Source organism: Chiroxiphia lanceolata, chromosome 5, assembly GCF_009829145.1.
Source record: "Chiroxiphia lanceolata isolate bChiLan1 chromosome 5, bChiLan1.pri, whole genome shotgun sequence".
NCBI classification, from domain to species: domain Eukaryota; kingdom Metazoa; phylum Chordata; class Aves; order Passeriformes; family Pipridae; genus Chiroxiphia; species Chiroxiphia lanceolata.
Window position 1 is genome coordinate 60,247,467 of NC_045641.1, and position 285,116 is coordinate 60,532,582.

The 285,116-nt window shown below is 40.3% G+C and overlaps 2 protein-coding genes and 1 long non-coding RNA gene across 7 annotated transcripts; all 3 read right to left on the reverse strand.

Moving 5' to 3' along the window:
• Positions 1-23,994: 23,994 nt before the first annotated feature.
• BICD1 (BICD cargo adaptor 1) lies at positions 23,995-197,210 on the reverse strand. Of its 5 annotated transcripts, XM_032688275.1 has the most exons (11): positions 196,948-197,210; positions 110,606-110,818; positions 74,730-74,882; positions 70,747-71,184; positions 63,971-65,065; positions 57,413-57,564; positions 50,436-50,753; positions 49,293-49,483; positions 46,538-46,546; positions 35,545-35,620; positions 29,640-29,843 (listed from the first exon to the last, which is right to left on the reverse strand). In XM_032688275.1, exons 1-11 carry the CDS (start codon positions 197,158-197,160, stop codon positions 29,756-29,758), a joined length of 2,946 nt encoding a protein of 981 aa, XP_032544166.1. In that variant the 5' UTR covers positions 197,161-197,210; the 3' UTR covers positions 29,640-29,755. The 5 variants fall into 5 exon arrangements, with proteins under 5 accessions (XP_032544164.1, XP_032544162.1, XP_032544166.1 ...); XM_032688273.1 differs by lacking the exons at positions 46,538-46,546; positions 49,293-49,483 and having other exon boundaries at positions 23,995-29,843; positions 50,546-50,753; positions 196,948-197,160; XM_032688271.1 differs by lacking the exons at positions 35,545-35,620; positions 46,538-46,546 and having other exon boundaries at positions 23,995-29,843; positions 196,948-197,160.
• A 31,930-nt stretch (positions 197,211-229,140) lies between these two features.
• RESF1 (retroelement silencing factor 1) lies at positions 229,141-241,478 on the reverse strand. The gene is given in 17 exon segments (XM_032688126.1): positions 229,141-230,347; positions 232,046-232,120; positions 232,893-233,078; positions 233,081-233,121; positions 233,123-233,189; positions 233,192-233,209; positions 233,212-233,345; positions 233,347-234,498; positions 234,500-234,692; positions 234,695-234,867; positions 234,869-234,921; positions 234,923-234,966; positions 234,969-235,033; positions 235,035-236,991; positions 236,994-238,266; positions 240,441-240,526; positions 241,412-241,478. Coding segments are annotated over 15 exon segments (5,535 nt in total). The 5' UTR covers positions 238,228-238,266; positions 240,441-240,526; positions 241,412-241,478; the 3' UTR covers positions 229,141-230,204.
• Positions 241,479-251,806: 10,328 nt separating this feature from the next.
• LOC116786952 lies at positions 251,807-257,772 on the reverse strand. The gene is made up of 3 exons (XR_004357116.1): positions 257,676-257,772; positions 254,663-254,745; positions 251,807-254,306 (listed from the first exon to the last, which is right to left on the reverse strand). It is a non-coding gene; the product is annotated as an uncharacterized LOC116786952 (long non-coding RNA).
• Between the last annotated feature and the right edge of the window lie 27,344 nt (positions 257,773-285,116).

A 285,116-nucleotide genomic window follows, 5' to 3' on the forward strand; every position in this document is an offset into this window, starting at 1 on the left:
CTAAGGTCACATCAAAAAAAACCCTGTGCTAGAAAGATCTTCAACTTATTTTTCTTACATTATAAACATTGTAGGAATCACAATAACAAAATCTAATGAAGGCAGGCTATAAATTAAATTCTTGGCAATTAATTCTTTGACCATTTCTTATTGTACCCAGATGGATGTCTGCCTCCTCATGCTATGTGACATACCCAGATGGATCTCTTCCTCATCATCCTATGTAACATAACAGCAAAATAAGAGATGATCGCTCTGCAGAAGAGATTATTATACTGTTGTGTTTTGAATATTCATTCCATTTGTTCAGAACAGAAAGAACTTGTTTTCTTTCTACACTGTGCTGAGGAAGCCATGAAGAGCATGGGAACAGGAGAATCTCAGTATTAAAAAACTGGCAACTTGATTCTGTCAGTCTACTACCTGGTGCTTGCAGTGGCCACTGTGCTAACAGGGTAAGCAAACAGCATTACTTCAACATACATGAGAGCAGGTAATACTGAAGAACAATCTCTGTGCCATAAAGTAATGACATGGTTACTTCCAATGCAAGACAAAAAGCAGCAACTGAAAAATTCTGAATGAGCTGGAGTTAAAAAAAAACCAACCAAAAATCAAAACCCAAAAACCAAAAAATTCAAGTTAGATCGCTAAGAGCTATTGCTCCTGATATTTGCTAATATGAAGAGGAGTAAGGCAGCAGTAAGTCAGAATAAAAAAAGAAAAATCACACCATACAACTGAAGGTTTAATACTCGAAGGCATTAGCCATTGCATATCCTAATGCTTCGGTCCAGTACAGTCCATCAAATCCCATTTGTGATTAGATTCGCCCTCTGCTGTTTTATACACAGAGAATATTTTTAGATTACCAATAAAATCTCCTTGGAAGAACTACCTAGGCTGCAATGCACATGACAAAGCCAATGCTTTGAGAAATCAGTCTCTTGGCTACAACAGTGCAGCACCTCAGCTGGCTGAAGCAGCCTGTGCAATGAGTGCTGTGAGCTGGCAGACACTTAGCATGAGAAACATTCTCCTCAGAGACCCTTTATATTTGCATAATCACAGGTTTTTAGTTCCTTATTTTCTGCTTTAGCTTTTGAACACGTTCCTTATTTTCCAGGGACTTTTAGGTAATATCTGTGTAGATTCCCGTTACATCCCAAATAGTTAAACACTGGCCCAGTGCTGCTTGTAAAAATAATAATTAAATAAAAAAAATTTAAATCCTTTTTTTTCCCTACAGTAGTTTGCCTGTGTTAAGCCACATATAACCTTTTGAAAACAACACCACCACCATCAATATATGGATATGAAACCTCTTCATTTTACATAACATTGAAGTCTCTCAAATGACCTGCAAGTTCGAGGTTATAGTCTCTCAAATTTGCTAAAAGATTTTTAACTCAAGTTATGTTTTAAAAATATCATGTTTTCCGTAACAGGACTAAAAACTACCAACCAAATAAAAAACCAAAAAAACCACACAAACAAATCCAGCCAACACACCCTAACAGGAACCATGCTACAATTAAGGACCACACTTGCAATCCCCAAATAATTAATTACGTAATCATGCAGATCTTCAATGCTACAACATCCACATATAGAAAAAAAAGATAAGAGAAGAAACCAGTATACATTCCACACAAAATGGGGCTCTATTTCCTTGAATTATGTCATTGAAGAGTTTATGGTAAAAAAATGGAGGCGGTTCTTCATTAGTACAGGATTACCTCGGGTTTTTTTGAGTGGTTTGTTAGCAGCTGGTGTAACACAGTTCAGAAGTTTTCATTTAAAGTTTAACATGCTTACCAATTACAAGGATTCTCCCTCCTTCTTTCAGTGTAAGCCCATGCACCAAGAAAAATAAAGTAAGACAAATAAAAAAGAGAAAATCCTTAGGATAAAAAGTCCTTTCAGCAGCATGCAGCCAGCTTGCAGTCCTCTCTCCTTAGTTGTTAAATAGCTTCTGCTTTTCTAATCCCTTGTGTACCACACCTGAAAAAAAACCTTATCAGAAAGCTAATCCAACTTCTACACCCTGAGCCACAGTAAACACTGTATTTTAACTTCAAACAACCTGCCCTTCCACACATACTAAAAAAAAAAATAAAAATAAACCCAAGTGCAGGACTTAAGATACCTCAGCTCTGTGTATTTCATTTTCCAGCTCTGCCAGCCTTACCTGCATTTACTGTTGCCTGTCACCTCACTGACTGTAATTAGCATGAAGTCCTTGTCAATCTTAGGAAGGAAGATATTTTCTCACTTTTCATATTTAAAAAGCATTTTTCCTTCCTGTAACTGAAGCTAACATTTGACAGCAAACAGCTACTTTGTTTGATTTCTTGAAGGAGGGAAAACACATGGAGAAACTCCTCCACTTCCATCCCAGACTATAGATTCAGGGTGGTACGTGGGCACATAGATCTACCTCAGAATGAACATATGGAAAGCAGAGAGGGGTTAGCAAACAGAGCTCAGCAGAGCACTATGGAAAATACATGATTACTAAATATATGCACTCCCATAGTCTTCATAGAGAACAATTCATCTGCTTCTGCTCAGGTCTCTAATCTCTTTCCCTGCAGCAAAAGGAAGGAAACAGTGAAAGTTTGTTTTTTTTTTTTTTAAATTAAGCCAGCATTGGTGTGAGCAATAGCACTCTACACCACAGGGTAGCAGGGAGAATCAAATGGTTTTTTCCTGCACAAAACTCTCTCCAGAAAGTCTCTCTAATAGAGAATTTCTGTATTTTTTTTTTCCCTGATCTGTGGAATATCTCCTAAGTACCTCTAGGCAAAAGGAAACAATTGGAAAGCCTGGTCCTGCAAAAGGGCACTTGTGACACTTAGTGGGTCTGAATAACATAACTGGAGTTTTCAGTTGCACTGCTCTATAGCCACTTCTCTGCAAATGGTGGTTTGGATTCTGTAACTTCACCATATTTGAGTATTCATTATATCACACACATGAACTGGAAAAGAATTACGTTAAACTGTTGTGCCCCAGAGCTGTTCCCCATGCAGATAATTCAGCAGCCTTATCAACCCAGCTTCTAGACATCCATCATTCTCCTCTGTGTCAGATTTAAAACCACTGTGCTGTTTGAAAGGACTATGCTAATATTCTCTCAGAAAGCCATATTGAAAGTCATGAATTGTAGAGAATAAGAATCTGAATTATACCTGGATCAAAGAATTTTTAGAAGACTGTGAAGACTTTCTGATGCCTTCTACAAGAGGATCATGGTCCTGCTCACCATTGTCAGATACTGCATGCTATTTCAGATGAATGCTGAACACAGATGCCCTGACTCCAGCAGAACATGACCAATCAATAAGGGCTTGGCAAATGCCTTTAATCATCAGTGTTTAACCTTGTGGGGATAAAAGGCAATCTGAGTATTTGAGATGCATGTGACACCCCTAGAAACACTCCTGTTTTCCAAATGGCATAAATCTTTAAATCACTGAATTGTAAGAGATGCACAGTGAAACTACTTAATCCCCTTTTCATTTAGAACCTACCACTGTCCTATCTCAACATTTTCTGTAAACTACATGAGGCACAAAACCCAATTAAAGATTCATTTTAATTAGGATCCAGTCCCACACAATAGCTGAATGGCATTTAGGACATAACAAAGAGGACACAATATTCATGGTGATAAGATAATACAAGTTATGTACCACATTCCAACATCCTTATATTACTCAGGTTTTAAAACAAGCCTACTTTTCTGTAGCAGCTCAATTGCATTTGTGGAAAACAGCCCCAAAAAGTCCCACATAAAACTAGTGAACTGTACAGTTGGTATTGGCCACATAAGAAAAGCAGATATTAAAGTGTTAAAAGTTAACAGTTGTTAAAACCAGGAAGTAATAATTCTCCACAGTTAGGATGAACAGACTCTTGTTTGTTTAAGCTCCATGTAACTCATTTGGGTTTTGGAGTTCCTTTTAACTCCTTATTCATACACACAATGCAAATATTGTTCTCACTTCTACTAACAAAAAGCTTTTAATATGTCCTGTGCACATGCACTCCTTACACAGAAAATAAGTAAGATGAAAGAGGCAGTTCTCCACACTGAAGTTGAAGACCCAGGGCAGCCCCCACCAGCACCAGCCAGGTCAGGTCTCTCACTGGCTGAACACAGCAGTTAGGATGGATGTTTCTCCCCCTTCAACTGCATGTCAAGAATGTTATTCTGAAGATTCCCTCTATGCTTGATACAGGGCAGGGAAAGAACATCAGGAAGTTTAGAAGCACGTGCACAACCGAGCACTTGGGTTGTTGCATTTTGAGTTGCTTACACCCCTCCGCTAAACCCACTCACAAAAGCCACTGCAGAGCACCGCAGCAGTTACCTTTGTGCTACCTGACCTGGCTTGGCAGGCTTAAACAGCAGCTCAGGTGTTAGCATGCCAGCTCAGGTGTTAGCATGCCCTTCATCTGTGAGTCTGCTGAGCCTATTTGTCCACTGGATTAGTTATACATTAATAAATTGTGAACAACACCGTTTACTGCATTATCATGCATAACTCAAGAGCACACGGGGGTAATAACAGAGCAACAGTTGGGTCAGATTGCCAGAACCTGATGGAAGTCAAACTGCTGCTTTAAAAACCATTCTTTTCTGAAATGGACAGTTGTTTTTAGTAGTAAGTTGATGCAACTCGCTCTCATTCTTAATTAAGTGTTAAATATGTATTAAAATACATCTTAATAAAATTCCCATTGATCTATGTTCAGAATCAGAATGAGCTAAACCACAAATGCTGAATAATGTCACGCACTGATAGCAATTCTGATTTTATTGTACATACCACAAAAATCAGGTGTTTCGCAAAGCCTTCCCTGGAACCACATTTTCACACAAGAATTTCCAAGCTTTTGTTTTAAAGACATAAAAGCCCTCTTTTTAAAGTTTTAAGAATTAAGAAGTTACAGGCTTTTGAAAACCATCCTCAGGTGTCTCATCTGGCATGACCTTCTTGAATGGTATAGTACTGCTAGCCCATAGGAGAATAGTTGAAGTACAAAAGGATATTCTGCCTTCACAGATGAAATGCAACTTCTTAATGACAACAGTTAGTGTCAGACGGAGTGAAAAGGAATGTGCAGTATGTTTGTGTTAAGGTAGGGACATTTTGGCAAGAGTCAGTTGAAGACAAGGCCAGCAGCATAATTGCATAAAACTGAAAAAAGTTTCAATTCCACCAAAAACAATTTATTTTTTCTATATCAGTGACTTTGCTTTGATTCTTAAATCACCAATTCTGAGAAGAAATCTAATTAGCCAGTAAGTTTAATTTCCTAACTCAATTACTGATGTTAATATAAATAATGCATATATATTAATATTCAATTAAGGAAGTGAAGTATCACAGACAAGATAGCAAATGGTGGTGAGAGCAAAGAGGAAAAACATTCTGATTACTCACTGCAAGAAGTTGTCATCAAGCTCTTGTGATACAAGCCAAGACATTTAAAAAGAAACCTGTCTTCAAATATTATTTGCTTTAAAAATTTTACAATTCAAGTAATTTATAGAGCTTGGGGTTTTCTTAAGTCTGCTGTAGACCCTAACTTTGATTTTTTTATTTCAAATATCTGTTTTGTGGTAGAAAAGAAACTAGGAGCCTGTTCTCCTATGGGCTAACATTACTATAGCACTCAAGAAAATTTTGTGGGATGACAGACTACTGAGGATGGCTTTCAAAAAGCTTAAGCAATCAAACATCTCAGCCTAGTAGGACTATAAAGGATAGCAATATAACCCTTAAGTAAATAAATAAAAAGCCACCCTACCCTAGAATTCTGGCTGGAGTTTAAAGACTAGACAGTCCCTACAAGGCACAGTGACTGGTCGGATCAGGATCCTCAGCCAGAAGCAATGCCAGGGAGCTTTACACTCTCTCCCTCCATCTTCTACCTCCAGAAGCCACCCAGTATGGGCAGGAGATTCTGCTCTCAAGTTTTCCAGTTCAAGGCCTCTTTTCTTCACAGAAACAGAAGACAAACCGCAGACACAGTTAGAAACTTCTCAGTTGACTTTTGCTTCTCAAGTACCACAAAGTCCCCAAAGAGATCACAGAGGAGCCACATCAGGAATCCAGCTGGTCTCAAGTAGGAACACAGCCCTAACCCTGGAGTTCAGACAGCCGCTTACAGCCCTGGTACCTGCAGCACTGATGCTCAGGGGCAGCTCAGACCCTGCAGGGGTACACAGGGGCTGGACAGAGTTACCATGTAACTCCACAGCTCCGAGGGTAGATGCTGTTACATCACTGCAAGTCCCTACCGTGAGGACTCGGTCACAACAGCAACCAGCAGAGCCAAGAGTCTAGCACGGAAACATCACACACTCAACGAATAAACAACCAAATCTTTTAAAAGGCCAGAAGAAATCCAGCCATTGAATCAAACAGTGATTTTTAATCACTGTTCACCATTTTCTCTCTCCTATCCTCATCTACATCTGGCCCCACGAGCATCTATGAGGGGAAAGCTAGACCTTTAAGTCAGCTGCATTGTCCCCTCTACTGCAAGAACACATTGGTTCAGAAGTCATGAACAGATCGCAGGATTTCACATGTCCCATTAAAATTCCACCACATTTTTCCTTCTTTCCAGGCTATTTAACTTGTTTTACATGAACATCTGACATGCTTAGCATTAATACTTAGAATGAACACTATTTCACTGCTCTGCCCTACCTTCCACTCAGTGTCTTTTGCCTCCAAATTTAATACATTTTATGTTCCATTTTACTGAGTTTCAGTGTAATCAGAGGTGTCAAATTGCTCCAAAACTCATTAGAAATACATTTCTTCACATGTCTAGCTTTGCAGACTACTGTAGCAGTTTAATTTTCCTCCTGTCCTGCTTTTACTCAATTCTCCATATGTTCTAATACCACTTTACTGCTGTGCATGTGCACACCGGGACCACATCTGATTTCTACACAGTTTGTCAACATTTCAACAAAACTCCATCCTCCTTCCCTACATTTATTTCAGAAGTCTTTTCTTTTGCTACAGCCATCTCTGCAAAAACCCTCTTTCCAAGGCAGCCAGTTGAAGAAACCATTACAAATTCCTCTTTCAATTTTCTCCTCTATGCTTGGGTTATTGACAGAACCTAATGCCCTGGGAATGCCCTCTCTAAACAGCATTCTCTCTCCCCTTGACAAAAGTACAGGAGTTTGTTGATAACAGCCTGAATATATCAAGCTGTCCACTGCTATGCATTTGATTAAAATGTTTTGACCATCAAGAGCTGGAGGAAAAGTTCATTCACAGATTTACCACAATGAAAAGGTTCATTCTGGTCATCTAAGTGCAACTATTAATCCTGGATCACCTTATATTCAGGAGAGCTAATACATACAGTATCCCATTCTGGAAGAGAAAACCGTTTTTCCCTTCATAGGAAAAAAAATACAGTTTCAGCTACAAGATTCACAGTCAGCAATTTGATTAAAATACTGAATTGACAATAGCGTTTCGAAGAAAGTCTACCCACTAGTAATGGAACTAGAGGAAAAAGCCCACAAGTGTCTCAGTTTAAAATTTGCTTGCTTCATATTTTCCCTTTCTCTCTGACAAATCCTTCATCCTGGGAAGATAATTTGCCTTATACATCAAATGGATAACAGTACTTTAAGACATAACAGTGGAAAACACAGCAGCTAGAGGGCTTTATCACAGATCACATTGTACTCAAGACATACTAACAAACAGTACCAAACAGTGCCCAGTTATAAATGGGATTTTGATTAAAGTACTGGGAGATAAGATAGTCCCTCACCACAACTTAAGAAGGGGGTGAAAAGTCTGATAATTGCCGTTTTAAGCAGCACCGGTACTGACAGAAAAGGGACAAAAAAAATAGTCAAGAGCAAAATCATAACTTTTTCTTTTTATTAACAGATTCCTTTCTCAATATTTGCATTTTACTTGTCACCCGAAAGTAACATATTCCTAGAACAGTTGTCCTTTTCCAATCCAGAAATCTCCCAGCCATATTTATTAATTTATCTACAAAAGCAACCTGCTCCTATGATTCTGTACAAAAAACTTTGGACGTGCAAATTATTACTTTCCCAATTTCAGTGATGCCTAAAACCATTTCCTCAATGGTACTTATTAGCACCTCCGCAATTTTGCCCTCTCAGGGTGTATTTAAAAGAATTCTCTCCAGCAAGGAGTAGACTTAATTTTCAGCAAATCCATGTCAAATTGTAACTCTTCTTTGAAATGTTTTGTGTATTGTCCCTAGCAATGAATACAAATTCTTATTTATTTAAGGAAATCACCATCACAATCACCAGGAAGTCTATATTATAAGGCCAATTACTGGCTAAAGTAACCCTTGTCAGGCAAGGGTTAAATAGACACATTTAGCCAAGCCAAGGTACATATCTATGTGACCAGATAGTCTATGAACTAAACACTCTCATTGGCTTTTAAGAGATTATTTTGATCCTTAATATTTGGAGGAGAAGTGGGGGAAGAAACAGTAAAATTATATTCAGGAGGCAAAGTTCCGTTTCTTGGCACTTCCACACACTTGCTTCACTAGAAGGCACAGGGGATTAATTTGGCCCACAGAAACAGGAAACTCTTTAATGACAGGAAAATGTATTTTCATGCAAGTTCTGCATAAAGCAATTTTTTATACTTCACTTTCCCTAACTTTTGAAGGGAGAGGAACATCTAGAAGCAGTTTCCTCATATTCACCTTCCTTTCTCAGCATTTATAAGTATCAACTCTCCTTGGTAAAGCCCACCTTTAGAAAAATGTCAAAAACTCTGCAATAACCAGAAAGACATGTAAAGCAGCTAGTTCTTTTTGGCAGTAGTCTCTTATACATCTATAGGTGCCAATCCCTGCTAAGATTAGCCCTAGATTCTATAGGCTTTCCCTGAACACACCATATAGCAATCCAATTTTCAATCACTGCAGACCAATTAACAAAATGAAGGGGATTATACAAAGCCAGGAGCAAGGAGAATCAAAGTCCAAAATTCATTACTTTATTTTCAAAGGTAAAACAAAGACAACAGCAATGAAAAACTATCAGGCAGGGCACAGTTGTCCTTCTAGCATTTTAAAAATAAACCCCTCAACAATAAAGAGACTAGAGCAGCATGCTATTAGAGTCTCATTTAGTTATGTCCCACTGCAAGATGGAAACCCAAAAGGCTACTTAAGTTTTTTTAGCATAATCCCCTAAAATCTTGTCCATTTACAGGCAGAGATACAACAGTAGCAGTGGGAAACTATTTTTTTTCCTGTCAGTGTTAGCAGACACCTTGCTGCAGTGAACGCTGTCTTGAATGCAAATTACTTCAGCTCCCCAACAGGCACACTGCAACATCTGAGACTGCCAACATATGGTACAATGCCAGCAGATATGCATTTAGAAAATTGGTGGCCAGAAGAAAACAGTCCCAAAAGGGTGTGAATCTGTGCTTAAGTGAGAAAAGGCAAGGAAGAAGTATAAGATTTGAATGCCACAGAAGTTAAGCTAGTCCATGTGCAGCCAGGACAGAGGTGACTGTACCGATGACAGGAATAAGCTATTTCTTGCTATAAAAGTGAGTTACTGTGTCCTTGTGTTCTGAGTGATGGCTTCACACCTTAATTGAGTCAACTAAGCGGAGATAGAACCTTCTAGCATAGCTTGATCTCATGCAGAATCAAAATAGTGCCATACTCACACCTTGCTGAGCTCTTGGCTTGTGAAAGATGCTGAACAAGCAAGCAGTAGCTTACATCTCTTTCTTGGCAGATAGCTAATTTTGAGTTTACATGCACACAAGTATTTGAAGTAAAGATTCGTTCAAGTTCTCACAAGCTCCATTGAATGCCCTCCTCTAAACCATCTCCAGGTATCAGCTTTGATATTTTTCATCCATTTCAAAGCATCTCCGAAGACTGAAGTGGTCTTCTGTCCTAACTTTTAGATTAATTGCCAACTTCTAATGGGAAATAAATTTTGCTTTGTCCTGTAGGCAGTTAAACACACTAAGCTTTTTTTACCTCAAATGTTAACGAAATTCAATTGCTACTTTGCACATGACAAGGAAGCCAAATTACCTGGGCTATAGTATGTTGAAGAGCAGAAAGGCTTTTCTGTTACAAGTCAGACACTTAGATTACAATGCACAAGAAAAAGCTGATGCTGTAACAAAAACCTGAAGTAGCTAATCTCAGCATGAGAAATGTTTTCAAACAACACCAAGAATGGAAATACTCCTTGATCTTTTACCTCTCAGCATAGAAAAGCTGCGACATTCCCTACTTCATCAGTCCAATGTCAAAGGCTGTGAGGAAATTATTGAGTATACAGGAGTTATAATAGGCTTTATTAAGTCTTTGCACTAATTAACACACGATTTACTAGTCCGAGAGGAGTTCTGATATACATGCCATATACATAATCTAGAATTTTTTCAAATGCATTTGTAAGCAATTATGGCTCATGGAATACATCTGTTTTCTCGAGTTGCTTTCCAGATACAGATGTGAGACAATTGCTTGAGTCCTGTCCCCCAAGCAGTAACTTAGGTAACTGGCATATTTCACAACATATGACAGACATGAGGATTGGAGACGGGTTACACTAACTCCTCCTTTCCCATAAGATTTTCAATCAGGTCAAAGGCATACTCCTGCATTAAAAAAGCCCTTTCAGATCCACTTATTATTTTGTAAGCCAGAAAAGTTTAAACACCTGCCTTTTTTTTTTTTTTTTTTTTTTTTTACTAGAAGAAATAACACGCCCAGCTTCATGCTGCACCTGGGGATTAGAGTTCATTGCAGAATCAAGGCAGCCTGGTCAGCTTTTGTCAGCCACAGAAGCAAGTGCAGTCACATCCTGACTACAAAGAATAGAGAGGGAAGCTACAAAGCTATGCTAGGATTACAGGATGCTGAAGCAGGAATAGAAATCATGTACACAATGTTTCACAGTGTTTCTTCATCTCATTTTCTGGGAGAAATGGATTATGAGTGGGAAAAAAAGGGTGGATTTATGTACCTGCATGACATCACCAAGTCTTCCTTTTATTTCCCACATCTTTGGAATTCATTTCCTTATCTTAATTTGTGAGTTTGGTTATTGCACTGCAGTGCAGGGACATTTGATAAACAGCATGTTGCTCCTGTCATGGCCCTCACAACCTTCTGCAATCCAAAAGCCAACAAGAATGGTCACACTGAAAAGCTAGACATTGCACAGATGTTTAGTAAATGAAAGTCACCTGGTGGAGTTGGTGTGTGCACAGATGAAAAGAGCAACAATAAATAGATTGTAGACGTGTATGAAACTGTTACCTGGCAGTCTAAGGTACCAGTGAGCAACTGCAGAAGCCTAAAGAAACTAAATTAGAAACTAACAGAAAACACAAGGTCCTGATTGTGAATGTGCCTCTATTAGAGAAGAATAAAATCCATTAGGTCTACATATTGCAAATACAGCTTCCAGTTCCTCTTTCCCAATGTAAACACATGAGTAAAGCCTTGGGGAAAAAAACGCCATCACAAAATTGTGGTTTCAGGGACTTATCCAAACTCACTACACATTAAGGCTAAAATAAGGTATTCTATGAACAGTATCACAATAGTCTGTTCTTGTCTGTACATACTCATTGTTAAAATAAGCAGGCCTCTTGCCCAGGAAGTCATGAAAGCACAGTCCCCGAGCAAAACATCTTGTCCTTATATTTAACATGTTGTAATTCCCAACATTACAACAAGCGTATGTCAGAGATTTCAAGGTTTTTTTCATCCATTTTGCCCATTCACACTCATAAAACCATGCTGTGACAGCACAAGCATGAGCACAGGACGTAACACACCTTGTTACATCACAGAGCTCAGACATATAAATGGGTGTGTGTGTGAACTTGCTCATAAATGATAACTTTCTGAAGTTTAGATTTTACAACAGCTTACTTCTACAGTGTGGCCAAGGTAACACAGGAAGCCAGCCTAAGCTGACTATCCCTTTTAACATTATGCATTAATGCTGTAGCAGCTGCCTTCTGAAGCATAACACGTCAAACTAGTCTAACACAGGTTTGTTCCTGAAGGGGAAAAAGAAAGAGGCATCGGGGAGGAGCAGGTGCAAGGCATGGTCTGTCAGAGAGGGAACACTGCTTTCCTGCCAGCCTAAGAGCTGTTAGTACAAAAGTATTATACAGAAAAATATAAATATATCTATTATAACGTATATTTAGAATAGTATAATAAATATATATATATAAATACAAAGTACAACTTGTGAACATTTCTTGCCGAGACGGGGGCTGAGGGTACGAGCCGAGCTGCCGCTGCCCCCGGCTCCGAAATCCCTAACCCATAACCTATAACTCCCCCGAGCTCAGCATCTCCGAGAAGCGGCTCTGCAGCCGCACTCCCACGAGCAACCCACTCATCCTCCTCGCACAGACACGCACGGCACAAGTTGATACCTTCTACTTGTTCAGGGGGGCGAACAGGCGTTGGAAGCCCGTGGGACGCAGCCCGCCCCCGACCCGCGCGGCAGAGTGACCCTGCCGCTCCCCCGCTCCCCCCGGGATGTCCCGGGACCGCGCTGCCGTCGGTTTGGCCGTCGGGGCCGTTCCTTACCTGCGGGCGAGCTCGGGGCGGGCGGCCCCGCGGGGCAGGTGGGCGCTGCTCCGCTGGCGGCGGCGGCAGCGGCGGCGGCGGCGGCGGCCGGGGCGGCGGGAGCGGGGTTGGATTTCCTGCGGATCGCCACCCGCCTGAAGTGCGCGCCCTCGGCTCCGCTCATCCTCGGGGCGGCGGAGAAACGGAGAAAGGCAGATTGAGACAGAGGCCGGGGGGTCCTCAGCGCCACCCCCGGCCCCCGCACTGCCCCGAGGGCAGCGCCTCCCTCGCCGCCCGCCTGCATCGCGGCGGCCCCGCACCTGCCCGCCGCTCCCCGCCCCTCCCTTCCCTCGCCGGCACCTGGCCGGGCGCCGCCTCCCGCGGCCCTGCCCCCGCTACCTGCCCAGCGGCCGCCGGCCCCGGGCGAGGTCCCTCTCCTGCATGGTGAGCCCCAGCTCTGCGCTACCCTGCCCGTCCAGTCCCGTCCCGTCCAGTCCCGAGGTTGCGCGGCGACTTCCCCGAGCGGGGCGCCCGCAGCTCGAGTTCCCCCCGCGGCCGCGCAGGGAAGGGGATGCCGCGGGCTCCGCACCTGCTCCGCTTCCTCGCCGGGAGACCCCGCTCCAGTTCGCCCGGGCGGCTGCCAGGAGTGCCACCTGGACCGGCTACTCACCCCGCTCACACACGGCCCCACCGCGTCCGTGTGCCGCCTTCTCCCACCGATCACCCCGGCAATGCCTGTCCTGAGAGGGGGTGCCCAGTTCCTGCCCAGTGTGTCAGTGAAAACATAAAACAAGTTGTCCGTAATGCAGTCCCCCGTGTCCAACATTCTCAAAGGCATCTGAGTCCTCACACTTAAAAGTGAGTTTTGGTGCCAGGGATGGAGCTGCAATGCTTTCATCAATGATGATTCCAGCTAAAATGACTAGTTCAGGCCAAAGCTCTTGCCCTTCCCTCTAAATTTTCATCAGTGTTAGCTGAGAAGGGCAATCAGAAGTCTATGATGCTGTGAGGTGTGGGATGAGGTTTATTTATACAGCAACAGTGTCTGAAAGTACCTATTTACCTGTTTGACCAAGACATGATGTTCAGAGGCAGAACCTGTGGCCATTGTGAGAATGGGTAACAGCAGCCTATAGAGAACTTTTGAGTCTGTCAGGGAGATTGATGTGATGCAGTTAGAGGCAAACCAGTTGAGAAACAGTGCTTCTACCACACAGGGATTTCCCAGGCTTTAGAAACCCCAGGTTTTAGGGCTTCTTTAAAGATGGCCTCCTGTTTTGCAGCATCCTGCCTCATTTGCCATCAGCCGTAGTTGGAGGATTCCCTCATGAGTGACAAGTGCAGTCAGCTGCACTCCAGGGATGTTACCCCTTTGGCAGTGGTCCAACACAACCTTTAGTTGCCAGGAAGTACATGAATTGCTGAGTCTTGGAAGAAAGTTTTGGGGAAGTACCCCTCTGTACTTGCCCTGCTCTTATATCTCTTTTTGACCACAGTCAGAGATGGGAAGTGGGCAAGCGAGACCTTCCATTTGACCTATACAGCCACTCTTAGGCCCTTACACATTCCGTAATAAGATTTCATGGGCTGCTCAGGCAAGTTGCTGATTTCGCAGCTTCCTTGACTCCCAGGGGAGAAGGGTACCTTTCATCAGTACCCAGAGAGTCATGTGTGCAACATGGCCAGATCTCCAGGGGGGAATCACATGATGGGACATCAGCTTCCTCCAAAGTCCTGTGCTATGGCGTGAGGCTCCTGCTGAATTTTTTCCAGCAGGCTTTCTTGGCATGCAGGACCTGATGGTAACACACCACCTCCTGATGTCAGGGGGCTACCTGTGTGAAGCACCAGCCATGTCTGACTCATGGGAGGCACAGAAGGAGAGAGAGGCCAGGGTGGTGTTTCCCATACCCCACATGTAGCAGGGAAGGATCACGAGAAGTCAAATGAGTAAGTCTGCTGCTTTTAGTGTCAGAGAGCAGGTCAGCAATGAGCACAGGAAGACAACTGGTACAGCTGGGATATCTGCCGCCATGTGCCAACGATCTCACTCTTTTCGTCTCTGTGAAATCATCCTCTTCCAGAAGAGGGTTGATATCTTACAGCCTCCCCTGTCAGTTCCCACTCAGAATGAAGCAGTCAGATCACCTCCTGGATTCTTTTTGTCTGCTTGCAATCACAAACATCAGGTTTTACTTTTGTAAACATACAAAAAACTAGTGACTCAGAGATAAAAGACTGATTTATTTCCTGACTTTGGTCACCTGACTAGGGCTGGGCATATGGAGATGCATATATCACTTATTACTGAACTTTGTACTTGCCTCTTTAAACATGGAGCTTCACTCCTGAAAGAAAAATAGCTAAGGAAGCAAGGGCAAATGCACACACCCTGCAAGTCTTAACCAAATGGTAGGAACTATGCTAATTTTGTTTTCTGCGATGTTATCAGTGAGTAGTAACTTATTACAGTGCCACTCTGAAAAATAAAGGTCACCTCAGAAAAGAGAATCATGCCAACTCTGCAGAATCAGGAAATCGGTCACAAAGCTCCTTTTCTTGAGAAAATCCTCCTAAAGCACACTGACGTATTTAAAGCAGCGCGGTGACAGCCTGTGATAGAAGAAATGCACAGACAGTAAATTCGTGGTAATTGTAGAGCATTTGTACACTGCAGTGCAGTACCAGCTTCTCAGAGTAGCTTATTGTATCTCTTCTTTTCAGTTAGTTACAGCACAGACCTGGAGCAGCTGGTTCAAGCTGGCTCTGAACTGCTCTACACCAGCAACTGGTCTATTCTGCCTGCTTTGACACCATGAAATCTGTCCGCCCCTTCTGGCATGACCTTCCTCCTTTTCTATACACTGCTCTCAATCTCTCTTGTTCTCCATCTCTGGGGAGAATCAGAGAGTCTTTCTGCAACGTCAGCGAGAGGGAAAACATTTTTCTAAGTGTAAAAGATCAATCAGAGACAGATATGATCTTGGAAAACATCTACCTTAATGATTAAAAGATTAGTGCAATAACTGGAGAAGGAATTTGAGAACAGAAAAAATAAGCTTAAACGCAGGCAGTGCTGCCAATACTGGTTAAAATATATCAAGGTCAGAAAATGGCACTGCCTGAATACTGCAGCATAACTCCCACCACAGGCAAAGTGCAGGAAGAGTTACACACCTCTCTGCTGCATGGTCACCAGAAAGCCCCAGCTAACCCATTCAAACCCGTGCAATAGCTGGGCCATCCGGCTCCAAAGCTTTCTGGGGGAGTGGTGAGAAATGCAATGGTGGAGATTTGATTTAATTGTACCTTATTTGCATGTGGGAGGAACAATAGGAACCCTATGGAAGCACACAGAGGTGTGAAGGAAAGCAAGGACAGCTGGCAAGGTTAGCCTCAAGAAAAAGTTAAGAGAGCACTTCTTCCAACTTTCAGGTCTGTGAAAGTCTCGGAAGCATTCATCTCATGCTGCTGGAGACTCAAAGCATTCAAGGAAACAGGACTTTATAGGCAATCTTTGTTTAGCTTGTCAGAAAAAAAATCCTTCGCTTTGCATGTAAACCATTGTTCCACCAGTAAACCTCTTTGGATTGACCTTTTCCTAATGAAAACAACCTTCAGAATACTTGATTTTGACTAACTTCTTGAGTGAGACTGTTTCTGTTTTTGGCTCTGGTCAAGATTCTTTATTTCTGCTGGAATTTAACTTTATTTTCTCCATAGTTGTACTACAAATCTATTCCAGGATTCAGTTTATGGCCTCTAGCTTTGATTTCTCTTGAGTTCTGCCTTGTGCTGTACCCATCAGCAAATCTGTGTAATAACATATTTTTTTAGAGCATTAATCTACAAGACCCTGAGAAAGAAGATGCATAAACTCAGCAGCTAACAGAAGTAGGTTTATAAATCTCTCTAAACATTATAAATATTAACTTGTTGAGAGTAGCTTATTTAGAGCTGATTTGGACAGTACCTTCTCAGAGATCTGACAGAAAAGTGCCATTCTCTGTTAGATATGAAACTCCAAATAAAAACTGAATTAAAATGTAGCTTATAATATAGGAAATCCATACTTAAATACATAGCTAACCAAGTCAAGTCCTGCCTAAGTTAGTGCACAGCTCATCAGTTTGAATCTTCTGTGAACTGTGTATGGGATAAGCCACAAACCAGTTCTGCCAGCAGGGAAGTGTAATGGAGAACAAGAACCGGTATAGCAAAAGAGCAAGTAGGATACTAATTAGAGAAGAATCTCACTCATCTCAGACCCTCATGCACATTCCAGACGAAAAGTCTCTTCCAATAGCAGCAGCAGTTATGACCCACAAAGCAACTGCAGCGTGTGAAACAGATACACAGAGTAAGCAAGCAAATTGGAGGCAGATACTTAACCTCCCTTAGATCATGATGCAGGCAAAGACATGTTGTGACTTCCAGCCTGAGGCTGCAGACTCTGGCTTCTTAGCCTGGAGAGTGGCTTACAAAGGTGAGAGGGACTCAAGCTTGGTGCTTGTTCCCTACACAGCACCCAATGTGTGTGTCAGAACAGGGTGGGGACCCTGAATGCGTGACATTATCGCGGTTTACACTAAAAAAATGCACTTGGGCTCTTTTGTTACTTACTGACGTATCTTAGGAATGGCTTTACTTCCCTGTGAGAAGGAGCTGCAGGGTCAACAGCAGGAACTGGGAGTCAAACATCAGAAGTAACCCATGGCAAACAATCTAAGAGGGGTCAGACAAATCCTGAGTATTAACTGCTGGAACAAAAATGGACGGGTAAATAGCCCTCAGAAGAAAATCTGTGGCAGCTTTTTTTTCATCCAAACAGTGCTGCTAATAAAAATCTCTGTTCTGCCTTGATTGACTGTGTAAGAGGGAACAATGTTGTGCTTAATCTCCCTGTTTCTGCCTGTGTTTCTCCCTGTTGTCATTTTGGGCCCCACTGAAAATAATTATGGGGACTATCCAGCAGCAGGTTTTGTCCACTTCCAGCCACAACAATAAATAATTCTACTTATACCCCTACAGCCAGGTCTTCTTTCCCTGTCACACAGATGAACACCAACATGTAGCTGTAGCTCTGCAAGAACAGCACTATGATAACTGAAGAAGAAACATTCCTCTACGTGATGCTTTGTTGTTAATTTGGTCTCATCCCTTTTTTGCTGTATGAAAGCATTTTTTCTATTGCAAACAAATTCTTGGAATTTATCGAAAACATGTTGAGATAAAGCTATCAAACATATCCCTTAGTTTTACTGAAGGACTGCTCCTTAGAGGGAGTAATTGCTCCCTCTAATCAGTTTTGTTAGGCAAGTCTTGCAAAATAGCACTCATTTAACAGAGACTGATTGCTTTCAGAAATTACAATATTCTTCATTATCACCACCACAGATTAATGAAATGATTCTCAGTATCCAATTGATGTCAGACATTTAGATACCATTAGCAACAGTGCTTTAGCTTTGCTTTGCATTAATTGCAGGTGAAAATAAACTTCCATAAGGTCATGTTAGCAAAAAGGACATAGCAAGCAAGCTATGCTTGAGAAAATGTCCTACTCTTCTCTATATTTTTTCCCTCTGCACTGACAACAGCCACTGCAAAAAAAAACTCTCAAACAAACAAACGAACAAACAAACATGCTAATTTGAAACATTTTAGTGGGGTCTGATTCCCAGGGCAAGAGTGACAACTCTTTTAGGTGTACCTCACATCCAAAATCTAACTTTCTGCCAGATCAGGTTAAATTCACTGTTGAAAATTGTGAATTAATAAATTAGGGAAAACTGCTCATAATATGGCCCACCAGTTCCTTGTGATCAGACAGGAAAATACATGCCAGCAAGATCCTGGAAGTGTTTTTCCCAAAGGTGGCTGGGGACCTGGTGGTGGGCTGTGCTAATCTACTGATAATGGCAGCAGCCAGCTCCTACCCACCATCTCTTCTCCTGAGAAACTCTGCAACTTCTCCCTTTTCTTAGAGTGGCCCATGCCTGGTTAGGTGATGGGACAGTTGGCAGTGACTTCTGGAGAAAAGAGGATATCTTGTGTGGAAGGAGTTGGTGGCTGCTCTGAGTTGTTCCTCTGGCATTTTCCCTGTGTGGGACTCACCAGCTCTGGGATGAGCTGAGGCTGGGAGCAGGGGCTCTGTCCTCGTGGAAATTGGTGACCATGAAACTAAGTGCTCTTTGCATTTATTCCCACATCCCGCCCTCTTTCATTGGTGCTGTGATGTATGGGATTGTAGAATCATAGAATAATAGAATGGTTTGGGCTTGAAGATGCCTAAAGGTCACCTAGTTCCAAACCCCCTGCCATGGGCAAGGACACCTTCCACTATACCAGGTTGCTCAGAGCCCCATCCAACCTGGCCTTGAACACTGCCAGGGACGGGGCACCCACAGCTTCTCTGGGCAACCTGTCCTGGTGCCTCACCACCCCCACAGTGAAGAACTTCCTCCTAACATCTAGTCTAAACCCACCCTCTTTCAGTTTAAAGCCATCACCCCTTGTCCTATGACCTTTTATAATGCCCCTCTCCAGCTCTCTTGTAGAAGCCCTTTAGGCACTGGAAGGTGCTCGAAGGTCTCTCAGGAGCCTTCTCATCCCCAGGCTGAACACCCCGAACTCTCTCAGCCTGTCTAAAGAGTCATGGACTGCTAAGGTGCTGTATACATTAAACATCAACCATTGTCTCTCTTTGAATGCTTCCCTAAACAGTAAAGAAAAATGTTTTGATTCCCTGCTTAACAAATCTACACCCGGAGAGCAACTGGCTGATAAAACATGTTGTGAAAATAAAGGTGTAATTATTACTTCCAGCTCTGTAAGAAAATATACCAGTCTCAATATTGCAATACTGCATTAACTTTCTTTTCCTTGTTGTAAAAACCAAGCTGCCAGATACTTAAGATTGCATCTAACGAGGCATATGGTACAGGCACAGGAGTTCCAGCGTGCTTCTGAATAATTTATAGTGACTTGAAACAGAGAGACTTCAAAGTTGTCGCTGCATTTGCAGAGTCCTCTAAGTTTTCCTCCCTTGATTTCCTTCGTTTTGTTCTGCATTCCACAGATTCCTTTGGATCTTTCTGGGCTAAAATGTGATTATTACATGACTGTGAAAAGGATACAAATACTGCTCATATTCCATTTAAACCTACTATTTTATCCTGAATCTCAAAAATAGCATTCTATTCATACTTACAATTTTTAAAATGTATTTTTACCTCCAGAGACCTAACACTGTCTAATTTTGGAACTCGGTATTTCAAACAAACTTTATAGTATATATCTCCAAATCTTTATGCACTGCAAACCATAAAGTATGTAACTTCCCATAATGAAATGTGCCATGCATTTATATTCAAGCACAAATAGCATTAAGCATAACTCCACAGACAAGGGTCTGAAACTTCAGAACTTTCAGAATCTTAATTTGGGCTTCATCACAGACTTATATTCATGGTTTTGAATACACTCTTTAACGGGTTGTAGTCACTTTAAAGGAAATCAAAGTTGTCTACCGAAAAAGAACATCTATATTTTACTGAGCTAACATTGTTGGGGGAAGAAAAATTTTCCCATGTTTAGGCAATGTTTTCCTCTTGGGTCCAGTGAGTCAAATTGCCATTTTGGTTTAGAGGCCTGGCAGACAGTCAGAAGGAGGGCATAGTTCTACAGAAATTAAAACCAGAAAGTGGATGTTAAACTTCAGCTATTTATAGTGAGGATCTATCCATATCAAGCACTGAGGAAATACAGAACAAACTCTGAACCAACTCAAGCACTCAAGGAAATGTATGCACCACATGGACTAGATAACTCACCTTGCTGAGAGTATCTGGCCACTGCACCTAAAACTACTTCAGTATTTGTGTGTGTGGAGGGTGGGGAGGTGAAGGATTACATATAAGGAAACTTGGCTCACTTCATTGAGTGTTGATGTTTTCCCATCACAGTCTTAATTTGTCTATCTGTAGGTGAGAGATAACAGCACTCAATTTGCAAAGATGTTTTGGGAATGAATTCAAATGCATAGAGTGCTCTGAAGTTAAAAAGAGTAACTTTGTAGTTGTCTTAGATAATAAAAACCTTTGAAAGCAGCGGTGGCTTCACAGAGGCATTTTCTTTTTAAGCAGCGTAGGACTTTGACATTGTTGGTATTTGTATCAACTTATCTAAGTTCTAATTTTACAGCTTGCTTGGCTGAAGTTAAATCACAAGCTGGTCACAAAAGCATTCATCAGTCACATCTTCAAATTGCACAAGATAATCCACGCTATGGCCACAGCCCTGCCATCTGCTCCACGTACGTAAATGCCCAACATCCAGACGGAGCCCAATAAAGTTCACTGCCTTTACTCCAACCCAGGGATCTCTTTAAATCAGATTTCAAAGGAACAAACTGAATGGCAGGTCCACTCATTCAGGTCAAACCAAGTTTCCCAACCACAGGTGAACAGTATTGGTCAAACCCCACCTGATTCTAAGGTAATTTCCCCGGTCTAGGACCTGATGGTGGCATTCATACATCCACAAGGAACAGCTGCCACATCATCTTAGAGCATTGACAAGCAGTATCACTATAGAAAGAACTACTTTGGATGGGTCAGCTTTGAGCCATCTGACATTACAGAGGTCTATCTCTGTCTCTGACAGAGGTTTCTTATCTCTATAGCAAAGCTACAGAGTCTTGTATAGGGGGATAGAAGACAACCTATGTGCTTCAAAAACAGTAGCTCTTTTTCTCCTGTGATCATAGGTCTTTCCCACCTCTGTGGGGAGGACAAAATATTGGCCCCCACAGCCTCTACGTTCAGAATTTGATCTTCAAGAAAGCTTTGTACTGATGTCGCTTTCCATATTGTATTTCCAATCTGAGTAAATAGCCTCAGTTTTAATACCTTAACCAATATGATGCCATTGAATAGCAAAAATCAATTTCCTTCAGAGATATAATCAACACTTAAAAAGATGAAAGCCATCCCCAGGTAGGGGATCCTATGAATTCATTTAAATGGATACAACTGTCATTACTTATTTCCAAAGTTTCCTGATAAGTCACTTAATGGATATGAAAGGCCTTCTTTTCCCCATCATGTGGAGCTTTCTCACAAATAACATTTTCTCAATCATAAATTATTATTACAATAAATTAAACATTTTTTTCTCTAAAACCAGCCAACAAACCTTATTCCTGAGTTTCAATACCTCCAATATGATATAAAAGAATTTATAAATAATAATGAATGAAATGTGTGTTTTCTAATACACTAGTCAAGAAGAAATCATTCTTGCAAAGGTCAATATTTTTTACTGGGTTATTAGGCTTCTGCTGAGTTGTCAACTATAGTACTGAGCCTTATTTTTGTGCAAAGTTAGGGCTTTCTTCTTTCATTCAGGCAATCACTCAGACCTTCCACTGAGAAGAAAGTAATTGTGCCTGTGCCTTTACCACAAAAAATAGATGAGAACTGGCTTTATTCCAAATATTTTTTCCCAGCATGCATATAATTAGTACTACCTATTTTAGCTCCATTTCCCCCTTGCATTTGGTTCTACACATAAATCTTCTTTTCTATGTTTGTCTGTCATGGGCTGCTAGAAGATGTGACTGTCAGGCCCTTGGATATGGCCCTCTTCATGATCAGTATCTCTGTTCTTACTACTGGTCTCATGAAACCCAGGTTTCAACACTGTTTAAATTTAGCAGTAATTTTTCCTGCTTAACCTCAATTGCCAGTGGCCTGTCAGTGTTTTATGGTGTTAAGAGAGTCAAACTACAGCTCCTCCTGCCCTTAGGTATAACTGGGAGTGTTCTGCATTTCTTTATACACAACTGCAGGATTTATTAAGGGAAGTATCCAGAAACAAAGACTTGCCATGGCAGGCACTGTAAACTTAAGCCTCATCATCTTTTCCATTATCATCTGGCATATATATGTGTATATATATATGAAAAACAATAGTTCATTTGTCAGAAACCACTTCTTGCTCCAGAATAAGGGGTAATGGTGGTTCCCGAGGGAGAAATTACACAGGTGTTTTCTTTGGAGACAAATTTTATTTTGAAAAAAGAAATCAGTTTTTTCTTTTTAGTTTTGGTTGGTTGGTTGGTTGGTTGTGGGTTTTTTGGTTTTGGGCATTTGTTGGTTTTCGTGTTTGTTTTGGTTGTTGTTTGGTTGATTGGTTTTAGTGTTTGTTTTTTGGTTGGTTGGTTGGTTTTTTATTAACCCAGGTTACTTCAGTGACTTTACTCGTACCATTGCCTCTCAGAGTGTTGCACAGGACCAGCTGAAGGGATGATACAGAGGAAGGGGAAGGAGCAATATGGGTTCGAATTTTCTCGAATCAACTTTGAAATAAGAATGATTTCAGAACAAATACACTAAGGAAAGCCTGCTTTCCCCTTCTTTTTTTTTTCTCCTTAACTCACAGAAACTCTTTTAATTTAAAATTGAAGGAGAGGAACACCCAGTGTAAGAAAATTCTATCCAGAGCAGTCACATTCCTGCTAAAATGATCATGGAAGAGTGCTGCCAAAGGCACTTCTGCAACGAGCACAGATAATGTGTGAGACCTCCCCCAGTTAGATGAGAAAAAGGAAGAAAAAAGAGAAGTGGAAAGAACTTACACAAGCAACAGCTCTTGAACCCCACTTCTATCACCATGCACAAATCATGTTACTATCCAATGCACCTCTCCAGCCAGCCAAAAACAAACCCAGCCCTCCAATAATTCAAACATCACAGAAGGCCTGGAGGTGCAATCATCCCTCCAGGCTCTTCCTGACCCACTTCTGAAAGCTGGACATTTTCTATCCCTCAGAGACCCTGCAAACAGCAGCCACCCTTCTGCCAGGGCTGAGCTCCTGGATCAATGTGGGAGGATTTTCACCTCCTCACATTCAGAGCATGGCTCTTCTACAAGGGAAAAGGATGTTTCTTACTGTAAAAAAGTAGGTATGGTAGCCTGCACACAGCACTCCCAAGCCAATTTTATGTCAACTTCAGCTCTTACTTTGCTTCCACATACCCTGAGGGTGGAGATTTGCATTATTCTTCTACTGAAACTTCATGTAGATGCTGCAGCATTTCAGAGATGACTCAAATTTGTTGGAAACATTATATGGGTAAACAGTATTTTAGTATCTTCCTCCAACTCAGAAAAGAGAGGAAGCATCTTTGCTTTAATTTTTAATCTCTTTTCCTTTAATGTTGACTTCCATTCTTAATTTCCTGTGCCTTTTAGACTTGCAATTAAGGATCTTTAAAAGCTAAATGATTGTGAAAGTCTAAGCCAAGTCTAAGCACTGAAACTGCTGTAAATAGAAGTAGACGAGACAGAATGGTGTTAAATGAACAAAAATGGCCAGTTTATTCACTGGAACAGTTATGCATTACACTGTAATTTTAATTGGAACATAAAGATGTAAGAATCAGTATATCAGCTTCTTTTAATTATTTTCTTCAGCACTAGAGTGTTTTTCCCAACCATTTGACTGCATGATCATATTACACATGTACAAGCACAGACTTTATGAATCCCTCACAAGGCATTAATCTAGGATTGTCTACAAGGACAAGGAAGAGTTAACATGGGAATTACTTCAATTTTAAAAACAAATGATGCGCTTTTGGAAACAAGAATTATTTAACTTTTTTTGCTTTTAGCATAAAGTAACAACAAGAAGAGTTTCCAATACTCAGTCTTTAGCAAATGAACATATATACTTTTATATTTTCTTCACCACCTAGAAACACTTCATCATTTAACCCCAAGAAGGCAGGACAACATAATGTCAATTCAACATAGGAGTAGCTGAGTTATTACAGCAGTAAACATACAGTATACAAATTTGTGTTTGTCACAAACTCCACCAATGTTAAAACTCTTTTGAAAGGAACACAGCAATCTGTATGGTTCATTAGATACAGAACATCATGCAAATGGAAACATTCAATAGATTACAAAAGTCACAAAACATCAGTTTTCTTTTTTTTTTAATTGTTTACAAAGGATTCAGTTAATTAACCCCTTAACAGTCAAACCACAGGGCTGATAATAAATAGGGCAATAACTAATAAAATGGACTTAATTTATCCACTGGCATAGCACACATAGCCATATCTGTGAACGGAAGAAATAATAATAAAATAAGCTAGATTACTCTTATTTCTTGTTTGTAGCTGATAAAATAACAACTCAGCTAGCAAGCCAGTCTACTTGAAACTTTTATCAAATCCTTCTGTTTATTGATTTCCAAAATATTTCTGAAATCAAGTAACTACATCATAAAAATTCAGAACACTAATGTGAGAAAAAAACATACTCTTATCCACCCTTTCTTTTACAGCAGATCATAATAATCAAAACAAATACAGAGCTTCGTAGAGAGACATTTTTGAAACACAAGGCTCTATCACCCAGAGTCTGCCTGCACAACAACTCCAGCCATGAAATGTAGGATTTTTCCTTTACTTTTTGTCAGTTTGTCACTTGGTTGCCATTACATTTCACAAAAGGGATTTTCAAGAACTCCACAGGAAACAGATTAAAAACCAATAAGGATTTAAGCCGTGCGCCTCCGAATGAAAGATACAGACTCCCTGTACAGCTCTCTTGCCCTTCTAGCAAGAGGAATAAGCATATCACACAAGAAATAAGAATTTTCTAGCTTAGTTAAGGATATGGAAAAGCTACATGATGTTAACAATCTCATGCACACATTTTACATTGCATATTTTGATGCATTTGTGCCTGACGGCAAAAGGCAATTGCTTTTTTATTTCTTTTCCACAGGATGCTTAATTAAACTAAAAAAACCCCTTAATGGCTAAAAAAGTCTGAATAGTATATATCCTTTTCAGACTCACTGCACACACAGCAAAGGAAAACTGAAGAGAAGTGATGACTGGAATTTTTAAAGAGGTAACTATAGCAATTATCTTACTTCAAAGGTAAAACATCAGTGCCTGCCATTCTCAAACGAACATTTCTGAAGTACAAAAGAAAGAAATTTACTGTCACCTCAATGGATACGCATCTTCTGCCAAAGAAAGGAACAGACCTCAGAAAGGCTGATGTAATCTATACCTTATGATGATGATGATCAATCCAGCTATAGCAGAATTGGTAGCACAACTACTGACTTTGGCATTGCATGGTTGAACAATAAGGTTGGTATCAAAATAAGGGCCTGGACTCTGGGTGTTGTCCCCAGTGTGACAAGGACTGGGTCAGATTTTACTAACAGCTTACTTAAGTATTTCCAACGTAACTACCATGAGCAGCCTTCATAGGTGAGGTCATATTTCATGACTGAGGTTATATTTCATAACATAATCTCCTTTAAGTACACACATTAATATGGCAAATGGCTTAAACAACGTTATAAATTTTTTTTAAAATAAAAAATAAACTGAAAATCATCTTGGCATTAAAACTTGCAGCATTAATTACAGTTTCATTCTATGAACTCTACTGTAAAACTATGGTTACATTAATTTACTGTGAAAAATGTGGATAGAGAAAGCACAGAGATGCCAACCTGTCAATCAGATCAATCAGAAAGAATATCACTATTGCCTCCCTCTGGAAGGCAGAAAATTCTATACGATTAGCATGAAAAAAGGTAATATGTCCTCTTTCTGTAAAACCTCCAGGTAGCTTCTGACTGATAGAAAATATATTTTCCATACTATTACATTTTACAATTTATTTCTTTATCTTTTTCTGCCTTTATATTTGATTCTTTTTCTATTTCTTTCTTTTTGTTTTTTCCCCCACACATTTACTATAAACTTGATTTCCAAGAGAAGATCATTTCACTGAACAAGGAATATTTTTTCACTACAGCCAAAAAAAAAAAAATCAAACCAAAATGCCCCTATTTTGACCTAAATAACCCTATTTTGAGTAGCTATTTCAAATCCAAAGAAATTTCAAGGCCATCATAGAGAACAAAAGCTGCATTTCAGACACAAAAGTCAGAGCAGGATTTGAATTGTTTCCTGACTGAGTATGACACATTGCAGTGCTTCTGAGTATACTCAACCATTAAAAATATATGTATAATTTTTCTTAATCTTTAAAAAGCAGAATATATATCAACACAACATAAATTCATTTTAAATGGGCAAAATATAGTATTTTGCAATCCTTAGAAATCCCAGGTTTTTGTTTCTGGTTTTGTCTGCATGTAAATATTTCCTACAAAAATCTCTCACAAAGTTTTATGTCATCAATCAACATGTAACAAAGAAGAGTTTATCATCTTAAGTTCAAGGCATGTATTTTATTTTTTTTATTTCGTACTGATTAACTGATAAAAGTTGTCCCAGGGACCTATATAGTTTTATAACTTACAATGCAATAACTACAACCATTTGTACATTTAAGTTGGCTTTTTTCTAGTTCTCTTACACTTCCAACACTTAAGTTTTGTTACATATAAAAAAATGTAAATTGAAAACTTAGAAATTAAGAATTTAAAACTTAAGAGAATAAAAAATGTATTAGTTCTATAAAACGGGGCCACAACTTCTATAGCACTGGATGCTGTTTCATCACCCTTGATCCACATGGACATACCAGTACAATGTTTTGATTTCCCAAAGTTGCTCTGCAAATCACAACTGGATAAAAATATGTTTCTAAACTGTCCTGATATAACATTTTTTCCCAGTAAATTTTTATCTGTATAGAAAGGAAATGTATTTCACTGAATTTCTGCTTAACTAAAGTTCAGGGAAAATGTCTTTGATTTGGATATGAAAATAGGAAAAACTATTCCAAGTGCAGTCTGCGGTAGCTGTATTCAAAGTGCTATGTAAATTCCTTTTCTTATTAACAATATACAGTAGCTGTCTCTCTTGGATGCAGACATGACCACTGCATGATATTCTTACACCAGGCAAACAGGGTCGGGAATCTGGAGATGCTTTCTGAAGGCTGAATTTGCCCCAGACAAAATGTTGGTTTTTTAAAAATAGCAATCAAAATAGCAGCTAATCTCAGTCTCAGACATTATGATAGAGCTAAACAAGGTTTCACTTGACTTTTCTATGACAAGACAACAGGTTAAGTATGATGCTGAATAGTGATGTAAACATTTACGAGGAGGATCATGCGAACCGCATGGAAACCAAAGTCAAAACACTGCCAAGTGTTGTCTGTTTGATCTGATCAGAACTGGATATCAGTTTGTTCCTGTTTTCTCTACCGCTGGATGTTTTGTTACAATAGCTCAGCTGCTTTGCCAAGGTTACACGACAGACGTTGTTGATGACATAGAATATTTCTATTTACAGCACCTTCGTTACTGGTACTATGGTAATAATGATTTGTTAGGCACACTGAGTGGTCACCGATTCTCTCCTCTGCTGATGTTTTGTGTATTGTAACATTTGGTAAGCACTGTTACTAAAAAACTGACTTCATTTTCTCAGCTCCAGGCAGAATTTGAAAGAGTTGTTCCAACCACACCTGCAGCAATTGGTTTTTTTCCCTCAGCTGCTCTATACCTCAGGCTGTACTGTGTTTCCCACTTGTAGGTCATTTGTGTGCTGCAGAGAAGGAATAAAGACATGTGGAAATATCTAAGCCTTTCTTCTGTAAATAAATTAAGGCCACCTGACAAAACAAGGAGCCTGCTAGTTACCAACAAGTAGGCAGGTAGGCAGTGCTGCAGACTTGTTTTTCTAGCTGATAACCAGAACCCCAGAGATGCTGAAACACAACCCCTTATTTAGCCGCTTGCCTTGCTGCCAGGTACTGTGCAAATAAATTCCTCTATCCTTGATTTTGTTCTGAAACTCGCTGCTTTTAAGAAAAGAACAGGCTTACTCAGCTTTTACAGGAAAGAATCTTTAACTAGGAACACTGTGCACTGTTGCGATAAAGTCTGCGTAGTGTAGATCACCTGAGTATTTGTCATAAACTGACATGAGCTAAGGTTCTGTGTCTGTTGATTTTTGGCAAGGAAAAAATGCACTACAGTAAAGTCCTGCTAACTTTGACCCACACCTTTAACCCTACCTGCATGAGTTCTTTCACCACAGAATACTTCACACAAAATGCATATGACTTCACCATTCATAGCAGCCTTCCCTGGTAAGGCCTCGAGCTAGGATCCTGAATATGGGAGTGGGAGGAAAGAACGTTTTTAATTAGCACACAGCATTTTACTTGTTTTAGATTTTCTTCCTCAGATACCAAATAGAAAGTAATCCCAGAAAACAGCACCAATTCATCTACTTGTCTGAAATGCAAAAAATATAATTACAATGCAAGCAAACAACTGAAAACAAATCAATACATTATCCTTTCGTCTCCTTCTTAGGCTTAATAATTATCTTTCAGTGAAGAGCTAGAACAAAACCAGAAGCTAGTGTAATAGGAATTAAAAAAACAAGTGCATAAACAATATCAGTGCAGCAGCAAAATATACAGTCATTGTTAACATTTCAATTCAACCCATTTCCAACATTTTTGTGCAATAAAAATTGGCCATATGCTGGCCAATGCAACAAGCCTCTTTTTAATATTAACACAGTCATTCTTCACTGAAGCTATTTCTGCTTGGTTTTAAAAAATAAAATCAGTTAAATACAACTCTCACAAAAAAAAAAAAAAGACTGTATTTCATAAACACAAAATTCTGGTGCAAATAAAGTAAGAAATAAATATCACACCTTTGAAGACAAAAGGAAATTTGAACTGGTTCCTATGGCTGAACTTGGAGTATGTGAGGGTAGGACTTTTGTAACATATTTTTTTAACATTGGCTTAAGTCTCTCATGATTTCAGAGGTAAAGCCAAGCAGCTGGGAGGAACATTTTTGTCGAGATGTTAATTTTCACTACACTTCAGTCGTGATAGCACAGTTTGAGTACAATCAGAGGAACCATAAAAAGTCTTCTTGATAGGTTGGGCTCTGTGCTTTGTGTTCTTCTTCTCAACCTTCCCTCAGTTGCCAGAGCAGGGGATATGAATCCAGACTTGCCAATGCAGCAACAAGGCAGGATTGTCCACCTGCTTGCTGGGAACAACCCCAACTTTTGTTGCACGAACTCCACTCTGTTTGCATTTTCTCTTACGTTGCATATGAAGATTAGGGGTAAGGAGGAGGCTTAGAGAGACAGTTGAGAGGGGCACACTGAGAGCTGGAATGTGGCTGCTCTTCTGGAAGAGCATTAGGACTGAAAATTAAAAAGAAAAGAGAAAAAGTGCTTAAAATACACGGCAAACTTTTTACATCCATGTAAATAGTACAGGGCTGGAAATGAACTTTAGAAGGGGATGAAGCCTCATCTCTAAATCCGTATCCTCAGACACACAGTACACATAAAGAAAATCCTCAGTGTGCATGCATTCAGTGACACCTGGATGCAGATGTGAAGTGGTCCAGATATCCCACTTGTGTGTTCCTGTACACAACTGCTGTTTGCATGCTCTGATGAGAAACGCTGTGTGGAGAAAAGAATGCATGTGTGAAATGGGAGAGCAAATCTGAAGGACAAGATGCAGGTGCCATCTTCATGTGAGTATTGAAGATTTTCTATATGCAGCTGATTGATTGTTTGAAATGAAGGACAGTGCCAGGATGGAAATCAGGTTTTATAACTTTGTGAAAACGTGATCTCTTACTGAATGGGACCTGTAAAAACACAGTGTAACCTTCTTCATCAGGCAACATGAGCATTACATATTTTGTAATTAACACTCCCAAAGGGTGGGGATTTTTTTATGTTTAGTTTTCTTTTGGGTTTTGTGCTGTTGGGATTCTCTTTATTCTGTCATATACTTCTGTCATTTGACTGTTTTTCATGTACAATTTGTCTGATAACAGCATTCATTGATAAACCTCTAAATGTGCATTTGTAGCATTCGCTGTCACATTGTGTAGAGAGGTCTGAACCAGCTTTCAGCAAAGCAAGTGGGGCTGGAGTAGCAGCCAAGATGAGGGGCAGCTGACACAAACACACCCCACTTCTTGGTGCAGAGTTCCAAAGCAGCAAAACAAGATACCAGAACAAAATGCAAGTAAATGTAGTTTATAAAGAGAAGAAAAACAGTGCCACAAAACTCAGATCTTTAATGTGTCTGGGAAGAGTTTTTTCCTTAATGCTTCAAATGTTCTACAGTCTTGAAGTTATTCCAAGCTCGACAGTGTGATATATGATAAAGCACAATCATTTATGTCTCTGTCTTCAAGAGAATTTGCCTTTTCTGTGTTCCTTCTTCAGAAACAGTTCTTTTGCGCTTTTACATATTATCTCTGCAGCACAGACTATTGGAGTACTGGCTGAAGGAATGCAATTAGTCTATTGCTGGAAATGAATCAATTTGAAATGCCAGAGGTATATGAAAATCTGCCACTGGAAATGCCAGTGGCACTGAAAATGTCTTTAGTTCCGCATATAGCATTTACTTCAGGAAACAAAGAAATGACACTGTGTTTGACTGAAGACAGAAAGAAGTGTGCACCATCACCATTAAGTTGATGGCAATGTCCACATTTTCAAATCAGAGAAGCCTAGGAGGGTACGACTACAAATCCACAGGAGCTTATTTGAAGATCACAGAGTTGCATGTCTTAAGTTAGATTCTGTTTCACATTAATGCTCCTGAAGTTTCCCAATTGTAAAATGGCTGGTGAGAGTAAGTTATATAAGTTCAGGACCTCACAAGTTTTGTTTTATGCTCAGCTGTCTGAGTAGTTCAGCCTCAAAGTGTGCAGTGTTATGGACTACGATGCCTCAGTTTATATATTGATTTAGTTTAACTCTAAGCACCTAGGCATAAATATTTAATCTAAAATATTTTCTTGAAGTTTAGTAGTTGGACTTGTTTAATCAAACACTGAGAAGACATCAAACCTGTATTCACTAAATAATTATTTCCATGGCTATAACTATCCCTTTCTTCTCCCATATTCTGCCACCTGCAGATGCAGATACAGCATCTAAAGAGAGATCTGACTGAGATTTTTGCCTACTCCACACAAACAAGTGTGTCAGGAGTGACTGCAGATGGATCCAAAAGGTCTGTATTTGCTCTCAAACTCATCCACTTATCAAGAGCCAGCTCCTGGTTTCAGCACCTCCTAAGTTTTCAAGCTAGGCTTAGGAGAAGCACTAGTCTTAAGTCCTTCAGAGATATAAAAGTGAATTACAACTTTAACATGACATTTGTGGGGGAAAAAAGGTGGTAGACATGTGACCCTACAAAAACTGCCTTACTCACCTCCCTTGCTGCCCCATTTCTTTTTTAACAGGACTCCTATAATTGCCAGAAAGGAACAGAAACTCAACGCACACATTCCTTGCTCATTAGCAGACATGTGTTTGTCTTTTGGGCCTTCCTTCCCAGCTTTAAAAATAAGCAACAAAAGACGTTTGTGCTCCGAGGGAGAGGACTGGTGAGGAAATGGCCATAGTTACAACTACTTATGTACAGCAATGGCCTGAAAGAGGATCTTTTGAGACACATAAGATTCTCCTCTACACAAATATACACAACCATAATAATGTTATGGCATGACTTTCAGTACAAAGTCAGCCCTGACTGTAAATCCTGTAATACAAACTATCCCAGACTATGCTCAGATTAGCAATTCTAAGCACTGTCCTTAGAATTATATTAATTTTCTCTTCATAGTAATTCTGCTTTGCTTCTTACTTTGAAATACAAGCACACTTCTATGCACGGGAGAAAGAGAAAACTGTCTCACTATCTCCTTTTCAAACAATAATAAATATTAGGGGAATTAGGAAGAGAAAAAAAATTACAAGGCTATCAGGCACCTTTATGGCAACACATATAACCATGTCACTTCTAGTCCCAGTAGATTTAAATCTTTTCCTATAACTCTACTGTTATACGATCCCCTCTTCAGAAACATAATACATCCAGTTCATTAAAGCAGATTGCTGTAGCAGTATATAAATGAAAAATACATCAGAAATATGGCATTCAGTGTGCTTTTCAAGCAGGATAGGTGCTCATGGCAGCAGGTCCTGGAGTTGAGCTATCAGGCACATTGACAGTCGCAGGCAGTAGAGGATGGTAGGTAAGATTAATAACACAAAACAATAGAGAGACGTGGAAGAACCTGAAGCTGTTGACTGTTAACTGAGGATAAGGAAGAACATTGTTACATTCCTCCCATGGGATATGTGCAGCTTTTAAAACATTAGGTTTTAATAGACATTTTTGTAAACATCTCTATAAAGGCTGGTATCATTTGGGGATCTATTCATTCAATTGATGAATAAAGTCTGTGTCATTTTTTTGTATCAGTATTATTGTCTGGTTTTAAGCAGCTTTTTTTTTTCCCATGGCACTCAAAATGCTAATCACGTATTTCTAAAATCAATTGGAAAATAGCATGCAAAGCATTGATTGTAATGGAAAAATAATCACCAATGGAAAGTATAAACAGACCAGTAATATTTTCAGAATGCAACCAGTAATATTTTACATTATTTAAAATTTATTTCCTGTTTTTTATAAAGAACAGCATTATTTCTTATTAAATGTGTAATATTAATTTCATTTGAAGTATCGGGGGATTGTTTGTTTTGGTTTTGGGTTTGGTTTTATTTTGGGTTTGGTTGGTTTTTTTCTTTTTACTAATAGATAACTTGGGTCTAAAGTTTTGTCTTCATTCAACTTGAAACTGTGTATAGCTAATCTAGTGAGACCTACCAAAGCCTAGGTACTGGAATCACAACTACTAAAAATTCCAGAGTTATACGAGTCCCACTTACAAATCAGTATAGATAATGGATGAGGGAATACTCTGTGAATCTACCTGTGTTATGGCCAGGCATATTAACTAGTTTGATCATGATTAGACACTGCAGAGATGTGGAAAACATCTGTGTGAAACACAGCTCTTAACAAGCTCTTCTTCAGTCCTGACTGAAATGCCACTGAGGGGTCACATTACCTCAAGGACTGTGTCAGAGACTTTAAAAACAAACATACCCCTCTCTTAAAATACATGATTTCAGGGCTGGGCAGAGCTTTCATTTGCCTCTTGGTATCACTTTGTGATTGAAATCATGCACCACACCTGCATGGGCTGTCAGAGGATGAGGAAGGCAGGATAAGCTCCTGTCTTCCTTCTCTGCTGCATTCAGAAAAGCTGAACCTCAGTAAGCCTAACTGGTTCTTTAAACACCTTCAAATTTTATTCCATATTTCAAATTTATTTAAATAAATAAATAAATCTTTCTTTAAAGAACTAGACAATTTATGCCATCATGCTGGTTTGCTTTTAATCTCTTGTTATGCTTCACGGCTTTACAAAGCTGGGCAGCTCTGTGGCTGAGGCAACCAAGGCAACAGAGTGAATATACCAAAAATAGTGTGTTGTTTTCACCTTACCAGAAGAATATCAGTCTAGTGGTAAAAAAACCACAGCCACTTGACAGTCAGTTTTTCAGCTGAGTATACAGGTATGTTGTTTGTGGGATGACTGATCTGAAGTTTTTTAAAATATTAACCGTATTTTAAATTAGCAGAAGGTAAGACTTGCAGACAAATGTATGTCAGTAGTAAACCAGGTAGGTCTTTCATTCTAAGAAGAATTTTTAAAACTGCAGAAGCAATTGTTTGTTTACATTTAAAGAGATATTAACATTAGTAATAGAGCATATTCTTCAGAAGGAGAGTAGCTCTGGAAAGAACAGAGTAGAATTTAGTGTTAAAATAAGAGTTAAAATTTAGGGTTAAAATAAGGCTTGTTGACATGAAGCTTCTATGTATCCAAAGCATCTAATGATAACCTCAATTTGCTGTACCATCTAAAATACAGCATACATCACTTCACAGTCATTTTAAGGGTTTTAAATGTAACTTGTAACTTTTTTTCAGTGTGCTGTAAAACTCCAAACTGCAAATCAGTAAATGATACTTATCAGTTATAATGAGCTTACCCCAACTTCTCAGTAAAATTTTCATATTACCCTTATATAGTAAGGAAGATAATAATACTTCCACTTTGTAGGCAATAAAAGAGAGGCACTAATGAAGCAGGAGTTTAAGGCCACCGAGAGACGCCCTGTGAATGATGTGTGGTCTGAAAGCTGTACCACACCCCTTCCCCAGTGGGCACCATGGCAGAATTCCCCACAGGAAGTTTAGTGTAGCACCATGTGGGAAATAGTTTCATTATACGTTTGGCTATTTACCAACTTGGTCACTACAGTTCAGACTAAGGTCTAAAATTAATGTAACCTACTTCAAATGACAGCATCAGCATAAGGAAATATATGCACAGAATGTACCATGAACTGATAAAGGAAATCATTGTATCTCTTTTTGCTTAGGTTTGGTTTTGTGCCTTGATTAACTCAGCCGTCTGAGAAGCATGATTTGGCCTTTGCACCACCTATGAGCAAGGACATCAGGCGTTTACTTTTAAAAACAAGATTAAAAAATTACTGCATTGGGTCTGAGTTTCCAAGTCAAGGAGAACTTTCTTAGAAGTGTCTGCTAAAATCTCACAAATGCCTTTAAAATGCCACGTTGTGAAAGGGAAGCCTGAATCTACCCCTAAAATTTAAAGCCCTACCATTTAAAAAAAAATGATGTAGCAAAAAATAAAATCATTACTATTTTGGCATGATTGAGAAACTGTCTGCATAAAAAAATCAAATGAGGGCTGCAAGATCCAACTCTGCATTTTTCCCATATTTTTACATGAAAGCAAGTGCACAAATGCCGTGGTTCGTGTTTGTACTGTCACTGAAGAAATTATCACTGTTCCTTGAGCTGTTAAAAGTTTGCTGTTAGAAAAGTCCAGCGAAGAGCTTTTGTATCAGGAAGAGGAGGGGAGTGGCAGGCGTGCATGCAGCTATGTGCAAAGAGAAGAGAGTTAGTTAAGTTTACCTGACAGTCTGGCAATCTGGCCCCCTGGCTAGTTGTGAGCCGTGTGGCGGTATGGAGGCAGCAGGCTGCTGACAATCTACAAGAAACTGATAAATTAGACATATATACAGAGAGATTACAGAGCAAGGGGTTAGTAACGGTAGTACACAGGCTACGCATCTGATGGAGAGATTTAGTGAGGAATGTGTTCTTGGTTCCTTATCTGACAGAAACACCTTTTTTTCTGATAACAGTAACGTTGGCTGTTGCCTTTTTCCTTTTTTTCAAAAGAAGCAGTGGAAGAATTTATGTTTCTTTCCCTTAACATTGGCAAATTTTTGTTCAAACAGACAGCAATAATGGGCTCTATTCAGGGTCTGGGTTTAAACCTTGTACTTCTCATTCTTCTGCTCGTGATGAAGTTGTTTTTCTTACATCTAACACAAACAATGTCAGTAAAGCTACTCAAAATTTATCTAAAAAACTTACATCCCTATAACAACTATTACAGATGCCATCTCATTATAATGTTTGAGAAAAAGCTAATAAGAAAGTCTTCACAACTTCTAAATAGTGCTTGTGAGATTGGTTTTTATTTTGGGGGAAAAGGGAGAACTCGATACAGTTGGTTTCACTGTTCTGTCTAGATTATTATATCAATTCCCGGCCAAAGCAGTTTCCACATTAATCACTTGCAAAGCTGTATTCTGGTTCTTAATTTATTAAATAACAATAAACCAAATAATCCTTTATTGCTATGTTTTTACTGTGATAGTCGAAATATGAAGACAGCTTTAAACACAATAATATTTGTGGGGCTTCATGAAAGTAGTTGAACAGGACAACCTTGCTTTCTAGCTCACTAGTTTCTACTGAGATTTCCAGATCTCAAGATTTGCTAATTTTCCCTACAGCAGTCTGGCCTTTCATTCCACTGTCTGTGTGATTCAGATTGTCAGACAACAGAGTCATCAGGGTCCTCTCAAACATTAAAATCTATGGGTGAAATTCTGACCATATGAAAAACTACTGGAGATTATTTTTTGTCTCCAATGGGATTTGCAGCAGACCTGTCATCCTTTCTGACTGCTTCAACCCAATTCTCAACCTGACTCTTTGGTGGAATGGAGTTACTTTCCCCTGAACCTTAAAAATGAGACAAGGGGAACTTCACGTACTTGGAAAGGATCTGATTCTGGTGTTTTTTCAATTGGTTGCAACTTAAGGAATCATTTCTCTTTACAATGTAGGTATTTTCCAAAACCCCCATCTATTCTTTGTCTCAATCAAGTGGAAGAACATGCACGTAAATTTGCTGTAAGGAGTCTTGAGATGGCACCAGGTACAATGCAGAGCAACACACCTTCCTAACAACACCGAGCATCATATCCACTATCATAACATTTCCCTTTCATATCAGCCCAGAGTGCTTCTTCCTAGTTCCTGTGAAGATCTGTGCTGACCTCCAGTGGGTGGAAGCAAGTGTACCCAAACTGCTGGTTTCTTCCTACTTCAGCAAAGAGGAGAGGGGTTTGGCCTTATTTTCTAGTATACAGGTAGCCACATTAGAAAAATATGCAGTTAGTGCTGGCACCACTGTGTCTGGAAGCAGAAATGGAATAAGAAAGGATACTCTGCCATTCTCTCATTTACCAGGGTTGTCACTAGAGTCCTCAGTACATCTCTTAGCAGAAGAGTGCATGAGTATTTGAGTCATGAATAGAAGAGTCTGTCTGGTCAGCACAAAGCTCAATTAAAATAAGAGGTGCCTGGGAAACAGACAGACCGGGCTAACTGCAGGAAGAAAATTATTACTGAAGAGTAAAAAAAAATTCATGTCTTATTCTAAACAAACTAGTTTGCAGAAGTCCAAAGCGAAGTCATCCCTGACAGCTCATACAAGGTAGTAGTGAGAAAAGGAATAAAGAATAGAATGCTGTGTAATGAAAAGGTGTGGACAGGTTTTGTAAATACAGAAGAAATTGTTCTGACGGGCTTTTCCAGAACAACACAAACGCCTGATTTATGATCCTATTCTAATATCTCAGACATGGTGCAAATATTTTATGTTGTGTCTTCATCTGCTACATTTGGCAGAATGCACGAAGAGCGAGCCAGATTCTGCCAGCATTATTCAAGCTGGATAGTAACTGTTTCGGTGAGAACAAACTTCCCTGAATTCATATGAAACAACAATTCTAGCTGGTGTCAGCAGTGTACATGCAATCCTGGCTCACACTCACATCAGGACCAAATCTAGTGATCCACGTGTCTTAAGATGACTGAATTGTGCTCCTACATCCTCCAGGAGTGAAGTTTTTGAGGATTATGCCAGGAAAAAGCTAAGCAGAATGCTTATGGCTTACATAGACATATTTCAAATTCAAAGGAGCTTCTTATCTACTTATGTTCAAGTAGCTGTGCCAGAGCTAACTTTATTCCTTCTATATTTAATCCTTTTAAGTATTTTGGAGGGTTTATAATGCTATTCTCCAATGTCATGACAATCATAAAATGACTTCTTTCTACTAAGGAACTCCTGCTTGTTTCAAGTCAATGTTTGCTTCTTTCTGAAATACTGTGCTGAAGGCTAAAAGTTCCAAAGATGTCTTTACTAATTCTGTGGTCAATGTCACATGCCATAAAGACAAGGTAGGAAAGACATGCTTTATTTTATTAGAAAAATAAAAATAAATTTTAAAATTACATTGGAAGAAGCCTGTTCCCTGTATTTTTCAAATCTCAGGGACCGTCAGTCAAGCCACAGAGTGAAAGTAGAGTTTGTCATTTATGTAGAAGATACTTGGGGAACACACAGATTACACTTTCTGGGGTATCTTCTGAGACTATGACCAACAAAATTATTAAGAAAGTTATTAAATACAGACTATCTTACTTCTCCATCATCTTCATTTACTGTGAGGAAAGAAATCACTTAGGAGCAGCAGCTGGGCTGGCTGATTCCTTAAGAGTCCTTTTACAATTCTATGAACCTTATAACAAAGAAATGAATTTTAGTGATCATTTCAACCACAGAAGGCAAAGAGGAGCTATTGTACATTGAAATTCAAATGCCAGTTTTCTCTGAATTCAGCAGGACTTGGGGCTGCAGAGTCCTGTGGCAGTATTAGACAACATTCACCACTGGATCTGTTGGAGCTTTGAGGCTTGACTTGTGCTATACATTAGTCCTGTTTCAACTTTCTGGTTCTTAGCATTTTAGCCATTTGCTGGCAGTGGTGGTGTAAAGGGCTCAGAGATTTCCTCTCTCACTGATTAGCCACTGTTGATTTTTCTTTGGAATCTAATGCTTAGTCCTAATCGGGCTAATCAGCTCCTGATGTAAGAGCATTAAAAAAACCCCAAGCTCAGAGAAACTACATCTGCTCACATGAGCACTGAATGTGCTGCTATAAATTATGTGCTGAGAGCAAATCTCAAAAAAAAAAAAAAAAAAAAGTATTTTCCTGTGTTTCCCTTTGGCTCAGCCACAAACCCAACGCATTTCCCTTGTGTCACAAGGTGTGCTCTGCCCTTCAGTCTGTGAACTGGGTGACTCTAATCAACACAGGTCTGCTTTACTGGGTTATTACTGAGAGATGGGCATGCCTTCTGTTGACATCAGCAATGTCCTCAGCGAAAAACCTATGTGCAAGCATTTTCAGTCCCACCTGCTCAGGACCCAGCACACTGCAATGGAACATTTCAGCACATTTTGTCACTCAGTAAATTACTAATCTCTACACAGTGCTGTTGAAGACTGAGACTAGACAGAATCCAAACCTAAGCATAACATACTTTTAACTGTGTTTAGTTCATTAATCAATAAAAAGCTTTCTTTTTTCCCCCTTTTATCTGAAAGGGTAAAACTGAGAGTCAAAAACCAAACCAATCAACAGGTAGTTACATATTTAGTATTTCTGACATGAAAACTTTGGGAAAAGTCTGTTCTTGATAAATAAAAAGCTGTCAAGAAATGTTTATGACAAAATATGAGACTGAGGGTTTTTTTCAATCTGTTAAAACAAACCCTCCCTAGAATCCCATAGACCACATCAGGCCAACAGAAACTCCTCCTTTCCTAGTTAAAAGTTCTCAAGCTATCTCGCTTTGTGTTACACTACCCAGTGTCAATTGAACTTGCTCCATCAAGCTTGAGGAATTTGATAAATGTCTATGAAGTTGCTATTAGCAGTTTACTTGAAAAATAAGCCATCTCCATTAATATGGTAATGAACAGTTTTCTTCCCTGAGGTGTCAATTTAATGGGAAAGAATGAGCTGAAAGAATAGCATGAGCTGAAAGTAGTGGGCAAAGAACAAATCTGTAGTCTTCTAGTTGTGCAGAGGTAGAAACAGAGCGAGACCTACAAAGACAATAAGTCAATCGTCTTTGCTCAAAGATGAAGAGTAAGGAAAATTTCAAAACCAAAAGACAAATGTGAGATGTCAAGAAGAATGGGGCAGAGGATAGTAAAATACTTGTCCTCCTTGCTGAGATTTGTAGAGATGCTTTCAAAGCTGCAATCTGATAAGATGAGAAAAGTCCCAAAACTGTTTATATTCAGGAGTGATGGGGACATAAGTTTATACAGTTCTTTGACAAGCTAGTTTTATTTATAATTTATCTCTATTTTTCTAATGGATGCCAAGAAAATTGACCTTCCTCAAGGCCAAGAGGAACTTCAGGAGGTAATGGTCATCACAAAGAACAGCTGGTGAGGGGACAGATGTGACACCTTCAGAAAAAGCCACAAACAATGGTACAGGTCAAAGATTAGAAGAGCCTCTCCCTCCTCCTATTTCCAGGGTCAGTTTGGGTCTGGATATAACACAGTTACCTCTGCCCTACACACAGTCCCAACTGATCAGTCTGTCAGATGCAAACTGGATACAGCTCTGTGTTTCTGCAGGCTGGCACTGGAAGGAGAGGACTACAGTGGAGCAGCCACAGGGATTCCATGTGGAGCCTGGCTGGCCTAACTAACCCCAGCTTGCTCAGAGCAGGATTGACTCAGCTTGTCCTGGCCTAGGAGCAAAACTAGCAGGATGGGAGGACTGAGCCATTGTACTACTCCATGAGAGCCAGCCCTGTCCTGGCACAGCTCCACACAGGCAGCTTAATAAAGTTCACCAGGTGCAAGTTAGCTCCTGCACATTTCCCAGCACCCAGATTACCTGGGATTTCCCACTGTCTGAGTTTTACTTCTGTTCCTATTGAACTGAATAATGGATCACTGAGTGGAGATAGACAAATGTATCAACCAAATATCAGTTTCACCTTTCTTCATGGTAAAGCTGATCTATGAAATCCCTATGACAAGTCTTGCAAGTACCCAGGTGACTTCACATCTTAAGCCTGCTACTCAGAGAAACTTGGTGTCTTAGATTACTTTTGTTTGGAGAAGTTTCAATAACAATCAGCTCTTCCACTACTTATTTCTTAGTCTTCTCAAAAACTATTTGAAGAGTAAAACAGGTAAGCATGCTGCTGAACTCCCATTATCTACCAATATCTACATATGCCCTAAGAGGCAACAGAGCAGCAGTAGGATGCATCTGAAATCCTCATCTCCTGTCATCTCCCCGTGTCCATTCTTTTTCTTGCAAAGGAGGCCCAGGAATATCCCACTGTTTCTACACTCCCAAATTCCTAACACGGGCCCTTTTGCTCCTCCTCCTCCTCTCAGCTCTCTACCTTTAGGACATGGTCAGGCAGAGTTAACGTAACAGAGGGCTTTCTGTCGAATGCTTCTCAAGGGTAAGAGCAGGTAGGGGATTTAATTGCTATTTGCTTATGGTGTTTAGGGAAACACTATTTATCTTGCTGATTTCCACAAACCAACTCATGGAGCATCACTGTCAAGTTCATGCACTGCCTGGCACACAACACTGACAGACATGGTTTAGTAGGTCACTGGTTCAGTGGTCTTCCAGAACATGTCAGGTCTCTTGGCTATGTTCTAGTGAGTTCTTTCATCTCTACAACAGCTACACTATATGGAGTGCTTTTCCCATTGATTTATTTATTCTGCATGACTTCATTTCTACTTTTTTTTTTAGACTTGAATTATCCCAAATCTAGAGAGCTGTTCCGCCATCAGTCCATGTTTCAGTGTTAATGTGTCTGCTAGCTCGAAGTACAGTGATAAAGCTATATCCCAGCCTTGCCCTCTCCTGTAGCTTGTATTAAGAATAACTTTTAAAAAAGAAATAATAGCTTGTCATTAATAAAATTAGCAAAATGCATTTTTCTCCAGTTAAAGACTAAGAACATTAAGAGGTTTCTTATCAGCTCCGTATATTTTTTCACATTTTCAATATCACAATGTGTTTATGTTATTTCTCAAATGGTTTCTATGAATGCTTTAAATAATTCCTCATTAAATCTACTGAGAAGCTAAATAATGGGTTAGTAAAACAGCAGAAATGGAAATGGTAGAAGCAGAAAAATATATCTTCAGTTCCTTTCTTTTATGCAGTTCATAAAAGCACATTTAAAAAGGTCTGATGATTCATGAAATACTTACTAAAAGACACACACATTTTAAACATTTCAAAAGAGGAAAAGAAAGGTCTTAAAATTACATAAATCATCACACTTTGATCTTGTTATTTACCATGGAAACGTAAATCAAGGATACATTTCAGATGGTCACAAAATCATCCAGACCAAAAATGCTTGCACTATTTTATGGGAAATTTGAAGCCAGTGGAAACGGTAACTCTAGTAGGCTTTGGAAGAAACAACATAAGTTACAATTTTAAGGTTCCATATCCCTAAAAAATGTAGACAGGGAGATACTTACAATCAAGGAAACTAGTCTTGATTTAAGAATGGCTGGTGAGCTTACTCCATATACCACAACATCCCAATTAGAGAGCTAAAATATCAGCATGTCTAATTTAAATAGAGACTCATTTCAGCTTTGCCTATTTTATGAGGAGAGAAGCCCGATATTGAATATTCCTGTGCATTTTAATGGCAAAAATCAATAAGTCATGAAACCACATTAAACCTTGTCATAAAAGATAAAGATGGGTGACTTTTGTTGCCAACATTGTCAAGATATTTCAATCTCTGTTTTAGTTAATTGCTAGGACTGGACTCTGAAACCAAAAATTTTCATAGAAAACAACAAATATTTGGAAATACACCTTAAAGATTTGATGTGTCACCTGCATACCTGTTTAGTTAGAAACAACTGGAAGTCTAATAAGATTTATTGGAGAACTTCAACAAATGATGCTAATATTAACCATTCCATCCAGCAATGATGTCATAGCTTAGATACAGAGAGAAAAATGTCAATAGCCTTTTAATGAAAATATACAAAGGGCATGTATTTCACTGCAATCTGTTTGTTTCATTGTATGTTTGGTTGGGGTTTTTATGTTTTTTTAAACAGACAAACTTCTATTAAAAATAGGTTTTGTTTTGGAATTGTTTTCTACATATAGTGAAAAAACATCAGTAGAAATTAAATTAAACTTGTAGAACTGCAGTGAATTCATGCAATAATAGCTAAATTATATTGAAGTAGCTAAATTATATTGATCAGCATGAAATGTATGGGTTTGGTCTCATCAGTGATAACTGGAGAGCTAAATGCAAGAGAGGAAAAGCACAGAGTGAAAAGGTCCTGTTCACAGTGGCACCAAGAGGTAAAAGTACATTTAGCCAGCTGAATCCTTCATCAGTCACAGCCAACTAATGTCCTAGGCAAGGACATTGTTCTTCAAATTCAAAACGGCCTCCACAAGAACAACATACCATGCTTGAAATGGTATAAATATGCAATGCTCATCAAACTTAGTTGAATGAGCATATCAGATGCAGGACATGGCCCTGAGAGCAGGAAGATATGTACATATATCTGTATATATGCACTAATACCGCTCATTAAACAATGAACACATATATACACAAATATGGCATGTTTACAAAACCCACAGAAAACAGGACAATGCAGAACAAAAAAGAGAACATAGATAATAAGTAAATAATGACTGAATTATCCTTTTTGTGAAGAGCATTATATTCGGGTTAAAAAAATTCTTACATCTGATTTTTAAAAAATCCTACTAAAAACATATAAAATCCATTTTCCACAAAGAGACAGATTAGGCCAATATTGCAGGAGTCTTACAACAGCCAGTAGCCTGCCTAATTGCACAAGCTTAGAGACATCTTGCAGGTACAGGATCACCATCAATGCAAGTACATTCTCAGTAGGTAAAATACAACATACTCATAGCCAAGGACTCAGAAGAATCATCCATGGATCTCTAATGAAGCAAAGGGCAATTTGCACTTGGATAAATTTGCATTGCCAGAATAAAGTTGTGGGGTTTTTTTTAAAAAAATAATGGTTCTGAAGAACTTTCATGCTTTGGATTGCTTGGATGAATCAAAACAAACTTTCCTGAGTGAACAATTCAGAGCAGACTAGCCTGACTAGTTATATACAATATGTCTGCATATCCTATTTAGTAGCTGTGCCTTGGTTAATCGCCTATCCTGCTTTTCAAGAATAAACTGTTTCACCTAATATATAGAAAAATCCACACTGTTTGGAACTCAGAATAAAATTATTTAACATAAAATCAGCATAGAAAGAGGTCTCTAGATCCTAGTCATGTTGATTTTCCTCTTCATTAATCTATAAAATTCCCTCACAAAGGAGAAGTAAGAAATATTTAAAACTCTTCACTGGGTGACCCGAGCAATCATAAAGATCTACAAAGCATCCTCCTGACAACCCTCTGAGTTGTTAGTGTTCCTCAAAGGACTTCTTTCATAACCATTTTTTAAAGGAAGCCATGCTTTCCTCTGTGTACAGATTTCTAACAGTCCTGCTGTTTCAAAATTGAGAAGGGCCTGAAAAAGCTAAGTTGAGGTACTGAAGTAATGCCTGTAGCAGCAAGACTTAGAAATCTGTGAGGAGCTTTCTGACATTGGTACCTAAGCTCAAAAGCAAAGCTTCTGGAACTATTTTTGGCAAAATATTCCTAAAAAAAAAAACCAACAAGAAACAAACAAACAAAAACATGCACAGCTAAAGACCTCTGACTTAAACCCTTTTCAACACACAATGAAATGCTATAAAAAAATTGCTTCCCCCTACCTTTCCAATGGTGTAAGGTACACAGGCACATGCCTACAGACAGCCTCTGCTGTGCAGAGCGGTGTCAGCCTGAGCCTCCCTGGTCATTTTCCCAACCCCTGCATCCAAAAGGGGAGGGTAAAGAGAGCTTCATTTCCTATCAAGGCCTTCTACTCACTCCTTTTGAAGATGCTTTCCCGTTATCTTCACACTAGCTAAACAAGATGAAGCAGCAAGAAGGAGGAGCTGAAACCAACAATCTTGCCCCACATGTTAAGTTCCACTTTAACGTTATTTTAAGAAAAATACAAAAGAAGGAACATGAGCTTCTGATTACACAGAGAGTAACCTTTTACAGAATATTTCTGAAAGTCACACCCTACACACTATACCTTGAAAAAGCTCAAAATCCAGAAAGAACAAATTAAAATACCACTGGTGTATTCCTCATCCCTTGAGCCAGGAGAGGTTACTCAACACCTCACATGACTTATTAAAAGCCCTTAAGTCCTTATAACACTAAGGGCCACCCTACTCAGAAGACCCTCTGCTCCTTGCTGTGTTTTGTTTGTGCTCCATCAAACAGATCAGTGCATTCCTAGGTTTCTACCCATTCTTCACATGTTAAACCAATTCCAGTGTGTGAATTAGCAAAGGCAACTCTTAAGCAATTTCCCTCGAGTTCCAGCTGAAAGATTCAATTATAAGACTTCTTAGGACCTCAGCACTTGGGTGATTGAGATTTTGTATTTTCATTTTCCTTGTTAGTTTTCAAAAATACTGTCTACCTACAGACTGTGTAAGTTAGCTCTTGATGAGACCCTATAGGAATTTCCTTTGGGATAGAGTTTTTATAAATTAAGTTACATTTTAAGGTAAGAATATAAACTGACAAACAAGAGCTAGTTATTTGTATCCTATTGTGATTCATATTTGATTTGCCTGTAAGCATAGAGCTACAGCAGAAATTAATCTTGGAATACTTTTATAGTAAGAGTATCTATTAAATACTCTTAATTATGCATGATAGGTGATGAGTTTAGTGCTTGAGCAGTTGTGATACTATTATGTAGCATTCCTTGGGCTGTCTCTGTCTTCCCCATTAGTCTTGTCTTGTAAGAATTAAATGCCAGGCTGTAAATCACTCTTGAAAGACATCTGAAAAGCAAGCAGGCTTTCAGGTTTAATGTGCTTTCAGAAATGAGCAACTCCACAAAATTACCTACTTTTGCAGTGTTGTTTTTTTTTTTAAACCTTTCAGAAGAGCCACTTTATGAAATGCTCTTGTAACAATGAAGAACAATAATATCTAAACCCTATGAAACAAAAACTTGGGATTGCAGTAAACTAGCACAGTTCTATTGAAACCCATGGGGCTAGACTGGCTTATGTCAACTAAACATCTGACCTCGGTTGGGCTTGGAATTTGAGAGAAATGTGTCACATTTTAAGGCTACTTTCCTTTTTTCTATTTTGATAAAATGAAACATATCACTATACAGAATTCTCTAAAAGGAAAAGGATTGCCCATTATGATCTTATGATCTGAATTCCTTCAAAATATGAAATGCTTTACTTTTTGCAGTGTTTTCCTGTGTGGGACTTTAAATACCAGGTATAAACAATAGGGAAAGAAGCATCTACCACAGTTTGTTTGGGGGGCACTCCAACAAAGGAGAGTCTCAGGTGGTTTGTTGTTGACTCTGTTTAAGAGAGTATGCTGCAGCCATTGGTTATTGTCCATTTCATAAGCCTGTTGGGAAACCTTTTTCTTCAGGTGCATCATCTACACAAGGATCTTGATTTAAATTTAAGCTAAAACAACAGAACTTTATATTCAATTTTAGAATTTTCATGCTAAAATATCTGACAAAGAAGAGTGGTGTCAAAGCAGATACTACAGGAGACCTTTTTTGGCTTGGTCTTTCCTTGAAGAGGTTGAGAGAATCATATTTCATACTTGAGACTGTGGTATATTAAGAGGCACCTAGTGACTTTATAGTCAAGGAGTTTGAACACAACTGCAAAGGAAAGGTCATTTTTCATAGTGTTTCACACTGTTGAACTGAGCATTAGGCTTTCTATATGCCCTGACTTTTTCATGTAGTTATGAAAACAAACACAAACACATGCAAAGGTAGGCTGGAATTGTGCTGGACTCGTACAAGCTGCTTCTGCCTATCAGAAGAATAAAGACTTGAAAGTCTAAAAATACATCTTAGCAGAACAGAAGCAAAAAAAGTAACACCGCAAAGTCAAAAGCTTACCATTACCTAGGAGAAATGGAACATGATACTTTGAAAAAGGACTGAGTGGTGTTTTTAGCCCCTGTGGGCAGTTAGGAGCTATTAGTTCAATTAGAAAGCCCAGATCAAGTCATGCTGTCACAGCTTGATGTCAGAGAGACATGCATGCTGATTTAAAGGTGAGGGCAATCAAATGGAAATCGATGAGGAAATGAGAATCTCTTTCTTGAGAGATCTTCAATTCAGCTGGTCTTCCTCCGAAAAAGGTAGCAAAAGCAGTCCAGCTTTCCCTCTACTAGCAGTAGTCAAAGCTGGGCCCATGGCATAGTGAAGGCAGTCTCTTCTGCCAAGCACCAAGTCCAGAAGAAGGTGCCAAAGAAAGACAGGCACAGCTTGCTACTGCATGGGGAGCATGGGGCAGGGGAGCCTGCTGGGTTTCTCCCTCTGCCAACTTCAGCAATTTTGGCTCTTGGTCTCCATCAAACGCATTCCCAGCTACAGCCTCCCAGTCCCCACAACACTGAGAGCTAATGAAAGGACAGGGCATAGATTCACTCACGTAATATGGCTGAAATATTTGTGTGAAGGAAATAGTTCACAAATTTAAAGGAAAAACCACCAAAACACGCTTCCATTTAATGTAGGTTTGATTCATTCTTACTCCACTCCTGAGGACTCAGCCTCAAGCCAAGCTACACTTTGCTCCATAGTGTTTGACTTTGGATGCTGCTCTTTTGTACCCTCTCTGATGAAGAAGCAGGTGTGGGTTGCTACATTTCTTGCTGGCTTGCTTGACTGCACAAGTCATCTGAGAACAGAAACTCTTTCTGATACAAGGCTTTTAAACTTTCTCTGTAAAGGCAGAAGAATAACACTCTTCACTGTTCCTTCACAAAACAGATAATTAGACAGATGGCAAAAAAAAATCCTACTTGATGCATCATTCCTTTCATCTGTTAACAACAGTAAGAAATCTTCCAGAAACTGGTAAGAACTGAAAAATTCACTACTTAATCTTCAACCTGATTCTAACATGGGCCCTGCTAACACTGGAATCTGAGTGCTCAGAAAAATCTCAGGTTTGAACCTGTCAGTCTCCTAAGCTGAGCCTAAGGCCATGTGATGATGTAAAATTCTGACAAACGTATTCAGAAAGCTGGGACTGTTGTAGATTCCTAAGGACAACCATAACATAAATCAATAACTCTGTTTCAAGACCCTTATACTCTGAACATGTAGAGATGTACCTAAAGTGACAGGTAAGACTCCAGGCAAACATAATTTTCTGGACAATTCTACTTTTCAGGCTGCTTTATCCTTTGGTCTCTCTTACTGGAAAAAAAAACCTGTGTCAGTGTTTCTCAATCTGTGGTCCACGCATCTGTGATGTTCTATAAGATGCTTCTTTCCTCCCACTTACACGTTTTTCTCCTCAGGAGACAGCTCTTTTATTTTCTGCAACACTCCTTAGGAAAATGTCTTGTTTAGACTGTCTGCAGTTTTACACTTTTCTTTGGAGTGGGTGTTACTTGCATGGTTCAAAGGCAGCTGTGATATTGATGGCACTGGGTGAGAAATTTAACATACTATAGGGTACTGCTCAGCTTTCCAGAATAAGTATTTTTTTGAGCAGAAACCACTTTAGGGGTTTAGCTTCTATGTTTTCTACTTAATTGTTTTTGTTCATAACAAATTTCAAAACAAATAATGAAAAAAAAATTACCACCAAACAAGACTGTGCACATTTAAAGGCCAAAGGTTCTCCTCAAGCACAGAAGAAAAGTAATTATTAGCTTGTCTGTCAGGCAAAGAAAGATGTCTCAACCTTTGAAATGGCATTCCAGTTTCCATTTCCTTTCTTCTCCTTGTTCCATGTGGATACTACATTTGGGTAGGAAATTAGGAGCAAAAGCTTCCTGCAAAGATAAACTTCATGATTCAATTTATCTAAACTAAGCCTTCTGCGAGTTTAACATCACCCTTCAGAAAAACCTGACTGAGTGCTCCAGGGTGAGCAGAAGACAAACGCTGCGTAGGCTCCTGCACACTGCCAGTCACTCCCTCGCTGGTCCTCACACATCTGACTCCTCTGTCCTGCTGGGTTTGTGTCTTCCAAGGGGACTACCAACATGACCACCAGACTGAGCTCCACCCAGGCACGGGGGTGCAGCCTCTGCGGATGCCAGCGGGACTGCACCCACCTAATACCACAGCAGGACTTTCCCCACTGCATCTGAAACCAGTTTGGGCCGCTGCCAGCAGAATGTCATCTCCTGCCACAGGCGACGTAGGAGGAGACATTTTGCTTTTCAGGTCCCCAAGAAGATGCCCAAATTAGATTGCATCTGCAGTGCTGGGAGGGTCCCCTGCTCTGCTAACCACTCAGCACCACATGCATCCAAGGAAAAAATGTTTACCTGGTATGGCCACGGTTAACCTTTTTTCCTTGCTGAGACGGTGCCCATGGATGAATTCACTCATGGAAGGGGGGCCCCTCAGAAGATATGATTCTGTGGAGGCGGGATGAGGGGGGGCTCTTAATAATTTCTGGAGGTAGGTCCCTGAAGTCCTGGGATGGCTCTGATCACAAAGGGAAGGTGAGAATAGTCTTGCAGGAGATCCAAGAAAAATACATATGGAAACAAAAGAGTTTTACTTTAATTACCTTTCAAAGCCTCACGAATGACAACATCATGTTAACTTGCTTAACAGGTAAAAACCAACTAGTGTTGCCAACCCATGTCATTTCCAGAGCAGGACACCTTGCCTGCCTTGGAAATACTCGTTCACATTAGGGAAGGAGGAGATGAGGTTGAGTTATATATCAGCATCCTGGAGTTGACATGTACAAAGTTCCCTGAATGTTCTCTTGGTTTTGCATTGTGATTAGAGCATATGAGAAAAGGGAATGATTATCTGGACTTCTCTAACAGAGATCCCACACCTATAGAGCTTTGGCAGGGCAGTCACAAGACAAGAACTCACTGCTTGAACAGAAAAATATTTGCATTAGGTTATGAATGGCAGCCATTCCCCTTCAAAAGCTTGCTTGCTCCCATGTAGAAAAATTGATCTGAGTGAATGCATCCATATTATTTTTGAACTGATAAAGAGCAAGTGAGCACCAGAGCTTAACAAAGAAATGCAGTTTCTTTTGTGTTAAGCACTGAAATTCTCATAGAGCACAATCCTTTTTTTATTTCAGATGCTCATGACAGAAAACTTTAAGGAAAACTGAAGGAAAAATTGTTAAAGAAAATACATTCACACTTAATATTAAAGACGTACAAGATGCACTGAGACACTGACAGAGTATAGTTCAGAACACTGCATTAAGGAGGAGGAAATAACAGTGAGTAGGTGGATCAGAACCACATGTTGCCAGGCTTTGAATTTCATATTCACACCCTCCCCACCTCCTTTTCCCCAGTCAAAGTACAAAACCAAAAAATAAAAATAAATAAATAAATAAAAAAGAATCATCATGTTTACAATTCAGTGAACGACTTTAATGAAAGTCTGGCTACTGCACTGTACTGTAAAGATCACTGCATGCATACCTTTTCCTCTGAGTGCCACTGCTGACCAGTAAGTTTGGTTGCTGTGGGCCCTGACTATGCAGGAGGAAAGTGTCTATGCTTGGCACGGTGGCTGATGCCTCCTCACTTACTTTAGGGCTGCCGATCTTGCTCTTTCCAAGCTTGCCTTTGCTGCGTCGGGACTGCTCGTGGTCGAACTCTAAATCCTCCAGTCGCTGGGTAAGGGCAAGTTTTTGCTGGATAGCCATGCGCAACAGAGAGTTCAGGGTCTTCTTCTCATCCTCCGCGGCTGCCAGCTGCCGCTGCATCTCGTCCAGCTGTGTGACGTACTCATCACACCTGGGGGAACAAACAAGGCAGAAATCTGGGGAAACGGTCCATGAACCAACTCTACCAGTGAGCACATTCCTGGGCTTCAGTTACAGAGGCAGATTCAGATCCAAGCTTTTGCTGACCCTAATCCCGGAAGCAGACAGCCTGAATTCTTCTGTTCCCACTTTGAATAGATTTGGTCTTGGATCTGAATGCCGAAACTTCCCATTCAGCACGAGAACCTGTATCTATATTGACAGAGTAGTCTACGATAACGTAATACATTTCTAGTGCAGATAATAAGCAATTGGAGGGGAGGTTTGGGATTATCTCCATGTTAGACCACAAGTAACAATTTTGGGTGCTGGTTCTGATAGTAAGTCATGATAAGAATGTCTATTAATTAGATAATACTATTTTTCATAGACAGTAACATCCACTTCAAGAAAATACCACAGAAGAAGGCTGCAAGTAGCATGAACATCTGACACATCAGATTTTGGAAATGAGAAGCCCTCAGTTATTTGCCATTGTTAACTGATTAAAAAGTACTATTCAGAAAACCCCGCATCTGGAGTTATCTCACATTTACTGTTGAATATTTTGGAGGTGTGCTCAGGTGTTCATCACTATGGTCACCTACTTCTTTTTAACCCTCAGCCTCTTTTATCTGCATGAAAAACTCCCTTCGTTTGCTTTTGAACCCTGAGAACTAAAACCACCTTTCTTATGATTTTGTTAATATCTAAGACCAAATTAAATTTAGTTCTGCTTTAAGCAATAATTCCTAAAGTTAACAGGAAGAGCAAGGCATTTCAAGACGGTCTTAAGTCATTTTTTGAAGCTAAATAGCTTCAGTTTGTTAGCAATAGACCATCTAATCAGTAAAAACCAAGAGCAATAAATGTATGCCAGCAGAGAGATGATTCAGAGATAGCAATACTGCCTGACCATCAGAGATTTGTGGCAATATCCAAGGCATGTTAAATGATGCAGCTTTTGCCAAATCTCCTTCCCATGCGATCTGTATAAATCTAAGTAGCTTTGCTGTGTAATTGCAATTGTGTAATGGATGAGGATGTAACTTTATCAGTATCACTCACAGAAAACAAGCCTAGAAAATTATTTTAGTTTTCCTTATCAAAATGTGTGATGCATTAAACTTGAATTATTGCAAACTGAGGGATGGAACTAATTTCTCTGAAATTTTAATCTTCCCCTTGGGAAACAGAAACAAAGTATACTTGAAAATTTGCAGTTATTCTTCACATGCAAACACTTACATATATATTGTACTCTCCTTTTGAATAATTCAGGCACTGGAAACAAAATTACTAAGACAGTTTCATCTACAGTTTCAGTATTACCTTACTTTCACAGGACCCTAATGAGCATGACTGTTGTTATTCAAGACTTGAAGTAGAGAGATATTTATGAAATGCTGGTTGGCTTAAAGACAACTTGCACACCTATTTCTGCTCCAAGCCATGAAATGTCTATTGATGCTTAAGCCAGCTTCCTTGACAGAGATACTAGGATGAAATCAGCATTCTGTAGATCATAGTAATTCCTATTTCAAATTAATTGACTTTAATGTCCATGTTGCCAGAGTCTTAAAGACTCGTTCTTGTAACCAGATGGATCCTGTATCCACCTCTTATTCTCTCCCGCTTTCCTCTTTGTCTAGGAGACTTTTTTTTTTTTCCAAATAGTTTTCTGTTGAAAATTTTTAAAAGTAACACCTGGTTTGTAAAACAGCACAACTGAACAGCTAAGAGACATAAGTGCCATGAGGATATTAGTAAAGCAGACTCAGACAAACATCCTTTTTGTTGCCTGCTATGAACTATATCAAGTTGGCTCAAGAAATCTGGATATACTAGATGCTGTTAGCTGGTCTCACACTTGAGACAAAACTAATCACATTTTCCAACCCATCTAATTAATTATATGTCCTTCCTAGAAATCTCCCCATAACAGGAATCCCACACTTCTGGCAGTTCACTGCAGTGTTTGGGTGGTTCCAGTCATCTGACCTCCACCACAAACACACGGTCCCTTGTCTCTGGGTTTTGTTGTTCAAGCTTTTTTTTTTTTCTTTTTTGAGAAACAGCATTCAGAAAGGTTAAACCTAAATCAGTCAAGTAAAGGCCATAATTAACTTTAGAAACTACTGAATTAACAGTCTCAGATCTCACTGAAGTTTGCAGCATTGAAGGTTATTCCATATAGTGGGAGGTAACTACTGCCTGCAGCCATAGCATTTCCCTTCACTGAAATATTCCTAGATATGTGCAAGTGTGGGATAAAAAGAGAAGTGTTTCCAAATAAAAAATGCAAAAGCATTACACACATTCATATTGCCTTTTGCCCACATGTTTGACAAACAATTGTGAAGTCTCACAGGATACTGAAGAAGAAAAAGGTTAAGAGCTCCTCAAAGACATGACTTCTGGCATGATACTGACCACTGTGTTCCGAGCAGGGCTCCAGGATGCTCTGAACAGTCTTTCAGAAGGACTCAAATAGTAGTAAATAACAAAAGTTATGTCCTTCCAAGTCAGAGCTCTTTCCCAATTCTTCCCTTGCCCCAGGACAGGTGCAGTCTACAAGTGGCTATTAAATAACCAGCACTGTTATCTTGCTGTCTGCTGGTCTACTCATTGCCAGAGCAAAAGTCAAGGTTTCACCGATTTCTCATTTCTCTTGTCTCAGAAAGGAAGCAGACAGACACATAAGCCCACTTATTTTGTATGAACTTATCCAAGAAGCTTATACAGGATTTTAAGGGATTTCTAGTTGCATCTCCCTCTCTCGTCTAGGAATGTAAACCAAATACCGAATCAGGCTTATGCGTAATTTAGGTAACATAAATCACAGCAGAGCTTGAGTTAAAACCCAGTGACAGTGACAGTTCCCTGCTCTAGCCATGTAATCATAATTCTCTTCCGCTCATAAAAGTTTCCTCATCTCCAGGACCTGTCCAATCTTCCCAGTCCATCTCTTCAGCACACTTTTTTCTTTAAATATGAATCATAAGAAAACATCTTGAGGGATGAAGAATAAAATCCATGTCTGCAGTGTCAGGACTACAGCAATATCAGAAGTAATATTTCCTGTTCTCTCCTTTTAAGTGTCTCCTTTTAGACTAGGAAAGCAGGCATGTGTAGGGACTCAGTACAATCAGCTTCCTGAATCCCTTTAGGTTCCTGCTTTAAAAGTAGTTCCTTCTCTCCTTCAACATGGGACTTCCCTTCCTCTCACAGGGCAACATCTACTCTAGACTGGAAAATTAACGTTTTAAAGAGTTTATTATTTATTTTTCATTTTTCCCCTGGATGAGGGCTGCTCACTGCTTCACACTCCCACAGCTCCCATCCTGGGTCAGCAGCTCAGGGGTGGAGTGAGGGGAAACGACAGGAGGGGCAGGGAAGGTTCTCACCATTGTCTCTGGTCTGGGAATACCAGAAGCAGCCCAGGATAAAACAAGCAGGCTAAAGGCAGAAGCTGCAAATCAGGTGGGCTACACATGGTTCTGGCATGAAATAGAAACTTCAACTCTGCTTTGCCAAACCCTTGTATCCCACAGAAGAGATTTTTTTATGGTTTTGGTGGGGTTTTTTCCTGAGACGCGGTAGGGGAAAGGAAAGCTTCAACTATATTGAGGAGATATTCTTGACAGGTATGAAGTAAATAAATCCCAGAAAGGGATCACAAAAGTGAAGGAGGAAGCTGTAGAGATCAGAATCAATTTTTTGGACTGGGTTAAAAAGCAGTCCCAGAAGGAAAAACAGAAAAGTAGAAGTACAAGCAGGACAGAAGGACTTCTGAGAGGAAGATGAACTGAAGAAAGAAATTAAGGAGTGGAAGGATGAACAAGTGTCAGGGAAAAACACAAAAAAAGGAGGACTCCTGCTTTCTGCATAAGGGAGCTTTGGAGATAAGTGCTATCTTTGCTGTTCTGACCAGAAACAGATGTCGTGTGCTCTCCTTATAACATGTTGTGACCTTTATTCAGTGCATTTAAGGAAGAAGCCATACAGTTCAGCACCAGAATGAACATCCATTTGGCGACCAAATGAACAGAAAAGGATGGTTTATGAAAGTGAAAGGATATTGTTCTATTAAACAGTATATGCAAACATTCTCAGATTTTTAATACAACCCTACTATCAGAGGAATGATCTCCCTATGGTACAAATTCTGGAGTAAGTACCATGTGATGCACTGTAACCATGGAAACCACTGTTTTATTCAACTAAAGATGAAACAATTGCTTTTTTATGCTAGAGCTTGCTATTGCATCTAATGTTACCGCACAAGAATCTTAAGTGTCCTGTATTTTCAAACAGATTTCTCCTCTTCAACAGACTTCTAGAATGTATCAGCTTACTGTCATTTAAACAAATGCTCTTCGAAATGGACTACTTGGAATGAGTCAATGATTTGAACATTTAGGAAGATTGATTTAATTATAAAGGCCATTAAACTCCACGCTAAGGAAGGAAAATGAATATTTTACAACGGAAAAATCTATAGGAGCACACTGATGTGCAAGACCTTGTAGTGAATAATCTTTTATAACTCTGCTCAGAAAATACTTGGCAAAACTTACAACCTCAAGGGCAGGGATATGTTCCATACGCCATACACTGACTTTTTAATCACTACTGCATGGAGTTTACCAACAGCAGTAGATGGTTTGGTTGAGGTTTATCTCTGATAACACTGGACATTTATAAAGTGAAAATCTGTAACTCAGCAAGTCACTCAGACTCCTTTTATAGTTCACTGAGGAGAAATAGAAGCTTCATTGCATCCTACACACAAGGCATCTAGAAAAGGTTCCTGGATCAGTGGCATCATTTAAGCCTAATTCTAATGGAAGAGATGCTGCTGTCTCCCACCAGCTTTTGGATATGCCTTAAACTCACATAAGTCTGCACTCAGGATGCCCAAATAAGGTAAGGAGCATTCAGTACACCAGCAATCTAACATTTCCTTTAATTAACTTCTAAATCTTCACAAACTACTTTTACCTCGTAGGTTGATGATTTATGCTCCATGCAAGACACTTGTTTGCTTTATGCTCACGATGCCACTCCTCTCCTCCAGAGTTAGCCGCCTTCCAGGGAGTCTTACAGAGTTAGTACATTCATGTATCTCCTAGAGTAATGAGCTTGCAAGTAAAGATCAACACATGCATTTCTAATACACACACACAGAGCTTTCCTTTCTTGAAGAAAATCTTTAGATGCCAGTGAAATCAATCAGGCTACCTTGGTTCACACCACCTGCTGAGTTGGGTCTTCGTTTCCATTATGTCACTACACGAACTCTTCTGACGATGAACCTATGATGAATTTGTACACAGCACCAATGTCATGACACATAAATGTCCCTTCTCTTTCCTTCCCACCTCTCCCAGCTGCTGCTGCCACTGTTACTAGGCAACAAAGGACTTTAGAAGGCTGGAAGTGGTGAGAGAGCACCTATATACCACAAGGAACACTGGAGAGATGTTGACATGAGGCACGACGTCTTATCATTTGTGGACTAAAGCACAAAGAAGAAGCTTGCACTGTGTTTGACCATAAGGGGGGGCGGGGGAGAAGTCCTAATCTAACAGAATAATTTCCTTAGGATAATCATTTGCTTGTATACTTGTGAATTATGAATTTATTGATGAAAATGTTGGATTTTTTAAAAAAATTATTTTTAGGTAACATAGTGTTAAGTTGCACCAGGGGAGTTTTCGGTTGTACATTAGGAAGAATTTCTTCACAGCAAGGGTGATTAGACATTGGAATGGACAGCCCAGGGGGGTGGTGGAGCCCCCTTCCTTGGTAGTGTTTAAGGAAAGACTGGATGTGGCCCTGAGTGCCATGGTCTAGTTGACACGGTGGTGTTTGGTCATAGGTTGGACTCAAGGATCTCAAGAGGTCTTTTCCAACCCACTTGATTCTATGACTCAGTGTAAAACCAAAAGCTCCTCTGAAGAAGGTGTGGAAGAAGGAAAGATGAAAGATGATTAATTACTGTCCTGCCAGGATGAACTATGTTACAGAAGATCAGTTAAACTTATTTTGTGAAGGAGAAGATAATAAATTGAACATCACAGCGAGAGAAAATAAGAATTCATGCTGGAGTGGGAAATTACAGTGGTCTTACAATTATTAGTGCTGGATTACACCATAGGCTGGCTGATGAAATAGATTTTACTAGTGGTAAGTAATGAATCTCATTGTAATGAAAACATGGGATTCTGAAGATCATCATTAACCATACGATAGCTTTACATGACAGAATCACCGCGTACTTCTGAATGGGAAAATCAGCCACATAAATCTACTATTTGATTTCCACTTTAAAAAGCTCTATAAATGCAAATATACTGCAAGCATATATTGGCATTTATAACAATTTACTCAAGGTTGTATTGACATTGCTATTCTCCAGCTTTATTTTCCAAGACACGCAGCTCAGTAGCACTTGAAAGCTTGCAAGTTTTGCACAGTGTGCACTCTAGGACTCATTCACCTTCAGCCAGCAAACCTCTGACCTTGCAGAAAATAATTTCTCTCTCCTCCTAAGCACCCAACACACACAGCTAAGTTTGTTGTCACTTAGTACACACATATTTGTTTTTACAGTTCTGAGCCAGATGGTGACACCATTTCCCTTACCTGGTTGCAAACATTGCTCTCAAGGATGAGAAGGTTGCTGCATCTTCCTTCAAAGCCTTTAATTCATTCCGTAGTTTGGTCATGGTCTCAGTCACCATTGCTTTTTCATTTTCATATTTATTCTTCAAATTGGCTAGTGCCACTTCAGCTGTCTAAAAACACAAACAAGGATACATGCTTATGAGCCAGATATCTGATAACAGCTAAGATGCCATGTCTGATTTTGGTTTTGATGTCCTTCTTCATTCACACAGTAAATGAAGTTAGACCTGATTGTCGTTGTACTGCACACTTTAATGTCTTCTTTTAAGTTGTACTCCATGAAACCAGGAAAGGGAGAAGGTAGTTGAAAGGACAAAGCCCATTTCAATGCACAGGCAACAACTCAACACTTTAAGTGTCTCTGCAAAACTGTGCAGCTTTATGTTGAGGACTCAGGTAAGTGAATATGTTACTGCAGCTTAAGGAACTGCTACCACATTGTTTGAGCTGCAGCAAACAAGCAGGTGTGTCCTCTGGCCATGGTGCAAACAGGATGCAAAGCACATGAGGCTCAGCCTCTGCAGCCAAGTTATGACCCAGAGCGTTTGGCCTCACGCCTCCTGCCAGCTGAGCCTTTCCTTGGGTGTGGGGACAGCCAGGACCTGACAGTTTGCTTTTATGTTTGAGAACTGGCAATGCCTACTGCTTTGCAAACTAGCATTATTTTGGCAGTTTTAACCACTACAAAAAAAGACCCCAAAAACCCCAGACCAAAAAAAACCTGGAAATTACAACTGTCATTTAACAGGAAAGCAAAGGATTTTTATTTGTCCTTTTCCTAAATTTTTGCTGCTCCTTTCTTTTTTTTTCTGTTTCATCCATTAAATTTCTTTAACTTACCACCTTACTGCTTTTAATAGTTACATTTGTCTTATCCTTGCAAGACTTGAACTTTCTGCTTTACCTATGAGTTTGGTATTGTTTTGAAGTTATTCAAAATATACAGTTTTATAGAGGCTTTATACCTACTGCTGCTTTAAGACATTTAAAATTATCACCTTTGAATGAGATGAAGGAAAATTTATTTCCCTTTACATTTACTCAGAGAGGGTTATGGCTGGTTTTTTCCCTTTGTTTAGTCCATAATAAGTTGCAGCATTTCATATAGGCAATCAATTTCCCCTGTTGATTTTGTGGATTCTTGAATCATCACCAGGGGAGAGAAGTGTAGGAGAACATTAGTTTAAAGCAATCAACAAGTGAACAGGACAAAATATAGTAATGGCCAAACAGCTGGAAACTGATTTTAAACTCAGTTTTCTGAAACTCAATACATTTCCCACTAGCAATGTCTCTTAACAAAAGGACATATTAGAATCTCCTATCAAAATACAACTTTATTCATTTGTGTCTGGGGAAATAGCACAGCTAGTAATGGGAGCATTAAAATAATTTTTTTAATTATTTAAATTGTATACTAACCAAAAGTATCTTCTCTGTTTTCTCTTAATTTACATTAAGAGAGGGGATTTTAAAAAGTCACTAGTAGTAACCACCTGCCAGTTTAAATAGATGTGTTTTTCTAATCTAAATTTGAAATCATCAACAATATATGTTAAAAATATCAGGGATATATTAGGGATATATTTAAATCATTCAGCTTTTTTTGACCTTGTTGATATATGCTTTGGTTCAATGTAGACACCATCCTATGCCTTGGCAGGGTAATGCAGAAATCATTAGCTTTCTTTCTGTTTTCAGCCATGACCAAAAATGTACAGTCATAAATTAACATAGAGAGGAAGGATTAGCTATGTTTAATAAATCCACTTTTTTGAATGGAAATCCAGGAAATAGTGCATCAGAAGAAAAAATTCCTATTTAACAGTTATGATTAAATCAGATTTTTTTGAATTTTCAGGTCACTAATGAGGTAGAAGTGATTTATGAGAGCACAGGTGGACTCTAAAGCTCAAACTGAGTTCTGCTTTGCCCCTAAGGCAGGAATTCAGACATCTTTGCTTTGTAAGAGAAATACAGCCCCACATCCCTTAACCTATCATACCTCATCTTCGAACACAGGATTCACTTAAAGATTTTTTTTGCTGTTGTTTAGGAATGAAAATGAGTTAAAGACATGTACCACCTAATGCTAGTCTTATTTATATTTTTTTTAACTGTTCCATTATTTCAGCAGTAGGATTACATATTCCATGTAAACCCAGTAATTTACACATCACTGAAACTGTGCAAAATGATCAGACAGATCGTGATCCCTACATTTTAGTCTGAATGTCAGGGTAAGTTAAATGGACATATAACACTACAGGATGAAAAATAACTTTGAAAAATAATTTACTTGGTGAATAAAAGTAACAGAGGAAGGACTGTGTCAAATCTTCAAACCTTTTTTCCTTCCTTTTAAGTTTTCCCATAAAACAACATATAGAAAACAAAGCATAAATTTAAAATCTTATGGAAAGTGTCTCATGGCTCTCCAAGCACCAGCCAAGCTGTTGAGCACAGCCCTGTGCAGGCTGTCAAGGGTCCCCCTTCTGAAAGCCTCTGAAGTGAAGAACAAATGGGCACAAGTACTCTGCTAGAGGAGCAAACAAAACTAACAGAAAATTTGAGTTTACAGCAAGAGAAGGAAGGGGGAAGCTGAGAAAGCTTCTGCTGGAAACCTGCAGCCAAGGCCAGATGAGAAGTTGAGGAAGTCCTTGTAAGAGCCAGTGAGCACCAGACAGTGCAGATGCTCAGGTTACCCACAGCTCATGGGTTTGGGATCTGGATGATGACTGAAGCCAATTTCTGTCAGACTCCTCAGCTCAGAGGCTGCCATTTCACAATGCAGCTAAGTCAATCTATATTGGCTAGCTGCCACCAGAAGAGTAATTACCCAGCTTTTCCCCATTCCTACCCTTTGCACACTGGCTGGGTTTTTTTCTGTGCTTACTGTGAGCCAGTTTAGGGAGCCTGAAGAGGCAGAAAACCTGCCTGAATCACCCTGAAGCCAGAATGTGTGATGGGGAGTGGGGCTGAGGGTAGAAGAGGAACTCAGCTTCCGTCTTACAGAGACACTTATGTGTCTGGTCACCTCAGCTGGACTGTTGGACTGTGCCAAGACCGACAGGGACAGAATGAACTGGAGCCACAGCTTCATGCTACTTTTCTTCCAGCTATTGTTGAAATTATTTCTATCTGTTCCCCACCTCAGCCAATCTCCAATATTGTACCCATTGAGCCATATATGTATGATTGTGCCTGAAACCGGTTCTGTGGGATAATTCTAGATTTAGATAATCTAGAATGGTGCATTCAGAGAGTGCTCAGAAAGGAAGGATGGGGCAAACAAGAGCCTGCATCTCCAAGTAGTGGGTGCCAGAAGGAAGCAGATGCCCAGGACCTGGCTCTGATTTTAACAGCCCTTTCTGAAGCACTTGGTTTCAAGCTGTGGTTAAGGCCAAAATTCTATCAGAAAAATTAGAGAACTTTGTTCCACATAAAAATGCAACCTCTGATCAACAAACGAGGAAATAGGGAGCACAAGAAAAAAGATGAAAACACAGAAAAAAATGCATGAATACTCTTCACTGAAGTAAACAATGCAATAAGACAGCAGAGGTGCTAACGACACTCTTGTCAGAACGGTCATGCTGAGGAACTGGGCAAATGACTACTCAGCCTCTCAGTGAGCCGCCTGCAGACACAGATTAATGGCTCACACAGTATATAGTGTTTGCAGAGCAGGAGAAGTCACCTAGAATTGACAGCAAGGCTGGGAGCGAGCAGAAAGCTCCAACACCTGGACTCCAGCAGGGTGTGAAACACTAAAAAGGAAAAGACTGCTGGGGCACACAGAGCATAGCCCCCCTCCCCGTCCCCAAAACCCAGCCACGGAGCTGCATAGGCTGAGGTGATGACATCCCAGCCCAGGACCCCAAGCACTGCCAAAACTAACAGCACCCTTTTCATCCCACTGCTTTATCCTTAAAGAAAAGATGTTTGCTTAAACTCTGCTGCCTAAAGGTTGCCACCTTCATCCTTAAATCCACGAACAAATCTCATTTTCTAAGATGACTTGGTATCCTCCCATTTACTTTACATCAGCAGTGTGAGAAGCAGACCAACTAAAAAAATTGTTGCTGAATGAATATTAAATCCTACAGTGGTAAGCGCTCTATTTTTCACACGAGAAAGCAGAAAACTAGCTTGTTATTTTAGTGCTAAAATTGTACATGTTACTGGGTCTTTTCACTGAGCCTCACTTTCCCAAAGAAATTCTACTGTATTCTTTCTATATAATATCAGGGCATTTGTTTATAGATAAGGTTCTGTATGTCTGGGTTATCAAGTTATTTTTTCTGAAGGACTTTTAGGAGCATCTCAGTTATGGGAGCTGAAGACACCATAGTTACTGCTAATGCAGTTGTGAAAATCGTGCTGACTCCTTCTCTTAAAATTATGTACCAATGAAAACAACCAATTAGTTCTCCATCAGAACTTCAGGATATTAAATTCCCATTACAGCCAGCTTTGCTTTCTCATTGCTATTAGAAATCGAAATCGAACCCATTATTGAACTGGTCCTAAAAGTTATTGCATCATTAATTTGATATTATTTCCTTATTTATGCTACTTGTTAATGTTTGCTCCACCAATCTGGTGCTGACATGGTAATTATGGCTACAAACAAATGGACACATAAATCAAGACAAGGTAAACAAGCAAGATCTTTGTGCGTTGCTTTCTTGAGTAATTGATTTAATAGATTTAATAATACATTTTTCCAGTCTTAGGTTTGCAGCTTCTTAGAGCAAATCTTGCTCTTTTTTCATGTTACAGAGTTCTGTGTAGTCTTTTTAAAGCCCAGCCTAAGACTAAAATGCTTATTTGACAGTATTACTGGTGGTAACTAGATAGCATGTGTGCTTCCCCAGTTAAGGGTGTTTTTTCACTTCTTAAGTACAGCCCAAAATATCAGACCCAGGGTCTGCTGCTGGTCTTCACCCCCCTGCCCAGATCTGAATGGTGAGATGCTCTAGGAAGGCCAGGTCTTGCCATTTTTACAGTTCATCTGGCTGTGCTCATCCTCCTTTCCCATATCACTTCAACTAAAAAAGCTTCACCTAAAGTGTCTCTGTCTGGAGTGCCAACAAATACAAGTGTTTTGTAATAGTACTGCTACAGAGCACAATGAGATGAGTTGTGGCCGCTCTGGAGGCTGAAGACGAGCCAGGTTATCTCTTTGAAAGGAATTCCTGCAGCTCTGCACTGCTACATTTGGCACCAGCAGTGTCTTACCACGCTGTGTAAGGGATGAAAGTTTCATATTAACGTCAGCTTCATCACGACTCAGGGAAGGCGTTTATTTATTTATTTTTAAAGAATAGCTCTTGTGGTTACAGAGAAAACTAAAAACTGAACCAGATGTCCCCTGTAGGCTCATCTAAACTGAAATCCACAAGGGAAAAGTATCCCCAGCCTATTGCTGCTTAGAAACTTATTCTTTTGAAGGGGAAGAGCTCAAATGGATGAATCTTAACTTATGGTTTTTTGAACATGGGATGTACTCTGAGTCTTGGGATACACCCACCACTTCAGGCTGGCACATAATAAATCACTCTCCCCACTCTAAATTTCTCTTTCCCTTTATATTATTATGTCTTTTAACTTGGTAGTTTGGGGAAGTTGTTATTAGGTTTGCATGAACAGATTGCAAGTTTCTGTGGCCAGTTGTACAGTTACCAATATCTATGCTGTTATCCAATAAATAAAACTTCAGTTAATAGCAGCTCCTTTGTCAGCAAATCTATCTTTCCCATTTCAGTGAGCACGCCTTAGGATAATGCTTTATTTCTGACAGCAATAAAAGAGTGAGACTGACCTAGATTTTCTGGCAGTAGCAAAAAATAAACGATAGCTGTATGCTAATGGGAAAAATCTTTAATTTGGAATCACATAATCTAAACCCATATACATAAATTCCATCTTAATTACGTTTTAATTACATGGAAAACCCACATATGATTGCTCAGAGCTATTATTGCTTAGCTAGAGATGGTATTTAATTACTTGAGTTAATATTTAACATGTGTTGCATCAGAGGGGGGGAAATGCTATAAAAGACTCAACGTATGTTGAAATACTGCTGCAATTTAAAAATCCCCAGTACCCTAGAAATGCAGTTACAGATGCAACAATCAATTAAACTCAAAATTGTAACTTCAGAATAGCTGACTATTGGGAATTTCAACATCCCATCACTGTCATCAGCTAACAGTATGCCAAGCTGTTAACCAGGATTCATGCCCCCATGTGGTGATCACTGCACTTTTTAGATGAGAAAAGGCACAGACAACCTGGAACAATGATGCTGCAGCCTCTTGCATTCCGATGAGAAAAGCAGAGCTAAAGTGCTTAAAGAGGAGGCGGGGAGGGAGGGGACAAAGGTCTGCCCTTGCCCTGATCGGGTGAGAGGCTGTGAGTAAAACCTCACCCCCAAAATACTCCTGGGAGAGCTTGTAAGTGACCCGTGTAAATAACACTTTTCTGGCTGTTTTATGAACACCTTACCTGCTTGTTGGCTTTCAGCACTGCTCTCAGGGTCGCGATCTGCTCTCGCTTTGTACTCAGGAGTGATTTCAGTTTCAGTATCTCTTCCATTAAGGCCTCCTTGTCCTTATCGATCATGGGCGCCAGCTCCCGAGCCGCAGCCCGCTGGCGCGACAGCTGCAGCGACCGATCCACAGCCTTCTGCAAGTGCTTGATTTGGTCCCTTATTATGGCATTGAGGTTGTAGATGTTCATAGGCTCCTTGCGGATGTCACTGGTGTCAGAGACGGGGGAGGAAGGAGGGGCTGTGATGACAGGAGAAATGGTAGGTGTTCTTGTTGGGCTCTGTTCTTTGCCGGGCTCTGGGGCTTCCTTAGTCACCTGCTCGGTCGGGGTCCTGGCTTCTACGGGTGATGCCACCCCCCGTCTGGCAAGTCGTGGGGAAAGGAGACCTCGAGGGTCGTCCGGTCCTTTCAGGCTCCCGCTGCGGGTGACTCTGCTTTGCCTGTAATAGTCCAACATGACCCTGTTTGGTGTCTCATTGTTGCACAGGCAGACGTGATGGTAGAGCTGAGCCAGCTCCTCGCTAAATGTCACCAACTCGTCCTGGGCAGTGTTGAGGGTATTGTGGTTTTCGTTTGCTACGCTTGTCATCCTCTGTAACTCCTTTTCCATGTGGACCATTTTTTCCTGGCTTTCCTTGGTCGACTTCTCCAGGCTTGTCACCTGCTCGTCATATGTCTGGATTCTGCTCTCATACTTGGCCTTCTCTTCAGTGTAGTTTTCCACGTACTTGTTATATTTCTCCTTTAAGGCTTTGATTTCTGCTTTAAGGTCTATCACCTCAGTAACAGCTACTTTGTATTTACATTCTAGGATCTCCAAGCCATTGATGTCCACTTCATAGTCGTGTGCTTCCTCGCTGGGGTCTCGGCCCTTCTCACAGTCGAGCTCAGCTTTCAGCTCCTTGTTGCTCTGCAGTCCCCTCATGGCATTGACATGCTCCGTGAGCCTGTGGACTCGCTCGTGTTGCTCCGTCAGGGCTCCCTTGGTGTGCTCCAGCTGCGTCTGAGACTCCTGAAGGTTGGCCAGGAGAATGGCCTTCTCTCGCTCCACCTGCAACAGAGTCAAAGTAAGAAACCCAGGATCTCATCCTACCCATGCTGAATACCAAGCTCTGAAATCACATTAATTTCTTCCATTCTCACAAGGTGTAAACAATCCGAGTGCTTTTGAGAGATTTTAGCCATATACACCTAAACCATAAAATTAAGGCATAGATCCATGGAACTCTCAGAGGTTTAGGAAGTCCCAGCCTCTGCTACAATTTGTAATATCACTAGGTCACAATTTTACATGTTGCCCACTGAAGAATTACTAAGCACTGAGTGATTTATTAGGACATATATTCCCTGAACAGAGGAACTGCATCACTGTCAAGTATAAACCATTCTACTGGTATACACACATTTCTCAATAGAGTTTGAATTTACATTTCCCATTAATAGTGCTACCAATCCTTCACAATATTCATTTATATCTTCGAGCTGTTGCAAACTTTCATTGTGGCAAATACAGTAAACAAATAGCTGTGTACATTTCCACAGATTAAATAACCTGCAGTGTGGAAATGTAACACAGATCAGGAGACTGAGCATGTGCAATTGCCAGGACTCCCCATCCCCAGCCACTTAACTGTAAGTGAAATCCATCTGTTTAAGGCCAAACCAGAAAAAGCAAAACTTGTGGTATCACTAACAACCCACTGGTTCTGACCTAGTAAATTCCTTTCTGAATATCCACATATAAATGTGGATGTTGAACAAGAGAAGAGGTCATGGAGGACACCACTAGAAGTTTTAATGCACAGCATCCTAAAGTAAGTGAACAAGACAAACTTACAAGTGTGGTCTGCTCACATATTCGCTACTCGTGATAACACCCTTGAAAGACTCACATTTCAAGTTTTAAGTGTAATGCCCCAACTTTTCTCCTGTGCCTTTGTCCTGTTCTGAGTTGTGAATTGGGAAGCAGAGGAAGGCATATGGAGATAGGATCCTATTTGCTTTCATGGTTTTTGCACAGCCCTGTGTTTATACATGCAGTGAAAATGGCATTCTCTACATTCCCTTTATGAGCGGTGGAATTACTAGTTCTGAGAATTAAAAGCTTTCAGTTCTGAAAAGAACCTTTAAAAAAAAAAACCACCAAACCTTTCCTTCCCTATCAGTAGTTTGGAAGAGAGTCAAATTAGCCACCATGAATCTTAGTAAAGGAAAAGAAAAGCCTTTTAGAAACTGAGAGGGTATTAATGCCATCTCAAAAAATGTTCCAAGCAGTGATTCAGGCTCCTGTTTTCTCAAAACTAGGCTTTTGAGCAGTGGTTGCTGCTCAGAAGTACTGAGACATTAAAGCATATGGTGATCCCTTGGTTTTACAGACAGGCTTTCAAAACATGGCCTCCATTAGAATCTGAAATCAACTGCAGGCAGAAACTGTATGAATAAAAATAGAAGCCATGTTAAAAACACCTAAAAAAATCAGCCTAGTTTTTTTGTGAACAGGGAACTGACGACTTAAGAATTTAAAAACCAGGGCCAAACCACATTATTATTTCATGAATCAGGAAGAATCTATCTCTTTAGATATAAGGTGTTCCATTTTTGGCACTACATAGTCTATGCAGAAGAAGACAGCCAAGAACCACCAGTATTTTGGTACCCTTCTCTATTTGTTGCTCCCCTGTCGCTGTCCCCGTGTGCCTCCCACCCTCACTGTTGCTCAGCCCCCACCACTGACAAGAGTCAGTCCACTCTTGTGGAGAAAATCCAAAATACGGCAAAATTTCCTTTTGCCAAGTGCATCTTCTTAAAATGTGACCACTTCCTGCAGATCTCTTGGTCAGATCTGTCCTGGGAAACCTCAGAGATTAACCCAGTAGAAATCTCTTCCCTAGTTTTCCTGGCTTCTTTTCCACTGAGCTGCCTGAAGGCTTCAGTGTTAGATACATTACCCTCGTCAGATAACGAAGGTATTTATTCCTTCAGGTTGGTAAGGTGAGCGATGCATATTCACGAAAAATCTGTGTTTTGGCTAATTTAAAGGACCATCTCACCTTATAGTGAGAAACTGTATGGATAATAAAGAACACACCAAAGGCAGTTGGCTTAATAAAGTGTATGGGTCCACTGTGGATACGTTCACACCAAAGTAGGTAATTCACTGTAGATTGCACTGGTGTAAAAATAAATACAGAGCTTACAGAGCCAGAGAGCCTTTCCCTTGAGATAACAACTGGGTGTGTTAAGGCAGCACAGTGCTTCACTGCCCGCTTAAATTAATCAGACAGAATTGATCCTGCAGGATTACTGATCTCAGCCATCATACTCTATCATGAAGAAAAATTGTAACTGAGTTAATTTGAATCCTGATGATAATTTCTCTACTGAACATAAATGTGTTCTGGAAACATACTACTTTCAAATTGAAAGGATTCTTCCCAGAGAAAACATGTGACTTTTAAAACCCATATATCAACTTGGACAATAGGCAGAAGGAAATACATGAATACATACATGTTATTCATTCTGGCTCAGTAACAGAAACTAGTCTGCTTCCATTTAAAATTTTAAATGCGTGTTCCCATTTCCCAGGGAAAAAAACCCCAAAGCTCCAGTTCAGCCCTGAGCATACCTTTTGAATATTAATGATTCTGCTGTTCCCAAGTATGGTAATGATATTTCTTTTTCTAAACCACACTATACTCCCTATTTCCACCACAGCAAACTTATAGGAATTGCAGTTATTTTTCAGTCCAGTTGCTGGGAGGGTTTTTTGGTATTGAAACTGGTAGCTGCAAAAAGGCTTCTTATAATCTTAAAATTAAAATAAAAGCAATTCAAAAGCAGCCGTACTTATTTTGCAATGCATTCTCCCCTTTAAAGATTTCAGTTTGAGGAGATTTTCTTCCCTATTTGCTCTATAGTTTGCAATTATGGAAACCAATTTTGCCCACCTTTTTTTTTTATTTTTTATTTTTATAAAATCAGAATTTCAGTGAACAATTCCTAAAGGAGTTTGGAACAAACAAGAGAACTCAGCTTAAGAATCCTGAATCTCAGCCATATCATATTTGCCAGAGAGTACAAGGCAGCTGAAGAGGAGTGTCAGAGACTGGGCTGCATGAGGGTTTTTTTAATTTCCTTTCTTAACAGAACTCAAGGTAAGTTTTCCAAATACAATGTTGGCCTCAAGAACAGGAAAAGCATGAGCACAGAAAGAAGAGAGGAGTCCTAGGCACTGGACAAAAACATGAAGGGAGACCAGAAAGCCTTGAGCTATTCTGAGAAAAATCTCAGAATATGAGAGTTTTCAGCAAGACATTTGTTACATTGAGGATATAAAATACGGAAAGGGAATAGTTGCAAATAGATATCTCCTAGAGGCCAGCACAGCTCATGAAGCAGCAGCAACCTAAAGTTGCAGAAGGAATTATATTTGTCATACTAATTGTTCTAGTGAAGGCTCCCTTATGAGATTGGGGACCTAAAAAAATTTGCCGCACACACTTACAAAATGGCAAATCTGAAGTTTGCTTCTCTCAAAAAATTGAACTTGCTGTCCTATAGACATAAAAATAGTTCCCAAAAAAGGGTCAGTTCTTTCAGGAACTCTGTCATAGTGCAGCCTCTTCGGACAAAACAAGAGGAGCATGTACCAAATACTGAGATATGGCTGAATGAACACCACATGGCAAAGACAATGTAGAGGAGAAAAAAAAAAAATCTAATTTTTTTTTTTAATTACTTTTTCTCAACTTGAACCCGATTAAGTCTCCCATCTATAAGAAAAACTTTTGGAGGAATTTTTCACATTTAATTTGAATGACCCAAGGTGAGCTGATGCAGCTCAACAGTGAAGATGACCACCTTTCACAAAGTACACACCAGCGGTTTGCAGTCAGTCTTTTCAGTATCTAAAGAAATCAGGCCTTCATCTAGGTCTAATCTTTCTTTTTAAACCATAACCTTTCAACAGGATGAGAATGCCAAGCAATGGTGGTGACTATTGGCATGGATGTACTGGAGTCCAGCACCAAAAAATATTATGACCAAAATGGCTATATTTATTTTCTGGAGTCCTAAGTCTGTGGCTAGTGACTGTTAGAAGGCTGCCTCTTTGTTTAAGAGATGTAAAATAAATAAGCTTTTAAGTCAGAGAAGATAACACCAATTCTGGGATCTTTCAAGTAGAAATCTGCTGACTCATCAAGCTCAATATTTAATTTAATACAATCAAGACAAAGCACAACAAAAGCAGTCTTTTTTTTTTTTTCATTTCTGAGAAGCTTTCACTCCAAATTTATATTGCATAAACTTCATTATAAATTATGGTTTAAAATGCTTACACTGTATTTTAAAATATGAACATTTCAAAGCACTCCCTTTGAAACTGTGTTTTCAAAATTTTTAACACTGAATTTCTGAACCAAATTAGAAGCTACATATAATGCATATGTGCACATATTATAGAGATACATGTATATGTACTTAAACATACTTATTTGTATATATGCATACATACACACTGTACATTTTGATACTGGAAAATTTTGACAGAATTTTTCGCTTATATAAAATTCTAAATTTCAAGCTTTCCCATTTAAATTATGTATGGTTTGCACCAAAGTTATTTGTGCAAAGCACTAGGTGTCATCAGTGTTCGCCATGTCACAGCTCAGATCAAAACTTCCCACAGTGAGTTTGGCAATGAAGTAAATAAAACAATTAACTCTTCAGCAAATAGGACAGATGACATAGGGATTTATTGTTCTCCAGCAAGCACTGAAAACTGGGTTTGCTCTACTTTACTTCCAAATCACCTCTTACATTTTAAGCAGTCAGAGGTTCACAATTACTCTTCTCTTTAGAAGAGGCACTATTTAGAAGCCTGAAGCTGGAAAATGCTGGATGTTTCCTTGAGGGTGCCAAAATCTTTCAAGCTCTTGTGGCAGACAAGATGCTCAACAGCTCGGGCAGCAGGACCCTTTCTCTGTGTGGCACTGTACCCCTTCTAAGATGATGTTAACACCGGGGCTGGCAGCTTGAGTTTTTCTCTGGCTTGCATCCCAGGCTCCTATTCTGGTTGTGCCTGGGCTGGGCTTGGATGCACAGAGAACAAACACTGGCTGTATGGTCCCCAAGGCACCCCCTGCAGCCCGTGCATCCGCCGGCACTGCCAGCGCGGACAAGGGCGCTCTGTGACATCTCACACGCCACATGCTCTCCCTGTGCACGGCTATTAAGAGGAGTGCTCCTCTCCTTTTGTTCTCCCTTGACATTATGCCAAACCTTGTTCAAGCTGAATTTAACGGCAAAAACTCCCTCTGACTTGCAAGGGAGCATAAAACCAAGCCTGCCTGTATTTTAGCAGGGTTTTTTTCCAGATAGGTTTGGTCATATTGAAGAGTATTTTATTCCACTTGCAATTTCAGGGGGATCTGCCGCTATCAAAGCAGGAAAAAAAAGAATCTAACCTTCTGCAAACCCAGCAACTAGGTCCCTTTCTGCTCTTTGCACTAAATATCTACTCAGATCACACTGACTTTTTTGCAGACAGATACTGCGTTTACTAGGAATATTTCTAGCAAAACCTGGATATAATAAAACCACCAAAGTAGAAGTCTGAAAAAAGCACACGTGGTCAAGAAAATCACTGGGAATAATCATTCTAAAACTGGCACTAGGGTTCACAGGATGTGTGTCTAAACACTTCAGGACATTAAATTCAGCTCTTACCTGCATGAGCTGCTGCTTCAGTTTCTGTATTTCTGATATGTTGAGCTCACTGAAGAGGTCAGAGACGGGGTGCAGAGATTCTCCTTTCCTACTCGTGGGGGTTCGGTAGTCACCGTTGAGTTTCACGAGAGGCCCGTGGATGTGTCCGTTCATTTTGTCGTCATTGTTGGGCTCTCCCCCGTCCTCTGAAAACTTCAATCCATCTACTGATATATTAATATGGTTATTATACATACTATCATTGAGGTTGATATACTGGGAGAGTTCCTTCCTCAGATTGTTCTTTTGCTCTCTTTCATTTTTTAAAGTTTCCAGAGCTTCCTCCAGCTGATGCTCAGCAATCTCCTTCAGCCGGATGGCATCTTCTAGCTGGCTATTAAGCAACACTGTCTCCTCCTCAAATCGTTTAATCTCATGCTTTAAGCCTTCATATTCAACCTGAATTAGACAAGACAAAGAACATTCATAATACTAAAACTTGAGTCATGAAAACCTGCCATTTATCAGCCCTATTGAAATATTTCAAACTACAGTTTGAAATACCAGACATTGCCTGCAGCTGCAAAGAACTGACTGAACAAAAAAAAATGCAAGAGGAGCTCACTCTGTCAAATACTCCAGTGCTCACTTTTTCAGCATGTGAGAATCAAGAAATATGACACCTCTTTCTGAGTAATTTATAATAAACAATGTACTCCATGGAAAGATGGATGTTTAGTAGCAGATGTCCTGGTAGCCACAGATTTACTATGAATTGCCCTAAGCAATGTTGATATATCATGGCATGTATAGATCTCACATGGTTTACAATTTGCAAGTATTCTGAAGATGACTTCATATCTAAATTCTTACTAGATATAAAGTCACTCAGGTAGAGACATTCTCAAGTATCTTAAACACTCACAAGTATCTTGATGTCTTAGTTTTCAAAATATGGATGGAGGGTACAAAACCAGTAGAAAAGCCTCAACTCTCCTCTCTGTGTTTTACAAGGGTCTCCAGAAGCATTTAATTTTAAAAATTAAACAGCAAACTATTCGTACAATCAGTTTAAGATGGCCCAAAATTGTTAGAGATTTTTAAACTACCATAAAAATGTAGCGAACAGCTCATTCAGCCCCCCACAGCCCTTAAACTTCATGTATGGATGCAATTCTGGAGAACATGGCAACCTGTTGCTCCATCCACACTGCCTGAAGTGTATCCCAGTGACCTGGTGCAGCCTCACCAGCACTGGAGGGACTTGCTGGTCTTTCTCCTTCTCAGAGGACAGGCTCCCTGCCTCACACTGAGACAAGGTATTTTATCAAGGTATTTATGGGCACTGTGGGCTGAGGAAAACAACAGCTTCTCTCTTCTTTAAAGCACTCCCATATTTATGCAGTCCTCTCTATTTCACCTCACAAGAAACCAAGCCCGGAAAAACCCAGTCTAGTTTGAAACCAGTTGATCAGAAACATCTAGACAGTGCAGGAGATCCCCACTGAAGAATAATGTCCTTCCTCATATTCTTTTTCACTGTTGGAAAATCCCACAACAATGAAAAGGAAGACTTTTGTTTGTAAAGGTCCATGTCCATGCTTGATCAACTCTCCTGCTATAGCTTGGTGAAAAGGAAAAACAAATGCCGAATTTTCATGATTTCATTAAAAAACCTTTTTACAGTTGAGGCTTTTATAATTCAAATGCAGTAGTATGCATTACTATCTACAATCTTAAGACATTGTCTAGAGTATTATTTTATTTTACATATCGGTATATTTTAACAAACTAAAATAAGATTCTGGCAAAAATAAGAAAATCCACCATTCTTATTGGAGAAGAATATTTATCAACCTGTCAAAAGTTTTGTATTCGCAAACCTCTGGAAAGACAAACTTAAAAACCAAAGCGCCAATCTTCAAATCCAGAAAGTGGAAACATCAAACAACAAAGAAAGTTCCAAAGTCATACTGGGGATTCTTAAAGACAAAAGGAAAATCCACAAGAGTTTCAAATCTCCATTTAGCAACCTGATATCTTTTCTGACTGGAGGGACACGTACATCTGAAAAATTATGAAATACAATCAAATAGCTATGTTTATAACGTAAGGATATTAGAAAAAAGCCAAACCCAACAAAACCACCAATACTTTTTCAATTTTAAATCCATATGCAAACCACAAATCTGTATTATCTATATGGTTACCTTATCATAGACTCTTGCTTAAAAAAGCTACAAAAAAACCCCAATGTAGATAACGACATTTTAGCACCAAGACTTATAACATATGGGTTTGTAAATTCAAGCATTAAAGTATAAAATGCTCTTAAAATTTTATCTTGTAGATCAAAGTTATTTTAGGAGTCACAAGTGCAGGGATATGTGATACAAAATGACTGATTTTTAAAGTTATTCAGCATATGGCAATGCTTTTTCTCCCCAGACTGCTGGCATTCAGTTTCAGTAAGAATGAAATATTCTGACAAATACAAACACTTGCAAAGAGATTTTATTTTGGGGAAAACTAGAACAGTCCATAAAGGAGTCTTTTATTTCCTGATAATGTGAAAATATCTCCTATGAGGTTGGTGAGGAAAAAAAATCCATGCCCCAAAAGGGGAATTTGCTGGCTAGGTAAATAACTCTGACACAAAGATGATCTGCTATAAATTCAGCTGCAGGAGTGTGAAAGCCTAGGCATCTTCATAAATAAGGAAATTATGTGCCCGTTTCTATTACCTGTGTATTCCCTGCGGCACAGCTCTGTTGTTTTAACTGTTTCCATTGCATTTGTGCTAGAGCAGTAAAGCAGCAGTAAAAGGGAGCTGAAATGGCACTGCTGATTCCTGCAGGAATAAGGCAGCTTTGTTCCCAGGCTGCCACTGGAAACTGTGACAGGGCTGGCTCTCTGATAAAAGCCCTGACTGCACTGGGCACAGGTTAGGACATAAGCCAGGGGCTGCAGTGCAGTGCTGTTACCCTCTGAGAGCAGGTAAGGAAATGGTGCTATGAAGCGCAATGTGATGCTGGTCTGGACAGTGTCTAAAACACTGAAATCATCCAACTTGGACACTCAAATATTGATCACAGCAAGTTAACTCCTCTGATGTGAGACCAAATCTCTTTTGTACAGTTTAAAGGACAACTGTGTTCTTGATTGCTTTCTTCACAGTCCATGCACAGCCAGCAGCAAAGCAAGTGTGCTTTTGTAAGGAGGAGGGAACAGACCCCATGACTGCTTATGCCTGGATGCAATGGGGCTGTTGTTTATTGTGGTTCCATAACAGAACTGCAGTGAGAATTACAGTGTTGGTTTGCCATCAGCTGCAAATGAGGAAAACAAAAGAAAAACCAGGAACACCTGACATCCCTTTGCCTATTTTTGAAGGTTGCTACACTTGAGGGTTAGCATGGCTGACAAGAGAGCAATGCCAGCACAGGAAACCCAAGGGGTAGGAAAAGAAAAGAAAGAAAGAAGAAGGGAAAGAAGAGAAAGGGAAAGGGGAAGAGGAAGGGGAAAGGGGAAGAAAGGGAAAAGAAAAAAGAAAAGAAAGAGAGGGGAGGGGACGGAAGGGGAGAGGAGGAGAGGATTATTGTCCCTCTTCTACACTTCAGAAGAGGAAACAATGTACAGGAAACCAACCAAGAGGAAATGGAGGGCAGAACTTTGCCACTGGGCACTGGAGTTCAGTGTGCAGGGAAGGAGGACAGAAAAAGCAGGAAGCAAAAAGATGCAATTCTATCTATTTTTAAAATTCCCCTGTGATTACATAGCTCTGCAATGAAATATTTCACCAGAACTTTTCAAAACTGAGCTAAGGGCCTCCCTATATTTCAAAAATGGCAAGTAACACTGTCTTAGAGTAAGTGATCAGCAAAAACCCAACTGAAAAAACCATACAACGAAACCTCTATCAGTGCTTTACAGGATCACATTATGGAAACTGGAGAAAATGGTGTCACTTTACAGTACAGTGCCTTGAATCTTTTGATACTTACTTGATTCTGTTTCAGTGTGGACACCAGCTTCTGTAAAGTGATGTTTTCTTCTTCAAGCTCTGTGTAGTCCTGCAGGAGTCTCGCCTCTCGGAACTTGTACTCTCGAATTTCATCCTTCATTCGTATCCTCTGTAGTTCCACCATTTCGTTGTTCTGACAAAAGAAAACACAAGTACATCACCATTCATGCACAGGCACTTTAATGATGAACACCATCTCTAGAAAACACCAAAGAAAAGACTAATCCTCAAATAGAAATGATTTAACGTTGCATATCAAAATGGCATCACCTATTAATCTGAGGCCAAGCAATAATTTCAGGTGGGTGGTGGCAATGCTAAAATGAGAACATCTGATAAAGAAGCCTGATTAAAACAGTTTCAAGATTAGGTGCTTACTGAAACAGAAAACCTGGCAAAGCTTTGGCATCTCATCAGTTTCATTGCTCTACAATGCAGTGGGGTTTAAATAAAATTACCACCTGTTTTCCACCAAAGGATGCTTTCTACATTCATGCAGAAAAGCGGTGAGTACTGCCATCCACCCTGTAAAGACATCTGCTATGGAGCAAGGTGCACTCACACATTTGTATCTGCAGGCACTTGAGAGGCACACAGGCAGGCAGCTGGAAAGCACTTGTCAGAAAACCTGACAAACACATGCCTGTGCTGAGCAGGATTACACTCAGCACTCAAGAGCACACAAGGTCACCGTTTTATTTCTCCCATTAGCCCACACAGTGCCCAGGCAGCCTTACGAGAGAGGGCGTGAGGGATCAGTTTCACCAAAAACTGCTTCCATCAGATTCCAGCTCTGACTTTGACATCAAGGGTCAGGTCACTCAGGAAAGACTTCGCTGGCATAACCACGATATAAAATGCACTACAGGAAGATGGAATTAACACAGTTGGAAGAGAACAGTGACTGATACGGTCGATTGGCAGGAGCAACCTCCCGCCCTGCTTTGAAGAGAAGCCTGTATTTGTCTGATTAATAGAAATAGGTGTAATCAGTCACATTCCTGCCTGCAGGAGGATCCTGAGCATTGCCACAACAGCTGGTGGAGAGACTTTATGGATGGAGCCCTGTCACTGCTGGGATGTCAGAAGGAGCACACCTGGGAAGCAATAATGGGTTTCTGTAAAAGATTCCAGTGTGGAGGGAGGGCAACCCCTCCACACTGATTGCTACCAGGCCTGACAGCTACCTGGAAAAAAAGATAAATGTTTAACAAATCATTACAGCAGAAATTGTAGACAGGGAGCTCTAAATTAATCAATTCTCATAACTCACCATCTTGGTACTTGGAGGATAAAACTCCACATTCTGAATTAAGGATAAACACAACTTTGCTTAGCATCTAGGTTAAATAAATAATTACAAAACCCCAGAGAAGAACTTTGCAAAGCATAAAAAAATATGTTGATGTAAGACACGTTGATGCAAAGTCCTTTTAAAAATTAAGCCTTTCCTTTAGAGAAAACTAAAAACCATCACCCTCCTCCTGGTAGCTAATTAAGAAGAAATAAAGAAAGTACCTAATTTCTTATCTGAGGGCAACTGAAAAGATCCCCAGTGGTAGAAGAGTAACAGACCAGTAGATAAAATAACTCTGTGCAAATATTCCTGCATCTATCACTGCCCAATAAACCTCTGAGTGATGTAAGAGGACCAGCACAACTGATTTCACAAGGTGAAGGCATTTTATACCCCCAGGCTGCCTTTAAATGCTTTGTTTCTGCCAGCACATCCCCAACTGTGGTAGTACTTACTCTTGCTAGGTGTGGGTACATGTGCAAGTCTGAGGCAGTACGTGAACAACACCAAATGCCAAGTATAATTAAGCTGCTCTGCAACTCTCCCAGTGTTTGGAGGATGATCATCTCATGGAATGAACTGTCTGACATATCTCCAATGCTGACAGGAGTCCTGGGAGAAGGAGCCTCCTGACAGGAGTCCAGAGGAGCTCTGTTCAGTGAGCCTTTCCCAGCAGTGCTGCCTGCACCTCTCCCTGGGGGGAGCTCACCACCAGCACCAGCCAGGACAGACCTGCTCATGATCCAAACTGCCTCTGCTATCAACGTTGCTGAGTGAAAAGAAAGCCTCTCCAAAAGGGCAGTTTGGATGTGGCTTTGAGCACTCTGGTCCAGTGGAAGGTGTCCCTGTCCATGGCAGGAAGTCAGAACTAGATGATTTTTAAGGTCCTTTTTAACTCGAACCACTCTATTACTCTAAATGGGATGAATGAAAAAGGTGGCCAGAAATGGAGGATGTGAACAAAGAATTTTTACAGAATCCTGATATAATATTTCCCTGATTGAGTACAAGGCATGCTACTTTGAAAAAGCCTTGAAAATTAATTCTGTAAGGTCCGAGTACTCCTTTGTCTCTCCTGTTATTGCAAACAGCAACAGAAGACATGAGCTATCACCTTTCTGGAGTGCACCACCACTGCCTTAAGAGAGTAACCACCTTTCTTCTTCACTCGTACCTGCTGCTTCCTACATAACCTTGGAGGTATAAAAAGAACCATTTATAGTTCTCTTAATATTCTTACACACAGAGAAGTTATCTTTGCAGTGCAACCTCTATTTGTCATTACTCATGGCATTTCATCAAGAAAGAAACAGTAGAAAAAAGGAAGGTTTGCCAGTTGGAGCATCCCATCTGCCATGCCTGCCCAAGCGCTGCCTGCCACAATTCCCATGGCCAGGGCCAAGGCCTCTGCTGGAAGTAATTCCACTGCTCTGCCACAGATAAACTCAGCACATTACAGAATATGGTCTCACCTTTTCAAACTAATGTAATATGTGTATTTTGTCACTTCAAACACCCTGGAGTTATTGTCCATGCTCCAGATTCCTTCTCCTATTTGCGAACATCTGCATTATGCTGCAAAATGCTCTGGTACTCTCCCCGCTTCCTGCAAAAGGTGGTGATTCCATGTTACTCAGCAAAAGCCTGGCATTATTGAGGTTTTCAAGTGAGTAGCCACAGGACATGCTGGAGGGCTATTCTGATTTCCTTTACATTCCTCTATATATTTTCTGGAAGAACTAGTCCTGAACCTATTAAAAAAAAATTCATGTTGAATTTATTATCTGTTACTGCTAGTAAGAAGGATATACTTGTTTTCATCAAATGCTCTGATTAAATACATTATCTTCTCACAATTCTATTGTTATTTTGAACTATTTAAAATACATATTTCTTTAGCAGAACATCTGCAGTTATAGAGGAGGGAGCTTGATGTACTGATACAGTGGCAGTAAGATGCAAACTTTTTATTTGGCCTCTTCTGAGGTGACTTGGACTTCTATGAAAAGAATATGAGAGGATTTAAAAACATAAGGTAAAAGGAGTTTGTCAGCAGGGCAGTTATCTATATGAGCCACTAGAGGACAATGTAACCCATACTATTTGTGAAATAATTTGTAATTAAACTTTACTGGTAATCAAGCACTGAGCATTAAACTTGCAGGACAAAGGAATTGAGCCAGATGCTTTTATTAGGACACTGCCTCAGGACTTTTTACATTTCCAGAGCGAATTCCCCTACGAACTGCGTAGTGGATCTGTAAAAACCAAATTAATCCAAGAGGTGGAGCTGATGATACACGAGCAACGTTTTAATGGCTGAAAATTATTTTCAGTCCTAGCCCTCAGCTGAACATGGTGCAACGGTTTTAATGGATCGGTGCCAAGGAAGAAGGAAAAGGCCTTTCAGTGAAGCTATAGAAAACAAGAGAGTCCTTGTCAGCATTGCATCTCATTATACGTGAGCACTAATTGTGAAAGATGTCAGTCACACAGCACGTCTAATGAACATACACATAACGGAACAGACCAAGAGAAATGAGAAACAGAAGGCTCAGTCGAGATAAAGTCTGTTCAGCTCACCTATCTACTAGTGCTTGTATATATTTTCAGGATTACCATACATGAAAAGTGAAAGACATCTCTGGGTTTTGCAGAGGCAAGGATCATGTCTGTACAGTACCAACCATCACTTCAATCCTGACAGGTCTCTGAGTATCAGTGGAATATAAAAAGTTTGTACTTCTTAGCAAATTAAATGAAATATATATGAATATATTACTCATTTTTGATTCAGCATAGACTTCTAAAATGCTGTATTTCATATGCTACAAGCAGAGCACATTGTAATAATGGTGTGTGGATACATTGTAATACATTGTCTAATATCAATTAATTGCAAGCAAGAAGGTACTTTAAAATGAACAAATGCAGATGGCTTATGCTGAAAACTATGAGAAAGAATTACAAAAAAATGCATGATGCCCTCAGATTAATTTTCATGTCAGAACACCCCCAGTGCTGCCCTAGGAAGCCCCTTGTTATGCTTATGTCCTCTCAATACACCTAATCAAAGCAAACTGGGCAAGGAAGAGAGACCCAAAGCTGGGTACTCTCATCCCCAAGGTGAGCAGTGAAGTCCAATAGCTTTTGGTTTCCTGAACTGTGAACAAATAAACTGAACTTGTTGGAAAGTGCCAGTGTTTTGAAGCCTTCTTTAGAAAGTGAATGCAGTTCCATTAACTATTGTGGTTCTCCCCTATGTTGGAGTACATAAAGAGCTTTTTTGTATTTCTGCTTTTTGTCTACTAGTTTTTATTCCAAACAAAATTGGAGAACCAGTGTTTGAGCTTTTTCCATACATCCCATTCAATCAAATTTTCATTAAGAGACTTCAGGTCCTTACTGCAGCAAAACATATTATTTTTCACACTGAAAAACAGTCATATAATCATCAATTAATTATAAACCCTAAACTACTCAGATTAAAACCCTTCTTATTTGTTAGACTATGCAAGCCATAGCATGATGGTGTATGTAACTTTTTAATTTTCATAACTCACAAGAGAGTAAGAGAACAACAGTAAAATTGTAATTTTATAGCATTGTATTATAGCTGATGCAGTATAAAATCCCATTTGATCTGATGACAATTTTATTGCATGAGCAATAAATTGAATATAATAGAAAGTTTATGCTCAGCCTAATATCCGTGATCTCATGTGTTTGTTGACAAGTCTCACTGTAAATTTGTATGTCATGTTTACTTTACTCTGCAGAGGAAAATAAAATATATATTTTTTATGAAGAACAGTAATAGTGATATCATAGAAAATACAATTTAACTGGGGCTGAGAGAAGAGAGGATGAAAGTGGCAATGTCACTGAAAATCTTCAGGAAGAAATGAAACCCTTCAATACTGCCTTTTAAGTGTTAGTGAGCCAGGCATTACTTTATTCCGGCCAGAGATATGTAGCAAATCATTCCAGCTACATATATCCCTTTCAAGGCTTTTCACATATTTATACATTTTAGCAAACAAAGAAATTAACATTCATTGGTTCTAAATTACAGAATTCTCTTCACTAATTAGTATTCTAACCTTTATTGGCTATTGATCTCTCACCCTCAATGCTAATTTGGTCCGAATGCTTTGGTCCTCTTATCATTCTTCCTCAGACAGAGAGTCTCCAACCCTCAGGCTGTAATGTCTTTGTTAATCTCCTCTGTACCTTCTGGTTACTCCAACGTGTCTTTGAAGGACCATAAATTTAAGATCCAATCTTCAACTCCCTCATGCTTTGTTAATTGAAGCTCATCAGAGCGAGTCCAGAGAAACCCAGAGCTTCAGTGGTTTAAAGATCACACCGACAAGAGTCAGTGAAAAGAAACCTAGCCACCTGCTACCATTAATTTAAAAAAATTAGGAAAGTCATATCATTTCCACAAGCAATAGAAGAGCAAAAACCATTTTCTTTATTTGCCATCAAGTGTTTTAAGTCTGCAGAGTCCTCTCAACAAGCCTTAAAGCTTCCCTCCCTCATATACAGTAATACTTAACTTGAACTGAAAGAATGACATTTTCCACTCTTCCAGGTATGTTTAAAAACATAAAGGGATTTTGTAGATGACCTAATGCCACCTGGACTGACCCTCTTGCAGAGTTTGCAGCCCAGTCCTCCTGATTCATACATGTAGATGCCCAGCTAAGCAGGGCTGGAGGATCTCTTACAGAACTATTATTACTTTCCTTTCAATACACTATATAGTCTATGAATATAGGTATTTCTGTATCCCAAAATAAATTATTTCAAATATTCTTTTTTGCCACTGTTAGAAGTCTGCGTCCTTCTTTTTAACCTGAATTTGTCTGATCTCATCCTTCCAAAAGTTTCATTCAGGTGGCTTTACTAGAGTTCATTATATTGCTCTAAGCAGCTGTACTGGCATACTGCTTTAAGAACATAAATGCAATACAGCTCCTACTGTCCAAAACCAGAAACTACTAAATTTTGAAATTATGTACAATTCTGACATTCCTCAGCTTTAGATATATCACTCATTGTCTTAAAACGAGGAAGAAAAAAAACCCACAACCCAGACATACTATTGTGCACAAGATATTTTTGAAAATATATCTGTAGCATAACATAGGGACCTTTAATCTTTCCCTTCCATGGATTTACTTGCAGAATGACAGCACTATCAAAGACAAGGATGCAAAAAGTCATATAGTTGTTAGCTTATTAAATAGAAGCATGTTAAATAGAAGCCAGATCATGATAATGTATGTTTCAAATTCCTTCACCAGCAACGGGTCTTAAATAAAGCATTTACAATACATCTAATAATTTAATCATCTGAAATGCTCAGTGCATTTAATTGGAATAGCTAAATCTAAAGAAGTAGGGTCAATTTCTATCAAGGGCAATTAAATGGTCCATTTATGTACTTATCACAGAGTTTGAAACCCATAATATTAAACATTGTAAATCCTCCTACATATAAAACCCTACAAAGTAGCTATTTTATTGACTTTTATATACAAGTATATATAGAAAGGTAGAACTAAGGAATGTTCTGGTAGTACAGGTATTAAATTTTCCTGTTGAATATCATGGCCACATAATATGATAATAACTTCTTTATAAACTGATATGAACCACAAATGTCTAATCATGCATGTTATCTGAAAAATAATTGTTTGATTTGACTGCATTTATAGCAATTAATGCATTCATACTCCTGCATTAATTATACATAAATCATCAGTTAATGTATTAATTATAATTAGTTATAATTAATATTAGCACTCTGTAATAAACACTGCCATAATATCCTTAATTCCTTCAAAGAAAGAGAAACTTCACCAAACTAAATTTTATTTAAGGAGTGGGAAGGAAAATCCAGACTCCAGGGTTACAGCACAGTTCAGTTCATACGATCCTTCCACATATCTACAGAATGACATCATAGATGGACATACGATCATTGCAAATGGCAAAATATCAATTGGCTGGAAGAAGTTTTACCATAAGGAGGACATTTTGGATGTCATTTTGTTTAAATTTAAAACTCTGCTACTCATCCATCTCCTGCAGCTCTACTGGCATTAAACATATCTGAGAAGTGGGAGGATTTATTTTTAAATTCCATACCGGATAAAAGAAAGATGATGACACATCCATGCCTTGGAGCAGGCTGATAACAATATCCTGCAAACACAGCACTCCCCATAGGCCATTCAGGCCTAGACTGGCTTTCAAATTTCTCCAGGTACCAATGGACAAAACCACGTTCACCTACACTCCAAAGGCCAGTCCCGCTCCCGCTTATAGAATCGTAGAATCATTTCGGTTGGAAAAGTCCTCTGAGTTCCTCAAGTTCAACTGTTATTCGAGTGTGCCAGAAAGGCTGATGTGCACCAAAGTCATCACAACCATCACAGCTCCCCCGTCTCTGGAATGCATTAACCGTGTGAGCATCCAGACAGTTCCTCCTGCAATATCCACATGGCAAACCACACTGTCCCTCTGATGGCAAGGAAGGGAGTGTTGGGGGTGGGGGGAGGATGCACATGAAGACCAAAGACCTGATTATCTTTCATCACCATCACACAGACCCCTGCCAAGTCCACCACTAAACTATGTCATTAAGTGCAACACCTACATGTCTTTTAATTACCTCCAGCGTTTGTGAGTCAACCACTTCCCTGGGCAGCCTCTTCTGGTGCTTGACAACCCTTTCAGTCAAGAAGTTTTTCCTAATATTCAATCTAAACCTTCCCTGATGCAACTTAGGGCCATTTCCTCTCGTCCTATCACTTATTACTTGGGAGAAGAATCTGACCCCCACCTGGCTACAATCTCCTTTTCAGAGAGCAGTAAGGTTCCCCTGACCCTCTTTTTCTCCAGGCTAAACAACTCTCATCTGCTCCTCATAAGACTTATGCTCTAGACCCTTCACCAGCTTTCTCCGTGCTGTGCTACTGCTGCCATCTGCCCAACCCCATTGCTGTGGGAGCAGGATGGGCTCTGGTCGGGATGAGAAGCACAGGATGGGATTATGTAGCCAGAGGTGGACAGGGCACTACTTCTTAACATCATGCTTTAGCTGAATTATTCTATCTCGTTATTCCCACTGTGCTGAATAGTGCCTGAGTAACAAATACTTGAGTTTGTACTCTCTGAAGCAAGGGTCGTTGCCCATTATATCACCAGTTACCTCGTGGCCGGCTAAGTATTATTATAAAGATACCAAACCCAAATTGCTCTTATCACATTTGACCGGGGGGGGGGGGCGGGGGGGGGAAAGAAAGGGGTGGATATGGATCATTTTGGACTGAATGGTAATTTGTATTTTTTTTCCCCCAATTACAACCTTTCCTATGAGGTTGTCACTTCCTATCTGCAATTTAAGAAGCCAACGGCAGTGATTCTACATGACAATGCCTCAAGGCAAGCTTTTTGATGGAGAAGCTGCATGGGCCTTTTCAAGCTCATCAAGAGGCCAAGAGCTGGTTTTAAAGCCTAACTGATCGCTTAGGAGAGGCATCTGCCAGTTATATGTATCTCTTTGAGAGGCCATCTGTCGGGTCCAAAATGCCAAATTTCCTTCCAGACCCAAAGGGACACTGGCTAGCCAACAAAAGAGAAGTTGTGCTAACAGGGTGCAGGTCTGTGATCAGTTTAAGCTCAGCAGTCCCACAGCTGCTGCTCCCAGGTCCTGACCCTCCCGTGGGCCAGCATGAGCTTTCACATCATCAGCCAGATCAAGGGCAGGAAGCCATCCCATAAAAAACAAACAAGCAACAAAAATTAGTTTTAATGGTATTTATGCTCCCTGACACTGCTGACAGGGTGGACACACAGACACTGGTGCTAGCAGGAGGTAGAGAATAGGAAAACATGCCATTTCTAATTTGGATATGCTTACTGCTCAGCAACAACTGTCTGACCTGTTCCAAGTTCCAGAGGTGGAAACCCGTTCCCATCAATGTAAACTGCAAAATTAATACAGCCTCCAGCAGGACTAAGATTTCACTGTATGCACTGAAATGCTGAGGAGTCAGGAGCAGTAAAGCGAACTCCTGAGAGTGGAAAGGAAGAAAGAGAAAAGACACTAAAGCACACAAGTAAGAGGGATGAGCTTTACTATTTTAGGCCTCATTATGCTTGGTTGGTATGGAAAAATATGTCCCTGTTTATTGACTGCTTGTTTTCACATTGCTTTCTTCTAATGTTCAATGTCAGGATGGGTTTCAGTGCTCCCTGTAGTAACCCATCTCCGAGCATGCTGGGCATTCTCCCACGTTTCAGGCACACAGCTACACTCCTACTAAGCTTTCCATTCCCCATGGCAACTGTCTCTCTTCCTTAGGACTTGGAGCTATTTTAATTACAGCTCACTGCTAGGTCAATCCTACCTTCCTTATATTCCTTATACCAGTAATCAAACCACGCTGCCGAAAGATGCACGTGCCAGGCCCAGGCTCTCCGCTCAGCATCCCCATCCTGCACTGTGTTACAATACTGCTCAAGCTCTGATTGTTTTCAATTTTCATACCAAGCCAATCTTTGGTCCTGTAAACACCAGCTAAAAATTGCAATATCGATGTCTGTGAGCAAATGCCTCTGCCTTCTCCTGCTGTGGGAGAGCTGTGCTGCAGCGCTGTGGGAGAGCTCAGAAAGCTGAGTGTGTTGATAGGCTGGGCAGCAGCACTAATAAATCTGGTCCCTGGGACAGTGCAGCTAAATTAGTAGTGGGCTGAGCTCAAATTAATCAGACATGTAATTAATCCTGATCCTCAGCTCACCAAAGATCATAAAAATCATAAAAAATGGATCTCAAAGGGGCCCCTCGGCAGCTTCTAGTCCATTTACCTTTCCAAGGATAGGATCAACTACATCTATGTCATCCCTGGTATCTGTCTAATCTCTTCTCAAACACTTCCAATGACAGAAAGCATCACCTTTCCCAGAAACTTTCCTGCCTTTACTTTTGGCTTTGTCAAAGATCTCTTTTGAATGCCTAATCTGAATCAGAACCTTTCACACTGCAAGAGGAAAACAGCATTTCCTTTCCTACACACAGGAGGCAGGAAAACAAATGCATCTGTTTCTCCCTGCAGGAGACTTCCATTTGCCCACTGTATCCATCTTCAGCCACCTCTCTCTCCTCTACAACCAGAAGGGAACTTAAGAAATGAGGATTCCAGACAGCTCCCACCACAGAGCAAACTCGTTGGATGCCCTTGCACGACATACAAGGAGATAGGCAATTAAGGACAAAACAAACTAGATGGCAGGGCAAGGCAGAAGGGGAAAGAAGAAGAATAGGAGACCCCAATTAACACTATATTTCTTGGCTCCTCACGGTGGACTGGGAGAGGAGAAATATATTGAAAGAAATAAAATGAATAAGTGGCCAAAGGATACAAAGAAACTATTCACACGTATAAATCTGTTTCAATTGGTCATCTGCTGGTACATTCTCTATTGTGCTGCAGAGGAGCTGCAAGAGCTCAGCATCAAAGGAGCTCCATAAACCCATCATAGCAAAGCTTTCCTCGACAAAATTATTCTTTCAGATTGTCAGCTGCAGAGGTGTTTTAAAAGCTCTTTGTGAATCTGCATCCACCACCCTCCCAATGACGACAGGCTCTTTCAAGTTCCCCTTGAAAAATATCAATACAGTATAAAGAGTTGCTATGAAAGGAGGACCAACAAGAAAGATAAACTTCAGTAACTCTCCTTCTTTTCCAGAAGGGCAGAGGCATGGGATCTTTAAACAAACACATCTGTGCCACAAAATTTAAATATAATTATGTGGCCAATTTCATCATTATTAAGGGAGAGTACTTCCTCAAAGCCAGGAGCAATTGCAGTAATTAAAATCCATGTAACATTACCCATCTGCTGCAAAAAGCAGCACAGCATTCTGCAGCTTATTTGACCTTGTGTGCAGAGCACCCACCCACTCCCGCTCATTCTTGTGTGGCATGAACAGAAACATCAATTCAGAAACAGCAGTTGATTAATACTAAAAATACAAAAATGGTTTGATGATTAATGACTTTTTTTCCTTAAAGATATAGGATTTTTATTTTAGAGCACATATTTGAGTGACTTAGGTGGCAAATACAGTCGAAGATAAGTACCTCATCTGTCTATAAACTACATTCTTTAGGGCCAAATTTTACACATAATTTTTACTCATTACAGTGCACATGGTGATTCATGAATACAAATGTCTACATAGAAGATTTGATAAGGTAAACTGCACTGAAGGTTACTTAAAGTTATTGATACGGGCAGTGAAAATACCTGTACTCATGAATTGTGTCTGTAACACTGTAGTACTCTTAACTGTTCAGTATAAATTGGTCTGAAACCTGATCTTGGCTTTTACAATCTGCCTTTTTTTTTTTAAATTTTAATACAGACTGTAAATCTCACATATTTACCTCATATATATATATATATATATTACAGTCAGCAGTAGTAATTTTTATGTTGACGGTTTCCTATCTTCTCCTTAAAAGGCTGAGCAAAGAAGATTCTTGCTGCTTAGCATGCAGAACTGAAGTACAGATGTATGCCATAAGAACACAGTACAAGGGCTGACTGTTAATACTGTAACTCTCACAGAGATAATTGAAGCATGTTGCCTATGGCTGCAAAGCCTTAGAATTAAATTATTCCTTTGGGAATTGAATAAACACTGAATACTATATAACTGCCCACGATGCATCAAAATGGAAAAAAAAAAAAAAGCCAAAAAATTCTGTATTTACTCTGTGAGTAAAATATCAGGCAAGTTATGGGATTGTTCACCTATGGATATTAAAATTATGTTTAATTCTATTTTTTTCATACTCTCTTATATTCTTCCTTAAAACAACTGCAGTTTTTGTTTCACCATTTGTTTCTACTGGACTCTCACCCAGCTCACAATGGGTGTTGGCTTGATACAGACTTCTGCTAAAACAGATTATTGATAATAAGATATGGATAAAAGAACTGAATTGGAAACATCCACAAAACAAAAGCTTCAAACAGCTCTTCAGTAACCTAATGTTCACTAAAGCACTGATAATTTTCTATAAACACCTTGTGGCATGAGGAGGCCAGTATCTTGTGGTAAATATCAAGTCTTGATTATCATTATAGCACATGTGAGCAAAGGGACTGGGAAGTTCTCGGAGCTGGGCTGCTGCAGAGTCCCAAGTAGCAAGAAAGGGAAGTAGTTTTCTTATCCTCACTCAAGTTGCACTCAAGGACCTTGACAAAGGAGGAACTGCTTTCTTTCCACATTTATGGAAATCTAGAAAAAACATGTCCATGTGGAAAGTAGAGGGGAAAACATCAAATTTCAAAGACACGTTCACCTAAGTCTTCTCTATCTCAATCAGTGTTTCCAAATTCTGAACTCAGCCTTTGCTCAAGCCTTCATGCCTGCCAGTGACAGCTCGGTGAGACTGGGGGGGGGTGCCAGACCCCACTGCCAAGCCCTGGCAGGTTTGATCACCTGGGGAAAGTGAGGGCAGCATGACAGCTTCCTCACCCAGCCCTCAACAGCAATGCCCCCGAGGTATAAGGGCACTCATGTGTGACACTGGAGTGCTGGACCGTAAATCTCCAGATACTGCTAAGAAACTCCCATGGCAGTGAAGGATTGCAGTCCAAAGTCTTAATTGCTCCCTCTGCTTCCTACCATCCCTGCAGACCACTGCTGAATGATAGATCATGCTCCCTTTGTTTTATTCTAACTGATTTTTAATATAAAATATAACAAAACATTAGAGGATGGCTCCAAGTTCATTACAGTGTTCTTAAATCTCCTCAGAGCTTTTAAAGTACTCAACTAAGATCTTGATGTAACACCATTTCTAATGAAATTCAACATCAGTTTCATCAAATAACTATTTAAACGTAAGTTTTACAGTTCTTATTCTGTTGTAATCCCAATGGCTTGATACAGCACAACTGAATTCAGTGCTACACTGCAAAAAAGTGCAGCAGAATAATCAATCTAGTAAAACGACAGCCATCCTCAGGGAGAAAAAACAACATCACACTTGAACTAGGTCAAAATTCAGACAAGCAACAGGACTAAGATGAGATTTATGAACTCCCCTTTGGTAATTGGTCAATATATTCTATGTCATACCTACAGCTGTGGACTATTCTCAGGTTTTTCATCATTGAAATGCTGCTACCAGTGTCTACAGTGAAGACAATCCAGGTTGATAACAATTCCTTCAGCTGTTAATATCCTGAGGTTGAGTTTACCCAGCATTTCAACCCCGGAACAGACTTGGCATCTTTCTGATCTTGTGTACCTACACATAAATATATATATGGGTCACAGGGTACACAGCACACCCATACACTTGCACCATGCTCTCTGTGCAGTGTAATGCAGGACATTGCTTAACAGAAGGGCAGAATGGGAGAAAAAAAACAAAACAAAACAAAACAAAAACCAGAACTTCTGATGTAATCACACCTTTTGGCAGAGTATTACTCCTTGTCTAACAGACTCTACTTTTGATCACATCAAAGCTTCTGTAGCACAGGTAATTTTTGTTCAGCCTGTACAAAGTGCAACTGCCTCTCAAGAAAGCCAGAAACAATGAGGAGAAAAAATTAACCCTGCAGCCATACCTGTCTGTTCTTTGCCCTCATCCTCCCTCAATTGATGGAGGCTCCTTAAGACCAAGTGGCCAAGTTGCCCCAGTATATGAAATTAAAGTGCTACCCATTTTAATGTTCCAAAGTATGGTGGCCATCACTTTGCAGCAGTTTAGTGTCTGCTGTAGGAGTGGCATAGCTGCAGCAAGCACAGGGAAGAGAGCTGAGCTGCTTTAGGAAAAGAAAATCCCCATTACGAATTAGAGACGTTAATTGTGTGGGAGGCACTAAGTCGAAATCCCTGGGTTTCCATGAAGGTACGGATTTCTTTCTGTGTGCAGTTCAAAGCCTCAAGTTTAAGCTAAAAATCCATTTCTGGCCTTGGTCCTCAGAAAGTAAGAACTGTGCCTTTCCCTGTGGACCTTTCCAGCTTTCATCACTAAATGGGAAGCTTTTGGAGACTGCTCTCAGATAGCAACAAAAGGATAAGACATCAGCCTCTGAATCCTAAATAATTTTTCCACACACTCTTGAGTCCCCCAGAAATCATGTCAGTTGAGCTTCAGGAGCACCTAGACAGAATGCAGATGTACTCATGGTTATTAGCCCAGCACACTATGGTATTGTAACAAACACAAACTCTAAATTCCTATCAGCAAAGGAAACAAATGGGTTAATGTAACCTCAGGAAAGAAAAAAAACAAACGGATTGTAAAACTTAATTGCACTCCCATAAAGACATAAAACAGACCATCACCTTCCCTGTCCTCCTAGCCAGAAATTATGTCCAAACCAGCTCAGGTCAGCAGCATGCTGGTACCTTTTGTTAAAGAACAGATGGATTTATAACTTGTCATAGAGATAAAAAATTAGTCTTAGCTGTAAAAATAAACATATATTGAATATCTGGAATAGCGATGTAAAATGTATATGCATGTGATGTAATGAATATGTATGAGATGTTTGAAATAAATATCAGATACATACACTGTATCAGGGTGGCAGGTTTAGGAGCAAGACTCCTTCTGTCACCCAGCACTGCTTGCTTCTACTATATAATAAATTCTAATTTGAAAAATTATTTTATCACGAGACTGTGTTTCTCACAGTATCACAACCACTTCTGCCAGGCCCTTTCTGTAAATAAATGTAGCATAAAGCCTAAACATTTTCCCCAGCCAATCCCATTAAGGGGCTGGAGTTGCTGTAGCACTGTTCTGATGGGCTGCTGTTTGACCCTGAACAAGCTACTATTTTATTTAGAAACTGCTTTTACTCAGTAAACGACATATTTCAGAGTAGGCCTGCAAGTTTCCTAACAGACAAGAAAGACTTCAAGCAAAATTGAACACTCCTGTTCCAAACAGACTTTAATTTTCTTTTTTCTCATTCTCTTGGGGAAGTGTTTGGGTGACTCAGAGAAATTCCAGTAAATCTTTTTCAACCATTTTTCTCAAATCTAAACATTGTACTGAAAGCTTTTTCTACCCTGACTTGTTCTAAACTCAGCAATAAAAACATCCCACCCTGCCCAACACTACCATCAATTCAATTTTTTCTCTCCTCTACAATTTTTGGTCCTTTTTCTTCCCAATAAGGACTGCCAAAATCTTTTGTTCTTCTGCCCCTCCAACCTTTACTTCTTATTCACCATTTTTTTCAACAGAGGTATGAGTATGTTGAACCTGCATTAAATACTAGTTTCTCCCCAGTATCTGCCATTTGGGTTAAACAGGAGTTAATGAAATACAAACAAATAATTTAAAACAGCTAAATTTTTAATAACTTTTTAAACTTTTAATAAAGGTTGCAAGAAAATAAAAAAAGATTGCTAATCTTGCAGGCTGCTCCTTTGCCAAACCTCATCAATAAAATGCATTAGTACCCCAGTCTTGACAAATGTTTTAAGGTGTTTATTTATTTGCTAAAAAGAGAGAAATTATCACACCTCAGTAACAAAAATCAGAAGCAGAGACCAAAAGCAGCAGTCTATGTCACTATGCTCTCTGTCTTGTGGACAGAGAGACAAACCAGTCTCTAATACTCTTTACAAACCTTAAGATATCCTCTGGTAGTCAAAGTCCTTTTTTTTTTTTTTAAACTAAAATGTTCTCCCAAGTTACCCCTTAATTTTAAGACCATATCCTCATATTCATGGGGGAAATCCAATTAAGAAAAACAAAATAAAACCAACTCATCATTTTGAAAAAGAAAACCCAACAGTCAGTAAAAGAGTTGTCATATTCTTGCCTCTCAGCTCAGCGGAAGGAGAGGCTGGGGAATCCTTGTGGACACAAATTTTTGTTTCCACAGTGCAGACCTGCCTAGGTGAGAATGCACATTTTAACATATACCAGCTAGTGTGTGTTAATTAGCCCACATTAAAAGCATACAACAGAAAAATTCAGTCATAATATCCTACCATATATATATATATATTCTGTCATATATATCATAATATGGCTTTTCATTCTTTTTATGTTTGACAAGGCTCTGAATGCTTGCTTGAAATGAAGGATAGTAAACCAAAGTCAGTCAGAGCTTGACTAATCACACCCAAATCTTATTTTTAACTCCTACTACAGAACTACCTTCATACATTTTGCTTAGGTGTAATAGACTGATAACAGAGATATCTCATGCCACAAGCTCTAGCATCAGCCCCTTACTCTTCTACAAAAGTCTGATTCAAATACAGGATACTCAAGGGAAGAATACAGATGGGAAGCTTTAAAACACCATCAGTTGGGTGAGCTTTTACTGGGAGCCCATGTTTCTGACAAGAGCAAGACTGGAAGGGATGGGTAAGGTGGCAGCAGAACACAAAACCTACACTGCCCTGTGGCACAGCTATTTTCTTGCACTGGTCTGGAGGTCAAGCATCATCTCTCTGTCAAGCTCTGCACAAAGTCCAAAGGCTCCCCTTTTCCCAGCCCTGGGAAATGGCTTGGAGATGGTGCTCTGACAGTACCACGTATTTCATCACACCAACACTGGTGTTGACTGTGCATTGCACTAAGGACAGTCAAGGCTCTGGATAAAGCTCAGTACAGGTCTCTAAAAACACTGAAATGCTGCAGTACTTGTTTCAGACAGGAACTCTTCTTTGTTTTCAAAGGTGAAAGGAGACTGTTTTATATAAGGCAGTCTCCATTAACATGGGCTTTCACAGGAGAACAAAAGCCAGTGATGCAATTTTTCCTGCTCAGAATCTGAATTACAACTTCGATTTAGCATTGGTACACAGCTTTGAAAGTAATGGGGAAATGGAAGAAAAAGAGTTGATACAGAAGGGATTTCTTAAAGTGAAAGAAAAAACTTTTCTTTAAAGAGAAAGACAGTTGTGATACTCTGTAATCAAATAAAAAACCAAAAGGATAGCTTGTTCAAATACTCCATCAGGGGAAATACAGTGTTGCTAATTATTTCTGTGTTTAAGTACACAAAACATATGTGAAACAGAGTTGGTACCTGACAGAGTCTGGGTCTTCTTTCACAACATATAAAGAACAACCAAATAGATGCATACTACCTCTGTTTAAAGCTCTTCAACACCAGGAACACTGGAAAAAAGATTACAATATTTGAACCTTGGGTAGGTAAAGCAGTACTCTTGAGTTAGTGTTGTCGATATAAGAATCCCAGGAATTTCTGAGCTTTAGGATGCAACGCAAACTTTCTCCACCATCTCACATAGATCATCAAGTGTCAGAAGAACCAAAAAATGCAAGAGGGTAGCCAGTTACTAAAAATGGGGATCTCTTAGCCAGATACTAAAAATTGAGCCTCAGAGCCTCAACATCCCCATTAGGGGAAAAAATTCATCTCATTATAACAAATTTGTAAAAATTATACACCTTAAGGACTTAAACCATATTTAAAACTCAGTGCAAAATTTTGATCAGCAGTCAAAACAATGAGTGCCTTCATATAAAGAGGTAGGAAATTTGCAAAACATGTCTTGATTTAAAAAAAAAAGAAAGCATCTTATTGCAAACAGAATTTATTTCCATAGTATTTTACCCCTCATATGAATAAGATAAATGTGTACTATAAGAACAGACTAGTTAAATTATCTCACCAAGTAGGCAGGGAGCTGAACAGATGGCAGCAGGAGGAACTGCTAGTCCTCACTTATCCAGATGATCTTTATCATTTCCATACTATTAGAAAATGACTCCCCTATGAAATATAATGTTCTAACGGTAAGTCAGAAAATTTCACTTCTTTTCTCCTGGAATCAAATATTATGGACTGCCCAGCATTATAGTATTAGTAGTTCTAAAAGGAAATCACATACACAGATACCCCATTCCTGCTAATTCGTGGGCTTTCTTTTTTAAAGGACCACTATTCAGAATGAATGTGAACTATGTGAAGTCTGCTTGTAGCTACCTCAGGTTTGGTTTATTCGTAGGCAGGGTTTTCTTTTGGAGAAGATTATCTTGAACAGCACATACACCTTTATCTTTCCAATAAAGAAGACTAGTTTAGAGCACAATCAGTATGCCCAGCCAAAACACGTGTGATAGCATTTATAGTCAGCCAAAACCTTAGCCACAGAAGGTAAACCAGGGCTGATTTGGGGCACTTTTTGAATTTATACAATTGTATGAAACACACAGGGGAAAAAAAAAATACCTTGGTCAGAGAAACAAACCTTCCTTCTTCCTGCCTATTTATCCCATTCTGCCATATGTTCCAAAGGAGAAACGCCTTAATTAGAGCAGTTAGTGAAGTATTTCCTTGCCTACAGAGCACAGCACAGCCTTTTCAGAAAAAGAACTGGTTTTATCACTATTATCGTTAACAGCTAAAAACTCATTTGTGAGCTCTGAGTGCAGTGTTGCACACAGAGGACAAGAAAATTGGTTCATCAGAGAGAGGTGTTGAGGGTTTTATCTCCTTGTTTTTTTCTTTCACTTAGCATGCCACTATGCAAATGGTTTAACACCAACATGTAGCAGTTTTTAGGAGCAATTTTCAGGCCATGAGGTAAATACATATTAGATCTAATTCATCAGAAGTCAACAGTGATGCCTTAGGGCTTAACTTTGGCCAAAATCTGTAAATATACCATGCAGACAAACAGGTCTTTGATGTCTCTCGATACCTAGATGAGACCAATTCTGGGGAAAAAAAGCAAAAAAATAAGGAAAAAAAAGGAAGGAAAAAAAAAGGAAGAAAAAAAAAAAAAGCAAAGCACAGCACTTACAGTCTTAGAAACCTGTTCCTCACATAAACATTTTAAAAGAACAAGTCAAATAAGGCCACAGACTAGAACAGAGCTTCTCAAGTCTTAGCTGGCACCAAGTAAAACGCTTCTTGTAGCCAGCTCTCTGTACCATAGAGAAAAAAAGCCTTCTGGGGTAATTCTTGCAATGTAAGAAGGTTGGAAATGTTTTCCATGTTGCAGAACTTTATTCCAGTGCAAATCCTGCATTAGTTTTTTCCACAGTAACTCTGAGGTTTAATGTCCTGGAATCAGGGCACAAAGCTGAGGGATGGTGATTTTTCTATAACGGCACAGTGTTGAAGGGTATAACCAACTGCATTCCCTGAATAAGGAATTTCTTAACTTAGCTGAAGATGGAGTGCATGCCTGAGTCTGCCTTCAGGCTATTTTTACACCGAGGATAGTTGATATGCATGTGTCTGGCCAGAGTAAGGCATAAAATTATTAAAAGTATAAGGCTGCAAAATATATGAAAGTCAATAATGCACAGGTAAAGAAAGGAATGCAGTCCTCCTGGGAGGGGATGCACGGGAAAGATGTTTGAGTCTGCAAGAGAAGACATATCTGTAGTTCTTCCTTTACTCAGAAACAACTGCAAGTGAGGTCTGCAAAAGCCACTTCCTGGCTGATAAAAAGACCTGGTGGTATCAGCTTTGAATGTTTTTTCCCTTATTAGCTTCTCTTAAAACACAGAACGACCAATCCTACTTACCTTACACAGCAGTGCTCTTGGCAAACAAACAAAAGCCTACCATCCCATCAGTCCAGAGACATCCTCTTAATGTTCATTATCATAATCAGGAAAGATGATCTATTAATGGTTTGGTTGTTCTTTCATATCCACGTCCCCTCAGAACTTGACTGCTGTCCTGCTTATCCACTCCCAGAAAAGCCATGCTGGAGACACAGGTAACTCATCCCTCTCCTCTGGGATAAAAATCCTCTTCGAATAAGCCCCAAGTACCATCACTAGCTGCCAGCCAGCTACCAGACAGCACAGAAAACCTCAACTAGGACCACATTCCTTGCAGGCAGTGCCCTCTGAAAGCCCAGCCAGGCACAAGGGAGCTCAGCACACCATGACACATCTCCATCACCACAGTTAAACCTCTCAGTACAACTGTACCTTAAATCTGGCTGGATTTAAGAGAAGTGGTGGGATGTGGCTTGGACTATGTGACAATAATATGTGATGAATAATTTGTTTTAAAAGAAGTCTGAGGCCTCTTCTGAGAAACACTAAGTACATAAATACAGAAAAATGTTCACCTTGGGAAAACTATCTCTGCTATTAAAAGAATTTGTTTATTCTTTATCTATCTGCATAGCTTACGTTCTTTAAATAAATGACATTTTTAACTTTCAGTAAAGCTTTTCATTGTGAAAATTCCAGATACTAGTGCTGCAATGGGCTTGTTGTTCAGTTGGTCAACTGTGTGAAAGGGTACCACCACAGGCATCAGAGGCTGCAGCACGGGACGAAAGGTGAGGGTGAGAGAGAGACAGACACTTCATATTACAAGTGCACTTTGCTGAAGGGTCAAATTAGTGTTTCAGTGCTTATTCTTATTTTCTAAAAGCAAATAGAAAACTTTAGGACAATACTAATTTTTTTTTTTTAAAATCTATCTTTTGAAGAACATGAAAGTGCTTCCCAAAACAATCAAAATCAAAATGCTTACTTCATATACAATCTCTCTCAGACCTAATTATTTTTCCCCACCCTTGGTTGAACAATAATAGGCTATCAAGGCTGTGCAATAAAATCCTACACTATAAAGTAAAAATTAGAGCGAGGAAAAAAAAATCTGAATTTAACTGGAGAACAGCCTAGCTGAAAGCACAGGTTCTGTCTCTGTATTCATGAGAGAAAGCAGCAATAAATCATGTTTAGAAGCTGCCCCCGATCATGCTGAAATAATAGAAGTTTCTAATGGATTACAGACAGGAGATGGAAAGCAAAAAGAGGAGAGGGCACATGGCTCTGCACCCCAGCAGCCCCTGAGTTATGTGCTTCAGTGGAGGAAGTGACATGTGTTTATTTTACTTTACCGTTGTTTCCACAACCCATTTTACCACACCATGGAATGACACCTTTATAGGACCTGAACTGTTTTGCAGCTGCAGCACTAGATTTAAAAATAATTTGACCCTCCAGACTTAGGATGGGAATGATGCTTCGAGCTGTCTCCACTATTACAAGGCACAACTAAGAGATAGAGTTCCCTAATAAAACACAGCATTAAAAAAAATCCCGTTAAACAAAAAACCTTACATACATATAACAGAAACTGCCCATGGTTTTAGCTTTCAGTAATAAGACCAGCATTGCAGGATGGTGTAGCATATACCAGAATTTTGTTGCAGTGTTGGACAGAAAAGAAACAGTCATGGCTACATTTCTTTAAGCAGAGGCATGTAATAAAGAAGAAACCAGCCTATTTTGGTTTTAATGTTTTGGGCTTGCTTACAACCCCTGAGGAACGGGTCAGTGCAATATGATATGTAAAACAGGATGGTTACTCAGTCTTTGCATTTGCTTCTTGATGGAATGAAAGATTATCTCTCCAGTTCACTCTGAGTTATTGCTGTGATTTTTAAATAAATGACAACAGGGATGAAAACAATCTCCAACATATTTGAGAGCTATGGAAGCAAGGAGCTTTCCAGTTGTAGTCAAAACCCTACCTTTTTTGCTAACTATTCTGCCTTTAAATAGATGATCATGGCTTTTTCTACCTCAGGGTACAGAGTTACAGAGGCTGTAGCACTGATTATTCTGACTATGCAAAACATCATTATCTAAGGAGTGCAGCTAAGAACAAAAATGTAGACTGTGGTAGGGGAACTTCAGAGTTTCAGTTGGTAATACGCATTTATTGGATCTGAAAAGGAAATATGATTCCCCAAAGTAAATGGTAAAAGAATGATTAATTTACATAAATGTTGCTGATGCTGAGCTGGTGGCTGATTTGCCTTGCCTTTCTGATTGCTGCAGTGGGAAACTACATATTAGTATTCATTGAATTCCTGAAAACTGGTCCTCAGCTCACCCAGGCAATCCACAGCCTGCACTCAGCAGGAGGCAGGTGGTGCAGCTGTCCTGTGTTAGAGATGACCATAAAAAAAAAAAAAGTTTATTACTATTGATAACATGCTAAAAGGAGGAGGTTTTCTTAAACAGAAACACCAGTAAGGTTGTATGTTTCTTATTTTAAGTTTACAGATCTACCTAGTTTTCTTTTTCCTTCCCAATGCTCTGAAACTTTTTAAACTTCAGAACATCCACTGCCATTACTCCTTTCCCCTGAAGATGATAATATAGTTTCAAGTGGACTAACAATATAGAGGTATTTTTAAATTCTATTAGCAATTTAAAGTTCAATTTCACTTACAGCCTATGAAGCGACCTATTTTAAAACAGATTTATGGCAGTTATGACTCTGGCATAAAAGTCCATCTCACAATGAATGTGGTGAAAAGAAACTATTTAGTGAGGTTAGGAGGAAGAGTAAGTCATAACTTCTAGAGGACAAGAAAAGTGGTAATTGAAAACTCATAATTGTTTTTTTAAAAGCATTTGCAATGGACAAAAGCATAAAACACTGCAAAAAAATATGAAAGCTGTCAAGGGACTGACTTCAAATCACCACTGACATTTATAGAGCATTGGTAACCCAAGTTGCATGAAAAACAGCCGTATGTCCTAGCCTCCAAAACAAAAGTATTTTGATGATGACTCAAAGATCTTCAATAAAATTAACACCAAAAACACACTAATCACATATATCTATACCTATAGTTATGTCCTACTTGTTTAACAACCTACTGTGCAGTAAAATGTTTATGAGAATTGCTGCCAAAATAAGGTGAGCTCCAGCTCTAAAAAATGTCTATGAACTTTTCTGAATATATCATCAGTAAACCTATCCATAGGCTTCTTTGGATATCTTTCATGCTTCTGCTTCCAAACATTTTTCAATGTCTTTGTGAATTTGAACTTCTTTTCCAACATCTTGCAAATGGGTCTGCAGATTCAATCATTCTTCCACATTGCATTTATGTCTTGCACAACAAAACAAGGCCATCCTCTTCCTTTCAGATTTTTGGAGCAAGACAAGGCAGAGTGAGTTTAGGAAACCTTGTTGCTGACTTGATGTAGGTCAAAATATTGAATTTTTCCCTTAAATATGTTGCTAATTACTTGACAACAGACCCCTGCCCATACTTATTCTTTAGATTTTTTTACTTTTTCTTCCCTGCTTCTCTTATGTGCCTCGAGCCCTCTTGCGTGCCCCATCAGACAGCCACTGCACATGAACCACCACTCAAGAGAAACACTTTCCTTTTTCAACACTGACCAGAGTTTTTGCCCCTGCCATTTTAATCACATCTAGCTACTAAGCAAAGAACCAGAATCCAGTATTTTCTGGCTGCTGTTGTGTTGCCATTTCCCTTAGGAAAATGAGAATGTGGGGAAACATGAGCAGCAAACACAAAACACCCTGTATCAGTAGCCAAAAGTCACAGTATTGAATTTTCGTGACTAGGTATGCAGGACTGATGGGAAATGGCCCATTTTTAACTCACCTCACTCTGAAGCTGACACTGCAATGCCACAGCCATTCCTCACCTACAGTTCACAGCCAGTATCAGAGCAGACATTCTGACCGTTCCACTGAAGTGAAAAATCACATATCTGTGATGATGCCTTCAAGGCACATTTAACTGAAAGAACCAACCACACCGTGCTTCAGGAGAGGAAAGGTTATACAGGCAGAATGAATGAGCACTGAAGACAAAAATTGCATTCATATCTAGTCCTACCTATTTGATGGGTTTTTTTAAACAATAACCTCACAGAGGCAGAAAAGCTCTGATTATGTATGAGCATCTGCACGTACACATCTAAAACATTTGCCAGCAAAAGTGCATTTCTCTCAATCCTGAAGCTTAAAAGTGGATTTGACCATCACAATGAAAGGGTGACAACACTGTCTGACCTCTGCCTGACTTGCTGCCCACCTCTTGGATGCTGACTGGCACTGACTGTTGAGAATAACTAAAAATAACCAGCTTGTCTCACACATTGTAATAAGGGCAAAGGGAGAAAAAAGAGGTGGCATATTTGAGGTTCTTGCTGTTCACCCTTCTGTCACCTTTCTCTTATATTTTTCCCCTTGAGAACAGAGTTTGTTGCAGAAAGCACAATTAGCACAGACTATGGGAGCCAAGAACTTATTAATGATTTCATACCAATGACAAACTGGTAATGAGTTTGAGGCTTTGAGGCAGAAGGAGGGAACTGGAGAACCTACTCCACAGAGGACCACCTTTAAGGATAGCATCACACTGCCACACGGAACAGGCTTCATTTTTGTAAGATGTAGGCTGAATGAACCCAAATCAGAAAATGCCAACATATAGAGCACAAAAAAATAAATCCCAAAGATACTAACTTTTCTCATGTTTTTCAGGGTTTCATAGGTTTTTGCTTCTTTTTTATTTTTTGTTCAGTGGGGTTTTTTGCCAAAAATAGTAGCTGCTAACTATCCAAAGGCATGTATTAGATGTGTTATGCTCCATCTCACTGCGATTGCACCTTGCAAACCATCCACTTCTGCAGTCAGGTCATGGGCAACACTCCATATTCAAGACATATCCCTAGGAAAAGGTAAGTCCCATTTCCCCAGATCACCTAGTATATCCCAGGAGAAACTCTTACAAATAAATCAGTATTGACTAAAAGAGAAGAAAAAAATACCCTGAAAATAAATATAGTTTTTGAAAAAACAAGAGCAGATGTGGAAGGTTGAGTACCTTGGCTGGTAATTACTGTGCACGTGTGATTAGCATGCATGAGTTTCTTTCAAGGTCCAAGTGTTAATCACAGCTCCAGAAGAGATTATTAGATTTTTCAGTTTTGCTTGGTGGATCTCATCTCTGAATCAATAACTAGTCATTGCCATCAGTTCTGCTCTGCTTCCTCACGAGCAAAAGTTTAGGAGGAAGCAGGTACAGAAAACAGGCAGTGATGCATCCCTATGCAGAGGACAGGAGAAAATCAACAACAGAAGGCGAAGTCAGGCAGAGATAGAATGCACATGGGGACATCCAGGAGAAGAGAAATGCAACTACACCACTTGTGTACTGATGACTGGGAATGCATCGAGATTAATGTTCTGTAATCCCAATGAGTACTGAAGGCATAAAACACTCAACAATTGCCAGGAACATTCTAATACTGAATGACTAGAAGAACAACATTAGTCTCTCAGAGAAGCTTTGATTATTATTTTTTTTAATCAGAAGCTGCTCAAGATATTTAAAAAGAAACCAAAATCAAAGGAAATTAATTGGAACAGGGATAACAAATTTATCTTCACTCTTAGTTTAATATTCTTTATCAGTGACACGTGTCACCAAAATGTGTGCTCTATTTGCTCATGCGCTCAGGCAGCGAGGACTTTCAGCAAAAATTTCTCCTTCTCCTTATTCCTTTACTTTATCTGCAAGAATGCTCAAGCTTTTGGGCTCAAGCTTCAGAAAGTCAGCCACCCAGGGTATTCTTCCTTTCCCACTTAATCCCAGGCAAATGAATGAAGTCACAACGTACAAGTCAACACAGCTCCTGAGCTCTGGCTCCTGAGAGTCCAGATCATATTGCAAGGATTCTGTAAAAATTGGCACTGCAGCTAATCACAGCACTGCCAAAAACCATCTTACTACACACCACTTGAATAGACAAAAGCCCAAGTTATTTTTAACCAGCAAATTAATACTGAAAAGAATGAGTCAGCACAAGCAGTTCTTAAGAGGGCTTCCTCACCTAGAAAAAAAGCAAGGCAGCACATTTTAAAAAAGTTAAGGCCACAAAGACAAAAAATAATGTTTTGACAAGTTCAGAGAGCTGTTAGCCCAACATCCAAGGGGCTATGCATCACTCACTGATGTAAGATAGCTGAGAAACAGATACTTTTCCCAGCATCCCCAACCAGCCCTGGGTGCCGGGACCAGATCTTCAGGTGTAAGCAGCACTGACGGCCCCATCCTCCAGGAAATTTGCCTTACTCTCCTTTAAACCCAGGTAATTACTTCTGGCTTCCTCAGCACTAGCTCACTCCATACCTTGCACAAGGGGGTACATAAGGGGCTTTGAAACACTACCTCAGCAAAACTAAGGGGTCATTATTTCAAAGAACTTATGTAAGAACAAGCACTGCCAGATCCCGATTTGATTAATTACTGCCCAGAGATTACCAAGTGCAGTTGAAAGTGCACCCCCTTTCATTTTCTATTTGAGGCCCTGCAAAGGTCCCTTTCTGAAAGAAGGAGCTGAGAATTTGAGTATTTATAATAAGGCACTCTGTTATTTATGCAACAGTCCCTCGGTTATGCTCCATTATCCCACTTGGCCTTTTTATGACCTCCCTACTGTCCATTGTTTGACTCTATTCACAGTAGAGCTAAATGCCTGAACCTTGCCAAAGAAAACAGTGTCATGAATGTGTCAGATAACAAGTTTGCATCCGAAGTCATTCTTTGGGGCTCATTAACAAGAAACACAACCACTCAAAGATGTGATTTGCAGGTATATTCCAGGGTGAGAACCGAAGAACAACCAGCTGAAGATTACCCTGAGAAAACAGTGACACAACAAAATGTTTAACAAATTTAAACAAAATTTATCCTGCACCGTTGACCTTCCTATTCTATTACAGTTGGTGCATATGAGGAATATGAACTTGGAAACACAGTCATTTTATGAGTGATCATCGCAATTTAGGATTATAAACCACATTTCAGGAAACAAAAGTGTAAGTCTTTACCACGGCCATCTTTGGTTTCACCCGAGTGGATTGTTGGCCAAACTGTGAAGCAAGAACCAGAAGAAAGTGTTTGGTGGTAACTAAGGAGAAGATGGAGTTGAAGGGCAGATTTGTAATTAAACCTTTGTCAGTTAATAAGGTCACTCAGAAGCATTTGATGCTGGACAGGTCTTGCTGCCTATACTGAAAACACTTTCTTTGATAGATAGCATCAGTCTATTTGTATACCTATCAATTTAGTAGCATGAGAAGAGATTTGTTAGGATTACAAGTTACAGCTTTCGTGTCTCCAATACAAAGAAAATAATTTTTTTTCTTTTCAGAAGTAAAGTTCTGCGAACAGGGAAAGTAAATGCACAGGGCAGAGGAAACCACTAAAAAGCACCAGCATTTAACTGTACAAAATAACACCCTCACAAAACCCCTCTAAAAACTACATGAAAATGAGTAAAAAGGCTTTGTCAGCAAACACTCATTGATGACAACCTCCATAGTTTTGCCCCTTCCAGGCTGCCCTGTGCTGCAAAACAAAGCTTTACACTTCAATGTGGTCCGCTGCTATTTTTGAATCATCACAGTTCATGGTGACACCAGTCACCAAACCCATCTGCATACTACCTTTGTGGCCTGTTGGGAGAAACTCTGCAGTGGATCTCTTTCACAGGGATTACATCTCAGCCCACATCAATCTGAAGAGAGCAGAGGCAGGTGCTATGTAGAAATAGCAATACTGATACAAGCACAGTATGAAGGGAAATGCACATGTAAGTGTCAAACAAAACAGAACCAGGGTTAAAGGAAACGCCTGCAGTGAATAGCACCACTTGCAGTCAACACACTTGCAGCCCACCAGTGCCCTTCACTTACAAACATGCACTAGTGATTTTACGGAGACTGTGTCAAGAGGACAGCAATTTGGAACAAGGACAGGGTCACTCTTCACACTGTTAAGCCTCAAGTCCCCAGAGGTCCTGTAGCTCTGCCCAGTCTAGATGGAGCACAAATAAGTGCTTTCACAGGGAAGGCATCAACGCCTGAACTGTTAGCAGGTTTGTTAAGAGGTCCAGATAAGACACAAGTGTATACTGGACTCTGATTTGAAGCATGTCAGCAACATCTAATGAAATTTCCCATGTTATATAACATTATGCTATTATATGACATTTCAGATGAAGCTCAGTCTGAAAACACAAAGAATAAGGAATCCATACATTTTTAGCAAACTTTGCAGCCTCTTAAGGCAAAAACACCATCCATTAACACTGTCATTAAGGGAGGGAGAAAAATTTGTGAGTGTGGCCTGGCATCAGCAGGCTGGAGAATCTCCCTTCAGAGGGTTTATCTAAAAACAGGAGGGAGAACACAAAAAACACCCTCAGTGGGCAAAGTAACAAATTGATTTATAAGCCTAATTTAGTGCTGGTTCTAACCAGTTCACAGTAACTCCCAAAACAAAGTAATGTAAATATTGTCAATTATACTGTGCTAATAATGCCCTAAATTGTGATGAGACCACTCTTCTGACAGGAGAAACAGTTCTGCCATCAGAACCCAGTTCCACTTTGTTTCTCAGACAGCTCTGACCCCCACAGTCATTTTCATGGGCTGCTCTAGCATCTCACTCCTATAGCTTCTTTTCAAAAAGCAGTGCTTGCATGAAAGTACATTAAGATGAAAACAACATTAATGAAAACACCATTGAATACTTCACCATATTTTCTTAATCATTCTCCTTCTAAAAGTTAGAGAATCATTTAAGTTAGAAAATACCTCTGAGATCATCGAGTCCAACCATTAACCCAGCACTGCCAATCCACCATTAAACTGTCCCCCCAAATGATACATCTACGTGTCTTTTAGATACCACCAGGGTTGGTGACTCCACTACCTCCATGGGCAGCATGTTCCAATAACTGACCACTCTTTTCATGAAGAAATATTTTCTTAATATGCAATCTAAACTCCCCTGGCATCAACAAGAGGCCATTTCCTCTTGTACGACCACTTCTTACTTGGGAGAAGAGACCAACCCGCACCTCACTACGACCTCCTTTCAGGAAGTTGTAAAGAGCAATAAGGGCCACTCTGAGTCTCCTTTTCTCCAAGTTAAACAAATCCCATTCCCTCATCAGATTTGTACTCCAGACCCTTCACCAGCTCTGTTGCCCTTCTCTGTTCATGCTCCAGCACCCCAATGTCTTTCTTGTCATGAGGGGCCCCAAACCGGACACAGGATTCAAGGTGTGACCTCACCAGTGCCAAGTACAGGGGACAGTCACTGCCCTGGTCCTGCTGACCTCACTATTTCTGATACAGGCCAGGATGCCATTGGCCTTCTTAGTCACCTGGGCACACTGTTGGCTCACGTTCAGCTCGCTGTCAACCAGCACCCCCAGGTCCTTTTCCACTGGGCAGCTTTCCAGCTACTGTCTCCCAAGCCTGCAGTGCTACATGGGGTTGTCATGATCCAAGTGCAGGACCCAGCACTTCACCTTGTTGAACCCCAATACCATTGTCCTCAGCCTATTGATCGAGCCTGTCCAAATCCCTCTGTAGAGCATTCCTATGCTCCAGCAGAGGAACACTTGTGCCCAACTTGATATCACCTGCAAACTGATTAAGGGCGCACTCAATTCCTTGGTCAAAGGCCATTGCTGCAAGTACCAGCATAATATTAGCAGGAAGATAAATATTTATAATACAGGTTTTATTTAATTGGTGTAGATGTCAAAGTAAAGTTCCATTCTTCAGCAGATTGAGTGGGATAAAGCCATTGATGCAGACACTGGGAAGCACAGGACACCACTACGAGGGAGCAGAGATCAGTAAGGATGCTGCATGCATTGTCAGAGTCAACACTGCACTCAAATCACTTCATGTCTAGGGTAATCATCAGAGCACAATCACAGGTTCCCTCTTCAGTGCATGAAGAAAATTAGACAACTACAAGGAAAAGCAAGTTAATAACATCAAAAGGAGTTCATTTTGTCACTACAGCCAGGTAGCTGAAAGGTGCTTCCTGCAATACATGGTTCCTAGCAGTGATTCCTCTTCCAAACTTAGCTTTTCTGTCTTTTTTCAATACAGTGTTGGTAAAAGTTGCCTCACTTGGTAACCTGGGGCTACGTCCCTCCAAGAGCTCATCAGTCAAACCACTAGCCATGGGAGATCCAGGCTGAAGATCACGCTCTCCCCGGAGGATGGAAACAGCTTTGCTGAGGGCTGCCACCTCACAGAGGAGAGACCGGGGTTCTGGTCTCTGCCCCAATTAATATTTAAGTATTTCTTACCAAACACTAATTGAAATAGGGACTAGAACTAGTTCCCTATTCCCAGCTGAGTGGCTTAGCCTTTAGGCTAAGTCATTCTTATCAGCTTGCTCCCTCCCACTCTCCCTGACCCACAAAATACTAACTATCCCCCAACAATGCAGAACAGCTTCTCCTGAAGGAACGAAGAGCCTGCCAACTGACTTCTATGGTATTTTCTTCAGAGGAAGAAGTGGATTCATATATCCTAGGCTGCAGAAGAAACTGGAGCCTCAAACCTTGCCACAATCACAGAGCCAGAGGGAATCACAGAACTAGGTGATGAGGTCAGCTGGGAAACGTCTCCTTGGAAGATCCCAGTAGCACCTACAGCAGTACTCAGTATGTAGCAACAGTGTTGTGACAGACCTCAGTCCAAGCCAGATGTGTTCCTGAATGCATGTAGAAACAGAACTCTAGATGCACAGAAAATGTTACAGGTGGAAACTTAGGCATAAAATGACTGCAGAAGCTTCCAGTACTAGATGACAATTGAACATATAAAGGATTCCAATTTTGGACTTAACTATATCTTACATTATATAGGAAGCACTATGTAACCAAGTCCTGTTATAGTCTAAAACCAGAGCAACAAAACCAGAACCTGAAATTGGTGTGTTTGTCCTGGTTAAACCATGACAGGTTATTGACTACATCTGTGTTCACATTTAAAGGCCTTAGGCTTTACTCAAAATTGTCAAAAATTAAAAAAAACCTAAATCTTCAGATTGAAAAACTATAATTTCTAAATAGGAAATAGCCAATTAGAATTTAAGCTATATTTAATATAGAAATATTTAATTTTTAGATTAAAGTCAACTTTAAGATGATGAATATAAATTTTTTCCCCTTCTCAAACATATGTTCCCCTCAAAAAAAGTCCAGGCTATCACACTCATACATTTCCTGATTAGCATGAAGTGCAAGATTTTTGTACTGCTGAAGTGAATCAATGTTTAGCCATTGATTTCAAGGGCTGCACAACTTCATCTTAGATATTTTTTCACCTGGTTTCAGCACATATCATAAATTTGTATTTTTCTTCCCACCCACTTGTCCACTGCCCTCATTCCTCTTTTTGCCCTCCAGAAGCCCAGGTGTGTGCTGTCTCCATGGCCCATTACCACTGTCATCACATAAACCTCCCTTCTCATCTGTTATCTCACGGACTGCCGGTACTGCAGGTACCCAGGTGCTGATTTCTTTCTGCAATCCCTGCAGCTGCTGCCGTGACATTTATTGGAGAGCCTATGAGTTTTAACCCTTTTCTTCCTGACTTTCTCTTTTTCACTACTCTTAATGGGAACAAAGAGCTAACCTACACCTGCCAGCCTCAGCAGACACAAAAGCATTCATCTACCCACCTCACACAACTCATAATCTGAGTCTCATAATACCTACAAAACTCAAACAGTACCATCACCTTTCATCTCTATTTTCTACCTGCTTCCTCTTGGCTTCATGCTCTTTCCCCCCTCATTTCCACATGTTTTGAGTCAGATGCCCAGCATCAAGGTATCATGATAGAGGAGTAGGATCTATATACTGACACTGATATTACCTATATATGGAGATCCCTTAACTATGGATATCACAGAACCACTCAGGTTGGAGAAGACCATTGAAATCATCAAATACAACCTCTAATGCAGTGCTTTCTGCTCCAGCTTCTGAGCTGGGTCATCTGTGCTTGTATAACCACCTCTGCCAGTTATCAGCTTCTCAAGATAATGGTTTCACTTCTTTATGCACCTATAAACTGCTTTTTGTTACCGTAATAGATTTTTCAGTGGCACAAATGGAAAAAGCAGTCACTCATTTCCCAACTATAACTGGTTTTAAATACGAAAAAACCCTACTCCAGAGAATTAGAAAATGACAGAAGATTGCATTTTTAAAAAATGGTTTTAAAAAAATTATTTCTTTAACATTTATAACTGCAGACAATTCATATGCTGTTAGAAAAGGTTACATGAGCTAATAACCATAATGATCTCTCCATTCAGAGAGGCCATCTACCATAAACTATGTGGTGCCTGACATACAGATTTTGTCAATCTGGTCTCTGACTGTTAAAAAAATGATCTCTCTGGCCTCAGTTTTAAAATCAGTACATTTTTGGTTTAACTTAAAGTAATTTTAAAAATCTCTAAATAACCGTCTGTGTTCCCTATCTGAGGTCTTGATGGGAAAAAAAGAAAGAAAAGGGCTACCAGCTTTCCAAAATGTATGTGTTATTTAGTTAGGTGATAGTTAATAGTATTCCTATCCTTGTGGATCCCTTACAACTTGGCATATTCTGTGATTTTTATTACATCAAAAATAATGCTGCTGGTGTTTTACTCTTGTAATAATTTTAACACAAATTTAGAAAACTATCTTGTACAAAGATTCCTGGTTAATTATTCACCGTTAGAGTGAAACAAATGCTCAAGGTCTCAAATAAAATATGTCTTTTTCTAGATATGAGTACTGAAATCAGTTTGTTTGCTTTCCCAGACTGAGATGCACAATCTTCAGAGACCTGAGCCTGATACATTCCCTTTTATAGCAAGAGGGATCCAGGTCAAGCTGCCCTGAAACCATCAGCTGTGACTGTATAGCAGATACTTGCTAAAATGCATGAATTTTTAAACTCCGGGGCTATGGAATTCCCAGGATTCCTAAAAGTCATCAGCATTCATATGAGTGTATTCTGAAGGTTCACAAAATGCTCATACACATTCATATGACTGTGGACTTCTGCGCAAATTCAGACAGCAGCACATATTCATAAGATAACTCCCATGACAGGCTAGAGAATGGAGAAGCACCGACTGTATTATTTAGGGACATGATACAATAACAGGGGTGATTTTTTGAAAGTCGAGCTATCAGTTTACAGTATCATAAGTGGCCAAGTGCGTGGAAAAACTGCCATAAACTTCTGTCATCCCTGCAAAAACTCTATTCCCAGAACAACACATCAGTTATTCAAAGCTTTTATACTAAGACTAAAGGTGAAAGGAATGATTTTTTTTGTGTTGTTTTTTAGTTTATAAGATGCCTTGCTAAGGTTTAAAAAGCAACTATAAAGTATATTCTCTTGAGGGGGGTGAGCAGGGAGAGGAAAAGGCAGGATACAACCAGGTAACTTATGTCCAGAATCTATCTTTACATCACTCAGTCCAGTTGCTCACATGAAGATCATCCTGTTTTCTTTCATTTTTTTTCCTCTAATTAAATATTCAAATATACTGGCTAAAGAGACAAACTGCTTCCTCAGTGTAGCAATCCACCCATGGCAGCATCTAATTCTGGCTTTATCCAAAAATTTACCAGAAACTTCATTATTTTTTTGCCCACCTTTGTGGTTGTCTAGATCTGGAGTAAGTTAAGTCTGCTTTTTCCTACTTGCAGTACCCAGAATTAAGCAGATAAAGTTCATAAACACTTAGAGAAAAAGGGCATCTCGTTTCTCCAGGCACTTGGATGTCACAGCTATAGGATTTACATGGTTGGACCAAGGTATACCAGGCTGGGTACAAGGGTGAGACTCCTTTGAGAACAAAGTGAAATACCAGTGAAATACCAGTGTGACAAGATCCCAAAGAGCCCGAAGTAGGTGTCAATCACCCTCTATCTGTTATTATTATTCAAGTAATTAATCACAATTGTGTGTGGTGTAATCTGGATAATGAACTGACTGCACTAATCCCATTTATGTTTAGATACATTGGTTATGGTAATACAAAATAAAAGTTACACGTAGTGAAGGACTTTGTATTCAGGATACAACATCATCTTAATGGTAACAGTCAGTTTATTAGCCTTATTTTTATTCAAGTAAATTCCTCTATTGCACTTTAATTAACTATTATGGCTTGTTTCTATGTAGCATTAAAGCAGGAAATAATTGCAGCTGGCTTCACACTAGGGTTTATTATTACCTCCAAGGAAAAGAGGACAATCAATATTCTAGGGAGGACAGGTACTGAAACTGCCTCCTGAACAACCTACAGATCGATAACCATGATAGAAAATGGAAGGGAGATTTTTATTTGAAGGAATCCCAAGGAGTTCCCAGAGGAAGGAATCAAGTATAAAGACAAATGGGTATTTTCTACAACTGTTCATTTGTGACTGAACCCCATGTCATGAGGACCTGTGAACTTAACCAAACAGTTAGGTAGGTGTGTCAGCAGCTGGTTGCCTGCCACAAAGAAGATTTTAGGATAAGTAGATATAAATTTGATATTTTTTTTGTTTCTTTACCACTGGAATGGCAATTACAATCACATATTTTATTTGTAACTTGTGAATAAATGGCATGTATCTACTTCTTATTGAAGCCTGCTTTCTATTATGGGCAAGTCTAGTACAACCATTAAATAAGAACACTCAGTGGGAGTAAAGGACTCTGTTCCAGGGATACCCTGTTCCAGGGGTTTCTGTAGTATTTCACTCAGCTACTAAAAACATAGTAAACTGTAATATTAAACAAATTAATGTATTAAACAATCACTTTCCAGAATCACCTAGGAAAGATCTCTTCTAGCAGTTGGACAGTGGGGAGAGTCCCCATGTTCAAGCATTCCCGGGGAATGCAGGGAAGATGTAGGATCACTTCCATGTGCATCTTCTCAGACTCATAAATTGGAAAAACAGCCTACACTAAGGACTTGATGGTCAGCATATTCCTCATCCTCCATTTCACCTTAACTAACTGGCCAAAGTGAGACACACACATCTCAGTGAGTCTAAGATGTATGTGTCTAAGAGTCTAAGAAAGGGAGCAACAGCCAATTTGTTAGCAAAGCCGAAGTAAACAGTCACCTTCCCCTTGTGTAGGGCTGGTGTTGAGCTTTAGTTGGCACAATTCATGTAGCAACCATCAACAGAGAAAGTATAAACTCATAAAATTATATCAGTCTCCTACTAACTGGGATTTAGAAACAACAGTAAGCAAAGTAACTTTCTATAACTTCCAGATTTCAAGGGTGAAAAAGGCAAGTTATTAAATATTACTAAATTCTCGATTGAAATTATTCATTGTCTCATATGGCCACTAACTACATCTGACTTTCTTACTGTTACCATTTTCTAAACATGAGCATGTATTTTAATTTTGCTTTACAGGAGAAGAAAAATGGTGAAAGCTTTATCTATGTCTAGCCAATCCAGAATACCTGAGAAATCATGTAAGTTCTGAGAAAGAGAGGAGTTGCGTGAATCAGAAGTGTGCAGAAAATGTGTTTATGTAAAATTCACTTACATGTTGGTGCTATAAAATACAGGGCAAAATGCTAAGAGTGCTTAGGAAATTATAGCTTCCTGGATTAGGTTTTATTATCCTCAGAAGAATTTGTCGTCGTTGTTGTTTAAAAATAATAAAAGATATATTTTTCCCTTTCTGAATTGTAGCCTTTTCAGGCCATGTGGTTTCAGGGATGATCACAGACCGGAAGGTGAGCATTTTCACTTCTTGTATTGTTTTCCTTACTCAGAGCCATGTTATCCATGATACTCCAAGAAAATTCAGCCCCTTGCTCCCTGCACACCCCCATTTACCTCTTTCAAGTCTTGGACGATGGCAGTGAGCCTCTCGTTCTCTGCCTGAACATTGGTGACCACCGCCCTGCTCTGCTTGAGCTCATTCTGCATCTCCAAAATCTTCCCGAGGTAATAAGCTTCTTTTGATGCAGATTCCTGGAGCAGAGTCTCCTCCCGTGTCTCTCCATCCTCAGCCACTTTGCGGTGAACGGAGAAGGACTGTCCGAACGCCTGCAAGAGCAAAACAGCGCACAGTGAAACAACTACTGAAGCCCCGGAAAAATTATCAACAATAACAAGCAGCTGCATAGCCAGAGGGAAGGAAATAGATTTGCGAGTCCCAAACTCTGACCCAATAAATACTGCCTTAGCAGCTTCCCAGCAGCTGAGGGCCACCATCTCATTTAGCTGAAATGAAGCATCTTGGAGCTGTTCTCATTTGCAGTATGGATTTATGGCCCCCATCCAGGCGACCTCCACTGAGATCAAGATGGTGCTCTGCTAACTAGCCATTAATTAGATCAAGATGGTGCTCTGCTAACTAGCCATTAATTAGCGCCAGCGTTTAACTCTCCTGCGTGAGGCCAGCCGATAATTCATCAACTCCTTTCTTCCCCAGTTCTACAAAATAAACACCTGGTTTGTGTTGTTTTAAAGAGCATAAATAGCTGACAAGTCTTTCTGAATTGCTTTCCATTTCCAACAACCTTTTATTATAGGAACTGATATATCATGGTATGGAGAAAAGCTCCTGCAAACTGAAAGAAAGATAAATGAGTACCAAGCAGTGGCCATCTACACCCCTGGTATGCTAACCAGAAAGTTTGTCAGCCCCTTCATTTCATTTGTGCTCAGTGTTTTCTGCTGAGAAGAAACAATATTTAAGTGTTCAAGATGCGTCTAAATATATAGATAATGTCTAGTGATTCTCTTCTTGCTACTGGCTTGGACTGATCAATTTAATAAGGTGGTATTTCTCAGTGACAATTTCTGATGTTATTTTTGACAGCTCTGGAGCAAGCTGAGAGGATGCAAAGTACAAGCCATGATAGCAGATCCGATGGAGATACCAGTTAACTATGAAACACAGAGGGAAACACACAGCAATAATATAATTACACAAAAAATTATGTAATAAAACAAAATAATATACACACACAAAAGTAAAATAAAAATAAAATAATACAAAAAGTAAAATTAAAAAAACCCTTATTTGATTGTATTACCTTTAAAAACGGACATTTGTCTGAAAGTTACATGACCTAATTCTGGAAAAAGCCAGAAGAAGGCATCTAATGTTAAGAATATTTGGCCTAACATAGGCAGAAGTTCTCTCATATCTTAATTCAAAGTGAACACATTTGAAAGAACATGACTTATTTTTTTCCCTAATGCATGAGAGAAAGATTTAAGTCACAGTAATATGTTATTTCAGCGAAAAATTATCCCTAAAAGCCTGATTTCTACTCAGTTCTATGAAACCACAAAGCAGAGTACACATTTGTGCCCACTGTTAACTGTGGCCTTCTTTGCCTACCTATTGATAAGAACTACTTGTCAAATTAAATCCATTGTTTTACTGCTGCTATTTATAGCCTTTCAGAACACATCCTAAGTTTTACTGGCCCTATAAGTGAAGCAGCCCCTTAAAGACTTCAAAGTAAAACCCTCTTCAAAAACTTCTCAGCTTTAAAGTCTACTTCACTTAAAGAATCCTGTGAACTCAGCATTAAAGGATGCTAAAAATATTCAATAATGTATTAACCCAGCTGTCTTCTCGAAAGACAGTAAGTTACTGAAATAGCAGGCATCAGCAACTTGCCAAATAGGATTCTGCAAATAACAAGAAATTCAATTTAATGAAACTGTTAAGCACTGGTTCAGTCACTATATCTGTACATCTAAGATGATTGTTTCAGGAACGCTGCTAATAAATTATATCTTACTTTACATAGTTATACGCAACGGCTCACTGCTCCTAATTTCAGATGGAGCAAAAAGCACCAGGCCAATAATGACCCTACATGGCAAATGTAAAGGCCAGTGACCCTGGGGTAAAATCAAAACACAGCAGAAGAGTGGGTAGGAGTAAGAGGGATGGAGAAGCTCATGAATAAATGGGACCTGAAGTCCTCTCTACCACTTAACTATAGATAAATACCACTGCACAGTGATGACAGCCTTCCAGGTGCATACCGTATTTTCCTCAAATGTACTTTGAAGGTGCATTTTTAGCAGATGTGATGTTTAGAATGGCAGTGAATACAGATTCTGGGGAGGGTGCACAGCATAATGGAAAATTACTGCATATTTCATGTTCCATTGTGCCTACGACTACAGAAAACAAACCTTTTTTTCCTATGAACCCAAATTTGAACATTACTGTTTATTACACTATGCAATTTCTTTCTTAAACTGTTATCAATATGTTCAAAATCAGGGGAAAGAAAGCAAGGAAGTATAGTTCACTTTCCATATTGTTGGAAATTATGCAGATCCATGCAAACAAGGAGAGAAATATGAGATGTCTTTTAATATAAAGCAAGCAAAAAGTTCTGTTTCTGTATTTCATGGTCTGTATAGAACATCAAAAACTTGAACCTTTCCAGACATACCCACTTAAGGCCTTGCATGAGATTGATCACTTTTAAATTAAAGCATGTATCAATATTTTTCAGCTGGTAACCAAATATTTGTTCTATTTTGATTTTATGTTTTAATAATTTGATACATTTACTTATTTCTGAAACCCTATAACCTTGCTATGATATAAATATTCCAATTAACTGTGCTTACTTATTTCACTGAAGTCACCCCCACAGTAGAAAAAGTTATTCACCCGAAAAACTTTACAGGTCATCTAACTTTACAACAGGCACAACGATTGTCCTCCAACAACAAATGGTTTCCAGACCTGAATGGGACAAAACACCTCACACATTACAGCCCAGACACCACACTCAGCCAACAGCATGAACAGACTGCAGCTGGGGAGAGCTGGAACAGCCCCCTCCAGCCTTCACAATTACCTCCTGAACACGTTGGACATTAAAGAGTCAAAATGTTCCCAGGAGATGGGAAATCCATATTAGTGAAAGCCAGTCATGGACAGGACAGGAACTGGAGGAGCATTTGGCACAGAGGTATTCATTTGTGAGAAGCACATGTAACTGGCATTGGCATCAAGTATGGAAGAAAGAAGCAGCATATGAAGCTCAAAAGAGAAGAAGCTGACAACCTGGACTGCAAGATAAAGACAGTTCACTTGCATTTGGGTCAGTTATTGGATACAAACCGGTATGTTTGCAGACATCTGCAGATGTTCCCTGCATTCACCATTGTATAAGATACTGGTATTTCCATAGAATCATACCATGGTTTGGGTTGGAAAGGACCTTAAAGATCATCCAGCTCCAACCCCTCTGCCTCTAAACCAGGTTGCTCATTTTGTTCAGATATTTATAGCCAAGGTAAATAGTTTGGCTCCTGAAGAGATGCTGTTCCTGCCTAAAAGTACTTTGTTACTTATAATTAGTACCACAGCAGCTTCTCCCTCAGTCAAATTTCAGGTGATGTCAGGACAACAAAAGCAGGGACAGGCTCTTCCACACTATTTCGTCTTTTCAAATGGATTAGGACAAGTATGTCAAAGTATCCTAGTCTTCAAGAAAGTAATCAGGAAAGCAAAGAACTCTGGCTGCAGATGCAGGAACAGTGCCCAAATCGCCTGTGTGATTTCCATGAAGTATTCCAGGTAGGTGCTGTACTATATTGGGCAGCTGTGTTAGTTATTTACCACCGTTCTCTCCAGTACGGTGCTGCCGTGCTTGGTATGATTCCTCATTAAAACCACTTAAAAATCACTACTGGTCCCTTAGTGGCTCTTAGTTGCAGTAATCACAGTGTAGAGCTTTCCCAGCACAGGACATTACTTTCCAAATTCAAGTTTGAACTCAGAAAGGGCCGTGTAGACCTTTATGGCCTCTGCTTCCTCGAGAAACCTGCTCCTAGTGCAGATACAACAGCTTAAATCAGCTACAAAGACTGAGGCACGTTTACTGTTTTGACAAAGACTGTCGTAACAGAGACCAGTCTGAATTTCATCCTACACAGATATTGTCACTTCTCTCAAGATTTTGCTTAAAAGATGTTCTTGACTGAGGTGATACTTTTTTGTAAGTTGGTCATAAAAGCTGAGTAACAAGATGCCATTAAACATTGTATACATATTCCGAGACCTGAGAATTGTAACAGTACCCTGACTTTTTAGAGGCATCTTAAAATCTGAACTTTGAGAACGATAAAATAATCATCAGCATTTGAGGTCATGACAAAGAATGGCAACAGTGGGTATACAGAGGGAAAATGTCACTCTGACCATGGAGAAAAGTGCAACCTTTGAGGAAAAAGCCATTTACCACTGAACTCTAAATAACCCCAGATGGAAATTCCAGTGTCAGAAGCAAACTAGCACGACAGAAATGATGCTGTGAACAAAACGGGTACAGATTTGCAAAAGAACAATAGAAAAATGACTGTTCCAGACAACATGTCATATTTATATGCAAATATAAATAGCAGTAGAAAGCTAATGTTCAGCTAGTGACATGAAATGATGTCTGTAAAACAAAAACTATATTTAACACTTTAAAAAAAAAAGGAAAAAGAGAAGCTAGATTTCTAATTTAGGTGTAGAAAGCAGCACATATGCACATATCAGTTATAAACATAAGTAGGTAATGAAGAATGCTATTTCTGAGTTTCACTTTTATTTTTACTAGTCACCTCCTGGGACAGGAATTCTGAAGTGTTTGCACAGAAATTAATTCTTCTAGTCTGTGATGATTAATAAGAAATAAAACATGACCTGACTGCTATCAGAATGAGGCAGGCTGCCTTTATGGCTTTGACACTTAATGCAGTTTTTCTGATGCATAATGCAACAGCATCGAATTGTTCCAATGATTGCCTATTTCAGCTGCTAACTTGCTGCAAAGCAGAATGTATTATGTATTAGTTACCTCCACATTCCTAACACAAAAGCAGGGAAAAACCAGCCTGGGATTATCCAAGAGGGTACCATATTTCCTAGTCATATGTCAGTATGACACCACAGATGGAAATCTTTGCTAGAGATGTTAGGGGTTAAGGTCAGGGACAGGTCTTGTATTTTATGGCAAAACTGGAATGCCCACTTATCACTGAATATTCCCTTAGTCATTTGCAATTCCAGCAATTCCAGCAATTTAAGCTTTTATACTTAAAAAAAATTCACAATTTTATAAATTTTAATTTTCTTTTTCACAATTCATTAACCAAAGCTCAGAGTTCTTTGAAATTTTTCTGCTAAGGAGCAATCAGTGGCAGACAGGTCTGCGAGGGAATCCCCTCTAGACAAGACCAAGCAGAGGAACGAGTGGCTGAGCAGGTTCTAGCCCTTCCCTCAAAATCAGCTGGTACAAAACTGCCCCCTCCATAAAATATGATGTGTCTCCATTCAGACATTATTTCCTTAACTTATCTCCAGTATTTTATACCCTGCTCACCTGAAGGCTGATGAAATCAACCTGCGTGCACCAGTTTCTTTGCTAGCAAATCCAACCCAGACTTCAGCCTAACTGGTAATCTCTCTCTCCAAGGGCTGTCTTACAGGTGTATGCTCAATGCTCAGTTCTAGGTTGTTTGTCATTCCCTGCTCCCTCACAGTCTGGGTACACAGATTGTCCAGTGTCTTGGACAAGGACTGCATTTTACTCTTGAAGAACACAGGAGGAGGCACCGAGTCTAAGCCCATTGTGTTTCTTGGTGGTGCAACAGCAAATAATGCCTTTGCAGAGATGACTGATGGGCTCCAGTCATATTATATCTACTTTCTTAAAACATGGGAAAGTTTTAGGCCTCTAAAACTTTTCCACAATTTAGGTTAATCTTCATGCAGTTGACATGACCTCCTGATGGTCATTTAAGATGGCTGAGAGAAGGCAATAGGTTTCCTTTTGGAACCCAGTACTGAAGTGATTAAAGCCTTCAGATGCAAATACCAGGCATACTGCAATCAAAACACAGGCAGATGCAAGCTTAATGATGACAGAGAAAAAAATTAATAGCTATTGTGTGGACAGTGCATCTGAGATGGACAGCCCATGCAGGGAAGCAGATTGAAAAGTCAAAAACAGATTGAGATCACAGCCTGAATCAGCACGGGCATATAGACAAGAAAACTAGATCATAAACTTTTGGGTTGACAAGCTATCTGAAAACAGCTTGATATTTTACAGCTAGGAAAGTGTCCCATTTGTCTAATTGCTCCCGTGTTCAAGAAAGCAGGATGCAGAACTCTCCTACAGAGAGGCAGAAGATAGAAAGATGTTCAACCCCATCACTATTTTATCTTTCAGCTAAGAACAACAAACAAGGTTCCTAGAGTTAACCAGTCCCCCAGTCAAAAGAAATATGAGATAATTGATCAAAATTCCACTGTACTCAAGCAACTGGTTAAGCACTAGTCATTTCAAAATTTCCAGACTCAAGATGATCAGTTTTATGATCTATGAACACAACATGAATAGGATTTGTGTGTGTTTGTCTGGGGTTTCATTTTTTTAATGTAACAACATACCTTTTATTTCATATGCCCCATCTTGCAGAAAAAAACCATTAAATGTTTTATACTCAGTTTGAAGCAAGCTAACAAACTAGGGTTTCCTTATTTTTTTCTAATGCAATCAGTCTGCCTTTCGAAAATGGTGAAAATTAAACTTCAAAAGACAATTTTTTTTTCAATTCATGCTGTGCTACAGACACTTGATATGACCTTAAGCAAAGTACTCCTCAGCTTTCCATTTGGAAAATGTAGAGGACAATATCTGCTATGTAGTGGAAAGGGCATTATGATAGATCCGTTCATGACCTGAAATAAAACGTACTATATTTATGACAGGACAAGAAGAAATGGCCTCAAGCTGTGCTGGCAGAGGTTCAGATTGGACAGGCAATGGAAGGGGCTGCCCAGGGAGGTGGTGAATCACCATCCCTAGAGGTATTCCAGAAACGACTGGACGTGGCACTTAGTGCTATGGTTTATTTGGCAAGGGGGTGTTTGTTCAAAGGTTGGACTCAATCTTACAGATTTTTTCCAACCTTAGTGATTCTATGAGCATAGCACAGTAACTGATAAACCTATAAATGCTACTTGAAGAAGCTATTTTATTGCCACCTAAAGGCAGAAAGCATTTAACTTTATTTCCAAACACCAGCTTACTTAATCAATTCAATAATAATGCAAATGCTGGTGCAATGATAAGGTAATGTAAGTTGATATCTGCATGAGAGATTTCTTGCAAAAGTGACTTGCAATCCAATGTGCTGGAGGTTTTAGCTATGCTAGAAATACTGAGGAGATCAGATACGCAGAAAACATTAAGTAATACTGAGTCTGTTTACCAATGTAGAGCAGTAGGACAAATGTCAACAATTCATAGGCTTTTCCCCAAGGAAGCTTTGGATAAAAGTGTGAAGGATGTGAACGCTTCTGTTTGTTCTCAGTGGATCCCTTCAGTGTCTACAGTCCTCTTGAAATTCATATATCAGATGCTAATCAACAAAGCCTTCAGAAAATACAGAGAGAAATGAGCATTTACATTCAACTCAGCTACAGGCACGGCCACACTTCTACAGTCCCAGTACATAGTGTGCTGATTTCAATCAATATGTGAAGCCTTAGGCAACCATGCTGCCTTTTTATAAATAAGGAACAAAAATATGCCTAAATGTGATGGTTGGGAAATATTTATAGACAAGAAGACAGCAATACCATGAAAATGAACAGTCAATGCTAACCTCCATTGTTCTTCAGCAATCCAGTAAGAGGGGGAGTGAATAAGAATTTCCATTTAATTGCCTTTAACAGCACTCTAGATGAGGATTTCTATTCCCCAGCCCTGAGCATTCCCTCCAGGCACAGAAAACACAAGAAAGGGGAAGCTTGTAACAAAGAGCACCACTTATCTACAACACAACTAATTAGTTTCATGCTGGTAATTTTAAAGCAGCTCTGTTCAAAATGAAAACGGCCAATAATTAAATCATTTCTATTAAAAAAAAAAAATTCAACACCTTATTAATGAAACATAAGGTGGCTCAAAAATTTGCACCAATTACTATATTGGTGCTTATGAGTTTACACTGCTACATGATCAACCTCCAGCTATCACAAAATTCCAAGTAAAACCAATAGAAGCATTACCAGAACAAGCATGTAAGACCGTCAAAGATTTTTTTTTTAAAAAAAAATGTGTCTGAAGGTGGAGATGAAACATGCCTTCCAGTAACAGCAAAATCCCTTTTTACTAAAATGTGATTTTTTAATCTATTTTCCCCTTTTCCAACTGCTTTTCATTTTTTCTGTTTTTCTAACTATGAAACGGCTAAGATAATTGCAATTCTGTCTCCTGTGCTTGCTTGAATAAAGCTGCAAAGAATGCATGCCAAAATACAACTCTTTTAAAGAGTTGTCAGCCTGCTGGGACATTTTAGTTATTTCGTATTAGCTCCCCATATGTAAACTCATATTCCACAATGAGATCACACTTCTAGAGCGGTCTAAGGAAAGTTGTGTTGGTAGTGAATAAAAAAAACAAACCATGAAGTGCACCAAGTGCATTCTACACTGCTGCTACTACTTCTACCACGATTTCCCAATGGAGAGAAGTCTCAATAGTAGTATTGGAGAGGGATAGGTTATTTCCAGCTGCATAGGCATAACAAAGGAAAGGAAGGAAGGACTCCTATCACAACCAATTAGGGCTCTTCCAGAGCAGCATATAAGAGGCAAAGGCTCCATGCCCAGAATGCCTCTTCTCGAAGAGGAGGAAGGAAATCAAGAGCAGGATGCAACCACATCAAGTTGCATGGAGCAAGGAAAAAGAAAGCTACTGCTTAGAAGACAATGTTCTTTGCACATTTGAGTAAAAAAAAACAATGGGCAACTCTCTATCATTGACTGCTGCAGATGTAAGCAGTATGTCTTAGAACACTTACAAAAAGTGGAAAAACTTACTGACATAATATTAGGTTTGTGCTGCCTTTCAAGTAGATTCGTGAAATTTAAAAAACTAATTGTTATTTTCTCATTCCATCCCTGAAGAACAGAACTACTTACACAACTGCTTATTAAATCACCTGAAAACTTTAGACTAGCAGGGCCTCACTTTATGAAGATTTCTGACATTTGTTCTCAAATTCAGAAGGAAATTATGTTTGTCTGCTGCAGAACACTTAGCTGTATTTACATATATCCTATAAGCAACAGAATATCCCTTTTATTTAGATTCCCTTCTTTTAATATTTTATGCTGTTTTCTTTCAATTAAAAAGAAGGTGAGGTCCCTTTCAAACCAAATCATTCTAAGTCATAAATCACCCCCCCAGGGATCTAAAACTGTGGATTCTGAGTATAGAGTAAGTGGTGGTGCTGTTACTAAGCAGCAAAATTAAGGATTTACTTCTCAAAGAACAGGAAACTCCTCTTCTTGAATAAGAAAACAAGTAATATAGTTACTATCTTGTCCTCAAAGCACTGTGGAGTGTCACCCTCAGGCAGAAGTCGTTACCCTGAGAATACTTCTTTGTCATACAAACAAAAGAAATTAGAAGCTGCAACGGGAAAAGAGAAGGAAAAAAACCCTACCTCCTTTAAGATATTTTTGGGACCCACAGGAAAGGTCTCCAATAATCAAAACAGCAGTATATTATGCTTCAAGTGACATTTAGAGACAAAGGAAAATCCACTCTGAGAGCGGCACAGCACCAAAATAAGTGCCCAGAGTGTAACCTCCATCCTTGGAGACTTTTAAAACTTGTCTACGACAAGACCCTGAGCAACACAACCTCAAACTTCAGTCAGGAGACAGACAAGACAATCTTCAGGAACCTTCTCCAACCTAAATTCTATTATTATTAAAGGAGCAATTCCATATGCTGGAAGGACTGGGACACACTTCTCCAGGACCATACAGTTGAACCATACAGCTCAACCAGAGCTATGACTCATGGCTGGCCATTTTCTCAGCTATCTTCAACACCAATCTGAAATTGAAAATGACCGAAAGAAAGCCCATTGTCGTTTTACTGTAATCAACAAATTTGATCATTTAAACGGAACACACAGAGACAGGAAATTTCAATGACAAGCATAAACAGACCTTGAGTTTTACCTGTTTGGGACACCAGCACTCTCAAACAGTTTTACTGCAGCAGTCATAAAAATTGCAACCTGAGAGCAGGGCTCAGTCTCAGCCAAAGTCACAGTAACAAGGCAAGATGAAGCTCAGGTCTATAGCAGTCAGGGCACCAAAAGATCATCTTCCAAACTGATAAAATCTCATGAGCAACTATACTTACAGAATACATTTTTCCCGTATATTCCACAAAAGTACTCCTGCTTATTAAATTTAAAGCCTTAATTTGTCTGGCACACTTACATTCCTATTCTCCGCAGTTCTTTATGTGAATTGCCAACACAGCAGTTCTCACCACTTCATAGGTGATTAATAAGAGTAAAGTCTCTCCTTGTGACCACATGACTTGCTTAACCTCAGCATGTGGTAACCAGAGTTGCACCTAGTACAAGTATCTTGGACAATGGAATGCAAGGAAAGAGCTCCACGTTCTAGTTCATGGAGCTGGAGTACTTAAGTTGAGTGGGGAGGGAGCACACATTAACTTTTAGAAAAATAACTTCTAAACTAAAGGTTTGAAAGGAAAAAGAAAGACTATTCAGAGATTTCTACTGCTTCAAGCATTTATAGAACCTCCAAAAAAATTAAGTTGGAAAAATCTCTAAATAAAAGCATGCCCTTCAGAACAAGAGGCCAAAACTACAGACTTCTCATTTATTTTCAAAGGAAGGTTTAATTAGAATGCTGCCAGCTACTGATTTACCATGGGGAACTTTTTGCTTCCATTAGCACTGATCAGTGCAGTGCACACAACTATTTCACACAATGCTACTGCAGCTGGGTGCTTACTGCAAGTGCTGGATAATCTCATGCCTCCAGAGCAAGTGAGATTTTAAGGCATATGGTGGTACTGATAATCATTTTACAGCAACAACAGCTTGCCTACTTAATGCCCCCAAAAAAGTAAGACTCAGAGAATGGGATTGCCATAGATTGTCCCACTGCAATCCTTAGAGAGCTGTAATTCATTTTGCACAGAGTAAGAAGAAAAAAAAAAAGGCAAACCACCAAACCCAAAATATCTAAGTAAAAAACCTGCCCGTTTATTCAAACAAAGTAGATTAAAGTGGTTTGATGTACACTGCTGATCAAGAGATGTACTAACGAGGAGAGAGACTTGCCTGACACATGAGGTTGCGTGAGAAGGTAGATGGTCTGGCACTCCTCCAAGTACCTCTGCACCCACACCAAATGTGTCTGTCTAAAGTCAGCCTGACGATAAACTGAAGAAGGCAGACCATGCCCCATGCTGTGCACTCCTATACCTGCTTGTCTAAGTGCAGCAGGGCTCCAGACTGATCCCACATGTCACCCCAACACAAGCAAAAGGCAATAGCTCCACACAGATTTAGCTTTATAAGCAAGAAATCTGCAGTCTAAGCCATATGTCCGACCACAGCCCTCCCAGTGCTTTTGCCCAAGGGCTCTGCTGTCCCTAGCACTACTTGCCTTTTACTGCATGAACACAGAGGAAGTCGGGGCATCAAGGATAGAATTTGAAAACCACAGGCTAAACAGCGAGATCAGGAATCAACAGGCAACATCCAGGGCTGCAGGCATGTTTATAGGATGGGCTCATCTTACCCCAACCAAAATTTTAAGTAGTTCCCAGTCTTCTTCTCTGACAGCGTTACATACGTAATATTGCCTGGTGATGTAAACTTCCATTTGTGAAATAAGTTGTCTCCCAGTAAGCAATTTGCAAAGGATAACAAGTTTAAGAGGATAACATGCTTTTGCTTTGTCAGCAGCTTTGTCTCAGGGTGACCTATCTTCCAGACTGTAAAAAACTGCATAAGCGTATGCAAATTGAGCACCCATGATTTACTTAGTTCTACTGAGAAAGTAACCAAAGATTTCATTAGATTCAGGGAAGCCCACATTTTACGCTTGGTTATTTATTTCTAGATGATATGCTGTATTCTGGTTCCTGATTCACTATATTTACTCATGTGGAAGTCGCCAGCAAATTACAAACAGTTTAAACAACTGTTTTAACTTGGTGCAAATCAGCAAAACCCGTCACTCAGCTCTTTCAGTGGCCGTCTTATTTGCACAGAAGCTTTCGAACTACTTCACCAGTATCATCAGAATTTTCCCTTTAAACTCTTCTTTTTCACAACAGCAGTTTCACAACGCAAAGTCTCCTTTCCTCCCCTGACACCCATCCACAGGAGCAATGCCCATGCTCCCACAGAGCAGAGGATCAGCAACACAGACAGGAGAACACCTCAGTCAGCAGCCAGCAAGGGAGTGCTTAGCTAGCCCAGCTAAATCTGGCCCGGCAACGGATGCAGGAGCTTTCCTTTTCTTTCCCAGAAAGGAAGCTTTCACACATCTCTGAACTTGATACTTAGCAAACTGTAATGGAACGTATCCCAGTACGAGTTGATGGCCATTTGCACAATTGCACCATCAGAATGCAAATAAATATCAATGCTTTCGACAAATGATGGTGAATGATTCCTCCTTTACAGACAAAGAGCCTTTGGAGAGTGTCAGGCAAACCCACACTGAGAAGGAATGTCAGTTAATTTAAGTATTTTACATCAGAAGGGGACAGAGAGCTCCCTATTGACTCTCACTTGGAGGCAACTCCTGAGAGAGTTGATGGCTTCTTTTCTATCTCTCTTAAACTTGAATCTCTGAACTGCAGCACATCTGTGAGTGCATTTGTAGGAAACACATATCAACAGAAAAAAAAAAAAATCACTAAGTGAAAAATACATAAGGTCATCAAACAATTCATTTCTCTAGCAATAGATTTACAGATACTCCTTTGTGTCAAAATACAGTTATAACTATGTTTACTGTTGGGAATCTATAAGCCACCTTTTAAAGACAGTAATAACTCCACACGCTGAAACTGTGCCCAGAGAGATCACAGGAACAGCAATAAAGGTGAGAGGAATCAAGCATCTGGAACATAGACATGTCTAGGGTAAATCCACCACTTACGCTGTTGTGATTAATTACACGTGCTAATGACAGAGAGACAATAAAGGTAAAGAAAAATGGAGAAAAAAAAGAAACAATCATGTAGCATAGCAGAAGATACTTGAATTACTGCCTTTAAAAGTTCTTCCAGATAGTACCTGGCATGCTGTAATTTATGACTATAAAATGCATGTAGACACTGTGCAAGAACTCAGACTGAACACACCAGGTTTATTGAGCTGTGCTCAAAAAGCTCTATCATGTGTAAAAGTAAAAGAAATGCAAAATGTTAAAGTGTTTAAAATATCTGACTTCTTGAAAAACAGCAAACAATTGAGACAGCTCTGCTGTCATAGCAGTATATTTATTATGAGACTAGTCCCAATGGGTCAAAAGGTTAAATGTCTGAGCCACTGTGAGAATTACAGGAGGCAGGAAACTATTTCATTAGATCCCAAGATAATCATGTTTCATTGCTGACCCTGGCAATACAGCACAGAATACAAATATTAGAATGACAGCACACAGCAATCCTCGGTGACAAAGAATAGGTATATTTGTAAAAAACTCCACAGACTTCAGCTTGTAATTTCAGTGAAATATCAGAGAGGAAGGTCTGAGGTTTAGGCAAGGCCAGAGTAAGAAGACAAAATAGATGTAGAAACAGAACAATGCTATTTGTTGAAAGCTCTGATGAGCTAGGCTTCTCAGGGTAGAGTCACTGAAAATAAACACAGAAAAAGTGGCAAGATTTCATCTTGTGATACCATCATAAAATTTGCTACTATTCAGACTGAGATTATATGCTCTTATGTCTTATATGTCCTGCACTATGCAGAAGACTAGATCAAAGCTTTGTTACAATTATTAGAAATGGAATGATTCTCACTTGCAACCTGCATTGCTGGAAATATTTCCTACAGACAAGATTTTAAATGGTGGCATGGAGAAATGCAACTCTAATGAAAAAATAATTTATTAGCCTCCTTTTAGAGGGGTCACCAATGACAGTCATCCTGTTTAGCAACACTGATTGCTTGCTGTGAAAAATGGTAAGTTAAACACCTGGGAACATGTTACTCACTTGATATGTCTAAGCAGAAGCAACACTTCACATGAACTACCAGCCTGTTTCAGCAGGGACCTGGCCAAGTCCCTTCCAAGGCGCTGAGGTGGTAACTCAGGTCCTCTGACTGGCCTCCTCCTTTATCCATCACACCTCTGAAAAAAACCCAAACTTTGTCCCTGTGGCCTCTTTTCAACTACATTGTGACTACCACTATGTGAAAGAGGGGATGAAAGAAAAAGGAAATAACCAAAGGAAAATATATTTATGAAAGAAAATGTAAATAACCAAAGGAAAATATATTTATGCCCTTCAATTTCTGCTTTGATAGAAGCAAACTAGCTATAGACTACTCCCAACTAATTTCAATTGCAAGAGGACTCATCTATTTTGTCTATCAAAAAAGATGGTGCTTACCTAAGAAAGCAAACCTATATCAAGGGTAGAAAAATACCATGAAATAAGAGCTATTTAACCAGAAAGAAAAAAAGTTAAAATTAGAGAAGTCAAATTGAGAAATGAATGCTTTAAAAAGTGATAGCAACGGAACAAATAACTAGTAAGAACCGCAGCTTCTTCCACGTTAAAATTATAGAGTCACTGTATTACAACCCAAAAAGGATGAAAACACCAGTATCACAGTAGTATTTAGAGAGAAGTTAACAAGTTATTAGGAAGAATCTGTCCACATATACACCCATATCTATACATACATATTCTTTTAATATTGCTGTGTAGCACACATTTCCATGGGAACCTGAGAAATCTGAGAACCCCAAGGAGCAGAGGAATATTACATCATTAATAAACAAATAAATGACCTGACTAAAAACCCATTAGTTAATATCAGTCATAGAGAACCCAACCATACATGGTAAGGACTCAGTCAATAGCTGGAGTCCTTTGCCTTCTATGCTCTACATGAGCAGTTGTGGCCGGACCACTTAGCATGTGCATCTGGGTATAAACACCACGTGGGTATGTGAGAAACAGAGTCTCGTGATAAAATAATTTTTCAAATTAGAATTTATTACACAGTAGAAGCAAGCAGCACTAGGTGACAGAAGGAGTCTTCCTCCTAAACCTGCCACACCGACACAGGGTATGAGTCCAGTACTTATTTCAGATACCCCATACATATTCATTACACACATGCATACACATTTTACATCGCTATTCCAGGTATTCAATATATGTTTCTTTTACAGTCAAGACTAATTTGTTATTTCTACAACAAGTTATAAATTCATACATTTCTCGACAAAAAGGCGCCAGCATCCTATTGACCCGACTTAGTTCAGCTACAACTCATGTCCAGGGTAGCAGGGGAGGTGATGGTCTGTTTTATGTCTTTATGGGGGTGCAATTAAGTTTTACAATCCATTTGTTTTTCTTCTTTCCTGGGGTTACACTAACCCATTTGTTTCCCATTTGTTTCCTTAACTGACACGAATCATGGTCTGTATTTATCACAGGTATGAGAATGTGAGTTATAATTATGAAAAAGTGAGTACAAGTGCATTAATTAACGAATTACATTAATTATTCAACCAATTAAGTAATTTTCTGAAATAGATCTCACCTTCCTCTTCCAATGAGATCTCTCATTGAGTTCCTGCACTGTGATGGGTGGTCTATAGGAAAACAAGCTGAATGAAGACAGGCACCTCCATAAGACAAAAAAAACACCCCAAAACAACCAGTCCAATGACTCATTTAGACTGCTCATAAAAGACTGCAAAATCTATCCCTTTATTCTTCTTTTCTTTCAGCACTGGGTCCACAGAATTGTTCCTGGTCTGTATCAGTAAACATGGAAGTTTACAAACTGGGTTTGCTCAGCTTTGAGAAAAGAAGGTTTATGGGGAAACCTTATCACTATGTTTCAGTAGTTAAAGGGTTGGCTACAGTGAAGCGGAGACACCCTTCTTACAATGAGTCATGTGGAAGAGACAAGGGACAATGGGTACAAGCTACTCCTGGGGAGATTCCAACTAGACACAAGAGGAAAATTTTTCACCATGAGAACAAACAGCCATTGGAATCATCTCCCCAGGGAAGTGGTGGATTTCCCAACACTGGACAATTTTAAGATTCAGCTGGACACAGTGCTGGACCATCTTGCCCAAAGTGTGCTTTTGCCAAGAACAGTGGAACCAGATGACCCCCTGAGGTCCCTTTCAATCTGGTATTCAATGACTCTGTGAAGGATTGTCCCACTACTGTTAACAGGCAAATGCAGCTCAAGTATTTGATCTTAAGTTTGCTGATTACACTTGGTATGTCTGGTTACCTACTTCTGAAGACTACTTGTAAAGCTTGGATGAAACAACTGACAGAGATTGTGAACAGTCCAAGCAATTAAGGACTGCTGAAAGTCTGTCATGAGGATAAAAACACCACCAGTCCGTAGCAGCCTCAACAGTCTAAGTGATGAATGGAAATGAAATGGCTTTGCTTTCAGTTCTTCACTGTAAGGTAGTTTGAAACATTCAAGTAATCTACATGAGTACTAAGGAATTACCCAGGGGGTGGTGACCTGAGCAGCAATATCCAGGAAATATGGATGGAAAGGATCTCCATCCTTTGTCTTGTTGTCTCCAAAAAAGGGCAAAATAAACCGTCAGAAGCACAGATGTCTCACTGAGGTTCCAATTAATGGACAGCAGATATTTTTAAGTGGCAGTTAGGAGAGAGCATTAAAATAAACAGGAAGTGGAAAATTGAGTTAGCAACATCTGAACAGCATGCCTTCAGACATTGCAGTGCATGAGAAAAGGAGCCAAACATAGGAGCTGAAAAATAAGACTAAAAAGGCTGAAAATAATACTGAAACCCCAAAGAAGTGGAAATTGCAACAGCACATAGAGGAATGCAAAACCAAAGAATGTAAAGCAATAGCAGAAGTATTGTGAAGAGGACTGTGTTAACACACATCCAGGAGAAGAAGGTTTCAGCAGAAAAAGGGGCAGTCATCTTTTTTAAAGTGAGGAAATAAGAATGAAATATCAAAAAAAAAACATTAATTGAAGCACAGACTGCCATTCATGTCATGCTGGAGGTGAAAAAGAATCAGGAGGAGACTGCTAATCACATACTGGGTAATAAGCAAATACCAAGTTCAGAAAGTTAGCAGGGAAAACAGGTGCAGTAACAGCCACAAAAGTTGGAGAAAATTTTAACAGCTAGAACACCTAGCATGTATCTTGCAGGACTTGTTCTTACAGAATACAGTACATGCTCTCCCCACACACCACTAGAACAGAAATAACCCAAATGCAAAAACTTTGTGACAGAGTATATTATGAAATACAGAGAGCCAGGGATCATGAGCAAAGGAGAAATGAGCAAATTATTACTGAAATGAAATTAGATGCCAATCAAGACAGAACTGTACCAAATTTCATTAAGCATTTAAGCAGGGAGACGCAAGTGATTTGCAATGGAAGGGTAAAATATAGATCAAAATCAAATTACTCAAGGAACCAGAATAATAGATGACAGGGTTGGGCTCAATTCAGAAATGCAAGCTAATCAAATAACTAAAAATGAGCTAGTAAGATGGACTTGATGAGTCCTGCAGTGCTTTAAAGGCTTTGCTATATTATCAGGATTGCCTTAACATTATACATCCCTCAGATCTTGCATTTTCTTATCGCTCTTCACAAAGAAGCAACTGCTGGGAACTGCAGCTGTGTTTGTGCTCAAGAACCAGAGGGAACATAATTACAATGAAGACAGTTTCAAACTAACAGTATATGAAGGATGCAGTCACCTCTTAAAGGTGATCATTGCCTCACCAGACATAATCAGCTTTCTTGAGTGAACTTGCAGACAATTTCTGAAAGATTGAAACGTTTTACAGAAAGACTGTAAGATGAACTTTTTGAATGCTTTTTAATAAGGATGAAGAAGAGCCTGTTCAAGTGGTATAATCTATTACAATGAAGATAAAGCAAAATTCATGGATGAAGAGGAAATCAAAATAAAAATATGCAAATTAACCTGCATTAAAAATTCTGACCATATCCTTAAATGATACCAGAAACTGAAACACTGGGTAACATCTGGCAATAACTAGGAGGATGGGGAGAAGATACAGCTAAGAAACCAAGGCTTTAGTGAAGAGTCTCTGTGAAAACTGAGGGACATGAAATACCAAAAATGATGGTTACAGAAAAAAAAAATTATAATCAAATTAGGATAGCAGTAGTTGTTAATTTGGGAGAGCAGGAAAACTCTAAATAAATCCCAACCAGAACCACCCTTGCACATGAGTTGATTACACACTCCTTTTGCATTACCTCTCTGCGTGCATCAGCCCACCTCTCCACTACTTGACTAAGTTAATTAGTCATTAACTAACAAAAATTATTCTTTCTCCTAGATAGCTGAAACTTACAGATACCATTTCAATATGAATAAATAATAGCATATTGACAGGAATATGGTGTTCATATGATCAGGAGGATTGTGGAAATAGATCAATGCTCATTTTATACACTAAGTAGATACCACAATGATCATGGCTTTATACACCACTACATCATTTTGATGATGTTTTTCAACACCAAAGTGAGGACAATATCCAATATTTTTCAAAGAGTAGAGAGTATCTATATTTATGTTCCTCAAAGGCCTTTGAATCTCAAAAGCCAGGCCACCAGTGCTTTCTAAATATGAAGTACCTCGTAACCTAGTTTCAAACTGGTCACTCATAAGTAATTTATTGATGTTGTTATTTTGGAAGCTTCCTAGAAAGATTAATGCTAGTTAGTATTTTCCCTCAAAAATGGAGCAGAGAGCCTTCTCTAGATCTAAGACATTTCATATTTTTAAATGTAAAAAAACAAACTAACCTTTCAGTTTGAAGAGCATGGGGTCTGGGATCTGGTAAAGGGAAAGAATCCAAATCCTTTCCCTACATTCATCTTGACAATCCATGGCTGTGCAAACATCTCCTTATTCCTCCAAAAAGGTGATGCTGTGTATCATACTTTGATTTTGTTGTTTAAATTATCAAATAGGATAACGTGTTAATGTCTTTAGTCTGGTTGCTTAATTTTCTGTGGAACTTTTGGTAAGAGCAGTCCCAAAACAGAAGTTTTCAATCTGTTTTTAAACAGACACATGCTATAAGCATTATTAATGCCAGTGACAGTAAATTACAAGTATCTACACTCAAAAGGAACAGTTATGCTCTTTATAAGTGAGATGGCAGAATATATTTCGCTTAAAGAGATGCCAGAAGTTTTACATTCTCTCTCTCAGATTACAAAAAATCTTTACTTCATAAGTAGTTTGTGTGTGTACAAATCATCAGTTGATGCTGCAATTGTGTATTTTTAATGACTTTTCAGAATGCTTCAGAAAATCCACATCAGTATTTGAAGATAAATCACGTAGCAGGAAGGACAGAAATGCTACCACAATTCTCTGTTGACATAATTGTGGCCCAAGTAAGCAAAATCATAACAGTAAAGTTATACAACCAATTTTAATGCTGTTGAAATATCCTCACAATTTGCAGAAAATATCCATGTTTTTTCCCCAAAGTACCGTGGATGTCAACTGTGACTATTACCCAAACCATAAGGGTTAGTGCATTTCTGTACACAGAATTTAAATTGGCAAATCCCTATTACAGAGAGCAGTTTTGAGATAAGCTAATTAGATTTTAAGCTGTTAAAACACTGACAGTGAGTGATGGCCTGGCTGCTTGCCCTATTATTTCTGCTGAACCAGGAAGAAACCCTTATGTTAATAACAGTACATTACTAGAAGCATTTTAAGATAAGACACTACCTGTAATAAGGAGCTCCCATTAGTGCAATCTCAAAGCACTTTACAATGGCCACTAAAAGATCAGTGTATTAAAAGCCAGCACTGGTGACATTCAAGCTGGAGTTTGTTGTGAAGGACAGTGTTGAAGTTCCAAGTTCCCAAAAACTCTTACAGTAAAATGCACGTAAAAATATGTTCAAATGCAATCAGTAAGTGCTGCAAAAAGAAAATCCAAACCAAACATGAACTTGGAATGGCCAGAAAAAAAAACCAATCCTGATGCTATTTCTCTTTCTACGCTGAGGTCCCACCTGATTTTTTACTCAGCTACTGCAGAATCATAAGAAAAACAGAAATCATAAGGAAGACCCAGTAAGTTTCCCTAAAATACCATTTAGCACGTGTACAAGGAGCTACATGCTCAGTGTAGGGGTTTTTTTTGCTGTGTGGGTTTTTTTTTTTTTAGGGCAGTTCTCCAATTGTCAGGTAGTGGAGTTTCCATCACTGATTTTTGGGCATTATTCTGTAAAGTAACATTCATTCTTGCTTCTACTGAGTTTCTTTTGCATGAACTTGCTTTATCTTCATTTCAAGGGGTTCACCAAGAAGGAGATAGGTAATAGTAATAAAATGAAGAAAGTAGAATGGGGAAAAATAAATTATATTTTATACTTGAATGTTTTATCATAAGTCTTTGCCATATTTTCACTAGCCACAAAATTAGAGCCTAAAAAACTATCACTAGTTCAAAAACTAGATAATTCTACTACAACTTACATATATATGTATATATATATATATATAAAAATATATACATACATATGTAAGTCCATTCATAGAAGCAGAAACTAAGGTAAAAAGGAGGTTAATGCCAAAAGTCTGAACCCATTAACAGCAGAGAGCTCCAGGGGTCCCAGCTACTGATTTCCCTCACTTTCTTCATTAGGACTAATGTAAATAAATGATATCATTTAAAAAAGAGGCTACTTGCCTGAATATATACATTTTGACTGCTAGTTTCTAGCCATATATTTGTTTTCCCCATTTTCTCACTAACAGTGTACCTAACATCCATTTTGTGAGAAGATCAAACTGCTTACCCAGAATCCACAGACACATGGCAACAGCAATTCATCCACTGACATGACAGAGACAGCAGCATATTTGTGCATCCTAACACCTTGATCAATTTTATTGAACAAAGCTGCTGTCCATTCTAAAACTATCTGTAGGAAATACCCTGAACTGTTCCTTTGAAATAAGTTCAACCACTGCTGAGTACTCTAGATCTCTCTTCAGCATAGATTTCTTGTAATTTTTGAAGTGAAATAAGGAATGAAGCTCAAACATTTAAAGTCATTTTCCTCATCCACAAAAGCATCCTCACCCCTTCAGAAAGATGGGGAGCTAGGCAGCTCATGAGATGCTGACACAGACAGCTAAAGGAAATTCAGATTCAAAGCTGGTTAGGTTTTGATTTTTGTTTTCGCCCATGGAAAATAACTGAAGAGCCACATTTCTGAACATGTATGAGAAGAAAAGTAAACAGAAAACCACTCAGTAATTCTAAGTGCATTTCTAACAATTGCAGACCAATTTTCTGCTTTCAGTTGTGAAACGTCACTCACTCTCTGCCTGTCAAGGCCTTTATATGAAGCTGAAACTTACATCTGGAATCTCACACCACAATAGGTGAAATGAAAAGCTCCTACAAAGATGACCAGTCCCCTACATTAAAACTGCACCTGATATCTGGGTCAGCTGGAAATATGCCCACAGTGTCAACATGGTGGGCAAGTCAGCCTGCAATCTATCTTTTTAACACTAAAAATAAAAAAATCTCTGACAAAAAAAAAAAATTCAGGTATTTTGTTTTCCATTTACTGTCCCTTCTTTCTCTTCTAGGAGCCAATTAAAGACCCATCAATTATATTTTCAACCTGCTTTGTGATAAGTGTACTTTCACACCTAATTACTCTGCTTACTCTATCAGCCAGAAACCATCTCATTACCTTTTGCAGGTACCCTCTGGGTTTATTCACAAGATCTTCTATAAAAGGTCTGGGACAGAATTCATCTTCCCTGACTAAACGAGATGTTTTCAATCACCTATTTTTTTTCTATCTATTACTTCAAAACATCTGTCCTAGTATTCCACAGTGGTTTCATGCCTGCACAGCCTCTATTTTCACAGCATCAAGTTGACAGCATGAAATTCTGAAGAGTTTGGGGATTATTTTTTATTTTCCTTGTATACATCAGCAGCATACTAGAAAAACCAAGTTGTAATACCAGAAATGTTTGCTTTATGACAGTGGTAAGGAATACTTTTCAATATCTATAAATACTAATATTTGTGGATATGTATATATATATGTAGTAATTATAAACAGGAATATTTACTGCAGTGAGAGCATGCAAACACATTTAAGTAGTTGGATCCTGTACTTAATTGAGCTGGGGGAGGGAGACAGGGGAAGGAGTGCTTGTAAGAACTCCCCTCCCTCCTTGGATTTTGTCCAAGTTGACTCTATAATACAAAACAGCCTAATGAAATACTAAAGATTATTTTCCATGCATATATTAAGCATGGATTGCTTTTAACTTCTTCTGAAAAAAAATCATATGGCTTATCTGCAAAACAACCATACTCAGATATTGTACCCTGCACATTTTAGGTTAATTTTATAGTTTGTGCTGTTCGCTTCTAGTTATTTGCTTCACTATTTTAAAGAATACATTTTTCATTAAAGGAAAAAAAAAAGCCACCACAGAGAAGAAGTATTTTCCTTCCCACTCACTCCTCTACACAATTTATTCATTCAGCAGTCCTGTAAATTCAGCAGGGAATTATCAGCCTTCTGTTCAGTTACAGACCAGTTCCAGGGACACAAGTAGGAGGGGGAAAACAAAAAAAAAAAAGCTGTGAATTATGGTTGCCATCAACACCAAATCTAACTGAATGACCTTCCTGATAAATTGTAAGAAAGAAGACAGAACGAATATTATTTTATTTACTGATAAACGCTACAGAAATAAGATAACAAAGACAACCTGAAACTTCAGTGAATGAAGCAGTTCAATAAAAAGGAGCTCTGAATGGTTTAAGAAATCAAACCAATTGTTCTGAATCTAAAAGACTACAAATAACTGCTGTACATGCCCTTGTGCACTTAGCCCTGCAGAAGGAAGGTAGGGTGTAGTTTTACCTCTTACCTCTGCCAGGGGAGGAAGGCCAGCCTGTGATATCTGTCAGCCCCCTGCTTCCCAGCTTGGGCCATGGATGAACTAAGGAGCACATGGATAGATGAAAGGGTGATCAACTATTTAGAACTCAACCAAGAAAAAAGCGTTTACAGGAAGAACAAGTCACTGAACCTAAAGCAGCTTAGTAAGGTACCTCCTCAGGTGGCCACAGGAGACCCATGGTCCCAGGAAGTGACTGACCTTTTGCACTGGGAAAAGCTGCTACAGCCACCAAGAACATCCTTCAGGTTCCAAGGAAAGAGCAAGCATGAATTACCACTCACAGATAAAAATCTGGCACCACATGAATATGTTCAAAGTAACATTCTCTGCTAAGAAGTCTGGGCAAAGGTGGCTTGATTTTTCTGTTTTGGTTTGTGGTTTTTGTTTGCTTGTAGGTTCTGAGGTTTTTACATTATCCCAAAGACACTCACTACTTTGTGAGTGACACAAAAGCCTTCCTTATAATTTAAAGAGACAGGCTGTACTTGTACCAGCCTCCACCAACAGGATGGGGTCCATGGGAACACCACTTTGATAGCACACAACAAAGAGAGAACTAAGACACTGTCCAGTGCCATATGGATGCACCCAATTAACTGTGAATGAGCTAGCTCAGGCACTAAAATGACTGTGAGGTGGCACAGTGCACAGCTTGGGCCCTGCACAGCTCAGAGCTCACTGTGGGGTGCCACAACAGCCTACTACGCTGCTTCCATGATCCATGACAGGTCCAGTCATGGATCCCTCTACATGCTACCTCATTGTGCAGATGTATCTACCACTCCCCTGTGGACAACCTCCTCCTACTGATGTGGGAAAGGAATTAACCTTCAGAAATGCTCAAAAGCATGTCCAGCATCTACGTACTTAAAAGCTGAAGGTACATAACACATGCCAGAAGAGAGATTGCTTACAAAGACAACCATTTCCCCGTGCTGTTGCAGTTGCTATCTTAAATCATTACATGAGCATCTATCACAGAAAAGTCTCCCAGAAAGTTAATGTGGATTTGGGAAGGCTGACATACAAACGTATCAGTTTTTAGCCACGGACAGTCTCAAGGAAAGCCATAAGAACAAAATCCAGATCTTTGCTCAGTCTCTGTGGATCTCATGAAAGCTTTTGCTCCAATCATCTGCACCATATTAAGTAAAGCAGGTTGCCCTGAAAAGTCAGCTAACAAGTCAGTTCTGCCAAGGTACAACATTCAGTCACTGAAGATGGGTACACCTGAAATCTTCTTCATTTGTTCTGCTAAAGAAAATAAGAGTATATCCTACTTTTAGCTTTGCTTGGTATATTGTTCCCCTTAATGCTCTGAGATGCTTCCAGGTTCTTGGGTAAAGTAGTTTTCAAGTAAATGATAAATTGCAGTTTTTGCTACCCACAGCCCACATTCTTACAGGGCTCAGGGTAAGGATATATGGACTGTGAGGTGCCTAATCTTAGAAAAGGAAATGTATCTGCCCACCTGAAATAACTGATGCTACAGAGTAGGTGAATATAGTGGCAAGGAAAGAAAAAGAAAATTTCTAATGATGTCTCAAACAAATCTTTTTCAACTAGTTGCAGAACGGCAAGATAAAAGGTGAGAATTAAGCAAGGCAACTGTTGTTCCTATATGAGAAAATATCTCTTCCAAAAATGGTTTTAATAGTGATATGTACTTAATCTAACACAAGAAACTTGAGTATCTGGCCATGTTATATTACGCTACTTATTCAAGATTATTTTTACCATCCCTTATACATTGCTATCTTGGAATAGAGTTTTATCCATAGGCTTTTGAGATTCCTGAGACTCAATTTAGATAAGCAATTTCCTGCATTTATCTTCTTCCTGGTACCTACAAGAACTTTGCAGTAAAGTGAATTTAAGTCAATTGACATCAAGACTACATTTAGGTTAGTTACTTGTTCACCCTCTAAGAGAATTAATTTCAGAGCTGCCAGGCATCACTACATCATGCATTCAGAGCCACTCACAAGGTCTCATTTAGGCAGTTGGATTACATAAACCATTATTACAAAAATTTTTAAAAGTTACTGGCTTCCACAGATTTTATCTTGCTGTGTTTTCCTTTAGGTCATGAAATACAGTTTGACCATGAATAATTGCTAAGATCAGGTGACACAATTTAAGGTATGATTAATTCTTTTCCAGAGGTATGTTCTCCCAGTGGGGGGAAACATCATCCCTACTTCACCCACTCCAAAAAAATCCCCAATGACAAACAAATATCCCCTCCCATCAGACAACTTTCCATTAAAGATATTCCTTTCCTACTACAGAAATAGCTAATGCCCTCTACTCTACAGACATGATGTGTTATGTAGATAAAATTTTTTGTGGATACAGAGACCTCATTCCACAAGCAAGTCAGATGTAGTAATTACTATATTCACTTAAATAAACACATTGATCAAAGTCTTTTGAGGGAGCTGGATTCATCCCACTGATTTAGGTCCAGGATTAATCACAGGTGAGGTCATATGTACTTTCAGAAGTCTTGACTAGTAACTCTACTTATGCTTTGAATTTCCAAAGTGAAGCAGCAGCCCAAGTCCCTAGTGGCTAAAGATGTAAGAATAAATATATACACATTAATATTGTTTCTTTAGATCACAGTTGTGGATGTCAGAAAACAAACATTCTTCCATTTCATCTGCCCTCCCATTTCCCCCCACCCCCACATAGCTAATGTTTCTGTCAAACATGATTTTTATCTTAATCTGGACCTAGAGAACCAAGCATCTCAGGGCTAACGTGAATTTTAGAAATCTCATCCATACCAAACTTAAATGGAAGCCTGAAACATCTCAGCTGATGTTTTAGGATGCAAATTTACTCTCTCTACCTGATAAAATATACAAACTTAAAGACCATATGAAGTGTTGGTGATTTAATTTGGCATGCAAGATGAATGGAAACATAAAAAAAAGTAAACAAGCTCCCTGCACCAACATTGTCAGCAATATCATCACCCTTTAGGCTTAAGAGAAGCATTTCTCCCTGAAAGAGTTGAAAAAAGGAAGCAGGTTCACTTCAAGTCATGAAGAAAAATAAAAGCAGTGCAAAAGAGATTCAGCATTAGTAGCACAGCAAACCCTACTGTAGGAGCCAAAATGGCAACCAGATTGATCCAGTTGTTTTTTAAGTGGATTTTCAATAAAGATGCAAAAGAGGTCTCAATCCAGGAAAGCACTTACTCACGTGATAACCTTAGCATGTAAATAGGCTTCCAGGTTTCCATGGCACTAATAACAAAGTAGATGTTCCATTGGATTAGGAAAGAACTCCTTATTTTACCCTTGCAGCTACTCAAGTAATTATTTCAGGCTGAATAAGGTCTGGGATATTCACAGAAAGATTCACTATTAGCTGAAAAAAAAAGACCGATCAGGTATACCAAACAATATATTATCCTAAAACTGAAAATTTATGTTATTCCATTTGCAGGTAAACTGACACAAACTCTAAATATGCAATATGAGCAGTACAATATCACCCATAAAGAACTTCTTTTTTAAGTTGCTAAATAAAAGGTGAAGTAACACAATTCTGGATACCTCAATTATATTTAGTCTCCCCTTGATATTATTTTGGAAGGAGCAGATAATTGTTTTTTTCAAAACAACTGATCCTGAAACTATCTTTTTGAGACAGTATATATACAATAATGAATATTTCACAGAAGAAATGGGTTCCCCTGGTGAAGCTTAGTGTCCAGTTTAATACAGAAAGACAAATACCTGCCTGTTAACAAAACTCTGTGCTATTAGTAAATCAGGGAAAGTAAATATCCTTCCAAGTGAGCAGCCCTGCCTGTTGAGATGGGAATCCGAATCACAACCTACCCCTCCTCTGCAAATTTATTTCTCATGAACACTGGAATCTGTTCCAGTCAGTCACACATCTATTGCCAAGGCTGATCTTTCCATACTTTTCTACAAGTAACACACCTCTCTAAAGATGTGCTGAATCGTTGGCATCCTACAGCAACCTATTCAGAAGTGTACACTTGCCAGATAACCCCAGCTGGTTTTTGTGGTTCTACTACTGCAGGGTTCATTGGAACCAAGCTTAATATCCTTATTTCATTGCATTGCCAGATGATCTCATAAGACTACAGCATCTTTTTTTGACTAATTGAGTTTTATTTGCCATCTGCAGTTAGTACAGCTCAGTTGAAAGAAAAAGCTGAAGTAGTGTAAATGTAAAAATTCAAAACAAGTTAATTTGTTTTCCTTCAGCAACAAATTCAGGAAACATATAATCCTGAGCAAACATATAATGCACTTAAGTTTCTTTTCAATTTTTCCTACTCTGTCATCACATCTTGTCTCTTCTTATGCACAAAAGATTACTTTAACCTCTATACTTTGCTCTCAATAGTTGAGAGTGCAGCTTAAGAGTTCCTCTTTGGTTTCTTCCAATGATGATAACAAACAAACTGAAGTATTTTACAGCACTGTATTTGACAGAAACAATTCCACACATTATCTTTAACAAGAAAAGCACTTAATATGTGTATTATGTCTTTACTGAGGGTACCCAGAATAAATCCCTAGAATAAAAGACATCAATACAGCTGATGAATATTTTATATTTTTAATGTAATTCAAGCTTGTTTACCTCAGTGAAACTTCCTGTTCTCTGCATATATCTTGAAATCACTTTTCCTGTAATATGATACAGAATAGCATCAAGTTCCTCATTTTGGTACAATCATCTATTTACCCCTCATACAGGCCAAACTACAGCAGATTCAAAGTGAGCAATGTGGAAAATATAATAGCTGTATGGATCAATAAGGGTATAAAGGACAGTCATTGCCTGGAGATCATGGTCCAAGAATTCTTTCTACTGCACCTCTCATTTATCCAACACCTACATGTGATGAGAGCTTTTTCCTGAGTCAATTTATTCTTTTGTAGCTCCTCTAGTGTCAGAGTCAGCTAAATTACAGAACTTGAACCTACAAGATAGAATTGCATGAGAAATATACTTGCATTGATTTTACTAACACACATTCAGCGGGATCAGAGGAAACCTCTGCTCAGCTGGCAGAATGTTTCACTCAACTTGCATACTTTTGGCATGTCTACAATTCCATTTCTACCTCCTTTATTAAAAAATGCAACAAAAGTACACAAGTGAAAGCAATTTTTTGCAATTTCCTTCAAAAGAGAATTAATGCATTTGACAGTGGCCCAATCTGAAAAGCTTTCTCTTCAGAAACCACTTAATGAATTACCATCCCTTAATATTTTCAAGGAACCATATCCAGATTACTTTGCATCTTTAATTTGGGAATGTAGAGCAAGGAATGGGAGAATTGCAGTTGCTGCCTATTCATCTATTCCACCCATTTAGAAGTAACATGCTCTCCAAGAGCACCTACTATATTTCAAATATTCTTGTATACTTCACCACTCTAATTCACAGAAATCAGATTAATCTGTTTCAAACATTTTATTCATTTATAAACATAACTAATATTCCTGTAGTATTGCTGCTGTAGCTCATGGAAGGGAATAGAAATCTATATCGATATATTATTTTTAGCCCATTATTGAAGTCTGACCTAAGGTGCCAGCCAGCCAGCTCCAGCAAAGGCACTGTATTGGCCCCTAAGACTGGCCACAACTAACAACTGTAGGATGACATTCTTGAGACATGTGAGCAACTGAGATCCTACCACTTGCTTGCAAACAGAATAGAAGTTTGGAGTTTTTAGGGGGCTGAAATTAACTTCAAAGTCAAGAAGATGAGTTTTTTATTAACTCAAATGTGTTATGCATTTTTATGGAACTAAAATCTTCTGTGCTTGAAATGATGCACATCGGTATTAATAGCCAGTTTAAGAAGAAAAAGTAAATTATACAAAGGTAATCTTTTGAGTAAGATGCTAGTAACATGAGATTATAAACACCATGAAACAACCCAACTAGTGCCTAGATTGGTTTGTGGAAATACCATCCATGAGATATACTCAGTATGGCACCTGTTGATCACAAGGAACAGAGATTCTTTTCCATCAGTTACTTCATAACAACAGAATTCAATTACAGCCATAAAAACAGCAGCAAAGTGCCCTCTGCCTGTCAGCTTCTTTCTGCGACAAGTTTAAGCACTAGGCAAAAATAAGGATGAAAATACAGTTAATTCTCATGAAGAAAAAGGATTTGATTTACAGCATCCAAAGCCTTGTACCAGCTGCAAGCATAAACCTTGATTTAATTGGCAGAAGTGGAGATTTAAGAAGCTGTTGTGATAAGTACACAGACGTGAAAGGAGGAACTCATAGGCAGTGCTTCTGTCTGGAAGAAAAGGAGCTAAGACACTGAATAATAAACTTTTCTCTTACCTAGGTTTTGATGGTTAGATTGCTGTGGTTATTGCCTCAACAGATATTTAAAAACTTAACCTTGTCCAAAACCACAGATATGGAACAAGAGGGAAGCAGTGCAGTAGGGGTTACCTAGTTCTAATGAAGATTCTTGGATTAGCCTGAATTAACACAAAAGCCAGCAAGGATGGAAGAAGCCTTGCAGTCTCTGTCCAGACACAGATCTACCATGGCTGGTGGAATGGTTGATCAATATTCCCTTCTACAATTGCAATTCACTTGTATAATGACAGCACTGATGGGCTCATTTCGCACATACTGCCTTGAATAAACTTCTGCCCTAAGTAGGTTGCAGCCCGATCTGTCTCGAAGCTGAAAGACTATCCTTGAATAGTTCAGCTTGGAAGTAATGTAGATGAAAAAATAAAACATAATGCTAGGACTTTCTTGCACAAAAATCCTCCCCAAGTTATTTTATGGATGAGGAGCTGGATTACTTCATTCTTTCCTGTTCTGCTACATGCTTCAGGGGGGTCACGGCAATGGAATACACCTGAAGTTACTCAAAGCCTGTTGCTTTCTTAAACTGATTCTTTCCATTGCGGTATGAATGTGTTTTCAGTCTGTTTGTTGAAGACAGAGCCCTCTCCCTTACTATTGTCCTCTTATGTTTTAACTCTCTTAGTTAATTTATTTGAAAAAAATGCATAAATTATACTAGCTGCAGCTCTGATAACTTTGTTTTCCTCTCACCCAAAAGATAAAATTCTTATTTTCTTTTTAGCATTAAGATCCTCTCAAAGCTGGTACTTCCAGTGTATACCTTAACTGAGATGTTCTTTCAAAGTAAAGGCTTTAGCAAAAGTTGCATGATTTTTCCATATTGCAAACAAAGCTGATAAAAATCACATTTAGCCGGAGAAGGAGTCCCAGAACATGCATTATATTGGATGGATAATGCCCAGCATGACTGGAGTTTTCAGTAAACACAGTAAATGACATACTAATAAAATAGATGATAGATTTGGCACTCAGAGAGGGTTTTTTTTTTAATTTTAAGTCACTTCTTTGTACAGTACTGCCTATCCTTTCTTCTATGGTATAGAAATGAGACTAAGGAAAGACAAAGCCCCTTGCCAAGGGCTGTTCAATGACATGGGCAGGCTTCTACCTGGCTTTCCCTGATCTCTCAGCTAACAGTGTTAATTAGTTACAAACACCAGCATGGAAGACCATCCTGAAGTTCAGCTTAAAATCCAGCCATTTCATTATTTAGGTCCTTTGCACCATTCTCTAAACTCGAAATCCCAGATATCTTCACATTCATGAGAAATGCAACCCTGCAATATCATTAAAGACAAAATGCCAATTCAATTTTAGTTCCTGAGGCTCAGCAGTGATGGCTTGTGACAAGGTAATCCAGGCACGGTATGATTTCAAGGCATTAGATCTGAGCTGGCAGCCCTGGGTAATGTTAGCTCTGCTGCTTCAAGCATCCCTGGAGAGGAGGACATGCAATCCCTTGGGTCCTTCCAGTCATACACCACTTGCAGCTTTCCCTGCCTTTACCCTTCCCAGAGCTGCCAATACTTGTTTGCACTGTTTGCAAATCTGCAGTTAGCTCATGTCTGTGTTTGAACCCTGCCCTGCACATTCACCAATCCTCAGGACTTCTCTCATCACAAGAGCACCTCAAGTGCTTCTGCTGTTTCAGCTATTGCTCCCCACAGTAGTCTCAGCCTTTTGTCCTCAGCCTGACCCTTTTGTCCTTCCTTTTGCAGAAGAGTCTGTGACAGAACTCAGGCAAAAATAATTTTGATTAAAAAAGGCAGGAGAGATGAAAATCAGCTCTTTGTGCTCAGTCATTTCTGTTTCAGCCCGATACCAGGATTTCGATGATAATCTGTTTGCTTCTCTTTAGATTAAGAGATTCATTTTTTCCCCTTCCAGGCCATGGTAATGAAAATGTTCTCTCTTTCTTTTAACCATTTGAAAAACACTACTAAAATTTGAAATAGAGGCTAAGCTATGAAACTTGCCTGTTTAACTGAAAAACATTTTTAATCAGGCACAGACCCTTCAGTGTAGGTAGTATAGAGACATGCAACAATACCTGTGTACAGGTACACATATATATACCCAAAAACAAATTTCAACCATACAGAATAAGGCACTCTCCAAAATGCCACCGAAATAATTGATTTTACTTAAATCTTGAGCACATCATATGTCAACACTACTTGCATATACCCTGATGATGAGATGGTGGTTGCCAGCAGGAGTCCCTTAATTTACTTTGGAGGATCTTGACTCAGGCCTCAGTGTTGTCCTCGCTTGCAAATATCCCCACTTGCTGGCCCCAGCCAGCAGGTAAGCATGAAATGGAGAGCTCTAGATATCAAATGACAGATTTAAAAAAAAAAAAAAAAAACTATTCACAACACACCAAAAAATTAGAACTCAGTATGTTTAAAGAACATACACTTATTTGCAAAATGTATATTCACCTACAGTTAGTCTCCTCTAACTTTCAGCTTCTCCTGAAAGAATAATTTCCATCTCTTTTAACAATGTCTGAGATCAAAGACTGGCTTGATTACATCTTTTCAGCATGAGAACATTGTCACATATATAAGAAGTTAAAAAATTGAATTTGCATTTTAAGCTCAAAATAACCATCAAACCACGAAATACAGAAAGACAGACTTTACCTCAGCCATGTCATGTGAAGCTGTCCTCAGAGGTACAGCCAACGAAGGTGGTAGGTGGGTGCAGTTCAGCCTAGAATTTCCACAGATTTACAGTAGAGAGGAAGGTAGGCAGAATCTTTCTCTGTTTCCTACTTGACCATCTCAAACTTATTTGAAGGCATGAGATAGCATTGTTATTGGCTGTCCCAAAAGATCAGTCATCCCCCCCTTGACAGACAAAATGACTTTCCATTGATTTTATTATTTGCCATTACAGTTTTAAATCAAGGACTGTATCATGGTTTAATCTCAGACAGCAACTAAGTCCCAAACAGCTGCTTTCTCACTCCCCTCCAGTGGGATGGGAGAGAGAATTGAAAGGGCAAAAAGAGAAATGGGTTGAGATAAAGACAGCTTAACAAGTAAAGCGAAATCCACACACACACAAGCAATGCAGAACAAGGTCTCCTTTCCCCCTAGACTATATGCTGAGCATGATGCCATATGGAATGGAATATCCCCTGGGTCACAGTCAGGATCAGCTGCCCCTGCTGGGTCCTCCCAAATTCTTATGCACCTCCAGCCCACTCGGTGGTAGAGTGGTGTGAGAGGCAGAAAAGGCCTTGACACTGTGCTAGCACTGTTCAGCAATAACAAAAACACCCTGGTCTTACCAGGACTGCCTCCAGCACAAATCCAAACCACAGCCCCATACCAGCTACTGTGAAGAGGAAAAACTCTGTCCCAATCCAGACATTCTGTTTCTGCTTAAAAGGCAATTAAGGGAATGCACTGAGTTTACTAATAGAACAGTTAACTGCCAAGAATGAGGGTAATGAACTTCACTACAGAGGAAAGGAGAGGAAAATACCAAAGATTAACATTTTAAACCTCATAATAATTGCAGGAAGAACAAATTCTCATGTTTAACTGAGGACACTAGATTTGAAGCAGTAACAGAACGTCTTTATGAAGTCGAAATAAAAGCCAGATCTCCTCCAACCACACAGTAAAGCACAGTAATTATATCATAGATGGCAAAGAACCAAGAAGGTGCATCTCACTGGTGAGATTTATACTTTAACAGGCTAAGTTTCTCATTCTACTTCTCCCATTAATTGTGTTACTATAATTTCCCATCTTTCCACAGGACTCAAAGTACTAGTTTAAGAAACCTGGATGTATCAAACAGTTCCTGACACTATGTCAAGGCATTGATTTCATCATTACTTGATTTTTGCATATGCTTGCCAAAATCAGTTGTCAATTAAAAGTCAAAAAGATGCAAAAATACAAGAAGGCACAAACACAGGAAGATTTTGCTTATGAAATTTGTTCTCCATTTGCTTTAGCAGATACAGGACCAACCTCTATTTCAAGGAATTTCTTACGTCATTGCATTGTACCAGTTACAGAAATAATACTGAAAATAAGCTGATCAATTTCTCTTAAATAATTTGTAGTACCATCCAGAAGAATGCAAACGCTCTAAGTGCATGTTCCAAAGACATATTAGAACGCTAAACCCAGATCTCCGGCAGTACTGGATCTGTTTCTCCTTACCTTGCAGCATACCACTTTTTTTTGCTGATAGAAGAAAATCAATGACAGAATTATTAGATCAACATTGCATTTACTACATAATTTCTGCTCTGTACTACTTCAACAGAGGAAGTGTTAGAAAGTCTGCTAAATGGTAGATTATTCAACTACTTGCCTCAGTCAACCTGTTAGGACTGGCCGCTAAGGTAGTCCCCAAATTTACATCAGGTATCACCCCACCATGGGACTGTTCTTGAGGACTCTGCAGTGCCCATGACACACTTTATATCCTCCCTGATATTTCCAAGAAGAGAAGGGGTACCACAAAGCCTGAAGAGGAATTCACATAAGGGGAATAACACAGTGAAGGACAATGCAGGTACAGAAACATGTTCTCACGCACACAGAGCATCAGCCTACTCTGCACCCCTGATCAAACAGGGGGGAAGCTAAATACACCTTCTCCTCCCTTTCAGCTACTTCTCCCTTCTTTTACAGAGCTTAAATAAAATACACAGCTCCCTCAAATAAAATCATCCATCCACCTTAGTGAGGCCTTAAAAAATGTGGCTAAAGAGAACCAAAATAACAGGAGGAGCAAATAACATGGTATGTTTCCTTTGACACAGCACTTGCTGCATTTAAGACCATCTTTAGAAAGACAGATCAAAAGCAAGGTTAAATCTGCCAAAGTCCTTAACTTTACCCTGCAATCTCACCTTATAAATTCTGAACTGTTGTGATGTTTTTGAAATCTTATGCAAATTCCCCTTTGCAGTAGAAGCAAAAACAACAAAAGGGAGAAAAGGATACTGGTGTCTTCCAGAACACATTATTTTCAATTTTCCAAGTAAAAGTTCATCCAGCTGCTAAACACAGCACCACATCCTCTGCATCAATGAACTCCAATTTAACTTTTATTCAGCATCTAACCAAGGAAGCAGACCAAGACCACAGCCATCTAAGTTCTTGGTGAAAGCATGCAGAGAGCAGTAATACCCACAATCATCAGAGAACTGAAGAGTGGAAACAGACTCTCACTAAAGCTGTCACTGAAACACAATGTATTAGGTGTTATCATGAATGGAGCATACATCAAGAGAGAGTTTCATTTTATATGACGTGACAAACTCACATCCCAGTGAATTAATATGGTGTTAGAGAAGGTGTTACAGTGCCCCTTTATCTGAACCTTTCCACATGAGATTCATTTATAAAACCAAATTCGTCCATTAGATATGCTGCATATGGACATTTCAGTTGTGGCAATGAACAATTCATATGTACCTAAGAAAACACAAATGAAAAAAAAATTCCATGCAGCAATGAAAGCTGCATGCTCGGCAAAAGTATAAAGTTGGTCTTTATTAAAATGGACCATTTTTACTTTCTATTCCTTACATTTCATCTGTTCCAAGTCTATATTTCAGAGAGCAATAAAAAGGAAGCCAAGCATTTTCTTTCTACCTACTACCCACAGTTACAGAAAGTTAAATGAAAGCTTGTTAATGTTAAAGATTGCCCTCAATTAAATATTAGTTTACAGATGCTAATATAAATTGTATCTTCAAATTAACCGTATCACAGTATACTGGGTGCAGCTGGGATGGAGTTACCTTTCTTCACAGCAGCCCTTATGGTGTTGGGTCTTATATCTGTGGCTAAAACAGTGTTGGTAGCTCACCAGTGTTCTGGCAATTGCTGAGTAGTGCTTGCAGAGCATCAAGGCCACCTTTGTTTCCCAGTTTGTCCCCCCAGTGAATGCCGTGGGCAAGAGGCTGGGAGGGAATGCAGCTGGGACAGCTGACCCCAACTTGCCCAAAGGGGTATCCCATACCACCTAAAGACAAGCTTTGTGATTAAACTGGCAGACAGCTTGCCCAAGGTGGCAATCATTTATCATCAGTCTGATGTTGGGAGGTGGTGAGTGATTTCCTTTGTATCATGTTTGTTTTCCTCCTCCTAATCATAGTTTGGTAAATCAGTGTTTCTTTTTGTTTTGTGGGGGTTTTTTTGGTTTGGTTTTTGTGGCAGGGTACAAAAGGCCATGGAAATGACTGACTATATTGTGAACTGGGTTGTACTGTGGAAGAAACTCAAAGGGCAGTCAAACACAAGTGTCTCTCAACAACTCTGTCAAAAACAGAGCTGTGCCCAAGGAACTGAGGGAACATCCATTTTAGAAAACAAAATCTGCAATTTATATTAGAGGAGCCAACAGCTCACCAGCAGACAGACTAAGTAGGGCTGCTGCAGCTCAGCAGTCACAGCACAAGCTCTGCTAGACACACATCCTGCTAAATGCAATGAGGAACTGCTGTCAGACAAGTCTGTCAAATAATTTTTTGAATCAGATCGTGAGTCAAACCAACTTTTTGGTTGGGATCGGGAGCTCCCAACTTTTTCTAGTCTTCATCAAGCTGAAGCCCCCTAAGTGAATGAGACTGAAAATTCAGTTTCCTTCCCAGCTCTGCCGCTGATCCAATCTAGACATAAATTGAAATCCATCAGACCATGACCAATTAGCAGACCGAGTGTGCATTGTCACAGCCACACTGCTGGGCTCCACCTCCAGCACTGCACCACCTCCTTAAGCAGGTGTGAAACTGCTTGGGCAGGCTTTGAGTCTCTGCTTAGCTATTTGCTGGCTATAAGATTCCCAGAGCACTGTATAATTCCCATTGATTTAATCTTTAAAGCCAGAAGTATCAGAGTAACACACACTGCTCTCCAAACCCACAACATTAGTTTTTTCTTTACTGAAAGGCAATTAAAAAAAAAAACAAACAAACCAGAAAACAAACAAACAAAACCCCCCAAACAAAACAAACAAAAAACCCCCACACTACCAAACCAAAACAACACAAATTGCCTTTACTATCACAGAAAAACATCAGTAAAGAATTGTTACCTCACATTATGTCATATCCTGATTTTGGGAAGCTAGTGTTTTTACCTAAGTAAATAAGAATGTGAAAGCAAAGAACAGCAGAGTCCATATCTCTTCTGCCTGCTTGTCCTCTGCCTTTAGTTCACCTTGTTTATTCTATTTCTATCTTGAAGAGATTACTATATATTTTATACAGTGCCATAATCTTGCACAGAGACTCCAGGCTTCAACAAAAAATAAACACATCAGTAATAATAAAATTATAAGCTATATCAGATTCAGAATAAGTCTTCATCTCAGCAGTTTTTAAACTTCTCCTGTAAAGGATTAAAACCTTTTATTTATTTATATACGCACATATGGCATGTGTATACACATCTTCATACCTATACATTTAGGTATGTTAAACACACTTGTGTATGTGTACCTCATACACATTTTACACATTTATAACCTATAATGTTATAAATATTATATATAATAGAACTTTACAATTTTTACATATATACATATACTTCATATAAATTTTATAGTATATAATGGTGACTGGTCACCTGCTTCCTGCAGACTGTTAAATCCATTTCTCTGGAGAGAATCAATCCTTTTTCAAAAGGAAAAACACTGAGGGTACCAGAAGCAGAAAGTGACTGAAAAATCCAAAAGAAGAGAAGACAAGGACATTGATCTCACCTCCCAGCAGGAGGACACAGGCAGCAGGAGCAGAGGCCCAAAGCACAGATGGCTGGGAAGCCTGAGTGGGAACCACCACTGGACTGGGGAGCCTCAGCTCACACACTTCCTGATGGAAGAAGACAGGAGTGGCCCACAGAGCACGTTCCAAACAGAACAGCAGGAAAGAGTCCAAAATTAACTGTTCCAGAAAGGAAATTTTGCCTTGTTAACTTTCCCAGCAGCCTTATTACCTCCCTTTTCAACTTGCTGCTTTATAAACCAGAGACAAGGTACTAAAATGGTGCATTTGTGGACTCTGTGGTGCTGCATAAGCTTATAACTCAGTAGACTTTATGACTGCAAGTTATTTGTATTGATTTATTTACTTCATTACTGAGGGCAAGATGTAATTCTGCATAGATGGAGAATCAAATTGAAGAAGGAACAGCTGATTAGCCATTTTAAAATCACATTTTGTAGTGAAGTTTTCTAATGACGTACTCAAAATTAACAGAGTTAAACTATTTAAATCTACAGTTAGAAACTTAAATCACTGATCTGATCTGTAGACAAATGAGTTATGCAGCTGCTTTCACAAACTCTCACCTTACCTCACCTACTTGATAAAGTTTCACAAGACCTGCTAATGTAATTATGGAAACTCTTTAATTGCATAAACAACACTGCAAGTTTTTACTCCTGGGCTTTGAAGGAACTGTGTTGATTGAGACCAACAGTTTCCTAAAATCAGCTGGATACTCAGTCAGGGAAGTCCCTTCCTACCAGGCACTGCATGCGATGCAGTAAAAATATTGTGCCTTTGAAATCCAAACCATTTTGGCATTTTCTGTTGATGTAGCCTCTCCAGTAGCACACTGGCATAATTATCATTAAAGCACTAATTTAGCAAGTATGAAACATCATCTTCAAGTGGGAAATTAATCTTCCCAGAGTAAGAGACATAAATATTTAATTCTAATGTACAAAAATTAATACAAGAAGTGGGAAAAGGACATGAATCTATGAATAACAGCACTTACCACCTTCTCATTGGGCATCTCAAAGTTCTATAAAAAGAAAAATAAGCATTATTTTCTTGATTTACCTATGGGGAAGGTTGAGTGCAAGTTGCTCAAGGTCACAGAGTGAGTCAGAGACATAACTAAGGAGCAAAGCTGATGCTCTTCATTCCTGCTCCAGCAGCCTGCTATTGCACCACACCTCAACATGCAAATCATTACAGAAACAGCAACAAAGAAATCCACTGTCCTGGTGACCTCCCCAACATCATCCTTTCTTTTTTGGCTTCCTACAGATCACTCCCAACCTACCTTACCCTTTTGGATAACTCAGCCATCTGGGAAGGCCTGCAAGGACTGCCTTGAGCATCGCAGCCAGCACCATGCCCAGGACAGTCAGCAGTGCTGGGACATCCCGATGGCTGCAGCCTCCACAAAGATAACTGGGCAACCGCGCTGGGAAGCACAGCACCGTGGGAGGAGGCACAAGGGAGGATCTCCTGAGAGACTGAAGTTCTCAGGAGGGCTGAGTCAGCTCTATCACCACCTCATGAAGATCCAGGAATGGACGTAATGAAACATGATGTCAGCACTCCGAGAAAATAATCTGTCATATCAACCTAATGCAGCCTGAATCTTTAATGTGATATTGATTTCACTAATGTTCCTCCATGCTGCTGTCTGAAAGCAAAATACCTCTTTGTTATACAGTAAACTACACTCAGGGTCATGCAGTACAACAGCCAATATCATTATGAAGGGAGGGTTGTTTTGTTGTTGGGGTCTTTTGTTGCCTTTTTTTTTTTTTTTTTAAAGAGCACAAGGTATTTAAAATTCCACATTCAAAGGTAGTCATTATTTGCATTAAGAGGAAAACTGGTCATGCCTAATTCCAGTCATTCTGTCTTATATCATCTAAGGAGAAAACACATCAACACAGCAGGCATGTCCTAAGAAAGGGGGCAAGAAAGGCTGGCAGAGTTGCAGGAGTTACAGAACAAGGTGCTGCAGCACCAAGTCAACATTTCAGTGCTCTGTTCAAGGGCTCATATCATCAGAATTTTTGTTCTTTTTATTCATCTCTTTTCACTATACAGTCAAATACCATTTTTTCCACCAAATGGCTAAAACTGTATATCCACTGTATTTAAGTTTCAAGATCGCTGCTTTAAATTGGCTGAACATAGACCATTTGCCACTGATTTTGGGAGAGCTGTATTATTTCTGTTACTATGCAGCAGACACAGAAAACTCAGAACTAATTGCAGAGATGAGGGAAATTCCGGTGCCAAAATGTTTTGCAACTAGGCTTCTTCACCAAACCCAAAACCTCTTCTTATCCTTTTCTCCCTAACCCCCTGTAGGACAACAACAAACTCTGGTCCCATCCATTCCCTCCCTCAAATCACAGCCAGTTCTCCTTTGCCATCTCACAGCCTTCTTGTATCACCGTGATTAAATAGAACCATGTTTCCAGCAAGGAAAAAAGAGGTTAACAAACATTTTTTTGGGTGCACTCCTACCAGGCGTCCAAAGAACTGTCTTTTGCCTAAGTCTTAAAATTGCAACATTTGTTGTTATTTATCATTTTTGCCTTTTACACTGTAACTGCAGGCAGACAAACTCATAATTCACCATGTTTTCAGCTTAATCCCAGACACCTCATTATGATGTGTTTGGAGCTATCCCCTTCTTCCTGCCCCACATCTGATACATGTTACCCCTCCCACTGACTTACTCTGCAAGTGGTAGAGATCCACAGCAGGTTTGGAAAGCCAACACAATGAGAAGAGCTGTAACAATGCATCTTTGGTCCATCTACCCCTTTTTTTGAAATCCAGAGCTGGTCCCTGAGTAGGATCCCACTTAAAGTGGGGCAACTACTCTTTAAGCGCTGAGAAAATCTTCATCTGGCAGACAGCTGCCATAACTCCTGTCAGTGAATAAATTATGAAATGCCTCTCAAAAGAAAGTTATAACTATAGTTAGAATATACAAGATGACTCATAATCCTGACAAATGATACCCCCATCTGTCGGATTCATAAAGCCAGGAAACTTTATATAGAAATCATACAACTTTACTTCACATAAAATCCTCCTGCCAAATCTCTATCTTCTCTAGAATAGTAAACTGCCTTGTTCTATGGCTCAGAACACTATTTTTGGACCATGTCTCACTACAAATAAGGATTACTTTGTTTCCTTTACATTTTATCTGGCTGCGAACAGGTGAAAGCCTGGAGGGAGGGGCAAAAGGAATCACTAGTTGTCAGTAAAGGGAGCTCTGCCAGATGGCCAAAATGAAGGATGCAGTGAGTTAAACACATTTCACCTCTGAGGGAAGTGAACTGCGTAAATGTTTTTCTACTAGTAATTATAAGTACATAAAAAACTATGGCATTCATATGCTGTCTTATTTTCTTCAGAAATATTCACGCAGAAAAGTAGTTCTGAAGATTAATAGTCAAGTGTAGTCAATTTTTAACATGTATTCACACATAAGATGTGGTTTTGTGTTAACACAGGGGAGTTTTTTTGGGGGGGTTGTTTGTCAGTTGCTTTTTGTTTTTTTTAAAGATGGCAAACACCCTCAAGTAAACAAAGCCTTGTGGATATCAACTCTTCACTGATCCCAGTAGCTTCTACTGTAAAAGTAATAACATTGATACCTCCACTTTAGGAAACAGATTTTAAAAAATGTCTACTTAGCTGTTTAAATGCTATCTAATTAGCTACATTATCACTGAAGATGCTATAGGGAACATTCGTATGAAAAAAGTTTATGCTCCAAGCACAAGACCTGCAATCCTGTGTATGACAACCACAGATTTTTTTGTGATGTTCAGAAAAAAACCTGATTTTATTGAACCATTTCACTCATTACTTTGTATGCAATTATTTTTCTCAGGAAAAAAAAAAATCTAAAAAAACATACTAGTATTTGCAATGCACCATCTCTTTTTCCAAGATCTGAGGTGACAGTTTAGTGCTTTGACTTGAGTTGGGTTTTTTTCCACACCTTTGTAGGAGACACCACCAGTGAATCCTCAGATGCACTCTATCTCTCTATTTTAGTTAGGTCAGTCAGATTTGGTCCTGCTTTATATCACAACTCAAGTGTTTCAAAGAGTCTGTTTCTTTTTCATTGAAGTGAGCACAGGAAAAAAAAAAAAGAATAATTGGAATATTTTGTACAAAGAATTGTCTGGGTCATTGCAGAGCCAGAACACCTACAGGGAAATGAAGTCACTCACCATGAAACAAGAACCTTTATTCAAGAAGATTCTTTAAGCAGTTTCTATCCTTCATGATTTATGAAGATGTGTTTCTATAGTAAAGAAAGTTTAAGTATAATTTTAAAAAAAAATAATTTATCTATTACAGGATCAGTCTTGCTGTTTAATTCCTCAGAAACTTCACTGTTTCCAACCTTTCAAGCTTACATTACACAGAAAAATAATCAAGTCCCTCCCCTCCTCTCCATGAACAACAATAATGCTCCAGTAGCTAAACAAGCAGGCAGGAAACTTAGTCTCTAAAACCCAGAGAATACAGTCCCAGAGGTCTGGACTTGAGTGCCAACACCCAAGTCCTATGGGGACAGCTCTTCTACCTATTTCAGCTCCCGACAGCAGCATCCCCTCAAATGACTGCACCATGGCAATAGCTTACACTATGAGCTTCATCAAGCTGTGGTTGTGCACATCCAACATGCAGAGGAGCTTAGCAGGGATCAGGTAGCTCCTGCCACACAGTCCTTAGATTTATTTTTTTCCCTATCGTGTTACATGCAACCAGAAGATTAAATACAATAATAATAGGGGAAGCAAAAAGCGAAACCTGAAAACATTTCTAGCAGTTTCACTGGACAATTGAAAAGAAAAAAAAAAAGAGCTTGTATAGGCAGAAATGTCAGTAGTGTAATTCAATCAAAATGTACTTTGCAGCACAAGTAATGGGTTTCAGGGCACCTTGCAGCATTAAAGGAACTGATCAGTTTATGGAGAGGGAAGGGTCTTGCTCACACTCCAGCTCAGGGATGTAAAGAGCTTCACAAACCTCTGCCATGGGTAGAGTTGATAAAAGAAATTGAATTAGCCATGCTAGCTCAATTAAATATACACAAAATTAGACCAGGAGAATTAGTGAAAAACCACCACAAAGCTGATTATACATTAAGCATTAGCTACTAAGAACATTAATGTTATGAGTTACCATAATAATTATTTTAAATCTGGACAACGGATATTTTGTTCTGTAGGTCTCCACTATTATACACTGTTGTCAGCATCTACACATTACTTAAAGGTTTTGCTTTTTGAAGAAACACATATTAATTTGAATTCTTTTCCTTTAAAGAAAAATAAATACTTTGGTTAGGTTTGCTCCAAATTAGGATTTTAAGTTATCCATTTTGCACATAGATACCCTGTATGCAGGTGAGTTTCCAGTATCCTAAATTGTTAGGGACCACAAACACCAATTCCCCCGTGCCACATGAAGAGAAAGATCCACCCACAGGAGCAGACTTTAACCACATGTTTGAGGGAAGACAATATGCTTTTCCAACTCTGTCCTGAAAACACTTTTCTATTAAAAAAATCCGCAATTTCATACATCACCATTCCTAATTAGCTGCTGGCAATATTTGCATTATCTAAAGCTGCTTCTCACACTGCTAAGTGTGTGTTAACTCAGCACAGACTTTCTTGAACCACTACAAGGTTCAGCAAATCATGCAACTTTTCTTTAAGCTAAGCAGTGAACTTCCATTATCCACTACCCACCCTCAGACAAGCCTCTCTGTTTCTCAGCCATTTCACTCCTTTGGCCAAGAGGGCAATCCACAGTTTACACTCCCCACCCCATTCCTGCTGAGGAGCTGAGAGCTTACCCTGGGCAGTGGGGAACGTTGACCTATTTTGTATCAAGTGAATGGCCTGTCTCTTCCTATATTTCCTGGTACCAGCCTTATTCTTCTGTTCTGCCCTGAAAACACCCAAAATAGAAACCATTTAAAGAGTCCAGCTCTTTAAACGGTTGCTGGGTCACATTCTCGATGAAAGAACATGAAAGATTTCTAAAGAACCTTTCCTGAGGCTTCTAAGCCCTGTAGCAATTACAGACACAACAAAGTATCTGCAGACCGAACTACAAAGTACTTATTTTAAAACTCCTATTGTAAACTGCTGCAAAACCTTGTCACTAATAATAGCTTGGTTTTTGTTAGCAACATTTTAACTTAGAGATAGTATTTGCTCATGCAAGCGAATCTGTTAGCAGTTTCACATAGGGTTATAAAAGTCTACTTGTTATTTTATACCGGTTTTCAAAAAACAAAGCAATTTTGATTGAATAAACGTTACTTTTGGGCAAAGATTAAGTGTGTGTGCTTTCCACAAGCAGGCCATGGCACACGGCTTGACAGAATAAGCCAAGCACCATCTGCTTCCACGAACAGCCTTCCCTGGTCCTATTCCTTCTCCTCCCCACCCCTTTCACAGTCCCATCAACAGCAGGATTCATGCAGCTGTACTGACTACCAGATCAGGGATCCAAAAACACCAACCCATTACAAAACTCAAACAAGTCCACCAAAAAGCAGCATTTAATTCACTTTTCACTCAGCAATGAGCTTGTTTACTCTTCAGTGAGCTCGCTATAGGTCAAATAAGCTTTATCTAAAGCCCTACCTTCTTTACCTACAGCAAAGCAGAGGTCTCACCTGCTTCTTTCAAGGCAGCAGCTCTAAAAGTAGCCCTACAAACATAAGGGATGAAGAGGGGATTTATTGCTAATTACTATTATAAACCACAAAGGCTACAGAATACTAGCATAATTCACAGGTATTTGTCCAACACTTTATTTCTGTTTTCAGTGAGGTATGAAAGGCTGTACAAGCCAGGCAAAAGCCCACTTTTGCTCTCCAGCAGCCAGCAAGAGCTGAGCCCTAGGGAATATGCTCATAAGGAGACAGAGCATGCCCCAACGTGTCCTCAGAACACACATCTGGGACTTCCTGAGCCAGAAATACCATTTTCCTATTTAACAGCCTTCAGTAGATGTTTCTGAAACCTCTCCTGTCATTCTGTGAAACAATGCAGAGCACCACGTGACAAGCCCCACAGCCCAACTATGTTGTGCAGAAAAGCATTTCTTTCATGTGCTTTGAACCTGTAGCCTACCAGTGGTGCTCAATGCTGCTGGAGAGCACAGGGAACACTCATTCCCTAGGTACCTCCCTCCTGCCAGGCACAAACACATAGACCTCCATCGTATTCCTGCCACTGCAGCTCTCTTCCAGCCTGAAAAAATGATATTGTAGTTCGTCAATCCACTTTTAGAAATCATTCTGTGCCTTTAAATCACCCTTGTTGCTCTTGTCCAGATCTACTTCACTCAGACTGTGTCATTTTAGCAGTGGCAGACACAGAAAAGAGAGGCCAGAACTGTACACAGTGTTCAAGACACAGGTGCAACCACTGCCCCTTTTGTGAAGTTTTCTGTTGGTTCTCTACTCTTTCCATATCTCAAATATTGATTTGGGGGTTGGGTGGGGTTTTTTTGACCACTGCTGAGAGGGTGCTTTTGTAAGAATGTCTTTTACAATCTTAAGACATTACTTCTGGAGGGAAACTGGCAGCTCAAATCAATACATTGATTTCCATGTGCCCTTCTATTGCCCAGATGCTCAAACTCATAAAGCCTGTTTGCAATTTTTCAGTGAGGTCTCAGTCTGACTACCCTGAATACTTAAGTATCATCAGCAACTTGGTCACTTCACTGTTCACCGTCTTTTCCAAGTAATTCATCAATATATTGAGCTGCACAGGCTCCAGCAGAGACCTCTGCAATAGTTTACTGGTGGTTTTATTTTCACCACGAGATTTGCCCATTTTACTGCATGATACCTGCATTTTGTAGTTTTTCACCCATTATTAATTCATTTGAAGATCTGCCTTTCTTGTCCATTGCAGTGGCTTGGTTTGAGGTTTTTTTGCCTTTTGTTTTGTTCTGTTTTTAAATGAAGTATGGTTGGGGATTTTATCAAATACCTACAGAAAATCCCAGTATATCACCTCACTTGACAGTCATGTTTGCTCACACATTCACCACGTGCTTCAAACAACTCCAATAAATAAATGGGGCAAACCTGGTTTTTGCAAAAGCCATACTGACTGTTCTGCTATGCATCACGTTCATCCAAAGGTGAATTCTATTATTAAAAATAAACTCAGTTAATCTCCCTGATACAGACAAATGGTTTTTTGGGCTTCCCTCCAAGCTGCCTCCCCCCTTGCCCTTTAGCATACTTTCAGTCTTCTGGTGCAAAATCATATTAAGTGAATGATGTTAAGGTGAGCAATCACACATCACAAGTAGTTTTTCTGTTCTTCAAGGCACACTATATGATAGCAATGACATGTTTTCATCTATTTTAGTTATGTTGTTCCTTCAGTCACCTCTTCCACAGGCACCAAGAGAAATCCTTTGGTACCCACCTCCTTCATAGAGCAGATACTGGGGCATTTAAATCTCCAACATTCTCCACTGGGACGGCAAAAGTAAAAAATAATGTGATTTTACCAATGCAACTTACTTCTCTGAATGCTTCTGAAAAAAAGAACAAATACACACATCACACACCACCACCCTCGCCCCTACAGTGGTCCACTGGCCTTGTTGTGAAGCCAGGGGAACCAGTAAACAGTGTTCCTCCTTCCAATGTATTTGATGTATTTGCAACAAAAACCCCAACAAAACGAAACACAAACAAACAAAAAAACAACCAAAGACAAAGCAAAAAAATCCCCACACACACTGTATTTATTTATACTTTCTGTAAGTTTATAGTCTGACATTCCAGGTTTCTTTTTGTTATTCCTTACACTCCCCATTTGGATACAACTTGCACTTTTCAAAGGAGTCTTTGGGGTTACTTTTGTTTTGCTGGGGTTTTTTTTTGTTTTGTTCAGTTGTGTTTTTGTTGTTTTGTTTGGGTTTTTTTGTTAAAATATCCTCTTTTTCCTTGCTATATAACCATTCTATTTTCACTTTTCCTCTATTTCATTTCCTAACAGGATACACTCTACTTTTTTGGAGTCTCCAACACTGTGCCTTTAAACCACCACAAAGATTTGACCCTTGACTACATCTCTCAGCATTTATTTAAAAATAAATAAATAAATAAAATCAAACACCACAAACCCAAACCAACCCCCAGAGCAAACATCCTCCTTTTCTGCTCTCTCAGTAGACTTGTCCTTAGCTTTCGGGAGGGAATCTTCTCACTTTTGTTGGCCTTGCAAAGATGCTGAAATTATGTGTGCTGTAGCTACCACCACAGGGCAGCTTTGCTGTGACATTTTGAAATGGCTCTGCATGAACAGGAACCAGATGCTGTCTCTCCCCTTATGAATCACCAGTTTGCCTATGCAGCTGCCACTGACAGTGTTTAAAGCTTATTTGCAGTATCCCATGCCAATATGACAAGTACCTGATCCAGGCAGATGTTAAAAGGTATGTGGGATGCTGCACTCCAACCCTTTATGGTCTCTCCCATATTCCTCCATAGCACTGCTGGTATAACCACACTGATGGCAACAAAACATTGCCTTGTTTTTTCTTTTCTATGCCTAAACCCACTGGGATTTTGTGTTACTTATAGCAGGCTGCTGATCTGACTTGACTTTAAGCCTTAGAATACAGCACAGTTTCTCTGCCAGCTCTGCCTAGTCTGGCTTTCTCTGTACTTTGATATTGCATTATCCCAGCATTTGTCACCCTCCTGCCACATTTAAGATGCATATTATGTCAATATCCCCCTTTAAAGACAAGCATTAAGTTCTGCATTTTACTACTTCAGTTTCTGGTCTTAGTGCAGAAATACATATACAACAGTCTGATTTTATTTTCCTTTGTGCATGTTTAAGGAGCACTCCATTTGGTTCCACTCTTCCTTTCTGTTTCCTACCTAATTACTGATAAGGGACAAAAGAGGACCTACAGAGAGCACAGCAGAGGAGTTACTGCCTAAGTTTTGTTCCCAGAACCTCTGGATTCACTGTGCCAAGGACATAGGCGAGATACCTAGACCACTGAGTCCTCTTCTTCCCTTCTTAGGAACCTATCCAAACATCTTGGATGACCACAATCTCTCCAATTCCCAACAAGTAGGTCACCAGGGACTCCATACTAGAATAACAAAACCTGGTTTAAGTTATTCCTCGTAATTTAATACTTCCTCTTACTTCAAAAAGCCTGGAAAGATATTTTTCAGTGCAATGGGACATGTTACAAGGGGAAGGACTCATTATTACACTCAATTTCCTCACCACTAAGTCCCACCCTCCTGCTATTAGACCAGGGCTGCTACTTTAGGGGTAAGAATGCCATCCCTCAAGCCCTGACATGCTCCTCAATGAGCTTCTCTGCCTCATTTCCCCTTTTCTCAGCAACACCAACATTCCTCACTAAAAGCAAACCTCCCCAGTAACAGCAGTGCCAGGGAGCCCCTCCACTCCCCCACCTCCATTCAGATCAGCCACCCCTGACCTAGAAGAGCTTTGGCTCTGAGAACCCTGAGCTGTTCTGAGAGCTAAAGATAAACCATGTTTTGGAAAGTCATAGCATGAAACTGAGAAGCACAAACATGAAAGAGATTAAATATCCCTACTTTTGCCTGGCAGCAGATGCTCCTAAATCCCCAATGACACCCTACACCGAAGCTTTCATAAAAATTCTAGTGGTATTCCATCACTATGAACAACACAAAACCACCCTAAAAGTATAGAGCAACATATCTTCCACTTGTGATTCAGAGTAGCAATATACAGAAAAGGTTAAGGTGCTATGAGAGAAGCCACAGACTCTCCATTGGCATCAGAATTCAGAAGAATAAGCATGGGAATAGACTTCACTTCATCACCAGTACAATTCTTTCTCCACAACACCTGCACTGCAATGGTGCCACCATTAAAGAAGGATGTCAGCTCTATATAAGTAATTTTGGGGTGCAGGAGGGAAGCCCATGTATTAAGATTAGAAAGTTAATGTAAAGGAAGCTTTGAAAACAGTTCTTACCAACACTAACAAAGAACTAAATTATTCATACTACTGAGTGCAGAAAGAGGTGCTGACACAGGTAATTGCCTGGATGAGAAGCTTTCCAGTCTCCACGAGCAACAGTGAACCTTCGCTTTTAGATATATGCAAGAGGTCTTACACTTCAATAGATGTTACATGAAGTGATTACTTATCTGCTTTACATCTCAGTTGTTTAAAATGAATTTTTTAACTCCAAGACTCTTGTCCTGATAAAAACAGCAGCTTGCCAGTTGTTAGAGAGTCCTTTAGTTCATCTCTGATATTCAATAACAGCCCTCCAGGTATCAGCAGATACATGCATGCTGAAGGAGAAGTTTCCTTATTGATTTATCCCAGACCTCAGATCCAATAAGCCATTTATCACTGCCACACGGACAGCGACAAATAAATTTAACATGACATATTAAACACAAAGGCTATAAAAGGATTGAACCTCATTTTCCAAGGGGCCTCTGCTCAACCTATCAAAATGGGGGAGCATGAGCTGTGAAACAGCCATTCTACAGCTGCAGCTTTGCTTTCACACAGGAAAAACTCACAGACACAGTACCAGAAATTAATGACTTATTTTTTAAACCAAATGGGTCAAAGTGTCTTGGTAAGGTGCTTTCAGTATTGACCCAAACCTTTTTCCTGAGGTGTATGGGGGTTTTGCAGATTTCTGTGATACACCTTGAAAAGCCTAGGAACAGAGCTATTGACAAATTTTCAACTTCAAAAAACACATTTATTTGTGGCAGAGATATAAACCACTGACACTTAACAACATTTCTTCTTGTCATCTCTACAAATAAAACAAAAAAACCCCCAAAACAACAACGATAAACACAACAACAAAACAACAAAAATAAAACCAACCAAACAAAAATCCCCAAACAAACAATCCTCCCAAAACAAACACCACCAGCCACCAAAAAACAACAACAACAAAAATCAAAAAAAAGCAAAACAAACAAAAAAAATCCCAATGACAAACACAGAAAGGACTACAATTTGCTCTCTGACCAGGCTTTATTACACACTTCTAAGCAATAATGTTTTCTCCTAGATCCTAAAATTCCATTTTAAAAAGTCCCTATTGAGACCAATCCTGGGGTTCCCCAATTAACTACATAAGCATAATGTGTATTATCCACTTCACTGACAGACATCATAAAAAGTGTAGTGGAAGTCAAAATAAACTGTGCTGAAAACTGTCAAGGTATACCTCCACAATTTTCTTACTAAATGAATGCAATTTAATCAATTGACATATTCTCTTAAAAAAATTACATGGGTGTTTTATTAACATAAACCAATTCAATGCCACGTGAAGGCACTCTACAATACAGAGCACAGCACAGCTCCTGCATTTGCCAGACCAGCATGACATACTGCCAGATGACAAATATTTGCCTTGTTCACAGGTAGCACATCCCACAGTACCCCTACTGCAGCATGACTGGCTGCTAAGAGATGTTATTTAAACACAAGACTGTAGCTTGCTTGAAATTAATGCTTTGGTTTCAGATTAGCGTAAGGGTCGGCTCTCGAAAAGCTTCTTTTCACCACTTGTTCTTCTGCCCTAACAAGAGCTGTCCCATTTCCCTCCTTGCCCCACTTCTTATAGCCTTACTAACATTACTGTTACTTTGAAAACCCAATTGAAAGTTATAAGTTCTTTTCTGCAGCTTCCACATCCAATAATACTGCTGTGGTTAGGACAGAGAATTCATACATGGCTAATGCTGGAAGCCTAAGCATTACTCTCTGTGGAATTATTTTTTAAGACTGCTTATGAATTTTAGTTCCATTGTAGCAATTTCTTTGCAACGCTTCCTGAAAATTAGAGGAATTCCATGAAGCTGCATTCGGCTTATTGCAACTCTTCAATAACTAATTGAACACACGCACAAATAGACCGCCTGACCTGCTGTGAACCAACACTCTGTAGCAGGATGCTGTGCCTGGAGTGGGGGTAAAACAACTCCAAAAATACCCTATTTGCCAAGCTATCCAGTGGTGAATGGGGTTGATGAGTCAGGCTGGTTTCATCATTCTTCAACACCAAAAGCAGCCTCTTCTGCAAAGTTAAACATTCTGAGGAAGAACAAAGTACCTAATAAAGGAACCAACAAGTGACACCTACTGATAATTTACCTAAAGCTGCTGAGCTGACACAGCTGGCCCAGACACATCTGACTGACAGCCAATCACTTCATAGTATAAAAGACCAGTCCCACTTTTTAAGGGTGGGGTCTTCAAATATAGTCCTTCTTGGAGTCTGGGTGGAGATTCCTCCCTTGAGTGGGGACACCCCTCAAGGTTACTCTGTGAGGCTGATACTGAACTCACCCATGGGTGAGTAGCATCAGTCTCTACTTAATTGTTTTTGTTAGCTTTAATACAGTTGCTCCAATATTGCTTCAAAAATAGTGCACTGTAATACTAGTAGTTGCAGCTAGCTATACTGTGTAGTAAACAATTCTGATTAATATATTTCAGTCTAATCATTATCATAATCAGTTGAAATAATTTGTTTATATAAATATATTTGAGTTGCCATCCCTAATCCTGCAGGACAAAGTCGTATAAAGGTTGGATAAAGGATCAATTATACCTGTATAAACCTATAACCTCAGACATAAATCACTGGCTAACTTTGGAGCTAGGATTGGATCCAGATACACTAGACTCCTCTATCTGAAGGTATTTGGAAAGCAAGGGGGTCCTTTCTGCACCTCATGACTCCATGGGAGGGTCCACCTGATAAAGTGTGTGAAGCTTCCATTCTCTCCAACACATAAGTCCACCACAAAAAGGATTTCTGTTTACCACACATAGTTGCATCAAATATAAACCATTAGACCTTGAGTAGTTTGAACCAAGCCCCTCATCAATGGCATAAAATTATTCGATCCTAGTTCAATTCAAAAAAATGTTGCAAGACAACAGTGAAGATGAAGCAGAAAAAATTTTACCATGCAAGGGTTTGTTTGGCTTATAACACAGAAGGTAGCTCATCTGGAAAAGTCATTGCACAACTAAAATTATATTAGATATGCCAAATCACAATATAAAGCTTTAGTTATTGTTTCCAAATATTTATTGCCCTTCGCATGCCATAAAGGTCAGTTCACAATAATCCAAACATGCATATCTTGGATGGATTAGTCACACCAGTATGTTTCAGATTTAACATATAATTAGATTCTCCCTCTTAGTTCCTTCTAATGTGTTCTGTCTTTTAGTTTAAAATACCAGTCTATATCAAACCTTAAAATCCAGATTCACAAGTATTGCAGATATTCCTATTTAGACAGCAAACTAAATCTACAGTGTGCCACCATCCCTAAGGCTTCTGCCTTTCTTTTTTCTGATGGGCAGGTATTATATATTCCAGCTCAGCAAAGCAATCTCACTTATGCAAGAAGAGCCAAGTGCAGATCATACAGAACAGCCTATCCAAAAACTGTTAAAACAGTTTCTTTTATAGCCACAACAACAAATCACTGATTGCAAAGGCATATTATATTAACAGTAATGGAAGAAGAAGGCATAACTGATAGTTTTTAAAAGGCTCACTGTCTTGAAGTATTTGGAGGGGGGAGCTGGGAAAAAGCTCGGGAAGTTGCTGACTGGACCACTGTAACACAAAAGCTCTCATTATGGAAGATGCTATTTAAAAATATTAAGCTATATATTTCATTATAAATTATCAAAATACAGATACAGGTTGACAGGGACAATAAAGCAACAACAATACTTCATCCAAGAAGGGTCATTAAATCTTCATGTTTAGACCAAAGATAATGTCTTCTGACCACTTATGTCCAGGATTCTCCTCACTGCATATTGTAATACCCAATTTGAAACATGCTGATTCTTGTCCCAAGTGACCACAGGAGCACCTAAGAACAAACCGCTGTCTTTCAATTACTGATGTTTAACTATGGGTAGAACAAAATTACAGTGGAAACCTTGGAAACATTTTGAAGTGGCAATTCAAGGAGATTGCTAAGAAATATTTCCAGAAGGTAAAGGTTTCCCTGACAACCAGTGGTCTGAAAGATGCATTTGCTAAAATTCATTCACAGGCTGAACTATATCATCCCTCTCTCTGTCCTTTCAGTGAGGTTTGTGGGCTAAGAGTGCAAAGGCACTAAAAGCAGTCAGCGATCAAGAAACCCCTCTACAGCCAGCAAACACTACAAGACCCTCAGAGCCTTTAAAAATGTTGAATTTAGCTGAAGGTGGTTCAGCAGAGCATATTTATTTTGGCACCTCAGAGAGATTGCTAAGGAGCAGACAACTGAAGAGGGCTACAGGAGCAGCTGTGCAACTCAAACCACACTTCAGCACCTCAGTCAGCACTCCAGCATCTCCTCTGCAGCACCAAGCTCATCTCATGTGTCACACACACACACACACACACACACACAAAGAAACCACAGTTGATGTTGAGAACATGCAATGGAAATACCTGGAAGCTTCCAGAAAATGCAGGTGCCTGGGGGGATTTTTAGAGCTGGTGTTTTCTCTAACTGTTCTCTTCCTTTGCAGGCTCACTCTTATCAGCAGGCAGAAGGTCCACGCTGCAGCTCCAAGGCAGGACTTGGAGGCAGAGAACCAAGCACTTAAATACCTCACACAGCCTTTTGCACTGGAGTTAGGAATACTTGTAAACAACTCCAAGAAGATTTAAAATATACTGTTAGATAAGACTGGGCTCAAATTTTCAGCCCAACCTTCAGATATTAAAATTTGGTTTCCTTTTTTCCAAAATTCTTATCACAAAGTTCCTGCAGCAACCAGGTGTTACTTCCATAATCAAATAACTTTGATTCTCACCTCCATATCAGGCTGGGAGAAGCACATATAATAACAACTGCAGACAGTTTTATCCCCCAGATCAGATACACAGTAAAACATATTAAAAGGTGACTAGAATTCAAAACATCTAGTATCAGAGGCTTTTTGTAAAAAATATAAATTAGAAGTGATGAGGAGACATTAATTTCTGCTATTGTTTAAAAGTCTCCTAAGGTACCACACAGTAAAGAATCCCTTATTAGAACAGAAGATTTTGGAAAATTATCCAGCGCTGTGGAAGAGCCAAAGCTACTTAACAGCAAGCAATAGAAAACTCAAATGCTCTACCTTCCCTTCCCATTCAATCCTTACAAAGTCATCCACCTCCAGAAATACTATTTCAAATCAGTTCAAGGTGCTCATCCTTTTGTCTCCCTGTGGGTCTGTCTCATTAGGTCTTGGTACATTTGTCTCTTGACCTCTGCTATTTGGTAATGAGCAGCAAGCACACACACTACCCACCCTACATAAATATTCCTTTTTCTGCATCGAGGTAAAAACTAGAAAGCAAGAAGCTTTGCCTCTTCAGATGAATTTCTTGCTAAACAAATTAGTGCAGAGACATAGGATAGGAAGTAGCACACAGACTTTGCTCACAGCAACTCTACTCCAGGCTAATGGGGGTTCTGGGAATCGACCAATTTCAACAGACACTCCATCGTGTCTCCCCTGCCTCCACAGACAAGTTTGTTACAACTGCAGCAATTGCTTTGATGCATACTGGGATTTTACTGTCATCTTTTCTGTACAAAGATTCACTAGCAGAACTATTTCTGGCAGAGTTTTAAAGTGTTGACAGGTCAAACAGGGGCTGACCTTTAAATAACCAAGCCCTTAAGATATCTACAAGTACACACTCTGCTGCTGCAAACAAGTATTTCGCTGTATCTTTATGGCTCAGGCTTAAGAAGCAGAGTAGTGTTTTGTCACTAAAACCAAGGTAAGGACTGAATTTAAAAGTAATAAATAATCAAAAAAAAAAAAACACCTTCACACCATTTAAGGCTGAAAACTTCTGGTACTACCCATAATTTTAAATACATTCTTTTCCCACCTGTAGATCATAAGTCACATCCTAGTATCTATTAAATAATGATTAATTTCAATTTCCATAAAGTTTCTTTATTCCTACTTATGTGGATAAAGACTCAGAATAGTGAAGAGAAAACCACGTATTTAGAGAAGCATGCATCAAAAATCTCACTTATTAATTCCCAAAATGACAGATATGAAGTGCATCTTACACATGGATTTATATGAGGACTTACGAGCTTCAGAAGTCTTCTGACTCCTCACTGCATCTGCCTTATTGGTATTCTAGCAATGCTGCATTGTCTGAAGATGAAAATACTAACATTTCAAGATAACAGCAGATAATAATGTTGATATTGTGGTGTGGTAAACAAGTTTCAGCTGGACAATGTGGTTTACATACATTAATCATCTTCCTTTAAACAATTCAGTCACCAGAGTGATTCTCAATGGCTTGAACAACTTGGATACACAAATTTTTTTTTGTTAACACTAGAAGCAAGGAGGTTATGGCTAATTCTCCTTCTTTCCATAAGACAGTCTGTAAAAGAAACAGGAGGCACATGCTTCATGGAACAAGCTGTTGCCATGACACAGAAGCTGCCTTATTTCTCCCTGTAATCCTGTGACCGGCTCAACTGGCATCACAGGGCTAGAGTAGCTGCACTATCCCAGACTAAAAACTTGGATCTGTTTTGCAATGTTATGGAGCTGTTCCTTTGTCTGGCAGAAACAAGCAAAGTCCTGATGAAAGTGTGGGAAGCAAGGAGTCATCATTTGGGACTCCAGTGCCAGCAGGAAGCCACCACCACTTTGGTTAATCCTTAAGTGCTTGCTGAGGGTATGGCTCCTCTCCAGAAACATTCAAGCAAGAGAGCTGGAGGTGGCTGGAATCAAAGAGGAAGCATTTTCGGGAAATCAGTGGTTTGGATGATGTGCACAGAGATCCAGGCAGGGCTAGTTAATGATGCAAGAAATACAGAAATAGAAAACCTACAGACAGGGTAGGCTGCCATGATTGCTTTCTCTTCTTCCATTTCTGTATCCACATATACCAAACCCACTGGCTCAGGCACAAGCACAACCATCTGCAGCTTTATTTAAAGAGCTGTAAGCAGATTGGTTCCCATCTCTCATGCATTCAGGCATTCCTCCTGATTTATCCCTCCAGTATCATTTGCACAGCCACAGACAGAAATGGGTATGCTTCCACAGAGGAGACGGGAATGAGCAACAGTCTTGGGGAGCAAATGGAAGAGTGGACAGGAGCCTGCAGCTGTGCTCCTCTGGTCCACCTCTTTGCCACTACCAGCATTGCTTTGGCTGTTCAGAGTTAGGTCTTAACCCAGCTCAGAGAAAATACCTTCCTGAGAAGCACCTGTGAAAAGAGACCTTTGTGCAGACCCTCCCTGAAAGCACAGCCATGGGAACAGCCAACCCAACCTGCTGGGAGAAGCAGCAGCTTCTTAGAGGAGCACAGGGGAAGCAGGACCTCTGAATTGAGAGGTGTCACCAGCATAAAAACAGTGCAGAACCTTGGAGTCTGACCAATAACACACCACACCCAGGTGTGGACTTGGAGCAAGCACTGCAAGGTGTGCACCAGCACACCTTGGGGAGAGGAACAGCCTCATCTCCAACACATAAGCATAACCAGAGTTATTAGGGTTTGCACAGGCAAACACAAAGCTGTGCAGAACCACAGTTTACCTAGCTCCTGTGCTAGAGGCATAGCAAACCGTTCATCTGAAAGGGAGATCAAATCCATCTTGCCCTTAGCCAGGGCCAGGACCACTAAGGGTGTCATGTTCCACCCCTCAGGAGAGGGACTTCTGTAAGCAAAGCAATTATCATCTCACTGATTAACTAAAACTGCACAGTCCAATCGAAGAGAAATTGCCCCGTTCAGCACAGCTGGAGAAATAAAGCATCCACACTCAAAGGTGCCCAATGCAGAATAAACCACAACAAGAGGTGGGATTTAACTGGCAGGGGTTAAAGTTCCACATACTGCTTTCCTCATCTCTTTCGTATCTTGGTGGAAGGAAAAGTTATATTTCTAAGAAGAGCTGTTACAGATTCTGCCTTTTCCACAAGAAGTCTGAAGCACTTGACTCCCATTAAGACCCCTTAGGCCAGTGTCTGACTGGAGAAGCACTCATTACAAGCCATTTCCTCTGCACAGATGCACGAGGGCTACCAGCATAGAAATGAAACCATATCACACACACACACAAAAAAGAACATCTTTATGATCTGCCATAATTAAAGAAAAAACCCAAACCTATAAACTAGTTAAAGCATTCATCATTCAGTCCTCTTATCTTCTACTTGACTTGATTCACAGCACCATTCACAACAGTCACTGCCCAGCCTCAGGGACCTGAGTCTTTTCTAATATTGACAAAAACTCCCACCTAAATGACGATGACATGGTCTGCATGGGCTAAAAAGCTTGGGTTGCTCGGGTTTGGCCAAAGCCTGAAGGTCTGGAGCTATGTACAAACCTGCTAATCTAGATCCTGCCACCACCACACCTACGCACAATCCCTTTTGTGATTCTTTCATTTCACAGTAGGAAATTCTCCACTTGCTCTGCAGACTCTTTTTATTAACTGATAGCATACAGTTTTGCATGCAGATGCTTTAATACTTTGTTTTCATAATTGTTTTTATTCTGCCTCAAGTACATTCATCATAGATTTAAGTAAAAGTCTACCTTTAAGCAGATAAATAGTCCCACCAGAATTTACTACAACAGCTTGCAGGTTATGTGAATGTTTTGGTAATGCTACTGAATACATTTTGTCACAGCAGAGTAGCAAGAAGACACTCACAGTATCCTTACTTGCAAGTATTAGTAACATCAGCCATGGTGATGCAAACTGGCAAATAATCAAGTTCTGCATTTAATAGCATAGTGGGTTGTTCAATAAGCAAATATTGTCTTCACACAAGAAAATAAAAAACAGGAACTTCAAACAAAAAACATGGAAACTGCAGAAGAAATACAAACTATAATCACGTGCTCCAGTGTTATCACTCTAATATACTGTGCAATGCTATTAATCACTGAAATAACCACATTATTTTAAGAGCACTACAGAAAGCTTCTTGTTAGCATTGGCAAACCACTACACCTCCCAAAACCAAAACCAAATAAAAATATTCTGAAGTTTTGAACCAGCCAAGGTGAAAGCCCCTTTTGCTGCAGCTGAATCAAACTAGAAGAGGAAATGTGCTACTTCCACTTGAGATAATCTCAAATAATAATGCACTTCTTCTCTGTCACAAAAAAGAGTTACATACACATCAATGTCTCCTGTTTGCATGGTCAGTGGAATCCTTTGAAGCTTTGCTATATATCAAACTGCTTCACCAAAACCCACACACAGAAAGAGCATTTTTCCATTCAGCAATAGTTTTTTTTTAATAATACATACATGCAGCAGTCACCTGTAAAAGATATTTCAAAAACAGTGGAGACAGGCAGAATTACTGGTGTGAAAAGGTGTAGCCTGGGTCACCAACCTAACCTCCAGGATGTCAATAAGGGATCAAAATGCAGAGAAACAGCAGCACTTCCTATTTCCAACTGATAACACATGATGCCAGAAACTGGTAGCTAATTAGATTCCAATTAAACTGTTTACATCCCTTCTGAAACAACTGCAATATTTTATCTTGTTTGAGCAGAAATAACCATTTACACATTATACGAAGCAGCACTGTAGTAAACATGCCATGTTTAACTCAATGACAGATTTGAATGCTAGATTTTAAAAAAACAACCAAACAAAAAATCCACCCAAATACCCACAAGGCATCATATTTATGCGATTTAAATTACGGTCTGATTGCAAAGCTCGTTAGCTACAGAGGTCAAAACATACCAGCGTTTCCACACTGTATGTTAACAAATTAGATAGTTATCTTTAGATACACAGGCTAAATTGCACCTGCATATAAATCCAGTGGGTTACACTGTCTGCAATGAATTTGAGTCAAAAAAAACCCAACTAAACATACAAAACCCAAAACAGTGATACTTGAATTGAATGCACTATTCTAACAGCAAGGTTAGCAGCTCCAGAGCCTAATCAAACACGCTCAATAAAGGCAGGGTTTCAGGGAGAGTGCACATCTTACCTTTCACTGAGTGATGCACAACAGTAGCAATACCCAGACAGACCAGGAGTACTTGCATTTTAGTGGATTATAATTCTCACTGGATTGGTAGGACTCCACAGTCCATTACATTTGGCACATTCCCTTGCAAATAAAAGATTCAATGTGGCAACACTTAGTCAGCTGCCAGCCAGAATCCTACCCTGAGTTATCCCAGTGTAGAACTACCAGTATTCAAAGGGGTAAATAACAATCATGAGTTCATAAATTATACAGATTTATTTCTGCTTCTACCTCATTCTGCAACTCAGGCAGGGAAGCAACTGCTCCCATGCAAACAGTTGCTTAGAAAATATCTTCCTAAAGGACTCTTGGTGCTTCCAACTATTTTTTCCATTCCAAGACCCTTACAGGAAAACTCCCCTGGAATTTCAGCCAAATGGTGGATGTCATCTACTATGATTCCTTTCCTCCTACGCAGTCCATTGACAGAAAGCACAATGGAGCTGTTATGTCTTCTTTATATTCAAATGTGAACTCGCTGGAGACTGAGCTTGTTGTCCACTTCTCTAAGTACACTTATGCCTTGGCTAGTGATGACCACAAGCCTTTCACCCTGGAGCAATCGTCTTCTAAACTTACTGAAGATTTTTCCCCTTTCTTCCTCCTCCATCAGATTGCACAGCACTTTTTTTATTTGTAAAAGTTTTCTTTTCTCTAGGTATCAAAGTAGATGCCACAAACTCACCATGCTCCTCTCCATACAAACTTTCTTGAAATAGGGCAGATGCTTTGATGAAATTCCTGTGATAACAAGAAAAGGGTATTTTCTGATGACTTGTAAGGAAAGTTGATTCTCTACAGCCTTTCATTCACTTCTTGTGAGCCAACAGCATGAGAGGGCTAAATGAAGCTGGTAAGGAGTTAAGTAATGACAAGAAAGCCTTTTCAACAAAATTCCAGCCCTGACACCTGTGTGCTTGCCTGTAAAAATGTATTTATTATGTTGCTAAAGTCAAATGCATACCCGGTTTCCAAATAAAAACCATTTTTCTCTTCAAATGAGATTCTTCTCAGCTTGCAGTTTATCCAGTGTTAGGAAAACTATTTCAACAAAACATGTTTTCACACAAAAAGACATGAGTCAAGTTAAATCAGCTCTTTCATCCTGAAGAGCTGTAAGATTCTGCTCTGCTGAGACTCCACCTGGGGTACTGCATCATGCATAAGAAAGTTGTGGACCTGTTGGAGCAGGTCCAGAGGAAGCCACAAAGATGGTTAGAGGGCTGGAGCACTTCTATGCAGACAGTCAGAGAGTTGGTGGTGTTAAGCCTGGAAAAGGAAAGGCTCAGGAGAGACCTTTCTGATACCTAAAGGGGCTACAAGAGAACTGGTGAGGGACCTTTTTACAAGGACATGTAATGATAATACAAGGGATTGATAGCTTTAAAGAGAAGGTAGGTTTAGATTAGATGCAAGGAAGAAATTCTTTACTGTGAGGGTGGTGAGGCACTGGAACAGGTTATGCAGAGAAGCTGTAAATGCCTCATCCCTGGAAATGTTCCAGGCCAGGTTGAAGGGTGCTTTGAACAACTTGGTCCTGTGGAAGGGGAGTTGAAACTAGATGATCTTTAAGGTCCCAACCCAAACCATTCTGTGATTTCAAGGACAAGAGTCATCTCCTGATTCTGTGTTTGCACAGTGTTTAGATCCATGAGGTGCTATTCCAATGCTAAGAATCACATGGGCCATATTAACACAAACAACAGACAGTGACGATAACATAAACCTTCCCAAGCAGAAAATGGCAGGCATGAAATAAGGAGACATGTTAACTTACATAGCCCATAACTCAATTAGATAATCTCTACACAGAAAGCAGTCAAGTAACCCCATCATGGTGCTGACATCCTGCTCAAACACTGCCTGCAAAGTGTAGAACAGCAACGACACCTCCTTCATCAGGTGATGGGCCAACATTAGAGCAGTAAAATGTCCAGCCTCACAGAAGTGGTGCAATTGGCCACACTGAGCTTGTAAGCACTCCACTGAGCAGCTACATCACCCTCTCCACAGCAGTACACCAAACTTGGCAGAGGGGAAGCAAGTGCTGATCACATCGCTCAGCAGACAGCTCATACCACTTCAACACCACGCCACTGAGAGCCAATGCCATGTTGGACACCCTTCAGCTGGAGAGAGGAGCTTCAGAAGCATCAGCTGCCATGCAAGGTGCCACTCCCAGGCCATCACCTTCACTAGCAAAAGGGTGTGTTTCCATTTTTTGGATTCACTAAGTGATACTTAACAGTAGAGAAGTTTTACTCCAGGACAGAGTTAAAGTATAATGGCAGGTTATTACCTAGCAGTAACTTTCATAAGTGCCCTCCACTCAGACTCTGGTAGCATCCTGTCAATCACCTTAGTTACTACCAGAACCATTAATTTGAAGTACCCAAGGTTGTCCAGACTGAGGAATCTTAAGGAAGAAGAAAGGCTGCACTGCACCTCCCTAAGACAATACCAGCCAAGTCCTGAGGCCCCATGCTGAAGAGTTCACTGCAAATACGATGCGAGACTTGCTCCTATTAATTTCTTCTCAGAACAACAGAAAATGGCTGCTTAAGAAATTGTGCATTCAATTACCATAATTTTCAACTTTGGCAGACTTGATTTGAAACAGAACAGTTCCAATGAAGAGTTACTTTGCATCTGATGAGCACTGATGGACTTCTGTTCACAAGCTTGCTCATTAAAGAGCTGTCAGAACCTTTGTCAGCCCTCACCCCATCTACTCTCCTCTCAGTAAACAGTAATTCCTACTGGAAAAAAAGAAAAAGAAGAAAAAAAAAAGATAGCACTGTCACTTGGCTTAATTTTGAAGTACTTGATTTCAGACTTTTCAGATCACCTGGGAGTGATGCAACTCCATATTAGCTCATTTGACACCTTTTATCTCTTCTTTCCTCCCCCCAAAATAAACTTAATTGCTCAGAAAGCTCAGATTTGTTCTGATTTAATCTACAACATTCACAAAATGGAATTCTTCTGTCCAAACAGCCCTAGTTAACTCCTGTTCAGTGTTTTGGATTGACATCCAAACACATTATTTGAACACACAGACTTACAGATGCACACCACCCCCCTCACCTTAAAGCAGATTTGATTAAGAAGTACCTTAGTACCCAAAAAGCTGTTCCCTTCTTAGCTTAGTTAATCAACTTAGAGTACTGTGTTGTCAATGATATGATTGTGTTAGATAAATACACCACTGTTTGGGTGGTTACAGGGTTGGGTATTTTAAAATTCATTGTGTACCTTTATAAAAGAAACTCTGGAATTCTCTACAACATACAACATTTTTACAGATCTCTAAAAAAAAAAAAATTAAAAATCATTATCTGCAGCTATGTCATAAGGAAGAATGAAGATATGAATCAGTACTTTTCATACTTCTGTTTCAAAGGTTTTATTACCAGACTCATGCCATTATATCTCAAAGTTATGAAGCAGCTAATTTTTTCATAATTCATTCTTTGAAGACCAATTGAAAAATCCTGGAAACTAGCTGTCAAAATCTCCATATTTCCTCAATTTTACTGTATTATCCAGGGAAAACTGTATAACTGCAGGCAAATGATATACAAGAGATAAAAGACAGGGTCAAACATACCTTTTCATTAAACTTCCACCACCATTTCCTACTGAAGAGTACACATTGCAGAGACTGTTTCTAATTAACAAAGTCCAGGTCTGGCACTACTCAGTATTTTTATGAATAATGTTGGCAGCTACAAAAGCTCTGAAGAGAAATGAGACATAGTAGGAGATGAGCAATCCAGTAAAAGCCTCAATATGATTCTCTGTCAGAAAAGAGCAAACATAATCCTCAGATGTGCAGAAAGGAATTAGGAAGCAAGAATACAATTTTTCTCCCCAAGTAAGTTATTAGCTACACGGATGTAGGATTAACCAAGAGTTCCAATAACTCATTTAAACAGGACACTGAAAATCTGGAGATGATGCAGAGAATTACAACACTGTCTCAAGGTTACATGAAAACTCAGCGTTGAGGGTAAGGAGCTCACTCTGTTTAGGAGATGAAAGGCAATGATGGCTCAGTGACTTGACTATAACATCTAAAACAAAAAGAAAAAAAATCACCTCAGGCAGAAATTTAAATGTCCTTGAGGCTTTTTATTCAAGCAAAGAAAAGCATATAAAAAGGAACGTCCAGCTGGAATTAAATTTAAAACCTAAGATATTGAAATGTGAGACTAGGTAGAGTTTTTAATCACAGAGGGAGTTAACTACTAAAATTAATTGCCAAGGAAACAGTCAAGTCTGCCTTTTAATGTCTTCACATTCAGACTGGATGCCTTTTCAGAAGACGATCAGAAGGGTCAACCATAGGGTTTAGCACAGAGCTACTATAGGAGTTACATTCCAGCTCTTACTCCCAAGGTCAGACTATAAAAACCCTAAGTGCTTTTTAACCCTTACACTCTATGAGTTTGTTCATCCAGCCAAGGGCAAATCTGAATGGTGCAGCTGTAAGCACTTTGGATGGGACTTATCTTCCCCAGCGTCATGTCATCTAAAAGTTTGTTGTCTACCCTAAACCAGCCACTAGATCCTCTCAGCAAAGCTACTTCCAAAAGTAACCTTTTGCAGTCTGTTTCTCCATCCCTTTATCTGTATTAGGAAAGAGGGAGCCAGCCCCAAGGGCTACTCACTTGACATTTGGGTGGCAGACAGTGAGCAAGATGAATACAAAATTTCATGACAGTATGTAACACTATTAAAGACAAAAGCATGAATTAGTTACTCGGATGCTGGTAATGAAATCTGAGCCTGGTTTAAGCCAAGGAGAGGTTTGCCTTTCACTTTAGTGACTCCAAGACTTATGTCCCTATTACAAACTACTTGTATGGCAGTTGCACCTACTAGCCTTTTAGTCAATGCCTGGGATCCAACAGGGCTGGGTGTTCCTCGAAGTGGAAAGGCAGACCCCTGCTCCAGGGGTCTGAGAGTTTAAAACAAGAACTAGCAGAGAGATACGTGGGGTCCTTGGGGAGCAGAGGGAAACAACCAGACAATATTTGGCAGAATAGATGCAGTGTTCAAACAGCATCAGCATGACTCCAGAGAAACTGAAGGGAAGAGGATGAGATTCCTCACAAAGGTGTACAGAATGCCTCTCCCAAATGTATGTGGTGAATTCATCTGACAAGGCATTAGCCATTAAATCAAAAATAACACTTCACCATGCTGTAATCTGAACTTCTTTCTTGATGACAGATTTAAATATTTAACACGCACAGCAGAACACAGTTCTTCCTTAACTAAGAAAATTCACAGCAGTAGCCTATAGTAACATTGCAAGATGACAGCTCATTTCTGAGGGGCTCTCACTGCAGCACAAATTTCCAGCTTAACTGCTAGATAAGACTTTTTTCTAACTAAATAAATCCAACAAGAGAAGCCATGTGATTCCCCCCCAACCTTGCTGTTTCTTGCCTCATTTCAATAAGAGCTCTTGAAGCTAAATGCAAAGTTTTAAATATCCCTTTACATATGTAAAATGAAGAAATATTTCCGCTTCTAAACAATCCCACTAGTTTGTTTGCCACTAAAATAGTCTCTGAATACAAGCCAAAGAAATATTTTGGAAAACCTAGACAGCTGTGCGTGATGCAGTTTTCCAGAGATTTACTCCAGACACTTGAGAGAGAAAATCCTAGTAATTGGAAAAAGAGGATAAAGCCATTAAAGAACAAGAAATTAAAGAGACTAACACAGTAAGAAAAAAAGGACAGAAAACATATGCATCAGCAATTACTTGTGACTTTAAGTGAGAGGCATGCCTTGTGTGATCCTTAGAGAGAATTTTAAAGGACAGATAGAGGGTGTTACAGGTTTGAAAAAAGATCATGCTGGATGTCTGTCTTCAGTCAGAGGAAGCTGAGAGAGGCAACATCTGAAACATGAAAATTACTGTTATCTGTTAAGCCCAGTTCTGTTAACAGTCCCAGCATCCCTGATTTTGAGGGCACATTTCTGTACCATGCAGGGAGGGCTCCTTTAACTCTAGCCCCAGAGCTTTGGGATACAACTGAAGAAAAAAAACCAAATCAAACCATACCAAAAGCAAAAAAAAAAACAAAACAAAAAAGCACAAACAAACAAACAAACCCCACAAACAACCCACAACAAAATCCACATTTTTCTTCAAGTCCTTGAAAATGCAAAATACATTTGTAGCTTGACAAGAATGACAAGATGACACTGAGCAGGCAAAGTCTCACCTTTAGAGAGGTAGAAAAAAATTCAGACAATGCAATAGACAATGCTGAATTACTATCAAGTCAGAGATTAAAAAATTACCACCTAACTGGTGTTTAGAAAAACCTGCTTCAATAGAAATGAAAACAGTATGAATTCACATTCATACCTCCAGTATTAGTGGTCTTTGTAGTGCCCATTAACATTTTAACTTAAATAATAACTTGGAAGAAGAATTGCATTTTAGGTTTTTATCAGCAGTTTTATCCACGCAGGCAAGTAGTAAGGACAAGACTAAAGCTTCAAGCTTCTCTGCAGACTAGTCTAAAACACAGGTCTATTTAATGGAAAATAAGACAAAACCATAAGCTGGCAGTATAATTTCTATGAAGAATGCCCTGTCTTATCAACAATTTATTTTTTAAGCAAAAGTATGTGTTAATGTGACTACAGAAAACAATTTTTTCAGCATATTTTCTATTTAATGAGAGCCACTAGTACAGGGATTTGTTGCTGGGCAATAACTCTAAATATTTGTAAGCATTCACCTACTTTCTTTTACAGAAACCATCATGAACTTAACAGCCTATGCTGCCCTTAAGGCAAACCTTACATATTGAATATATACAGGTAGACAGAAAAAAATGGAACAGAACATAAAATGTTGAAGGCTAGAAACCAGACTACCTTGTGGCTGTAACAAACTTTGCATCCTGAATAATCAGTTGAAATCTCTTTCAAGACCATCCCCGATGAACTGAAAGCTGCAACCAGTAACTTGTTCAGCCAAGGAGAAGTACACAACACTAAACCCTTAACACTAAAATCCTTTGGCCAACTCATCCAGCACCTGGCAGAATACAAAAGCCTCACCTATCAGATTATGGCAGAAGAATTCAATAGGGAAAATGAAAGAGTAATGCCATCAAAATGTTTAGTTTCATACACTCGCTTGGTTAGCCTATGGGATCCAACCCAGACTGCAGCCAAAATAAAGGCACAGTTTTGTGCTGAAATTACAAAGTTCTTCTCTTCCAATGCCACCTCTCTTTTCCTCAGAAAAGAGGATAGAAAAAACTGACATTTTAGGATTCTGTGCTTAGAATTTTATGGTAGAGCTAACAAGAAAAATAAAAAAAAAGACTTTTCTAAATGTCGTTCCCAACTACTTGCCAATAGATAAGAAAGTCACAGAGTTCACCACTTCCCACACAGCCTCAGAAAAAAATTATTCCAGAAGCTCAGTTACCACCTCAGATATATTTCCAAGCTGAACTACTGAAACTGTAGAATGAAAGTAACAGCATTATTTAAGTCCTTACTTACCCAGAGAGGGACGAGAATATTCTAATGCCTTTCAGGACACACCAGCAGGAGCAGCACATTTTATACAGTCAAGACAAAGACACATAGCATAGCAAAGAGAAGGGCTATTCATGACCAGGCAGCTCCCATAGTCCTACACAAGGAGTATTTCTGACCACATGGGAAATGATATAAAGGCAAACAAACATATACTGATAAAAATGCAAAAATTTCTCCCAAGGGAAGTAGGACTCACAGCCCTATAAACACTCCCCAGGCACCCCACACAGCTAACCCCTACTGCTCTAGCACTTGCTCAGAAGCAAGCAGAATGCAGGCCCACTATTTTCCTTGGGCACTCACCCTTCTTCTCTTACAGGGAAATGGGTCTTTATCACACAAATACAGTAAAGCAGCACTACCTTCTCAAAAGTCCCAAGAGACGAGCACTAAAAAGCAGGCAGCCCCAACAACCTTCCTCCTACGAGACAGCAAAATTTACAACCCACTGCGTTAGCGTGAACCCATTTTCACCTGCAATAAGAGCCAATGCTCAGGAGTGCTGCTCCCTACCATTGCAGCACCACTTCGGCATGGGGAGGTTAAAGTCAGAGCAGAACAGGCAGCTGGGAGATAGTCCATCTCATTTCTTTACCACAAACGTGGCAGGATTGTTTATTTATTTGTTTCAACCTCCCTGAAGCATCAAAACCCTCCAGAATAAACACAACAGACCCTGAGCCAAAGCACATCTTTAATCACAGCTCCTATGCCATCAGCTGGCCCTTATTGAGCTGGCCCAGCCTTAAGGGACACACAGCTGAAGCAGATAGACTGCCTAAAGCTATCAAACCCAGCTGCTCTTTACTTTGCATAGCACTGGAAACATACAGATCAAAGCAGTAGTTACCAACTCTGGTGTGAAAACTAAGACATGGAAATAGCTCCTTGAATATCACTTAGGATCAGTCTGTAGCTTTTTAATCAGAATTCCCATGACTTCTCTGTTGTAACCATAGGACATCCCTACCCCTTAAGACCTCCCTTCTCCTTTATAGCCTATTTTATTTCTAACCTGATCCTGAGCCACACCCACATACCCTCCCCCCCCCCCCCAAAAAAAACAACCCTACATATCTCTTGTCTACACAATATCACTAAAAATTTGTAGTTAAGGACTGGAAACATTCCCTTTCACATGCTTTTTCCAGAATTGCATTAAGGAGCAATCAGTAGTGGGCAGTGAGGAATGAGGATGACCTCAATAGGTAAGAGTCAATAGATGAAGGTAGTAATCCCTTTTCTGGGGAAAACAACAGCAGGAATAATGTGTATGACTGCAGGCTTAATTATTCCTGTGCTGTCATGGTGGGACTTCAGGGAGAGTGAGAATACCTGGTCTCTCTGAACTGCTGTAAATTCATTCCTGTAAACGCCAAATGTGCAGAAAAACTGGGTCAGCCTGCTTTTCTTCAAACACTCCAAACCAGCTTCTTATCCTGAGGTGCTCTCTCGAAAAAAATGCTGTCAAAATTTGACAACTCTCTAGATATTCCTACATGCAGAAGATGAGGGACCCAGCCCAAACAGCACAAGAATGTCTTCACCTCCAGGGAGGCATCCAGCAGCGCAGCAGCGGCCACCACCAGATTTCACACACACACCTACACATATTCCTGATCATCTCATTGCATGTTTGCCACTAAAAACTGTCACCTTATGCAGTACTGAATCCATGTGGATTTAAGATAAGCCTCGTCGTGACTGTCTGTGTGTACCTACAATAAAAGACATCAACATTCAGAACTTGCAGAATCGTCTGTGTCGTTCATAAATTATGAACCAGACCTCTTTAAGCCCTGGTAATTACTACAGGTATGCAGCACTGTGCAGAAATGTAATATTTACAAAGAAATGCCTCAGTAAAATGTCAATATTATAAAGCCTATAATAACTGATCAGATTATTTTGGACGAGAACTCTACCAGATATGAAACAAAACAGCTTTTTTATGATGCTGTCAGAGGCAGCCCAATTTACCAACTGTAAATTACACCTATTTTTCTGCTGCTTTCTTGTCCTCTGTTGCATACATTACAGAGCATGATTACCAGCACATCTTATGAAGACTACCAAAGAAAATAAAATCTTGCAATGCATTTCACTTTCATTCACAAGTCACTAAAAATATTTACAAACACGAGAAATATTTTAGAAATATTTTACATTATTATGGTCAAAATCAGGAAATTACAGACAAAACAAACAAACAAAACCCTGCTGCAGAAGATACAAATAATATTTTAATTTGAAATGAACAGCTCTGCAAACCTCTTCCCCCCCCTTTTCTCAAAATACTTTGTACTGCTGTTACAAAACGGGTAAAACCCCACCTATTCTGAATGACATAGATATGCAGACAAAATTGAGACAGCCTGGGAAATAAAAAGGTTTCCATTGGAACTGAAAGGAGATAATGCAATTTGTTTTAAATTGTTTTTAAGCTTAATTTAGAAACTTTCATTTCAGTCAGTTACAAATGAACTGACTGTTTAACTTCTGCATTACAGCCAAAGTTATTATGATCACGAATATAACAGTGATTGCTGCAAACAGTAAGATTTTTACTTTCTTTTGAGATGCCATCTTGTTCCAGTTCCTGCTGACATTTATATACTTCTATAAATTACTGTACATAGAGACAGACAGGACAGGGGAGTTGTGTTTATTTATTGTTGTTTGTTGAGGGAAAGAGAACCAACAGTCTCCATTTTCTCTCTTGATAGTCATGGTTTATAGACCCCACAGAACATCTTGATTTACAGACATGGCAGATACAACTCTGTGTAGTTCAGTGGAGAGGATGTACATTTTAGGGGTCCTGTTGCTCCATGAATTTCTCTCTACCCTCTTAATGTTGTTTGTTCCTGTGGGATAAGAGGTCTGCATATTTCAAAGTTTCATATTTAGATTACACTTATCACTGGATAAAGAGGAAAAATTAACAAGCCCAGAATAGTCCATCAAAGATATGGTTAAAAAAATCTTTAGCAATGAGATCATACAAACGAAAGCAAAAGAATGTGCTATGCTCATCTAACACCTGTATCCCAGTTCCAGCTAGGTCAGGAGGTCTTCCACAGGTGCTTAAACCTAATTGTGCTGGGGACAATCCAGTGGGCAGCCTTCTCAGGTGAGATGCTCCTTTTATAAATCTGACCTCTTGTTCTACATTCCTCTGTTTCATCTTTATGGAAGTGACGAGGGAATTCAATTGGAGAAGCAAAGACCCTCCGTGGATTTCACACATAAACCACGAGTTTTGAAGCCAGTTTTAAGAACTCTGTGTAGACTCACAGACTCAACACCATAGCTGAAGGGGAAGGGACTGCTGGTGGTCATCTGGTCCAAACCTCTGCTCAAGTCAGGCCTCCTGGTGCTCTTTATCCAAGACCACCCTCTACTTTTCTAATTCAATATTGCTCTAAAATGCCTTGCTTCAGTTAGACTTTTAAAGGAATGTTATCTATTTGGGTAAAGTGGATCTCTGAAGGGCACGTTATCCCTCTTGGCTTCTACAGCCTCTGGGCTTCAGGACCGGACTCTGCTCTTGTCTGTAAGAAGCTGCCTGGTTTGTAAAAGGTAACACCTGTACTGTGTGCCCTTCTCATGCCACACTGCACCAAGGCACAAGCCTTCTCACGACTGTCACAGAAAAAAGTCTCTCTACAAACAGATCCCAAATCTGAAAATGAGAAAGGAATTTGGCTTTAAACCTCATCAGAATGCATTTCAACATGGAAGGTGACCCAAGTTCCATCGCACAAATTTAGGCCTAACTAACCTGTTTTCTATGGAGTAACTTCGTATCTCTTGGTGGCAAATTATGACCAAATTTGACTGAAGGATATAGACTGCAAAGGTGATTAATCTCTCCTACCAGCTCTGTAAAAACAGACAGCTAACTCAATAATAAATTTATCAAAAAAGCAGTAAGAATATTATTTTTCCTTTTCAAAAAGTAGTATACATTAATTTTATGAAAACAGACGGGTTTACATCCCATACGAACAACACAAAAATCAAACTACAAACCACACTGCCAGGGCACCAGGTCATTTTTGACTCAGAAGGCAGAGCACTGCACACTGAGTCACCAGTGCATCCAGTCTGCTGCCAAGTCCTCCCATCAAAACACCTTATAGTTCTGGGAACACCATAATGACAGTCACTGTTAGAGTTGTGTGACTTAACACTATGAAGAGCCAAGTTCTTTGCCAGCACAGTTTTGTTGATTCCAAAAGAGGTGCTGCAGAGAATTCAGATCATAATTCACAGTGTTGTCATGGAGCCCAATGTTTCCTATCTAAAAAAAAAAAAAAAATTGAAAAAATACTTGCTGTACCTGGCTCTGCATAGCTTATGAGAACAGACAGAAATCACATTCTATATTAGCACCACTGGCTTTGGCTGCAGGCCACAACACGATCTTAATAAAAACAAACTGGCCACCAGAAAAGGTTTTGGTCATGGATATGTTAAAACCACAAAACTGTAGTGTAATTACAATGGTTAACAGAACATGGACTGAAAAAAAAAATTAAAAATTACTCTCCTCATTAGCTACAACCTACCAAGGATGCTTGCATGTTTGCATTGCTTACTGGGAGGCCAGTACTCTAAACCTCTCAATTATGATGTCACATTCTCAGCCATACTCATCTTCACCATCATATCACCAGCTGTCAGCTTCCTGAAAAAGTCAGGTTTGCGCTCACTGAAGGAATAAGGGGTTTATTAGTAGTAAAAAATTTGGAGCCACAAAGTATGTCTTGGATACCTAACTTTAAATTTCAGAGTCATTGACACCTTTTTTTAGCAGAGCTCTGACAAGGATACGAAGAAGGTTGTGAAAGAAGTCTCTGGAGGCCTCTCCAGTTCAGCTTTCTGTACATATGGGAAAGAAGGTGGACAGAAGGAGCCCTCAGACCTCGATGAACCACGTTCCTTTGTTCCTTACATTGTACTACCACTGCTCACTGGGCTCATCTAAATGGCAACCTGTGGGCCAGACACTGCCCCTCTGCAAAGGGGATGAAGAACAGCTGTTGAAGGACTGTGATGTGCCAAAGCAACCAAATGTTTTATTTCACCTTTAGGCCCCAGCTGCCACGTGAGTGAAGGCAGGATTCAGAGTCACCTCAATATCATACACCACAACTGGAAACAAGAGCCTGCCTCTTGCAGCTGCAACAGCTGGATCACACTGATGGGACAGCACAGCTGATTCTGTGTGTACCATATGAGAATTGGGTGCAGAGCAACCAGGGGATCAGTAATTTGCTTTGCATGATTTTGCTTCTTTTCCCCTTATTAAAAATATCAACAGTTGAAACCCACTTTTAGTGAGAAGAGTCTTTAATCACACAAGGGTCCAGTTGCATAAGAGCTTGATGTTACAACAAAAGATGTACAAACCAGTGAACCATCTGACAATTTAGTTTTGGGATTTTCCACCACTGCCTACACAAACAAAGCTAAAGGTTTGTGACAGCTGCTTGTGTTTCGATTATCTCTTTCAGGATCTCAAAGTTCAAAACCACATTCTAGAGAAGCAACTGGCAGAAGGAAATTATTTCTAACAGCCCATCCACAGAAGAGGCCTCATTTTATTATTAATTACTCATATTGCCATAGGACCTAATTGTCCCAGCCAAGAATAGAGGCTTACTGTGTTCATTCAATACAAACAGGCGGGCAAGGGCAGGCCTTGCCCCATGGAGGTTGCTCTCTACAAGCTCTCAGTCCAAGTTCCACATTAACCACTGCCAGCTCTGCAAGAAGCCTGATCTAGTGCTCAACACACCCCATGAGATTTTAGCTGGACCAAGCTCCCAAAGAACTGCAGAAGTCATGTGTCACAGATTTAAATGAAGATTTCCCTCGTATTCTCATTATAAAGCACATCCCACATGCTGGGTCTCAATACAGTAAAGCCTGACATTTAACTTTTCCCCAGGCAGCAATAGAAACAAGGAGTACTTTGTGGGATGAGGCTACCCACTGACAGTAGGCAAGGAGAGGCGAGATGCATTCTTTGCAGGGAGAGGCGGCTGGAATTTGGTCTCCCCCCACCCACAGTGAACAACTAGGTATGGGGAAAGAGCAAATTAAAAATTAAGCATGTCAGCCTGTAGGGATTAGTAAATGCTGATGTGAAAACCTCAGTCCCAGCAGAGAAGAGTTGTGGTTCTGAATGGGTAAGTGGGAAGGTGAAGGAAGAGGGTTACAAATAGTGGGATGGCAGCCAGGAGAAGTCAGCTTCCAAAAGGGGAAAGAGCAAAGTAGAAAGGGCAGCTCGGGGGGAGTGATGGAGATGTACTCTGGGATCACCAGAGTATGGGGCAGGGGGACCAGAAAAAGACAGGACAGCCCACAGGAGGCAGGATGCAGAAGAGCTGCTGATGGTCTCTAATGACAAGGGCTTTGCCACTGAAATGGTGCCAAATAATGAATTAGGAAACAAAGGAATTTTATCTAAGTTTTTCATCCTCATTTTTCTTTTAGTTTTGATTGTGTTACAGTAGCAAAACTACCAGCAACATCATTCCTAAATGGCCTTACTGGTCACACTGGCACCAGTGGGAGATACTGCCAGTGCACACCCTGGTCAGTGAGCACAAGGCAGTTGATTGCTTTGGCTTTCTGGTTGACCGGCTTTTTAAAATGGAAGGATTTTGGAAGATAAATGATTGGACTAGATCTGAGAAAAATACGTGTTTTCCTTGTGATTTAGCCATATTTACTATGAAATTATGGCTGAACAGCCTATCCCTCCACAGCTTCTGAACCTCTATTACTCATCTCTAAGTTCCCCATATTATTCCTTAATAACAAATCCCTGACAAAGTTCTCTATTTCCACTGTAAAATCCCTAATCTTCTATTTATATGCCTGAAACTCTTTGTGCCAGGCATCGCAGAATCCCCAGGTGTTACTGTCATGCAATAAATAACAATTTATCCCACCCTGCTGAGACTTAATGTGCCAAACTGCAGCACAGGAAACGGGCAGTACTCTCATTTTTCAGAATGTTTCCACTTTCCAGAATGTGGTCTGTTCTGTCACAGAGTAACAAAGAACTAGACCTGTTTACTAACTAAATTACCTTTTAATAACTACAACTGACTAATGTTGATGTTTTCATTACTCTATACATGTGACACCTGTCAGATATATTATTTCACCAGAGTCTCTTTCTGCTAAAGATCCTGACCAATGTCAGTGACCACTGAGGCTGGATGTGATACCCAACCCTCTGGCAGCAGCCAAGGTCGTGCTGACTCACTCCCTCTGGCTTTTCCCTGCATCCATCCAGTGCCAGTGCTCTGGTAAGTGCTTGACTATTCATTACACTGCCACTTGCAAAGCTGCAACTCCTCTCTCCACAGATAGCACAAAGCATTGGACTGCAAGCTTCTAAAAATGCTGCTTATCAGAGTTTGGACTCCTTTTCAAGTGGTAGATTACTTTCTGCTACAAAAATAAGTGATTGCAGGAGAGGAACGTCTGCCATAGGGTTTTGGGGCAGAATTCAGGATCCCCTTTCCAAAACCCACTTCTTCAGAGTAGAATATTTAAGAAGCACATCCTTGAGTAACAGCAACAAAGCAGCAGCTGTCAGTAGCCAGCCCAGCATCAGCTGGTGGTGCCTAACTCAAGTTCTTACTCATTAAGAAACCACGGGCCACATTTCAAGAAGCATCTTGCAAACAAGAAACCTACACAGAATAAAAAGTGTACACAGCATGGTCCTTACCTGTAACTCTTCCTGTTATACCCAAGGAAAGGGTTATTTATACCCAAACAAGGCTTATATGCTCATTTTAGGTTTAAGTGTCTTCTCATCAGTCTAATCTACTACAAGAGCAAATTCAACAGTCATAAAAACATAGGCACAACTCTGAATGTCTCTAATGTCAGCCCAGGGAACTAGTTGAACCACTTTTCAAGCACCAAATGCTAAAACAACAATCAAGGCAACACTGCATTTTCTGTTCTCGAACCTACCCACAAGCAAGAAGACAGAAAATACTTGAAATCACAAATCATGAGGCATGTTAAAATAGATTCCATTATGCTACATAGATAGCAAAAATGTTTAAAGACAGAAGCCTAAATGTGTATCCCAAGATTACACACTGTTACTCAAACAAGTGTGATCTGTAATTTCAAAGTATGTGGGCAAAAAGAAGTCACGTAGGTTTCAATATGAGGTTGGTCAGTCTGCTTAATAAAGCAAACCCAGTGTTTTCCATGAAAACTAAAATACAGACTTTAGGCACAAAATTCCAGGTAACTAAATTCAATAATTCAATTCTATTCCTTTAATATGGTTTTCCTTTTGGGAAGAGTAAGCATCTAAGAATCTATAGCATCATTGTAACTTCAAATTCCAAAAAAAATGCTATTGCTCAACTGTGTTGCTCCAGATTTGCTACTATTTTTACACAGCTGAGCTTACAGCATCTTAAGTGAAAGTTTTGTTATTATCAGATGGCAACAGTCAGACCTTAACTGGCAGAAAAAAAATAAAAGCTTACCTAATGCCCAAGAAATGGAATTACCTAATGCTCAAAGTAATGCACTCCTAACAGACACCATGTGACTTCATCTCCCTTATTGGTATACACAGACAATTATAGCCCATCTAACTACTGTTTCTCTTTTATATATATATATATATATATATATATACACACACACATATATATGAAATTATATCTTTTATTTCACAGAGGAGTCCTTGCTACCATATCCTTACAATTTACTTAAAATTTTGTCACCAAGGGCCCAGATTTATGACTGAGGTTTTATTGATTAGTAATTGATTCAGTGCACATTTTTAGCTTACTGCAGATGGAAGATACATGTCGGCTTAAAACTCTTTCCTTCAGATTTCTGCTGCGTTTTGTGCTTGGTTGTGGTGGGTTTTCTACCTTGTTCTAACATATTTGGGCTAGCCAAGTACATACATATGATCAGTTACTGAAGCTCAGCAGAATTATGAAAATTCATTAAACTGGAAGAGTAAGAGCACATCTGAGACGCAGTAATTACAGTTTTGCCAGTTCTCCCTTCTTTAGTGGGAAGAAATCCGAATTCTCAGTTTATAACACATTTTATCGTGTGCATCTTGATGACAGTGCTGTTTGCCAGAAGGTGGTGGGCAGAGATTCAAATAAATCATTGCCCCCTTTTATCTTTGACTTACCCACGTAGCCAGGACTTCAGCACTGGTCTTCAAAATGACCTTGAGGTGCAAATGGGGTATATTGTTAAGAGATGGCATTCTCCACGTGAGATGCTTAAATCAAACCTTTCCTAACTGTTTGTAGGTGGGAATTACAAGCAGTTATCAAACAAAGAAAGAAAGGACTGAATGAGAAAAACTTTTCCTACTCACCTAAAAAAACCCCACAAACTTGACTTTATTACTACTATGAATTATATCAATTACAAGCTATTAGGAGCACACTTTCAGTAAGAGGAATCGCAGATTCAAGTTGGACAGTAGTTGTTCAATATCTTGGATTAGACATCAGATTGAGAACCAGAGGCTATATCTACACAGACACTTTAACCCAACTGTGAACTCCCCATGTGCCTCCATACCAAATGCTCCAGTTCTCTTAAAACTCAAATGCCAAAAGGTTGAAAGCTCTATCCTTCTGGACAAGGACTCCAGTGCATCTTGCCTTGTGTGTGTGAATAGACAACACTCCAGTCCTGAGAAGACAAAATCCAAATCATGCTGCGTTCCTGTTCAGCCAACAGCAAAGCTTTTATAAATGAATTATTTCGACCAAGCCACCTGTTCCTTTTGCCTGACCCAAACTCCTATCTTTATACTTAAAAGTTTGCTGATCTTTTTCTGTCTTCCTATCTGAGCTTTAAAACTGCTGGGAGCTGGGTTTCCTCCTCCAAATATCCAAAACAGAAGTTAAAACTGCAGCTGTTAACAACCTCCAGGTGGGAATTAGCCCTTAGTCAGTGATGACAAACAGCACTTCGCAGTTCATTCGCAGTACACTGACATTTAAATCCATCCAGAGTGACTAGGGGAACCAAGGAAAGGCTGTTTGGTGCTGACAAACTTCTGAGTACATATTGAATGCATGGCATTGCCCCTGTTAACTGTGTGTCACCTGTGAGTTCTGAGAGAATACGAAATTAAAAAAAATAAACAAACACAGACAAAAAAAACCACCCCAGGAAGGAGAGATGGAATTTATATAATTTAGCTGAAATGTCCCCAGAGGTGATTGACTGGAGTGAAAGGCGACTAACTCTGGTAACTGGCCAACTCTGGTAACTGAGGATGTCTTTCATGCTTCTTGGTTAAGCACAGTGTTATATATCTATTACTGCTAGCACTAGAAAACTACTTGCTGTGTAGATGGATTGAACACAGTGCAGAGGTAAATTAGGTCTGATTCAAAGGAGCAAGGGTGATGGAGAGGATATGGCAGGACTGTGAGGCTAACGGTCCCCATTCCCAGTGCTAATCACAAGGACTGAGTGCATTATCTAACCTCACTGGGCATTGGTTTTCTTGTCTGGGGTTAAATAAACAAGCAACCCCATAAACCATACAGCAAGTTAAAAAAAAAAAATTAGTTTTGTAAAGCCTTATGAAAAAGGTGTCTTCTTCCTATGCATATACACAGCCAATCCAATTTTAAAGCTGCCCTAATAGTGATCTTTCCAACGATGATTTTAATGGTGAGGCTGCTACAAAACAGAGCAGACAAGTCCTTGGTTGTTTCATTTTCAGTTCATGCTAAAACATTTCTAAATGTTTCTAGGAATCCCTCATGTCTTTACAATATATGAGCATGGCATGGAAGGTCTAGTCTGCCAGAAATGGCCAGATTTCCTACCTTCACACAATGACAAAAAGGGTCTTTAATATAAAAAATTCAGCAGCAAATGAACACTAACTAAGACAGAGGACAAAGACTGAAAAAAAATAAAGACTTAAAAGTATATAAACCATCTTGGACAGGATACAAACACTGTATAAGAATGAGGCAGAAAATTATGGGCTGTAGATGGAGAGAGAGGAACCCCAAGAGATATGAAGAAAACGGAATTGGATGCAGTCTTAGTGAAAGCCTTTTGCTGTTAATAGCTCTCACAGGTCTGTCCCAAAACCATATATTTAGGACAGTGACCTGCTTCTTCTTTTAACTACTAAGTTAATTAAACTTTGATAGTGAAAGAAATTCAGAAACATAAATATTATAATCTCAAAATTATTTTTAATATTACCCTCTGCAGTGAAATAGAGTCTCCAGCAAAACACTAATCTGCAACCTAGCTTAATTTCTACCTGCCTACTTCAGCTTTAGGCACCTGCCCTTGCTCAGACACATTTTTCACCTTCTGACTAGTCCTAACTACTTCCATCTGTAGCTGGTCTGTACTCATGGACTGCATTCACAGTACAGCATCAAAAATTGCTGGTTTCTCCTCATAGTCATCTGCTGCTACTGATGTGAGTGGTAAAGGGACAAAGGGCACATTCATGTCTCTACAGGCCATACCAATTCCTCTAAATTAGGAAAATACCCTCTCTCCCCCTACATAAAACAAGAGTGTTGTTGAGTTCACAGGGAAGTGAGGCAAGAAGAGGGCTATGAAAGTCACGCCACAAACGTAAGACAGCTCAGCGGAAATGGCATTCTTTTCAGTCTCTGCCATTATAAATTAAAATCAACCCTCCCCCCCAAAAAAGTACAGCACAGAATTCTATTAAATTAAACATTATCCCCTCAGGTATCAGACAAATATGGAAGGGAAATCCATAGCAAAGGCAACTGGGCAGCAAAGCCCTACAGCGTAGCAGAGACATGAGGGATGCAGGAACAAGCAGTGATTCAGATTTTATTTCCATTGTCCATGTGGAAAAAACACCAATGCAAAAACATGAAGAAAAATGAGGTGCTGAAGAACAAACACATTGCTCATTTGAAAAACTCAGCACTTGTTCAAGAAGAAAGCTCTTTTTCTAGAAGCCCTCCATACAGCCAGAAAAATACCTGATCTTGCATGTATTTTCCTCCAGCTGCCAACTGCATAAGGTATATAAAAATTGCCCAGGTGCAAATTTACTCTGTCCATCTGACTTTGAGAATGCTCTCCATTTTATTATGATGAATGTTCACAAATTATTGTTTTATGCCAAATCTTATTTTCTCCACCATTGTTTTGCCCCTACTTGCACTTTCAGTAAAGCCAGGTGTTCAACCTGACTGCTGTTGTGCACACAAACTGCACACACACCCCTGAGAAAGAAAATCCACAATGCAACACAGAAGGGAAGGAAAAGTATTTCGACTAAAGGAAGTTATTTTTTAAAATCCATTACAAAAGGCCTAATTCCAAACAGATGTGGACCTTCAGATTAAAATCTCTTCAGTGATCCCTAATTTTACATTCTTAAGCCTTAGACAGGAAGCAGCTCACAATAATAATGCCTGGCTTACCCAATAACACCTCAATCAGTCATATTAGATTTGGTACTAATCCAATATTTTCTAAAAAATCTATGGAAAATGTACTTTTCCATGACATAAAATCCAGTTGCAACTTCCATTTCTCTCTGAGGAGCTAAACCCGGATGACTGATTCAATCAGAATCTCTCAGATAGAAATGGATTTCTTTGATGAAAGAGTAAAAGTAAGAAAATAATTTAACTATTGGGAGAAAACAAATTCAAGTCTGTTTATTTTGTGAGTATGTGAGCCTCCACTCTTTAAAGCTGACCATCACTGTTCAAGGGCTGGCTATTATAGGAGGACTAATATTGCATGTTCATCTGTACTGGCTCATAATGATACAATGCAATTACTGAGAGCAAGTGGCAATACAGGCCCCTGGAAAAGAAACGGTTCATCTACATTTTTCTTTGCATCCTGCCAAAGGTCCAACAATAGTCCTAATTTCCCCTAAGATGATTTCAGCTGCTTATGTTTTCTGTAGGCTAATGCACAGGATTCATTTCCTCTTAGAGGAAGCAATCCTGACATAATTCGATGAGCATCTCTCTTAACATCAGTACCCGCTTAAGCAGTTCATCCTGTCCCTCTCTTTCCCCTGCATTCATTCCTGACTTTTAGGCAATACAGGTAAAACAGTTTACAGGAAGGCATTGTGAACCAGATCATGTAACCAGCCTGGGTTACAGACAGCATACACCCCTTCCTCAGTTTTTTTTTAACTGAGGTTAGTTTTCTGCCCTGGTGTGACAGTATGAACAATGGCACAGCTGAGAGCCAGAACAGAGGCAGGAATGACAGGGGGAGATGTAGGATTGCCTTGTCGAGAAATGAACACATCAAACTGCACCCTTAGTAACCCCAGATCAATGCAGACTTAATGACAAGCCAGAAAATATTACATTCAAGCATGAAGTGAGGCTATGGGTCCTCTGACAGTCACTGTTTCCAGGCACCACACTGTTATGTATTGGGTAACTCACAGCAAGCTGCTACTGGAATTTAACTAGGCACGGTGGGCATCCTCAGAGACTTTGCATTGCTTAAGGTCCCTTGCTATCTACCTCCTTTTTTTGCTAGTCCACACTCATTCTCTCAGCAGGATCAGCTCTGAGCTCAGACCAGATTCCTCAGGGTTGTATTCAGCTAGGGCTTGGAAAGTCCCATGAAAGGAGACTGCACAGCCTCTGCAGGCAACCTGTGGGACTCCCTGTGCTCATGGGGAAACAGTTCTACCTTGAATCCAGTCTGAAATTCTCTAGTTTCAGTTTATGTCAGTTGCCTCTTATCTTCCCACCATTCACCAAATGATAGAATGGGTAAGGTTGGAAGGCCATGTGGTCCAACCTCCCTGCTCAAGCAAGGTCCTGTAAAGCACATTACTCAGGATTGTGTCCAAACAGCTTTTGAATATCTCCAGTGAGGGAGATTCCACAATCTCTCTGGGCAATCTGTTCCAGTGCACTGTCACCTGCACAGCAAAAATGTTCTTCCTCATTTTCAGGAGGAATTTCTTGCATTCCAGTTTCTGCCTGTTCCCTCTCATCCTATTGCTCAGCAGCACCAAGAGAAGCCTGGCTTCATCCTCTTGACATTCTCCCTTCAGATATTTATAAGACACTGATGAGGTCTCCTCTCAGTCGTCTCTTTTGAAGGCTGAACAGGCCCAGTTCCCTCAGTCTTTCCTCATAAGAGAGATGCCCCAGTCCCTTAATCATCCTCCTTGCTCTCCAGTGGACTTGCTCCAGGAGCTCCTTGTTTCTCTTGAATTGAGGAGCCCAGAACTGGACAGAGCACTCTGGATGTGGCCTCACCAGGGCAGAGCAGAGGGGCAGGATCACCTCCCTCCACCTGCTGGCAATGGTCTTGCTAATGCAGTCCAGGATAGCCTTGGCTCACAGACAGCTGCTTGTCCACCAGGTCCTTGTTTGCAGAGCTGCTTTCCAGCAGGTTGGCCCCCAGCCTGTGCTGGTATATGAGGTTATTCTTCCCCAGGTGCAGGACCCTGCCTTTGCCTTTGTTAAATTTCAGACAGTTCTTCTCTGCCCATCTCTCCAAACTGTCAAGGTCCTTCTGAAGGGCTGCACAGCCCTCTGGGGTATCGGCCACTCCTCCCAGCTTTGTGTCATCAGTGAACTTGCTGAAGAGACATCTGCCCCTTCATCCAAGCCATCGATGAGTAAGTTACCCAGTACTGACCCTTGTGGGACACCACTGGTTACAGACCTCCAATTAGACTCTCTACCATCACTGTGAAGAGCCTGGCTCTGTCATCTCAATAACCTCCTTGTACGTATGGACAGGCTGCTGCTGAGTCCCTCACAGCCTTCTCTTTTCCAGGCTGAACAAGCTCAGATCCATCAGCCTCTCCTCACAGGGCAAGTGCTTCAGCTCTTGACCATCTTTGGTGTCCTCTGCTGAACTCAGTCTGGTTTATTCATGTCTTTCTTGTATTAAGGGATCCCAAACTGGATGCTGTTTTCTAGATGTGGTTTAACTGCCAGTTTGAAAGTGATAATCACTTCCCTCCATCTACCAGCAGTGCTTCTGCTACTAATAGTCCAGGATGCTGATAGCCTTTTCAATGTGAGGGCACACCGCTGTCCCACATTCAGCTCTCTGTCCCTCAAGGATCCCCAAATCCTTTGCCACAGACCTGATTCCCAGTCAGTTTCCAGCCTGTAATAACTGAATCAAAGATTTGCAAGCTGCTGCTTGATTTTGCAAAGGCATTCCTTATAAGTGCACATCCCAAAATGAACTGCTCTTTCAGTAGCAGGGTATGCCCTAGAGACAAAGGGAGTGTTGGCTGGACTCTGGAGGAGACAACAGTGCAAGAGAGCGCTTGAGTACAGTCCCTCCAGGTCTGTAGGTCCCTCTCACCCTTGTCCTGCCCTCATGGCCTTTCTGAGTGACACAATGTCAACAGACCCCAAAGACAAAGTGATGAGATCAGGATGACATGCTGAAAATATTCAGCCTCATCTGACACAAGCCCACAGACACTGTCACTGGAAGGAGGTGTAAAGATATACTGAGATGGCATCAGTTCACAGCTCCCAAGCTGCATATTTGGAACACATTCAGCTTTGTGGAGAATTGAGAACATCTCAGTGGGATTTATGAGCCACTTCACACTTTCCTAAGCATCCTGTGATGTAGACAGGTGTGCAGGGCAACCATTTAACAGGACTGTATTTGGGATAGGAAGTCTCCCCTTCTTCTGCCTTTTTTGGATCCAGAGAAGTCCCACCAAATGTGCACTTCAAAGATGGAAGAGGCAGAGGTGATTCAAGCAGTAGGAGTGTGAGAGGTTTTGGAGAACAGTGGGGGAGCTGGTGGGGCAGCATCACTTTAGAAGAGAAGAGATGGAGCTTGAGTCACCTGTGCTAAAGTAGTGCAGGGAAGAGCAGCACAGAAAAGAACCTGCCAGAGAGACCTTCAGCTCTATTCCTCAAACACCATTTTCAGTCACAGACCAAGAATTGCTTCTGGAAGCCCTATTAAGTAGTATTGTGAGTAAGCCCTTCACAATCATTGATGCAATATTTCTGTGAGGTAAAGAAAACAAGGACCTGCCAAGGATAGGGCTACTCACCAATAGCCTAGTTTCCAATACCTTACCAAGGATAATTGTGTTTAAAGTAAAGCAAATATCAAACTGCATCTTCAGCCTGTAAATCAGATAGCCAGTGCTATGTGCAATCCAGTAGAGCAGTTTATCTCTACAGAAATATACAAAAGCCAAGAAGCCAAGGGAGATATTGCCTAAATTAGTCAGTCAGAGAGGGCGTTAAGGAGAGGAACTTGAGGATCTACTCAGCTGCTGTGTTTATGATTTGATTCCCAAAGAGAAATCTTTGCTAGGATTTCTCAGGCCTAACTGTCTTGCAGAGTTGGATACCAAAGCTGCCTTCCATCCCCATTTTATCATGGCTAAATGTGACTGATATTTCTCTGCTTTAAAAACTTTACAGACCACAGGTGCCCAGGAGCTAATCAGGGAATCACAGAATGGTTGAGGCTGGAATGGATCCCCATTGCTCAAGCAGTGACAGCTACAGCAAATAGCTCAGGCAAGAAGATCAATTTGAAGCCATTTTACACTTCTTTAGAAGAAATAAAACTAACAACACACATTATTCTTACAGCAAATGCAATTTGAACATGTAAGAACACAGATAATAAAACCAGTAGAAAATCTTTTCCATAAAATATGCTAGTAATAAACTCCCAACTCAGCAAGATAATGAAAACGAGCTACCTTCAATCCCATGAGTCTCAGTCTCTGAATTCTTACGGAGTGCAGGTTAAAAGGCATATCTGCTAAAGTAACTTTCTGAACAGGGGCCCTAAAACTATAGTGTTTTACCAAAAGGCCAAAATTGCACTAGATTGAGATGTAATTGACTAAAGTGGAGAAACACCATTTTTAGACAGAAAAAAACCCCAAACCCAAGCCCTATGAAAATTAATAAAGCTTTAAATAATAATAATGTTTTTGTAACATAAGTCAATCTCATGGCCCAAAACATGAAAGTCTTGGGCTAAAGCAGAGACCTCTGAATACAGCAGAAGAAACATCAGAGGTTACTAAAACAATTCATATTGCATGGTGGATAGCATATATCCTGTACACAAGTATTAATATTTAATGTAATAGATTGCAATTTGCTTTTACTTCAACATCCTATAATGGCCTTACACTCCCATCTCATTCTCCAACAATGGAAATTATCATATAGCTGAGGCTCTGTATTGCCATCTATACGGAAAAGGACTGCTGAAGTTCACTGGAGCTTTGGATTGCCAAGGAGCATAAGAGAAAACTTCAGATCCCAGACTGGTAAACCATGGCTGAGTAGTTAAAGACAGGTAGCTCTGTTTGCTGAGCAATAAATACAATAAGCTCCTAACAACAGAACAAAATTCAGTAATGAAACAGTTAAAAAATAAAGTCTTGCCTCAACAAAATTTAAATACAGTAACTTAATCTGCTCAGAGAAGGTCTGCAGAAGGAGAGGTAGTAGTCCTGACATAATCCTGCCCTCCCTCTTGCACCTACTATTGCTCATGAATGGACAAACTACTTGTTTCAGCACAAACCTGAGGCCTAATTCCTATACCCCAATATGACTTCAGAGAGGCTGCAGATGTAGTGAGGTAAGAGCAGGGGCAGAGATTCCTGCTGGGAAGTCTTCCCAGCTCCTGCTAGTCAGTCGGTCAGTCATGGCATTTGATGTCCTGCCACTGGCCAGTATGTCCTTGGTAGGGCTTGCTGGAGTAGGAACACGACCCTTCTCCTCACATTTTGGACAGAGCTTTAATTAAAAATAAAAGCTGTTTTCAGATGACTTCTGCCACTTTGAGAGCTTTCAGACAGAACCCTACAGCCTCCAAACCTATGACCCCAAGTCTCCACAACAGTTTGCCTGAACTACCTGAATTCTGCCTCACTAGTGTCACAAGAGGTGCCATCTGCTTGTGTCTCACCGTCATGACTCTGACTTGTGCTGACAGAACAGGCATAATGGAGGTGGTAACACAGAAGCTAGAAAACAGATTACAGCAATAAGAAGGGCTAAGAGCAAATTCTCCTTCACAGGGCTGCATGCACAGTAAGAATCTGTGGTTTCTGCTATAAAGGTTAGAAGCAAGAAAAAAAAGAAGTCTCTGGCAGCCTAGGTGGGGGATGGAAATGCCCTACCTGCTTCTAAGGAGAGCTCTGGAATTGAGAGCCCCAGGTCTGGACTGGAAACTGGAGAGACTCCACTCTTGCTTAGAATCAGGCAAGCTACAGGATTTCTCCTCTTCCTGTCTCCATGGATATCCCCTCAGTATCCATGCTGTGGTTGGCACAGCATGAAGGTATGGTCCCATGGGACACATTCTGCGCTGCAGAGCATGCAATCCCATTGACTTCAAGGGCAGGTAAGCAGGAAGAGAGTTTGTGCCCATCTTTGATTTCAGTTAACCGTGTTGACTCATCCCTCTAGTTTAATAATTTCAAGTCAATTCCTTGCACTATCCCTTCTATCTGTGACCACGTGCACCCATGTGTGATCCTGGCTTCTGATCAGACTTCTTTTGTACATGCTTATGATGGGGTAACAGCTAGCTGCAGCTCTGCTTATCTTTTTCTTCTCCTTCTTCTTCTTTTTTTCCCTAGAAATTGCGTTGCCCTTTTCCCCCTTAATTCTGTTCCTCTATTAATGTCAGGTCATTTCAAATAGCACTGCCTTCATGCCAGTTCAAGTTAGGTATCTCTGTCGCTCAACCTGTGATTACTGGTTTCAAAGTCCTGAGCCTACTGCATAGGCTCAGGGGGGTAGGGAGGCAGAGATCAAGTTTAAGGAGATCAGTAGGTTTTTCTGAAAAACAGCTTTATTCTTCATATAGAAAATATAATGTTCTCAACTCTTCTGGACACTGAACCAAGTCTGTAGCATAACTCATTTACCTGCAAGTAAAATGAAACCTTTATTTTATTAAAAATACTTCCAAAAGGGCATCAGTCAGTATTCTAAAGAATATATTCATATATAACCTAAATTTTTAAGTGGCTTCCCTCAATATGGATTATGTTCATGGTTTCTAACAGAAATCTCATTAATTCTAGCGGAATTTCTACATGTTACATATAGCATAATTTTTTTTGTTGAACAAAAAGATACATTTTAAATTTGGGAGAGTATCTGCCTGGTACTTTTATCTTCTCTTTACAAAACACGTAGTCAGTTACATTCTAAGATAGCACACAAATACCATGAAGTGTAGAGCTGTGACTGCTGCAGATGTGTGCACACACACCCCTTCTGTAGCTCCCGTGTATGTGCACCATATCAATCTCAAGTTACTTCCCTTAATGATGAACACAGGAACAGTGATGATTTTTCAGTCATATTTAGCAGAGCTGAACGTTAAGGTGAAGCACTCACCTAGTTTATACTTCGAATGTTACAAAAACACATTTAAAAGATCACCTCAAATCACCTCTCCAATCAAGCCTTTCACCCTTTCATCATGACGCAGAAGTTTAATTTCCACTGATGGGGGAGTGACCTGGAGACTGTTGTATGGTTACTTCGCCTCCCTCCTCCCCCCTTAATGGCAGCGGTTCCCCTCACCGCCAGAATAAAGCGGGTCTATAAATAACTTCAAAAGGAATTGTCTCTCTCCTCACGCACTGCAGACAGCTGTTTACACAGATCCCGAGTCCTTATACAGTGGGTTTGCCCAGCTCTCATCCTACGGGCTGTTTCATTTCCTCTTCCTAAAAAAAAGCCTTGGGCGATGCGATGGAGGTAGGACCTGAGGGACCCTCCACTGCCGCAAACGCCTGTTCCCAGAAGTTGTGGCTGCCGGCGGCAGGGGATGGAGCGCGGCTCTGGCCCCGGGGAAATTTCCCAGGGCAAGGGGTTTGCGATCCCGTGTAATCCGTCCTTAAGCTCCATGGTCCCGGCTGATCCTCGGCCCCGGGAAACCCCTCCTCCCCATCCCACGAACCCCGCGCCGCTCCGGGGCCCGCACATCACCACATCTTTGCCCGCGCACCTGCAGGGGGCTGGCCCGGGGCCCCGGGGAGGGACGCGCGTGGGGCGCCCCGCACCTGCCCGCACCCCCGAGACAAAAGCCCGGGCTGGCTCACCTCCTTCAGCTGCTCCAGCTCCTGCTTGAGGCCGTCATACTCCGCCTCCAGCTCATCGTACTGCTGCTTGAGGGTGAGCTTCTCCTCCAGCACCACCAGCCCGTACTCCGCCGCCTGGATCTTCTCGTGGGTCGTCTCGGAGAGCTCCCGGGTCAGGCGCTCGATCTCGCTCTTGTAGTGGTCCGCGCCCTGCAGCACCTCCTCCGCAGCCATAGCCCCGCCGGCACTGCCGCGCCGCCGGCGAGGCAGCCAGGGGGCGGCCGCGGCCGAGGGGCGGCACCGGCGGCCTGGGGACGGCGGTGGGGACCGGGATGAGGATGGGGATGACGCCGGGGGTCGGAGCCGCCTGCGGCAGCCGCCGCCGAGCTGCGGGGGCGGTCCGCCCCGCCGCAGCCGCGGCCCCCTCCTCCCCCCGCCGGCCGCCCGGGGCGCGGCGAGGCCGCGCTCGCCTCCCCCGGCCCTGCGGCGGCCCCGGCGGCGGGGGCGCCTGGGCTGGCGGGCGGGCGAGCGGGCGGGCGAGCCCCCGCTGCCCGGGGCGGCGCGCTGGAGGCCGGGGCGGCGAGCGGGGCGGCCGGGAGCGCGCCTTCTCCCGGCGGCTCCCGGCGAGATGCTGCTGCTGGCGCCCGCCTCTTCCCGCGGCGCCGGCACCGCCGCCTCCCTTCCACACGGTCCCTCCCCTGCGCTCTTTAAGATGACAGCGTCCTCAGGTCTGGCATTCCCGCCGGGAAAGAAGAGGGGAAGCGGCGCTGAAGCGCGGCGGCACCGGCAGAGGCTCCAGGAGCGGTGGGTGCCGCGGGAGCCCGGCGCGGATCCCGCCGGGATGGCGGGGATGCGCCTGCGGGGCTGCTCCTGCCCGGTGCCCCCTCCCCGCCCCTCCGCGGTGTCAGCGCCTCTCGGATTTTCTCAGCGTGTTGCAGCCGTGGCCACAACATCAGCGGCGGTGCGGGTAGAAATAGAAAGGGAGATGCAGCCCAGCAAACTGCGGGAGCGGGAGGATGGCCTCAAGTATTCCCCTTGCTATTGCGGGAAACTGGGAAAGAAGAGCTACCTGCTCCTTTCCCTTTCCCCGGTGAATGAAGGCACATGGGAATGGTCAAGGGAACCTGGATGCGAAATAGCAGCGGGGTCGGGGCTTTGGGCTAAGGCCACTCTTCCATCACCATTAGCACCAGGTCTGTGCCACTGATGAGACAGCGGGACAAAACTGATTCAGCTCAGACGCGGTCACACCATTGTTTCTCTGTCAAATTAACCGGAGGACCTGATGCATAGATTATGTCAGTTTTATGCCGGCTTTTTGCTGGCTGCAGAAAGACAGATGCTACTTGTCCAGCATAAAATTAGAGTGGTGCAGACAGACAGTAACTGATCTCATACAAAGCCTGCCAGTAAAAAGTTAACACACCAGATTAGGGGCATTTTACATATTTGAACTGGAAGAGTGATTTCATCCAGGATCAATGTCATAACGTACCATACCATAGCTGGGTTTGGGTTTTTTTTGGTACTAGGATTCTTAAACTCAAATTTACTGTTTCTTCAAACTATGGCCTGCAAACCGATCTGAATTGATATTGATCAAGTTTTGCTCTAATTAGTAGCAGGACCTGTTTTTCACGTTTTACAGACTTTTTTTTTTTTTTTTAATATTAGTTCTTTAAAGGTTGGCATTTGAGTCAGAATTTCCAGGAAAGGAAGGTGGGTTTTTAACACAGAAGTTACGTCTAGAAGATAGATATCACTGCCCAGCAATGCAGTGCTGTGTTGGAAATCAAAGACATAGATTCCCTTTCTTGCTGACCTGAAAATGCAGTTTTAAACAGGCCACATACCCTTTATACTGTAGCTTCCCCATGTCTAAGAAATAGGTAGAAATGTTTAGACTTCTCAGCACAGTTCTTTGAGATCTGCAAATGGAAGCACTAACACTAGTTATATAATATATTCATACAGTATATGGCATATATCTATTTTATAAATATATGTGCATGCGTACATAACTAATACATTGCAATCCATCCTATATAAACACTTCTCATTGCCTAGAGAACATACATGGAAGGAGCAAGCAAAGTAATAAATATTCTGTCAATTTTTACCTTGAAAACAGCTTCCAAAAATGCACATTTTTAATAAATTCTACTGTAGAACCAAGCGTGAATATTAATAGGAAAGAAATGTGAATATTAATAGGTAAGGAGAGTGAGTGGCTCTCATCGATGACTAAATGTCAAAACAAAGAGGAAAACACCACTATTCCAATTGTAATTCCCATCATACAGCTAACCTCAACATCCTTTTCCTAAAAGAGGATGAAAGATCCCACAACTCAGAAGGAAAAAGCCCACCCAAAATCCAAAGCAGAAGCAAAATATTGTCTCAAGAGCTTTTGCAAATTCTGTTCTAGCTGTCTGCCTCAGCTTTGCACCTATGCTGCTGTACGAGCAGATGTTTTGTGAGCATTCTTTTAGGAATGGATCATAAAATAAAAAGCTTAAGACCAGTGTTAAAAATGAGTGGTTGGGTCAAGGACAGTGTGGAAACTGCCTGAAGCAACTGGATGCCTATAGCTAATCAAGCCTTGGTGTAACTCCACTTAACATCATTTATTTGACAATCTCTCACAACCCAAGGGCAGCCTCACCACCTGTCTGAACATCTGCACCCCAGTGAGGAAACCTGGCATCTTAAAATGTGTCAGTTTTTCTGCAATACCTCAAAAGAAAGTTCAGAGTGAAGACTGAGTATTGTGCACTGTGCAGCAAAGCACAGTGACTGAGAGGTCCTGAAGCTACTCTACATTGAACACATGCCCATGCCCATGAATAGCTACCATTAATACCTGTTTATTGGCATCTTGCCTCCTAAATATAAACAATATCAAACCTGGTGATGTTTTACAAGTGTGCTGTTTCAAATGTCTTCTTTTAAAAGTCCCCAATTGTTGGGGGACTTCTGTTGTCAGTTATGAGTTTCTCTGATTAAACCTGGGCTGGTCAGCACAGACGCGGATACATACATTCAGACACATATATTTCATTCAGTGAATCCCACCTTTTCACTTCTCTACCTTTTCTTAGGACTTAAAACTAGCACCTACATTCTACTGTTGAGATCCTCCATCTGTATTTTTAATGGACTACTAAGGTCACTGATGGATCTGAAAAACATTCAAGCTCCTTTTGCTTGGTTCGCCTCATTCCTGACTCTGTGGAGATGAGAACAGATGGACAGTTTTATAATATAAATAACATCTAAGCTATAGGAAAAGACATCATTAAAGAAGGAGGTGCTGCAGCATGACCCAAAGGTGGTCATTCCCTAGTGAGGATGTCATAACTGAAGCAGTGGGACCTCCTTTGGTGGAGAACTCTCACTTTCTGGAGTGCTTTCTATATTAAAGTATGGATTCAAGTGACTGTACAGTGGTGCCAGCAAAGTGCTGGTCTCAGTCACAGTTCTGGTACCTTTGGAATCCCACTTACCAGCACAGATTGCCCTAAAATAATGAGAAATTTTAAATAATTTCACTATCCAGGTATGATCACCTCACACTGGTTTAAGTCTTGCTACAATGTTCTCACATTTTTTGCCTCCCCCAGCTCAAAAAGCTTGTCCTGGTCTCATTAAAGGCTTGCATATCACCCTGCATTATTATTTCTCCTTCGTTTTGCCCTGTGTACCCCTTTCACATGAATATTTCAAACCATTCCAAAGTAATTTAGTCTATGTGCCATTCCTCATATCTTCACAGAACAAGCTTCTTTCTGGTTGCATCCATTTCATGAGCAGAAATTGTCATTTGAATTCCTGGCATGTGATACCGGTGAACTCCTAAACTAAGGATTTTAGGTTCCAGTACCAAAAATGCTGTTCTTTACACATTTTACACATTTTTTCAAGACAATCAGATATTCAAGGATAGAGAAAATTATACAGTTCAAATCTTGCTCAAGAGCATGTAGTATTTAAATTTCAGATCATTTAAGAAACATTTAATGACCTATATGAAATGAACTACTGGTTCTACACCTTAGTGGAAATGCAGCTATAAAAGCCACCCTGTACTGTATTGCAGATGGCTGAATCCCTGCACCTACAGCATACACAGAAATCACTGTGAGTCCATTTGTATGGAGCATCTCAGAGGACCAGAGCCCAAATCTAACTCCCTGCTAGTTAGTGGTGTTGGGCAGGCTCACCAAAGTGGCCAAAGGGGGGAAAAAAAAGGTATGAGGACCAATCTGTCATTGTTAATAAAAATGGGATTGATTTTCTGGAAGTGAAAAGAAGGGGAAAGCACTGAGGGAAGGCAGTGTGGTAACCGTGCTGGGTCTGGTTTGGGAATAAACAAGTGGCTGTTATACTGCTACAGCTTCATCTTTCTTGAACACTGAATATAAGCACCACATTTGTAATGAATGACCAGCCTGGAGATAAAAGGGAGACACTGGGAAGAAAATGAAATTTAAAAAAGATATTTCAAGATCCTAGTGCAATAGAAATGGTAATAGGTTTTAAGAAAATTAGTTTAGAGAGAATGTTAAGAGAAACTAAACACGGGAGCTAATAAAAAATAATGCATATAATGAAAAGTAATGACATTATACTGATTAACACGAGTGTCAGTATTCAGAAGAAAGGCTTTCAAACAAAGATGAGTCCTCTGTGAGCTGCCTTTAAAGGATCTGCAAAGGTAAATAAATTCTTATTTTTTAAAGCCTATGGTCAGGTAGACTTAAACGTGGTGTACAGGGTACTGCATTTCCACCAGAATAATCTTCAGTTCCAAAAACCTGAAGGTTGAAAATCACTTATGTGGAACATATGGAATCTGAAAGGAAGGAGGGGATAAAATGGAACACTTCACCAAGGAAATCACAGATAAGGGCTGTACAGAAACGGTTGGCAGAATGTTTTGTGTGTAATGAGCAGGAGTTAGGGAACCAAAAATGAGTTTTATAAGAAAACTACAAAAAAAAAAAAGTATAAGGACATTTAGAAAATACAGTCAGCAATAACTGAGCAGCAAACTGATACCTACAATATTAAAAAAAATACAGGCTATAATAAAGAATGTGAATTATTATTCTGTCAGCTTGCTTTTGGTAAGAGTTGCACAGGGGTCTTGGTTCAGCTCCACAGATCTAAGGTGACTCTCTTAATTGACAGCATTGCCCCCAGGCTCAAAACCCAGGACAGAGCTCTTCCACTCCACACAGCGACTTACAGTACAAACAAAAAATGGTTGAAAGAAGCACAGAAAGTATTATTATGCTTATTTAAACTGCCAGGTACTTTTCTGTGACGCAAGGAAGACCTGTCCACTTAAAATACTTTTTCCAAACAACTTCTCAGCAATTGAGCCTAGATAAATCAGTGTCACAGTGAAAACTATTCCTTACAGGACAGATTTAAAACTGGGAGGAGAGGAAAGAACACAGTTTATGTCAGATGTACAGAAGAAGCATCCATTTTTTGGAAAACCACTACAACCTGGGCTCAGCCGAACTGCAAAATATCCAGATGTCTAGGGCAGCAAATTGTTACGAGAGATGAGGGCAAAATAACTATATCCTGAAACACCTTTTTACTTTTGCCAGGACCTCGGAAAGCCAGGCACCCACTGCTGCACCCACTGAGAGGCAGGTGATGTGGAGAAGGAAGGCAGCTTGTGTTTGGGAGACTGGATCCTTTCAGCGGTCACAAGTTCAACTCCACTTCCCCACTCTGAGTTTCTGAGTTTCAGCACCATGACAGAGTCTCCACTGCTCTCTGGCTGTACTTGGCACCTTCCCTCTTCTTTTTATGATGCAGCACCACCATCTTTGCCTGCCGCTCACTCCTGAGAATTCCCAAGCCTCTCTGCCTCTGCATTAGAGACATGGAGGGCTAGAAGACATCTTAGAAGGTCATTGAAGCTAATCCCACGTGTAGGTGGGATCAAATGCATCTAGACCATTCATAGTTAGGGTTATCTAATATACTTTTAAACCCCTCAGTGACAGATACACAACAATATACCTACAAAACCTTTTCCAGTATTTCACCCTGATCACAAATGGAAGCTTTCCTAATGTATAATTTAAACTTTTTCACTACATATCAATTTGATTAATTCCTATCCTTTGGTAAAAACTGTGCCCTTTTCATCACTTTCTTCGATATTTGAAGGCTGTTGAGTTTTCTCTTTTCTTCGCTGAGCAAATTTCCAACTTTTGCTCAGACCCTTAAGTCTGTCCTTTTAAATCATCTTTTCTAATCCCATCCAGGGTTCTGAATGGCCTTCTCTGAACTATCTTATTTCTTGCTCTTCTAGGCTGACCATAGTCCCTCCAAGTGAAGGCTTCCTTATTACTGAATAACTTGCATCAAACATCTCCCCTATTGCCAGTATGCCATTCATAGTACCCCATTCCATGTTTTAAGAAATCACAACACATTGTTAATTAGTATGTAGTTTGCAGTCTACCATAGCTTTGGGATCTTTTTTTTTCCCCTATTGCTTTTCCAGGCACTTACATCTTTGCATTTTTTTTCTGCTGAGGTTCATCTTGTTCATTTTGAATCCCTTATTCAGTATGTCAACATAATTTTGAATATCCTCCTTCTAAAGGCCCTCAATTGTTTCTTGTACAGAGGTATCAACAACTTCATACAAATGCATGATCAACTGGCTTTTGTCTAAAAACTTTTCATTCTGGAGAGCAGGATCAGAACAGGAAGTTTCTCTGCTGCACACAAGTAAGCTTGCCACATTTAACTCCAATCCAAACCAAACCCTAAAACCATTATAAATTTTTTGCCATCGCTACAGCTGAGGGGTTTTTAAGCAGAAATACTCCAAAACCTGCAAATACCTGGACTACTCCTCAGGATCTACCTGCTGGCCACAGTCCCCAGCAATCCCTGATTTCTAGTGGCCACCTCTGTCCCACTGCAGTTTCTCACAGCCCTGATCAGCCCCATCAAGCTGTCAGTAATGATCCCCCCAGACACCTGTAGAGATGACCAGGAAAGTTTGCTCTCTGCAACACCACCTGGTCCCTTCACAGAGCAGAGGGGTTTTGCTCCAGAGCAGTGTCCCAAGCATCCCACTGCTGCTTATACCCCCAGCCAGCTGCTGTCCTTAAAGCTGAAAGGGACAGGACAACACCCTCTTTTCTTGGCAATTCTACTCTGGCACTTTTTAAATCCTTTTTTTTTTTTCCTTTCCCCAGACTCTCAAAAATCAATTGCTCAGTCATCTTTAGTGTGTTTCTGGGAAGTGAAATGAGGTTATACATTATTCCTCCAGTCTTCTTCTTCCTTTTATTATGTCAAGCCCCCGCCAACATCTTTGGAGCTAGTGGATGTGCAGAGCTGCTCAGTTCCCAAGCTTCCTCCTACCAGCACAGCATGGGCAAAAGTAGCTGGCAAAACTAGAATAATAGGTAGATCCCATTTTTGAAATGTGAGCTGACTATGAAATAAGAACCAGACTGCAGCTTATGGTCCCATTTTGACTGATTTTTCTTCTCAGAAGCGATTAGTGTGGGAGAGGAATGAATCTCTATTTAACAATGTTTCTTGTCTTGAAATTGAAAGCCTAGAATCTGCAGTGTGCCTATTAAATATAGCTTCAAAAAGCACTTATTTCTGCTAAAGTTAGCATTTGCATTACATTCCTTATTGTGCATCAATGGCTAAAAACATTTACAGACAGGGATAGCTGAGAGAGAAACTGAAATTTTTATGTGGAACCTAATTGTAATGATGTGTGGATTATATTAATAAAATTTTATTCAGATACTAAAAATGGCATGTGATTTAGTGTTTTTTTCAATATTAGCCAATATTTCAGCGCTCAGAAATAGGTTGGTTGTTGCCTTCTCTGAAATGCAGCTTCTAAACAGACATTGCAATGAATGCAAACACATAACACAAAGAAAATTACATTACACTTTTATTAAGTGAGGGTGGCATTTGGGAAAGGTGCCAGGTTTATGACACTATCCTTTAAACTTGTGTTTTATTAGTTTTTTTTATCAAAATACCTAATACAGAATGGGTGGTGTGTATTCAAAACACTAAAACAATGCCTTACAAAGAAGGCATCTGGATCAAAGCTACAATTATTTTCCACAACTAGGAAAGGAGTCAAAGCACAATTAGGAGATTAAGATCTTGAACTAGAGATTGACTTCAGTGGGAATTTTCCCACTCACTTTTGGTACATCTTGGCTGAAAATAGTGGTCTATCATAAAGCAGGGTACTGCAAACCTAGCCACTTAAAAAACTCTCTAGAACTTTTTTCAATAATTGCTTCTTCTTATTATAATCACATTATTCAATGTAGAGACAAGGATTGGAATAGCTGAAACAAGTACTGCATAAACTTATTTAATGTGAATTCTGTGTTGTGAAATCTAACTCTTTAAAAAAGCTGAAACCCATAAAAATTCCTAGGGATATTTTCTTTGTAGTTTGTTTTGCTGCAATATTTTGGGCTATTTTCATTTGACCTTATGCTTTCTGAGCCAGGTCAAAAGTGGCTTATATTCTGGTTCCAGCTTTTCCTTACAATCAGGAGCTTTATTTTTAAAAAAGTCAAAAAAACCCCCAGTAGATTATTTAATGAACTTTTGAGGTCCAGGAGAGGTGGACTGTAACTAAACCTGCAAATTAGAAAAACACAATGAGCATGGAGTAGTTGCCAACCCTGACCTTACAGACCCAAAAGCATGACTGAATTCCCAGAGGTCTCCTGGAGGGAAACATGGTAAGGTTTTTGGGTGAAGCATTTTTCTTTCAAAAGTCTTGTCAATGAGGATAAGCAATCATGTTGTATTTTAACAATAGCTATCTGAATGTATCTAGCTGGGAAACAATAATACAGTGTAAGATTAGAGTAAACCAATCCTATAGTGCCAGAGCCTTTCCTGATACATAGAGAGACATTCCCCTCCTGATACATGGAGGGGGATAAAGTTAATTGGGAGTTTCTGTAAGGTTGTCTTGCTAGGCTTTTTTCATTCCTTCTCAGATGATTAGGAGTTTCTGAAAGCGCAGCAGATGGAGCTCAGCATGGGGAGTATGTGAAGTGGGGGTACAGCCACCTCTGGGTGCTGAATGTTACCATTGCTCACAGCAGTTCCTGGCATAACCAGAGCAAAAGGCAAGGGGATGCTGCTGTTTGCCTACCCTTGTTTGCTCAACTGGGCATCAAAGGATCAAGGGAGAATAGGAGAAACAGCCAAATTCTTGCCAGCATCGCACAAAATTGGGAAGAGAAATAACAGATGGTAGTTCCTTTGATGCAAGGAACCCATCTGCTACTGCTCCCCCCATGAGCTCCTGGAGATACTATGTAGAAAAGCTTCAGAAACAGTGTGAATGGCAAATGTGAATGTGGGTTGCCTGGGAGAAGATGGAAGAGAGAGTTTGTAGAAGGGGACATGACAAGAAGGGGAGGTGCACTTCTGCTCAGCTCTTGGTAAGTCCCAAAATAGGCTTGTGAAAAGCCGAAACAACTCAGCTATACAGAGCAACACGCAAAGCAACTGCTCCCTGATGTCCCCAACGAATACGTGTGAGTGATGATACATTGAAAAAACCTAGTTGCAAGCACAGTCCACACAAAGAACACACTATACCTGTGGCACCACACTGCACAGTCCTGCAGAACATCCCGCTTCTGCTACCGACATCTCTCTGATCACACCCCTCATTCTTACCTGCTTTGATGAGCAAAGAGGTAATATATCTTGATATTATATAACACTGATGCCTGATGACTACCATTTATTATTCCTTTTAGAATTAATAAGTTCATGAATCTTTCTGGTTTTCAGGCTGTCTGAAAACTCAGGCAGCTGTTACTGTCACATTTATCTATAGGATATGAATGGAACAATGTCTGCAAAGACAGAGATATCAACTTATCTGAAAGAAAGATGGTACTCTGGAGCATTCAGTACAACCATGGGAAAATGAATGTGGGCACCTGATTGTCTTCCTGCTTCTGACTTCCAGCTGCTCTGATGTCAGCTGCAGATCACACAAAGCTGTTGTTGACAGGCAACTGAATAAATAGGAAACACCCTTCAATAACAAAATTCACCACCATGGAGAAGAAAATACAAGTGCCCAGCTAAAAGGAGAAAACCAAATACTAACACTTCTCTCCTCCTCACTTTTTTTTAAGAGCATTCCCTCTCTTTAATATTGTCAGAAAATGGCACCTGCTACCTTTTAAGAGATATGGCAATTTACTGATAATGAATGCAGAGGGGAAGGTTGATTTGCAAACTTGTCACAGATTCTCTCTGCAAGGGATCTATCAGAGTAGAAACGTCTCTTGAAAATGAATTAGCAGGATGAGGGACTTGTTTTGACCATAGGAATGATCAGGGGAGTCAAGTCTCTTGGCTGACCTCTGTGGCCATTAGCTGGCATCTTTTGACTCCAATCCATGGAAAGCTGGAACAGACATACACACACACACATATGCTTCAAGGTTATCCAAAGAAAAGGGCAAGTAGAATATCTTTTTATATTGTCTCTAAAACAAGTAGTTGAGATTTGGTGTCAAGTAAAATCAAAACAAGGCCTAAACACCCTCAGACACACATTTATTTATACGCTTGTTTATAAATAACATTACAGGATCATGATGACTTTGCCTTGATCAGGGGTTGAGCTACTGAGCATAATGAGCTATGGTTGACAGGATAATACAAATGGCTAAGTGAGATGAGCCTTGGGATGGGCCATGAATCAACAAGCCTGGAGAACAGTATCTGAAACTGCTGGGAAGGTGGTATTGCTGTAAACAGATTCAGATGGTGGCCAAATCCATCTATCAGCCCCTGGGCACAAAAGAGTAATAGAGACTGGGGGGAGGCATTGCTCTGAATATGTCCAACATATCATGGAAGCAGATTGCTGAAGGTGGAATCATCACATGTTGACACTGAGCTGCTGCCCAGAGCCTGCCATGGGGACAGGTTGGGCAGAGTGAGTGTCACATTCCCCTGGGCTTGACTGCACCAACTCACCGTGCATGGTTAAAGTCTCAGTTAGTTCTGTGGGTGTGAGCACATATATGTACAGCTTTTTCCTGTACAGCCTGTCCCTTGCCTGGTGAACTAAGCAGGGGTTGTCAGGATCACATGGTCTGGTGTTTCTCTTCTACCTGTGACAGATGGGAACTAGAAAAATAGGGAAATAAGAGAAAGAAGGATGGAATAATGACTCTGACAATATGACTATAAGACAATAATAAATCAGAAAATGTATGGAAAGTGTGTGACACTTCACTGACCAGCTGAAAAAGGACTTGTTGGCGGATCAGAGGCAGAACCAGGGGTGATAGGGATTTGTCCACGCAGCACAACCCTCAGGGATGGCAGTCTGCCATCTGATCCTTGTCAGTAATGTCTGCGGATATGATCGGAGAGTGAAGCGGGTCCTCCCTTCCTGGCCCTTCAAGAAACACGGCCAATGGTACATTGCTGCTCATGGGAAGTAGATGTCAGGAAAGGAGCTGTTTGAGACGACAAGCCAGCTGCCTGCTCCAGCTCACGGCTCTCTCTTCAGTCTGGGTCAGTGTGTGCTCCAGATTCTACTGTCTTGATAGAGAAGTCTGAACAAAAATATCAGGAGAAAACTTACTTGGGTGGACTAAGCACTTAAAAATGAAGTAAAAGACTTATTATAGCCAGCCTGATAGATGAAACCATGTGGAAAATGAGATTATATATGGGAAAGCTGTTGGCAGCCTAAGGGGAAAAGAAACCTCACTATTAAGCAAAGTTTCTTTTAAACTATTGCTATTAATCAGCTGTGATTGTAGTGATTGGATGCAATCAGTATAGGTAGAGGTTACATTAGCTGTTCTGAAGTTCCTGGTTTTCCTTTTAACCAGTACACTGCTTAAAGAGAAAAGCAAAAAGTATTAAAAGTGACCAAAATTTCCTGGTGGATCACTTCCCTGACCCTGTTTGGTGCACAGCATCACAAGGTGCCAGGCTGGCTCAGGATGCTGGGAGGACGGGGATGCTGGGATGCTGGTACTCTGGGATCAGGCACTACCCGAGGCACAGCTCCCCAGACACCCTCCCACCTAAACTGACAGGCTGTCCCAATTTAGGATTAGTTTAAGCATGGCTAAGCTGCTTCCTCTGACTGCAGTTAACCTATACACAACTAAATACTTAAATCTTTGGAGCGTGAGGTACTGACTGTCAGTGTGAGTTTTAAGAAAACCTTTTAAGATAAGGGTCTCTGCCATCTTTTGTTTAATTTTCTCCACATCACACAGATCTGATGTTTTCACTGGATGGCTCTGTATTAATGGTGTGTATTCCTCGAGTTAGGAATGAGATCTGAAATAAATCAGTACTTCTCTAGACAATACTTCATGCTGAAGGTTGCAGACCTGCCAACATACATGAAAGATCACATTTACCTGCTCCACAGACCATGGGACGCCTTGTTGTCTTTAACACTGACACAGCTCCACGCTGACCAAGGACAGCAGAACTGGGCATCGCCCAGGGTGAGTGTTTGGTCTTTCAAATGACAATGGTAGGTTTCTGTGGTAAATTCCAGGTGTGTTTCTGCAATTCCCACTGCATCACTTGCAGACATTCCTGAACAACAGGGAGCAGCTGGCAGGGACAGCTCATGCCTACTGCAAGAATAATTTCCCATAGGCATCAATGCTTTACATTTCTGCTCTCTGTTCTACTTCACAGGTTTACGTGTCAGTAGTTCCCAAGAAACTTCATTTGGTTCCCTGGGAGACAAAAAAATCTTCTTGTTTGGTCTTTGAGCAGCTTTGTTTGTTTTTTTTTTTAATCCCCCTATGCAAGACTCTGTTCTGCATATTCCTCTTCTTTTTGTCCTCTCCCCTCCATTCCCCTTTATACTCCCTGCTTTCCTCAGGCTTCTCTTGCCACCCTACCACTGACATTACTAAGTCGTCCAACAAAAGCTACATTTCTTTGAATGATTTAGTTTCATATTTATACTGCATAAAAGACAAGAAACCTTTGTCCTGCAAAGCCATTAATAAAGTAAAAATTCACAGCATTTCTATACATAAACTCTAATCTAAGCAATACTGTCATCGCTGCTGGGTTCAGCTGCTATGTACTGACAGGACACAGATAAAATATACATGTGATGTATCTCCCTCCTTAAAAACACATATAAAAGAGCTATATACCAATGAGACCAATTATTTTTCACTCAGTGTAATGAAATGTGCCAAAGCCAGCAAGGCTTCATTGTGAACGTATCGATCTCACGTCTAAGGCTGTTCTAGTTGCAGCATCAGAGGAGTTGTCAGATAGAGCTTTCATATGTCTCCCCCCACCCCCAGCATTATTCTGCCATTCCTTGCAGCTGTCTTTCTAGTCTATTCTTGAAAATTTTGCTCATGGAGACTCTATAGTGAGGGAACCTGCCTGTAGGTTCTGCCTTCAGTTTATAACTGAAGGAAACAATTTGCCTGATAATTTGGAAGGCAAAGCAAGTTGAGAAAAAAAGAATTCTTGGTTTTGTTATTGTTTCTTTTACTCTAGGCTGCTTAACAACTGGAAGCAACCACAAGGGAAAAACAAAAACCTTTTTCTGTGAGGTGTGGCATATAAACCAGTATCACTTTGGGGTTTGGAATTTTTTTTCCAGAAGGGCTAGTGCTTCAGAGATACAGAATTGAACTTGCTAGCCAGGAGCTACAGAAAGATCTGCCAGTACTGCACTGACAACAAAGCAGTAAGTGAAAAGCAGCACAGATGAATGCAAAGCAGTGCACATGGTGAAGAGTGACCTTAATTCTATGTTCCCAATACAAGTTCTCCTGTCAGCTTTTATCACCAAGTATTTTCCTACACCATTACATATAGTTCTTTGGAAGATGAAGCTTCATACTCCATGACCATCAGAAAGACCAGGAAGGGAATACAAACTATCATTTGGTACTCCATAAAGCTATGGTGTAGCCAGTCTTGTGTGAGGCTCTGGTCACTGCACAAATGAGATTCTGCAAGTAGAAAGGATACAGATAAGGAGGGTCAGATTGGTCAGAAACAGGAAACAATTTCTGCTGTAGAAGAAAGTCAAAAGATTTGGTTTCCTCAGTTTGGAAAAGAGATTAACTGAGGACATGATAGAGGCCTAGAAAAACATAAATCATGTGGAGCAGGTGGCGAGGGAATGATTAGTCATTATTTTTCATGAGACAAGAACTACAGGGCAAGAAATGAAATCATCAGGCAGCAGGTCAAAGACAAATGAAAAAAAAAGCGCTTGCACATGTAGTGCCTAATTGCATTGCAGGACATAACATCCTGTTTTGTTTGGATGCCCAAAGTATAACAAATTCTGAAAGCTACTAGATGGGTTTATAGAAGAAAGGTCTGTCAAGGACAGTTAGACAACGTGATGTAGATACATTCTGCAGATGAGAAAGTTTCTAAACCAAAAATTGCTGGAAACTGGAGAAGCATCTTGGAAAAATTATGAATCCAAGATTGCCCTAGGTTAATAGCTTTTTCTTTGCTGCTAGTGGCTATAGTAGAAAGAGAATATATAGGATGGGGTATATGGACCCTTGCTGTGATATAGTACAGTGGTTTATCTGTATTTCATCAGAACAACTATTTACAAATGCTATATTGTCAGAAATGGGAAATCATATTAGAGTAATTGATGCTGATTGTCTCCGTGAGACACCAAATATGTAAAAACAACACTACTTTTCCCTTATAGAAAATCTACATATCTTGAATCATAAAGAAAATTTAAAGTTGGAGGAATGGAAGCGTGATAACAATAGAAATTTGTACAAATGAGGGGGGAAAAAAGAAAAACACAATGAACTAGACCTTCTGTAAGGTTGAAATCTGCACTCCAGTGAAATCATAGGTTTTTCCATTGTTTGCAGCAAAACTAGGGTTTCATGTGGAGGATTAAACTTTGTGCACAGTCAATAGGGCAAAATGATGACAATCTCATATCTGTAACTTTTCTCCCTTATCAGGGGAAGGAGGAGAAATTAGATATTTTTTTTTTCAAAAGCTGACTGAACTCAAAATTTGGTAGATAAATCATATAAACTAAGGAAATGCACAGAAATTATAAGGTGAATAAAGACTGGAACACCCATGTACACCCAGTAATTTCCTTCACATTGTTTGTAAAGGTGATGCCAAGGAATTCAAGACAGACTTAAACCAAAGTAGTCCTTTATGCATCAGAATTTAATTTACCTTCCAAAGGTAAATTTACAACGGCAAAAATACATTAGGAATTCAATCAACAGGAGATCTGATTTCCATTATGATAAGGAATTATAATTACTAGGGCCACCTTGACAGATATGTACTGTAAGAAATCAGTATTACTAGAAGATAAATCTGTTTATTCAGCTAAAATAATGAACTGGTTTACCTCAGTGCCTCTATAAGAGATTTTGAGAAAACATTCTTCAAATAACACATGCCTAAGAAAGATAATATTAATCTCAATTCACAGGACAACTAAGATCAATTATTGCAATCTAAAAGCTACTTCAGATTATTCAAGTACATACTAGAGAGTCTATACATCCCCACTGAGCCTTTTAACTTTAGAAAGTTATTCTTTAAAGACAGTGATTATTTGTAATTTTTGCTATTACACATATTACTGAAACTTAAATCACATTACCATATAAGAAGATGCAAGTAGTGTCTTGATACAATGCAATGCCCAATTAATTTGTCTTGATACAATGAAAAGTTTTGCTTCCATTTAATTTCTGTATTTCTTTAAATCCTTTCAGAACCAAAAACTTAGGAGTAGGTGGTAGATATTTTATTTGGGTTTCTTTCAGTGTATTTCAACTGAAATGTTTCAGCATATTTCCTTGGGGGGGGGGGGTCATTTACACATTTTTAGAAGGAATCCTTATAAAATCCATTTGCTTCTTTTCCTGGGATTTTCCTTCTCCCAAAGACTTGTATCCCTGGTGTCAGTGACTGTGGAAAAGGGTGCATGTATATTTGAAAGATATGTCGGAAAAGGAAGAAGTTCTCCTCAAATAATATTCTTCAGCTGCACTTTTCTATACTTCTGTGATTTGCATTTTTTTCAGACCTCATTCGTGTCAGAAAGGCAGCAGGAATAGTTTTTATTTTCCAATAGAAATTTCCATGTGGGTCAGCCTTTTTGATCTTAGAATATTCTGCAGTACTGGAGAACAAACCCAGACAAATTATCATTAACACATGGAAGCTGGAGATAGGTAAATGGAAGTTTTTGGCCCCATTTTCCCTCTTATTCAGCCCAAACTACTTTATTTTTAGATTACACTACTTTGTACCCCTTCCATAAATACTCCATCTTTTCACTTTGATTGCAAGTTCATAATTAATTTATATTAACACATTTAAATCCAGAACAGGCACTCGTATAATGATTTGCAGATCTGAATAGTTCTTTGCCATCTCCTGTCTCTTTCTCCATTTATCATCTACTCCCATGGTTTCTTACCAGAATTAATAAACTTTAATTCAACTGTTAAAGCCCTGGATAAGCTTCATCTGCAAAAGCTACAATGCTGAGCCCAAACTTTAATTTTCCTGTATCTTGTGCAAATGGGGTTGGCTGTTGATCAGCACTGTGTCCTTCAAATCCAGGCCTCTCAGTTCCTATGCCAAATAAATGCTCTATAGCCAACAATTTGATGTTGTTCATTTACCCAACCTAGAAAGCAAGTACTGGCTCATTCGTATCTTACCTGCAGCTTGTGCACAGCCCAAGAGTACCCCAGGCTGTGTCTGGTATTCTTGTTCATGGGCAACATGACAGAGCAAGTTACTCACAGAGCCTTAAGAGGAACATCTAAAGACAAGCTTTACTCTAAAGACTGATCTAGAAATTATACAAAGTTAAGGCTTGATAACAGCAAGACCTGCAAGCAATTCCTTTTCGTAAGCTTTTTTCACGCCTCCAGTACTCACCTGCCAGGCAGGCAGCTTCTGTTTTGTTCTACCCAGTTCCAGGCCAGATCTCCACCTTCTTACTCTGTCCAAATATGGATCATCAAAGAATTCCTTTTTAAAAATTTCCTGCCTTCTGGTACCAGATGGCTTTCCTCGAGGACTTGCAGGCCTTGCCAGATAATGCAAGGCTTGTTACAAGCTGCTCAGACAGGAGCCAAAGTTATTTGATTACTTTAACTAGGTCTTTGTTTATTTGCTCTTCAGAAAATATTAAAGCAACCCAAAGACCTAAGGTTCCAGTTAAAAGTAATTCATTATGACTCTTTTTGCTTTTGCTGCTGTACATTTTTCAACAAGCACCATCAAATTGACAATTAATGTATTTCTGGTTATTTTTGGCCCATTAGAGCAGCATAGTTACTACCTGCTTGTTTCCAAATCCAGCTGCATCACTTTGTTGTACCAAGCTTACTTTGATTTTTCCAGTTCACATGAGGAAGTAGCTTTTGATAACTGGGTCAACAGGAGGACAAAGTTTAATTACGGTTCAGAGTAGTCTCTATTATGTATGTGTTTCCTTCTTTCTGATGAAACTCAAATAAGATCAAAGACCACAGGTCATATTTTGTGACAACAGACAGATCCACTGTTGTACTAAACAGTGGATCACAAGGTCTTTTGGGCATTGAACAGTTTGCTCATTTACCGATATAAAACCAACAGAATCAAAATTTTCCACTAAGAAAATTTTCTGTTTACAATTAGAATAACTAAATATTATCCTCACTGAAGCCAATGCAGAATATACTTCAGTTGAAGTAGAGTTCAAGATTCTTCCAAGTTACCCAGAATGTTTCATTTTGAAGCACTTCTCCAATAAACTGCAAGCGCTGACTGCAGTGCTTTGTATGATACAAATTAGAGTGGCAATCTCAATTCTTTCTTAATGGCCTGTTTACCTTGACATAATTCAGTGCATTCTTTATTTAAACAATGTGGATGGTTCATTGTGGGAGTCACAGGACTTTCACAGTGCTATGGAAAATGTGTCTGACCAGAAAATTGTGCATTATAGTGAGCATCAGATTATTCAAAAGCAACATCCAAGATGCAATGCACAATATTGGAAATGTGACAATCACTCTAAAGCATTTTTAAATCAAGAACTATTTTTCAGATAATATGACTTGGTCCTGAACTTATTCATATGATTATTATACAGTGCAGCAGCATTTATTTGTTATAGAACCAAGTTCTGTTGTCAGTCACAACAAAGTGGGGCTGCACCACCTTATCTAAAACCAGAATTTTGTCTGTGTTACTGTAGTTTCATAAGAAGTTAGAGCAATACATGTTTCCCTTGCAGGAATGTCAGGCTGCTTTATTTTGATGCAAATTTTTAGCACTTCTAGAACAAAATCTTGAAGGGAAAACATTTCATATTTGTATTCTAATTTAGGTCAAAACTAATGCTGCATTATCAGGTTTTCTTGATCTCTTTTTCACCCAGCTCTAGAAATTACCTCAGAGTCTCAAAGCCTGACATGTGTCAAACGAGGGGGTTGCCAATATCTCCACCTGCACATTCACCTCAGAGCTTCCACTGATGAGTAAAGTACTTTTCCTGAGACCCTTGGTAGCCACCAGTCTCCCTTGCATTAAAGCATTTTTATGGAACTCCTCCTCTGTCTTATAATGCTGCTTTTCTTACTCAATTTGCGTTATTATTCTTTCTCCTGTGGCTTACAAATGAAGTAATTTTCATAAATAGCAATCTAGTGGTTTTTATTTTGGCACCAAGGGAGTGAAGTACACAGTTTTACTAAACAAATCTCAATAAACTTCTAAATGGAAAAAAAAAAAAATCAATAAAAAGTGACTAAAAATTGCACAAAGATCTGATGTAGATTTAATATGAATAATTTTTCTCCGAGAAAGAAGATGCAAAGTGAGATATTTCTATAAAGATAGGGATTTTTTGATACTTATTTAACTCTTTTTCCTGCTGGCAAATTAAACATTATTTTGGCAGCATTGTGAGGTCAAGTATTTGCAAGTTTATACTGCACCACAGTGCAAGGCTTTCCCTTCAAAGTGCAAGTACCCAAATTAAGCACGTGCACATTCAGGAAGTATTTACTGTGCTAATTCTTAATCCATAAGTACCAAGAAATTTTATAATGTGGCATTTTCTTTTGCTAAAGGGTCAGATTCTGTTCCTGCCTACAGACCACTGAGGTGTGCGTGAAACCAAGCCTTGGCCCAGCTGAGCTGCTGTGACTGATGGGCTGAAAAACAAAAGCAGAAAAATTTGATTATCAGGGTGATGAGGTGATTGCCTGATCCAGGGGCAGGTGAGCTTTTACCCTTGACACTAGGAACAGGCTGCCCAAGGAAGTGGCTGGGTCACCATCCCTGGAGGTATTTAAAGGATGTGCAGATATGGCACTGAGATGTGTCAGCTTCACCACGGGCTTGGCAGTGCTGGGTTAATGGTTGGAGTTCATGATCTTAAAAGCCTTTTCCAAACACAAATGATTCTACAGTTCTGTGACTGCAGATCTCCCATGTACAAACCACCCCCAGCCCCATGTCCAGCACAGTTTTAAATGTCCCCCTCCTGGCGTCCCTGGTGTTTGCTTCAGCACGGTAAGACCAGGCTAGCTAAGAGGAGACCAATGTTTTTCCTTAAGTATCTATCATAACCTCATCCTCTCCAAAGATGTCTTTCATCATTTCAACTGAAATATCCTGTAAAATGTCTTTTTCAGTTCAAGAAGGGTATGGAGGTGCTGGAGCAGGTCCAGAGAAGAGTAACAAGGCTCGTGGAGGGACTTGAACACAAGTCCTATGAGGAGTGGCTGAGGGAGCTGGGGCTGTTCAGCCTGGAGAAGAGGAGGCTCAGGGGAGACCTCATCACTCTCTACAACTCCCTGAAAGGAGGTTGTAGCCAGGTGGGTTGGTCTCTTCTCCCAGGCAGCTATCAGCAAGACAAGAGGACACGGTCTTAAGCTCTGCCGGGGGAGGTTTAGGTTGGATATTAGGAAGAAATTCTTTACAGAGGGAGTAATCAGACATTGGAATGGGCTGTCCAGGAAAGTGGTGGATTCTCCGTCCCTGGAGGTTTTTAAGATGAGAGTGGATGTGGCACTTAGTGCCATGGTCTAGTAACCACAGCAGTAGTGGATCCAGGGTTGGACTTGATGATCTCAGAGGTCTTTTCCAACCCAGCTGATTCTATGATTTATGATTCTATGACAAGATGGGCACGGCGACTCACATCCTTGTTCACAGCACTAGCAATGGCTTTCCTGGGGCCTGACACCTTCCCTGTACACTCCACTGAAAAAATGAATTTGCAGACATCTCACTTGAAAATTAGGAAGAGGGAGCCTGCCACGTGATGAACGAGTCAGAGAAGCTTCCACAGTCCCAGGCTGTTCACAGCCCCTTCCACTCCAGAGGATTGTTTTTGGCTTTGTCGGGCTGGCGTCAGAAGCTCCCCGCCCTTCTGGGTTTAAGGGTTGCAGAAGTAGACCCCAAACGTTTGACAATTTAAAAAAACAACAAGGTTACTTTGTTTTCCATGCCAATTTTTCATTGCCTCGGTTGCTCTGCTGGCAGGCAATTTCATGAAGATACGGTCTGATAAACTGACTTTGAACACTGAATCAATTGTGTGACTTAAAGTAAGAGCCCAAACTCAGCCAGCAAGTCATAAAGCAAAAAATTCATTAGAAAGGGAGCCACAGTAAGCCACTGTAATAAAGGGCATCCTAATAATTTTATGTTCAAAGCAGCTTTTAATGATAAATAATACTGTTTGAGAAGTAAAGAGACTGAAATAATTGTTTATGAAATTGCAATATATGGTTAATTTAGAAGAAAAGGAAGATTCACAGACATGATTTTAAATCCTTTTCCACAGAGCTGCCTGATCCAAAGGCCATGAAAGACTGGTGGTTATTAAATGAGATCACTCACAGTATTTCTTTTCCTCTTTCTAGCTACAGAAAGGGCAGTAAGGAAAATCAGACTGACAAATCATCCCCTAGATGGAAAGAAAAAGCAGAGCAAAAGAAAATCCATCTGTTCTCACTCATGGAATTTCATGTTATCCCATATAAGGACAAGCTTCTGCAGCACATGAATCAAAAATCCTAAACCCCTGAGTGTTATAAAATTGCCAGGACAATTGCCAAGTGCCAGTTTCAAGGCATCTGTATGAGGCTAAGACAAAATTCAGGGCACTTTGGGATTCCAGCACATGATAAGCTGCACTACAATAAATGGCACAACAGATTAATATTTCATGTCTCTCAAACTGAGGCATTTTTTTAATAAGAGAGAGACAGAGCAGAAGGGAAGGGATGATCAGCTTAGCCTCACTGCCAGCAATCAGATGGTCTAGTGCCCTCTAACCAGACGGTTTGTGCCCCCCACAACACTCCTGCCCCAGGGAGGCTTCCACAAGAAGACACCACTGTAACCTCTCAGGGCTGGACTGCAGGAGAGTGACTAAAAGCCATTAATGTTGTAAAAAAAGGAACAGAGAGCAACCCATGGAACTGGTATGAAATGTAGAAAACATTGGGGTGAAACTGTGTGCTGTCCCACAAAATGAAGGTTATTTGAGAGGACTAAGCAATAAAGATCACAGATAACACTTTAATGCAAGGCTAATAACAGCAAACAAGGTTTGCACACCCATTAACTTATATCTTGCCTCAATAGTAACAGTACATTTCCAAAGCAGAGTTGTCATAAAAGTTACACATGTACAGCACTTTATTTACATTAACCTAATAGGCACTGATTTTTATTAATATACAGTCTTTGCTTCAATTTTCTTTTTGTTGTAGTGTAAATCCCACTTGGGCATTCAATATTCAGTCATAAGTTTTAGTGGTCTACATCTACAGTGGTAATATCTGTACACTTGGTCACACCATATCCCAGGTAGAAAGAGGCTGTGTGGAGAAACCAGTGTTATGAAAGGGAAGCTGCTGTGATCCCCAGGTGTTCTTACCTTGTTTTGCCCATTATGTCATACAAAACTGGAAAAGCCACAGAAGTCAAAACTGTACCAAGCATCTTATCCTTGTGAGCTTGCTGTCTGCTAGTCTTTTCCTCACAGCTTCCCCTTGCTCTATCAGTTGGTTGTCCCTGGGGGATAGATGGGCCAGGCACAGCACAGCAGTGGGAAGAGCTCCTGGTGTGCAAAGTGAATCATAAACTCATTGGAAGGAACCTTTAAAGGCCATCTAGCCCAGTTCCTCTGCAAGGAGCAGGGACATCTTCAGCTTGATCAGGTGGCTCAGAGCCCCATCCAACTCAGCCTTGAATGTTTCCAGGGATGGGGCATCCCCCACCTCTTTGGGCAACCTGTGCAAGTGTTTCACCACCCTCATCTTTTCTTCATCTAGTCTGAATCTACCCTCTGCTAGTTGAAAACCATTACCCCTTGTCCCGTCACAGCAGGCTCTGCTAAACAGTCTGTCCCCCTCTGTGACTAGTTGCAAGGCACAGCACAGAGGTCGTGGGTGTCCCTCCATCCTTCAGTTCACTTTCCACCCTTGCTCCCCAAATTAATCCAAGACCCCACATCTCTAGCCTTGGGAAAAAACAGCCAGTGCCAGAGAAATGACAATCAATTCTTTCATGCCAATGTTATCCTGTTGTTAGCATTGACCAAGACCACCCTCACACACATGAAGCCCCCGGGTACAAGCAGAGGCACATTGCAAACTTTGGTTTTATAGCAGAGAGCAGTGAAACAATGCCAACAGGCCCATAAAGAACAGACAGATGTTGCTGTCGCACTGAATGCAGTCTCCACACTGTCATCTAGTGGATTTAGTGGTAATATCCACAGCTCAGCTAACACTACACTGTAATTTCGCTCAACAAAATGAAGCTAAATTTTTTTTTCCTGTGCAGTTTCTGCCTTTCCTCACCCAGTTCTCTTGAGATTGCTCTTTTCTGAATGCCCTTTTAAAATTAACTTTATTCTCTCAATTTTAAACCCTTTGTACAACCATCCTTTTTTTCTGGGTTACAGCAATTCCCAGGCAGGCTAGCTCCCCACTACTAGCCAGTGACTGCAGAACATTGTTTCCTTCCTTTTAAGAGACTGAAACTTTTCCTTACATTAAGGTAGCAATAAGGTTCTTGTCTTAGCAAGACAGAATAAATCCCCTTAGAGATTTACTGTAAGTGACATAGGTGCCTCTTTGATACCCCTGCAGGCTTCAAAAACAGCTCTACAGGCTGAACACACTGAGTGTCTGTATCCACGTATTGTCTCTGCCTCTCCAACACTTGTTTGCAGCCTCCTGCTCTGAGAAATTGCCCAATAAACTCATGTACTACAGAGGTAAGGAAATTATGACACACAATTGTGCCAGTTACAGTTGCCTAAACCTAACAAGCATGTAAATGTGATAAACTTAGCAGTTTGCAGGTATGATAAATATTAGTAAAGTGGAGTTATTAGCATAACAACCACCCCCAAAATCCTGAGTTCTCCCAGTTCAAGAGGGTCTGCAAGATGCAGCTGTTGCCCTCTAGGGTCCATGCTCATGAGGGGTGTCCAACCTCAAGTGTCAAGGTGATGTGGGGAAGATATTTGCCTTTGTAGCTGTGGATTTGCAGACAGTGGGATTTTCAATGCTGATCCTATTTTGCTGAACCTATCTCTTGGTATTTGATTTTCCCTTTTATCCTCTCAGCTTCAGTGACCTGTGACCTTCTGTACTTCCTCATTTATGCAGCCAGATTGCTCATTATTCCTGGGGAGTCAGCTCTGAATCTGTCCCAGAGGCAACCCATCACTCTATTTGCATCCCACAGCTGCCTTCCTGAGGAGTCAGCTCCCCAGGCTCACCCAGAGATAACTGATCGCTTCTCCCTTGCTCTGCAGCTGTTTTAAGCACTGGGATTTTGCAACATCAACCCTATGGTCTACCAGATGTTAAATCAGCAATTAGTTAAATATATTATTTCCACGTCAGCAATTCTGTTACTGCTTTACAGTAACAGTTACTATTAAAGTAAGTCTGAGATCTGGCCAGTCTCTCTCCTATCAGAGGAAATGCTAAATATGTTTGTGCTGGTTTGGCAATCTTATCACTGGCCCATCCCAGCTCAATGGTCCCTTTTCTGTAGCAGGGGTCTGTGACCCTCCACTGTCTCCAGCTTTTATCTTACAAAAAGTGAAGAGAGAAGGGAAAATTACTCACCAGAAGTAGTAAAAAAAGAATATGAGGCCACTGATGTGCAGCAGAAAGGGGAAATGCAACTTTAAATATTTAGTCCAACAGTTTACAAACCACAACTCCAAAACAGCTTTTCTTCTCCATATCTGTGCCTCTGCATTCACATCAGAGGCTCTATCAAAAACTTCGTGCATGAGTGCATTCTGAGGTTACTTCTAATAAAAACTTCCAGTTTAATAGTAATTTTTATAAGCCTCTCATTTTGGTTGCTGTGTCCTGCTGTGCTATTTCCAACTGGTATGATTTGGTCTAAGTAAAAGTGTCACCTCTGTAAATTATCACTAATAAAAATCACAATAGTTGAGCTTTAAGTGTCTCTGCTGTAAAGTATTATGTTTCACAGGTGTTGCTTGCATCACAAAAACAACAAAAACAAACAAAACAAAAAGGAAACCTCTCTATTTTAGGCATGCTAACGAAACTTAAATGCTTCTCACACAGGGATAGGAGAATGGAATCACTGACAAAGATGAGATGCTTCTCACACAGGGACAGGAGAATGGAATCACTGACAAAGATGAGAAGTGGTAAACACAGCCTTGAGAAGAAAGCAGGACCTGGTATTTCTTGTGGACTCTTTGCCTGCTGGAAAAATGGACAGTCAGCTGGAGGAATAGAAGCTGTCACCCACCCACTCCCTTGGTAGAAGTTTCTCTATGGCTACATGACCAAGAAACCCTCTAGGGTGTGCAAGTCACAGTGTGGGAACTACAGTAGATGTTATGGGGGGCTTTCTGAGCTCTGCTTGTGGAATTACTTCAAAAACACTTAAAAAGATACAATCACATGATCATATTTTGTGTCCATGCTTTTGTTGTTGTTTTCCTTTTGGGGATTAAACAGCCCTTTTGCTATACTTAAAAGTAGCATTACACATTGAATACTTGTGTCATAGCTTCAGGGCATCCTGGGAACTAAAGCACACCTAGGAGTGGAGGACATACCCACTGTGTGGTACTGTAACATCCTGGCCATGGGCAAGGAGTAGATTTTATGTTCTTCACCTCCTTGTGCACTGCTCTCACAGAGAATTTTACTGCTCCCTCAAGGCACAGTGATTTTCCCCTTTAGATTTGTGATACATTACTGCCTGCTCATTCATCCCTCAGTGAGATTGGAGAGGAACTATCAAAAAAAAAAAAAAAAAAAGGGGAAAACTTGGGTTGAGGTAAAGACAGTGAGATCACTCACCATTTACTGTCATGGGCAGTGTCACAGGCAGAATGGGAGCTTCTGATGAAGTTTATTAGAGAGGCCTTCTTGTTGAGTCACGAGGTGCAGAGAGGACACCCTCGCTTTCTGAACTCCTTCTCAGAGAGCAGTCTGGCCATGGCTGGATCCAATCCTAGCCCCAGACTTCATCAATGATTTACGTCTAAAGGTTTATACAGGTGTAATCGAACCTTTATACAACTTTGTCCCATAGGATTAAGGATGACAAGCCAAATATATTTATATAAGTTATTTAAATCTATTGTGATCTTTAGACTAAAATATCATAATCAGGATTATTTGCTACACAGAGTAAGTACCCTGTCTCTAGGCCAGCTGTCAGCTCAGTAGCTTTAAATAAGTTATCAGTAGTATCACCTGTTGGTTCTTTTTCAGGCACTTTATCAGGTCTGCCACAGATTCACCTGTGCCAGTTTCTATCAGGAGACATTGTTCTTCCTCAGGATGTTTAGGAGTCAGGCTGGTTTCAGCATTCTTAAATGCCAAAAGCAGCCTGACACCCCCTTCTCCATTCACTACTGATAGCTCTGCAAATAGGGGTAGTGTTGGAGTTGTTTTACCCCCATTCCAGGCAGAGCATCCTGCTACAGGCAGAACAGACTTGTCTCAGGGAATTCACTTCAATTCATTGCCAATAAATAAAAAACATTTGAGTAGTGGGTTGGATTTTTCTTTCAAAAAAAAAAAAAAGAAAAACATTTACATACCAGGAAAACACTTTTTCTCCCCCATTCCAGGCCCAGATTCTCTCTATCACACCAGGCACCTCTCCTTCCCCTCTTGCTACCACTGCAGGGTGCAAATACACTCAGCCCTTTCACTGAGGCAACAGGCAGTGTAGGGGTCAGCACACAGCAGTTTCTCTCTGTTGTACTTTCCTATGGTCCAGCGTAGCTCCTCCAAGGGCTGCAGTTTCTTTCTCCAGTGTGACTTCTCCATGAGCAGCACTTTGGTAACGTCTGCTCCACCATGGAGCACCTTCAACTTTGGTGTTCCCTGCACTGTTTCCACTCTTGTTTCCTCCTCCTCTTTGGTGTTTGCTATCCTTTACTTAAATATGTTTTCTCAGAGCACCACTAGTTTGAGTGGTGGGCTCAGCTGTGTCTTGCAGTGGATGCATTGTGGACCCAGCTGGAGGTACCTCCTGACATCACACAGAGGCACCTCCTGCAGCCTCTCCACTGCCAAAACTCTGCCACTGACAGCCAATATAAAATTATATAGCTATTATGGGGCTGGGAGGGACCAAACAAAAAACAACCCACATGTGCATCTTTATTAATCAAATAAGAAACCCCTAGCCTGCCGTGAACTATGTTTTCAATTCCAGATTCCCTCCCAGGCTCTTGTCTCATTAAGACATTGCCTAGAGTCAGAACAAAAGGGACATCTCCTCCAACTAAACCAAGGAGACCCCCCCTAAACATACCTATTTGTTAATTTTGAGTTTATTCACCAGGCAGTTGACATCTAAGTCATTGTTGATCTTTCAGAAGAGAAGTTTCAAGAAGTAAAATGGCACATTTTCAATCCACTTTGTGCTTCCTGCAAGTTGTATCCACATCAGAATTACCTGTGAATGTGTACACCAACCAAGAGTGACAAAGCAAAGAGGGCTACAAAAAGAGATTTCTGAAATCCCAGGAAGACCTCTGACCAGCCATATGCAGGAAACAGCACTTGCAGCTATAGCAACATGTCTAGTCCTCTCTGACTATGCATTTGACCCTTCTCCTGTTCCCAGCATACAGACCAACGGAGTAAGCGAGGTTCTCATCACAACATTGCAGAGCAACTCTGCAGTTTCTTATGTCCTCTGCCACAAAACGTCCCAGGAGTACAGAAAAGCTGAAAGCTGCTTGCACTAACCCAGCACAGAGTGCCTCCCTGCCAGACAGCAGTGGGACTTCTCATCTTACTCCACTTTTTTTCCCTGAGAGCCTTTCTTTACATTGTGTATGGAAAACCTATCATCTCAGTGCTAAATGAATATGAGTCTAAAGCATTCTGGGACTAGGGTTCACAAATAGATGCGGTACAAATATCCTCAGGATGCAGTCATTACTAAGCATCTCTTTTATACTGCTCATTGTATCAGGATGCAGCTTTTTAAAATATGTCTGTGAGACACAGAAGTGACTTACCCAGAATATATGTTGTTATAGCAGACTATAAAGATGTCTTTCAACATTAATACTACAAAATCAGCAAAGTTTACAAAGCCACTAAACCTTTAGAACTTACCTTATTTAGATACATAGTTGCCTCCAAATACTAACCATGTCATAATTTTGTCCTTTATTTGAGCTCTCTTTCCCGTACTCTTTCTATAAAGAGTATCTTTTTGTCATAACATTTTAAAATTTAAGGTTTAGGGACTCATGCATGTTTAAGTCTTGTCTGCAGCTGCTTAAGGTCTTACCAGGGAGAAATTTGCTTTGGATGTACTTGTACATCAGAACAGGTTTCAGCCATAGTAAGTTGCATGAGCTGCAGAGCAGAAATGCTGAGGAGCAACATATGGTTTCCCTAAGAAAAGCTTTTCTTGTTCACTCTCCTGTTGAGCTGCTCATTTATATTGTAGTTGTTGGAGATGCCCACATGTGAAATAGGCAGTCGTATTTGCTCCTCTGCTATGCGGGTCTGTCAAGCCAGCAGGTCCATAATAAGAGGTTTCATGTTAACATGTGACAATTATGGACTGTATCCAGATCGCTTATTCGATGGAGCAGATGGTCTCCAGGAACCTCCAGTTCCTTGCAGGTACTCCTTGTAGCCATAATGCTGCTTCTTGCAGCCCTAACACCTTCTCTACTATAGGTAATTTCTTTTGAGCAGCTGTCTGAATGGATAGTGGCCAATTCACGAGTCACAGCAATTTATCAAAGACACTCCAATATTGGCAAAATCACTATGATGGTAATACACTGGAGACTGGAACTGCACAGAGCAGTTTAGAATAAACAGCAACCTGCTGAATATGGTATTATTGAAACCATTGAAGCCATTGAACCCAAATTACGTTTAAAGGACATTTGTTATGGAGCTTGACAGATTCCAACCACATAACAGCTCCTGACATATCTTGAGGATAACTGCCACTGAACTAATTATTCCATGTTGATAATGCTTGCATGTGCCCAAAGGACTTGCTGAATCTCAAAATTAAGTGCTCCAAAGCTCCCACTGCCATGGGCATGCTCCATGCATGCAAGGAGGAAGTAAACATTCCCCTTTGCTTTTCTTTTCAAGGTGTTACAGTAATGAGCATAAAGCTGGAAGCAGGGAACCATTTTCCCCTTGGAGTCTTCATACTGATGAACAGACAGCAAACAAAGTAAAAACAAAAAGCTGCCTGGCTTAAATGCAGACTGAGGTAGGCTTTGCATGGTTGAGCTGGTAGCACTGGAGCTAAGAGGTCAGGAAAAGACTGAGCTTTGCCAGGATGAAAACAGGCTGGAGGCTTGCACACAGTAAAAGACAAGTCAGAGATCAAGAAGATCAGAAAAAGATTTAAAAAGAGAAGGTGGTAGTTGCAACCTTGCAAATTAAACAAGAAGCCTCAGGAGGTGAAGAAGTGAGTTCATGAAAGCAAGGTCTAGGAAGGCAGAAAGACAAGGACTGAGACAGGGAGAGGTAAGTGTAGCCACTACAGCCAAGTTTAAAGGAAGACTTAGCTTAAACGATCAGATATCTAAAAAAAAAGGCTGAATTGTATATAACAACCTAGGTCTGCCACCAAGAAAATCACTCTTGACTGGAAAGCAGAGCATACACCTTTCTAGCACTCATGTTAATGACTCATTAATTCATCAGTAGGAAAAAGGATTACTTCCAACACCTGGGAAGGAAAGTACTGTTGATATCAAATGTGGTGGTAACGTTTCCAAGCCCAGCAGCTTATAATACATGTTTCCCTGGATGGTTGGTTTGGTTTTTCTTTCCTTGATGCCCTGCTCTATTCATGGTTTACAGATCACTGCATGACTGGACACATGGCAAGACAGTGGGTGTGATTTACAACAGACCATGACAATTATGTGAAGTAAATGGCACTGCTACACAGACTTCCACCCTATAGACCTTCTTGAACATCACATCACTAGATGTTGGGGCAGGGGTTCCTCATCAGGCTCTGGAGCAGATGTGAGTCATTTTTACACAGGCATTGCTGCCTCAAGCCAAAGACAGGCATCTCCTGGACAGGACATCCTTCAGGGCCATGGCTTCATCACACCATTATAAACCAGATCTTCTGAGTATCCCTGGTTTTACCTGTTGAAAGTGAGCAAGAGGAAGCAAATGTTCTTGGGAGACACACTGCGTGCCTTTCCTCAACTCCCACACTAAGTTACTCTTGAGTTTCCTGAGGACCTGTATTTCTCCATGCAAACCTGCAAAAGTTCATTACATCCATTCTCCAATTAATTAATGAAGATGGTAATGACAGCCCCAGTATCAGTTGCTTAAGAATGCAGTAGTTGCTAGCTGGACTTTTTAACACTGCCCACAGACAGTATTCCTCCAAGCCCAGCTGGCCAGCTCATTTTCCATATACTGCATGGGTCACTTATCCAAACTCTCTCTCCTCAATTTGGCTACAAGAATACTATGAGAAACCATGTCAAAAGCCTTGTTAAACAACATTTTGTGCAGTCCACTTGTCCACAGAATGTGTCATCTCATCATAAGGCCATCAGGTTGGGTAGGTATGATTTACCCTTTGTAAATCCAATCTGACCATTTCAATTTTTTCTTTGCTGCACTTTGGTAGTCATGACTTCAAGGATTGTTCTCTAATCTTCCCAAAGAAAGAGGTCAGGCTGGCTGACCAGTCTCCTGTAGCAATGTGGATCATCTTCTTGTCTTTGAAAATGGATAGCAAATTATATATATGCTTTTTTCACACTTATACAGAACCTTATCCGTGACTCTCTTGGGGGACAAAGACAAGGATGATAGAAGTGGTAGCTTTTCTACTGACAGAGAAATTTTCCTAGAAAGAAATGGGAAGGAGAAGACAGACACTAACAGGAGAGGATGTTGCACACCACATCCTACAGTTCTGTATCTGCCAGGGCTCAGAAGGAACCAGCAGCTCCTAAAGGCAGGGGCCAGGAGCCAAGGGAGATACCACAACTAGCAAGGCAGGGTCCTCACCAGCCAAGGCCCCAAACCTGGGCCCATGAGCAGGGACTGTGGGTGGTGGACATATAGGACCATTACAATCTATTAGTGCTCTCAGAGCCATGACAGAATCCATGGTTTGTACAAAGTAACCCTACCAGAGACGTTCATACTGGAAGTGTTTAAGTACAGGCAACAACCTGACAATGGGCACGCATCACATCTGTGATGGGCACCTTCAGTGCTAGGGAATGCCCTCATGCTCACATCTGTCAGCTCAAGCAACACAGCCCTAGTTTCCACAGAGCATCTTGCCTATCCAAAGCCAAGGGCTTGCTGTAGTATCGTGGCTTCAGACAGCACTATAAGAAGCAGGAGAAATGGCAACTGATTAAGAGCATCTGGAAGTCTTCAGTGCCAGACACATGCAGCAATCATGCAGTAAGTGTAGCACAGGCTACAGGCCAGATCTAAGTGCAAAGTAAAGGCTTTCAAGACAGCTACTGAACTGTACAATAACCAACCAACATAAGAACTAAGCAGAAAGTACATGGCCACTCTATCCCAAAGATCCTAGGCATACCAAAACAGTAGGCACAAGTCACCATGTAAACATCGTCACAGAGCCAAGATTCACTCCTTGGTATATGAGAGGAAGAAGATGTAGCTGTATCCATTGGGACTCAAAACTGACATTCTCACTTACTGGATGCATAAGGTCAGAAGCAAACTTCTCCAAATATTTAGAATATAAACATCATGGGTCACTGGATTCAATAATTTCCTATTGAAAAGAATTCACCCAAGCATTTAAGTCAGCTTCATGTATCATTGTGCAAAACAAAACCCAGACTAAATTCTTGACAGGAACCGTGTGTTGTTTTTACTGGGTACACTTAAGGCTGCAATGAATCTTCCCCAGTGCCGGCAGTATAATACAGGTAACTAAACTCCCATGAAAATGCAAATAAAATCTTCTGAGTTGCCAACATTATTTACAAAATCCTTTAGAGGCAACAATTCCACAGACTAATAGTTTGGCATCCAGCCAGGAAAACAAACAAACAAAAGTCTAAGTTACTAGGACACCTGTGCCAGACGGAATTAAAATCTTCCCAAATAGTTTCCCAGTTTGAGAGAATAAACATACATTTGATGGAAGGTGAGGACTTCTGTCACCCCAAAAAGCCTATTTTTAACTGAGCGTACAGAGAGAGTTGGGATATTGGGATATTATGCTCCACTGGATAATTAGAGATGCCTGCACACATACCTAGTCACCAATGGAGTAGTACTGAAGGCTTGCCAGCCAATTCCCAATTCCAAGTCAGAGCAGGAATGAAAAAAAACATGCTGAAGAAGACAGAACACATTTCTGATGCTTCCCTAACGTGCTGTTAAGATTTCATTAGAAAAGCTTGGGCTTAAGTCCAGTTCTCACTTGCAGCTACTTCCCTTGAACACGGGAGATCCAGCATTTATTTCAAACCTGCTTTTGATCTAAAGGACTATTTTCAATGCCTATTTAACTGCAATAAACACAGCTTGATACTTTTGAACTAAGAAAAAAAAGACAAGGCATAGTCCTCCAAGTTTATTTCAAGTATAAAAGTCATTCAATGAAATATCTACAGGTTTTTCTTTGAGCATAAAGGTTTAACAAGACAGAATCAAGTACCAAATTTCTGAAAAATATTATTTGATTCAAATTTTGAATAATAATGAAAAGGCACTTAAACAAAAGATACCCAGGGACAAATATAACTCTTCTGTCACAGTGAATGTGAAATCAAACATTATCTAACACTTTATAATAAAAGAAATTAATTACAGTCTGTGTAAATGAGCAACATGGTCCAGGACAAGAGTGAATTCAAACTCCCTGCACTTCAACAATAGCACTTTTCTTTCAAGTGTAAAGAAAGCTAGAGAAAGAAAGAAAAACAAGAGAAGTCTTCAGTCAACTAACACTTTATAGCACTGTTTACAGCACTGAGTTAAACTAAGAACTCAATTCAATTTGTACAAGTTCCACAAAACAAATGTAACAAAACTGGGTAGCAGCATAGATACTTCATAAATACCCCTGATCTGTATGCTTGATTTGAGGGCTTTAAAGTTCTATTCCCAGTTTAAAAAAAACAAACAAAGGTTTCTACAAAACAAAAGCCTTTATAGAAGCAAACAATCAGACTAGCACAAGTGGAAAACAGAAGTGTAATGCTGGAAACCCACTGCAATCCCTTTCCAGTAGAAATATCCTTCCACTGCCAGTAATGGAAAATACCACAAGTAAAGTTTTTGAGAATCAGAAAAGAGGCCGTGGCAATTTAAATGAGTTTGATCTTTTTTTTTGGTCAAGATTCAAAAACTCCCCTATCTAAAAAAAAAAAAATTCAGACATGCCTAAAGAAACAGTACATTTAACATCAGCATCTGCAGCACCAAAGCATTATTTGTGCAATAAATACAAAAGAAGATGTCAATTATTCACAAATATGAGGAACATAGGGAGGGAAATTCCCAACACCTACCAAAAAAACTGGTTTTTTACAATATTCCGAAATATGAAGTAAAAAAAAGCATCTTAGCGTTGGCATTTTTTTTCTCAGTGATACTAAGACCTCTGATACAGGAGCGCTATCAAGGTTTTTGCATCTTTTTTTCCAGATACATTTTCCTGTAGGTCTGAAACATCTCTTTTGAGTCCTTGCTTGGAATGTGAAGAGTCTCTCCATCTCCATCCAGGATCTGTATAGCTGTATCAAGTGGAATACTGTCCTCAGCTGCAAGACAGACAAGCAGGTTAAAGCAAGAGTCTGAGCATCAAAGGACTCTACTCCTTCTGCATGGGGTACTTAGGGCCTTCCAGTGTCAAAAAAGATGCCACAAACTTCCTTCCTAGAGCAGCAGGCGCCTCAGATTTAAATCAATCTCCAATGCATCTTTAAGCACAAAATGGCCATTTGGGTGTCTTCGCAACCGAGATTTCTGAAGAATATTAAGAAGGTGTGACGGGAAACGTGCATTTGTGAAACTAAGAGAAGAAGCAAGAGGAAGGGCCAAAAGGATGGCAGAGACCAACAGCCAAGGACACAGGCAACAGCATTAAAAGATGCAGATGTTGCTTGCATCAACACCACAACACAGATATGAGCATGCAAGTCCTCTGCTGACAAGTTAAGAAGCGGATGGCAACATGGCTACAGCATGCTGAATGCACCATTTTGTTTCCTTTCAGATGAGTAGAAAAACGAGACTATAGCTAGAAGATACTTAAAGTAAAGAAGCAAAGACAGTTGGGAGCAACCTCACCCAAGAGGTCTGCAAACAAAGGATGGAACAAGCAAGATTCTGAGATGAAAGATGCTACTATTGTAACAGTTGACTCCTAAAGAGTATAAAAGAGTATAAAAGACCATCCAAAAGCAATTGCCAATCAAATGAAACAAGGAAGATGTAGTAGTGGCCCCACTTTTCCTTTATGTGTCCTACAAAGTAATCTTGACCAGACTACTGGGACACAGGTCTTGGAACTTGTGAGCACAGGTGTATGCGTGGACAGCAGCAACGTACTGTGAAAGTCAGATTAAAAAAAAAAAAAATCACTTTCTGTTTTTTAAAGGCTCACACTGGATTTTGCTACATCACTTCCTACATTTTAAAGTGTGAAAGAGCTAGCTTGGTCTTTACCTACAATTTAAAACTGTACTTGAATATTGTTACCAGTGCTACACTCTAGTCAACAGCACACAGGTATGCAGGAAAATTTTCAACTATCTCCAACAGTATATTCGTACAGCAGTAAAAAGCTCCACAGATCTTTGAAACTCATATGTCTACTCTACAGTATCCATTCAATCAGCAGAACTGTTGCAGAATGATTTAAATTTAGTAGTAGAATGGCTAAGGCTTAGTAGGAGAGTAGGCCTAGAGAGCAGCACTCCAAAGTAGCAGGTTAGCAACTTGTTCGTGAGAATGGAATGTACTGAAGAGGTAGGAACAATAATCAAAGGATTTAACCAAGCATGTATATAACGATTGTTACCTTAGATATAGTAAGGGTCTGCTGAACAGTTTCTATGGGGTTTCTATGGAGTAAGACAACTTAAACAGATTTATGATTAAAAGTAGATGATTACCAATTGTTATCAGTATGAAATATGAGTTTGTATTTGTAACTAAGTGTAACTGCTTACAAGTAAGAACTGCACGTAGATATGTTTGTGTGAGAGTATAAAGCTGTATGAAAAATGAGGGTCTTCGGAATCCTGACTTGGGACGCTAGTCCTCAGGTTCCCGGGCCCTAAATAAAGCACCACATAAACGGCACTCTGTTGGTTTGTGTTTTCGTTACGGGCAACAGAACTAGTAAAGAATAAGTTGGAATCCTTTATTAGGGTTTGCTACTGTAAATGAACACTTAATACCAAGCAAAGACTATTAGCTTAGATTTCAAACTGGATACTCAGAAGTCATTTCACCTGTAGAGATCTCTTCCAGTTTCTTTTGCTTAAGTGGTTCACATTTTAACCAATCTTCTTTTTTACTCTTGACACCTAAAAAGAAAATTTGAAAAAAAAAAAATTGGGGCCTTCCTATATCACAAGTTTTGGTCTCTATTCAGCATCAGGTTTAATATATATACTAGCACATGCAAAAGGAAATTCCCTTTGGGTGTGAAAATGACTGCAAGGGCTGCTATGTGCAAGTTAAGATTTGTTTTATTTAAAGATCAGATACAGAATTTGACATAAATATGCTTCACAATGCACCGTGTAAGATGCTGAAAGATTTGGGACAGGAAAGAAGAGGAGGGAAAAGGGCAGCTTAAAGCAACGATGGCAAAGGTTATGGGGACTTTGTGCAGGATATGTCAGACCTAAGCTCTCTCTCTTCCTCAGTGGCATAAAAGATCCCTCCCTCCACTGTCTGCCCAGCCAGACTTATGTATATCCAGGTGAACACTGAATACAGATCAGATCACCTTTGGTAACTATGCCAAGAGAATCTACTTTCTACAAACAAGCCAAGCTGTCTTCTACAAGTAGGTAGAAGACAAGAAAGCCTCCTCACAAAACTAATCGAAACTGCCATGCTCCAAAGTACTCTAACTTCATTCTGTAAGACTCAGAGAAAATTGAAGGAAAAGTCTCATGTTCTTTTTCAGCTTAACACACAGCTATGGTCTGTCAGAGAACTAGCTATGATATCTCAGCCTTCAGCTTCTAGAGTCTCATGTTTCCACTGTCTGTAGTTTCAGACAACACGAACTGAAAAAAGGAGTACATACTTCTTACTTACAAATTAATAATCAAGATAGCCTCATACCTGCTACAACGACTTTATCTCTTTCCAGGGAATTCTTCACAGTTAAGCTTTCTTCACCAGTGGTTGGATTTCTGAACAGTATGTCTGGACACAGCTTAAACTCAAGTACTTCCTGCTTGCACGGTTTCTCAACTGCTGAGGCAGACGCATCTTTTTTCGAATCACTGTTTTGTGACACTTTGGTCTTCGATGCCAGACGGGTCTGACAGGTGATGTCTCTAATTTGTCAGGTATATGCGTCCTGTGCCGTACGTTTAAATGCACCCCTGTTCAGGTAGTGTTTTTTTGGTTCCTTTGAAGATGCAACTTCAGTCTGTATTTCTTCTATTTATGTATAGCAGGGTTTTTATCAGGAACATTTTCTCAGAGCACTTGTCTTTGTTTTGACCCATCGAGAGTCTTTCTTTGTTAGAAAAGTAGGTTTTGGACATGGGAGAAGATAGAGCCTTTTTCTCTGTAGTTTAAGCACAGAGTGATTGCTAAGGAACTCTTTGGTTTCCAGACATTTTCTCCATTCAATCTTTTAGCTCTGTCAGAATTTATCATGCAATTATGTGCAACTTGCTTAAAATTCTTTGCTTCACATTGTTTCAGTCTTTCATCTTCCACCTTTGCTTTCTTAAGTTCTCTCTTCCCCATCAGGTTTTCCTTCATCTTCCGTTTGTATGGCTGCTCCTGTGAAGGATGAACTTTCACAGATTTATGTGGAGAGTATTTTGTGGTTTTTGACTTAAAGTCTACAGCGCCAAAATTTGAGAACCTTACAGCATCAGCTCGGTAACTATTCAGCTTTTTATGTTTTATTTCTGCTGGTAGTTTGTCTTTCTCTTTGACATGAATTCCTACATCTTGCCCAAGCATCTCCTTTTCTTTACTACACTTCTGTCCTTCAGCTGAATTCTCCTCACAAGTTTTAATATTTTGCCTTTGATTGACTTCAGAGTGCTTAATTTCTGCAGTTTCTGATTTCATAAATTTGTGAATGTGCTTTTTGGATTTCACGGTCAAAGCTGGTTTGGTTTTATCTCTTGAAAATAACTCAGTTTTGAAAACTCTCTCCTTCTTTCCAGATGACTTTGTCATGTTGTCTGCATGTGTGTGGCCAGTTTTCTTGAGCAATTCTTCTGAAACTGTCTGATGTTCTTTTTTGTCAGAATGAAATTCTTTGCTTGGTAGTGGGGTTCCTTTGTCACTTTGCAGCTCTTCCTTCTGGCTGCTGCATTTATACTTATCAGCATCTTGGTCTTCAAAACAATTAAGTGGTCCAGTATTTTCCTGTTTTATTGTAGGTAGTATGTGTTCATTATTGATGTTCAGACTAGGTTTTTCGTTCATTGCAGAGGTGTATATGCAAATATCTTCTTTATTTTTGCTAATACTGGTTGGGATTTCTTCAGAAATTGTCTGGGTTCCCACTGCACAGTGTTTTTTTATTAGGGCATCAGATTTACTGTTGTTTTCTTGTCTCTCTGCAGAGCTACTATTTTCAGCTTTTGAAAGTTGATAATCATTTTTCTCTGAACCAGATGTTCCTGATTTACCGGGACAATGTGACATTTTACATTCTACAGATACACAACCTGTTAATGAACAATCTTCATTTTTTCACTGGAATTTTCTTGTGGGTTTTTTTCCTCTTACACAGACTCTGACTAGGCAAAACACTGCCTTCAGGGCTCTCCTCAGCTGAAGCCTTTTCTGACTGTTGACTCACTGCTCTCTTGTTGTCACTAGAGGGACACTGTTTGTGTTCAGGAAACAGTTCTTGAACCTGATCAGAGCTTAACACTGCAATTTTATCTGATTTACTGGGTCCTTCAAATTAGAATTCTTGTCACAAATTTTAATCTTTCTTTGAGGTTGATTCTCCATCCCTTCAGCCACAGAATGACTTTGTGCTGGTTCTTTTCTTAGCATATCAGCAATTTCAAGGCCATATGGAAACTCTTTCACTAGTTCAGCCAGCTGATTTTTAGGTATTACAAGGTCTTCCTCCAAAAGAGTTTATTTCTTCCTCTGTGCTATTTTTTAGTGGGTATGGAATTTTGTTTACTGTGGTCTCCTGGAACAGTGATGCATTTGTTTCAGCAGTTATGCTGATAGAAGAACCTCGTGAATGCTGAGCTAACTTCTGGTTATATTAGCAAGATTTCTAAGTAATTTTCAGGATGCTTGAAAGATGCCTCAGATGACACGTTTTGTTCTGAGGTAAAAACTACCTTAAGAGGATCTCCACTGCTTTCTTTCTCTAAATGACTCATTGTGCTACCATGCAAAATCTTATCCGCTTTACTCATGTAGCTTGATGATTCTCCCAACATCTTCAGCAGCAAGCTCTCTTTCTGGGGAGTGCTATTGCTCAGCCCATTTTTATGCAAGTCTGGACGTTGTTCCTTTTCCCTTGCATCAGATCCTTTTCCTTCTGATGTATGTGTCTCATACACTGACCTGAAGATGCCTGCTATTTGTGGATTATAAAATTTATCACCTTCTACAAGAGAACATACACTAGAAATACGAAACATCTGATCTTCCAACACAGCTGTGGATGTATCTCCTGTCTCTAACATAGTTTGTTTGTCTTTATGATCTCCTACACCTTCTTGGGAGATTTGACTAGGAAAATTTATGCCCGATTCAGGAAAAGAAATCTTGTTTTGCAATTCAAGTTGCAGATTTTCTCTGGTATCTTGTGCAGATTGACTAACCCTCCTTTGGTTTTCATTATATGAATCATTTCCATTCACACTGGTTTTTACTCTTCTGTTTTCATCACCTAATTTGATCTGTTGCAAATGCGAGTCCACTTGCTGTTCCAGAATACAATCACTGGGTGATGACCAAGCATTTTCTATTGCTCCTTTGTCAGTATTTGCCACATTTAAACCATTTTCCCCCGCTTCTTGCAAGCTACATGTGCTCTCCAAATCAATCACTGGATAGGTTTTATCTTCAGATGTTGGGATTTTGTCTGCTTGCTCACTCTGTGTTCTCTGTTCAGAAAGTACTAAAGGAGAGACAACTGCAACCTGAGGTTCAAAATTTTTTATCAAACTAGAAGTCAGTGTATCAAGTTTTTGTCCTACAGAGGTAGTTGTTATAGGCAACACTGCTTCATCCATACTAACCAGAACATTATTTTGTTCTCTCTTTTTTGTGTTTTGGCTGGAGGGTGAAATCTGATTTGCTGTGGGGCTTTCACTTGACTGGTTTTTTTGCACATTTACAGATTCTGATGAATGCTTCCGCCACAAGCTCAGACATGCAGTTAGCTCTTCCATCGTGTAAGTACAGTTGATCTGTTTACAGGACGTATTTTCAGTAAAAGGCATTTTTTTCTGAGCTACCTCATTCTGGAATTTAGCTTCACCAGATTTAGTTATTTCCGATACAGGAGAGTTTGTGTGAACCACAGATGCCTGCTCACCTTTCAATCTTTCTACGTTCCTCTCACTAGTGTCTCTTTGCAAGCTTCCACCTGAAACAGATGTATCTACCATTTGTTTGTCATTACACAGGAGACTAGTCAGTATTTTATCAGCAGTAGCACCAGCTGTCTTCTCTTTCAATGCATTTGTGCTACTTAATACAAACTGAAGAAACGATGAGTTCTCGGGGTTAATTTGCACACTCTTTGATGCAATTTTGACAGAGCTACCTGCTTGACTAAAACGTGAAGCGTTGTTCAAGGAAACCGCAGTTTCTTGAGAAGAGGCCAAGGCATGAACATCCTGTTGTTCCATGGTGGGAGTGCTCTCAGGATTATTTAACTGAGCTGAGAGTTTGCTCTGAGAGGGAATAGGAGCTAAGCTTGATGGAAGGCTTCCCTGCACCACCTGCGGGTTAGTTTGAGTCCCCTCTAATCTTCTGTTATCAGCATTGGCTAGATTTTTGTCCTTTCTTTCTTCATGTGAAATCTTAAGTGTTTGACTCTCTGTCATCATTGTTTGAGTTGAGGAAGGTGGTACATTTTGTTTGGGCACCCATGGAAGACAATTAGCAGGAGTACACTGATAACCATAGGGAGGAGGGGGAGTGCTGCTGTCATGCTTTGAAGCTGCTAAGAATTTTCTTCTAAAAAGTCTTTCAAGCAGGGGCCAGTTTTTTTAATACGGTACAGCCTCTCAGCGTCCCAAGCTGCTCTGTCCTTTACAATTTTTCTTTCATCTGCTGATGATGAATAAAGTTGAGAATTAACAGGTCCATTCATTAAACTACTGGTCTGGCTTTCTTGAACTGAAGGAGGATCACTCGGTGGCTTTGAAGAAAGGGCTTCTATTTCTTTCACAATATCAAACAGGGCTTCGGGAATGCTAGAGGATGGCACAGTCATTTCATTAAAAGAACCATTTGCTGTCACACTTCCATTTGAACTACAGAAACTCTTAACTGATTGACTGACTTCTCCATATTGCTGCTTCTGACAGTGTTGCTGAATGCTGTTAAAACCAGAAGAATTTTTTTGATCCAGTGGGCTCCTCTGTTGGCTAAGGGTGTATCCATTAGGTATGTTTTGTACTTCCTGTGGTACACCTATTGAAGATTGTACAGCAGCTCTTGGAACACAGTTGGCAGGCAACAAAGATGGTGCAGAACATCCTCTAGGAGCTTGTGATTCCATCTGACTTGGCTGAAATTGTGGGAGCTGTACATTTGTTTCAGCGTTTTGATTCACTGAGTATGAACTTTTGCACTGAGTATTGGACTGAAATATATGGTTTTGGACTTGTTGCCCGGATGTACCAAAAGACACAGAATTATTCTGGGAATGAGTGCTACTTTGATATAATGCTGCAAATCTCACAGAATTTTGCTGCAGTATTTGTGGCTGCGCAGTGTAAGTGTTTGTAGCAGCATACTGAGGTCCCTGATGTACACTCCTCACACTGTTTCCAGGATTCATTTGAGAAGACAGGGGAGGTACATTTCTACAGGAATAACTGTAGGCATTAGAGACTGGCCAAGAAGTCTGAACCATCTCTGCCTGAGAAGGTGACTGCTGAATGGGAGGTTTCTGAGCTGGTACATACATCTGTGGATGTTGTTTAACTGAGAATTTTGACATAAAAAAATTGTTACCAGTCACAGATGCTCCTGGTAAGGTCTGATCAGAAGTTTTGAATCCTTCAGCATTCGCAGGAGGGAAGGCAACTTTGACAGTTGGCAGATACAAAAACTGGTTACTTTCAGCATAAGTGTATGCATTTGTAGAGGAGCTGGCATTTGTCTGAGGAAAGGCATGTCCATTAGAAAGCAACTGAGTGTGATAAGCTCCTTCACTTTGAAGGTTCATATTTGCATTAGCATTCTGGACTGGTCCTCCATTCCAGTCCATCTTCTCTTGATTTCTTTTTCTTCAGGTAAACCCAAAATGCTAAAAAAAAATGCTTAAAAATATTACAACCTTAATCTTTTGATCAAAACCTATTTTGCTTACTAAGAAGTGATTAAGAATGCATTATGAACGAACTGTTGAACTTAAATTGCTAGGTAGGAGAGCAACCCCACTGGCACATCCATGGACATCAATGCTGTCCATGTCCAAGTTGCATAAATTATTTCCCAGAACACTGTTAAGTACAAAAAGAGCAGCAACTAACAACCCTATTGACTGTCTAATGACTAACAAAATCCTCACATTATCCTGCTAATTCTATTATCATTCAACTTTTTAATTTAACAATAGATGGCTATATTTACCTTCTCATCCAAAAACAATGGAAAAACCCCCCAAGCTATTGGGGTATTTGCCCCCCAAGGGCCACAATGAGCAATGCTTAAGAGCTGAGCATGAGAAGCACCAGCAGAATAAAATACAGGCCAGAGTTTTCAGATGAGAAGACCTGATTTCAGTTATACCTTCAAATACAACCAAAAAGATGAAAAAATGAACTTGGGTTTAGAAAAAACCTCTCACAACAATGTGGCCCGCTAGTTTTATTTTAATTTTGAGGAATATAACTCTGCCTCTAGTGAGCTGTAAGGAAAGCTCTCATATTTCTAACACTGTAGCATTAACTTACAGAGCTGGGAGAAGGCATGAAGCATGGAGATGACATCATCACTTCTACTACTGCAGTACACACACCTTCAGGAGGTGACAAAGTGAAGTACTGAGGCCTGAACAACAGGCCCTGAGCCAAAGTTGACCTCTAGATGAACCTTCCAACTAACATTATACTTATCTGTGTATCTCATCATGGCTGGGCTTCGCAGTTTTAGCCACTGAGCAGATACCAGATCCTCCTAATCTGTGTATCTACTCATTGGCTAAAAACTACATATAATGTTAGTGAAATACATAGTATGATAAGACTACGGCTGTGTATCTGCTCATTAACAAAATACATGTGCTTTTTAGTAAGATATATTAGTATCTGCTCATTACTAAATAATATTGTATCTGTTCATTAATGAAATATGTATGATTGTTAGCAAAAATGACATTTCTCTTTCCGTATTCAGAGACTGGTCAAGGCCCTGGAAGTAGATGCCTGGCCTTGTTTAGCAGCAGATGGTCAGGGCTGACTCCCTTGGTTTTCCCCTTGAGCCCTGGGCCAGGCTTGGGTGGAATCAGGAGAAGAAGGAAACAGATGTTTTTCCACACGAGTAGTTATGTAAGCTTGTTATTCAACAGTATAAAAGCTGGACCCTCTCACGGTGAAGATGGAGACCTCACCTACGAGTGGACGCACTGCATAGGATTTCCCAGTTACGGGAATGGTTCTTCAATCCCTTGCTGTGACCGGGATTCCCCAGCTGACGTGCGGATTTGGACAGTGGTAAAGTATTAGGGTAACTGGTGATGTATCCTTCCTAATCACTATAGGCACTCTTTGTAATAATGACTAGGTATATACTGGCCTTAACCTTTTTGCAATTCTTTGCTGTTTTGCACAATAGTAAAATTACACACTTGTTCTGTTGGTGTCTGTGGTCTCGTGCTGCCCCTCGTCTCGTTTGGCAAACACAAGTCACATATCTCTATGTCTCCATGTATTATATTGCAGAATGTACATGTATTACCAACAAGCCCAACTGGGTGAGCATGTTACTCTGCTAAAGTTGTTAGAGACAATGGCTTCAAGCCAACACTTTATTTCAGTCTTCAAATGACAACCTACAAGCATGAATGCAGCCTGCATCTCAACAAGTTCCTCTCAGTATGGTCAAATCCAGTTAGGACATAATAAACACCTCACTTTTGTGCAGGGTATTAGACAGTTTCTCAACAAAATGTTTCATGCCACTTCTCCCAGATCACCCAAGGCTCCTGACTTTCCTTCATGGCCTCTTTTACATTTTAACACTCTTCTGATTTCAAGCTTGGGAATCAGAAGTTTCACTCATATCTAGCCTATAAAAAATAAGACTCAGTGTTACATTTTACAGGTGTTATTTTCAAGATTCAAAGATAGCTCTATCTTCTTCAATCTACTTTTTACCTCCTCTGCTGTAATAGGACACCAATAACAAAAGAAAACCAGAAACAAGGTTACATATGAAATCAGCAAAAAGCAGCAACAGCAGTGTTAAGACAATACTTACAGTGATGTAGGAATCTTAGATGAGACAAACAGGCTTTTGCATCCAACGTAAAGATTTCAGACTGTTACTGTTACACTGGGTATTTCCTGCAAAAATGATCAGAGAATAAAACAACCATGTCCTTGAATTAGATAACTGTTGAAGAAATTTGAGACACATTTTCTAGAAACATGACTAACGGAGACAAACGAGACTAGGATAACAACCAGTAGTAAATGTAAAATCCTTGCTAGAGGAGGAACTTTGACTACATGCAACACACAACTTCTTCAAGAGTAAAATCCCAATTATTGTCACTATCAAAACAATAAAAATGACTACAACCTTGGTTTGTCAATCATCATTATTAGCTGGATTACGAAAAGTAAGTTTGCAATTCTCATCACAACCTTAAAATTCTTAAAGCTTTAATACAATGAAACATGCTACTTTAAATGCGATATTTGGCAGAGAGCGCTGTCTTAGGAAGAACATTTGAGAAGTTCAGTGTCAGCACAAGACTCGGAAAGATAACAAGAAGACTACTGCTCACACATGCCTGCTTACACTCTTTCGGCTGCTACCTTCTCACCTTAACTGCAAGCCTCAGAAATCATCGGCCACGACCTACACAATGAACTGTCAATTTTTGATGGACAGCACATAAAAAGGAATGAAGACATCCCCACTGAGTGTAGAAATAACACCACAACTCTTTAACAAATCTACCTGACCTAAAATGCTTACCCCCCTAGACTTCTCCATCACCATAGTTTTAGGCATGTCTCTGGCCTGTGTCTTATTTAATGTCCCTAATCTCTCTGTGGAGACACCACACAGATATTTGAGGGGATTTGGGTCACCTATATTAAGACCAGCAAGTCCAACTGTTACAGCTGTTCATTCCAGGTAAGAAGGAATAATACACCTGCTAGGTATGGAGAGGTGAAGTTTCCCTTGATCCTGTGGAAAGGAATTAAGTTTGAGCACACCTGAAAGCGAGATCAAGACACAAATGAGGCCAGATGTTGGATTCCAAATAAGTCAACTTTATTTTCTAAAACAAAAGGAGAGGAGAGGAAGGAAGAAGGAAAACATAAAAGTAGGAAAAGCCAAGAGAAATTACTAGAAGGACAGAAAAGGGGTTACCACCACCATGGGCTCAGCACTGGCTTGTAGATTTAGTTCTCCATTGTAGTGAGATCTCCTTCTGGGGAGGGCAAGGAAGACAAACCCATTGACCTGTCCCTACCATTTTTGTGTTGAATTCTCATCTCCCAGTCAGGTACAAAATCAGGGTCCTTTTATACCTCATCAACCATTATTGTGCAAAGTGCTATCAGTGGGACTGTAGTTGAAATTTCTGTTCTTAGTGACCATGTTGTATGGAATATTCTTGGTAGGAGGTTTACTTGGTAGTAGTTGTATAAAACACTTCCTGGTATCAAGCCAAAGAATGAGACCACACAGCTTGTACCCCACTTCACATTCCTCCTTGACTCCATGGCAACACAACCTGACCTCCATCTGGCTTCCATGATCATCATGGGCCCCATCACATATTGAGCTTTGCATTTTCTTCACTGTTTTATGCTTTCAACACTTCTCACATACCCCTTTCTAGGACTGCGTATGGAGATTCCTCCCTTGGGGACACCTCCAAGGTTACTCCTCGAGGCTGAGCGAAAGAGTTATGCCCACAGGCATATGACTGAGCAATATCAATCTCTGCTCAATCATTTTGCTAGCTTTATTATTGTTGCTTCAATATATAATGCACTGCAATTATAGTTACCTATCTAGACTGTGTAGTAACTAATTCTAAGTCCTTTAATCTAACCAGCCTTATCATCAATATCATCAGTATTACCACCTGTTCAATCTGTTTAGATGTAAAGAGGCAAGGTTTGCCTTGGTCCAAGAATGTGGAGAGGAACTAGGTTCTAAACATTCCCACAAGTGAGATTAAGGTACAAATGAGGCCAAATATTGGATTCCAAAACAATAATTCAACTTTATTTTCTAACAAAAAGAGCAGAGGAAAAGAAGGAAAATAGAAAAGTAGGAAAAAGCCAAGAGCACCTTCTAGAAGCACAGAAAAGGAGTTACCACCACCATGGGCTTTGCGCTGGCTTGCAGAGTCAGTCCTTGGTCTCCTCACAGTCGTCTTCTCTGGTCTTCTTTTGTGATTTCTTGCCCTGTAGTCTTTGACAGCAAGCAAACCAGAAGGCAAAGTGGCAGCAGCTCCTCCAGCAGCAGCCCTCCGTGCCACATTAGGCACTGCCTAAGTGTCCTCATATCTTGTATGAAATTCAACAGAAACATGAGTAACAGTATTTTAATTAAAGAGCAGGTAGCCTCTGAATGCCCATTGGCTGGTTCCCCAATAAATACCTCATTTGAGAAGGTGAGTCCTTGCCATGTAGCATTTCTCTGACGGCACTGGACACTTTTTATTTAAGGCAATGTTTTTGTAACAATTTTTTATTAACGGAATGGATTTCTTGATAAAAATACCTAATTTTTAGCTGTTTTAATTAAAACAACTACTTTTTGATTACAGCAACCTGCCTCCAGCAGGTTTTCAACTAAAGCAACTTGCCTCCTCTAGCTTGCTTCTTGCAGTCTTTAAAGTAGCTCGCCTTTTTGCAGTCTTTAATTAAGGCAGCTCAGCTTTTGCAGTTTTTCAGTAAAGGCTTTTTGGTTTCATGCCTGAGACAACGACAAAAAACTTTTTACCTTTTATCAGTTCTTTACATCACCATAAAAAAAAAAAAAGAACAATTTTTCCATATTGGTTTGCCTTCCCTGAGCCTGTGGGATGAAGTTGTATAAAGTTACAATTACACTGTATAATTTTTTAGACATAAACCTTTGACTAAGTCTGGGGCTGGAACTAGATCCAGCCACACCCAGACTCCTCTCTGAGAAGGAATTTAGAAAAGAAGGGGGCATTTTCTGCACCCTATGACTCAATAGGAGGAGCAACATGATAAACCTTGTCAAAAGCTTCCACTCTGCTCATGACAGCTACCAAGGCACAAATACTGCAGTCTCAAGAGCTGCCAAAGTAATCAATACCAATTACCTTTCCTCTTATCTATGCATAGACAGTTTGGACATTGAAGACATTCTTCCAGTGTCCCACCAACTAGGACTACCAAGATCACTTTGATTGTACTTGGAATGGCATTCCTTATACCTCTACCCATTTATCTCAAGGCTGTGGCTACAGTCCTACTAAGGACTAAGATAACATGAGCAATATTAGCTGAAATTTCTCCCACTCCTGATGTCTCTCACCACAGTATATTGATGACTTTCCTAGCAGATACAGATGGGTATCTTGCACAAGATACGATCCCAAATTTCAGCCCTCAAAGAACGTTATATTCTTCCTGGTGAATGCCAGGGTCCTGACCAGAAAGTAAGGTGTTTGGGTTATTTTTAAAGGAGTCTTCTTGCATGCCAGTACCAAAGGTATTTCTGAAAGTGTCTGGCAGTCTGTTTCCTTTACCCAACCTACTTCCTCCTCCAAATGCAAATATCAAGTCTCCTAGGCTCTTTAATTGTCATAAGTCCTGGGTTTTAGTCAGATGGCCACCCCCTCTATTCCTTGCTGTGCACACATTCCACCTGGAATTGGAATACAAGTTACCAACACATCCAATCTTTCTCCTAAAAGTATTGAAACAGAACAAGGCCTGAAGAGTTAACTCTGAATGCATGCTCTGAGTGAAGAAACAAAGAACCAAGATTCAAGGACTAATGGAAGATAATATTTTACCAAAGAATGTAGACACAGTGACATGAGAAAACATAAAGTAAGAGCACAGGAAAACAAAGAGCACTAAAAATCCTAACATACATATAAAAAACATATGGAAGGAACACAGAGAGAGATAAGGGGAAAGAGAAGGACCAGGGTCCAGAAACTCCTGCCAAATATCATAAATTCCTGACAAATATCAGAAACTCCTACCAAATACATATTATAGTCAGCAGAATTAAAGAAAGTTCAAAAGTTTACCTGAGGGATAGGAGCAAAATGATGACCCCCAAGGGTGAAGTAACAGGAAGTACCACCAAGATTCTCCCCAAAATGATGACCCCGCCCCTGACTCTGCCCAAACTCTGCCTGCTATGAATATTATAACTAGATGTTGCAGTAATATGAATATGCATGTAAAGATGATGTAATCTCTCTCAAAAATTGTATAGATAGTCTGACTTTTCACTGATTGCTTTGGAACTCTTTGTCCAGCGAGAGCTGGGAGTTCCCCAGCGTTGCCTGTGTAATAGTCAAATAGACTCGAGAATTTAAATTTTAAAATATTAAAGAATTTATTAAAGGCAAATAAGCAAATCAGCGTGCTGGGCGACCAGGGAAGTCTCCTGGCTTCACCAGCGGTCTGCAAAGAACAACAACTAAAACTCCATCTTTAATACCCTTCGCAACCACCTCCCCCTCAGTCTCATGCCATCTTGTCATTGGTCCCTGTTTCGCGGGCTTTGTCCTGCTTGGTTTCTGCTTCGCAGGCTCTACCCACATTGGTTTCTGCTTCGCGGGCTCTACCCACATTGGTTTCCATTTTGCGGGCCTTTTCAGCATTGGTTTCCATTTCGCGGGCTTTGTCCTGTTGCTGAGGGAGGATAACCACTGATTCCGTTAGATTATAGTCTTTAAGGTCAGCCATGTTGGAATTCCCTTAACGGAGTAGTTTCCTTTCACAGTTCTTGCGGTTGACCTTTTATTACTTCTTTCCCTATAAGTATACTTAAACCAGACACTTTAAAAATAACGGGATATCTTATTCAACTTATCACTATAGTAACATAGCTTTTGTGGTTTGACATTACCTATAGCCAGTCTAGCAGAATATAAGTTTGCGGTTTGACATTTCTGCAGCCTACTACCTAGCAACTCTGGTAAAATGTCAGCTTAAACTTTATTAGACAAAGCCTAATATGATTAGTAAGTCATTTACCCTCACCTTTGTTAGTTATTATAGCACTTAATACAAACTTTATTTAATAGTAAACTTAATTTGATAAGCAAATTTTTAATTCAACTTTAATCAACCATTACACCTGAAATAAATACCTCGCTGCTTAAAGACTAAAAATTGTCTCTGAGCAGTTCCATTGCGCCTTTTGGGGCACAAAATTGGCATCACCAGGTATACATCAACTCCTGGGCTGTTTTTGCAGAGTGCACCACTGGAAGCACAGTCCTTCACATCCATACTGGGAAAATTTGTGGCTGAATTCTTTGTGAAGAAACATAGGCTATGCCCATTCATGTAGTTTGGCTGTCAGACAGATTCATTCCTATTCTTCTTGTCCCATGGCCAAGGCCATACCAAACGCCAAAGTAGATGTCACTGCTGTGATCAGAGTGGTGGCAAACATTGACACCTATAAATTAAGTCAACTGCAGTCCAAGAGTAGCAGATGAAAGTAAAGAAAACTTTAGCCCAAGCCTTTAGTTTACACAGTGACTACCCCACTGCAAAATCTTCACTTTCCCTTACAGGTATCATTACTTAAGTTGGGACTAGGACAGTGGTTGACCAAAACCACTGTGCTTTTATGGCAATGTCCAAAACACAGTGATTGCACGTTATTACTAAATCTTTTGGGATAACCCAAGAGAACATTTCCTCAGCTCTGAGTTGCCTTCAAGCAGCCAAGGGCATGAGCTGCAGTATCTGGAATCTTAAGAGAAGGTGACAGAGAATCCCACCTGCTAAAACTCTTAGAAGTTGCCCAGAATAATGCCACTGACGCCAAATGACACCTGCATGCCTGGCACCTCTTGGTAAACCTTACATGTAATGCAAACACAAGCTTAGCTGTTGCTTATGTGTTGACCTAGATTGGAGATGCTACTACTAAACAAATCTCCTCTGTCTTATCTCTGGATTTACACCAAGACAGATCTGTGATCCATCCCACAGATTGAATAAAGGCCTGGCACCAAAATTAAGAAGATTAAGAAGACAATATTGAAGTTTGTACCCCTGATATCAAATGGGGCTCATGCATGAAGCGAATTCTCCTGGGAGAGTCTGACATTTCTCAGTACACTCTAACTAACAAGTTGTTTCTTACCTCTCCGGAACATGGACTTCAGCAAACAGAAGATTCCAAGAATTGAATAGACAATAATTCAGCAGCAGGCCAGCGAAACTTGGCTCACCCATTTCTGCTTTTGGACTTGTAGCAGACAGTCTCATTTAACCTGAAGCATTTAAAATTAATTCAGTATGCTTGACTTATGGTATCATAGAAAGATGGTCTGAATCAACTAAACGTGCCTAAAGGAAAGAGTACGTACAGACCAAGAATTCTTATTTTCCTTTGTTCATAAATGTATTTTAGATGTCACAGTAACACCAGCACACAGGGGTTTTCTTGCCACAAGAATTCTTAGCCATTAAGTAGGAGATAATTTGTTGCAAATTACCTAAATCTCAGATTGACAATCAATCACAGAATAGTTACATTATCCTTAAGCATATAAAGAGTAGTCACTTCTCTTTGCAGATTCCCATTCTACCATTTCCAACAGCCTATTTCCCACTTTGGCCTGTTGACTTCTGATGAATCTTTACGGGATTCATCCCAGAATCGTCAAAGAGCAACCCAATGTCATTGCAAAGGTTCTCTCAATGATTTTTGAGCAGTCTGGGGTATCCAGAGAGGTCCCAGATGACTAGAAGCTGTTTTCATGGTCTTCCCTTATAGGATCCAGACTCCAACTCTCATGTTGACAAGACTGGGACCATCACCATCAAGACCAAAATAAGAAAACCAGTGGGACGCCATCGGAATCCACGGAGTCATGATATTTTTCTACTTAATCTCTCTCTCTCTCACTCTCTTCCTCTCCACCTGCCTCTCTCTTTTTCCTATTTCTTCCTCTCTCTCTCCAGCTCACATTTACTGTCAAATAAAAATCTGTGCTATTGACTTCAGCATATGGTCTCTTTTGCACCTTAATTTGGGCAGACACATCTCTCTAATAGTTTAAATAATTGGATCATAACACTCATCAGATGGGATGAATAGGTCTACTGTGAATGTCCTATGAGCATGTGACTGTGAAATACCCTTGGGAGATGGGGGGAAGGAGAGTTTTACAACTGAGGCACTTGTGTAAGGGAAGATATTGGCATGATAAAAACCATTATCCCACCTAGCAGGATCTGCTTCTTATCAGCCTCCTCCATTATCTGGCTCAAAACCTAAACAAAGGTTGGTTTGTCATGGTCATCCTCTGGTGATGGGTGCTCACCAGCTCTGCACCTAGGCTGTTCTTATGCAGATCACATCTAAAACCTCTCCTCCCCTTTAGCTGGGGAATGCAAACCTGGCCTCAGCAAAGCATCCTGCTGCTTTTGCAAACAGTCAATTGTTTGAGTCATTAACAATTAACATTTCAGACTCTCACAGTGACCAGTGGCAGGACTCAGCAGGCAACAGCATAAGGCTGAGATTGGGGAAGTTTAGGTTGGATATCAGGAAAAGATTTTTCACCCAGAGGGTGGCTGAGCGCTGGAACAGGTTTCCTGAGGAATAGGTCAAAGCACCAAGCCTTCTTGGAGTGTCCTGGTCATGGCTAAGAAGTGGACTCAATTATCCCCATGGGTCCCTTCCAACTCAGCATATTCTATGATTCCATGACTTTGCTGCCCTAATGCCATCTGCTGCTACAAATACGTTTATGGGAAGGGCCTGTTTTACTCCTATAACCTTTATGCTGTATCAGACTCTCCTTCACAGACTTCCTTTATGTTTTTAGCATTGTCTCCTCCAAAGACCAGGACTTTTAATGTGATTTTATTCAGTATTATCCAATAGTATTTTTCAGTTAGTTAGCAGGTTTTTTTGTTCATTTGGAGATATTTTTTTTTTAAGTGAACACATTTAATTCTCAAAGTCCTCAAGGCCCAAATCTAGCACAGCAAGAAGAGTAACCAGAACAAAGAGGACCTTTTCCAAAGATGAAGAAACAGGACAGAGACTTTTCAGTTCAAGAAACAGCCATTGAAACAAAACCCAACCAAATCTTCTTCATCAAATTTTCATTAGCATAGTTTCAGTGTTTGTTAAAGCGAACACCTCTAGCAGCTCTGTGACCTGGTGGTTCCTCCTGCCCTGAGGCTGGAGCCCAGCCTGGAGATCCACTGTCTTCATTGCAGACTCGTGGACACAGCTGCTGCTGCTGCTTTCCTGTTTGAAAGCTCAGCAAGCAGCAAGGCTGAGCATGCAGCCCAGAGACACTCAAAGGACATTGACAGACAGCCACAAATAAGGTGCTGCCTTCAACAGCACTCACATACATGATTCACAAAAACCAGAGATATAGACAGACAAATCCCTTTTCCTCCTCTTTGGCTGGTTAGGATTGAATGTCTCTCTAAAACCCACATATCCGCAGTCTCTAGAGTCACAAGCACACACATGCTGACCAATCACTCAAGTACCAGTACAGCCACTCTGCTCATCCAATACTCCTACATGGATCTGAGGTACTCTTATCCACTTTGAAGGATCTCCTGCTTGCTGGCTTGTCCAGCTTGATGTTCACTAGCAAATAGACGCACAACTCACACACATGCTTCATAAGCACTCCATGCTCACAGATCTCCCTAAACACCAGTATGGAGCCTCTGCCCACCCAATAACCCTGCCTGGAGCCAGAAAAAGCTGGCACTCCAAAGCTGGGGGACCTGTGGAGAGGCTCCCTAGAGCTACAGTCCTTCCAACTACTGACACAGACATCCTCTCATTCCAGTTGCTGGTACCACAAGATGCTCTAATAACAGATATCCCTACATTTAACACTCCCCAATTTTATGACTGGAAACAGTGTCCTGGAAATGGTATTCCATCACTGCCAACACAGGTCATTGTTTTAACTCTTGGCCTGCTATTTTTTCTGCTGCTTTCTCACTGCTGCTGATAGAATTAAAGTTTTGGACAAAGTTTGTCATGTACACCCTCCCAGTGAGTCACAAGGAGCAGAAAGGACACCTTTGCATTCTAGACTCCTCCTCAGACAAAGGAATCTGAACACCTTCTCAGAGAGTCATTCAAAGGAATCATCTACACAGTACACACTGTAGAGTAAAGGTCACCTTTATTGCTCCCGGAGCACGTAGGGGTTCGCACCTCCATGTACATGTCCGGCAACTGACAATTTTCGTGGGGTTTTTACACCCTTGAACAAACAACTTACAGTTTTATCTTAAAAAGTACATTCATACAGAGTCAGTGCAGAATACAGTTTGTGGTTTCCTTATCCAGCTACACATCTGGTTATCTATTCCTATACTTTCCATTATATACTTGATATAATCACATATCTTTTAAGGCCAATACATGACCATTCTTCTATGATTACTGCTTGTTACATGTCAAGCTCTTCTCTCGAGCTCATATCTTACCCTGTCAGTAGGGCAGGTCCCTATTGGAAAGATGTTACAAGCTAACCCAGTGGTTACATTTTGCAGAGTCATACTTATGCCAAGTGTAGTTAAGTACTGTAAGCCCAAAGCCTCGAGTCCTTGTTTCAAGAGGAGTCTAGGTGCCGCTGGATCCAACTTTAGTCTCAGGCTTAGACAACAGTTAATGTCTAAAGGACAGGTGTAATTGATCTTTCATAGAACCTTGCCCCGCAGGACAAAGGATGGCAAACAAAATATTTATAGTATTTATGTTTATTTAAACTTAAAATTTTATGTCAATTGATGATGACAGTGATTAGACCAAAGGACTTGAATGAGAATTATCTTAATTATCTACTGCACAACATAGAATCATAGAATAATTTAGGTTGGGAGAGACTTCTAAGATGGAGTCCGTCCATTAACCCAGCACTGCCAAGTGCCATGTCCCTAAGCAACACATCTACATCTCTTTAAATACCTCCAGGGTTCATGACTCAACCCTTCCCTGGGCAGTCTGTTCCAATGCTTGACAACACCTTTAGTGAAAAAAGTTTTCATGATATTCAATCTAACCAGCCATTTCCCCCTGTCCTATCGCTTGTTACCTTGGAGAAGAGACTGAGAACCCTGGCTGCAATCTCTTTCAAGTAGTTTAGAGAGTGATAAGGTCCATCCTGAACTTCTTTACTCAAGCTGAAGCCCAGCTCCCTCAATCACTCCTCATCAGATTTGTGCTCCAGACCCTTCACCAACTTTGTTGTGCTCTTCTCTGGAGTGGCTGCAGCACCTCATTGTCTTTTCTGTAGTGAGGGACCCCAACCAAAACAGAGTATTTGAGCGTGGCCTCAGCAGTGCCAAATACAGGGAGGATGATCACTGCCCTGGTCCTGCTGGCCACAATATTCCTGATACAGGCCCAGGGATGCCATTGGCCATCTTGGCTACCTGGCACCCTGCTGGCTCATGTACAGCTGGCTGTCAAACCAGCACATCCAGGTCCTTTTCCACCAGGTAGCTTTCCAGTTACTCACTTCCAAGCCCACTACATTGCATGGGGTTTGTTTTCACTGAAGTGCCACATCCAGCTCTTCACTTTGTTGCACTCATTGATCCAACCCGTCCAGATCCCTCTATAGATCCCTTCTACCCTCAAGCAGACAAAAAACTCCCACCCAACTTGGTGTCACCTGCAAACTTACTGAAGATGCACTGATTCCCTCATGTAAGTTGTCAATAAAGATATTAAACAGGACTGGCCCAACACAGAGCCCTGGAAAACACCAGCTGACCACCCACCAGCTGGGTGTAACTCCGTTCCCTCTCACTCTCTAGGCCCAGCCATCAGCCAGTTTATATCCAGCAAAGACTGCACCTGACCAAGCCATGAGTAGCCAGTTTCTCTAGGAGATGCTGTGGGAAAAGGTGTCAGTGATTTTACTGAAGTCCAGGTAGACAACATCCACAGCCTCTCCCTTATCTGCTTAGTGAGTCACACTGTCAAATGATGGCAGAAAGGCACAAAAGGAGTTAACAATGGCCTAGTTGGTATTCTTTGCCCTGCTGAGCCAGGAGAAGGTAACTGCCTAAGTTTGTTTCTGCCTTGCTAGAAGAACATTATAGGAGCACTGGTTAATGTCTTGTTCTGCTCTGTTTACTGGACCAAAATCTTATCATAGAAAGAATGCTGAAGAGTGGACCACAAGGTAATAAATTAGTAAACTAGATGTTTGAATAGATATAGGAGGCCTGGAGCCAGGATTTTGCTAGCTTGAAGAATCTAGGTCACTTAAAAAGAAAGTTGAAAAGTTCAACCCTGAGGAAGATGATCATGATGACCACCAGGGGGATGAAGGCTCGCTGGCGATCACCGTAGCGACAAGACTGCGCATGCACCAAAGAAATCTTGGAAATCTCCGCCCAGAGACCAGCCTACTTATTAATATGTATCTTACAAGGTGTAACTGTGTACCTAAAATGTATAAATGGCTTGTTTTGTGCTCTTGGGTCCAGCGAGTTTGCGCAGGGCGACCTGCCTCTCTCCCAACATTGCAATAACAAATATCTTGCTGCTTAAAGATGCAAAGTCTCTGAGCAGTTCTCTATCCGAGGTTTTTCAGCATCAATAGAAGGAGATCAAGTTGGTCAAGCAGGATCTGCCTTTCTGCTGGCTGGTCCTGATCCCCAGGTTGTCCTGTATGTGCCATGTGATGTCACTCAGATGTCTGCTCCATGACCTTCCTCAGTACTAGAAAGCTATTACTGCTACTAAAGTGCACGATTTATTAAATCATTATTTTCAAAGCTAACTTAATAATTATAAAAGAGAAGACTGATGTTGCTCACCCATACTTATGACGCGGGGGCAAATCTCTTTCAGTCAGCCCTAAGGATAACCTTAAGAAGCATCCCCACTTAAATGAAGAATCTCTACACACACACCTAGAAGGGGTGGCTAGAAATCCTTGCCATAAAAAAGAGGGCTTGGGCTTTATAGGATAAAGCGACTGACCATCAGTATTATGTTGTTAGGCTGGTCATGCTAGCTCAGCAGAATAGTCCATTTAAAATAAGTTATTAGTACTGCCACTCACTGGTTCCTCTATGAGGAAACACCTGTCAGGAAACTGGTTTCTTCACATCCCTCGTATTGTTTCATTTTGTGGCGATTCAGTCAGGCTGGTCTCGGCATTCTTCAACACCGAAAGCAGCATGACCTCATCACTGGCAATTTTTGCAAGTAGGTGTGATGTTCAAGCTGTTTCACCCCTATTTAAATAGAACATCCTGCTGCACTTCCATGTTTCCAAGTTTAGTACTTATGTTAAAATCCTGAAATTATGTTTCAATAAAGATGTTTGAGGCAGGACGACTGCTACAGATTTCTACTTATCACACTTCACAGCAACAACAGTGAAGTGTAGAGAAACAAGGAAACGCTTCAATCTCTGAATGTGCCTTAAAACTTGGAGGGAGCTTGGAAGTTCTGCAGTGAGAAATTAAAATTATGTAATTCAATTTTAAAACTTATTCAGAGACGGTACAAAAATCAAAAAAACAAGAAAAGGCCCTTCATGGCATTTGGGAACTGATCCACAGTCTTACAGCTGTAGAATTGCAGCCAGCAACAATGCCACAAGTGTCACGGAAACTGCGGTCAACAGGGCAAGAGGAAAGAGGTCATTCTTCTCACCATGAATGACATAATCCAGATAAACACCATGCCACATACCAACAACCAGAACGACTAGATACAGAAAAAATCTGAATTTGTCATAAACAGCATCTAACTGATCTCAAAGAGATTATCTGAAAGATAAAGTGAATTTTCTGCAAGCACTACGGACTCCAGGCCATTTGGAAGAGCCATGCTTCAAAAGGAATTTTAAAATTCTAGTTCCCCATGACACCGAGCAACATATCAACACAAGCAAACGAGATGTCACTGCTCAAAACAAAATGAAATCTCCAAGATTGTATTTGATTGCTTGATGGTATCAACCAAGCATTATTGCTTACACTTCTCAGGGAAAAACTTCTGTTCACTTTTAACAAACAGCTGTAAGCCTGAGAAGGTAATTTTAACAGAAAGCAAAATATTTGCAGGGAAAAGGCATTAATAACAGAGACAGGATTCATCACACAAATTGACCAAATATTCTGTTCAGAAATCTACAGATGAAACGTTCTTCTAATAATACCATCAGATTCCTTATACAGGAGTATCCTTGCCTCTACAGTATAGCTCATGTATGTAATTGAAATACATACCTGTATACATCTGTAACTCATGCTTTTCTAGTTTTGAGTACCATTATGATGGAAGAGGTCAGCTAACAATGAACAGAGTCAAAAGTTGCTTCTTCTTGGATGGAATGACTTTTTTTTAGAATATGCCTACACCCCTCTGCTACAGCTGCAAATTTTCTACTTACCATCAACACTTCACACGAAACAACAGTGAAATTCAGAGAAACCAGGAAACATGCTTCAACCTCTGAAGAATTTCAGTTCTAAGGCACATTTAAAGAACTGTCTTACACTTCCAGTAGTTGTAGACATCCCTTTTAAAAGTATGCCCCTTATTATCAACACCAAATGACTTTAATTGGAGAAAGGTTTACAATCGACATACAGAATACTGGCTGAACTTCACTGAATTTCAGCCATGGACGAATTTCTCACATACAAGAAGAGCTCTTTGCATATTTGCATTTTATGGAGATCATTTATACCCAGGAAGAAGTATATTACAGCTTCAAGATCACAGAAGTGTTTATAAGAAGTATAGCTTCTCTGGTGAGTGATGAAGTATCCTTATATGTAAGTTACATTATCAATTCTTCCATTAATGAGCTTCCTTGCAATTCCTTTAAGTATAAAATCCTACAGCTTTTTCGCTTACCAGTTCCCTGCCCACTGCGATGCAAAACTGTTGAGAATTAAAACAGAAACACAAATGATAGTCAGAAACACCCTAGTAACATCTAGCAATCAAACGTGTGAAAAAATAAAAATCCATTCCCTGTCAGCAAAGGGAAAGTATTAAAGTTCTGTGAAAAACTGTGGCTGTAACAGTTTTTAAGCATAGCCTAGAAAGACTTGAAGTAATAAAGACAGGTTGAGAAGCTTACATTTTCCCCAACCCTACATTCTTCCTCATTTCTACATCTTCAGTTGCACCAACCAATGCTATTACTTGTGGTGCTTTAGGGTGAACCAGATTAGACAATAAAACAAGCTTCCACAATTTCACTTTAAAAAAAACCAAACAAACAAACAACTTACTTCAGCAATCTTGTTAGTGTGTTTCTTCAGACAGATGTGGAGCACTCACTCGAAGAACAGGAGGTCCTCACTCATCTTTTCTCCTAGAAAGGACAATAATCAATAAGCTGCAAGTACTACTTTTTCCGAAGGAGCAATGACCTGTACCAACAATACCACTGGAGAGTCTTCCATGTCCCTGATTACTGTTAACACATCAGAAGATCTCCTGGCAGATTTTGAAGTCCAATTTGCTGTGAAGTAACAATTTCCTTTTATTAGTGCCCAGAATCAGTTCATGAAGGGAAATATTAGCAGTCACCTAATCCTAAACCACAATAGGCATTTTCACCATTTTTCCTCATCTTTTCTTTTTTCTCTCCTCTTCTTAAGAGTCACCAGCAGGCTCAGTTTTTCACAAGCCTCACAGTTAGCAAACCATGAGCTGCTCTAGGAATTAAGATAGTGAATTGCACCTTCTTGGCCTCCTGCCTCCTCCTTTACTTTTTCTTTGCTGTCTTCAGTGACCCCTTTCAATTAGGGGGAAGGGAGTATTGCTCTCTGATGATTATTGTCTTCAACAAAGAGAAGAGAGGCTCAGCATAAACTAATAGGTTAATTATTGCGTAGATTAGGACCAAGAAAGCCACAAACTCTCTGAGGAAACTCTCACTCCACTGCTCATGGTTGCAGAAAACGAACCTGAGCAAGCTCAGCACACGCAGAATTTAAGAAAACACTTGAAAACCCTTCCCCTGCTTGCCAGAAGCCAATAGAGCCAAGTTGGTGGCTCAAAGGTATTAGTAAGCAGCTCAAGTGGTCCATTAATGGGCAAAAGAACTGCCTGAGGAGCACACCACTCTCACCTGGCCACACGCATATTGCACCTCTACTCTATCAAAGGGACTAAGCCAAAACAAAAGGCCCCCTTTTGATTGTTTTTCACCAAACACACACAGAAAAAAAAAAAAAGGAAAAAAAAGGCAAACAAATTAGTTGGGAAACACCATTTAGTGTAATTTTTAGAAACATATAAAAATAAAATATAAAAATATTGTACTACCAACTACTACCACTGCCTGCAGAAAACATCTAAGTTGATAATTTGTTGGTTTTTAAAAGTGTTTGAAAGACAGCCTCCTGCAAATCAAAGTATTTCACTGATTTACAACTATTTTTCTTGAAGGTCATGGGGGAGGAGCAAAAAGCATCTGTGCTGTAAGTAGAGAACAGACCAAAATGACAAAATAAAAGTGCTTCTAAAAAGCTGGCAGACCAGTGAAATGGAGAACAGTTTTAGCTTCTGTTTAGAAGGAAACTGAAACACCCCATAACAGACTTGGTATGAATCATGCTGTAATGTTTTCTTCTGCAAACATCAGACAATACACTACTTCCTGAAAAAAAAAAAATAAATACTGTTAAGGTTGAACTACAAGGAGGGCTTGATTCTTTACACTGAAGTGCCTCCCAACTCACTGCAGTGAGATGACAGTGAACTAATGGTCCCCGGTAAACATTTTTCAGAACTACCTCAGTGAGTTTGCCTTGAGACTTTTATACTGACACAGCCATCGAGAGGAGTACAGGACACTATTATAAAAGTGATCACTAACCCGAGTCTGTTTTCTCTGCCAGGAATGTCTGTCTAAATGTTTTGGGAAGCTGGCTAGTTAGTTCATGGGAATGGGTGATAAGAGCACAGCCAGGAGTTTTTGATGTTAGTAGCAAGTTACTCCCATCATTCTCAGATGCCAGAGGAAGAAAATATTTACCAGGACTCACATGAGCTGGGTTTGTTTTCTAATATTTTTAAGTCTTTCCCAGGAGGCTAGTTAGCAGTGGGGAAATGGCCAACGTTACCACAGAGCTCCTAGAAAAGAGTTGAGTCAATCTATTAACAACTTCTAGGAAACAACCACCAGCATTCCTATGGGCTTCTGAAACACATCCAGTGCTCCAGGGGAAAACCTACTCACGTTCTACCCGATGCCTCTGTTTTTCATTGATGCCAAGAGCATATGAAGCATATCTCCTGAAGCACATAAAGAAAGTTGCTAAGCGTTGATGGGGTAGTCGCATTTTTTTCCTCACATTTCTACCTGCCTCGGCAAATGGAATAAGCAAGACAATTCTTTCAACTACAGTACTCAGACAACCCAGAAGGCAGAAACGCCAAACCTATACCTCTTTAAAACCATTTTTTTTTTTTTTGCATTTAACATTTCATTTTATCCTTTCAACCACAAAACAGGACTGCAGGTGTCCCTCTTACACAAGGTGGAGCACCAGCTCCTTACCGCACACCTTGTGATACCTACTGGAAAGGCTGAAGCAAAAAAATCACTAACATAGGACTTGCATCGCAGAGCTTAAACACAAGGGACTTGTCTTCCCCACACTGCGAGTCCACAATCCTGAAAGCTATCTTTTTTTTTTTTTTTTTTTTTTTGCGGTTTGTTTGTTTTTTCCTTTTTTTTTTTTTTTTTTTTAATATTACCTCTCAATAATATCTCCCCGGACTGCCATACCCTATGGAGAAATACAGTAAATAAACTTCTGCGTCCTTAAGGCGATCGGCGATGGGGGATGTTTCTGGAGCCCGCGGATCGCATTGTCCTTGCTCAGGCACCCGCAGGACGCTTATTATACTGAGGTTAATCGGTTCTGCGAGACCAGCGGGTCCCGCTACGAGACAAGCAGCAAGCTGCCAGCCGGACCCCGCCGGCCGCCGCCCCCCCCGAGCCCCGCCGACCCCGCGGCCGCTCCCGCCGGGGCCGCGGGCCGCTCCGCGCGGCCTCCCCCGCTCCCCACGGCGCCTCCCCGGCCCGGCCGCGGCACCGGCCCCCGTGGCCGCCCCGAGCCCTCCGCAGGGCCGGCAGCTCCCGGGCAGCGGTTCCTCGCAGCCGCCGCACCCCCGGCCCCGCGGGCGGAGCGGAGCGGGGCGCGGCGCGGCGCGGCCCTCGCTGCCCCTCTCCGCGCTCCTTTGCCCGACCCCCTTCCCCTCCCTGCCCGCCGCCGCGCACGTCCTCACCGAGCCCGCAGCCGGCGAGTCGCCCGCAGCCAGCGGCCGTCGGCCCCGGTGCAGGCGGAAGGAGAACCCCGGCGTCGGGGTCGGGCGGCGGGGCGGGAGCTCCGGGGCGGGGCGGGCAGAGGGAGAGGCGGGGCCGGCGCTTCCCACCGCCCCCCCGGCCCCGCTGAGGGAGCGGCACAAAGGCAGCGAGGGCAGGGCTGGGTTGGGCACGTCCTGTGATTGTCTTGTGCCCGTGGGTGCAGAGCTGACAGCGCCGTCAGACCGCGCTCTCGGTTTCTCAGAGCCCTCCAGATCGAGCTCCTCCTCCCCTGCCTCTTTCCCTGCCTCCCTTCCTGCCTTCTCAGGTCTCTGGTGGCATCCCCCAGCTCCCTGCTGCAGGCACGTCACGGTTTTTTTAAGAAAAATACCGTGGTTCTTTCACATCCTCCCAAGAGTTGAGGCACCAGCTGAGGCTTCAGTTAGAAGAACTGGGGGCTGAACAAGGCCCTGTAGTAAAAGCTAGGTAGATGGAAAAAAATATTAAAAAACATATTCAAGCAGTACAGTACTGAAAGATTATTTCACAAAATTACCGGAAGGCTATTGTAATGAGTGAGTAATGGTGAAATAAACAATTTGCTCGTCAAATTATATCTTAAATTAATATACTTTATACCAATACAATTAAAGCTTCACTTAGGCTGAAAAATCATAAGTTGCAGAATAGTTAACCATAAGGCTGACATGACAAGTTGTCATGCTTTGCTGAATGGGTATACTATATCCTGTTATTCTAAAAGTGTATTGTCCAATACATGTATAAGGCAAGGAGGAGACGGATAAGGAGCAGAGGGTCAAGCACAAGGGCGATAAAGAGGAACCAGGACTGCCATCTGGAAAGTCACAGACTTTCCAGATACAGACCAGATACAGTCACATGCCAGACCTCAAGGACAGTGGACTAATCAAACTATTGGTGGGAAGTCCCTAGCAACTAGACTGAGCCCGCAAAGGAAGGACCAAACAGAATGGAGCCCGCGAACCTAAGTCAAATGAAGAGATGACAAGTGACTGTGGGAGGGGAAATTATTAAGGGTATAAATGTTGCTATTTGCTTGTTGCACTTGCGGACCGTGAGTGGAGCGAAGGTCTCCCCAACCGCCCAGCGTGCTGTTTTACTTATTTGCACTTTCAATAAATCTTATAATAAATTTTTACTACTTTTCAAATTTAAATAGTTTGATTTGATTTCACTATAACAGCTATTATCTGCTTAAAAGATCTAAGTTAAAGTTTTGAACAGGTGACAACACTATACTGAATAGATCCTACCTAAAGTTCGTATCCTGAGTAGCAGTCAGGGGCACAAAGCTCATTATATAGCTGTAGAGTAAGGGAAGGTAATTTTTATTAAGCTTTATAGCTAAGCTGCGTACTTACACAAGCATCAGGAAGCACGTCTCCAAACCGGCTGGTGTGACTTGTAGGATACAGCATTGGCATGTGATGGAAGGCATGGCAGCTGCTGAACCCTCTCTGTCTTACAAGTTTCTCTTCATTGCTGACAACAAACTGCCCTTAGATAGGCCTTGTGTATATAACGTCCTGGAGGCAAACAGTTGCTCTTTTGCTACCTCCACATGAGTCTTAGGAAAGGGTTCTGAGTCATGTTCAACTTTTGTTTTCGCTTTCTAGTTACCTTTTGGCTCCAAGCCAGTTGTCACCCAACCCTAAGGTGACAGGCACGTTCTTTCCAGGATCCTTGGTAGAGTGAGAACTGACCACAGGTCTGTAGTTATAATTAGAGCTTTATTATTATGTAAAGATTTTAGCAATCAGCGTAGCTTATCGTTACACAGGTTTTCTAGCAATTGGCATGGCTTTCCTATTACATAACATTTCTGTTAACTAGATTGGATCAAAATTTTAATAATCAGTCCAATCAGCATAATTTAGACTCTAACTTTTAAATGTACATGAACCACTCACTCAACCCTTGGAGAAAGAACAATGGAGGCCGATACTCTATCTGACCTGGTTGTCACCAAACGGGACAAAAGAAACTTACCCAACACCAATTTGATGTGAATAAGCAGACATTTCTTTATTCAGCGCACTGAGAACACAGGGGATTGCTCCTCCAAACATGTTCTCTTTAGCAACAAAATCCATTCATTTTTATACTTTTTTTTTTTACATAAGCCCTTTCTTAAATTTAACCTTTACAGGGATTGGTTCCATTAGTTATATATCTTTATTCTAAAGCAATCATTGGTCAATTCTACTTAGCTCTACTGATTGGAATCCTTGATACTCAAATCAAGATGGAAAGGGTAAGGGGGTTTCCAAGCAGCATAAATGACCTGGTAACTTCTTGGTGAGGTTTCTAGGGATGTATACTTCAAACACAACACTCCTAACAATCCCATACATTATGCCTTACAATTTCCTATATTTAAATCACAACTACTTCTTCTATATGATCAAATCTCAATTATTTTATCAGACTATTTGCAACATGGTGAAACAGGATGCTCTGCCTAAGTGGGGGTGAAGCAACTCAGACTTTACCCTATTTGCAAAAGGTGATGGATGAAGAAGGGGGATCATACTGGCTTTGGTGTTGAATGCCAAGCCAGCCTGACTCAACAATCCCAAAGTTAAACATGCTGAGGATGTGAAGAACAGTGATTCTTGGCAGAAACTGGTACAGGTAAGGAAGTGGCATACAAATTTCCAGATAAAGGAACCTACAAGTGAAAGTACAGATAACTTATCTAAAGCTGCTGAGGTGACACAGCTGGCCAGGAAACATATGAATGGCAGTCAATCACTTTATATTATAAAAACCCAATCCCACTGGTTTTTTTTTGTTTGGGGTTTATGTGTTTGGGGTTTTGGTTTTTTGTGGTTGTTTGGGGTTTTTTTCCCAGGTAGAAAACAACCACAGCCTTTCCCTTGTCCACTAAGTAGGTCACCTTGTCATAGAATGAGACCAGGACCTGTCTTTTATAAACTCATGCTGGCTAGGCCTGTGCAGAAGTTGGAAAAGGATGTGGCTGGAGAGGGGGCCTGTATGGAGGCAGAGCAGCACCTTTCTGGGACCCACTTCCCTGTTCTGGTCCATGGAGACAGAACAACACAAACCACAGCATAAACACAACACAAACACAAAACACAACTGAACAACACAAAACACAGCACAAACACAAACACAAAACACAACTGAACAACACAAAACACAGCACAAACACAACACAAACACAGCAATCTCTCTTCCCCCCACCTTTTCCCTATTTTCTTTAATTCTCTATTTCTCTTACTACTTAGAAAATAAGGGCAAAACTTATACCACTTTCCATGCCAAGTGTATAATTTACTTGTAAAACTTTGTGAGGTCTTTTGGACCCTCTGACATTTATTATTCCTTTTCAGCCACAGGCACCTGCAAATCTTCCTCTTAGGAATGGGACGTGACAGCCTGATCCCCTGGTTGTCCTGTGTGGGCTGTATGATGGCACTCAATATGCTCTGCTCCATAGCCTTCCCTGGCACCGATGTCAGGCTGGGTCCTCCTTCTGACCTTTCTTGTAGATGGGCATGACATTTGCTAACTTAGTAATTAAAGAATATAGAGAAGTACAAGGGACCACAGAAACCCTGGGAGGGGAGGAAAGAAGTAAAGGATTAAAAGACTACTCAGAGACGGAGGTAGCACCAGCAACAGAGAAACAGCACTGATAGTCCCACCATGTCATAGTATTCTTCTGGACAAAATGTCCAGCACACAGCTAGACAAGTCCATAATACATTGCATGAACAACTGGCTGCCCAGTTGGGCTCAGAGTTACAGTCAGTGGGGTTACATCAGGCTGGCAGCAGTCACCAGTAAGGTCCCACAGGGCTCAGTTTTAGGGCCAGTGCTCTTCAATACCTTCATAAACAATCTGGACACACAAGTCAAACATACATTAATTAAGTTTGCTGCTGGTACTAAATCAGGAGGAACTGTGGACTCCCTCAAGGGTAGAGAGATCCTAGAGAGAGATCTAGATTGACTGGAGAGCTTTGGCAATCATCAACTATATGAAATGTAAAAAGAGGAAGTGCTGGATTCACCAGCTGTGACAGGGTTATATGTGTTATATGTGCAAATTGGGGAACTGTAAGGAGCTAAAGAGTACAGGTGCCTGTCTGAAACCCGGTTAAGGCCAGAGAAGGAACTTGCCATAAGATAAGACATGCGATAGCCACCACGCCAGAAACTTGAGATAAACACAGAAGGGATCACAGAAGGGAGCAAAAGGAAGGAGCTAATTCCTGGAAGAAGGAGATCTGGTTAGTACATCCTGGTTAATGCATCCGGACAAAAATTCCCACTGTGGCAAACTGTGAAAGGAAGGAACTGCTCATACGCATGTCACCAGTCAAAGAAAGATGACCCCGAGCTATGGGACAGAGAACATCTGTGACCACCAACAACCGCCAAAGCCCCTCGAAATCATGGAGGAAACATGCACAGAAAGAGGACACACCCATCCTCACTTAGCATGCAAGGAAGGCTCTCCCATCCTTGCTTCATATGTAAATTAGGAGTATGTCTCCGTATGTACCCAGAACTGTATAAAGGTGGTACCACCAGAAGAATGACCTGGGACTCCCACCACTGAATAGGCCAGGTTGAGGATGGACAAATGGGACACTGCTGGATTCAGAGGTGATGGATTTTCTGCTTGATCTCTCTCTCTCCCCCCACCCCACCTCTTTTCTATTTCTTTTATTATTTCTATCTCTCTACCTTACGTTTATTTTTAAATAAAATCTGTATTGCTGACTTCAGCATATGGTCTCATTTGCACCTCAATTTGGGCAGAGGCATCTCTCACTTATAGGATCATAACAGGGATGAGAGGCTGAAGAACAGCCCCCTGAAAAGAGATCTGGGGGCTTGGGTCGACAGCAAGTAGAGGATAAGTCGACAGTGCTCCCTGCCAGTCAAAAGGGCCAACCATGTCCTGGACTGTTTGATGGAAGTGGTTGTCCTGCTCTACTCTGCCCTACAGTGGTGCAGCCTCACCTCTGTAGAGGGAGTTTTGTGTGTGATTTTGGGCACCTCAATATAAAAATGACATCAAACTATTAGAGAGTGACCAGAATAGAGTGACCAAGATGGTGAACAGCCTCAACACTTCTGAAGAGTGGCAGAGGTCACTTGGTTTGCTCGGTTTGGAGAAGACTGAGAGGTGACCCCATTGCAGTCTACAACTTCCTCGAGGTGGGTGTCGTGAATGAGTGCTTTGGTCGCTTAAAGAATCACCATCAAAGGTATTAACAAAAGAAGGTTTTAATATAAATTTGTGAAAGCATGACTTAACACAGTTAAATGGCAAGGTTCGCTCTATTGCTGCATAGATAAAGCATATAAAGGAAAACTGGATCAGAACTTGTTTAAAATCATTTTCACTGAGACTGGGACACAAAAAGTAAGAGTGCTAAAGGATAACGGAGACCCTCAGATTGAGTCAAACTTAGCTTCAGGCTTACTCAATGGTTTTATGTCTAAAGGATTTAGGAGCTTAATCATTATCTCATTTAACACTACAAAATGGTTCAGTAGAGCATATAAGTACAGAAGTAACTTAATTACAAATCTGAGTTGGCAATATTCATACTATACTTGCTATAGTGTTGCAGAATAATTCAAATTTAGTAGTAGATTGGCTAAGGCTTAGTAGGAGAGTAGGCCTAGAAAGCAACACTCCAAAGTAGTAAGTTAGCAACCTTGTTTGTGAGAATGGAATGTGCTGAAGAGGAAGGAACAATAATCAAAGGATTTAGTCAAGCATGTATATAATGATTTGTTACCTTAGGTGTGGTAAGGGTCTGTTAAACAGTTTCTAGGAGTAAGACAACCTAAGTAGATTTATGATTAGAGTAGATGATTATCAATTGTTATCAGCATGAAGTATGATCTTGTTTGTAACCGAGTGTAACTGTTTTCTGTGGAAACTGCACGTAAACTTGTTTGTGTAAAAGTATAAAAGCTGAACTGAGAATGAGGGTCTTTGGAATCCTGACTTGGGACGCTAGTCCTCAGGTTCCCGGGCCCCGAATAAAGCACCGCATAAACCGGCACTCTGTTGGTTTGTGTCTTTGTTACGGGCAACAATAGGGTATGCAAAGCCAGTACATTCAAAGGTACCTGTTAAAAATTCCACCAACACCACACCACCACCACCCCCAGATCAGTGAAATACTCATGTGGAATGTCTTTGCATCTCTCAACAGGTGAAGGGCTGAGCTGTGAGGAGTGGGGCTGTCAACTCAGTTTTCAGCTTTCAGTGACGGTCCTCCAAGTATTAGAGTTGGCCAGCTCTGAGAGGCATCCCACCCACAGTGAGAGGCTGGCACATGCAGCCCACTGAGGTCCAGAAGAGCTCCAGGGGTCTCACTTAAGACTGCTGTTTATAGGGTTACAAAATGCTTGGCTTCAGTCATCTGTCAGTCTCCAGGATGATTCAGGCAAGTAATGTTGCAAGACTGTCACAGGAGGGCTGACTGTCTCTTGTCCTTTGGTAGCCAACAGAAGCTTCTGCTGTGGACAGTGCCTTCCTGCCTCAGTCATGCATGAGATAAGGTCCAGGAAAGCTTCATTGCCTAAGTCATTACTCACAGCTTAGTCCTAATGAGAATTCCTGAGACTGTAGAGCAGCCTGAGGAGGGGAGGAAATGTAGCACCACAGGGAGCAGTGGAGGGAGAGGTGCTGATCTCCTCTCTCTGGTGACCAGCAGGAGGAAAGGTAATGAAGCTGTGCTGAGGGAGGTTCAGACTGGACATTTGGAAAAGGTTCTTCACCGATGAAACACAGCAAGACCTGAAAAGTTAACTTGGTGAAGCAGAGCAAGTACTGAAGAGTTAACTTAGAATGCATGCTCTGAGCAAAGAAACAAAGAACTAAGTTCCAAGGACTAGCAGAAGATAACACATACATAAATCTGACACACTGACACAAAAGAACATAGAGTAAGAGCACCAAAAATGCTAACACACACATAAAGAGACATATGGAAGGAGCACAGGAAGATAAGGAGGAAAGAGAAGGGCCAGAGTCCAGAAACTCCTGCCAAATATCAGAAATTCCTGCCAAATACATGTTGGAGTCAGCCAAATTGAGGAAAGTTCAAAAGTTCACCTGAGAAAGAGGAGTAAAATAAGGACCCTCAAGGCCGAAGTAAGAGGATGTACTACCAAGGATCTCCCCAAAATGATGACCATGCCCCTGACTCCACCCTAACTCCACCTGCTATGAATATTATAATGAAATGTTGCAGTAACATGAATATTCATGAAATGATAATGTAATCTCTTGCAAGAATTGTATAAACAGTCTGGCTTTTCACTGAGTGCTTTGGAGCTCTTTGTCCAGCACAAGCTGGGAGTTCCCCAGCATTGCCTGAAATAAATACCTCGCTGCTTAAAGACTAAAACTTCAAGCAGTTTCTCTGCACCTTTTGGGGCAGAATTCGGCATCACCGGCAGGATGGCCAGTCAATGGAATAAGCTCCTCAGGGGAGTGGTCATGACACCAAACCTGTCAGAGTTCAAGGAGCATCTGAACAACATCCTTTGTCATTTGGTTTGGTTTAAGAAAGTCCTGTGAGGAGCAGGGAGTTGGACTTGATGATCCTTGTGGGTCCCTTCTAATTTGAGGTATTCTATGATTCTGTGATCTGAAAATCAGTTGCTACAGAGCTGAATATCCTTCTCAACATGCCAAACAGGTTTCATGGGCCCAACACGTTTAGTGCAAGTGAGAAATTAAAACTTGTTTCTTTATTAAGACAAACCCAGTGTCATGCTGCACTTCTAATTACCCTTGCACACACTCACAAGCACGTCACAGCTTCCCATTACAGCAGAGAAATCAGGAGTGTGTTGCAGCAGATGGACTTCAGGTACTTATCCTGTAATGGTTTTCTTGTTGCCCAAGGCTTTTTGGTTTCTTTGCTGGTCAGTGCTTAATCTTTTGGGGATCCTTGACCTTTGCCTTCTCCAGATTCCAAGTTGTCACAGCATGACTCCCAACCTAGTGCTGTTTTTGTGGCATCCCTGTCCCTTTACTCCACTGTCAGACATGACCTCTCCTTGGTCAAGAGTTGACAATACTGTGCAATCAGGAGCTATCTACAATGAGATGTGACCAGCAGGACAATGCAGTTCACGTCTTTGAGTGGAATTATCTGTCCCTCCTCGGGCTGAATTTTCTCACCTTTTTTAAGCATAACTGATTTTGTCAGATAACTTCTACAATAGAAGTTGCTTAATGAAGAAAAGAACTTTGGGTTTCTTGTCCTGTAAGATTCACCCAAATAAAGCAATCTAAGATTACATCACCCAAATAAATATGCATTTGGTAAATGGAAAATATATATTAGATAGGTGGGTTTATGTGAAATTTACTGTATGAAAGAGGTAACTTTTTGCCCATGGTGTGCTTGAACTGGAAACTTCCACCTTGCACCCTACAAAGAGCAAACAATATCTCTTTTCTAAACTACACTCTGTGCCTGTGTTCACAGAGCTCCTAAAATTAGCAACATAAACCAGAATTCGGTGTAATGACCCTGCTGTGTGCCATGGCTGAACTGTGGACAGGAGAGCAATTTCAAAAAATAAGGGAGTCTGTGAAACATAATAATCATGAATTAATTATTGAAAGGTGGTGTCAGGATATAAGCTTGCTCTTCTTGAAGGCTGATACAGCAATTATATCAGTTACACTGCACTGGGCCAAATTGCCGAGGTAACAGTGTTGGAAACACAAGGCTGAAAAGGAACATCAGGAGTAGCCAAATTAGGGCCAATTTGAAAGAAATACTATGGGGAATGTTGTTTATTTTGGGAGAAATCTGGTCAGAGACAAGCAGGTTTGGTTAGGGACAGTGAAAAGGTGGGCTCAGGGGAAGAGAAAACGGGTAATTAGATATAATATGAGGTAAAGAATAAAGAAGGGATCTTGTGGCACTAGGATCGCAAGTTATTATGAATGATGGTATTCAAAAATGGAGGTAACATGAACTAACCACATCCTGGTTTCAATTTCCATTCTGTCTTGTGGTCACATGCATTTAATCTCAGTCCATGGCATGTCTTAGTTCATGTGTTTCAGCTCATCTAGATGTCCAGATTCCATTACAATTGCTCTAAATTATGTTGATTTTTTACAAGATTAAGTCTGAATAAACTCTCTAGGTCAGATTACTAACATTATTAGTGCACACAAGTTGATTTTCTTCCAATCAAAACCCACAATCAGTAACAGTATTGTTCCCTGCATCTTGAAACATGAAAAATGTTACTGATCCATTGCACTGACTTTCCACAATTCTCAGAATAGTGAGGGCAGACAGACTCATCATTTCCATTGTCTTCACCAATAATAGGTGAAAAATCTGTTTTCACTGAAAGAAACAGTGTTTCACTTGTGGAGATGCTGTCAAACTGTTTCCATTTTTCTCTTTTTACCTAGATCTAGGTCGTGTCCCTACCTGGATCCATACCCAGGGCCTTACCCAGCCATCCTGGAGCTCTGTCTGGCCCTGGTTCCCCTCGCCGGGCCTGGCCCTGACCCTGATCCATGGGCTGATGTCCCAGCAGTGCCCAGTGCCAGTCACTGGGACTGCCCCCACCTGCCCTGCTCCCCAGCTGGGGTGGTAGGAGAGTCCTGGCTGCCAGCCCTGCCCTGCTGCCCTTGGGAAAAGCAGTGAGTCAGGGAAAGCATCCAGTTGAGGGACAGCTCAGGGTTGACCCTGCCTCCACTTATATACTCCTTTCTCTTTGACGAGAGATTATCCTGCTCACGTGGTTGCACATCAAACAGTTCAATGTTGCAGTAATTGGAAGCTGGGGTCACTGTGAACTGATGATTATCAGCAGGCACAGGATGTTCACTTTGTGGACTGAGACTTGATCGTGCACACCAAGCCCTGTCCTTGACTCCTCGCCAACCTCTCAGGTCCTCACCTTGCAATGTCTATCAAAGGGCTATAAACCAGCAGAATATTTTTACTATTCTATATGCCTTAACTGTGATGCACACACTCATTTTTTCATTATGACATTTCATTGATTTTATATGACAGAGGACCCATTCTATTTATAGTCACAGAAGGACCTCCACCTTTATCCTGCAAATTGTGTTCTGTCAACAACTTCAAACACAAAACTGTGTCCCCGACCTCTGCATATATATATATTTGGAGGGGCACCTTCACTTCTATCATTCCTATTCTAGCAATTTTCTATTTTGCTTTATATCTCTGACCATTCCTGAAGCAACTCAGTTATCCGGGTTAGAATATCTCACTCTGAAGGAGCTTCTGGTGAAGGTAAGGGCATAATGAACATCGCCTTAATTGCAGAAAAGTGTTTCAAAGAACTAAATCTCAGGTGCCACTCAAATTTGAGCTTCTTAAAACTGTCAAGGTCAGGGATAACTGGTAATTTCAGTTCTTCCTGCTCTTGTTCACTGTCTTCTGTCATGCCTCTGTAACAGTTTTCATGGTTTTCATGCACCACTTGTGCACTCAGGATGACTGAAGGTCAGTCAGCACTTGCAACTGTTGCTTCATCCTCAGACCTTGGAGGCTGGTCATGGTCACTAAATCCTCGGAACAAAGGCCTCCAGCTGAGTCAGCAACTTGTCAAGTCACGCATGTGGGATGTACTTCCAGTTATCATGTTAATGCATTTTATGGTTTTTTATTCCTATGCCTTCTTTTCCCTTTCCTGTTTTCCTAATCTTCATGTTTCTGTTGGGCACTGATGTTTGCTGTTATTGATTGTATCACGTGCCTCAGGCTGGCAATCTCTCTAACAGGCATAACCACCACTCTTTCATTCAGTTCCCTAATCCCGTTTCTCTGATGAGCTTTCACATGTCTGATCCACAAATGGTTCCTAGACTGACTCATCCATTTCTCAATCTCTTTACATGGATCCTTATTTGAAATAACCTTCCCATCTCCTGACTTTCACATTTCAGCTCAAGCAAATATCCAGAATCGTATTCCCTGTGCACAATAATGTGAATCTCAAACCACTCATCCTTCTATCACCTCTCTAAAATCACTTGCAGGCCTGCATACTGGAATTACCTACCCAGAAGTTCATCCCCATGGATGTTCACAGCTATATATCCAATGCACTTAACACTGAACTTCCAACAGTCAGCCGTATTTTGCTCAGGCTGAAATTATGCATTCACGCTTCAAAGTCTTCTACCCACAAGGTATTCTTTTACAGTGGTTGGGCATTCTTGTTTTGGTCCTTCATTACTAAGGGCACGGTATCATAACCTGAACAGAATCAGATTTAAACTCATATCGGTAATATGCCATAATTAGACAGATATTAAAGCAGTTGAAAAGAAAAGTGTTGTATGCACGTATTGTATTACCATTGATGTATAAAGTGAATTTTGAAGGTTTCTGGAACAGGGAAGTATCTAGTCATTAACCCTAGAAGGGAACCATATTGGAATGTGCTTAGACTATTAGGACTCTACACCCAGATAAAACTATCAAGATACTATATGTTAAAGTATGTCAAGCTATATCAGGGAAAACATGAGCTATGCTACCAGGGTATCTGGAGAGGTGAAAAACTCACGGGGTCACAAATGGAAATGCTCTCAGGAAACTGTATCTTGACGGTGTAGCCTTGAAGCCCAAGTAAAGTGGTGGTGTCATTGCTGGTACAGAGGCCAGAGGCTGTGATTTAGTTTTGTACTGCTTCAAGGCTGAGATTTGTCAACAGCTGCTTTGTCTGAACTTGTTTTGGCTTGCGTGGGGCTTTGCATTTGTTTATTTAGCTGTAACAGCAGTTGCCTAACAATCAGATTACATATAGTATTATCTAACTTGTTTTAACATTAGTTAACTTCATGAGTGTTATAGTGTTACAGTAGCTTTTTATGTAACTATAGTTAGTGTAAATAGGTCATTATTCTGTGTCTGTGACCTAGAAGCTCCTGGAAGAGTATTGAGTACAGGATGATAGCAGAGGCCTTGAAAGTACAAGCACAGGATGGTACCAGAGACATCAGGGTCATAAACAAGTTACCAGTGGTCAATTACCAGTCACAGAAGGAATGCAGCCTTGGGAGCCGGATAAAACCGGTTTTAAGGAAAAAAAAAAAAAGGGAGAGAGAGAACAAGGGGCAAGTATTTAATAAACTGAACCACAGACAGTGAATTTTGTTATAATAAGGAATTGTGAAGCAATAAAGAAAGAGGAAGATGTGGTGCATGTTACAAGACATATAAAAATAAATCCAAGCACAGACCCTAGAGTGAGGAAGTCCCCACCAACAGCATCACATTTCTCCCAGTGAAGAACAAAGGACACCAACAAATCACCATAACTCTCCTTTTTCACTGTCAACTTCTGGGGCCAGAGTGGTAGTGGAAGGGTGATTCTTATGCCAAAGAACAGGGTAGGTAGGTACTGGAAAGTTTCCATACATCTGCTTTAACTGATAATTAATATGGCTTTTTCTGTAATAATTATATTAATTAGACTACTAATGTTGGTACCATTGTCACCAGACTGATAGCAATGCTTTGCTGTTGAGACTCCAGTTATTCAAACAATAAATTGTAGTAGTACAATGTATTTCTTTAGTCTGCACAAATGGTACATGTTGCAGGAAACTGAAGTAAACCAAAATGCCTGTAATTCAAACACTGCATAAGGGACCCACAACATGATCATGTGTAGAATCTGTTGGGGATGTGTATAACTGATACCAGAACTGGAACCATCTTTAGATGTACACCCAAGACTGCAACAACAACAATTGCAACAAAACCCACACACCACTAGCAGGCTAATGGTTATAACTCCACTATAATAATAATTACAAATGGCACAGGCACCACTGCCTCAGGGTGTGGAGAATCAATCAGTGCCATTATACAGTGCTGTGCCTTTTGGTTTTACCTTAGTAAGGGCAAATAGACCTCTGATGTTTGTCTTGCCTCTGATTACTTCCACTTGAAGCCTGCTGTAACATTGATGCAACAGTGAGCCAAGAGATGAGTTTTCAGGAGTATTTGCTTTTTCAGGCAATATAAATCTAAGAAAGTCTGTTTTCTGCCACCTGGAGTATTTCTTTTGTCCAAACATTTCCAAACATGGAGTGTATTGCCTGATTCACTGCTAGTTTGTTTGGATTTTTTTCTTTTTTTTTTTGGGGGGGGTGTTTTGGAGCTGGCACCAGCTTGCCTTTCTGACATTTTTTGTGGCAAAACTATTGCCTCTGTGGTTGGCACGATGACTATGAAGGATGTGTCGAATCTGGCACTTATATGCTTGCAGCCTGAAAAGTTTCCAATTTCAATTGTCTTACATCCTCTTCCTGCCTTGGACCTGTCACAAAATAAACGGTTTAGGTCACTTAAAGAATCACTATCAAAGGTAATAGTGAAACCAAACTTTAATATCAATTTGCAAAAGCACAACAAAGTTCAATGGCAAGGTTCACTCTACTACTTTCTACATAGATAACACATATAAAGGAAAAGCAAATTATAATCAATTTAGAGTGATTTATGTGGAGAGCAGGGGTTTAAAAGGCTTAAGGGAGAAAAGGGTGAGGGAGATCCTTCACTGAGTTGCTAGATTCAGAGTGGACCCCCTTGCTTTCTAAACTCCTTCTCAGAGAGGAGTTTGGGTGCAGTTGGATCCAAACTTAGGCTCAGACTTGGTCGATGGTATATGTCTAAAGAATTTAGCAACACTTAATCATAGAAGCCCTTAAATGTTAAATTAACCAACTAACTTTGCTGATATACTCCTCCTTGTGTCTCCCTCTCTGGTTATCAAATCCTGTTCTTTATCTTCCTTCCATTCTCCACATCTTCAGTTCTGTCCTTCATTTTCCCAGTATGCTCACTGATGTTCTGAGGTCTTGTTAACCATCTGATCTCTATGCCACCAACACTCACTTTTCTTTTAGCCCTTCTGTAAATTGTTTCTGCTGGTGCTTTCAGACACACTTTGGTATTTGCCAGCCTTAGTGTTCCTATCACAAATCTCTGCATCAACAGACCTAACTACTATATAGAAATTGGATTTTTTTCCTCTGTTTAAACTATGAGTCACTGTGTGTGGTTCCTACCTTTTTTTTTTCTTTTTCAATGAATGGATCCAGCCACTTCCTTTCACAATGAAGAAACTATGATGGAAAGATTTCATCTTGCCTTCTTGCTTTGGATTCTCTGCCAACTTATGTGGCAGTTAAGAAAACAAAACTCTCTAGGAGACCATACAGATAAGGAAAGTGATTTTTATTTAACTTCATGAATCAGCTGACTCTGTTTACTTGTATTTTCATCAACAGAAGTATCAGTATATGTGTGTCTAATTAACCTGACCAGGACAATTTGTGCTCAACATGCAGGACAAGACATGCCAGTACTGAATCCTCTCTACATGTCCTAAATTCCTCTTCATTGCTCAAAACAAACTGCATTTGGATAACCTTTGAGAGTCAACAGTTACTGTGATCTTAGTATCTAGTTTCACTTGAGTCTTAGACAACACTGCTGTGTCAGTGCTCTGCTTTTGTTTTCCCTTTCTGGTTATGTTCTGGCTCCAGGCCAATTCCTTTATCCTTCTGTCATCTTAATCTATGGTTTCATTTTCTTGCTCTCTGGTTATTGAATGAAACCATTCATAGGTTGTGCTGTGATCCAGGTGAACTGCTGACCTTAGATAACAATATATGCCATTATTTTAGTCCTTGTTCTACTGTTTCTTCTCATGTTTCCGCTTGCCCAAACACACTTCCACTCTCACTTCTGGAATAACCATAGTATTTATGATGCAAATGTCTGCATAGGTTCCAAACAAAAGTTTGAGGTCATTTGCAGACTAGGATTTCAAAGAATGCTATCAATCACTAACATAATGTAAGTTAAATTGCTGGTTGTATTTGCCTATTCTGTTGTCAAGCAAGTTCTAGCTGGACTCACCACAGGAAAGCTCTTTCCTTCTCTGATGTTTTGTCTGTTATGCTTTCCAGTCCTTCTGTATCTTTTTAATAAGTATAGAATAATATACTCTCATAAAATTTGCTAAGGCATATTCGGGATTTGTGGACCTGTCAACCTAGGGTCATGTAGTGTCTTAAGAGCTGATGCTTATCAAATGCCCTAAAAATAAGGTTACAGTTTTCTTGGCTTACCCCTCTGAAGAACACGTGTGTACACACATTGCAGAGAACTTGAAACTTTATGGAGTGTTTTGCCACAAAACAAGAGCAAAACCAAGCTAGTGATTGTCATCTACAACAGCCCCAGTGTAGTCCCAAGTATGGGTTCTACCCAGCACGCAAGAAGCCAATTTACACAGAGTCGAGATATGTATTTATTTCATGTCTGCACAGAGCTGGGTGTTGAGTGGTAAATCCAAAGCTAGCACCCACTCAGTATGCCAGTTACCCACTTTTTTACACTTCACACAGTGAAAGATAAACATTTCCCCTATACACAACAATGTAAACCTGCAGTCAATGTGAACATATCTCCTCACCTTCATTTAAAGGCACAGTACCCATTTATTTTTACCATGCATGCTCTATGGGAAAGGGGCTTATTTGAGTAAGGGGATACTACAGACTATGGGGGTGTATTTTACTATGCAAATTACTAAAGGGTAGCAGGAAAGTTCAAGCAAAATTCTCCTTTGGCCTTATCAACACTTTGTTCCTCTGTTACCTCCTTGTTTGATGGATTTACGGCATCATCTTGTTCTCGCTTCTCCTCAGTGGTGCCTTGATTCTTGGTTTATTATGGTTATCTTGGAGAGATGGGGTTTATTGCACACACAACCCCAGTCACCGTTTGTTCAGTTCCTCTCTTGGGTTTCCATAATTTGCACATGAAAGAGTCCCAGTGACAATATGGTCTGATGGAAATACTTCATCCCAAAGCTGGACTGGTAATGCCTTGCCTGTGCAGGGCTAGGTTCAGAGGTAACTTAGAGATCTGTTCCTCTGCTGCCTACAAACCCTCTTTAAACATACTTGATTTTTACCTAAATGCTAAACAGCAAGCTGTCTTACAAGGGTCAGCCTGCAGACCAGTTTATTTTGCAGCCCAGTTTATTTGCACATTGGTCTCCTGAGAGAAGAGTCTGAGGTTGTCTGGAGTATCCCAGCTCTGAAGGGTACCTTTACCACTTAGCCATTGATTCAGACAGGCTAAGCTTGGCTCAAGCATTTGTAGAGGGATCTGTGGTAATTTAAATGTTACAGTTACAGTTTCCTACGGTTTTTATAATGGTTTGATGTGATTTCTCTGCATTTCCATCAACTTGAGGGGTTTTCTAGTACCATGAAAAGGTGTTTTATAAGCTCCTTTTTAGAAATCAGTTGAACTAATTCCTCTGTGAAGTATGACTAGTTTTATGAAAATGACTTATCTGGAAATCATGTATTCTGTCAGGTATGGAAGGGCATAAACCTCCATGCTGCCCTTTCTAAGAGAGTTTCAGTCTAGTTGATGGTTAGTGATATCAACAAAGACAAGTAAATAGTTATTTCTCTTTGCTGTAGCTTCCAGGAACCCTGTATGAGTGATGCAAATGTCATGGTGATAACCATGAGTCTTGTGGTACTGAATCTCTATTCTCCTTTGGCTTGTTAAAGCTGTGGCTTATCTGATTAATTAAGCCTTGGGGCATTGAAGTTTTTTTGTGGGTTTTGTTTGGGTTTTTTCCCTTAGCATAGGTATTTAGTTAGGGGTGGGTTTTTTTGGTTGGTTTTTTTTTTGTTGGTTTTTTTTTTCCCCTGAGCATAGGTATTTAGTGCTTCTTTGGAGGATTCTCAGGATTGCTGGATTAACTCCTACCTGCTATGGCCAGTACAACTGGCTTTCTGCTTCTGTAAATTTCCTGCACTTCTGTGGGGTTTTAAAACAATTTGTTGTGCGCACATACATTATGTTGTACAGCACATTTATGATGAGTTCTTTTATATCATTTGACTAATCTTATGGTGTTTGTCACAGGCAAATTTAGCCACAAAGCACCTGCCTTAACCACATACCTTGAACAGATTTAGGCACAGAATTCTGAGGAGATGAGCAAGTGGAGGTGTGTGTGCAGGATAAGGCAAGGGGATCCATGTCTCTTGCCATGCAAGAAGTTTGCATGAGAGATGCCTTGCTCTGAAGTCATATCAACATATGTTAATCGTGGTCTGAAAAGGACTTCCTGGAATCAATAGTGATCCCTCCCTCCTTCAAACACAAGGTTAGATAAAGTTATACAACACTTAATTGCCCCAGGCACCAAGCAATACAGAATTTTCATGTTAAGTTACCAACTGTTTAGTAACCATAATCACTCATATATAATACCAATAAAACATAAAATTCAAATGACTATCTATCATTGGTTACTCAGTCAATAAATATCGCTATGACTATACTAGATTTATACTATAAAATTTCCAGCATAGACTGGCTTTTGCATGTAACCTTCTTGCTGGCCATAGCGGAAGATGTAGAAGGTGCTTATAATCTGTAGCCCACTGTGGCCCACGTGAATGCAAACCTGACATGGTGCACATCTAAAGCCTGATGGACCTTGGATGCCCAAAACCTCTCATAGCTGTATGTCAGCAGCTGGAAACAACTGCTATTGCAGACCTGCTGGCTCAGCAGCCCAGGTTTTAATCTAAACCTGACTCATATTGAATCAAAAGCAAATCCACCTCCATAGTATTTTTCCCAGGAAAGTACCCTCATTCTTACAAATTATTAATTTCTAAGCAGCAGTGTAAATGCTGAGCTCACTCTCCCTTGAACCTCATCATTGTTCTAATTTTCTAGACACTGTAGGAAAATACCTTTCTTGTGAGGCACTTTCCTTTTGCATTTTGTGCCCTTGGTGTGGATTTCAGCTGTGCCCTGGCTGTCTCGGGTCCATACTGGCATGGATAGAATGATGCACTTCACTGGTAAGAGAGAAGTAATAACATACTTCATCGATAAAAAGCAGCGCGTTAACAAAGCAAATGTGACAGTGGCTTAACAAGATTCAATAGCAAGGTACAATTTGTTATTTACTGCATAGAGAACAGGGTCAGACAGAGAGATACTCCCACTGAGTCACAAGGTGCAGAAAGGACCCCCTTGCTGTCTAAACTCCTTCTCAGAGAGGAGTCTGAGTGTGGCTGGATCCAGACTTAGTCCCAGATTTGGTCAATATTTATGTTTAAAGGATTTTATGTGCACAATCAATCCTTTATATCATTTAGCTAAGATATCAAAGTTTAACATGCTCAGTGGGACGTACAATGTGCAGCCTGCTGACCTGCAGGAGAGTTCAGTGGGCCCTGGGCTGTCCACTATTTATGGAGTAGGATGACTGACTCATAGTCACATTTGTAGACCAGCAAGGCCTCTGAGTCACTGTTCTAGAGAGCCCTTGGTCACCATGTCACCATCCATCCTTCAAAGTCCAGAGTAAGCTGGATGCAGCCACCACAGACCCTACCAGTGGTTATGCCTTAAGGGGATGGGTGGGGGGGGGGAGGTGGTGTGTGTGTGGGGGGGGTGTTAAACCACACTTCCTCTATATTGATTGCTGCCATACACTTTGTAGTTTCCACTTTAAAAGGCACTGTATGAAATCGGTTTAATACTGAAGAGAGTATTAACAATGATGAAAAATAACAGGCCACACACAAGTTAGGTGGTTGTTTTCATCAGCTCTCAGTGAAATCAGAAGTGTCAGTGAAATCAGTGAAATCAAAAGTGGCAGTAAAATCAGAAGTGTAAAGGTGAGGTTGGCAACACAGAGATAAGAGGCAAGGTGAGGTCTGGAGAAGTGAGACGTAATCCTGTCCCATCTGTTCGTGAAACCACAGCCAGAAGGTAAAGTTCCATGATAGGACTGGGCTCGTCATCACCTTTATTTTAGGTTCATTTTGCAACAGAATTCCTAGATTCCTAGATTCTTTGTTTGGTAGTGGAGGGAACGTGCCCTCACAGCAGTTTTGCTGAGTGAAAAACTGTGAGAACATTTGTCATATTTCTGTAGATCTTACTGGCTGTGTGCATCTTCCCCCTTCACAGGAGGGCAGGGATCTCATTAGGGCTAAGCACAAGGTAATGCAGAATAAAAGGTAAGTGAATCGAAACACATCATTTTAGTACTATACTTGGGCTATGCAGATCAGGTAATAAATATTTATCAGTAAATAAAGAACTAAGAAATTATGAAAATCCTGAGAACACTATTCTGGAGAGGCACCTGATTGAGAGGGAAATGAAACTCCCTGAAAAAAACCCTGGATGAAAGCAATTGCTGTGTAACACAGAGCTCCAGCTTGCTCCTGGGTAATCCACTGACTCGCAGAAGCTCAGCAAGAGTTAAGCAGGAAAGATTGCCCAGCTATGTCTGAAAGTGAGAGGGTCTCTGGCAATAAAGAAAAGGAAATGGGTTGGATGAGCACTCAGGCTCCACTGCTTCGGAATCAGCTCAGGAATCTCAGTACCTTTGATGGGCATGGGCTGAGGATGCATCATGGTGCAGTTCCCCTTCCAGGCACGGTACCACAGGTCTCCTTTGGGAGATAAGTGACTGGAACAAGCTAGAAAGAGCTTTTAACTGCTGAAAGAGCTGTTAGCTGCTGATGCCTCTGCCCTGAGTGGCCTTTCCAAGGGAATGATTCTCCCTTCTGTTCCCAGGAGGAGCAGCCATCTACCACTCCCTGACTCATCTCAGGATCCCATTCTCTGCTGGTGCTGCTCCAAACACTGCTGGCAAGTGAAGAGCCCCTTTCTGTTAAAGCAGGCAAACCTAAAAAGGCTTCATAAGAGTCAGTGTAAATAGCATAAGGTAGTAGGGCAGGCATGTCCAAATCCCACACAAGAGACCTTGACTCCATTCACCACAAACAGAAAGGCAGGTATAAATTCCCCTGATTTTACTCAGAAAAGAAAGTGAAGCTGGCTCAGTCTCACTCTATCACACTCTTTCTCTTTTCTGAATGCTCAGAGATTTCAGTTTTTAGTCACTTGTCATATGTTGTAAGTTTCTTTAAACTGGATTTGGGTAATGTGATATATAAATAATCGTGATTCGTGAAACAAATGGATGATTACATCAAAATAAAACAAACGGATTGTAAAACTTAATTGCACCCCCATAAAGAAATAAAACAGACCCTCACAAGGTAAAGAGGCCTAAAACCTCCTTACTATCCTATGAATGAAATATAGTAGAACTTTAAATCTTTAGGCGCCTGTTGGTCCAAGAATACATGAATTATGACTGGTTGTAGAGATAACCCTTTTAGCTTTAGCTGTAAGAAAACCCATATATTAAATACTTAGCAAAAACCTGTAGAATGTATATGTATATGATATAATTAATATGTATGAAGTAGCTAAGATGTACCCTGTAGTAAGGGTGTGCAGATTTGGGAAACTGGTCCCATTTCTGTCACCCAGCCGGCTGCTTGCTTTTACCATATAATAAACTATTATTCGAAACTTATAGAAACTCAAGACTTTGTTTATCACAGGTAACCTCCCAGTTTCTAGGGACCCAGTTGTCTGCAAAATTCTGGTATGCAACAGGCCAATAGTTACACGCTCAAGAGAGACATTGATTATTTCTTTATTTCAGAGCTTTGGAAGCCTGGGTGCTCGGTGGGTGTGATTTTTAGTATTATAATGAAAATACTTCAGCTTTAGGATACCTGGACCTTGAGTCTTCTGATAATTTAGCAATGTATACTCAGACATATATCAGCATCTTGATTTACTACATCCTTAAAGCATGACAGTTCCAAAATGTCCTTGACTAAGGGATGCTAACTGTTCTACTGATATACAACAGCATTTTGATTTACTACATCCTTAAAGATTGTTAGTTCCAGGAAGTCTTTGACTAAGGGGTGCTAGCTGCTGCCTGTTCCACTGGTGGTCTTTTTTTGCTGGTTAGGCTTGGAAGTGTACAAAAACATAAGATAATTTTGACATCAAAGAACATCCTAACTTAGGAAAATTTTGACATATTCCACATTTTGCAATATCTTTGTCAGAGGAATTTCTGAAGACATAGGCCCTATTTGATGGACTTGAGTGCTGCTAAACTGACAAAGAACTGACTAAAGAGACACTGCTTTGTTTCTGTTAGAAATCCTGTATTACTGTTGTCTCCCAAACAGGGTTTGGTACCCAGTGTGTAAAGACAATCTCACACACAGAGATGGGATATTTGATGTATTTCGTATTTGCACGAAGATGGGTGCTAGGTGATTCCACAAAGCTAGCACACCATCTGAAGAATATATGCATAAATAGACACTTTGGATCTACTTGTATCTCATTGTTTACTGATAATTGATTGGCTACATGTTTGCTAACTAGTCGCACATCCTTTGAGTCAGAGGGTTTCTCGAGTCTGCAGCCCATGAGCCAGCAGTCACAATCTCCCACTGCTGGAATTACTTTTCCTGTGAGGACACCATTTTTGAGCCAAAGCAGTTAACTACGTTGTTTATATCTTTGATTTAAGATGGGCCTTTTAGCCAAGATCTGCAGACTGGCCTTGGAAGCCATTACTCCTCAGTATGTTTTTGAATCATTTACTGATCTCTTTAGGTCACCTTGACTTTCTGGCATAAACCAGCACTTTTTCATGTACACTGAGCAGCAACTCTTTTAACCCATACAACCAGCAATGATTTTTAAGGAGCCCTGTAGCAAACTGTGTATGCTTGTACATTCATGTTCCTGTATTTGATTTTCTGTCTAATAAGACTGATTTTGACTGTCATGGCTTGTGTGTCTCACTAGGAATCTGGACATTAAACCTGAATGCTTGCCACCCAGGACCTTGGAGATTCCAAGCGTGTAGGCACTATTTGAACTAATTTTCTCAGACAACTTTTATTTTTTCACTCTCTGAATGTACTCTTAGTCCAAGATCATCTGCTGGAAGAAAGACGGGGCTTCAGGAGATTTGGTGGGATCACTCTGCCCCAGAGGTAGCTTCTTTTATTGAGCTCCTGTCTTCTGTAGAGCTAAAGACAGCCTTGGTCTTGGCTGTGAATTCTCATGAATAGCTTTTCTTTTGCTAGAATATAAACAGCTCATTAGAGGACAACTAGGCGAATTCTTTCCTAAATGTTACATCAAAGCAAAGTGTAAACTGTCCTACCCTGATAAATGAAAAACAAGGTGGGGAGGCAAGGTCACACAAAGGAGCCACGATTTACTTCTGTCTCATGGGAACAAACTGATAAAATCCCATTGTTTTCCTGGATACATATTATCACTGAATATATTTAGAGAGGCACTGCTATCAAAATAATAGAGTTCAGTAGCAATACATTTTCTCACAAGAAGAGCATTTAGTCAGATCAGGTTTAAAGGACAAGCAGCTCAACAATTTAAACATAGATTAACTAGCCAATTATTTCATGCTAAACTATGTTTACTCATCTATTCATGTACCTGAAGCTTCTGCACCCTGTTAATCAAATGTCATACATTGCCAGCATACCTGGCCCATACACTAAAATCACGGAATTACGAAGTGGGTTGGAAGGGACCATTAAAGACTGACTAGCCCAACGACAATTTATATAGGTACAGTATTCTCACAGTCTTTTACTTTCTCACTTAACAGCTGTTAACAGCACCCAACTAGCAAGTCATCAAGAACCATCCAGTTTCACAGGACAATGAGGCATGAAGACAAAGACATGTAATGACTCCTGATGATGCCCAGAGATAGAAACATATTGATCACTGTTAAGGCACAAAACTGCAAAAAGGCATATCCAAACCCTGCCCATGGTCATTAACCTAAAAATCACACAGGATATGAGGAATGCTTGACACTTAGCATCACTTATTCTCCTGTCACATGTGAATACAAGACCTGGACACAAGATTAAGGTGCCGAGACTCCTGGTCAGATAGCTTGAACACCCACTCTGGTATGTGGATTCTGGGCAGACTCCATAGACACCACACACACTCTGGTACATGTTTGGGGGATTGAAAGTAGGTTTGTTTCAGTTTGTTCTAAATAAAGTCACCTCCTATAAGTTCTCACAAGGCTATTTCCTATGCAGTTCATACAATATTGCATTAGTATTTTTCTTACCAAAGCCTCTTCAGGTCAATCCAAACTTTTAACTGTCTCCAATTTAATTGACTGAGAGGAGCCCTTTGCCATCCTGATGGAACCATTGTTACTACTGCAAATGAATTTTTACATTTACCCCCATCAATGTTAGTTTTGTCATATTTCTTGTGTCCTCACTGTGCTTTTATTGTCCCAAACATGGGCTCATTTCCTGCTGTGCAGCCAATCCACACACCATGGAGAGGTATTTCTATTTCTTTGTCCTAGTTTGTGCAAAGTAGGTAGCTGTGTGGTAACCCCCGAAAGTCTGGCTCCCCATCATCAAAACTTTATGCTATTTATACAATTTAACAAACAAAGGCATCAGCGTTAATTGATTACAAATTACATAGCTTTTTCATTATTTACTACTCAAACCCTTATTTGCTAGTTGTATCTCTCACTTTTCATGCTAATTATCCTCATGCACAGCTCTTCCCTCCATTTGACTCGGGGGTCTATTTTGAGTAGGTGGGCAGTGGATCAGCGGTCACAACCTCCCCTGCCAGAACTTCTTTTCCCCCAGTTACTGCTCAGTCCTGCTGACTTCGGTCCTGGTGGCTCTCATCCAGACAGCCAATTCATCTTAGGATTGTTCTCCCTTTCCTTAAAACAAAGGATCAGCCAAGCCTACAAGTTTCAGTAAGTTTCACAGTGCAGCTGCTTAATCCTAACTGCCTAGATATAGCTACTGATTAACAACAAAAATATCACAAAGTTTGGTTCAAATCCTGAGAAACTAGATAACTTTTCCATTGTTATCTCACAACTAAGGTAAAATATTAAGGTTAAAAAATCCCAAACCAAGAAATTAGGGAAGACACTGAAGTCCTTTATAGTAGTCAAAGGAACAATCAAAGAACACAAGGATTCTAGGATTCTTTTTATACACTTTATTTCCTTTTTTTTTTTTTTTAAATTCAGGTAATCTTTAACACACTACACAAAACATTAATATTACAGCAGCTGCATCACTTTGCTAAGACTTACCATGTTTCTAAAATCTTTGTCATAATTTGACAATTGGCCTTGTCAAAGATTATTCACCTAATTGTCTCTCTACCCTTTTTCACTGAAATCCCATTGCAAGCTGATTTCTTATCAGGGACTCTATTTGTTCCCATGGTATCCAATATATCAAAACACCAACATTAAATTTTTAAGCCTTTATTAAGAGATTAAACTGGGCTAAGAAACCGTACTACTGTGCTGTGTGCCAGAGAAACATTTGAAAAAGATCCCACGCAGGTTGATTTGTATTGTGGATGGGAAAAGGAGTATCTCAGGTCCGTAAAATGTTCATAACAGTTCTAAATGCTCACATCCATGCTTCTGATTTTTGTTAGGCTGAGCCCAGAAAAATCCACCCGTGAACTTACAGTGAACTCAGTATGTCAGGAGCGAGATTCTTGGCACTAAATCAGTTCAGTGTGCTCATATGATAAAGTTCAGGCACCATCAATAAAACTGGCAGTTCTTCCCCACATTACTGGGTGTCAGCTGTTTGATTTAAGGTGACTCAGGCCCTACAGATCATGATTGAAAAGCAACTCTCCATTTTTAGCCATTACTATATGTAATAATTGTTAAAAAGCAATTAAGAAACTTAGATTAAAAGGATTAACAATAACACCCAATAAACTCTACCCTACAAGTCAGTGATTACAGTTCTATTGATTAATCTTGCAAAGCTTTTTTCAGCAGAGGAGAACAATTTTACTTCAATGAGTGAATGAAAAGTCTAATTTCACCTACTACTTCTATTGTGCTCACAGTAAATGTGAAGCACATCCATTTAGAAACTGGCCAGCTACCAAATCAGGTCCACTTTCCAAGATCAAGTTAAATGTTTGAAGATTCTGCCATGGAAGAGGGATGCATCTCACTCAAAAGACAGAAGCAGTAATATGTTTTATTAAAAACAATAAAAAACAATGAGGTAAAACAACTTGATAATGTTTGATGGAATTTAACAAAGTTCAGTGGCAAAATTCACTTTATTACTTACTGCATGGAGGAAACATATGAATAAAAATTGAGTTACAATGGCTCATAGAGGGACTGGAAGATGAAATGTTAGAAGGACCCTCTTGTTGAGTCACGAGGTCCAGAGTAGACCCCTTTGCTCTTTTACAGAGCCTAGGTAGAGCTGGATGCAGTCTTAGTTGGTTCACATCTAATGAAATTATCCACACTATAGCACTTGAGTAGCTACACAGATCAGTAATGCTTCACAGTATTAATTCAGCATGCTCTCAGTCACTTTGTGAGTATATGCCATGGGTAAGGGATCTCTCAAGCTCAAGGAATAACCTTGGAAGCCACCCCTGCTCAGGGAGATATCATTGCCAGGCAGACTGCTGCTTCAGCAAAGGGAGCTCAAAGCTTTGCACGGGCTGCCTGTGCCTGTACAGTGAAATAGCTGACTGCCAGTCAACAGTGTAGACAAGACAGATACCTTGTTTTAGCTCTCATATCTTGTTCTGTACTTTTGGATATCTTGAACTGTTGGGTTTTGAGAACATCTTCTGAAATATTTTTTCAGAACGCCTTCACTCCCATGTACGTCAGCCAGGAGCTTTACAGCTTGCGAGTGCACCCCAAGGACACGAGGCCTTGTTGCTTCTTGGTCAGTGTGAACAAAAGTACAGCCAAGGCTCAAGTGTATCCATCACATTATCCCATTGCTGGAGGGTAAACCTGTGAGCTTATTATACTCTACATAGTATAATGTAGTATAGAATGTAGAACATAAAATAGAATACGGAATATTCCATATAACATACTGTATTGTAAAGGAAACTCCCCAGACTGACCATTCAACAGCCACTCTGGCAGTCCCACTCCCACCACCCGAGACTTTCACAGCTGGGACTGAAGCCCCTTCACAGGGATGGCTCCAGTGAGGTGACAGGTGCCCCCCTTGACTCCCTGCACACCCCACTCTCACACAGTCAGACAAATTTCCCTCACCAGTTCGGCCCCAGGTTTCCCATAGCAGGGTCACAGGCATCTGGTTCCTTTAAGTAATTTAATTGTGGTGCAGCAACAGGGGAGCAGCTCAAGCTTGTGCCTCAGGGGAGGGACCTCAAACAAAGGAACCCCTGGGCCCTTTATACCCTCCCAAACCAAGGGCATAGTCGGGGTTTTTGAGTCCTCAGGTCCTGCTGCTCTCTGGGTAACCAATCACCTGGGCTGCACCACAGGGCCTCTGGTGCCCTTTGCTGAGCAAAGTTCACACCTCATTGCATGGGGCTCCCAGAGCACAGCCTGCAGCTCACACACTGACCTACCTGCACTAGGTGTATTCCTCAATATTTATGCTCTTGTAGCTTAAGAATATGATATTTCTGGTCACTTTTAGGCACAAAGCATTGTAACAGGTAATGTGGCTTTGCACAAGACATAACTAGGCAGTAAGTAAAGCAAAGTGTGAGCAATTTGTGCAGAAAATTCTCATTGCAAGAGGTTGGTGTCCGCAGAGGATACAGAGGAGTTCTGCCAAAGTAACTTTGTTCATGAATAAAGGGAGAGCTCACTGAGCACATCCAGTGAAAATCTCTCTTGAATAACTGGAGGATGTAGCCTCCTTTTTATCCTAAATTCTTCCTGGTCATATAATGCTCTTCCCTTCCTCATTGGCTAAGGTACTCAGAAGGTACAGACTTCCCAAAAATGCCTACTACATACAAGTATTTCTTTTCTCACTATTCTTAAAAAGTTATTTCCTTTCTCACTATTCTTCTACAAGTTAATTGATTCTTTCAGTCATTTTATCACCTAAAAACAGCTGTTTTATTACCCACAATTAGCCATTTCCTTGCATCTGCAAGCAGATAGAGCTTGTCTGGAAAGACACATTCATCTTGTTCTTGTCAAAGTGGTTGGGAGTCATAAGACTAGATTTTTCCAAAACTAGGTTGACTCATTCTACTCTGAAGTAGAAATAGCCTTTTTCCACTGCTTTTTGTGGTTAGATTTCGTAAGTTACATTTAGTCCTTAAATTTTCTTTTGTTTCCCTCCTCTATCAAAGAGGAAGACACTTGAAACAAATTTTTCTCAACAGTTTCAGTATTGTGTAACTATGCAGCTAAGAGGAAGTTTCTCCTTATTTAAGCTAAAATAGATTAGACTACTTCTTACTGATTTCATGGATGTCTGAGCAGCCAAAAGCATCTCTCTGACCTTCATCCTCTACCACCTGTGATATCTTCCCATGACACACTTTACTGTTGTCTCT

What these genes read in the sequence shown, in the direction of transcription:
- BICD1 (XM_032688271.1), bottom strand. Translation starts at nt 197,160, where the DNA reads ATGGCTGCGGAGGAGGTGCTGCAGGGCGCGGACCACTACAAGAGCGAG. An exon ending in TCGTCCAAGACTTGAAAGAG is followed by an intron (nt 74,883 to 110,605) that starts GTAAATGGGGGT and finishes TTCTTTTGTCAG; the next exon opens with AACAACGAAATGGTGGAACT. An exon ending in TGAAGCAGCAGCTCATGCAG is followed by an intron (nt 65,066 to 70,746) that starts GTAAGAGCTGAA and finishes ACTCTGTTGCAG; the next exon opens with GTGGAGCGAGAGAAGGCCAT.